The following is a 233945-nucleotide window of genomic DNA, read 5'->3' as shown; positions in this document are numbered from 1 at the left end:
TCACTTGTATGCATGATGCACATTACACCAGAGCATCATCTCAACAGTTCCAATGTTCTTGTATTGATGGTGCATGCTACACTGGAGAAACCTGTTGCAGGTTCTTGGGGTTTTGCTCTCCCAGCCAAAATGCAAAATAGCTGCTCCTTATATGCAAAGTCCTAAAAGTTCCCCATGGTTCCCCAGTATGGTCCCCTATATGTAGTACCGCCCATGTTTTAACTAGGATTGTATGAAATTCAGCAGTTCCACTTCACCAAAGGAAACACTTTCAAAAGTTTACTTCAAGGCGTGTGGATTTGTAACCATGGTTTCACCTCTAATTTTCAAACCCAGAAACTCAGAGTGAAACTCAGTTGAAGCCACTAGTTTTGCCTAATTTTAATGCAGAACCATAAATAGTCCCAGATGCTCTTGAACCTGGGTCCAGGTTTGATTGAGCCTTTTGAAGAATCTCCTGAAGTTTGAGTTTATAACGTAGCACACCAAGCATGAAGTTTCACTTGCTTTCATGAACTGTAAGGAGAGTTCCACAAAACTTTGGTCTGAACACTGAAATTCTAGTGGCATGCAAACAATTTGATTGTATGTAAAAGTCTGCTAGGTTCAGGCAAAATGTCGGTAACTTCTTCTGATGTTTAACCAGATGGTACATGTAAACATGACAGTAGCTGCAAATCATGTATGAAAACTAGTGGAAGGAGTAGAAAAATAAAGAATTCATTCTGATTTGTATGAAAAATGGATATCGAGTAAAATGACAGCTCACTCCATCTCAGTGCAACATTAATGCATTAGCCTAAGGACTGTTTTCCAAACTGCACTTTAATTGACTTCAGTGGAGTTACACAAGGGATGAATTTGACTCATCATGATTATTTTTTAAAAGATCCTCTTCATTGCTCTGATATGTTTTGTATATGGTGCTTCTGCTCTTGACAATAACTATAGGCTTATCTCAATCCTTCAGGAAGTGAGGCAGAGAAGAATAGAGTATATAATCTCATTTATAAAATGAAAGAATTGCATTTGGCAAGAGGCACAAAGGTTTTGTCAGAGATTAAATGCTGTCCAGTGATATTGTGACATACACCCACCCAGTCCATATTTCATCTGATGTTTCCTGGTGTTTTTATTCATCCTGCAGTTTTGCTGGAAGACAAAAATGTGAAGGTTTGCAGTGAAGCAGAGGTCTGGGCACTAAAGTAAAGAGATTCAAAGGATAGGAATAGAAAGGCAGTAAAATAGAATCTGGGAGTTAAAGACCACATGATTGAATGAAGGCTGATTCTGTTCCCCACTGACTCAAAATTTGACCTTGGACAAATCATTTAATCTCTGTGCTGTAGTCCCCTAATTGTAAAGTAGGAATGATGATTATTCATCTTTGTAAAACACTTTGAGATCCTTTGAAAGTGCTATATAAGTGCAAAATAATACTTCATTTTATTAACTTGACTCAAAAGAGTCAGTCATACCAGCATTTCCAAATCCACTCCCCATAAGCCATCAGGATAGACTGCTTACAGCTTAGGCTACAGCTGCATGCTCCAAAACAGTGTTAACAGAATACAACTTAAAAAACCACCACCACATAAAGCAAGTTGGCTGCGGATTCTCTTCCTTGCAGGAAGGAGATCATCTTGCTTTATTCTTTGGTAACTGCTCAGGCTTATTTAGGATAAATATTGACAACTATGTCCATTCCTCCCCCTAGTCAATTAGGATGGTTCTTGGTTGCATGATTGGTAAAATGTGGGAATATCTTTACAGCTTGGAGGACTAATCCCAGGAATTTTGTAATTGATATAATAAATATAGACATGTATGTGTATTCATGTTCCTTTACTCACAGTTCTTTACCTTTTCTGTTGGGGTCAAATTTTCCCGTGACTTACATGCAATCCCTTTTTCATGACAGATTGGAGTCCATTGACTGTGTTACCTGTGGCTGAAAATGTAACCTCTTTCCTAGTTTACAGATTGTGTCGTCCTACATCCCTGCCCTGTTCAATGCTTATCACAATGTGGTCCAGCTCCTGGTTTGCTTCACAATATAAATACACAATTGATTAGGACCCCTGTTTTTCTAATCAAGTACAGAATTGCAAATCTAAGCAGTTTCACCATCCTCTGAATTCAGAATCCTCCTGGAAGAGGGACATAAAAATAGATGATATGAAGATTTTTCATCTCTTTGCTGTTTGAACTCTCACAGGGCCAGAGAATCTAAACTAAAGCAAGAGATCCCCTAGGGTTATCCCAGTTTTTACCCTGAAAGACATTTAGAATTGACAGATCACTGCAACTCTGTCATTCATAAGATTTAGATTACAACTCATTTGTGTGTATATGTTTGCTTGCTTTAACCTGTAAATAACTCTCCTATTTCCTTTTCCTAGTTATTAAACCTTTAGATAGTTTATTACAGGATTGGCTACAATCCTTGTCTATGGTGTATGATCTGGGATATCAGCTGATCTGGAGTAAGTGACTGGTCTCTTGGTGTAAGTGACCATTTATCACTAAGTGTTTTCCTGGGTGGCAAGATAGACTGGAGAGCCTAAGGGGACGGTCTGTGACTCCATGGTAAGACTGAGAGAGTGATCCAGGAGTTCACATTTGTTACTGGCTTGGTGAAGTCATATTACAGAACTTACCACCAGTTTCCGGTGTCTGCCCCATTTTTGACAGTCTGCCCTGAGGTAGGCATTCAGTTGTGAGCCACTCCAGACAGCGTGATGCTGCCATATTTTTCTTCTTCTGCAACATGTTGAAACTCTGACCCTACCTCCCTGACCTGACATTTAAACTCATCCATGACCTAAAAAGAAAAGGAGGACTTGTGGCATCTTAGAGACCAATAAATTGATTTGAGCATAAGCTTTCGTAGTTCACGACAGCTTATGCTCAAATCAGTTGGTTAGTCTCTAAGGTGCCACAAGTCCTCCTTTTCTTTTTCCCTGTGTTAAGGTAACTGCAGTACAAAGTGACCTTGTAGCTGCTCTAAATGAGCAGCTGCGGATTCCCTGACCATGGAGGAATCTTTGGTTTGTGCAATGTTTGTGGAACCAGCAACAAGAGGGAGGCGGGGTTTGGGCAGGGGGCAGGAGGAGCGTATTGGGGGCAGGAGTGTAGCGTAGGGTAGCCTGGGGCGGTGGCCATTTCTTAGGCCCCCTCAGATTGTCTGAATTACGTCAGGGGCTGCTCAAGCCCCAGGTGCACCCAGAATCAGGAGGGTGTATAAGTGGCTTACCTGGGGCTGCTAGATGTGCTGCTTAGAGGCACAGCCTAGAATCTCACCCAGAATGCTGGGACGGGTAAACCAGCATGTTCCTTCCCCTCTGTTCAACACCAGCAACAAACCACTCCCAAGGAGATGGATTAATGGTGACAGAAATCAAAGCCATTGCAATGGCTTTGCAACCTAATCTGCTTGCAAGCACACCTAGCAAACTCCATCCATGTAAACAGACTACTTTTTCAAAGGCATATTAGTTTCTTTCTGCTTTATATTCTTTGCATTTTTTTAAGACAAGTTGGTTTTATTTATTTTTTTCCTAATCAAACACCTAGGGAAATACCATGCAGGGATATGAGCAATGCAATCTAAAGGGCAGCCTGGTACTTGAAATGTATGCCCCAAGGACCTGCAATGTTTAGTGAGTCCTCAGAAAGCAGGGTTATTGGAATGTAGTCTCTGCACTTTTATTAATTGTGTGAGCCCTCAGCTCAGACTGATGGCCTGATTCTCCAGTACCTTGCAACTCAGGTAGTCATTTACACCTACGAAAAGAGACTGAAAAATGCTACCACTTTTAGGCTCTGTTCATCATTGTCCTACGACCTCTTTTTGCCAGTTAAAGGGCTACAAGGGGGTCATAAGCAAGTGAAACTACCACCTCCATAGGAGCCCTGGTTGCAGAGGGTGGGCTGAAGGTGGGGCATGGCAGGCCAGGGCAGACCTGCACTCTGGAGAGTCAGCAATCCTAGCGGCATTGCAACAGGGATGCAAGTTGGGCATGAGGGTTGCCCAAGTCTGTACTGAAAGCCACACCAACCCCCATGTACCTGACTAGGGGAGACCCAAAATACCTCCCCCTGTCCTTATACTGGTGCCTGCATCACTGCAGGGATGAATCTAGCCCTTATTTGGTAGAGTTTTACACCCATTTTCCACAGATGTAAGGGCCTCATCCTGTGAGGTGCTGCAAGCCTCTGAGAGGTGTGAGTGCCCTCCACGATAAAAGGTGCAAAGACAGGGAGAATCAGACCATGAGTCTGCTCAGGCACCTGGAGGCATTTAATTCAGACTGGGCATGTTCAGAGGCTTAACACACAGATTAGCATAGTCATCCCCATGTTAGCAACGTGACAGCTCACCTTACATCTCTTCCTTAATCACTCTGGGAAAAATGTTCAAAAGGGCCTAAGTGACTTACAGCTCTAAGTCCCATTTTCAGATTTTGCCCTGTAGTCATTCCTAGCCCTGGTCTATACACAGCTTTTATAGAACTAGTTTGGTTAGGGGCATGATTTTTATTTTAATGGAAATAGTTTTACAGGAATAACTGCTGTTGTGGATGCAGTTATACTGGTATAAAAGTACTTTGACTGACCTAGCTTAGTCCCTTTCCCTTATAGGAAGAAGCTATGCCAATGTACACACTTTTATACCGGTATAACTGCATCCACGGCTAGGGAGGCGTGTACCTCTTTAACTACACAATATAATGAAAGCAGTACAACTTTTGTGTGTAGACAAGACCTCACACGATACGTTTAAATTTGAAACAATAGACAATCTATAACTGGTCAGCACTTTCTGAACTTCTTTTCCAGGTTACCTAATTAGTCCCTTATAGCTGTGTTTCTACCCTGATAGGCTCAGCTTTAGCCAGGTTCTATCGGATTGTGCAACTTGGGGTGGTGATGGCATCTGCATCAACGCCATACGTGGTAACTTGGGCAATGTGGGTATGTGCAGTGATTTGCTGACACTAATCCAGATCCTCATAGCTCATTTGTCCCTGGAGGAATTGAAGTCTCACCTACTTTTCCCTTTATTAAGAGGTACCTGGGATCTTGTGTGTTTCACATATATCTCAGTGGTTTCTCTGGTATCTATGACTGTCCATTTCCACAGTACTGTACGTGACCATGTCTTAGCTCTGAAGGGTTAACAGCCCTTGCTGGCTTCTAGCTGTCATCTGTACCGAGTGGCTATCTGCCCAGCTATCTGGCTGGAAAATGGTCTTGTATGTCTCTCAAAGTAAAGTTTTTGTTTTTAGTTGCCTGTCAGAATCTCTGGTATTCTGTGCTTTTGTATACTGTGATTTATGTGGGTAATCATCATTCTGGTGCTTGTTTATTGTTTTGAAATCTACACTGAATTCATGGAGTGCTCTATTAATAGTAAATATTTTCTTGTCAAATTTTAATAAGCTCCATCCTAGGCTTTCCAATGGTCTTCCTGATATTTCACAATCTTACATCTTTTCTTTCTCTTACTCATTTAATCTATGTACATTGATGTAACTTATGTACATCATAATGTACATGATGTAGCTTTCATGTGCTTTGCCTTCATCGAATCTTTGGAATTTTCTAGAGGGGCAGAGTCACTAACATGGAGGTGCTCAAATGGGCCAGCATACCCAGCATGCAAACACTCCTCAAACAGAGATGCCTCTGCTGGTTTGGGCATGTGTGCCAGATGAATGATGGGCATAACCCAAAGGACGCCCAACATTGCGTTTCAAGGATGTGTGCAAGCGAGACCTCAAAGAAATGGACATGGATGTGGATAACTGGGAAGATCACTCTCAAGACCGCAGCCTTTGGAAAGAAGAGCTTAACAAAGGTCTCTGGAGTTAAGAGAGGAAGCTACCCAGCTTAGCAAAGGAGAAAAGAGCTTACAGAAGGCAGAGCCCAAAGGACTGAAAAGTCACCTTTAAATGTCACAGATGCAACAGAGATTGTGTCTCTTTCTCCAGTGGGTCTCTTCAGCCATGTTCACGACTGCCATAAAACCAACTGAGTAAATTCTATACTACTCAGGGGCGCATACCCATGGTCTCTTGAGACTGAAGGATGCCCACTGCTACTACTAATATTGATGTAAGCAGAGTCAGGATGAGCTCCACCCTGACATATGGTGGTGAGGTGTGGCAAGTTGTGGAAAAGAACTTCAGGGGCTGATTTCATTTGCGTAGGCACACCCACCCCGCCTAGAATGAGCCCATAGCTGCCCAGATGGTCACTTTGGCTGCTGTGGGATCCCCAGTGTTTCTGTTATTGGGGCAGGAAGAATAAATTGTTATTACCCCGATTATGGGAATCAAGGACAGTGGAACTGTACTTGGCCTTTTGTATGATGGAGGGACTCACCATCAACTAAGTAGCACTTGCTAGGCAAGGGACATGGGTTCCAAAACTCTGTGAATTGAGAGAGGTTTGAGACAGGTATTAGTATCTGGTGGTGTGGGCCTCTTTGTGAGGGTCTGAAACACCAGTTGCACCTCTGTCTCTCTCCACTGTGGAATGTCAGAGCTAATTTTGGGTCTATTAAGAGTCTCACTACAGGACTGTGCTGAATTCACTTTGGCCTTATGGTGCACCAGCACTAAGGCTCCCACTTCTACAAGCTGAAATCACTGAGCACTGTGTCAAGTAGTGGGGAGCCTGAAGTTCTAGAGTGCAGTGGTGCTATTCGTGGATAGGCTGGTGGAGTGTTCATGAGACAGCGAGTGGAGCCCCTGTGGGGCAGTCAGCTTCAGGTCACGTAAGGTGCACCCTACCTCTTTCCCCCCCGCACACAGGCACATTTTTACCCAGACTGGGGAGTAACACTCTGCAGATGAACTTTTGAACTCAGGGGCTGGACTTTTTGGACTTTGGGTGATTTTTGGATTGCTGGGCTCGAGACGTTTGGGTTGTGGGACTCAAGAACCCAAGGGAAAGGACATGGCCCAATTTGCTGGGGTGGGTCTTTGCTCATGGTTTGGTTAATGAATACTAGTTGTGGTGTTTTCCCAATTTAATGCTGATGTCGTTTACTTCATGTTATTAAAGAGTCTCTGCTACACCGAGACTCTGTGCTTGCGAGAGGGGAAGTATTGCCTCTTTGAGGTGCCCAGGGGGTGTGTAGGATTTTTCCACGTCACTGGGTGGGGGCTCAAGCCAGTTTTGCATTTGCTTTGATGAGAGGGAACCCCTGTGTACTGAACCCGGCCCTTGCTGCTATCAACTTGGCCTGGCAGAAGGGTTACATTGATGTAATTTAAGACAATCAAATACAATTGCCAGCATCTCATTTTCAATCTAGGTGTAGTTTATTTATGTTTTGTAAAGAGATTTTGATGTGAATGTAATTGGCTCTTACGTATGCAAAAGGAATGCACCTAGTTTATGGAAGGGTCAAGTTTATGCACCTAGTTTATGGGCAGACGGAAAATCAGGTGTCAGGAGGCAGGCAGGGTCAGGTTACCAGGAGATCAGGGTTGGGTTCCAAGTTACAGATGGCAATCGAATAGCAAAGTCAAGGACAAACCAGGGTCAGAATCTGTCTAGGGTCTATCACAAACAGGGTCTGGAGCGCAGATGGGCAGGCAACCTGTGTTGTTGCTTAGGCAACTCCCCCTCTTCCTGGTTTAAGTACTGATACTGGTCAATCAATGGCTGTGATGAGCTGTCACTCAGGTCTTGCTGGGCAGTACTTCCTGCCACATCCAGCCTCACAGGGTCATCCTGTCTAGGCCTCCTGTGGCGATGTGCAGGAGTCAGCAGCTGACAACTCCGCAGGTTCTGGGCGTGTAGGTTTTAACACACATACTGCTAGCCTGTGTATTGCAATGGTGCCTGTCAAAGTTATTGCAGACTAGCATGGGAAAGTGTCCTACCATGGGGAAGAAATAAGACTGCTATCCCTACCTAGAAATCTTTAGGAAAGGATTGCAGAGTACCTCCATGAAAGTTTCTTTGAAATCTCTCAGGAGGATTCAAGGGACATCCCTGTGTACATAAACACACTGCTCCACATGGCCCTCTTGCCTAACTCTACAGGGAATGAGAAACAGATAACTCTGCTTCTGTCACAGGGTGCTGAGTAAGGACGGCTTAATCAGCCCCCCTGCCACTCCAGTCCCAATCAAGAGGGATGGACTGGGGCTGGTTGAAGAGCCCTCTGCCTGCCTGGCAAGAAGAAACAGCTGCCAGCCTAATTAGCCAGGGGCTATAAAGGCTGGCAGGAAGGAAGCCAGAGGAGGAGGAGGGGGAAGAAAAAGGCCCTGCCCTGCCCTGCCCTGCCCTCTAGTCTGCTGCTGGCAAAGTTTGGCTGTGAAAAACCTGTACATAGATAGTAATGTGGTGGTGGGAAATATCTGTAAATAAAGAGCTCTGGTGTTTGCATCAACTTGAGGTGTCCCTGACTGGTTTGCGAGGGAAGCAGGGGCAGAAACCAGAGGGGCCCAGCTTATGCCTCGCTACAGCTTCTCTTTGTAGTACCACCACCTCATCTAGAACAAGTAAATTAATGAAAAGGTGATAGCTGTGTCCTGCTTAGTCAGGGGTGCCATCACTGTAACAGGAAATAAATGTACACACTTACCCAAGATTCCTTCTTCTGCATCAGGTTCACCCAAGCTCAATGGCTGGGACCCATTGGACTGCAGTGGAGTCTCCAACAGGTCTTGGCTGGATCTCCTGGTCGCATGTCCCCCATCCTCTTCCTCCTCATTGTTCATGCTGGAAGCCGGCATGGTCATGGTCATGGTCATGGTCATCTGGGCAGTTGCACACAACAATGGACAGAAGAAAGAGGTGTGCTCATCAAGACGGATAATCAGGAAAACTCATTTAAAAAATGTGTGGGGTTCTAAAGGGGGAATGTGATTTCTGATCTCCGCGATGCCTAGACAATGGAGTTCATAGTTGTGACCAGAGCGGTCAGTGTCAGACATTGTGCGACAGCTGCTGGAGGACGTTAGAGTCAACAAAGGTAATGCAATGTCTATATTTGTGCTGCGTGGACCTCAGTATATTCAGCATGGTTCAACACCGCTCCGGAAGCCAGTGTTACTATGTTGGTGTAATGGAGAGTAATCGGTGGCTGAAAAATTTAAATGTAAACACATACACAACAAGGTCAACGCAAGGGAACTTACACTGACCAAACTTTGTAGTGTAGAACGATACTTTGCACATTTATTGAATTTCATCTTGTTAATTTCAGACCGATTTTATCAAGATAAATTCAAATACCGTTCTCCAAAGTACTAGCAGTGCCTCCTAGCTTGTGTCATCTGCAAATTTTATCCAAGTCCACTCCTTTATCTAAGTCATTAAAGAAAGTATTGAATAGTACTGAACCTAGGACAGACCCCCATGGGACCTCACTAGATCCATCCTCGCAGTTTGACAGCAACCATTGATAACTACTCTTTGAGTATGGTCTTTCAACCACTTTTGCATCCACCTTATAGTAATTTCATGTGTTGTGTGGTGTGTCAAAAGTCTTACTAAAATCAAGATATGTCTACAGCTTCCCTCCTATTGACTAAGCCAGTAGCTCCATCAAAGAAGGAAATGAGGTTGGTTTGGCATGATTTGTTCTTGACAAATCTATGTTGACTATTACTTATAATCCTGTTATCCTCTACGTGCTTACAAACTAATTGTTTAATAATTTACTTCGATATCGTTCCAGATATCAAAGTTATAAACGATAATATGAAGATGACTGATAATTTTTACTTCAATGCAAGTTTTGCTTAAATAACAACTGCTGGATTGTGCAAAAAGTTAGGAAAAGTGTAGCCACTTAAATGACTAACATTAAGAAAAAATTAGGGTTAAGAGGGACTTTTCATGTTGTCCCTAAGCTCATGAGAGCTGTGAGTAAGTGTGGCACTATTTATATAGTTACCCCTTTGTCCACCACAGCCCAGATTTGTGAATCTTCTGAGCCTGCTGCAAAGCTTATCCTTTTACCCTCTCTATTAAGGTTGTTTAGGAGGGTTTGGATTGAGGTGGATGTATTTATGCACAGTCTCTGTTTATGTTGTCATTTGCAATGTATGGGATAGGTACCCTGAGCACGGGATGGGCTGCTAGAGATGTATGTTAAAAAGGTAAAGAAATTAATAGTAAAATAAAAATAAATATTTCCATTGTCTCACTTTCCTGGGGAAAAAAGGGGATGAGCCATACATCTCCTAACTGCATAATGAGGAAGGGATTACTGGCATGATTATGAGCCATGATTTGAGGTCATGTGTGCCTTCCCCGTAGCCCCTTTTTAAAAATATTTTTCAAACTCTATATCACATTGTTCTCAGATGACAAATGTCTCATGTTTTAAAAGGAAATCAATAATCCAGCATTAATCAGTGGTAATATACCTAATGAGCAAGTGTCAAATGAAGGTTGGCAGTGGCCACCTCAGGGGACAGATCATTAACTAACTCTAATCTTTTGGGGGACTTTAATGGGCGGCTGGCCTCAAGGGCAGCCCTTCTTGTCTCCTTTTCTATTTCAGAATGGTTTTGAGGCTGTCTTGTTTCTCTAATGTCTTCCTTTTATGCTAGGCTCTTCTGCTTTTCTTCTGGGAGAGTATAGGCCACATCCTTCGGTGTATTTTGCTTCTTAAGCCAGCCTAGGAAGTAACAGCCCACTGGGATGGAGATTCTCTGGTAGTGTAGAGTCAACATAATGGCTCTTATGCCACTTGGTCTATATGCTTCTGGCACAGTAGGGGAAAGTGGCATGGCTGGAGGAAAAGGGACATGCACAGGATGCCCCTGGGTTACACTGATCATCAGCTCCCACTGGCTGTTGCAACTCTCAGGCTGCCCTAACACAGGGGACCAGCCTGCACAATCAAAGGGAAAGGTGAGATGAAGCCATTTTTGTGACCCCCACAACCCCTGACTTGTGCTCTGCTTACCTTAGACTCATCCCAGGATCTGAGTCAATAAATTGACATTGTTGCTGGTTGTATTTGGACAGCATTTGCCTTGCTTATCCACCAGTGTTCAGTTTCCTCATGTCTCAATTTCATTTCCAAGTAATCAATCATACCTGAGTCAGTAGGCAAGACATGGGGTGCCCTTTTGCAGCTCTCATTCCCTTTGCCTTCACTTATAGGGTGACCAGACAGCAAGTGTGAAAAATTGGGACAGGGTGTGAGGGGTAATAGGCACCTATATAAGACAAAGTCCCAAGTATCGGGACTGTCTCTATAAATCTGGACATCTGGTCATCCTACTCACTGAGGTTCTGCCAGTTAGTTAAAATGTATGTTTTGGTCTGCATAGTGAGGGGAAGAGGGTCACAGAAGTATTAACTTTTCATTAGAGTGTGTGAATGTAATATCCTCTTGCATATTTTGCCAATATTGTTATTACAAGAAACATCTACTATAGGAGTTCTCTCTTTGGTTGAGTATTCTAAATCTTATTGCATTATGTTGATCTCTCCCTCTAGGTATAATGCTCCAGTTGAACTGGGATTATTTTTTTTTTATTTGAGTAATGTTTTAGCAAAGGAGGTCTGTATAGTGCATAGTTTATGCTCTGTACATTAGCTTCTTGATACAGATATTTTGGCAAAAACTGTTACAATGCATCTCAAACCAAGACAAACATTTTAATAATCCATCCCACATAAAATATAATTTTTATTAGTGATAAGGGAACCTCAAATATTTCAGTGTACAGACAGCATCCAAAAGTCATTGAGATACTTCAAAATATCCCAGAGTCTTATGTTTTTAAAATCAGGCTCAAATTCTCATGAGAACAGGATATCTAGCAAAATTTCCAGTTGCTCATACTTCCTGCTGTGCAAGTAATACTTTGAGAACAGACTCTTTCTGGAGGCATTTCAGCTTTTACTATTATTCATGTCCTCGCTGGTACTAGCCTTGTGAAAAAGTCCTGTAGAACTTAATAGAAAGTGAGAACCTTTCTATATCACTGCTACAGAATGCCAGGTTCATTTAAAATTTAATAGAAAGGATATAATCTCTACTAAATTCCACAGGTTTTTAAAGCAATTATTATCAAACCTATTTAAGGTTTTGACAGACCCATATCTAAGTGAGCAGGTAGTGGAGACCTTTCCTTTCCCCTTGTGTGAGAACCTCACAGTTGCAGTCCTTGTGTTTGGTGACACACTGCAGTAACAGTTCGAGTACTTCATCTATAATTACATTTTATCTATGTTTATACTGTATCACCTCACTTTATCTATAATTGTGTTATTCTGGCAAGTGTTATGGTGCTAATAGGACCCAGAAATATAGTCATTAACCATGAAGCCAAAGAGACCCATTAAAAGAAAAGGAGAAATGAAGAGAGGAAAGGAAAAAGAAAAAGTTGTTAATCTCCAGATCCTGCCACTGTCTAATAGCTATCAGAACACGAGTGAGTGGAAGATCACTGCCAAAGGCAGCTGCACTTTACATAGTTCTGTTGTGATTTGTTGGTGTTAAGTGTTTCGATTCAGAGTTTAGGGGAGGAGGATTGGTTTCTAATTGTTGTGATGGGGATTTCACTGCAGCTGTTATGCTTTGTTTATGTTGCATGAGTTCCATTGCTTTCCTTCTGGAGAGAGATTTCTGAAGTGACACAAAGTAAAATGTCTGCATGAAATTTGAAACATTAACTTAGGGAAAAGGCTGGCATGTTGACTCTTAGTTGGTAACACATCTTTTCTGGAGTATAAGAAAACCTGGCTTCCTTTTAATAAAAGAAAGCTAAATCCTTTTCACTAAATGCTTCTTTTTTGCTATATCTCTTGAGATCTCCTTTGGTGAGGAAATCAGACTTTATGTTCTCTTTGTAAATAAATGAGATTGTATCAAAGGTACCAGACTCCATCATCAATTTTTCCTCCCAGTCGGCACAACCTACAAGACCCCAGATTTTGGCTAGCTGATTGGGTCAAAAGGGGTAACAATACAAAGATAAATAATAATCCTGGGGTCCTGGCAAACCATCTGTTCTCTTTTAAAGGTTGAGTAGCGGAATTGCCAAGTCACATCATGGCTGCTGCATTTACCTCTGCTCTCATTGCCCTACTAGGATCTAACTAATCATTGTTCTGTCATGTGCTCTGGGAAGCTTGGAGTACAAAAGGCCCTATGTAAAATCAAGTTTTAATTTTAGATATATAGCACAGCTGCCAGAGTGAGGCAACAAGATAAAACTACTAATCTGAACCAGGGTTTGTGGCGCACCTCAGGATATAAATTCTGTACAGCATTATAACTCATTGCAAGTGATTTAAAGTTCTGCACCTCACTTTAAAGTCAGCGCAGCTTTCTGATGAAGCATGGCTAAGTTTACCTTTTAAATAAATGTAATTGCTTTCACATGGTCACAGTAAAACCATTCAATATGGCCTAAAGAGTAAGAAGGAGCAAGGAATTTTAACCTGACTGGAGACAGTTTTAGAACGGTTACGATTTCACTTGAGATTGTCTTGGGGCAGTAGGGTCCCAGAGAGCAGTGTATGTGGACAGATCTTTGTCACTGGTGCCCCAAGATTCCTGAAGCTGGAGTCTGATTTCTGCACAGATACTCTGAGCTGATGGCCATGACATGCCCCTCAAAAGGCTGCAAACCTCTTGCCATATGGGGGAAACTCTTTTTAAACAGTTTTCCTCTTGTGGGGTTTCCCATAGAAGAAGAGCATCTGGCCCATTACAGTTACATTACTTCCTTATCATCTGATCAAGTAATAACTTTTGGGGTGATTTTAACTGTTGCCATTTAAGATATTCCCTATTCCCCATTCAACCTTTCAGTTACTGAAATTGCTTGAGCTTTTCAGAAATTTTTACAGCAAAAGCTGCATGTTCTCAATCATGTAGAAGCAGCTAGCCAGACTAAGTGAATTGCCACAAATGCCCTGGAGTATAGCTCTGTGTCAGCTGTGTGTCTGAAGACATTTCCCTTTTTCTTCTTCTCTATACCTCCACTGCCATTCCTGAGACTATTTTGGGGGGATTAGAAGGGGAGCTGATTTTATAATTTACAGATGAGTCCATGAAAAAGATATAACAGAGCTGGTATTTCATCTTCAGCTGCTCAAGAAATAAATCAAGTCCCAGAGGCTTCTTTATCGGTGAGATGTCATGCATGCTGTAACTGACACAGAACAAATTGCTTTACCACTAAGCCAGATAAACTGTGGGCAGTGATGTGAACCTGATATGCCCTTCCACCGTTCATGCTTGAACTCTCTTGTGACTCTTTTGTATATAGAGATTCATCTGGTTGCAGAAGAAAAGAGCGCAAAGTGTCTCATGACATTTATACGGTTAGGTTCTTTTCTGTGTTAGAGTTGTATTTAAAGATTTGGAAAAAACAACAGACTGATGAGAATGAAATGCATCAGTTCACACGATTTCTTCACTGATCTTTGTGATCTTCTGAAATAATAGAGGTAATAATAATAAATAATTTCTTACATTTATAGAGAAGGGTCCCAAAGTACGTTGCAAAATATGGCTGTGATCCTGCAGTGCAATCCACTAGTATTCATCACTGTGTCTACACTTGAATGAAAGCCCAGGGTTAGTGGGACTTAAAAGCTCAGGGTCCACAGATTCAAGCCCAGAGCTTGAGTGACCACACTTGGTGACCTGAGGACCCCAAATCTTGGCACCAGCTTCCACGTTGCAGTACACAGACCCAGGTCAAACCACCATATCCTAGGCTTCCTAGTGCCCTAGCCCTTGGTTTGTGGTGCACTGTGGGAAAACTTGACTGTCCACCCTGGACATTAAAGGAAGTTGTTGCAGCCTGCCAACAATCTTTTGGATCTGCCTGCTCCCAGCAACCAGAGCCAGCAACATGGACGTGTTGCCATTTGAAGAGCTTCTCTTGCTTGGGCTTTCACTCTTGTTTCAGGAAATGGGCGGAGCCTCTGGGAGCTGCTGCTGGACATTCTGGCAGCATTTTCTGACCTACCAAAGGCACCTGTTAGAGGAGGAGGATGATACAGACATGCAAGACATGAACTAACTGGCTGCTGCTCATGATTCTTGGTATAACTGCTGATGCCCCGTATGTACTCTGATGCTTCTGGAGCAGGGCCTCAAGCACTGCCAGATAGGATCACATCATGCGGGCCCGGGGTCACGAGCAGTGGGTCCAGAACTTTCTCATGAAGAAAGCTACATGTTTTGGAGCTTTCTGAGCAGCTTGCCCCAACCGTCCAGTGTCACGACACATGCATGAGGGCAGCCACACTAGTCCAGAAGAGAGTTGGCATAACTGTCTGTAAGCTGGCTACCCCAAACTGTTACAGGTCTGTTGCTAACCAGTTTGGCATTGGGAAGTCAACTGCGGGTAAGGCGGTGGCAATCAAGCATGTGATTTACCCTAAAGTGATGGGCATATACAATATCCCTGAAGTAATTGCTGTTTTTGAAAGAATGAGGTTTCCACACTGCACTGGGGCCATTGATGGGACTCATGTGTCCATAGTTTACCCTCCTCAAGAAGTACGTGAATATATAAACTGCAAAGGGTACTATTCCATTGTTAGGCAGAATCTTTTGTGGACCACAGAGGCCAGCTTATGGGCTTAACGTGGTCTGCACTGCAAAAGTTCATGATGTCAAACTTTTTCACCGATTAGGAGTCTACATTCATGGCCAGTCTGGGACACCATTCCCTTCTAATGACATTCTCATAAATAGACCTACTGTCCTTACTGTTATTCTAGGGGACCCTATATCCCTTTTTGCCTTGGCTTATGAAATCATATCTTGCTCTCAGAGGCCTTGGCAAAAGAAGGTTTAATTACCCTCTTAGCAGGCTTACAACGGTGGTTGAATGTGCATTGTGCAGATTGAAATACCGTGGGTGCTGTCTACAGGCACATTTGGATTCCTGTGTCATCAGTGCTCTCTGCATTATTATGGCTTGCTATGCTCTTCACAATCTTTATGAAGTCAAAGGTGAGCCATTTCCCCCTGAATAGACCTATGACAGGAATGTTTCCAGCATATGGAACCAATACACTTACTACAGTGGGAGCAGGATGCACCTGGGCAACACCAATCAGGGATGCTCTGTTCTCCCCCGTTTTGGACTTGCACAAGCCAATGCAAGACAAAGAATAGTATTATAGTGTGTGTACAACATTTACAATATATGAGGTACAGTCACATCATGCAGTCTAATGTGGGAGGGTGGCAGTTGATTGCCATGCATTGTACTTATAGGTGACATAACTCTTATGAAACGGGGAAGGGAGTGTGTGGCAGGAACTGTGGATTTACAATATGGATTGATGTTGATAAAAGTATTGAGAAATTGTGTTTGGATACAACTGTGATGGTTTGGACCCCCTGGAAGTCATCTGCTGGGATACCTCTGAGTCTACCCGTTCTGCCAGCATGGGCCCCTTTTAACCTGGGCCAGGCTCACTGAGCCAGGCTCTTAAAACCTCCTCTAACACACACACACAGGCAGGGCCACCCCCAGCTGCAGATCAGATCTGGGAAGACTCAGTTTAAGGGACTTGCTCCAGCACTCAGATGTCCACCTCGATTGGAGTACAGTCCCAAAGATTTATTATATTCGCCTCTCCCCTTGATGTGGAAGAGGGTATGCACAATTTCTCACCCTCCCCTCAGTTAGAAATCATATAAATTGTGTTATATTATAAACCAGAAATAAATGTATTAACTATAACAGGTGTATTTTAAGTAGTTAAGGAGGTAACAGACAGAACAAGGCGGATTACTAAGAAAATAAAACAGAGTAACTAAGCTTAATACACGAAAGAAACTGGTTACATGTGAATTCTCATCCTAAATGTGGTTCTAATAATCTTCTTCACAGGCCAGATGCCCTTCCAGTCTGGCCCAGTTTTTCCCCCCACCCTTTCAGTTACTGTCATTTTGTTTTCAAGTATCCCTTTGGGGTGGGGAGCAGAGGTGAAGCAAGCTGAAGACAATCATTGTTTTCCTTCCCTGTCTTATATAGAATTTCCATAAGGAGGGAATCCTTTGTTTGATTCCCCACGCCTACATGGAAAAGTACATCAGACCAAGCAGTTGGTTAGTATCAGGTGACCAGATCATCCGACCCCATTGTCCATGAGTCAGTAGCATTATGGAATGTCCACAGGAAGGCCAAATCTTTTCACAGTCCATTGTCCTTGCTAATGGGCCATTAGCCATGTCTGACTTTTCCATTGTAGACCTTGAAGTGTCAGGAGTGGGCGTGACCCAAAGCAGCAAATATGAAATGCAGATACACAGGTCAATATTACTAACTTCAGATACAAAAATGATACATGCATACAAATTGGATAATCACATTCAGTAAATCATAACCTTTCCAATGGTACCTTACATGAGCCATCTTGCATAAAATATAGCTCAGTTATGGCATATTCTTATCATAAGCATATTTTCATAAAGCACATGGGATGCCACATCACAACAACTTCCCAGTTGTACCTTGTCATGTGTTTATCTTTATTATTTGAAATACACATTAGATGATGTGATGGTAATAAACATTCTTAATAAAATAAGCCTTTATTTGTGACTGTGGATGAATTATCCCCCCAAAAGAGAAAAAAGGTATAAGAAAAAATAATATTAGACCATTGACAGGCAGGCCAGCTACCATCAGCACACTAAAACACCAGAAATAAACAAACAAACATCAAAACTATCAATAAAACAAAGAGCATAAACCAAACATTGAACAGTGCAAACAGTGAAAGCAGTGCCAACAAGAAAATCCCCTAACGTTGTGTGTCTCATGTTCTCCTTTCCCTTCCTCACCCGTTTAGCATGCACTTGGGGCTGTTGCATGTGGGTGGGGGTCTGCAATGGCGTGGAGGACTGCCTGGGGTAGATTTGCCCTGTCCAGATGCTAAGTCCTGATTGCAAGGGCCACGCAACTATGGAATTGCACAAAGTGTTCCAGGTGTGCAGCATATAATTTTAGCCTTGGGTGGTGGGGCTCGGGCTTCAGCCCCAGCCCCCAGTAAGTCTAACACCAGCCCTTTAAAATGGGGTCGTGAGCCACTTTGGGGTTTCAACCCACAGTTTGAGAACCACTTATCTATGGTATTTCTAACAAGTTTACCATCGGTATCTAAACACCAACAGTACCGTAAGATGTAGTACTTTGGACTATTGCTGTATTCTATTGTATTTTGTTTCTGAAGGAAGGGCCTGGTGTATGAGCGTGAACATCAGCTGTCAGTTATGGCAGGAGCAATTGCAAGCTTGCAGTTTTCTCTTTTATTGCTTGTGGCTTGTTTTTAACAAAGTAGTTTGACATTAACATAAATCTGTCAGTGATGTTATTCTACAAGTCAGTCAAATATTTACTTGTGTTCATTTTAATCAGTGTTGGCTCTGCAATCTCATTAACGTTGGATTAACGATCAAACTAATGCTAACCGTTTAATGATCAATTGATAGAACAGTATGTATTTTATTTTAGTAACTGTTGGCCCTTTGTTCAACTTTGTATTCTGTGTAAAACTCAAAATAAATGGCATTAGGACTTGTTAAAAAACACACAGAGTTCTTTAAAGTACTTAAATATGTTGCCTGTCAAATGTAGACCTTTAATTAAAGTGCAGTGCACTGGAAATGATTAATGTTTTCTGTGGCCTTGCTCAATATACATTTCTGGGGCTATTTCAGGAGATTATGTAGCTGTGAAGGAAAATAAAATTAATCTATTTCCTTAGTCTTTTAATCCTCACATATTGAAATTTTATTCAAGAGTGGGTAAGAGATTGCTGAGTGGTGGAATTTCACTGTTATTGAATGCATACTTTTGAGGTTGTGAAGAGTGGTACCATAGGTGAAAGTGATGACTGCGTACAGAGAGCAAAACTCAGTGCGAGATAAGTGCCTGTCACAGACTGGCTGGCCCTTGTGCGGAAGCTGGGCTCAGCCTGGCCTGTGACCTAGCAACCCAGTGATAATTGGTGATCCCAGTTGACGATGTCAGGGAGGTTTAATTATAATAACTGACCTCACCAGTGAGGAAGGAATCAGGAAGGACTATATAAACAGGACTGAGCACCTACAGAGTCATTGAAGGTCAAGTATGAGTGGGGTGCAAGTGGAAATAGCTGGAACCAGTTAGAGAGCTGGTTGAGCTGGGCCTGTGCTCTTGAGAGAAGCAGTCTGGTACACCTTTAAGGAATGGATGAAAATCTAGAGAGAAACTGCAGTCCTAGAAAACTGGCTCTGGGAACCCTGTGACTTTAAGTGGGAGAGAGCGGAGAGGGCAGTCAGAGGTCTGTGGTTTATGTTTGGCTGAGGACAATTGAAGACAGATCTCAGGGAGGAGGAATGGTTTGCCTGGTGGGAGGCTGGGAAAAGAAAGACAAGGATTGAAATGACAGAGACCCAGACCTCAGAAAGGAAGAACTATGACCCAGTGAGAGATGAGAAAGAGAGATTGTGTTTGTTATTATATGGCAGTAAGCCAGCCCTTGAGAAGGTGTGCACTATAGGACTCCAGTCTTGGTCAAGTATTGAAGAACCCCAACTCTGGGAAGGGAAACAGAGATCAGATGCTGCTGAGCTGCCAGAGACCAGTGGGAGGCATAGGAGCAGGTGTATGTATTTACAGTGCCTAACTCTCTTCAGTGCTTTGGAAAATTCCACCCCATTTCGTCTATATAAAAAGTAAGTTCTTTATAGGGCTTTTGTCTTCACTGGAAAATTGGGCCATATTAAAACACATTTGTGAGCAGTTGTGCTAGCTAGCATGTCGTTAAACCTGACTTTAGCAGTCAGGGTAGACAGGGCCAGGTAGTGGTTAACATCCTGTCAGCTGGTTGTGGCTAACCCATGTTTCTAATAGGGTTTACTCATGACCAGCTCTCCTTGTCTGTGCTGACCACAGAATCATGTCTAACATAATGTTAGGAAACATGATTCCTCAAGGTTGCTGTGACACTGTACCCCATATTCTTCATAGTGATATTAGTATGATAAGATTATATCATAATTATGATGTATTTTATGCACAATAAGTCATGTGAGTATCATTGGAAAGGTTATGATTGGCTGAATATGATTATCCTGTTTGTATGCATGTATCATTTTTTTGTATCTGAAGTTATGAATATTGACAATGTATCTATTTCATGCATAGCTATTCCTGGGCAACGTCCACTAGGCAAAATGCTGTCAGTCTAGTTGTCTGGCTGGGAAGGGCCCATTCAGGTTAATGAGCCATTAGGAAGAAACAATAGGCTTTAGGAGAAGCTTAGCTCCCACCTGGTGAGCCTTCCTGTGAACACTCTAAACAGCCCATGGGGGATGGTTCCTGTAACTCTACAGGGACATGTGACCAGGTCACCTTGTTCTGGACTCCATCTTGGGATGTCAGTTTTTTTCCACTTGCTGGCATGGGAACCAAGCTTTGAAACAAAGGGTTCCTTTCATATGCAAGAGCTATATAAGGCAGGGGAGTGACATCATCTTGGTTCTTTACTCCCCACACAAGAAGACTCCTGGAAACACCTGAGGAACAAAGACTGAACTGGGGGAAGTGCTGGATTCAAGCTAAAGGTATTCATATCCAATCTTTTTAGTATATTAAGCTTAGTTTGTGTTTTTTTATTGGTTTTTTTTTTTTTTTGCTAGGTAATCTGCTTTGATGTTTGCTATCCCTTATAATCATTTACAATAATCTTTTGTAGTCGATAATGCAAAAACAAAATGTATTTAAACCAGTGCGTGGAAATCATAACTTGGGCAGAAAATGGTTGCATATTCCTCTCCATATGGGGGGGGGGGGGCAATTTTATGAGCTTACGCTGTACAGTTCCCTGTGCAGCGCATGATGGTATAATATTCAGTTTATACTCCAGAGGGGGGTGTGTACCTGAGGAGCTAGGAGGTGCCCTAGCTGAAGCCTTCCCATGCAGGGGCTGGTCAAAGAGCCTGCCTGCATATAACTGCAGCTGGGTGTGTCCCTGCCTGTATGTATGCTGGTGAAAGTGCAGGCTGAAGCCTGGAGGGCTTGGCAGCTTGTCACAGCAGTACAGTGTACAAGAGAGCCCAGGCTGGTGGGTCAGGGGGGCTCAGTGGTACCCCAGTTCCAGGTGGCACCCTGGGGGGAACCCGTCAGTTGCATTATAACACAACCTAAATGTCTGGTGAAGACAATCCGTTACATGTTTACATATCTTTCTAAGTTAGAGATGTCGAAGCAGAGACTTCAGAGGCCTAGACATGGACATCATCCCAGCAAGCTCAAGCTCTTGAGCCAGCAACCCAGTAGATGCTTGTCTTTTTGACATCGGATTAGCAAGCTATGATGTTAAACTGGGAATTTTCTTTTTCACTATAGGGGTCTTATGTTGTGGTCACAGCTGACATGGCATGACATGAAGTGGAAAACACAAGAATGAATGATGTCTCGGCAGATGAAATACAAACAGTAACATATGCGCTCTCTCACCTCTGAATGTACAGACTTCCTTCCTTGCCTGTTGGATTCTGAACTCCAGAACTATTTTAGGAATTTATTTATTGAACCTGATGACCTGCTCCAGTTACAAGACATTATACAATTTTCTTTAGAGGATTTTTATTTACAATTAATAAACATTCAACTCTTTGAACTTAATGGAATCTCCAGGAATTGCAGGGTTGGGAGGCTTAGTGCACTTCATCTGACCTGTTGCCAAGCCCCTCCCTACCCCTCTCCCACTTCTCAGGACACTGCAGAGGAAACTATGTGAACCTTGGAGTTTTCTTCTCCCCGTTCCATGAGAGAGGCAATCTGGCCCTTGGTCAGGGATCTAGAGGGGAGACTTTAGGACACACTGGTCATCACCCAAACAAAAGAATTATAAAGATCTTTGGAAGGATCAGACAGAAATCAAAATGTCACATCATTAGTCTATAGCCTCACTGATCTTAACCACCACAAACAGCTCCAAATTATGTAAGCTTATTGTATATTTATGATTGGAGCAAGACTGTTCCTGTCACACACTAGTGAATGGACTTTATATGGAGAAATTAGAGTAGTAAATAATTATCCTTTCATTCTGTTTGTAGATCAAAAGCTTTCATTCTGTCAGCACTGAAATATTTTGAGAAGGACTTAAAAGTGACCTGTAAAGTACTTTTTTTAAAATTGGGTTTGTCCTTTTTTTTTTTTTTAATTCCTTGTGATATAAAGAAGGCCTGAAAGGTGTGTTAATTTTCATTTGTATTTTCTTCCTCCTTTAAAAAGCTTCTTCTTCTTGTTGTGTTAGAAATATCAGGAATTTCAAGTCTGGTCTGCTCTTGTTGGGGTGGGGGGTACAAACATTTATTGTAAGCTCTTACACCTTAATTGACAGGGAGGTGTGTTAACAAAGATATCCTTTCAACCAAGTGTTCACTAGAGGGAAAAGCCGAAGGATTTTAAACAGTCTGATTCAAAATCCCTTTCCCTCTGAGTTGCTGAGCTTGCAATCTTAATTTTGTAAGTGTATAACTTCACTAGTTTTCCACTTGTCATAAAATCTTCCAGAGTAGACAAGACCTAGAATGAAGCAGAAAAAACTCCCCCCTACACGCACACTCTTTTAGGCTTTTTTTTTCCTTTAAGGAAGCATAAAAAGTGAAAATCCCACTATTCTTCCTTTTTCCATGTCATTTTAAGGAAATGAGGAACAAAGAAAATAGTTTTTTAAACCTTGGAAAGTCAGTATTTCCAGCTTGGCCATCAATCCTATAATTAAGAGAGGACTTGTGCCGCAAAGCAGCATATAGACATTCCAATAACAAAAAATCTCTGGGCCTGATCCTCAGCCCTTTGTCTGGGTGCTTCACATTGCAGAGGCAGTGCAAAGTAGTCAGAACCCTTTCCTAAAGGGGCAGCCAAGAGTTCCCAATACAGGTTAATGCTTGGGTGGCATAGAGCCAACAAAAGGGTTGTCAGAGTTGGGGCCACTTAGCTTTCAGTGTCTAATCCGCAGCTGGTATAGCACCAAGTGTCATATATCCAGTTTGTGCTTGTGTTTCAAAAGGGGTCTATTTGAAATTGCTAAGGAAAGGTATTGATTTTTGGGTCGAAGTTGAGGTTGTATGTTATGAAGGCATATGTGTTTCTTTACATTCAATATTAATATGTAATGAGGTTCTAAAAGAACTTCCTTGCTGTTAAGTGCTTGGTTCTTGTCAATGATGTGCTGTCACTCAGCAATATCAGATGTTTGCAAGGACTTTTGCTTTGGAATGGTGAACGATTTCATTTTTTAGAAAGGTTGAAAATGGCACAGCAAATAGCCATACAGATCTAATTCAATAAGGCCTCCTAAACTTTCATTATGAAATGCTTGCTGTACAGTGAGGAGAAGCTCTTATTTATAGATACAAAATATATGGTCAACCAGTTAGGCAGGCTGGATGCTATCTATTGTTTTGTTGAGAGCAATTTACACATAGATGCTATATTGCTCACTGTGCGTGGTTCTGTTGCTATCAGGAATTAGTTTGGTTAATCCATCAGAATTAAAACTAGAGTCTCCAATTAACTCTGAGTGTAACCGTTTGAACACCCAGCTTCAGGAGAGGAACTCTGAAAGAATCACTGGTCCTTTAAGAAATATTTAAAAAGACATCTCTTATATGCAATTTACTTGTGTTTACAGGTGATGTTATCCAGTGTACGTTAAGAATGTAAAAATCGATGTTCATTTGTGCTTACTGGTAAGAACATAATTATAACAATCTGTCATAAAATAAAAGTAAAAAATGAGCTGATCTCTCTGGCTTTGAGATTTCTGCCTGAGCTTGGTTTAACAAAACTTGCAAGTCCTGGAAGTGTTATGTTGCAGCGAGTTCTTGATATCATTGACTTCTAAACATGACAATATAAATGTAGATATTTCTGCCCAACAGAGGATATAGCTACAATGTTGCACCATTATACCTGTTTACTTTAACAAGACTAAAAATCCTTTGGAGGGATTTTTTTGAAAGCAGATTGGAAATACTACTGATGCAAGTCCCCTGATGAATTCCAAACAGGCAGGGCCCTAATGACTTCCAAAGGGCTCAGTGGGAGTGCAAGGATCTGCCCATATGGTGAACTAACTCCTTGTGGGCAGATTCTTGGGATGGGCATGGCCCCCTGGCTCCCCACTTTGCTGGTGCCAAAGAATTGTACCAGCAGCAGGCTGTTTAAGGCATTGCTTTTCAACTGCTTTCTGTTAACAGGCTTACAGCAGTGTTGCAAAATATTGTCTTGGCCAGCTAAGCCAGACTCTTATTAAGCACAAAACAAACAAAAACAAAAAAAGGAGAGGGATAGGAAAGAGAAGAAATAAGATGGAAATGGTTTGCTTGATCTATAGGTTATAACATCATAGAATTGTAGGACTGGAAAGGACCTCAAGAGGTCATCTAGTCCAGCCCCCTGTACTCATGGCAGGACTAAGTATTGTCCAGACCATCCCTGACAGGTGTTTGGAGATTTTTTAAGAGCAGGTTAAACAATGGCAGACTCCACAACTTCCCTTAGCAATTTATTCCAGTTTTTAACTACCCTGACAGGAAGTTTTTCCTAATGTCCAACCTAAACTTCCCTTGCTGCAATTTAAGACCATTGCTTCTTGTCCTATCCTCAGAGGTTAAAGAGAACATATTTTCTCCCTCCTCCTTGTAACAACCTTTTATGTACTTGAAAACTGTGAACTTGTCCCCTCTCAGTCTTCTGCAGACTAAACAAACCCATTTTTTTCAATCTTCCCTCATAGATCATGTTTTCTAGACCTTTAATCATTTTTGTTGCTCTTCACTGGACTTCCTCCAATTGTCCACATGGTTCCTGAAATGTGGTGCCCAGAACTGGATGCAATACTTCAGTTGAGGCCTAATTAGCACAGAGTAGAGTGAAAGAATTACTTCTTGTGTCTTGCTTACAACACTCCTGCTAATACATATCAGAATGATGTTCACTTTTTTTTTATTTTTATTTTTTATTGCAGTAGCGTTACACTGTACTCATATCTAGCTTGTGATCCACTATGACCTCCAGAGCTCTTTCCGCAGTACTCCTCCCTAGGCAGTCATTTCCCATTTTGTATGTGTGCGACTGATTGTTCCTTCCTAAATGGAGTACTTTGCATTTGTTCTTATTGAATTTCGTCTTATTTACTTCAGACCATTTTTCTAGTTTGTCCAGCTCATTTTGAATTTTAATCCTATCCTCCAAAGCACTTGCAACCTCTCCCAGCTTGGTATCATCTTCAAACTTTATAACTGTACTCTCAATGCCATTATCTAAATCACTGATGAAGATGTTGAAGAAACACAGAACTGATCCCTGTGGGACCCCACTTGACTTGACTCCCCCTTCCAGCTTGACTGTGAGCCACTGACTCTCCAGGAACTACTCTCTAGGAACAGTTTTCCAACCAGTTATGCACCCACCTTATAGTAGCTCCATCTAGGTTGTATTTCCCAAGTTTGTTTATGAGAAGGTCATGAGTGACTGTATCAGAAGCCTTACTGAAGTCAAGATATACCACATCTACTGCTTCCCCCCTATCCACAAGGCTCGTTACCCTGTCAGTGAAAGCTGTGAGGCTGGTTTGACATGATTTGTTCTTGACAAATCCATGCTGACTGTTACTTATCACCTTATTATCTTCTAGGTCTCTACCAATTATTTGCTCTATTATCTTTCTGGGTACTGAAGTTAAAATGACTGGTCTGTAATTCCTTGGCTTGTCCTTATTCTCCTTTTAAAAGATGGGCACTATATTTCCCCCTTTCCAGACCTCTGTAATCTCTCCCGTCTTCCGTGACTTTTCAAAGATAATCGCTAATGGCTCAGATCTTCTCAGTCAGCTTCTTGAGTATACGAGGATCTATTTTATCATGTCCTGGTGTCTTGAAGACATGTATCTTGTATAAGTAATATTTAACTTGTTCATTTCCCTATTTCAGCCTCTGATCCTACCTCATTTTCACTGGCATTCACTGTTAGATGTCCAGTGGCTACTAACCTTCTTGGTAAAAACTGAAACCAAGTCATTTAACCTTGTTTCTCTGCCATCCCCAGTGAGTAATTGGCCTACCCTGTCCTTGGTCTTCCTTTTGCTTATAATGTAGAATGTTTTCTTGTTACCCTTTGTCTTACCCTTTATGTCTGTAGCTAATTTTATCTCATTTGTGCCTTGGATTTTCTAATTTTGTTCCTCATACTTGTGGTGTTTATATTCATCCTTTGTAATTTGACCTAGTTTCCACTTTTTGTAGGACTTGATTGATTGATTTTATTCATTAATGCTAGCTGCCGATAATTGAAGAGCTCCCCGTTAAGCCAGGGTGGTCTCTTGGCATACTTCCTATCTTTCCTTTGCAGTGGGATAGTTTGTTCTTGTTCTCTTAATAATGTCTCTTTGAAAAACTGCCAACTCTCTTGAACTGTTTTTCCCCTTAGGCTTGCTTCCCATGGGAACTTACCTACCAAAATCCACTGTCTTTATTGTGCTGTTTTCCTGCTACCATTCCTTAGAATCTGAACTCACATTTCATGATCACTTTCACCCAAGCTGCCTTCCACTTTCAAATTCTCAACCAGTTCCTCCCTATTTGTCAAAATCAAATCTAGAACAGCCTCTCCCCTCGTAGCTTTCTCCACCTTCTGAAATAAATATAAAAAAAAGGTTCTCCAATACATTCCAAGAACTGGTTGGATAATCTGGGCCCTGCTGTTTTGATTTCCCAACTGATGCTGTGTTGTTTTCCCAACAGACAGTCGAAGTCCCCCATCACCCCTAAATCCTGGGCTTTGGATGATTTTGTTAGTGGTTTTAGAAGAAGGCTCATTTACCTCTTCTTCTTCTTCTTCTTCCTGGTTAGATGGTGGTAGACCCATGCCATGACATCACCCTTGCTGATTTAGTTTCTGCAATTAGCACTCTGAAATTTGGTAGGTTCTTATCCCAGAATCAGGCCCAACATTATCAAAATTACGGTTGGGTTGGAAGCTCTGATGTGCACGGTTTCAACATTCTCACTTAGGAAATCACACTATATTTAGAATAGTTTTATTAACAAAGTTAGCAAATTCACTAACACTCTAACCCAGCAAGGCAGGTAGAGAGAATACAGAATGAGCTGAGCATCCATATACTTACACCACCCCTTGCAAAATAACCTGTAGTGTTAATTATCTTCCCCTTCACCATCATAACCAGGTTGTCATCCTGGCATCTCCCAAGGACTACATCTATCTCTCTCAAAGCACAGTGGCTGGGATACAACTTTTATAATGCTGTTACGCTGATGCCACCATGTCTAATGCATATTCAGTAGGGATTTCTACCCCTTTTCTTTATTTGTAGTTCCTCACCCTACTAATGTTGGGGTGCTCTTCTCCCACAGGTTATTAATCCTTTTAAGTCAAGCTTATTAGCATATACGTCAATTAATAACCATGGCATTCTTGTGGTCAAACATCAGCTGAAGTCTCTAACTTAAAAAAATCCCAAGCTAGTATAAACTAGCATCTTGTGAAGTCATTACAGCATACTGTCTTCTGACATCTTATGCTCTAGGGTTACTCTGGGATAGATATTTATGCTTAAGGCTTTACACCATAATTAGTTTGGCTAAGCTATTGTTTTACAGGCCTTGAGGCTTGTCGGCTTATTGCATTATTGCCTTAACTTATACCTATGCTTCACCTAGCACATATCTATAGGCTACAGAAGGGAAAGAACACACTTGGCCAGGGCAAATGGGGAAGCATAGGGGGCTGACAGCAGGAACTGAAGTTTCTCATCCCCGGGTGGTGTTTGGGATTTATCCAATGTGAGTGGGGGTGGCAGTGACATTGGGGTCCCTCACTCTGGTCCAATCTGGTCAGGACATTGCTCAGGTTCAGGACAGCAAAGGTATCGCATTGGATCCTGCAAAAAGAAAAGGAGTACTTGTGGCACCTTAGAGACTAACAAATTTATTTGAGCATAAGCTTTCGTGAGCAAATTTGTTAATCTCTAAGGTGCCACAAGTACTCCTTTTCTTTTTGTGGATACAGACTAACACGGCTGCTACTCTGAAACCTGACATTGGATCCTGGGCTCCCAAGAAGGGATAAGGATGGTAGCCATGATGGTGAAGCTTGCTCCTTCTAGTTCACCTGTCTCCCAGCCAGCAATTACTGCTATGCCCCCACACCCAGTTTTTCTTCCGCAAGTCTTTTAAGAACCCCCAAAAGGGAGTGATGGGTAGAATAGCCCATCCCCTCATTATTTTGGTCATCAATCTTGTTCACCAGTTGCTTCACAAACTAATTTCTGACCCACCAATTTTGGTTCATTGATTTGCGGTCCCACACTTCTCTTGTTTACCAGGCATGATTTTAACAGAGTCCTTGAATTATATCAGTAGGCCTTTGCATTTGGATTAACTCCAGTCTTCTTTCAGAGTAGCAGCCGTGTTAGTCTATATACGCAAAAAGAAAAGGAGTACTTGTGGCACCTTAGAGACTAACAAATTTATCTGAGCATAAGCTTTCGTGAGCTACAGCTCACTTCATCGGATGCATCTGATGAAGTGAGCTGTAGCTCACAAAAGCTTATGCTCAAATAAATTTGTTAGTCTCTAAGGTGCCACAAGTACTCCTTTTTTTTTTTTTTCCAGTCTTCTTGTCTCCCTTTTGGACTTTTTCCTATCAAAATTTTTCTAGCTTATTGTGACATTTTTATGAACTTTCACTCATTCCTTACAGTTGAGCTCACAATTAAGGTAAATTGGTAGGCTCAATTATGACAAGATACCTACACCCAGATCCCCATAGGGACAAAATCCTAGATTTAGGCACTTCTGCATTCCACAAAACTCCCACTTAGCTGGTGCCTAACCCCAAAAGAAAAAAATTCTGTGTGCACACAAAGTTGTAATGGTATGGTGATCTTCTTGTAATATGGTTCTGGTAATAGTTTTTCCTTTACACTTGTTTAATTAGAAGTGGATGCAGCAGATAGGGATGGGCTAACAACTGTGGAAATTTCTATCCAGTGACCAAAGGCCTGATTTGTTATACCCTATCTATAAAATTACATAGAATAATTTTAAAAAGCAGAGTTATCTTGGGTTGTGTATTCAGTCTCTCATTCACTTTAATTAAACTTTTTAAAACATTTTCTCTTCCTTCTTTTAGGATGAAAGAGTAATTAATAGAACACTAGGGACTAGAAACAGTGAAACTTGGTATGTTACAAATGGGCTTGTGAGCCAAGATCATATCAATCACCACAGTTAAGAGGTCTTTGATACTTTCTATGTAATTCCCTTCTGTGTAATTACATACATGACTTGAGTCTGAATTTAAAGGATCAAACTACAGTCTTTGGCTAGACTCTTAATAGAGTATTTGTTGTTTTCTAGATCAGATTGAGTTAATAAAATTACTGGCTTGAAGACTGAATAGTTCAGTAAATTCCATTAGTGATTTTTTTTCACTTGTTTTGGTACAAGCTTTGAACATTAATGAATAGAACTGGGCACACCTTACTTTTACTCTGGGGGCTCATTTGATGCATATGTAGGTTTTATGTTTCCTCTCTCCCAAGTACAAGCCACCTGTTTATCACACTGGTTCCATCGTCCTTTTTAATCTATAGTGTGCTTGACAAACTTTCTGCTATCTGTCTCAAAAAAGATAGTGTGCCATGTTGGGAAGGTCACTTAAATGCCAGGAGATGTTTCTGGAGGTACCAGCGGGATTAAAGTTTTTGAGTTATAGCAGCCTATATTGACTTTTGTGGGATAAATGATCACTTTCTTCATAAACTCTCCAGGCACAAGTCCACTACGCATACTTTGTTAATGAAGAGGAACTCAATTAGTTTGGTGTTCTGTGTGAAACCATGGGAAGGGGATTTATCAGAGTCCTTAAAAGAATCCCAGTAGCAGAACAGATTACAGGATGTTAGAAATGCTTCTGTAGCATTCTGTATTGGATGCCCCCAAAATTGCCAAAGATAAAATATCTTATCCTCTGATATTTGTGGGCACTGTAACAAAGAAAGCCGGAATACTGCCACATATGCTGTGGGTTTGGGTGGGCCTGGCTAGCAAGAGGAGCGCACAAGAGTTAAAGCAGTGCTTGGCTTCAGCAGCCGAACCTCGGCCAGAAATTCAATCCTATGTGATTGACCTGTGAAGCTGGGTTTAACTCTGCCACAAGACTTTAGTTCTTAAGGGCTGCAATGGTCACCCAGTGCCTGATTTTACAAAAATGGAAGAGTCGCTTTACGGTGAGAATAAAGCAGTGGTAATCGGACTTGTCTAAGTTAGCAGCCAAAGAAAGAGCTTATCGCCATAGAGAGCAATTCTATGAATTCAAAAAAATTTGGATCCAGTCTCTAGATACAGTTGGATTAAAAAAAAAAAAAAAAAAGTCGTGATGACTCAAAGAATGCCAGACCTCCATACTACATAACCTCTCTTCTTTTCCCAGAGGATGAGAGAGGGATGAGAAATCATCACTGTCCACACTCCTTCCCCTCCTCCCCCTTTTGGTAGCAGGACCAGAATGGGAAGAAACTAGTGGTCTAATCCCTCCTTTTAACAACTTGCAGGGTCTTTATTGCTTCCTCACAAATGGTAAGGATAGACCTATTACGCAGCATTGTTTGGCTCCAAAAGAAGTCCCTCCCAGTTCCCGTCAGGCAGAAGAATGGCAGCTATAGTTCAGTTTATTTTTTTTTAAGTGAAACATTTTGAAGACTTGCTTCAATGTTTAGGTGAAATTATAAAACTAACTGTGCATCCTGGTGGAAAACTAACCAACATGTGGTACAAGGCCTTGGGAGACCAAGAGCAAAAGGAAAGAGGAAAATCCTCATGCACTCCAGGGAGCAAGCTGTGTCTTTTTGTACCATCAGGTCCTGCCCTGACATTTTGGAGCCCTCAAATCATTGGTGGGCTTGCAGGCGTTCCTTTAAATCTCTTTCATCCAGTATGGCCTGCTTTGAGTAGGAGCAGCTTTGGCTCTGTCCCCTTACTTACTGATCGGTATAGCTAAGCTCACTAATCACATGGCAGGGAGTCAGATGTGCTTTGGAAAGGGGTGAAGTAACTTACTCCCCATCAAAGTAAGAATCACAATTCCATTCCAGAGCTCTTCTGGTGTGGTGCAGCTATGTACCGCCCCTAACTCTGGGTTTAGTTGAATGGCTTAAGCTAGTCCTTAGGTAGTAAGACATGGCATGGATTAAGGCACCAAAAGCTTCCCCCCTCCAGGCCCTTTGTAAAATATCTCTTTAGAGAAGAAAATATCCTTAGCAACATAGGAAGGAAAAATTGTGGGGGGGCAGGGAGGAGGGATAAGTTTGGTGCATTTCATGTTCAGCAGGTTCCCTTTGGATTGCAGGGTAGCTTTGTAGTTTTGCTGGGGAAATCTTAAGTGTATCTGAAATTCATCGTGTTTTTTGGTACAGTACAATTTTCTGACTTTTTAGTATTTGAATATATATTGACTAAAAGGAGAAATGGGGGGAGGGGCTTATTGCACATTCTTTGAAGATCAAATTTTATGTTTACCAGTTTGATTTGGAATTTCACCCTTATAAAAGCGTGTACTGTCTAACCCATAGCCATGGAAACCACACATTCTATAATCCTCCCTTTAAATACACTCAAGCCAAATGCTTTAATCTTCCCATAGATATTGACGTTTAGTGTTGAAAGATCACTGACATAACAACATTTCTTGTGATTGAAAAAATGATAACCTTGATCCCTAATAGGCCCACCATTATGTTTAAACTGCACATTTGCAGAAGACTGCATCTTGTAAGGCAACCAAATGTTTATAGTTCTCTCTGAATTGATAAGGCCTTCAGGCAATGGAGCTTTACATGCATGTTTGAGTTAAAGATAAGGTATTATTTAGAAGTTATTTTAATTATCTTTTGAGCTATTAAAGCTGTTTACAGCTATAGTCTGCAGTGAGTATGTTGGGAAACATTTGCAAGCTTACTGCACTTCTCTTGCATACTACGCTGGTATTCCTGCATCTCTGCACATTTTCCTTTGACAATAAAACAAAACAGTTAGTTTGGTCTTTAAAATGGTTTTGCAGAGCTTTGATGTGTAGTGGTGACAGGAGCACCTCCATACAATGAACAAAGCAAGTACATAGATAGAACTTTAGTATTCAGAAGCCTTAACCAGGATCAAGGTCTCTGTGTGGCAAGTGTTGTACAAACCCATAATAAAATACGGTCCCTGCCCCAAAGAGCCTACAATTCCCAACTACTGTGGGGAAGCTCCTCAGATGGTGTGATTTGTCATAGCTCCATTGATTTCAGTTCAAGTACATTTAATGGAGCTATGACAATTTATAGCAGCTGAGGCTGTACAAAGCGTGCAAATGGAGGAGTAAAAAGATGCGATGTAGATGCAAATTGGTCAGGGTGACTACAATTTCACATTTGGTTAATCCCAAAGACACTAGTGTTTTTATTTAAGTGATGTTATATATGTGCAAGTCCTAGTTAATTTTTCTAAAATGATTTTGAACCTTGTCTTTATTTCTCACATCTTACAGCACGGAAACTTTATGGTTTAGACGTGATTTATTCACCTAAATGTACTTTCTTCGTATTTTACAACTATTCTACCTTCCTCCTTTTAAATTAATAGCGATAGTGTAAAGTTCCTAAAGTTTTATCAGCTTGCTGGCTGGCTGCTTGGTTTTACACATTGTGTGGGCATATTGGTGAAGATGGTTTGTTCCTTAGGAAGCAGCTGGTCTTTACTGAAAAGTCAACCTTAATTTAAAAAAAACTTTTTTTTCCCTATTCAGGCTTATGTTTTAAAACTTTCTGTACTCACCTTTTCTGAAATCGGGCCCTACAGGAATGATCCTGGGCTTTTTTTGTTCAAGGTTATCTGATCTGATGGCCTTTGGTAGAGTGATCACAGAGAGAGACCAAGAACAACTTATTTTAAAGATGCTGGAGAGGAGTCGAGCCAAAGATTGTGAACATAGTTGTGGGCAAATAAGTGTGGAACAATGATTCTTCCCACTATTTTCAGGTTTCCAAAACTGGATGAGTTTTTGGAATATTTCACTTTTTCCTCTAACTTTTAACAGTAAGTAATTTTTGACCTCTTTTTCCATCCCTTATTAAGTATTTTCAAAAAGGGACCAGTACTACACAAGTTGCAGTCTCTTTTCTTCTTTTGCTCTGGTCATTTCACACCTCTCTCTAATTATTTCATTGCCTCCTGCCTCTTACTGCATCAAATTCATGATTTTTGTATGCACTTTCAAGGGCCAGTTTAAGTCTAAATTGTCAACTCTAATAAGCACCCAGCATGGCTCAATAGGGGATTACAAAATGACTTTTGCACTCCTTTAATCCAGCTGTAGGCCAGACCAGTCCCCCAGTATAAGTTAGAGCAGCCAAAAGTTATGTCTGCTGTCAACAGCCTTGTGATAGGACAGTCAGGCATAGGAAAGCCTTGGCCTTTTCCTTTTCCTCTAGCCATGCAGTCCTTTATGCCAAAAGCAGGCAAGAAAGAGGGGCAGGAGACTCTCTTCCAAAGAGTCTTCATACATGCAGGAAGCACAAGAACAGGTACCAATCACCTCTTATATTTAAAGTTACATCATGATGATTAAACACCCAAACTCCCCTTTTTTTCTTTACAGAGGAGTTTCCATGTGAGAAGACTGGCCAGGCACCAGTATTTCCCTTTCCTGCAGAGACATTACCCATTCATGACATTCTGATTCTGTGAGGTACTTGAAAATAGACAAAACACGAGGCCAGCTCTTGGCCTGGACTGCACTCCCTTAGCCCCACTCTTGCAGTGCACTAGGACTGTGAAACTGCCCTAAGCAAGCAGCTGGGGAACCCTGAGCTGGCATACAGCCCCTCTCAAGCCCCCAGTAGAAGGGGTATGGCTGTAACACTCTGTTTTGGTGATTTCCCCGCTGGCATGACCTTTCAGGGATCACTGAACAGGATGGTATAATTTAGAGCCCAAAGGGTGCTCTAAATTAAGTCAGAGCAAAGTAGCCCCAGCAGCCCTAGGGACTGTGGGCGTGCAGCTTTTTAAAACTCCCTTTACTTCTCAGCCAAATCAAGTGAAGCTCTGTACAGCTGAGGGTCTAGCCCAAGATCTATTAGTAATTTCAGAATTATAGACGGGATTAAAAATAACGGCCTGGCAGCAAGATATAGATATTTCATTTGATTGAAGTCAGCCAGTCATTTTATAAGGTGAAGAAACATTTACTTGCCCCAATCTATATAAATCTTTTTTGTCAAAAAGATGTGTTCAGACACCCTTCCCATTTCTACTCTGCACAAGCAGGTTTGGTTTTGTTTTGTTTGTTTTTTGCATCTGCTTACTGTCAAGGGAATGCTTTTATGGAACTCTTGCCAGGAGATCAAGAATGAACCTTGATGCTTCAACATGCCATTCTTAACCTCAAATTAGTCGCATTGTTAAAAATAGTGACTTATTTTTTTTTTTTATAATGTGACTGTTGATGTACAAGGAGTGTGTCTTCCAGTAGAAAAGCTTTGGAGGAGAGACTGTATTTGATCTCCTCAAAGAGTGTGTTTTCTTTAAACCTTTTGGGAGGATAAATTATGAATAATATAAATTTATGGATAACAGCAATCCATATTTTCAGTCCGCAGGCCAGATCTTCAGCTGCAATGAATTGGCATTACTCCATTGACTTCAATAGAGTTATACTGCTTTACAGCTGCTGAGGATCTGGCCAGTAATTGTTTCCTGTATTTCTTTTCCTGATCTTACATATATTTTTTTAGAAGATTAAAATATATTAAATAAGACTTTGGAAGAGAAATTTTCTAAGAAAAAATATAAATCGACTCTGAATATGGACATTGGCATTGGATAAAGAGACATATTTGGTTTTCTGTGCAGGGGAACAGTTATAACTAAGTCCACAACATGCTTAGTTAAAGCAATTGTCATGGATACTGTGACTCACTGGTGCATGTTTATAGTACTAAAACAACAAATCAACAACAGAAAGTGCTGAAGGATTTAAAGTTCTAAGTGAGGGCTTGATTCTGCCATCCTTAATTTCCTATTGCTTGAGTAAGCGAGGAGCCACACTGAAATAAATGGATCATTCTCCAGAGAATCCAAAGTTGAAGTCATTCTAATGAGATCTGGAACATGTAGTTTTGGCTACTAGAAGTCAATGCTCAAGTCATTTGTGCCAGAGGACTAGTGTCCTAGAAAAACAAAGGGAATGAATGGTCTCTTACCCAAGTCACATAGCATCTAAAACATAACAAAATACACAGTATTGTGGGTCTTCCAGAGACCAGATATTCATTGTAAACTTGGCCATATCATTGACTTACATTGATATTGATCCAATCTTCCCTCTTCCTGTTGATTTAGGAGAAAGCATAGTTGTGTAGGGTTGCCTGGTGCATAATTACAGACCAGTTTTTGCAGTAGCAAATACTGTGTCCTCGTTTAACCCTGCACCACTTACTGTAAGGATGAGTTCTCTGCAGGCTAATGTTAATTGTGACCATATTTGTGGAATCATTCTATTGTATTCCTCTGTTTCCTGACAAAAAATAGAAACCATGTGCTTTTCCTCTCCATCTACTATGCTCGTCTTCCATTCGGTAAAATCCTCCCAGACTCACAAAGTGAATGTTATACTTCATACAACATCTATTTATATATTGTTTTTTCACATTAATGTTGTTATAGTTAAGTGTAAAGAGCTGTAATGTTAGTCAGCCATGATTGTGGTGAGGTGAAGGATCCATGCAAATATAGAGTTCTATATAGCATGTTTTCCTTTCCACACCATAACAGCTAATGCTGCTGACTTGTGCAGAAGAGAGTTGGGGACCTCCTGCACCATCCCAATAGTGTTACATATCCCTGGTCTATAAGCACAAGAACTACAATCACACAATTAGGAACAATTTACCAAGGGTCATGGTGCATTCTCCATCACTGGCAAGTTTTTAAATTAAAATTTGATGTGGTGTGTGTGGGTGGAGGTGGTGTTGTTGGTGGGTTTTTTTGTTTTTGTTTTTAAATAAGTTATGCTCTAGTTCAAAAGGAATTATTTGGAGAACAGTCTATGTTCTGTGTTATACAGGAGGTCAGTCTAGATGATCACAATAGTCCCTTCTGGCCTTCAAATCTATGAATAACTAATAAATCCCTTATTTCTGTTGCAACCAACTGCCTTCCTTTGCTCCTGCCTGCAACACCGTGCCGTTCTGTCATTAGAGGATACAGTGATACACTGGTCTCTTGAGCAGCCGCATATTACTTGCATCAGATATAAAAGCAAGGTGGTGACAATCTCCTGTGTGAAAATTTTCTCTATAGTAATGTAACAAAATTCTAGGTATTTATATTCTTGATAGATGGTGTGATATAGCCTGGTTATTCCTTATGGACTTTGTAGAGCTGGGTGAATTATTTTCAGTGAATGATTTATTTGACAAATCTTCTTCTGTATGTGAATTCTTCATAGGCAGGCTTTGATATTTATTATTTTGTTAAGTGACAAGTGGGTAACAAATATATTAATTCTGTTGATTGCTCTTAAACTATCCACTTCAACTATTATATTGAGTATTCACCATTAGTACTGTGCAATTAGCCAGTGCAGTCACTCCCTAATTAGATGACTCCAAAAGATATGCACGTCTTTCAAGGAGACTAGGTGAATCTTCCCATCATGACTTTCAAGGAGACTAGGTGAATCTTCCCATCATGACTTCTTATGTGAGTTAGCATTTACCACACATTCTAGTGAACAAATATTTGCTCATTGGAATGAAGGCGAGTAGAAAATGGCGCTTTTGAATACCAACAAAACAAGGTTTTGGTTTTTATTCAAAAGAATATTTATAACTTTGTTCTTTTTGCAGTGTTTGCCCTGCTTTAGTAAACGGTGTGGTTTCCTGATCGGCTCACAGTATAAAATTTCTACCTTCTTAGGGTCAACAATAAGCCGCCAAAGAGGATTTCAAAATGACATTCATGCTATGTCCATTGGCAAAAGCAAAAAGATATAGGTTCTCTCTCTCTCCCCCTCCTAGTAACAGAGGTAAGATGTTATTTGCAAGTATAATTTTTAACTTTACAGTGAAGATTTACCAACAACTTTTTTTAGAACTCTTGTTTTAAAAACACCTTTCTTTTGTTTGCTGTAAAAGAAGGCAAAAGCATCTTGCTTTAGTTTTCCCCACTTTAGTTTAACTTCTAGTACTTTTGCAAAAGAACAATTTAACGAACAAAGCTTAGAATCATAGAATCATAGAATATCAGGGTTGGAAGGGACCCCAGAAGGTCATCTAGTCCAACCCCCTGCTCAAAGCAGGACCAATTCCCAGTTAAATCATCCCAGCCAGGGCTTTGTCAAGCCTGACCTTAAAAACCTCTAAGGAAGGAGATTCTACCACCTCCCTAGGTAACTCATTCCAGTGTTTCACCACCCTCTTAGTGAAAAAGTTTTTCCTAATATCCAATCTAAACCTCCCCCACTGCAACTTCTTACTCAGTAAACATAACTAAATCATTTTGCATTTCTCATGGGATTTTGAGATCCAATAACACTTTGCTCTTCTCTTGTATCTGAGGATCTCAAAGCACTTTGCAAATATAGAGCCCCCGTTTGGCAATCAAGCTATGAATGGCTTTGAAACCTATTGTATCTGTAACGTTACCAACTGATTTGGAGAATTGGGACCGTAGTGGGTCAGATTCTGTCCTTAATTATATTGGTGTAAATCCATTGAAGCCAATGAGATTGTACAAGTGAGATGAAGGTAGAATATTGCTCCAATGAATTAAGTTTTTTAGCACACCTGGAAGGTGGGTAAACATCATTGTCCCTATTTGATAGGGAAACTAAGATGCAGAGTGGTTCTGATTTGCCCAAAAAACTTGCACAGAAGTTTGTATAAGACCTGGCACTAGTACCCAGAACTCCTGACTCTAATACTGTGCTTAACTTGAAGACCATCGTTCCTCCCTTGCTTTGCTTTGTGCTAGGAGCTCCAAATATTACCTGTTACCCATTAAAAACAAAGTTCTCATTGAAATCAAAGGAGTTATGCCTGCACAGATTTTGGCTCAAACGCTCTACACAGCAATACTTCCTCTGCTGGTTTGAAACTTGCACTGGGGGTTAAAAATCATCTTGCTAAGATTGATAATTAGCTGTTATCAGTAGCTGTATCACAGGTAACTTCCTTCGTTCCCTAAAGAGTAAAAAAATGCCTTTCTATCACACTAATGGAAATGCACCCTCATTAAAACTCAGTTTAGGTCACAGTTACATGCTTTTCCTGTTTCAGACAACACAGCAAAGTCATGGCTCATAAATTAAGAGGTCAATTGTTTGTCACTGAAGCTGAAAATATATCCTGAAGGTTAGGCACCTGAGAGATCCTTTAAAATGTTGTCAGGTTTCTATGACAGTAGTGCTTTGAAAAGCATGTTTTTTGATACTTATCAAGGAAGAAACTTCAGCAGTTGCCTTGATCACCACTGATTGGAACTCATTAGCTTGGAAACCTTTACCACTGTACTCGAATGCAAGTGGCACATATCAGTGATACTTTTTTTATTGATTCAGAAGAAGTTAAACTCTTCTATTATGCGGTGTAAAGCTCAACAGCACTAACCCACATAGCTCCAGAGGTTCTGTGGTTACGACTCTCCATGGCATAATAGTCAGAATTGGGTTAGTTATTACATGATTATCCCCATTTGACAGCTGGGGAACTGAATCACAGAGAGATTCAGTGATTTGGCCAAGGTGTCACAGGGTATGTCTACATTGCAAAAAAAAAAAAATCTGCACCCCTGAGTGACATTATTATACTGACCTAATGCCCCCCTTAGTCAGCGCTATGTCAGTGAGAGAGCTTCTCCCGCCAACTTAACTACCACCTCTCAGGGAGGTGGATTAACTAGGGAGAGTGTTTTCCTGTTGGTGTAGAGAGTGATGGGAGAGTGTTTTCCTGTTGGTGTAGAGCATCTTCATTAAAGAACTACAATGGTGCAGCTGTAGGCACCGTTTCAAGTGTGCACGTGCCCTTAGTGAAACAAAGGGTGTCCTTTGGGCATTTGTAAGCTTATGGGAAGTATCAAGCATGTGCCTCTAATCTGTGTCGTGAATTCTGCTCTCCAGCACTCAGTATCCTTTGAGGAGGCAGAGGGTACTTGATGTGCAAGAAGCCTGTAACCTTATCTTGTGCTGTGTTGGAAACTTGGCTTTATCGTTCACTTGTTTGGCCATCTCTGAGTGGGGAATGTGAAAACCAGTGGCTTCTTCCTAGCATGCTAGCTTAAGAAACCAAAGAACAGGTTGTATTTTATATAGCTTGCTGGATAATGCCCCAGAAAACCCATTCTAATGTGAAAAGAGAGCAAACTAACCTGCCAATAGATTCACTACAGGTGAAACTATTTTCACCCATGTAAGATCTTAGGAGTCTGGCTTTATATGAAGAGGAGGGACTGGGGAGACAAAATTCACCACCCACGTGGGAGACAGGACACAGTGCGTCAGTGAAATTGCTCCGGTTTCTGGTACTATGATGCAGTAGCACATTCTCACCTTGTTTCATCGTTAAGGGGACCTGTTCTCTTTGACATTAACTCTCATCAAAGTCCTGTCAGGTTTCAGAAATGCCTGGGCCTAATGTTGCAGGGTGCTGTGTGACTTGGAAGTCTGTCAGAGCCGAGGGCACTCAGCAACTTGCTGGATCAGGCACTCTGTCAGCATACCCACCTTCTGCAGGTCCCCACTTAAGTTGACCTGCACCTCTGAAATCCATGGGAGTTTTGCACTTGACTTCAATGGGAGCTGGATCAGTCTCTTAGTCTGCATTGCTGAACTTCATTGCTGAAGTGATGAGGACTGGAATAATCCAGTGCAGACAGGATGGGCCTGGTTTCCTGTGTTTACATAATTATCAGGAAGACCCTGGGTTTTTAGGGATGAAGAAAGTGTGGGCTAGGGAAGGGCAGATCTAATGGATCCATTTAGCTGTGGATCATCTAGTCTTCTCCCACTTCCCACTCACCCTGTAGGCACTGCATAGACTTAAAATATGTTTGTAGTGATGGTCACAGACAGGGCCATCCTTAGGTATAAGCAGCATACGAGGCTCCGTAGGGCACCTGAAAATTTGGGGCACCTCTGGGTCTTAGTGTCCACCCTTCCACCTCTTTCTATCCCTGTTCTGACCTTTCCTGCAGCCTCCCACCACAGCTAGCTGCTGCAGCCTGGTGAGTCTTCCTCCAGAAAATGGTCAGAGAGAGAGTAGTCTGAATTGGTGTATGAGGCCTCGGAGGATCTCACCTCAGCCCATTGAACTCAGTGCTGCCAGCCATGAGTCTGTCCCAAACCCTTGTGAGGGGGCTGGGCATCCACTAGGGGGCTTCCTCTAGCTTCTCCTGCCCAATTCGCCCCACAACCAAGGCCCAACATAGCTGGTAACTCTAGTCCTTAAAAGTGAAAAAGCCTTCCAGACCTATTAGCACAACATTGAAACTGTTAAAGAGCCTTCAAGTGGTAATGAAGCCATTTAACAGGCATTTGGCAACCCCCAGATATATACTGTCAGTTTCTGAATTTACTGACAAAGCCAGTTGTGCATTACTGTACTGTCTCCTCACTGTATTTTCCACTGAATGCATCCGATGAAGTGAGCTGTAGCTCACGAAAGCTTATGCTCAAATAAATTGGTTAGTCTCTAAGGTGCCACTAGTACTCCTTTTCTTTTTACTCAGAACATGTTAGTCTGGAGTTTAAAATATGCTTTAAAAATATGTCATTATTGTGTTGCTGAAGATTATAAAATCACAACTCCAAAAAAATCCTTGCATAGATTTTTAGATGCACAATCTGAGTATTCATCTTTAGCCTCAAATGCTTGGATCTTCAGACATACAGTTTTTTTTAAATAAATCCTTCAAAAGTCCACCCTTATGTAAAATACACATGCGAGCCCAGGCTGCCGTCAGGCACAGGGGGCACCAGTTTAATAATACTGCATAAGGCCCCATAAATCCTAAGGACAGCCCTGGTCACAGAGCAACTTTGATGCCACTTTCAGCCAAAGGAGAAGATCTTTTCTTCTCTGCATCTCTGCAGAACTTGCCGCACACAGCCCTGCTTCTCGGGTCATGTGGATTTTTGTCATTAAAGAACAGCATCTCTCCTTTAATAGAACGTGAAAATTAGTGTATTGTTTGACGCTTCACCTTACAATTGCTTAGGCCATTGTTTAACACTTGAAATTGAAACTCAGAAATAGAATAGTAAAAAAAAATTCTTTATTGTGCATCAGGTGCATTTTTTTCTTTTACAAATAAAATCGAGGGATGAAAACAACTGATCATTATGATGATCGTCGTGTTTAAAGAAAGCATCTGGAAAACACTCTGGCTGTTCACATTTGCACCAGCATTCTAAGTCATGAAGCTAATTATTAACGAGAGCGAGATACCTTGTATATAAGTAGCAGAGTAGGTCTTCCTTCATGTAAACTGATACAGCCCATTCCCTTTACCATTTAGGCAAATATTGAAATGAAAATGGTCCGTGTGTGTACACATGTATATCTACACGATGTACATTCCCCCCTCAATGTTCTGGCATTTGTAAATAAAAGGGATTCAAAACCTCACAGACTACAGTAAGGTGCAAGACCCCAAATTCACATCTGGTGTACACAGGAAGTCTACATTGACTTGAAAGGAATTGCCCCTACTTATGCTGGAGGTGATTTTGGCCAGAGATGATAATGTTACTCCTTAAAAACATACTTGTTAGGAAACTTGCATTTTTGGTCAGCATACCTGTATCGCAGTTCTGTGGATACTAACCAGACCACAGACATGGGCATTGTGCAAAGCAGAGAGACCATCCATCACAATGAATTAGAAGTAAAATATTAGTGAGCAGACATGTTCAGCAGCTGAAGCAAATTAACTGAAACCATTTATAGGACTCATATTCGTTCCAAATTTTACTGCAAAGTGATAAAATCTGAAGGTTTATCCAGTTCTGAAAACCAGGGCATTTTCCCACGAGGACACAAGAATGAAGTTTAAAGTTTAAAAACTTTTTACCTAGCATTTTTCCTAAAACAATTTGAGCAAAAATTGTATCATATTACAATCCACTTGGCAGGGCTTTTACAGTCCCTTTTAATTTTTAACACTATTTTCTTCATCTGTCTCTGAGTTGTGCCTCTTGAGCAACAAGAACATCTGTGGAAGCTTTTCTTTCACAACAGTTTTAGGGTTTTTAATGTTTAGAATATGTTGATCACTTTTGTTGTGTGTATTTAATGTGCTTTTTTACATGGGGGCTAAATTCAGCCTGAAGTAAATGGGGGGCAAATAGATGGTAGTTAGTGGGGTTACAGCAGAGATGAATTTGAACCTCAGCTTGTTTACTGTGAATCCTGGAGCCGTAAGCCTTCTGTTTATCCAAAGCATGGGTGTAGCCAAGGAAATGCATGTGCCCCATATTGTTCTTCTACTGGATTTCAGCTCTGGTTTAGAGGAACACCCTGCACTGTGAACTGAGAGTATTTCAGTCTCCATGCTCTCTTAGTGCTTGGCTTCTCTGCTGAGGCTGACAACATGGTGTCAGCTAATGCTAAATGTGATGGTGGTGGCTTTGTAACAATGAACCCTTATCCACTAGAAACAGGAGTTAGACCACTAAACTCATTTGTCGTGGGGCACCAAAAAGCCATCACATGGCAAGAACTTTTAGTCCTCTCTGACTTGGATGGGATTCTAACTGTAAGCCTAGAGATGAAAGGCTAAGGGAACATTGATCCCAGGCCCTTTAGGCACTAAGCGCCTCAACACCTTGCCAGATTTGGCCCAGTGAGCATATCCTTCTTCCATTTCCTGTAGTTTCATATATGGGCAGTGGAAGGGGAGAGAACCTGAACTCATTACTGATCTTTATTTGATTGTAATTTGGAAGAATATTTGCAACAAACATGTTTTAATTTTAATATTTGGACTGAAACATGAATTTCACTCTCAGCCTGTTGAAATATTTCAACTGGTGGAAAGAATCTAATTTGTAGTAATCTAAACACATTACAATAGTAATGTACTTGATTTTAATTTTACTAGCCATCCTGACATGAGCTGAAGAGCTGACTGGTTATCCTTTTATGGAGGCTATATTCTTATCTGTATTTGAATAAAGACTTTTTCCTTTAGTAGTGGAGAAGGGGTTCGGGTGGAGAGGTTTCTAGAACAGCCATTTGCTATCAAGCTTTAGCACATAACTGATAGTGGAAAAACAAAATAGTCTAACAGAACCGGAGGTGGGGGGAGGGAAATGAGCAGCCAAGAGCTCAGTTTTTAGTTCCAGCAGACTCAGCTAGCAGAAGGGAAAGATCTGGGACTCATTGCCAGAGAAACATTTCTTAGTGTAAACATTTGAAGGCATCTTTAGAATGCCCTTATCATAGGAAGCCCGAAGCTTTTGTACTCTGGAAGTTTTCAAGTCGGCAGCAGCTTGGCAGGCAACTCTGGCAAAGAGACTTTTTAATGTGGATTTTTAGTACAAAGAAAACTAAAACCAAGCTGACCAGAAAGACTGGAATTTCAGCTCTCTCTCTCTCTCTCTCTCTCGCCCCCTCATAGGATTTTTCTCTCTCTTTCTGCAAGCCCTTTAAATCAGAGATTACTGGGTCAGTGACTTCATTATCCCTCTTATACCAGTATCCTCTTGTCTTCAAGCTCCTGAAGAAATATTGCTACCTGTAAGTATGGTTTCTGTGTCCTCCCTCTCCAATTGAATATATTGTTGTATGAATTGAATGCTGTAGCGTTTATGCTAGTAGTATTATTTAGTGCTTTTATTGAATGTTGCAACAAGGCATACAGACAATATTTACGGTATTTGGGATGAAAGATTCATTCTAATTTCATATGGAAAAGAGGCACTAAGTATTACCAGTGGGTTTAACACTACCTTTAAAGATTAGAAGTGAAAGATTCCAAGTGAATCATATTCTCTTAAAATGCAATTTTTTTACTAATTGATATGTATTTCTAAACTGTCTTTATTCTACCACCAGTACACTAATAAAGCATTATAATTTTAAATTTTGTTACTTCCCTCTTTAAACTTAAGGGTTTGAATGTGTTAGTAAGGCCTCTTTGAATTTTCTTGTAAGTGAAACAGAGTAAAAGAGAGAGATGTGGTACCAAAACCCGAATATGCTTTTAATATTAATAGACGGCAGAGTAAAGCCCTTCAGATAGATATATTTGCTTTAGCTGGGAGACTCTGGGTTTTTAAAGCATATTTTAAGGATATATTTTATCTTGCAATAGAAATCTGAGTTAAGTTTTAACATTTTTTTTGTTTGTGTTCAGATAGCTGCCTTCTCTTGACCTGAATTCTATAGACGTTGATTTGTAATATTTTAAGGAAGTGCTTTGCTCTGCTCTTTCTTTGCATAGATACAGAACTAATCTCCAAAACTCAGCTTTCTGGTTGTGTCTTGTTCAGCTTCATTCCGTGTTGTGTTGAGATGCATTAATAAGCCGAACTGTTGCTGCTAATTATACAGTACATCCTGAAAGGAGTATTCAAAAACCTTTTTGGTATTTATGATCTATTCAGTGAGCCAATTAACTGATTCAGTGCTGCATAATCTGCTAGGTACAATGAGCAACATGCGTCTCCAGTGCTACCATGTACCTAGTATGTCCCATATGAAGCACGGGCACTTGACTGTGCTCTTCTGCTGCTGCCACTGTGCTTAAGTAGTGAACGACCTCATGGTCTAAATTCACTTGTCCTCTTTCTTCTCTCTTTTTCTAACAGTGTCCACTAACATCCATTGTAGTTAAGGGTCTGTCCGCATCTCCATTATGATCCTTCCCTAACGTTTTTAAGGGTTTACGATGGGAATGTTTTCACCCAGTACTCCAACGCAGAATAAAAGCCTCGGCTCTAAATTCTTCTTGTGATCTTAAGCAAAACCTTGCTTAGAAGTTAATTGAGTGCTTTGTGATTTAATACCAACTATATGAAAAAATTGGTGGGTGCATGATCTCCACATGAAGACTGTAAAGCTGTTTAATTGCTTCCCTCCCCTGCCTATGCAAAAATAGCAACCCCTCTCTTAAGGATAAACTGTAAAACAAGTAGCTTAGAAACTGATTACTTTCTTTTATGGGGTGAATTTCTGCTGCGATAAGAGAGATATTCTTGATGCTCAGGGAACTTTCCCAGAAAATGAATTCCCCACACTATTATCCCCATTAGCTGTCTATAGTGTATGGAATAACTGAATGCTGATGATATACAGAGTTGTGGAGTCTTGGTTTGGATTTTAATCCTATATCTGAGGCCTTTCAGCTTTGAGACTTTTTTCTACTGCGCGGATTTCTGTTCTATGCAGAAATAGGCAAATAATGCTGCAAAAAGTATCCATGGATATTAATTTATTTTTAAATGAATATGCCTAAGATGTGTTCACTTTCTGCAGTAATTCAAGCGATCCAGTTTAATAGTACACACATTCACGGTAAGTGAATTTTAGCATTTACACCAGATGTGAGCTCATCCAGTGAGGGGAAAAGGAAACATCTGATCTGACCAATCACATCTAAGCAATACATTTAAAATAGTCATTTAAAGTAGTCATGATCAAATGGTCATTATTAGTTGAATAATGAATAAACTAAAGAAATTGTGCCCTGCTTGTGGATATCCCATGAGCAGAAAGAGAAGTTAAATTGTTCACTGAGCATTATTGACTCAGCTCTATTTACCATGATCAGTGATTCTGCAATAGCCTAATTTGCACAAGGATAACCTTCTCTCCTATATATGGTTGTCTGTGGAACCAGATATTGTAGGTAGGTGGTCTGTGCAGAACTGGATGACAGCAGCTCCTTCACAGTTTGTAACATGAGATCCTATGAGTGATTCATCTGCCTTTTATGCACCTAGGTGAAAAACCTGACTAGGAATAATGAAATGTTTTATTTTGTCTATAGCTGCCATTATTGTGATGCCTGCAGCAGTGTTTCAAAGGGCTCTAAAAGCTGGCTTTGAAAATAAACTGCAGCTGTATTCCATCTGATTTTCATATAAAAGTATTCTCCAGCTGCCTAGAGCCATCGTGTGAATACATGAAGTTGGCATAGTGGAGATACACTATGCAAACATCTTGAACAATGAAGAAATTTATTTATTTATTTATCTAAGAGATAGATACATTGCTAAAGAATGATGCATTACACTTTTTTGCTCCAAAATTACCACATTTACCAGCCTGGAATAATTCTGATGAGAGACACCTTCCAAAAAAGATCAGCTTTAGAATGCTTGAGTGTTAACAGTATTGAGTATCCTGTAGGCAGTGTTGTCTAGTGGTTTGACCAGGAAGTGAGCAAACCTGGGCTCTATTCCTGACTTTTCTACTGACTTACTGTGTGACCTTCAAGCAAGTAACTGCTCTGTGCTTCATTTTCCCCCACCCATAGAGTAGGAATAACAACACTTAAGTTTCTTTGCAAGCAATCTGAGGTTCTCAAATGAAAGATGCTGTATACATGCATAATATTGTTGTTAATTGCAAATTCTGATTGACCTACAGAGGTGAATGCATTATTTTAAACAATTATTTAGTGTCTCTCATTAGAATTACTTGCTTGAAGGTCACACAGTAAGCACGGAGCATGATTGTAAAAACCCAGAGTGCCCAGTATCCCTCCCTCTTTCTAAGAATTGCCAGCTTTACACAAAAGGAAGTGAGAGATCACACAAGCTCCAGGATTTCGTAATCCTTTAACATGTTGTAAGGAAGTTCCAGAGTGTCACTTAGTTCTAAAACAGAGAAGCCAGCAAGACCAGTGGAGGAGCTACTTGCTTTTGTCACCAAAAGTGAGGCATGGCCCACTCCTTGATGATGGGAGCCAGAATAAGGCAAAATGAAGATCCTACCCCATTTTTCCCTAGGTTACTCTTTTACCTCTTACAAGAAGACCTATAATTACATACAAGATGTAGCTGGGGAGAGAGTAGTTAGTGGGAGGTTTTAACTGATTTTCAAACTTTCCAAAAAGTTTGGTGTGTGATCGGGAAATGGGCAAAGATTTGCAAAGATTCCTATTTCTCCCAAACTGATTTGCCCATCCCTAAAATAACCATCCACAATAACATTATGCTCCCATTTGAGGGCAGAGGAATTCAGTCAGTGTATAATTCCACAGGGATTAAAAAGGAGGAAGGAAGGATAACGTGGAAAGTAATATTTTACCAGTGACACCAATCAAGTTCTACCAGAAGCTGGAATATATAGTTTCCTTCAGACAGCTGTCAAGAAGATAACGCTATATATTTGTGTATGGTTTTAACGTTAAGGAGCCCTTGATTCCTAATGAATATATGTACCATGGGGGTGTGAATGTTTAGAGAGTGTTGCTTTCTAGATGTGTAATGATTCTGAAAAAACACCCAGGGAACCTGAATAAGAAAAGAGCCCCAGTAAAATGGATTCATCTTTACATTCCCAGCTTCTTGTGGGTAAACTGTTTCTCTGGGGTTAAATAAGAAGAGGACAGAGACCTCCTAGTTACCTTCTTATGTGGAAAATATTTACAGTATTCATGCAGTGCAGTCCTGCAGCTAGAAATTAACTGTAGGGAGTCAAATGTATTAAAATGCAAAAGGAAGAGCTGATTTTAACTGTTGGTCTCTCCAATTATCTTCAGCATAATTGTCTCTTTTTAACACTGCAACCTCTATATCTAAGTTTTAAAACTCTCTAACAGTATGAACAAATAAATGTAACACTTTAAAGAGAAGCAATGCACTAAAAGGAGCTGTGTGGAAGACAAAGTTTTGAAGGGAGGCAGCAATGGGTGTAACAAGCTTGTTAGTCTGTCGGAAACTATGACCTACTTAATCACAATGCCCTTTTAACAATGCACTGTTGACTGTATGGGATGCTGTGTGGGGTTTGTTTTTTTTTTCTTTAAAGAGGGCTGGGTTGTTTAGATAATTTTAAAGTATCTGTTCCTAATTTAGAGAAATCTCATCCCTCTTCATTTTTCTTTCTATGTCTACCTTTTACAAAGTTCCAGGAGCTCTATTTGATGATGAAGAAATGGGGCACTGCTCTCTTAGGAAGAGTCCCATCCAGTCCTTGGAATCTCTCATTGTTGCAGTGGTAGAAATACAGTGCTTTCAGGGCTTGTCTACACAGGGAAAAGCTGGTATAGAATACTTATTGTTCAGTCTCTATTCCATGTTAGATCCCTGTCTGGATGCTCTTATTCTGCTCTTGGTGTGCTTTGAGAGGTTTCAGTTAATCCACTTCCGAAGCGGACTCTGAACTTTTAGTGCAGAATAAAAGTGTCCATACACTTGTGGAATAGCTATTGAGCTTTAAATTCACACATTAGCTCTCTCTCTCTCTCTCCCTGCCCCTCTCCCCACCCCCCCCTCGCACCCCCGCATTCTGTTCTTCAGTTATGTATATATATGCTCTCCAGTATTGACAATGCTGCTTTCTTGATAGAGCTGTCACCCCAGGCCCAGCAGGTTGTGGGTTTGAGTTCAACAATGGGATTTAAGCTCATGTGCTTATGACTGACATTACAGTGCAATAATACAAGGCTCAGCTATGCTTCAAATATGATAAGTCCAAGTGGTCCCCATTGCTGTCTGGTAGAACTTTAAAATTCCTATGATGCTATGTATAACTTAAGTGTTCAGGCCAACGTTTCTTCTCTTGAACAGTCTAATGTCTTAGGCTTGTGTGAACTATTGCTGACTACATAACAGTTGTGGTATTATGTTGAGAACAATCAAGTCTGAAAATTAGTGACATGAGAATTAATGCTGTCTGATGATTTCCCAATAAAAAATAAACTCAGGATGCATTTTTAAACACTCCCCAGTGGAGACGCTTAAAAAAGTTCCCGTTGCTTTAGAAACGCAATTACTATTTGTAGTTGGATGTCCTCAGTCACTGCTAGGATCAGGGAATTCCACAATGAAGCAACCATATCTGTGTTTATCTTAGGGAAAATGGCAAGTTTTTAAGGGCAGCCGCCGTACATCTAACTTTCATTAAACCCATGAAGAGAGTGTGAGAGAGACTTTAATTGAAATGCGTTTGCCTCCCACTAGGACTACACATTATAAAACAAACAAACCCAGGTAAGTATAATAGACTATAACTGGCAATCTGCCTTGGGAGAGGCCCAAAACAGAGCTATTATGGAAAGCAAATTCAGTTTCATCCTCAAATAGTGTAACTTTGTGATGCACAATTGTTGTTCAGGAGACATTTTCATGGCATTATGTTAGGTTATGATATTAAGTAAATTGATTTTTCCACTGAATGCATCCGATGAAGTGAGCTGTAGCTCACGAAAGCTTATGCTCAACTAAATTTGTTAGTCTCTAAGGTGCCACAAGTACTCCTTTTCTTTAAGTAAATTGAGTAATTCAACAAACATAAAACAAGTTAAGTGTGGATGAAACAAGGAATCATTGGCATTTTTGGTGTTGCCTGTCGTCATAACCAGCCTTGTACTGATAAGCTGTAGTGCAAAAAGGGCAGGTCCTTTCTGTGATCTAGCTCAGAGTGGCAGAGGAGGGATATACAAGGAAGACCTGGATATATCTGATTCAGTTTTCTGTCTGAGGGCTATTTTCCCTGACTGAGAAAAAAGATTGCTGTGAAATAATAATTAAAGCATCATGCACCGAAATACTTATTGTCCTTTGATTTTAGCTATGTCAAGTAACATACAGGAGTTACATACACATATAAGGGCTATTTGAAAGGGGGGAAAAAAGAGGGGTATTGTTCTCTTGCATCACAAAATGCAGCGAAAAAGCTATGCTAAGTATCTGGTTTCTGTATGGCCTCTAATCTGTGTTTTGTGGTGAATGGGACTAGAACATTAAACAACAACTGGCCAGAACCGATTTTGTGTTAATTGCATGGTCTAAGGTGACAGCTACATAATTTAGAAGCTCAGAGTTCCTGCCTTTGCCCCTGGCTAAGTTTTAACTAGGCTAATAATCTTTTTTTCTTTCTTAAAGGAATTTTAGAACTTATTTTGTTTTTTAAATTTCTTTGTTTTTTCCAATGTGGTTTTTTCTACTACACATTAATCTTTCTTAACATTGTTCGTTACAAATAAACCAAACCTACTTTCACCCCACACTAGCCACGCCCCTCCCCACTGTCCCTCTCCCTTTAAAAAATACAATTGCTAAGTGAAAACTCCCAGGCACCCAGAGCCACACACAGTGCAGATCTTATGGCCTGATCCAACTCCCACTGATTTCAGTCCTCAGCAATTAAAGTTCTTTTATAGGGTATTCTGTACTGTAATTGGGAGCTATTGGGCCTATTTCTGATGTTATTTATGGTGGTTTTACACCAGTATAAATCCACTGAAGTCAATGGAGTTACTCCTGATTTACATCAGATTAATTGTGATTAGAATCAGGCCTATAGCATGCACAAAGATTACTGTACCATTCACAAGTTCTAAATAAGTCAGATCATGCTGGAATATTTCCTACAGATTCTTTTAAATTGCATATTGGTTATTTAAAGACTGTCTTAAATCCTGCTGTTTGATTGTGGATTTAAGACATTTTTGGGCCAAAGTCTTCCCTCAGAACTGGTGGTCAGCTCCTGTAGTCTTCAGTGAGAGTTGCACAGGTGTATCTGATGAAAAGACTGAGCCTTATTAAGTTTCCATAACACACAAGTTTGGAAGGATACTATGATATTTCAGGTACGCTTTTGTAGTGCCTGGAATGTATATTTCTAGCAAAGCAACACCTGGTTTAAGAATGGCACAAATTTTTAAAAAGGAGCAGACTGTTTCAAAATAATGTTTGTGCTCCTGTTGATGTGAGACAAGGCATCCTGCTTTGAGATGGTTTTATCCACTGATTGCTTGAATGACTTGCAGTAATAATTCCCAGATTTAAATTTGGCCTTATTCTGAATGGAGAATGTCACGCTCAAGGCTCTCACTTTCATATCTTTCATTTTCATGCTTTGGTATAACGGAAAAGGATCCCTTATGTCCTTTCGTTTTGCAGCCACAGTGTAAGTGACGGAAAAAAACAAGGTTATCATTTTTAAAGACTTAAAGAGACAGCATTGAAATGAACAAAATGGCAGGAACATATGGCGTGTATGTGTGCACTGATATAACAGCACTGCCTGTGTAACCCACACACCTTCTAGGTGTGGTGTTGTGTCCCATCTAGTGGCACTGAGGCCATTTAGAGAGAGATATAAAAGGAGTCTGCTCTACAGCCTGAGCTAACAGGCAGCTGGCTTTTAGCTCATGTGGTAGAGGCTCATGCACTAAGCTTCAGAGGCCCCAGGTTCGATCCCCCCCCCCCCCAACGACCGGGGTCTGTTAGTGTTACACCTTCAGGCACAATTGATTAAAACAAGCCTATGACAGACAGTGACAACAGGACAATAGGTCTATCATCCAGCATTTCAAAGAGAAGAAGCTTCCCACGCCATGCCCTTCCACATACTCTGCCCCCCACCCTCCCATAAAAAAAGCCAAATTCTTCACTCATGTTTTCCAGGGGTAATGAGAGAAAACTGCCTAATTCTGATTAACCCTCTTCCTGCACACACACATCCCTTACTATTTGACACAGGGCAACTAGTTCTGCATGAGAGCACATAAGAAAGGCCATACTGGGTCAGACCAAAGGTCCATCTAGCCCAGTATCCTGTCGTCTGACAGTGGCCAATGCCTGGTGCTTCAGAGGGAATGAACAGAACAGATAATCAGCAAGTAATCCATGCCCTATTGCCCATTCCCAGCTTCTGGCATATTTACCTATGTCATTGCCCTGAGTTTATGGAACAGTGTCCAGGAGCACAGAAAATAGATCAGCTCACTCTTAGTCAGAGTCAAGAAATACATGTAAGTATGATGTGGGTGAAAGCAGCATTATGACCCAGACCCTGGAAATGCTTCTTACCTGGATAGACAGTAGGGCTCTTCACTTTTTCAGGCACACAGGCAGCACATAAAGTAAACAACAATGTTCCCAAACAATATCAATTTTTAACTAGTTCTCATCCTGCAGTCACACTGCCCAGACTCTGATTCCATCATGTCTTGCAAGCTAAATAGTGTTGGGTTCTGTTAATAATACTTCAGGGGACACACCTATCAGTTCATCCCTGTATCTGATTGTATCTTGTCTGTGGATTAAAAGAAAAGTTTTCAGTGTGAACCAATGACCCTGTGAGAGAGCTCTGATCTACTGGAGATGCCATCAGTTGGGTCAGATGTAAACCTGAGGGCCTGACCCCTTGCAATCATTGACAAAGTGCTACAGGATAGTTAATGTTCTAGTCAAACCCAAAAATCAGTAGTCATGCTCTTCCTACCTAAACACCCTCTGTGTCTTAAGAAATTGGCATCTTATCTGTAACTGGTCAAAGGTTTAGAAGGTGAGAAGCAGTCCCCGTTCTATGGTAGCTGTGCCTCATTCATTCTGCATTGGCTTGCATAGACGAAAATGTTATGCATCTAATCCACAGTCATTCTGTCTTTTGGCACTCAATGCACAGCTTTAAATGTTGCAGCGTGGCAGCACTCAGGAATTCCACTTCTTGACCTACCTCTCCCACTGCTAATGTCCTCTAGCAAAGAGAGGGTCTGGCGATAGGGAAGACCCCTAACAGTCTCCACTATAGGTATGTTTAGAGACTGGGATGAGGTGTCATTCTAAGGATACCAGGATTACAGCTGATATACTCTAATAATTGGCACTGCAAGATACATGCCAAACTTCAACAACAGGTATCCAGATTCAATTGTTAGTTATATCCATTACCCATCTGTGTAGGGTAATTTAATGCCTAATCCTGCAGCCCCTTACTCAGGTGAGTTATCCCATTAAGGGTTTGAATGACTGGGCTCCTGGGCTGTAATTTCTTAGCTGTGGAGACTTTGTCTCCTTTTATTTTTCCATAAAGCACCATGTATTGCAGAAACAATTCAGATTAGTAAATAAATTGAAATCCAAAAAGATGTCGAGGTGGATTAAGTAGCTGTTTAAATAAACTGCAAGTAAGTACATTTGGAGGGTTTTTTCCTTCAGAACAAGTTACAAATGTACATAGTTATGAACAAAGAGAATATATTTCTATTCATTCCTGAATAATTGCACTTATTAAGGTGATTTATTTTTGTCTTGGGTTGCCCTAGTTTGTATGTGTTAGGAAATGCTGATTTGGAAACACCACGTGTAGGAACTGCAGACGGGAACTCAAGAAGTGAAACAAGTCATCTACAATGCTAGCTGGCTACCCATGATTAAATAAAATGTTATATGGATTTTTTTCTTGAAGAGAAAAGAAAATGTATTTTACAACATATAAACCAATCAGGAACTTGAGTGTGAATCAAAGCACTTTGCCCCACTTGCCATCCTATAATTCAAGATATCCCAGAGCTTTCAAAGGAAATTTTTGTTTCAGCTGCCATCTTGGTGGGTGGTATGACAGTCTTTTGAGGAGTTGTGTCTACCTGCCTCTGCTATGGGTGAAATTACAAGGAAGCTAGTAATGTAGACTGTTGCATCCATGGTTTTAACAGACTAACTTGCTCATTCACTGCGATCATTCGTAAATCTTCACTGTATATATTTACATTCTATAAGTCAGGTGGGCCAGAATACATTACTGCAATGTGCTTTTGGTTTTGGTCTTTCTCAGAGTTAAGTATTAGTTTCACATTTGTAAAATCTGTTGTTTCCAAAGTTTTTGAAGATATTTTTCATGAAACTGTTAATCCTCTAATGATGTAACATGTGAAGAAAACCCTTCTAAGAAAAGGAGGATACTTGATTGATTTGCACTTATTGGGATACAAGGATAGAAAAAAGGTAGAGTCATATGCCAAGTAATTTTCAGTGCCAGTATATAAAAGCTTGACCTTGTCATTCTTAATGGACAGCACAGATGAAATGCAGACTATTTAAAAATACTTTGCAACAACATAAATCAATTTGTTCTCTAATCAGCTCAGCAAATTACTCGCCTTCTTGGAGTCAAATCCGGACCAACTGTGAGTGAGTCCAATTCTGGGGAAGCCAGTGGAGCTGTACTTACACCTGGTCTGAATTTGATGTGGTAATGATTTCTTATAACACCGTTTTTAATCCAGAAAGATGCCAATACACTTTATAAATGAATGCTGTAACAAATCTTTGCCACCTAAATTTTCACAATTATCGTATGTTGGATACCACAATCACTTGGAACTTCACATCAGTGTGGGCGTAGGATCATAGTAGGATCCTCCTACTATGAAAGCACAGAATTCCACCTCTTGAACTAAAGAAGTATTTCCATGAATTGCTAGCTATGACACACAGCTGAGCAGTGTGATTCCGTCCAGTTAAGGACATTAGCTAATTACTGGCAATATACCTACTGCACCACTGATGGGACTCAGCAGGCAAATACTGCAGAGCACACTGGATGCAATGTTTGAAGTACACTAGGAGGAGGAGGCTCATCAGGTCGTTAGCTGTTATCATGGGTCTCATTGTTATGTGGTGAGATGGTGCTGAACCATATTGTGGTGAAGGGACACAGCAGAGAAGAAATATATTTGGAATGTGTTTCAGACAGGTCCGCAGCCAGTCACATATTTGTATACAAGCTTACCTTTGCATCGGTTATGTAGGTGGGTAGGAGCAATCCTTGGTGCTCCCTACCCACATTCTTATTCAGACTTGACCAGGTTGGAGAATTTGTGGGGTTGGAATACAAAATGGGGAAGGGGAAGAAGGACCTGATGCTATATCTTTCCACTTAGAGGATTTTAAGGCACTCCAAAAGATAGATGGGAGTTTGTATAAAATCTGTTTCCTACTGTTCAACAGTCTGTTCTCCAAGAGAGTAGAAGTAGCTGCTGGTGATGTGATTGGTGTCTTTTCTCCAGGGATTTAGCAGGGGGTGACTGCTGATTTATTTAAGTTAGTTTTCAAGCTGGAAAACTTCCCTAAAAAGCAAATCTCATACCTGACAGAGAGAATTTCGAGGAGAGGTGAAGTGTATAAGCAGGTTGTTAGCCAAGAGTGAAAGCTTATGTTCATGGCTGGCACTTTTAACTTCTTCAGTAAATGAAGATGATCAAAGGGCAATGGCTAGGGGCTCAGTGACCAATGCATACAATTATGGGACTAATGAAAAACTCTGACAGGTCACTGTTGCAAGTTTAAAGGACTCTGATTGTACGTTCTTAGTCAGTTCTGTCAGAGTTGGATTTTGCTGAGATAGTCTGACCCATGCATATAATTTGAGACCAAAAGTGAAAGCTTCTAGGGTTTCAAATATATATTAAAACAAACAAACAAAATCCCACCACCCTAGGAAATAGTCAAATGTTTTCTCTGAGTTGAAGTTTAGAGGGCCCAAGTACTTAATCATGTGCTTAAGATTAAGAATGTGAGTAGTTCCATTGAGGTCACATGCTTAAAGCTAGGTACATGCTTAAGTGCCTTGCTGAACTGAGGCCAAAGTGAGTGGTTCAGTCTTGTGGTATTGTAGGAAGTAAATAATGTTTAACAATTTTCTACAACTACTGTTGGCTGCTCAATAAAATATAAAGTCAGACTGATCAGTATTGTAGGGAGCAGTGGGGCCAGTCTACTGGGAAACACTTTAGCAAGGACTTAACTGTTGCCATTAAGGAAGGGAGGCAATGAGAGGTCGGCAGTTCTGGATTTTTATCATTTTGGGGGAAAGACAACTGGTGGCAGTACAACTTTCATTAGTTTGGACATTCTGTGTATATAGGGAGTGAGAGTAAATTTCTCATAGAAACTTAAGGAATGTCTGTCAGAACCTGTAGCTTTCCCATTGTGGAGATGTTTAAGAGCTTATCAGATTTAATTAAAATACAGTCATTCTCTAAACTTGGTGAAACATCTTCGATTAGTTTGGGAAATTTTAAATTCTGCTTTCAGGTGTTAAGGAGATGAGGGTCAACTAAACACCTAGCTAGCTAGGTGGACTTTTTGACATTAGAAAGACTGTTTTTCCTGAGAAGAGTACAGCTGCTTTTTAAAAAGGTCCTTCATTTATAAACATGTCATTCAAAGAACCACAGGCAAAATAAACTTACCGGTACTCAGTTTATCCACCTCAGAAGGATGAAGGTTAACTCTAACTAAGAGCTTTAAGAGACATCAAGTAATTTTTATTTCCTATTGTTTTCACTGACATATTTGAAAATAATTCATTTTCCCTACAAACATTTCCCTTTCCCATTGATCGATTGGTTGCATCAGCCTCTTCTCAGCTTTGACAGGGGCAGCAACAACAATTTTAATGTTGCAGTGCAACATCATGCCATACACTTATGTTCGTGCTCCAGTGAACCTGCTCCGGCTGAGCCAGCGGAGGGAGAATAAAGGATTGGGTCTTGGTAGGGTCCATTAAATTGGAGGCTAGTGATTTTTTTTCAGCTTATCACTGCAATGCAGTGGTAGATTGAACAAACAGACAGTTGCTCCACTCCCCTTCATTCAGCTATATTGAATCTGGAGAACTATGTCTATTTCCATTTGGAACCTACTTAGCTATTGTCTTGATACACCAGTCAGACTAGAATCCAGTTCAGGCTCTCCTAGCTGTGTTGGCATCGCAGTGCTACCAGTAGTAAAAAGTAGTGTATATAGGATTCTATATGTACTCCAGATTTAGTGTGTGTGTATGTATACTTCAAGTCAGCGGGAACAACTCAGAATTCATATAAGGAGCAGATCTGTTGAGTGAGATGGTGCCATTTTTAAATTATCCATTTTCTGACCACTTAATGTTGCCTAGAGGTCAAGTTAGTTTACTATTTGACATGACCTGAAGTTGTGGGACTGATGACAGATCTCTTTGCCTGTCTTTTCAATAGATGCTCACTGCTTCATGCCATTTTTTCCTCTATCTTTTGCAGGATTAGCAGACATTTAAAGCACGCTGAAAGCACATCCATCATTTTTGTCACGATTGATCAACGAGTTTTATTAAAGCCCAAGAAGACTTTGAAAGGCACCCTTGTCCAAATTTCAATCACAAGGGCATATCTTAATAGAAAACATACAGTACGTTATTGCCTGAGACTAAAGTCGTTCCCCTTGGCTATATGGTGAAACTCTGCTGGAGAACGAAGAGAAGACCTCTTTTGTTTAGGACTTTTACTAGTTGACGGGAACTGGATTTCCCTAATAATATGAAGCCTTTTGAGAATAGCAGTTTGTTTTCACTGCTCGCTGTTATCCTGAGATGCGTCTCCTCCTCCTTTATCAGTGTCAACCTTGGGGTGAAAGTGATGAAGGGCCAGTCTGTCTTCCTGTCAGAAGATGACCTGCAGTTTTCCATTCCCAGAGAGAAAGATGCTTGCAAAGTGGAAGTTGTGATTAATGAGCCAATAACACAGAGGGTTGGGAAACTAACTCCACAGGTATGTAGGATCAGAATTTTACTGCACTATTGTCTCTTGGGTAGGGTGTGTGTGTGTCTTAAAGGCCATGAAATAGTTTTATTGTAAGGAACAGTCATCTGAAAGGGTGGGGTAATAATGAACAGGCATAGTAATAACCACCTTTGTGAGTGAGATTTAATTTTTTATTAAAAATAGCTGGTTGGATGAGAATTATATCCCTAGTGCTGAAAACATTTTGTTCATGAATACAGTAACACCTGCACATGAAGGTTGAGTTGACCTGTATCTGGTTTCCACTATGATGAACTAAATCAGCAGCTCTTTCAAAACTTTCTGTTAGGAGCCAGTGTGTAGCCTACCAGCTGCTTGTTTGTGTTTAGTGAGGATAACCAGTGTCCCTAGGGTAATGCATAGAAGGCTAAAACTCTTTACATTTTAGTCACGCAGTCACTACATTGGGAGCAATTAAAAAATAATCATCAGATACATTAAGCACATTGCATACAGTGTTATTTGTTTTGCTTCTCAACCACCAGATTACTAACAGATGGGAAATATATAAAAGGATTTTGTTATCTCTTTACATTTCTAATATGTAGCAACATCAAAGTGTACTTCATATATCACCTTTCATCTAATCTTTCTGGTAAATTCCACCATCTGAGTTTATTAGAAAGAAGCTATTAGTAGTAATAAGCATGGACAAACTGGCACTGATAAAAGATGAATAGACACAAAACAAACCATTATCAAACTGTATTTCCCCCCAAGATTGGAAAAGGTAGGTTTAACTTTAATATATGCAGTCTAATATATGTATAATCTTCTCCTTGCTTCCTGGTTTTGCAAGCAGAAGTATCAAACTACCCAGAGTAAATCTCTTTCTTGAAGTATTTGTGGTCTGGATAACAATTTTTTCACACCAGAGTTGCTTATCTAAACTGAACCAAAACTTTGAGAGTTACATTTTGCCTCTGTGCATGTGCAGACTGTAAGGGCAAGGGGAGAAGGCTGGAGTAGTGGCGCTGGGGTATTACTCCTGTACATGCTGCTCCCACTACAGCTTCTTTGTGCCACTCAGGTGTCTCAAAGGAGTTGTAGAAATGGTTTAACTGCTCAGGGAGGATTCTCCCAGTGTGTAAAAATCCTTGTGTGGTTCAGAGACCCTGAATTAGCTTCTACAAGCCCCTCCTTTTGGACCCTTTGATGCTTGGGGCATGTATAGGAGAAAAGAGGGGAGTGGCCAGGACTTCTCTATGCCCTAGTGAATCCCCCAGGGCTGGAGTGGCTCCTTGAGAAATAGGCAGCTGGGCGAAAGTTAGAGCAGACCTAAAGATGTTGTAACTTACTTTGGGGGCTGCCTGAGTCCATTGGCTCCAGGGAGTGAAGGCAACATAATGCAACCCTGAGCTGCATTCCTACCCTGAGCTGTGCCAAGCACTAGATTGGAGCCACTTCTCCAGGAGCACTGGGAATGTGTATTCACCACAACCTTACTTCTTGGACACCTGGAAAACAGAGCCAGCAGCTGTCCTCTCACCCTCACCTCCTCCTCTTCCTTCAGTGACCAGGACCCTACTCATAAGGCCTTCTGTTCCAGGGAAGTGGCAGGGGGGCCCTGTACTACCTTGGCTACTTGGAGGAGGCAACAACCAAAACAAGGAGCCTTCCTCTCCAATTCCCCAGCATCCAGAGGAGCTGGGAGGGCACCCTCTTGGACTGGTGAAGGTGGCCCTCCTTATCAACAAGCAGCAGGGTGGCATCCTCGGGTAGTAGCAGCACCAACAGGGCCACCTGGGTCTAGTCTGGTATGAACGGTCCTGCTCTGCTTTGCTGTTGTGTTTGGAGTCTTTTGACTCTAGCCTCTGCTGCTCTTCCTTTTGCTGGAGGCTGTCTGCAGACTCAGGCAGATGTCACTGCAACACTTCCACTCAGCTCATGTTTTCGATCTATTATTTGCAACCATCAGGGCTAGAAACTTTTTTTGAAATGAAAGCTTTTAATCTAATCACATTACTTTGGGAGGCAGAGTCCTAGGCACTGGCCTAAAGTGTTAACCTAACCTTTACTCTGGTATTAAGCTAGCCCATGGTTGGTGCTGAGCATGCTCTGTCAACCAGTAAATGCTGCAGTCAGAAATTGTCTCTAGTCTGATACGGTTTGTTGTCATTAAAGTGAGTAATGTAACAGGAATGTGTGACAATTTAATTATAAATTGTAATTGAAAAGCAGTTGAAGTGGAAAAAATAAAGCTAGACAGTAATTAGGAAAAGATTTAGCTCTCCTTTGTTTTACTTAGGAAATTTATAGACAATTACAGTTGCCTGTTCGTATAAAAGAAGAACATATTAGGAAACATAAAACAGATGTTTCTTTTAGCAAAGCAGATTGTGCCTTTATTTTATAATCACTATCTATCAATGGTAGGAGGCTTATGTAGAAAGGTTCTTCATTTTTTAAAAAATCTCCCTTGTTATCAGTTAAGAACAAGAACTAATGATGTCTTGTAAAAATGTTTATTCATAAGATAAACCTTATCCTCTGGTGGATCACACAGCCTAAACCAGAGATGCATGATGAAAACTGAGTTCTCAGACTGAGGCCAGATGCTCAACCTGTGTTGATCAGTGTAATGCCCTGGATTTTGAAGGAGCTACATTGATTTACACCAGCTTTGAAGCTGACCCTTAAAGTGCAACATTGAACTGTGGAGATCTAGCATGCAGGAAGGGTTTTTTTAAATTATACACCGTGCATATTTGTTGTTTAGGCAAATGGTCCTAACTTCAGCTGCGTATTCTTTCTTAACATTGTGATTTGAGAACTTAATTTAACACTTTCTAGTTCACTAATTAAAATAATATTTAAATATCATTCTACTCTATAATAGAGAACATGTATTTCACAATACTTTGATTAATGTTTGTATGTTAACCAAAGTCATCACTAAAAAGAAAAGAGAAAGGCAGGTTAAGGCTGATAAAATTGTTCACTGTTATGCTATGGACTGAAAAATCACAAGGCACCCTTTTAGGGGTTGCTTAGTTTTTCTTAGACATAGAAGAGAGATTCAAAAGAACAAGAGATTGAAACAGTAGCATAACCACCACATTTCTCACAAGCTACTTCCACACAAGTAAAAGCTAGAACATTTGTTGCAACAATGAATCTGGTTTGATTATTTCCAGGATACTGTAGCCAGTTAAGTCTATCTTAACCCTCCTGTATCTGCTTGGAGAACAAATTAACTCTTTAGTTACTGGACTACAATATTATCTGCTGTGCACCTATTTATAAAATTAAAGTCAGGGGATATATTTGAAGAGCCCCAGAAACAAATGACAATTACCACCTGGCCTCAGGTTGACAAGAACAACATGCAACAGACATTCACATTATATTTTTAAATGTTGGCAACCTGTTGCAATGTAAATATTTTCATAACATAAAAATAATGTAAATTCTAGTTTTGTGGAATTTACTGAAAGAAACAAAAGGCAGTATTTTCATCCAGCATTAGTTAACGACTATTCTATTATCTAAGGGTTGACCGACTGCTGAATACTGAAGAGCTGCTGCTTTTGATTATGGAAGGCCCAATACTTTTAGGGGAGAGTTGCCTTCTGTGATAGATACACTGATGACATGCATCTTTGTCTTCACATCCAGCATTAATTCAACAAAGCATTTGAGTATGTGCGCGAATCCATCATTATTCTGCAAACCTCTCAAGCACGTCCCGTCAATGGAACTTAAGTGCGTGCTGCTCTGACTGAAAAAGTTATTCTTTTTAAAATTGTAGAATACCAGTAGCCCCTTGGTGCCCAATATATCTCTGCTTCTTTTGCTAACTCTGTACCACAGTTCAGGGCACCTGTACCTGTATTTCCTTTAGTAGTCCAGCCAGGGCACCCATTCTCAGGCTTCCAGCTCCCCAGCCATTGCCTTTCTGTGTGGAGACACATGTCTCTCCTTTCTGACTGGTATATTTCCAGGCTGCACAGTTCCCTGCCTTCACTGTGTATTTCCCAGCACAGACAGGTTGCCCAAGGACACCTGCTTGCTTTTCCTTCAGAAATGGTTAACGGATGTAATTGCTACAGTTATAAAGAAACACACAATACTTCCTATGCAAGCCTACTTCATTCTTAAGCTAATATATACAAGAAACACTCTGATAACATATTTGTTGACTTTACTAAAAAATTACAGAGAAAACATACTAAAAATAATAAATGAACCAGCATGCATGCTAATGAGCTTACCAGAATTAACCCCAACCCTAACATGGATTCTGGCAGAAGCAGTCCTCCAACCTTCCACCCAAGGGGAGTTCTTGGGATTACCAGTTCATCATAGTTTCAGCTCAAATGCATTATGCTCACAACATGTTTAACTCACACTTTATACAGTTTGGGGATCTTTGAGAACAGGTAGCTCCTACACAATGAGTATCTTCAAAAGGTTGGCTTTGGAAGGGAGAATTTGCATTCCTCTCACCCCAAGATATTTCCTAGGAAATCCACTTCACACTTATTGTTCCAAAAAAGACCCTGGATATTCCTAATATCTTCCAGAGATTGCATTAATCTTGTCTTCCTGATAAAGTTCCATACAATCTCACAATGGTACATAACCCTCTGTATTTCTAATACAATGACCTGCAAAGATGGTCAACTTAATTCAGTGAAGTTTAACTTTTATTCAGTGAAGTTGGTTCAGGAAGTGGATAGTCTGTCACACACTGAACAACCAAAGTCTGACTCCTGATTTGTAGAAACAAAATACAGATTAAAAAGTATCTTTGTTCTAAGAGCACTTCTCTGACAATCAGAGAAAAGAAGAAGGAAATGCTGGAACCTGACATTCTTGACAGCATTTACTTATCTATTCTTTCCATCTCAATAGGTATTTGACTGTCATTTCCTTCCTAATGAAGTCAAGTATACTCATAATGGCTGTCCAATTTTGGATGAAGACATGGTCGTGCTTAGGCTGTACAGGTAAGCAGCACTGAAGCATTATGCATTATTATCACTAGTAAAACAACTGTTTTTCATGAAGAAAAAGAAGTCCATTTTTCAGGCAAATAAAAATTCTTCCATTTATGTCTGCAGTAACTACTTATGTACACTGGAAGGCATCATTAACCAATAACCCACGCTGCTATCTATTTATAGTATTATCTGTCAAAATACATACAAGAAACACTCTGAAAACATATTTGTTGACATTACTAAACATTGGTTTATTTGTATACTACAGGTTTCAGAGTAGCAGCCATGTTGGTCTGTATCTGCAACAAGAAAAGGAGTACTCGTGGCACCTTAGAGACTAACAAATTTATTTAACCATATGCTTTCATGAGCTACAGCTCACTTCGTCGGATGCATCGAAGTGCTGTTAATACTGACAACAGCACTTACAAGATGCATCACATTCTGAAAGTGCTGCACAGACATTAAGGGTCAGATTCAGCTACCCTTGCTCCCACTGAGCAATGCTTTCCTCCACAAGTAATCCTTTTGACATCAATGGGATTTCTTGAGGAGTAAGGTACCATTCAACGTAAGCGAGGAAATGACAATCAGGCCATAAATAATTCTCATGATCCCTCTTTAGAAATCATTTTCCTGGATGAGAAACAAAAACATATTGTCTTGAGAGTTTATGCCCACTGGATTCTGCTGTATCAGGGCCTGAAATAGTCTCTGGTATAAATTAGAGCAGCCCCTTTCTGCTTTAACAGCTGTTCAGTTCTAGGCACAGAATCCTCATTGTGCCATGCACAACAGTTCTATCCCTGTCCTTTCCACTGGGGCTTTAAATAATTTGTTCTCTTTTTTTTTTAAAGGAGTATATCAAACTTGCCTTCTGCCACTCTACCACATTCTCTCTATTTATGGCACTAGGTTCTCAGATATGATGGTAATTGGAGCAACATAAGTTTTTAACGTATTTATCCTCACAACATCACTATGAGATAGTACAGTACTGTTAACCCCATTTGACAGCTGGAGAACTGAGGCACAAAGAGGTTAAGTGACTTTCCAAAGGTCACATGGGAAAGTCTTCAGCACAGCAGAACCTTCCAAGACCTTAGTCCCCTAATCATTGGACCATCCTTCTTTTGCCCCAAACGAATGGTATATAGGAATTGGAGCAGATTAAAGTACCAAGATTGGGGGATAGAATGTTTCCCTTGATGGAATCTGTAGCATGTCAGGGTTCAATATAGGCTCTGTTTTTTACCACCTCTCTCTTTGCTTGTTACTTTCTCTTCCTTGGGTGACCCCCACTGATCTTCTCCTCCCATCTTCCCTGAGATTCAAGTCTTTTAGAGTCCTGTGTCCATTTTGATGTTAAAGGTGTAATGTTGTTTATCACATCAGATGTGCAGGTCTAACTTCCATAAACATGTGAACAGTGTAATGTTAGATCACATGATCCATCTGAGAGAAAGACAGATCAATAAGAGGATGATACAGGGTTTCTAATTGATCTATTAGCATGTACAGAGGAGGTACAGGAAGGCACAGCCAGATGGCAAGAGCTACAAAGAAGATTTGTGGATCAGCAATAGTAAGGATGTGTGAAGAAACAGAGCAGAAGCCAGTATTGGAAGAGGAGGAAACTGGAATAGTGGTGCAGGAGTGGGGAAGAGAGAGAGAAATCAGGTCCATGAGATAAGTGGAACAAGTTCTTGGGGAGTTTTTTTAAAACAAGGAGAACAATTTTGAACTGGATTCTGAAATGAATAGGGAGTCAGTGGAGTCTGACCATGAGGGTGGTGTGATCACGTTTTTAATACGTGTGAAAAGGTAGGATGCAATATTCTGCACCTTCTGGAGTCTGGAGATCTAAGATTTGGAGATGCCTCAGAGAAGGGAGTTGAAATAATCAAGGTGAGAAGACACTGATAAATTCCAGCTGTGGTAAAACTGAAAAAGTGGCATACACTGGCATTGTCATAGAAATGGCATGTAAGTAAGTAGCATTCCTACCCTGTGTTTCCTAGCATAGTGCATATACAATGGATAGAGTGCAAACTCACTCATGTATTTCTGGGAACACCTTTATAGCTCACCTACATGACAGCTGCCATAAAATTCCCTGAGCTTGGTTGTTCCCACCGTTGTTTCCTGAGACCCCTTTGTCCCTGCCCTAAATTCTATATGCTTTATAAGACAATCAAATCCTTTATTATCCCAGATTCAAACAAATAAGAAAGACCTGGTTTGGGATGAGTCCATGGAAACAACTCTGCACCTCCAAGCCAGAGCCCTCAATATCAGGGTGAGTCAGGAGAAAAGTCCTGCACCTCTATCAGGGTCATAGAACTTGATCACCTAGTTATGTGGTGACAAGGAGATGCGCAGAAATGGGGAATTTCAGAGTTGAGGATCATGCTGAATTCACAGCCAATGGAGGGAAGTTGTAATGACATATTACTAATTATTTTTTATCCTCGACAGATTTACAGAAACAGAAACATTCACAGAAATGTTCATCCTTCAAGTTCAATTACTTGAGCCAGATTGTAATATCATCAAAATGAGCACCAATGTGCTGGAGGTCCCTGAGTTTTATGGCCTGTCCAGGGAGATTGACAAGAATGTGCTCACTTTTGACTATGACAAGAAGACAAACCTGGAGTGTACAATCAGACTTGCCTCTTTAGAAACTCTTCTTCCAGCCCATGGTCAACTTGTCATTGGAGAACCTCAGCAAGAAGAGCCTCGTGGAGATCAACCTCATAGCTTCTTCCCTAGATCCAGTATGATATGCTTTAATTGTTTGTCTTAACAACATTTACAAAGAGAGTGGGCAGAATACCTGCCACAATAGTTTCCTTCATATGCATTGCTAAGATCTGTTACTTAAAATGGATGTGGTGATGCAACTAAGAGTCAGAGAGAGTAGGAAGATATTAGGGATAAAATGGAAGTTAAAATGGAGGTGCTCAGTCCTCCAAAATTGGCTATGTCTTTGTCTGAAGATCTACGATAAAGCTTCAAGGCTTTGGGCATGGTGTTGTTGGATTAATATCTGAGCCAGAATGAAAGGCTAACTTGACCAGAAACACAACAAAGAAACTGAAGTTAGAGCTGGGAAATGTCAGTCAACCCAACACACTTGTTATTTAGGGAGAGAGAGGAGGGAAAGGAGTCCTATGCTATGTTACATTGCCCTTTTACTGCACTTTTAGCTGAGCTAAATTGAGCTTTTCTGTACTGTTTATCAAGTTTATTGTTTAAACAAATATTTTACTACAGCTTCTATTGGATTATAGAGCACAGAACAAGTCAAAGGTGCGCGAGTGGGAACTGTGTTCCAGAACTGAAGGTGATTCAGAACACCAAAATGAGCTGTGAGGAATTTTTGCTGATGGGAATTAGATATCAGCATCTTGACCCTCCTTCACCCAACATTGATTATATTCCTATCAGGCTGGACCTCACAGACAGCAGAAGCAAAACTCTGCACAAGGTAGAGTTTTATACAGCTGTGTAGTTTCTGATATTCTGTCATGTTCATGATTTTATTTGTGTGAGTAGACAATGGCCAAATTAATGGGTGCCATAATTCCACTGAAGTAAATGGAGTTACACTGGGGGGGCAAATGCTACCCAATAGCTTGAATACTCAGAGCAGCAACCACTAAGTATAAAAAGGGGCAGGGAGGGAAGGAGTGGGATGGTGAGGAATAGGAAAAATTATTATGCATGACATCACAACCATTATCAGTAACTGAATTGCTTTGTGTAATAACCTCATAGTGAGAGCCTGTGTAGTGATTAAAGTATAGGACTCAAGGTCAAGGCTTCTATTCTTAGCCCTGCTACTAATGTGACCTTCCTGACCAAATCACTTAAGACCAGTTTTTCAAAGGTAGACAGTAATTTTGGAAGCCCAACTTAAGATATTGAAGAACTAATTTGCAGGGGCCGTGAGACCCACAATTTTAGCTGAAGTCAATAGGAGCTGCAGATGCTCAGCACCTGTGAAAATCAGGCCCTTGGAATCTCAAGTTGAGCACCCAAAAACAGAATCACCCCAAATTAGAATTTGTCTTTAACATCTTTGTTAGTTGGTGTCCCTATTTGTACACTGCAGATAATACCACCTCTGCAACCTACATCACAGTAGGGCAGTGAGCATTAGTTAATGTCAGCATAACTACTTTGAGATGCTGTCATTGATCTGTTCTGGGCAGAGCACCCCTTTCTGGAGCTAAATGGGGAGCACAGGTGAGTGGTTCTAATTGCCCACACCCCTGCAGGTGTTGTGGGGCATGTCAGTCTAGAAGGGCCAGTGCTCAACCCTCCAGCCAAGGCCTTCTGGCTGTTTCTTCCCCTCTCAGGATTGCAGGTGAAACAAACAAAACCATCCACAGTCAGGAACCAAAGTTAAATAAAAGCAAAAACGAAAAGCAAGAAACCCGTAGGCCGCTTCAGTGAGGGTATCAGCCTCTCTTACTTCAGAGAGCCTTGGAAATATCACAGTCTGCCCCAGAGTCCACTGGGTCTCCAGTATAAGTCTCAGTCTCTTCCCACTTAGCCCAGGGGATCTGTGTCCTCCTTTCTGCAAGAGCAGAGGCACTATTGGCTGGCAGATCTCTCCTGGGGAATAGGGAGCTCAACAGCCTGTTACCTTCCCAGGGTTCCCACCATCTGAGTGGAGTTTCCTTCCTTTTAACTCCTCCTCCAAGCATGGCATGATTTACAGCTTCAGGGGGCGGGGCCAAAGCAGCTCCTTAATAGTTTATAGGTTCTCAATGTGAGGGTCATGATTATCCTGCCCTTCCCATAAAATGGCAGGGGGAACCCAACATAAAAAAAAGTTGAAAACCAGTGGGTTAGTTCTTTAGGACTCAGTTCAACAAAGGAAATAAACATGTGCTTAACCTTAGGCATACAGTATGCTTAAATACCACTGGAGTACTCATATAAAATCTTACTTGAACTATATTTTACCCTGACTCTTCTTCCTTTCATAGACAGAGCATGCATGGCTCCCTATCCGAATCAAAGGTGCCATTCCCAACCAAAACCCCAGAGCTGCCTTCATGGCTATGTTCATCCTGGAGGTGGACCAGTTTATTTTGAGCCCCATGACAACAACAACGGTGGATGCTGAAGACAGTGAAACACCCAAATCCCTGCTAGTGTTCAACATTACCAAGCCACCCCCACAAGGCTACATCACTCATCTGTTAGACCATACCAAGCCTATCACCTCCTTCACGTGGAAAGATCTCAGTGAGATGCTTATAGCATATCAGCCTCCAAACAACAGCCATACAGAGAGGAGGAATTATGAGGTAACAATGGGACATACAGAGCCTCTTATTTTTCCCCCCTCTAGCATTCAGTAAGTTGTCGATAGAGGTGTTCATTTGTAATAGGTATCTATGAGCAAAATGAATCTTTCTATTGATTGGGAACATACCTCACTAAAATGTGAGGTATATTTTTATTACATTTTTCTTTGAAGTCTGCTGCTGTTACTGCTGGGAATCCCATGAAAGAGAATCCTGTGACTCTGATGAGCTACCATAGACCCTCTAAAATGTCCCCTCAGTCTACTGTAGAACTCAACCTTGACTGACCAAAATGTATCACTTAAGGGATCTTATCTCTTTACATCCCTGCCCATCATTTATTGAGCACTGACTTCCTTTCACACATTTTCATACATTCTTACCTTCTGGTACTACAAGAGTCACATTCTCTGTGTCGACTCAGGTCACTGTTTACTGCAAATCACCTCTGCAACCTAGTGGCAAATTCTTTGTATTATATACAGACAATAGGCCTGATTCCAATCTCATTGATGTGTTTAACATCTGCTAACTCCACCAACTTCAGTGGAGTTACTCAAGTTTCTTGCTGGTGTAAGTGAGATCAGAATCAAGCCCTATGTATATTTTATTATTTCTTTTGAATCTTAAATGGTAGTGTCTGCTGAGTATACTGCCCAGCTGTAATTCATTATGAGGTGTGTCACTAATTCTGACCCATCAGTTTACTGCAGTCTAACACAAATCAGGTGTTCTTTTGCTGTTCACTACTTATTTAGGCCAGGTCTACACTACACACTTACATCAATATAACTACATTGCTCGGGGGTGTGAAAAATCCACACCCCTGGGCAATTGACCTAACCCCTGGTGTAGACAGTGCTCTGTCGATGGGAGGGCTTCTCCTGTTGACTCAGCTACCGCCTCTTGCTGAGGTGAATTAGCTATGCCCATGGGAGAAGCTCTTTCGTCAGTGTAGTAACGTCTTCACTGAAGTGCTACAGAGATGCAACTATGCCGCTGCAGCTTTTTAAATGTTGACCTGCCCTCGATCTATTGTCGTCAGAAACGCCAAATTGTGAGACTAAGATTACAGAAATATTTTAAGTCATAAAGAAATGAATTGCACATCTTTTCCAACTCTGCCCATCACAGTGTTTAGTTGTGTTCCTCACGTCAGGTCTGTGCCACTGGGTTTTACTTATTTTTGTATGATGTTTTCCTCAATATTTTATTCTAGATATAAATATTTTGCTGCGTTAGGTGTTACAGCATTTAATAATAGTACACTGTGGAAGGAGAAAGAAGAGGTGAGGTAGGACAGAAATTATGTATTTTCAGAAGCAGTTTGATGAGAGAAAGAGTCCAGGAAGAGATCCAGGTAGATAGTTGCAGGTGTCAGGAGGTGCGGAAAGGAGTTCATTCTAACAGTGGCGAGATATGTGAAGAGACAGGAAGTCAGAAGCAAGGCAAAGGGATGAAGAACGAATAGGCAGGGAAATAGAGTGACAAGGTCTATGCAGTAAAATATTGTGGTACCTGAGTCTGATCCCAGTACGCTGACAGGGCATGTCTATTTTAGTTCAGCAGGGTCATGGGACCCTCACAGGAATTCAAGCAGTAATAGCAGCTGTCTAAGGAAACTATAATTAAAAATCTGCCTGATGGGTCACCTTCCAGAATCCCTGGGAAGTGTTTATGTTTTTAAAAACTTATTTTTATTTTTTGTACAACTTGTACTTAATTTTCCTCACATTTTTATTTACCAGCATCTGATAGATTTAAAAAGCAGAAGCTGAGCAAGGCAATGTACCCCAAAGCTATTTACTGTTGCAAAACCCCTGTGTGAGTTTAGTCCACCCTAGTGAAAATTAAAATGTGTATCTTTCCTGTTAATGTATATAAATTTACAACTATATTTAATCTTATTTTCCCTGTGTTAACTGTAAAGATTGCAACACAGGAAAACAGAGCTATAAGGTGGTACAGAAAACTAGGGGTTTTAATAACATACTGAACATACTGATAACTATGGTTATCACAGTATCCAAATCCCTTGAAGTTTAGAGAGACTAATATTTCAGTTATCTGCATGCTGCATATACTTTGTACACACCTAGACAAAGATATTTCAACCTGTTTTTTCAACAAAGGTATTTTTTTTATATAACAGGTGGAGTTAGAGGTTCATGACTTCTACTTTGAAAGGAGTTCACCAATCACTGTGCATATTTCCATCAGAACAACAGATACAAATGCTCCTCGGGTGTCATGGAATACAGGTGAGATTGAATTTCGCTACAAAATGTATGTTGATGCAGAGATGGGTTGAAGGTACAACGTTCAGGTCTGGATGCACAGTCTGACCAGCTCAAAGTTCAGGGTGTGTGTGTGTGTGTTTTGTGTTTGTTTGTTTGTTTCTCCTTCTCTGTTTTGGTGTGACCCAGTCATAGAAGCTAGAACAAATGTTCTATGTTCTATGTTCTAAATGAAACAGAATGAAAATGCAGAGTAACAGAAGCAGGAAATGGGGGTATGAGAAAATCAAGATATTCTGTATCTTAATTAAATACAGTAATGACATTTTACTTTCTGCCACTTTTTTAAAAAATACCTTCCTTCCTATTTTGTTTCCCATATAATTCCCTCTGCTCCTTGTATATTAATCTGCACAACCTATGTTTTCCTGCTGTTCAGAGGTCAGTCCTAAAGAAGTTACAGACTTGTTGTAGGAATCACTTGGAAAAATGCTATGTTCTGTGTTATGCAGCAGATCAAACTAGATGATCATAATGGTCCCTTTTGGCCTTAAAATCTGAGAGTGTGGGTTTAGCTAACCCAGGAGAATCTTTGATGTTATTTATTGAGAGTCTGCTGTGTTGTCTTAAATCAGGCCAATGGATTCTGTCGGAGAGGGAGTTAAAAGTGGTGTTGTGTGGCTTTTCTAGCCTTATCTGCTATTTTGACAATATTAATGTATTAATTTATGTTAATATTTATAAATCTGCATTAGTCTCAAAAACCTATGGGCACATGTATACTACTATTAAAAACATAAACTGAAAACACATCATGGACAAAATTCATGCCAGTGCTATTCCTTTGAAATCAAGCAGTAAGTTTGATCTCTGAGATAGACAGCATAAGTGGCCAACCCATCTCTAACACTTGAAGATGACCGTAGCAGCATGTTGTCATGATAGAAGGGAGGATTGAGAAGAAGAGTCCTCAGCCTACCCTTAGAGAAAAGTACCCACGTATCTAACCCAACCTGAAATGGATGCTTAAGTAAAAAGTTGGGCCATGCACTGTGCCTTGAAGGTCAGCCAACTTTGGGCTCTATTGCATTGACAAAGGAAGTGAATACCAGAACCAAAGGCACTCCACTAACTCCAGCCTCCCATCTCCTGGACATTCAAGTCTATGAGCTCTCAACAGGAATACCTTAGCTGATTTACTGAGGCAGGAAGTTGGTCTGTTAGATAGCTGGGAACCAAACTGTTTAATTCCTCTGTAACAGAGGTCTGAGTGACATTGACTAAAATAATTAGTCTGGTGCCTGGAATGAAAGCTGATAGTAAGGCTTTAAGTTATTTTTGAAATGCCTATTTGCAGGTGTCAGGGTTCCTTCCCCACTCTGAACTCTAGGGTACAGATGTGGGAACCCACATGAAAGACCCCCTAAGCTTATTCTTACCAGCTTAGGTTAAAAACTTCCCCAAAGTACAAACTTTGCCTTGTCCTTGAACAGTATGCTGCCACCACCAAGTGTTTTAAACAAAGAACAGGGAAAGAGCCCACTTGGAGACGTCTTCCCCCAAAATACCCCCCCAAACCCTACATACCCCCTTTCCTGGGGAGGCTTGGGAACAATATCCTAACTAATTGGTTACAAAATCATCAAAGACCCAAACCCCTGGATCTTGGAACAAAGGAAAAATCAGTCAGATTCTTAAAAGAAGGATTTTATTAAAAAAAATAGAAAGGTAAAAATCATCTCTGTAAAATCAGGAAGGAAAATACTTTATACGGTATTCAGATTCAAAACACAGAGGATCCCCTTCTGGGCAAAATCTTAGTTACAGAAAACAGGAATAAACCTCCCTCTTAACACAGGGAAAATTCACATAAAACAAAAGATGAAGTAATCCACCTTGCCTGGCTTACCTATACTGGTTGCAATACTGGAGACTTGGATTAGGATGGGTTGGAGAAGATGGATTTCTGTCTGGCCTCTCTCAGTCCCAAGAGAGAACAACCATGTAAACAAAGAGAACAAACAAAAGCCTCCCCCCCCCCCCCCCCGAAGATTTGAAAGTATCTTGTCCCCTTATTGGTCCTTTGGGTCAGGTGCCAGCCAGGTTAGCTGATCTTCTTAACCCTTTACAGGTAACAGGATGTTGCCTCTGGCCAGGAGGGATTTTATAGCATTGTAAACAGAAAGGTGGTTACCCTTCCCTTTATATTTATGATAGCAGGCAATTATGTTGGTGGAATTTAATTTGTTCTTTCTCCTGACCATTTGCACAAAGCGCTACAATAGGTTCACTTGATAGCCTTGAATGCCATCCAGTTATAAACACATGCTTTGCTGAACCTATTCTCTGTTCTTTGTAGGCCTTGATCTCCTGGAAGGGCAGTCCCGACCAATCACGTGGCAACAGTTTCAAATAGTGGACAATGACAACATCAGGGGTGTTCGCTTGGTTACAGTTGACGGCTTACAGCATGGACGGCTCACTGTAAGAGGTAAATTGCCATTTCCTCTTTAGGGATTGGAAACAAATTATTGTATTCGATCCACTAAAGTGGAATGCACAAAGATAGTTAGGTCCCTAGCTCTCATTGAAATCAATGAAAGTTAGATGCCTAAATACCACTGAAGTCTATGGAGTTACACCAATGTAAAACCAATATCTCTGGGAGGACAGTAAGGCCCCAAATGTCTTTATACTGGTCTATGCTGTTTGTAGAGAAGAGCAAAACTGGAGGTATTTTTACTTTTGCAAAACTCCGTATACATTAGCAAAACCAAAACCATGGCTAGTCTGGATCCAAATCTCATATGGTTTGAGCCCCACGGGTGGAAAAGATGGATGGAAAGGCCCAATCTTTATTTCTTCTTCTTCTTTATTTTGTATAAACAATTGTTTACATTTATTTCCTTCGCTGACTCTGTGTGTGTGTGTGTTGTGTTGTGTTATATACTACAAATACACTAAACAGAAAAACTCTGTAGCTGGTTGACTGATGGGCACAAAGATCTAAATGACTGAACAGTATCTGATTTAAAAGATTTTGAAACTATGTTCTATACAGGATTTCAGTTAACACTAAGATGGCCAGCATTTGAACAGAGGGAGCAAAAACCTAGTACTGCTCTGCACGGATTTATTCCTTCCCTCTTTATCAAAAGCACCTTGATTATGTCTTTAGTTACATTAATGCTATTTTAGGAGCAGTTTTGTTTGTTACCTAATAGTTTTGCTCCCTCTGCTGTCTGGCTACTTCTACTGCTATTGAATAATAATAAAGTAGAGGGAAGTATTGAGACTGGGTATTCTTTTAAAAAATCCTCTAAAAAGAGGTGAATTTAAGGAAATAAACTATATCTCAATAAATTATTCACTCAATTTGAGTAAAAGTGACCTAACTCAAATGTAATTATTTTCCTTTGCCACTAATGTGTTAAAGATGAGGCTAAAGAATAGTGGAGCTTGCTAACTGAGGAAAGCTTCTAAGTAAATATAAGTATTATTTAGAATCTGGATCTAATTCTCCAGCGGATTATAGACATTTTTATAAATAGATCAAATTTTGGACCTAAACTCCTTTACAATATTGCTGTAAATCAAGTCCAAACTTGGCTTTTCAGGGTGCTAATCTTTGATGTAGTGAATGTTATTGCATACCATTACAACATTCTTAAACATTCCTTATATAAGTAAGTGCAGAGGAATAGTTTTATTACTTTAAAAATATATGGGCCTAATTCTCTGTGCCATTAACACCATTTTTACATTAGTGTAGCTCCACAGATGAATATGATCAGAGTGAGGTTCCAGGAATCTGTTAATGTAGTTTCTTTGGAGCAAAAAGAAAAACTATCAATATAAAAATCATACACTTAAAAATCCTTTCTTCTTTTATTAATAGCTTTGATTATAAAACTGAAAGAATTTTAAAGATCTAAGTAATTTTTCTCTTTTTAAATGTTTAAGTAAAAGAAATCCATCCTGTGGTTGAAATAAAAGAAAAATCATTAAACTTTTAAAAATGTTATTGAATTTTCAGATATGCAAAAATATAAATGAGTTCTAAACACATATGTGCAAGACAATAAAGTAAATATTAAAAAAGGAAAATAAAAGGAAGAGGCAATACATAAGCTATCCAAAAGGATATATGTCTTATATTCCAGCAAAATGTTGTCTGGAGTCTTCCATCATAGTTGTGTATTGTTGTCATTTTACAAATAATTGCTTCACAGAATTCCCTGTAATATATAAGTTCAGGACAGGGATTTACCATTAGCCATGAATAAGGCAAGTGTAGCTGTACTGCCCCAGCAGCTAAACAGAGAATTGGGACTCAGAAACACAATCTGGTCCCTGGTTCCCTCCTTGCTTTGGGGGGAGGTGTTCTGATTCAGCCCTTTAACTGGAGCAGATTACATCTCCCTGTATACTGGAGATGCACCAGCTGGCATGTTGGGAGGTAGAGTCAATGCTCTTCCCATACTCCGGTCCTTTCCCTCTCACTCCCCACACACCTGTGCAGCCAGATGTATCTGGCTCACAGAAGTTGCTTTCCCAGCAATGCTAGTAACTCCATTCCATGGGCACACAGGGCAATCCACAAGCTTGCCCTCAATAAACTTTTCAGCCATATATCTTATTTTTTTGGTCTAGTACAGGTCAATTAGATATCCTAACCTTCAAGGAAAACCTGGAGTTTAGCATGCCAGTTAAGCATAACTAGTTTGATAGAGATGACTAATAAAGGCAATGCCCATTGAAACTAATGAAAAGACTCTTGTTAACCTCAGTGGGCATTGAATTAGGCTCAAAATTTCTACCAACTATTTAGTATGCCATGTTATATTATTTGTCAATGCTAAGTGCCAAATCATAGGGCCTGTTTATGGACCAAAGAAGGCTTCTGAAGCCAGGGAACTGGTGTGGTCCTAAGGCATGGCAGCTGGGATAACTGTTGAGAGAGAGGCTCCATAAGGGAGCTTTGCTCCTGTTGTGCACTGTAAAGTAATGTTGTATGCAACTCTCTCTGTGCCACCACACAAGGAGTTTTTTGTGGGGCATTGTGTGTGTGCAACCATTGGATCCACAGCTATGGTGGAAACCCTCCTCCAGTAGGGAATTTCAGAGTCTGGAAATACTGTTGCAGCTGGAGATGGCTGTGGTGGTGCTCCATAGCCTTGAAGTGGGAGAGTATTCAGCCCCTGTGCCCATGAAGAGATCCCCTGCTCTAGAGACAGAATTTGACACTCAAGGCATTTTACCTAAATGAACAGTTGTGTGTGAGCATATGGTGCTGAGTACAATGGAGGTCCTATCCCTGTCTGGGACCTCTAGGTACAAACAAATAATAATAATTATTAATAATGGATGTTACCTTTTGCTTACAATGAAATATTGATCTGTAATCAGAGAGCATATACTCTTTGGGCTTAAAATAAATTGTGAGTGATGCTTTAAGAAACAGTGATAGATAGCAAACACTGATGTCTTCAAATGGTCTATATGACAGAATGGATGTTGTGGGGAGTTTTGTTTGCCACCACAGTTGTGTAACTGTTAGCAAAGTACATAGCTTAGTAACTATGCTGGACCATGTTAATACTTTCTGTTTAGATAGGTTTTGAATAAGCTTTTCTAACTCAGACATGTATTTCCCCCCTTAATAAAATTCATACGAATTACACATCTTTGAAATGTTTCTTTCATTGTTTTGACAGGAGGGAAAGGATTCATGTTCACGGTCTCTGACCTTAGGACTGGGGTTGTTCGCTACCACCATGATGACAGTGACTCTACAAAGGATTTTGTGGTATTTAGGATCTTTGATGGCCACCACAGTATTCGCCATAAGTTTCCAATCAATATCCTGCCTAAAGATGACAGCCCCCCTTTCCTTATCAGCAATGTTGTAATTGAACTGTATGAAGGGCAGACCATTCTGATCCAGGGCTACATGCTTCAAGCTTCTGACATGGACTCCAGTGATGACTACATATTCTTTAATGTTACCAAACCACCACAGGCTGGAGAAATCATGAAGAAACCAGGGCCGAACCTTATAGGTAATCTAAGAAATCCACAGCAAGATGAACTTTCTTTTGTGGGGGCCAAACTGTGCTCGTGGTTACCTTGGTGTAAATCCTTTGAGTTGAATGGAGTTATTCTGGATTTACAATGGTGTAACTGAGAGCAGAATGTAACCCAGAGTCACCTCAATCTATGAATATTTTTCTGTTGTACTTTCTTAGCTAGAGGAATTTGGGTGGTCAAGAGACTTTCTTGCTGCAATGATTCCTACCAAGCTGAAAATTAGAGGATGGCACGGATTGTGCTAAATAGAGGGTGGGTGTGGGGGTTCTTTTATTCCATACCTCAACACAGAATCTCTTTGCTAGATTTGTTAGATAGTTATTTTTGTTTGTATAAATTCACCTTTTTCCCTCGTCACTGGGCTTCAGAGATGTCACTGGGAATGCTTTTACTTCATATTGAACAATTATGAAGTTTTATCAAAGTTTCTGATATAAAGACGGAGTTTTCAATCTCTTTCAGTGGATGCACTGGACAAAGAAGAAAAACCTTATAACAAGTCTCTTCTTTATGAGGATCAAGATGACCAAATTTACCAGTGATTAAAATTATAAACAGCTCTATTAAATGTGCTTTCTTTTATTCTTTGATTCAACAGGGTATCCTGTCACTGGCTTCCTTCAGAGAGATCTGTTTAAAGGACTAATTTACTACCGTCACTTGGGAGCAGAAATATTTGAGGATTCCCTTGAGTTTGTCCTGTGTGATAGCCATGACCCTCCCAATCTCTCAGAGCCACAGGTATTATGTCTGAGGATTTCTTGCAGAGTGTGGAGTTCATGTCAGGACACCAACCTACCTTCCTACAGTGGATTGTTGAAAACCCTGTGATTTTTCCCTCTTTCTAACTTCCAGTCCTAAAAGCACAGCCTAGGATGTGAAAACCAAGCTGCGTCCTTTTCCGTGTGCACATTATTACCAATAATAAAATTCTCCAGACCAAATTCTCCCCTCATTTATAACTCAGCAATCCTAGTTTCTTTAATGTTTGTCTGACGAGAGAATATTTTCAGGTCTCAAAGGCGTTAATGGAGATTGTACCAGGTGTTAAAATGAAAGGCCAAATTCATTCTAAGGGCTAGATCCTCAGCTAGTACTGTCAGTAGCCACTTTGAAGTAAATAGATTTGCACCCATTTATACCACCTGAGGATTGAGCTGACTGAATTTAATATTTCCTTGACTTTAGAGGCACACTGCCAAGGTTTGTGGATTTAAAATGTGCACTCCTGTATATTTCTGTTACATATTATACATTAGTCCATCAGTTATTTTTCTGTGTGGATGTTTTTAAAAAAAACAACAGTTCAGTGCCCTCTTGTCTTTAAGAAATATTTGACAACCAGTGCTTATGCACAACACTACAGTAACAAAACAGTGTAAACTGTAAGTAGAGCTGGTCAGAATTTTTTCTCAAAATGTGCTTTTGATGGAAAATTTTGCTTTTATCTAAATTGAAACATTTTGAAAAATATGACCATTTTGAATTCTTGCAAAGAAGTTATTTGTTTCAAAACAAAAAAATCATTTTGGAATTTCATTTCCGATTTCCAAATTTTCATTTCAGAATTTTAAAATGTTAGGATTTTTTAAAAAGTTTTTTACTTTTATATTTATTTTTATTATTTTTACATTATTTCATGATAATGTAATAGTTTAAAAATAAAATAAAAATAACAGAATATATAAAATCATTAAGGACAGCTGCTACTTACTACTGGTTGAAATATCTTGTCTTCTGTTTCTGTTCTGCAGGAAATTTCAAAAATATTTGTTTTAGTTCCAAATGAGAATGAAAAAAGCTTTTGAAATGTCAAAATTTCCTATGAAACAGAAATTTTGAGTTTTAACCAGTAAGGCCCTCAAACAAATAAGGAAGAATAACCAATATTACAATTGAATGCATGATGGAGGAAAAATTAAATTAAAACATGTACTTCCATTTTAAAAGATTTGTTCAAATATTTTAAACATGAACCAAATAAACTCTGGTGGTTTCCTTTAAGAATGATTCTAAGAGCATTTAGTGTGTTTCCAACATTCTACCAACCCTATGATATTTTTCTGTATTCTTTACTCTAGGTGGTGATAGTGCACATTATTCCTGTGGATGATCAGCTTCCAAAAGAAGCTTCCGGGGTTACCCGCCACCTCACTATCGAGGAAACTAAGATAGCTCACTTAACTAAGAAACATCTCCATTTCATAGACATGGAAGCACAAGAGAGGGAACTCATCTACACAGTAACCACCTCCCCATTTTTCTCTTCTACTCATGGGTATGTGAGAGTGAATGTACACTCCTCAACACAGGAGATGGCAGGCACCAAGTGGCAGGGAAAGTGTTGGTGGCAAAGTAAGGCTGTTGCCTGTGTGCACACACTAAGTTCCCAATCCTGCATGCATGAGCCTACCTGTGTGGAGTTAGCTGCAGGATCAGGACCTGGTGTGTTAATAATCATGTGGGTCAAAGCTAAAGCAACAGGACGTGAGGGGCAACATCAAGTGGTTAAAAGAGAGTGAGTTCAGCACCAGTACCCTCTCCAATTTACCAAGAGGAAAGAGTTTTGCTTACTACCACTGTGTAGCTAAGGCTGGGGATCAACACTTTTCTGTTTTGGGCCAGACCAGCAGAGAGTCAGTCTGTAACTTAGTGGTATGGTTATCTGTCAGGTGGGCACATGGTTTATAGTCTTGAACAAGCCTGTGGGCTAATCAGAAGAACTGCAGCTGAAGCCTATAGTGAGCAGGAGAGAACTCAGAAGCCAGGTGTTGAGGATAACAGAAGGGAGATGGGCCTTTTAATGTGCATGTGTGATATAAAGTTGATATACTCAAGACCGAAAAAGGTGGGTCCAAACTGTTCCGTAAGGTGTGAATGAGATCCTTCTAATAACTATAAGAATGAGAAGAGCTTAGGTCATCTTAGTAAAACGGTGACTTTGGAGTGGATCAAGTATTTTTAAAGGCCTTGCAAAGAAAATGGCAGAAGTTGTTTGCAAGAGGTTAAACAGAATAGCCTGTAGGGATCATGCTGAAGCTCCCAAAGCAAATAAATGGTCTCTTTCAAGGGGCTTTTTGTGAGTATATAAAAATTAAAATAAGAGATTTGTAATTTTGGTGCAAATTGTTTGGCAAAGGCCCAGTATTCGAAAATTATGTTTCAATGTTATCAATTATTTTTGCTGTGTGATTTGTCTTCAATACACGGGACAAGTTATTTTGAAAAAATAAATGGGTTGCCTTTGCCTTTTGTTGTGCCAAGAGATTGGTTCTTAGGAGGTGAAAAAGTTCTTGTGTATCACTTTTAAAAGACTAGAAAGTTGAGTTGTCAGAAATTGCTTCACATGAGCCTCTTATTTATAAGATTAGTGAAAAATTTTAAGAATTTGATATAATATAGAATTTCTTTTATCCAAAGAAAAATGCAAATATCAAGTGATAGGTATGTGAAGGGCCAGATTCTCAGCCAGTGTAAATCATCATAGTGCCTGAGATGTGTGGGGACACTTTGGTGTGAAAGTTCAGGACTTTGTTCATTGTAAAGTAGGTGTTACTTTTTGGTTGCCTGTCCATGGCTCATGATTCCTTTGTTCAGTTTTCTGTCACAGTTTGAAATCCATAATAAAGACATTTATGATAATGAAAAAAGAGAAGGAAATGAATTTTCTTTCTATGCAGCTAGTGGTCCACTGGTGGTGTTGAAGCACAAGGTTGAATTGTTTGATTTTTTCTCCTGTAAGAAGTTTTGCTAATCAGTGCATTGTGTGTGTGTGTGTCTTGGTACAGCCCCCCCGATGCTGGGAAGTTGTTTATGGTGGACAGCATCCCCAAACTAGTCAAGGATCTTTCTGCTCCAGCACTGAGATCATTCACTCAGGTTTGTTACTAAGTGATACCATACTCAAACCATACCCTGTTTAAGAACTGGCTCAGTGGTGCTGTCATTTTCCTCAAGTCACTTCCTTTCAGGTTGTCATGAGGCTTAGAAGTGGAAACCAACCCTAGCCAGTGCTATCACTATCTCAGTTTAACAAACTCAAAATTCAGCGAACTCAATTCATATTTTTAAAGAAGTGTCCACCATGATTGAACTCCTCGCATAAGTAGACATAGCTCCTATTGAGACCAAAAGAAGTTGCACTTGCTTGTGTTAGGGCTGAATTTGTCTCCAAGTATTTGACCTGAACTGGACATAATGTTAGGGTAAGAGATGGGCTCAAACTGGACATGGTTTGGGTTTTGCAAAACCTCATTAGTTTGATTTCTTATAGCCTCTAAGATTCTTTCACATTGGCTGAACTCCTTTGGAGTAGTTCTGTGCATCCACATTTTTGTTTTAATTTTAAATAATTTAATAGAATCATAGGACTGGAAGGGACCTCGAGAGGTCATCTAGTCCAGTCCCCTGCACTCATGGCAGGACTAAGTATTATCTAGACCAGTGGTTCTCAAAGCCGGTCCGCCGCTTGTTCAGGGAAAGCCCCTGGTGGACTGGACCGGTTTGTTTACCTGCCGCGTCCGCAGGTTTGGCCCATCGCGGCTCCCACTGGCTGTGGTTCGCCGCTCCAGGCCAATGAGGGCTGCGAGAAGGGTGGCCTGCGAGAAGGGTGGCCAGCACGTCCCTTGGCCCGCGCCGCTTTGCGCAACCCCCGTTGGCCTGCAGCAGTGAACCGCGGCCAGTGGGAGCCACGATCTGCTGAACCTGTGGATGCGGCAGGTAAACAAACCGGTCCAGCCCGCCAGGGGCTTTCCCTGAACAAGCGGTGGACCAGCTTTGAGAACCACTGATCTAGACCATCCCTGAGAGGTGTTTGTCTAACATCCTCTTAAAAATCTCCAATGAAGGAGATTCCACAACACCCCTAGGCAATTTATTCCAGTTCTTAACCACCCTGACAGTTAGGAAGTTTTTCCTAATGTCCAACCTAAACCGCCCTTGCTGCAATTTAAGCCCATGGCTTCTTGTCCCATCCTTAGTGGTTAGAACATTTTTCTCCCTTCTCCTTGTAACAACCTTTTATGTACTTGAAAACTGTTATGTCCCCCCTCAGTCTTCTCTTTTCTAGACTAAAAAAAACCCCAATTTTTTAAATCTTCCCTCATAGGTCATGTTTTCTAGACCTTTAATCATTTTTGTTGCTCTTCTGGTGAACAAATTGGAGAAAGTCCAATCTTTCTTGAAATGTGGTGCTCAGAACTGGACACAATACTCCAACTGAGGGCTAATCAGTGCGGAGTGGAGAGGAAGAATGATGTCTCGTGTTTTGCTTACAACACTCCTGCTCATACATCCCAGAATGATGTTTGCTTTTTTTGCAACAGCATTACACGGTTGACTCATATTTAGCTTGTCATCCACTATGACCCCCAGATCCCTCTCTGCAGTACTCCTTCCAAGGCTGTCATTTCCAATTTTGTATGCGTGCAACTGATTGTTCCTTCCTAAGTGGAGTACTTTGCATTTGTCCTTATTGAATTTCATCCTATTTACTTCAGACCATTTCTCCAGTTTGTCCCGATCATTTTGAATTATAATCCTATCCTCCAAAGCACTTGCAACCCCTCCCAGTTTGGTATCGTCCACAATTGTCGACCGTGTTGCTATTTTTTATTATGTTGTAGTTCAAAAAATCCCATTCCTACTAACATTTGTAAACAGCCTGGCCATTACAATTTACTGTATGGTTAATGCTGCAAAGCAGTTTTCCTTATAGCCTTCTAATTGGAGTCCTGAACCTGCAAGCACTTAGTCAGATGCATAAGATCAGCTTCTGGATGGGAGACTTTGCTGATAGTTTTAGTCTACTTTAGTCTGTCTTGTGATTTGGGTAAACAAAGGATGTGCAATTAGTAAATATTGCAAATGACAAATTCAGAGATCTCTGAAATTCAGAGATTTACAGATACTGTAGTGAATATAGTATTAAAAGCTATGCTTTGATGACTGTGATTATTTAAAAGTCATTGTATAAAAAGGGTTCTGGGGATGGCATACCTCAGCCAGGCTTAGGCCCCCATCTTCTGTTTCCAGTTGTAAATTGCACCTCCACAAATCTGGGTCTTTGCATCTCTATCTAGCTAATTTCTAGTTAGAGGTGCAGATACTCAGATTTGTGCCAATAGTTGAAATGTGGGTGAAAAGATTCAGAAGGGAATTTTGTGGGTACAGATCATACCCAAAGGAACGGTCATCCTTCTGAAAATGTCCTTGGAGGTTTTAAATGACAGTTTCCCTTTTTTTTCCCCTCACTTTTTGCAGCATGCTGTGAACTACATGAAAGTTGCCTATATGCCTCCTATCCAGGACATTGGGCCTGAGCCTCAGCATGTCCAGTTTATTTTTTCAGTCAGCAATCAGCATGGAGGCACTTTGTTTGGGATCTGCTTTAATATTACAGTTCTTCCAGTGGACAATCAAGCTCCAGAGGTACATCTGTGGGTGGGAAGTGTGTGGGAGGGAGGGAGGAAGTGAATCTCTGAATATTAATATGGTTTTACTAGACAGATAGAATACTGCTGTAACAATCCATCTGTTACTGATTGGTGCCTGGGGGCAATATTTGCTCTATGTGTTGTGGTAAGTTCCTTACGTCCTCCCAGCATACGACAGACGAGTTATGCCTTTGGTGTTTTGATATTTATTGTGTTGCATCTTTTAATTCCAAAAGCTCTTTCTAGTTCAAATTTAAAGGTGCAGAGGGAAATGGTAATTCATCTCTTCCCCTCTGTTCAGGTATTTACAAATAACTTGAAAGTGGAAGAAGGGGGACTATGCACCATTACAGAGAGCCATATTCTGTTGTCAGATGTGGACACAAAACAGGAGACCCTCCACATCTACCTTCAGAGGCAGCCGCTGCATGGAATGGTAGAACTGGATGGATTTCCCATGACCGACGGTGACAGGTTCACCTGCCAGGACCTGCGTATGTTAAAAGTCAGGTGAGAAAAGGGTCCTGCTTTTAGTTTTGCATGGCTTTTAGTTTCATTGCTATTAGTTCTCATATCAAACTGGTGTTAAATTACAGAAAACACAGAGGCCAAGAGCCTCAGCTTGTGTGAGCTGGCAAAGTCTGACCCCAATGGAGCTCAACAAATGTACACCAGCTGAGACTCTGGCCTACAATGCTCTCTGTAGATTCTTACGTTTGCATTAAAAATAATATTATATCGTCACCACATGGTGAATGAACTGCCACATCTGAGCAGGCCGTAAAACTGAGTCAGGAAACCATATTGTACTGGGGTGAGCAGTTGGGTAGTATTGTCAGCCCCAGTGTACAGGGGGCCAAGCAAGGCCCTAAACACCATATAAACCCACAACAAGGGACCTAAGTAGTACATAGGCCTCTCTGCACTGGGGTGAATTTTCCATTTTGGGGATACTCTTCCGTTTTCCTGCAATGCTTGCTGTTCTTCTTGATGCAGAGACACGTTGTCCATGTGAAATTAGTGCAGAACTTACTTCCCACAGGTATCAGCATGATGGCTCTGAGACTCTGCAGGATGACATCCTCTTTGCAGCCACAGATGGCATTAATTCTTTAGAGTTTGTCCTACGGGTCAAGGTCAGTGTGTTACTCCCTGTTTGTACTCATGAAGGCATTCATCCACATAGAAATGATAAAGTATCAGTTTGGAAAGCCTTCAGAGCTCCTCAGAAATTGGAAGGAGTTAGGCTAGATGGGCTTTTTGCTGTTCGCTTTGGAGCTTATGTGACAGTATTGGTTAGAGAGCAAATTTGGCAGGTATAAGTTATGAGACATCTGCACCTGCTCCTGCTTAGCCACTACTGTCAGGAATGACATACTGTCAGAATTAAACATGGAGTGTGTGTCAGATCAGTGAAAGAGAGAGTTTTCTTTCTGAAGATATAAATTCCACACTTAGAGGGACACAGCAAATATCCTTTATTTAAAAACAAACTTTTTAAAAAACAAACTTAACTTCCATATCTGTGTTCCTAATAACTCCACAGAATGCTTGGCTTGGCTTGCAAAAGCTGTAAGGATGTGTTTAAACCAATATATTTTCATTGGAATTAAAGAAAAATAACAATCTTTTGACCATTAGGTTTTGTACATGTTTGTTTCTACAAACCCTAAGTTTGAGGCTGGACTTGATCTGACAGTGTCCCTCTAAGAACTTTGTACTTTGTATTTGTAAAGATAAAGGATGTATCATCATGCAGCATCCTCTAGAGCACCCCACTCATGGCCAGAGATGGCTCTGCAGTGCCTTACTTCAGTTTCCCCCTTCCTGGGGCTTCTTTAAAAATCTCCACACAGGCTTTTTTGTTCAGTAATGCCCTTTCTACCAGGGTCCAATTTATTGGCATAAGACATAATTCCAAAATTCTGTCCTGGGGCTTCTTAACTTCCCAGAGTTTGCTCTCTGGAGCTCTTCCCAGCTTGGCCAGGCCGTTCTCAGCCCTACGTGGCCGGATACTTTTCCTACTTCCATACAATCTGCTGTCCCTGGCCTTCAGCCTGCTCACTCAAGCTCTTCTGCAGTCTTTACCACAGCTTCTTCTGAACATGCCCCCTCTGTGAGCAGCTTCCCGCTGCTTTTATAGGGGAATCACCTGATCTGTGCTCAGGTGTGCCATCTAAGTAACAGGGTTGGCCCCAAGCCTCTAGCCCTTAAAGGGGCAAGGCACCCTGTTACAGGACAAAAATATGCAGAAGTGCCTGTATTTAGGTGCTAGTTAATATTAAAGCACAGTTGCTAGAGAGGAACTAGAATCAGTCACAGTAATTCCCTAAAGCCAGAGTTGCCAAACATTTTCATAGGGGGAGCCACCTGTTAGTGGGGGAGGGGCACCTGTTAGTAGAGAGATCATCTAGTAAACCCTCACCGCTCCAAATCATGCTCCATTTTGTGATCACACAATGTCCCACTAGCACAGGGAATCGCACATGTGAGATTTTTCAGTGTTGCTGTCCCAAGTGATCAAAAATCATGAGTCAGGTCCCCGGGAATCATGAGAATGGCTTTATAATTATGACATTTTAAAAAAATACATATGGGTCTCTTTTTATTTACTGTCAGTATTTTGAACCTTGAGGTCACACTCAGGGCACATTTTCAAGCTTTTCTTTACAATCGTAAGGGTTAGAAACTCACTTTTTTAATGAAAGCTAACGTGATCACATGACTCCGGGAGATGGGACTTTAAGAAAACATCCAATATTGTGAGATGAGAATCATGAGAATTGGAAACACTGACTTGTCCATGTGTCTGTGCATGAGGAATTGCCCCATGTAGATGTTGTCTCCCCTTCCATACATACACACACACCCATGTGCATGCACAATTCCTCTGGCTGGACCTGAATCAAGGCAACTGCACTAAGTGATCATTTCAACAATCCTAACTGGTTCTGCAGACTCCATAATTAAATTTCGCGCTGATGATAATACTTCTGTATTGCATTTCATCAGAGAACCACAAAGCACTTTCCATTAATTTAATACCACACAATATCCCTTTGAGGTAGATAACTACTATACCCCAATTTTATGGGTGGGCAAACTGATGCACAGAGAAGTGAAGTGGCTTGCCCAGTGTCATGCAGCGGGTTGGTAGCCCAGCCGACAGTGTCCCGATTGTCAGTATCTTGCTAACCGTTAGACCATAGTAGGTGTAGTTTGAATTTGTTTTCTTTTTTTCCCTCTTTCTTTTTGTTTAATCCATTAAAGAACATCATCTGAGCTTCATATTGTTTTTGTTATACAACTTGAAGGCTTATAAAATCCCAGAATGTTAGTTGGAAAAGGCATAATTTTCCTGCCCCTATGGTAAACTCCCAACTACTATAAAGTTGAAAAGCCAAATTCAAGACTGGTATACACTGATGCTTCTCCACTGAAATCAATGGAGTTGCACTGGCTTAGACAAGTAGTGACCTTGGCCCAAAATTCCAGGCCTATACTCCTTGATTTCCACCCCTGCCACAGGTTAGCAGGATACGTCTTGTATGTCCAGAGGTCCCTATCTGTGCCTATCAAAGATGCATTTCAGCATGCATTAGTTTTCTGCTGGGTTATGAATGGCACTGCTGCTTCAGATAAAAATTAGTTCATGGGGCTGACTGAAGCCTGTTGTGTTTACTTAGTCCTTACTCAGGCAAAACTCCCATTGACTTCAGTCAGACTATTGTGACTTCATTGTAAGCTCCTCTTAAATGAGGGACCCAGGATTTAATCCCATTATAAAATAAGAATTGGCTGTCACTAATTTAAAATACAATGCTTGACAGTGCAGACAGCCTGAGCTAACACTGGTTCCTTTAATTTTCTCTGCCTTTTCATTTATTTATTTATTTAGCCTTCCAGTATTTCCCATCTGCATCTGTCCTTTTTTTTAGTAGATGCATGTAATTCATTCCATTTTTTGGCTTATTTTCTATATCTGCAAGTCTAATCATTCACTTTGGTTGAGCATGCCCCATGTTTCCTCCCAGGGAACTGTGCTTTCAAGGACACGTGACGTGTACTTTACGTGAAACTGTGTGTGTGTTTTTCTGTTTAGGTGCTCCCTGTAAATGATGAGCCACCTATCATGAAAGATGGCCTCATTCCCCTAATACAATGTCCAGAGGGTGAGGAAGTGGTCATCACCTCAGAGTACATTTGTGCCACTGATGCAGACAGTGATGACATGAGACTGACTTTTATGCTGGCTCGACAGCCCCAGTATGGGGTTGTGAGGAAAGCTGGTGTCGTTGTGGATCTCTTCTCCCAAGCGGACGTTGTCTCTGGAGTAGTGACCTACAAACATACTAGTAAGTGAGACTAGAAGAGCATTAGATTGGAGGTGCAGGCAGATAGCTGTGGGATCTTATATAAATCCAGATAACTCGGGCAGCTCATCACTAGGAGAGGCTGAAAGCCTGCATCTACACTGCTGTACATAAATAACCACATGCAAACACAGCCGTGAAACATAGTTGTGGCCCAAATGTGTTGTGTAACACTTTCTAATGGCCTATTTGGATGGGAAAAGACCTCCTAGCCAGTTTGTAGAGTCATGGTTCTAATCCTTCTATCTGTAAATACATTTAACTATGCTTGATACCTAGACTAAAATATGGTTCCTGAACATGGTAAAAAAAAAAAGTCTTAACTTTTTTTTGCAACTGTGAACATGTTACACGTTTGTGTTTGGATAAATTAGATTATTTTTATACTCCAGAGAGGGATATAGAGATTCCACAGAACAACACCAATGATTTGGGGGAGTCCCCAACAGACACACCTGTTCTGAAGAGTTTACAATCCTTTTGCACTAGAAAGTAAATTATTTTGTGGTTTGACAGAAAACCATAGTTTTAGCAAGGGGTTCTTTTTGTTTTGTTTTTAAAATTAAAGAAACTTTTCTGGAAACTTCATAGTTGGTTTGGATTCATTTGATTACATTTTGTGCTCCAGGCATTTACATGTCAAAAGAGCACTGGTGATTGCACATGCAAATCAAGGCCAGTTACCGCTCCCTGAAAGTTTGGCCATTAGAATATTCTTCAAGGGTTTTCCCTGGATAATAAGTGTTTTCCTTCTACAAATGTGTGAACACTATTGTTCCAACTCTTGTTTTAGAATTTCCAGTTCTGCATGTGCTTAGCTCATAATTATGTGCTAGAATTGAGAATAGGCTTGACCTCTTCATCATGATTTCTATCTGTTGTTAAAGGAGAAGCTGTAATTTGAGCATGGAGGGAAGCAGTTGAATATGACAGGTTTCAGAGTAGCAGCCGTGTTAGTCTGTATCCGCAAAAAGAAAAGGAGTACTTTTCTTTTTTCAGTTGAATATGATCACTCTTAATATAAAAAGAAAAGGAGTACTTGTGGCACCTTAGAGACTAACCAATTTATTTGAGCATGAGCTTTCGTGAGCTACAGCTCACTTCATCAGATGTTTACCGTGGAAACTGCAGCAGACTTTATATACACACAGAAATCATGAAACAATACCTCCTCCCACCCCACTGTCCTGCTGGTAATAGCTTATCTAAAGTGATCAACAGGTGGGCCATTTCCAGCACAAATCCAGGTTTTCTCACCCTCCACCCCCCCACTCTCCTGCTGGTGCTAGCCCATCCAGAGTGACAACTCTTAACATAATCAAGTCGGGCTATTTCCTGCATAGATCAAGGTTTTCTCACATCCCCCCCGCCCCCATACACACACAAACTCACTCTCCTGCTGGTAATAGCTCATCTAAACTGACCATTCTCCAGGTTTAAATCCAAGTCTGTGTGTATTTCTGTGTGTGATTTCTGTGTGTATATAAAGTCTGCTGCAGTTTCCACGGTAAACATCTGATGAAGTGAGCTGTAGCTCACGAAAGCTCATGCTCAAATAAATTGGTTAGTCTCTAAGGTGCCACAAGTACTCCTTTTCTTTTTGCGAATACAGACTAACACGGCTGTTCCTCTGAACTCTTAATATACTTATTTGTAACATCATAGAGGAATTAAATGACTCTACACCCTGAGAGGTTATTTGGGCAAAACTGAGGTTACTTTGGAGGTGGCATGATAGCATTTATTATTATAGGATTTAGTTGTCCATTTAGCAGTAAACCACCATGTTTGGCAGTGTCTATTTTTTGGGGCCATGTAGCACATATGGATCTGAATATTTCTAAGTCCATAAAAATATCCTGGCATGATGTTGTTGTATCTTCTTCATACGTCCTTCTGTCGATTCTGTCCAGGACCTGGATGCATTTCCATCCTCCATAGGAAGATTGTCAGTGTTTTAGGAATTATGGGCCTGTTCTCCATTGATACACAGGGGATTTGTGACAAGTAACTCCCTTCCTTGACAAAGTGGGTTTTGAGCATTAATCGGTCATGTACGAAATAGACTCCTGGAGGCAAAAGATACAAAGTAGATTATTTATAGTAAATAGCATTGATTAAGATACCATTTATTCATGTTGTTCTTTCAGCAGAGAAGGGCTGTATATAGATTCTGGTTCTATCTCTGAAAAACATAGAACCAAGCAGTTTCAGCTCTTTCATTTGAATTTTGTTGTTTTTTTAGCGTGTTTTGTCTCACAATTTACCCTGAGACTATTGTGGACTGTCCATAATTGATACAAGTCACTGCTTCATTGAGCTTTGGTTTCTTGTTGTAGAATATCATCTGTAGCATGTTTTTCCAGGTGGGGAGATTGGCCTGACTCCTTGCTTTGACAGCCTAACTTTGGTTATCTCTGATGGTGAAGCTGGCGTGGATGTGAATGACTGCTGTTATGATGGACTTCTTCCTCCTCCAGTACCACTTCATGATTCCTTTCTAGTATATGACCTTAACATCAGTGTATTTCCAGTGGACAACCAGCCACCATCCATTGCAATTGGTGAAAAGCTTCCTCTTTATTTCTAGTCTATTATCTTATATCCTGAATATGCTGGTGTTGGCTAGAGGCTAGATTCTCAATATTTTCTAGCACCAAAAACTGACCAGACAGGAAGATAAACACGCAAAACTTTTAGATCATATCGACCAGTTTTTCACACAGGCAGCCTTCTTTCCTGCAGGCACAGTTTGTACCTAGAATTCAATTTCAAGTGCAAATCTGAGTAACTGCCCCTAGCTGTTTGACTCAGTGTGCAGATCAGATAGCTAGAGATTCAAGTACTCAGATCTGCCCCCACTTTTTATTCTTGCAAGTGCCTGCAGAAAATTTGGCTGAACCTCAGCCCTTTGAAAATTTACTCCATATGCTTCTGTGTAATAAATAGATAGAATAATAGAAATGGTCCTGAACCAAAAACCCAGATGCAAACAGCTCTGAACTTCACAAGAATTCAGAACTGAACTTGGATCCAGATTAAATAACTATCAGGGTTACACAAAACAAAAATATAGCCATAAATATCTCTCTACTTTATCCTACTACTTCTTAGCATGCACTTTACAAACTGGCCTTTTCCAAATTTAATCTGTCAACAGATTCCATTGACTTTGGGTTTTGGATCAAGATCATAGTGCCTGTCATAAAAATACACTTTGTATGGACTTATCTTTTCAGTTATAATGTCATTTTATAATGCCATTTACTGCAGGCATTGTGTATATGTTCTGTATTGCAAAAGAACATTTAAACATATGTATGGGTAGCTTTGTAATTTGCAGCCTATCACCCAAGCAATGTTCTGGAAATGAAGTATTGTCCCAGCAGGGAAATTAAACACTGATGCATGAAAAATTGTTCATTATTTGCAATTCGTAACAGCTCTCAGGCAATTAATGCTCTGACAAACAGAGGTAACAACTAATCTTGAGCAGCACATAAACCATACTTAATGGCTTGTCAGTAAAATTGTTTTGTGATTTCCTCCCCCCACCTGCTTATGTGGTGAGAAAGTGGAGTTGATACCATGATTAGAAAACATTTGTACCAGCCTGTTTGTAGTACAGTTTCCCATCAGCTATTGTGCCAATTTCTTTAGTAAAATATCCCAGTAAGTTGAGTTAAATAATGCTCATCATCATATCATTTCTGTCTAGGTGCCATGTTCGTTGTGGATGAGGGTTTCTCAGCTGTCATTACCACTAACAATTTGTTTGCTACTGACCCCGACACCGCAGCAGATGACTTAGAGTTTGTTTTGGTTTCTCCTCCCCAGTTTGGTTACATTGAAAATATATTACCTTCCCCTGGGTTTGAGAAGAGCAACATTGGTATAAGTATAGGTATGTGTAAACACAATGGCAACAACACCAATACTGTGCATGTTACTTACATGGCTAATGGACTGCCAGGCAGTAGGCTGATGTGTAGTCACGGCAGGTGCATGCTTTAATTTAGTCTTTATTGGGAAGGCAGGTGTACTGAGGCTGTGTGGGAGGGATTCAAAGAGAGAATGTAACCCAGTGAACATGAAGAATTGGCACTCAGATAAATTAAGCATATTTAAGATTTACACATTTGAGCTGCAGTCTGTGTTAGAAATGATAATATATTAACCTATTTTCTCTACACTTCCACTTCACATTTCTTCTGTACTCCCTCCTTCCACATACACACTTCTGTTTTTCATTAGTAAAGTACTATTGGCAAAAAATCAATGCATCAAGATAGGCTCTAAACCTACGTTTTCAAAATGACTAGTGATTTTGGTTGCCTCAATTGTTTGGGTTTTTTGGGTGTGCATCTTCAGACACTTTAAAGGAGCCTAATTTTTAGTGCACGAGTGTGGTGCGCTTTCTGAAAGTCAGGGCTCTTACTGCTGTTTCAGGTTGGCCACCCCCAAATCACTAGTCACTAGGATCTAAGTGACTGAATGGCACAAGTCCCAGTGACTTCCAGTGGCTTTTGTGCTCCCCAGTCATTTAGGCACTTCTGAAAATTCCACCCAAAGTCCCTATTTAGGCAAACCTTTCTCTATCTACCTGCATTTACTTATTGAGGGCTAGATTGTGCAAACCACACATCTTCCATAGTGAGAGGTGGTGTAGAGCTGCAGCATCCCAGAAGGAGTACCATATGAGGCATTTGGTCTCAGGAAGATAGAGTGCTTCCTGGAGCTCCCCGATGTATGGGAGGGTGGGGGAGGTGAAGCATGTGCCCCGCTACATCCTTTCACAGGATACAATATTCTCCCCCCATGGGTGTGTCTACACAGCCCGCAACAGCAAATCTCCCAGTTTGGGTCAACCGACTTGAGCTAATGCAGCTCATGCTAGTGCTCTAAAATAGCTGCCTAGACAGTGTGTTGAAGTTGCAGCTTGGTTGCTGAAGCCTATGGAGGGGGTGGGCTTCAGAGCCCAACCTCCAGTCCAAGCCACAACTTCAAAGCGTTGTCTAGGTCAGTGGTTCTCAACCAGGGGTATGGGTACCTGTGGGGGTACACAGAGGTCTTCCAGAGGGTACATCAACTCTTCAAGATGTTTGCCTAGTTTTACAACAGGCTACATAAAAAGCACTAGTGCAGTTATTACAAACTAAAATTTCATACAGACAATGATTTGTTTAAACTGCTCTATATACTAAACACTAAAATGTAAGTACAATATTTATATTCTAATTGATTTATAATATGGTCAAAATGAGAAAGTAAGCAATTTTTCAGTAATAGTGTGTGGTGACACTTGTATTTTTATGTCTGATTTTGTAAGCAAGTAATTTTCAAGTGAGGTGAAACTTGGGGGTAAGTACGCAAGGCAATCAGACTCCTGAAAGGGGTACAGTAGTCTGGAAAGGTTGAGAGCCACTGCTCTACACTGCTAGAGTGAGCACCACTAGCCAAAGTCTGTCGACCCAAGCTGGGAGGCTCACTTTCATGGGCTATGTAGAAATACCTTGTGTGGCTAGCTAGCAGAGCTGGCTTGTGACTGGCAGGAATGTAGCCATGGCTCTTCCTCCACCCCCTTCCCCACCCCACCCTCCATATTCCCTTTGGGCACTATGTACCCCATACAAATAGAGAAGCAACCGTTCCTGTGCTATCTTGAGTATCATCTCCGGCCTTATACATGCTGCACAAAGAGTGGGAGGAGAGGCTTTTTATTTCTGTCACTCCAATACACCCTCATATCAGGGCCAGGCAGACTTTGGCTCTAAATGAAAAAGAAATCTGCACGAGTTAAACTGTCATGTAGATCTGTTCCTGCCTTGTCCAATTTACTTAAGCCACTTCCCAAATTGGATTGATCATAAGCAGATTTGATTGGATTGGGAGTGTAACTCTTGGCATACATCTACAACTGCAGTGTAAGAAGGAGCAAGACACTGTTCACACTGATGTGAGATTACCTCTGTTGGGAAAAGTCTGCATTTCTTTTTGCTCTAAACCTCCTGAGCAATGTTGGATTTGAAAGAAATTGAACATGACAGGTCAAATTCATTCCTGGTGTAACTTCACCTTGAGATCGGAGAATTAACATTAACATTAAGATGTGCTATTTAGGTTTGGTCTACATTTAAAAGTTCGGTCAACATAGCTACATCAGTCAAGGGTGTCTGACATAAATATGCTGACTTAACCCCCCAGCGTAAACACAGCTATGTCAACAGAAGAATGCTTTCATCAACATAAACCTAACTTCATTTGGGGAACTGGTGTTCCCATACTGATAGAAAAAATCCTTCCTATGGAATTATGCTGGTGTAGCTACACAAATGTAATTATGTCAGTATAGTCTCCATAGTGTAGAGACAAACTTGGTGTGTTTTATTTAGGGCCCATATTCCCTTGCTTCCTCAGCATTAAGAATGCTTAAAGATATGTTAAACCCAAATGATTTGTACCTGGAATGAGCATGGATTTACAAGTGTTTAATGGGTTACAGTGTTTGTTAAAAGGGAATCAGAATAAATATTTTGTTAACTTGTCATCTCTTTGAATTCCACTAGCTTCATTTCAGCTGATACACCTGAAAGCCTTGCATATAAATTATGTGCAGTCCAGGCATATGAGGACAGAACCAACTTCAGATCAGTTTATGATTTATGTCACTGATGGGAAGCATCATTCAGTGGAGACCCCATTTTATGTCCTGATCAACCCAACGAATGATGAAGTCCCAGAATTCATAGCAAGGAACATAACTGTAAGGAACAATACAAAATACTAGATATCTAATGACTTTCTATGCCAGAAAATATATAGCCAGTGGCTCCTTTTTAACATATGTATTAGCATCTTTCTGAGATTTATTCCCCTTCTTTTGATCTGCTGAGTGAAATTCAGCCCTGTGCAGGGAAACATAAGGCCTTTTCAACTCACAAGTCTCATATCAGCCATTAAAATAATGTGTTAATGTTGCACAGGCCTTGTGCTGGTGCTCTGTACCAGAGTGAATTTCACCAATTACCTCCTTTAGTAGTGTTTTAACTACTTACCTGAGGAGACTTGATTTATTGTAATGTCTCTGTATATTTATCTAATCTCTGGTATGTACGTGTTTGTGTATATACACACACAGATGTAGCTCCAATATATTTCATAACCCCAGAACTCAGCATGCCCAGAGCTAAAAGCCACTTCACTGGTGAGTTGCATGATTCTCAGTTTCCTTTATAATATTCTGGTACAAGAAATTGTCATGGTAAAAAAAGAACTTTCCTGCATTCTTTTCTGCTGACCAAAAAAAAAAAAGGGAGGGGGCAAAAATAATGTTACCTGGAAACACAGGATGAAATCCCAGCCCCAGTTGCCATTGACTTCAACAGAGTCAGGATTCTCCTGTCATCAGTCCCACAGAATTGATGTGCAATTGGGGTATATGTGATGTTTCACAATTAAATTTTTTCAAGCTGTGTGGATCTGCCATGTAGCTGCCTCTTAATGTGTGTAAGAGTGGTTATGGTCAGAAGCATGACCATGTAAAAATGGCGTCTTCTTACTCATTACTGGCCAGATTCTCAGCTTGGTACAGGAGAGAGAGGAGAATCAGGGAGCTGATTTCTTGTATTTTGTTGATCTATGAGGGGAAATTCCTGCAAATACTTACTGCTGAGCATAACAACATTTACTACTGTGCATTGTCACATTGACTTCAATAGGGCTTCCCATAGTAGTAAGTACTGTGCTGGTAAGTAAGTAAGAGCTCAATGAATCAGACTTTTAAACAATGAAAGAATCTTAGCTGAGGAGGTGGAGGGTTGTTTTTTCCTTTTGGTTTCAGAGGAACCTCTGATGATTTGTGGGAAGGACCTGGCTGCTCTCTGTGAGGGAAGAGGATTCCATTTCTTCACAAAAAAAAAAAAAAAAAAAAAAAGAAAGAAACTATTCTTTCTACAGAAAAATCATGGTTATTGTTGCTTTGTTTTGTTTTGCTGCTCAGGTGCAGGAGGGCCAAATGAAAGAACTGGATCCCTCTGTAATCAACGTCCTTGATCTGGATGTACCTCAAGATCATTTGAGGTTTACCGTTGTCCAGAAACCCCAGCATGGATTCCTCATTCATGGAGTCTATGGCAATGATGTTATGAGTTACAAAAGATTCATTAGCAGTCACCACAGTCATGAACATCCTGTGCATGACTTTTCCATGGAACTTCTTAAGAATGGTAAATGCAGCATTTCTTTTGCATCAGTCCTTTTGTTCCTTTAAAAATTCATACCAGACAAAGTGGCCTTGTAAGAAACATTCATCACTTATTCACCTGGCCTAGCTATAGTTTCATAGGAAAATTTAAGAATAGCAAATTAAATCTGAGTGGTATTTTCTGACTTCAACATATTTAATCCCTTGGGAATCCTTCAAGAAGTTCATCCTGGGAAGCCTACACCCCAAGTTTCCTGTGAGGACAATAATACAGTATTCTAACCCTTAGTGGAAATCATCTGCATGGGAAAAGGAGTGGTCTAAAATGTGCTAGCCACTATGTTTTAATTAACACTTTTAAATGCCACTTAGTACCTACTCTAAGTACTAGGTCATTTTAAAGAACATTATGTAGTCGTGGGTAAAAAATTGCTCTACAGGGTAGAGGTAGGAGAAGGGGCTCTATTGTTAACCATGACCAGCTAATTGAAACCTGTTCGTCTACACTGATATTCTGGAGAACAATGAAGTAATTAATATGATTTCAATACATTTACACCTATGTAACTCAGATCAGAATTTGGGCCTCAGAGCACTGAGGACAAATATTTTTTCCCTCTGTTTTTATAATGTCACCATTGTATCTGATCTCCTTCCACAAAAAGTAGACACAAAAATATAATGTACTCATCCTACATTCCTCAGTCTTTCCTGGTCATGCATATTGACCCCATCTCAGCTGAGTGACCCTTCTTCTCTCTCTTTCTACTTACAGACATGACCACTTCAATACCCTTTCACTAAAGTTCCACTGCAAAGAACTGCAGTGTGACCTCTCTATCCTCCTTTGTCTAGCCACCTGCTGGCCATCCTAGCCTGTGCTGTTTTGGTGGATAATCTGGGAACTAGCTTTGGGATGGCTATTCAGATGTGGACTAACAAATGTCAAGGTCCTAGGCCAGTTCCCCTAGTACATCCATTCAAACATTTGACCAGCACAACTAGCTCTTGAGTGTTAGGCGCTGGGGAATGGACAGCTGTGCACGGGTTAAATCATGGACCAACATGTGAAATGGACATGGTATAGGGAAAACAAATCTGGATTTAACACGTAACTTAATGGAGTCCTGTTTTGTTTTGCTTTTTAAATGCACTAGATACATTTTGCTCATTTAAATCCTTGCGATCCTTTTGATGATCCTAAATGAGACTGAAGTACAAAAAATGACAAAAATTATAGGTCTCATTTTCTACAAGAAAATATGAGGACATTTTATTATTTTTAAAACAATATTTTTACATCAGTGCAAAAAAACTTTATGGAAGTTGGACCTATTGCAGTGATAATGACATAAATATATTTACTCTATCCATTATGCTTATTTCTTCATTTTTCCAATTAGAGAGGAAATAGCCCAAATAATTTAATTTTTAAATTACTTCTCCAACGTTTGAGTATTCACTTGTGGGGTTTGGTTATCATTCATTTGCATTACGGTAGCACCTAGAGGTGCAACTGTGATCAAGTCTCCATTGTGCTAGGAACTGTACAAACATGATATTCCCTAAGTGGACAAGACAGATAAAGGGTCGGAGAAAGGAAGTATATTATCATGCTTTTTCAGATTGGGAACTGAGGTACAGAGAGATTAAATAACTTGCCCAAGGTCACACAGAAAGTCTGTGTCATAGCCAGGAACTGAAGCCAGATCTCCTGAATCCCGCATCCACTGTCTCAATTACAACACCAGTCTTCCTCCCTAAAGATGGGTAAGCCCTCTCTAAGGATCAGTTAAGACACAGAGGAGTGATATCTGACCATCTTATCCCCCAGTCAAGTAGAAGTTTTAAATTGGGGTGGATGGGACTGGATGGAAAATTTTTACCTTTTCAGAACAAAGATAGTTTGGAAAGGAGTTTTGTTCTTTTAACAGGTCATGCTGCTCTTTTTGAGTTGCTGGTGTACTGATGGATTAATGAACAGCTGCTGCTTACATGGCTTGTCCTCTGCTAGCTGAAACAAACTGGCTGTGACCAGAAGACATGGTGGGTTGGGGAGAGGGGGAGGATGATGGAGGCAGAGGGACATGTCATGAAAGAGATTTTGAAGGAGACAGGTTTTATTTTCTCTCTTTTTTCCCCCCTCTCTCCAGGAATGAGGCTGGTGTACATGCATGATGACTCTGAAAACCTCACTGATGGTTTTACACTCCAGCTGTCAGATGGGAAACATAAAGTCCTCAGAACCATTCTGGTAAAGGTCATCCCAGTTAATGATGAGAAACCAATGCTGAGCAAGTAAGCCACATGTTCCTATTCCAAATTGTGGGATGTGTTCAGATGAAATGATTCAACAGTGATCAAAACAGCAAAATAGTGATTAATAGGGCTATTCTGCCATAAATAGCCATAGACTAATGCCAACAAAGATGTTCCTGCATCTACCACCATAGGTCTGTTTAACAAGAGCATTCTCGATAAAGATCACAGTTGATAACAAAAATATGCCTAAATCACAAAGTTTCTTTTCATGTTGGTTTTTTATTTCATAATAAACAGCTGTTGTAATCTATATGTAGGCACATATTCCATTTGTCTGTCAGACCTTAGTTAAAATATTTATTGAAAAGCAACTCTGATCTTTGTACTCCCTCTGCTGGCCAATACATACAGTGCGATTGACTTTAGCTATCCAGCTATCTCTTTCTCCTGGCCATCGGTGTTATGTGGTTATTGTATATATCAGCTAACACTGAAAATAGCATAGGATTTGGGGATTGAGAAAGAACCCATTCCCGATCATCTGAGATCACCCCATGTCACTAAAAGGCTCTACAGAGTTACGGAGTAAGCTCTGAACATTCATAGTAGATTTAGTTTTCTAAAAATATTTTCTCTCAATCATAATTCATCTTCCAGTCAAGGGATAAGTTAATTTCCTCCCCTCTCATCAAAACTGTGATTTACAAACGAATTAAACTCAGGATGATGCCATATGGAGGAACACACAAGACTGATGTTTCACTCTGACTCCTGATCTTTTAGAAGTAAACTACTGCAGTTGCATTTAAAGAAAATATGATCTGTTTTTAATTTGACTAGGAGAGTGAGGACAACTTTCCACTGACATGTTTTAATAGACATCAAGTTTAACAAACAAAAGGAAGTATTTTCTTCACACAATGCACAGTCAACCTGTCTAACTCTTTTCCAGAGGATGTTGTGAAGGCCAAGACTATAACAGGGTTCACAAAAGAACTAGATAAGTTCATGGAGGATAGGTCCATCAGTGGCTATTAGCCAGGATGGGAAGGGATGGTGTCCCTACCCTCTGTTTGCCAGAAGCTTGGAATGGGCTACAGGGAATGGATCACTTGATGATTACCTGTTCTGTTCATTCCCTCTGGGGCATCTGGCATTGGCCACTGTCGGAATACAGGATAGTGGGTTAGATGGACCTTTGGTCTGACCCAGTATGGCCATCTTCTTATGATCCCTTATCTTCTTATGATCCCTCTGTGAAAAGTTTCATCCTTTAACTGATGATGGTTATTGGAAACAATATTTCCTAAACTGCTAGAACTCCTTGCTAAATGCAGAGGAATAGATTTTAAGAATGTGTAACTTCATGAACCCAGAGAAAAATACGGAATACAAAAGTTAATTTTACAATTACATGATCACAAAAAGGTATATAGTACACATGAGCAAGAATAGTGCCCATAGCTTAGAATGCAGGGTACAGTTTACATACTAGTAAAATGAAATGATGTAATCATAATTACTGATCAAATATCCCTTGATATTTTTCTTGTTTGGATAAAGTTCAGTACACCATTCCCTACTCTCTCTCTTTGGAGTCAGGTATGGAGGTGACTGCAGATAAGTGTATTTCACCTCCTGTGCCCAGATGAACCCAGAAACTGTGTTGCTTCCTTGACAGGCAGTGATTAGATCTTATAATTAGTCATCCCCAGTGGGGAATATTGCTCACCCTTTGATTTGGGATCACCTTTCCTCCCCACTTTAGTCCCATTCTCCAATAGCCTGCACATGCCATGCAGTTGGGAAAGTAAGCAGACTTGAAAAGTACTGACAGGGTGTTCCTGATCTAGCCGTTGATGTCTCTGAATCACTATGAGTACTGCACAATCACCTTTGCACCTTCTTCCACTTAGCCCTGCTGCGTGGAACACCTTCCCCGAATGTAAAGCCACTTCATTTCCCCCACCCTCCAAAGTCCCTCTTCAAGACCCTCTAGTCTGATACCAGAAAGAATTAGCCAACTAATTCTGCCTAGGTAGATGAAGAGTTGGGGGTCAGATAACAGTATTGTTTTAAATGTACCTATAGTAGTGCTGTGTTTTTTTAACCCACCTTCTAATCCCTTTGTATGTTGCTTGTCTTCTTAGATTGTCAGCTCTTTGGGGCAGGGATTGTGTCTTACCTTATCTCTGGTTGGTGCCTAGTACATAGTTAGTGCTACTGGTATACAAGTAATAAATAATAACAATAGTAAAATTATGTGGATAGAGAGCTGCTAAGAGGCAGGTACTAGCTGAAGGGAGGGAAACAGAGAGAGAGAGAAAGAGAGACTGAGAATTAGGCTGGAGTAAGTCTCTGGGGGAATTTAAAACCATTTTGGGACGTCCATCCTATCTGACTCTGTTTTTTCTTGTGCAATGGCAGCCACAGACACCAATGAGCAAAAGGCCATAAGCAAAACCTTACAGTGATTTGATCCTGGAGGGCTAATGGAATGTCTGAGGAGGTAATCATAGGCAACCAGCAGAATGGGCCTCTGTTCCTTGTATAAGCTCTTTTTTGGGACTCAGCCAGGCAATGATTGAACAGCCAATTAATTAAGTCTCCTAAAGGGTCAATGGCGTACCTGTTGGTATGGCCACCTTGTTCATATTGCCCCTTTAAGGTAACCCAGATAATGACTGTGGAGGGAGGCAGACAGAATTGATTCCTGTTGTTAGATCCAAAGTTGCTTCAGATCTGTTTTGTTGGTATTGCTTTTCACTGTTATGAGAAATCAGTCATCTCTGCTTGCTGTTTTGCAGATCTATGTGTTCTTCTTTAGTCATTCTGCAGTTACTATTCTTGTCAGCTTCTGAGTAATACGATTCCTGGCAGTAATATCACTTGTTGGAAAGGTTACTTTTCTGTTTTCATATCAGTGCATGAGGCTTTTCTTTTTTCAGGAAGGATGAGATAGCGGTGAACATGGGTGAAACCCGAATAATTTCTAGTGCTGTTCTGTCAGCTGAAGATAAAGACACCCCCAGGGAGAGAATTTACTATTTATTTGAAAGAATTCCAGAAAACGGGCAGCTTCAGCTCAAGGTTAGTCTTTGTGCTTTAACAAAAAGCAAGCAAGCAAACAACTCTCTCTTGTTAGAACAAAAAGAAGCTGATTCTCCTTTTATCCTGAATGTCTTTCATGTTTTGGAATACGCTGCTATGGCGAACTGACTTGTGTAGCTGAACCATGCAAGATACAGAGGTTTTGATACTAGAGGTGGGAGTTGCAGATGGGGGGTGAAGGGGAGGTTAAAACCATGGCAGAATTAGTGTGACCAGACATCCCGATAAAATTGGGACTGTCCCGATTTTTAGTTCTTTGTCCTGCGTCCCGACTGATGCATGGTCGGGACGCCATTTGTCCTGATATTGCGGCTTTGGCCGCTCCGGCGTTTTTTTGTTTTTTTTGTTTTTTTTTTTTGCTTTGGCAACTCGGCTCTGGCGGGGTTTTTTCTTTTTTTTTTTTCCTTCCCCCATGTGTCCCAATATTTTGTCCGTTTCATCTGGTCACCTTAGGCAGGATCTTCATGGGATGATGGTGGAGATCCTAGAGGGGAAGAAACCCAATGGGAGGAAGAGGAGAGAGAAGACCAAATGGGGGAAAGAACAACCCCAGGGACAGAGGATGGGGAGATATTTCAGGGACCAGGAAGAGAGTGGAAGGAGACCCCACAATGAGACACTCCCCAGTGGTGCAGGAGAGAACCTATCAGTGAGAGAGGAGGAAAGTAGATAGGTGGAGAAAGAGAAAGGGAAGGTCAGAGAATAAGTGTTAATGAGAAAGAAAGAGACACTGAAAAAATAGGAATAGAAACAGGAGAGAAGAAAATTATTGACCAAAGATGAGCAATCAGAACAAAAAGCAAGGCAGATGTACTAACTTTTCTTTTTAACTTGTTATGTAGAAAATGGGCCATTGTATTCCAGGTAGCATGATTCTGTGAGACAAGTGGGGCTTGGTTCTGGAATGATGGTGTTGGAAATGGGAGCCTCGTGCCCCATACCTCAGGGAGGGAAATAAGCTGCTAGGTAGATTCTGGCTTCTCCTAATATTTTATATAGGTTTGTGTGTCTGTCTAACAAGAAATATATGAGTGTGTCTGAAGCCCATGGTTTTGGTGTGCTGTGCTTATTGGTATTTTAACATTATTTTCTCCAGCAGCAGCATGTTATGCTGGTACACAACTCCTGCTCAATACCACATATTCAGATTTTGGTTGATCTAGCATATTTGTTGTTAAATACCTTGAAATCTTCTGAAATGCAGGATATTGCACCTGACACTTCAAATTTTTCCAGGGAAGGACCCCATGGCTCCCTAATTCTCCCTGTGTCTCTCTAACTCCCCACAGGCTCCTCACTTATGCCTGGTTGGCTTTGGGCCTGAGCAGAACTAGGAGTAATGGCATGAAATTAAGAAATGGAAAATGTAGGCTGAATATGAGGAAACACTTCCTAGCAGTGAGCTCTGTTAGGTTCTTAGCATCCGCTTTTCCACCAGCTCTTCTGGCTGCTTGACTACAAAGCTCCTGCCAGGTACTGCCCCTGAAACCTTCCATTAGGAAGGAGGTCCAAAGCATGAAAGGGGAATATAGATAGGCTGTCATTGGCAAGGGTGTAAATAACTGAACAATATCTACTAATTGAGCAAAATTAACTTGGGAAAACTTATGGATAATGTTAGGTTGCTGACAGATTTTTATTCTTTCTAGGTAGGTAGGGACTGGGTGACGCTCCAAACTGAAATGAAGTGCACTCAGGAGGAAATAGATATGAACCTTGTGAGATATGTGCATACAGGAGCTATGGGGTCCAGGAACCAAGACAGCTTCACATTTCATCTGTGGGATGGGGACAACAAATCTCCACCAATGGACTTCTACATAACTATCAAGGATATGGAAAAAGGTAAAGATCTGGGTAATTTTGCATTCTACCATGACTAATTCTTATACCAGGACAATCTGAATAAAATTAAATTGCCATTTATGATCCACTCTTAGGCCTTAACCCTTTAATGAGCAGGGTCCAATTATCTTCATTGGGGCTCCAGGCCCGCAGTAGCATGACTGCCTGCATGGAACTCATTGTGGGATAGGGTCTTTTAAAATTATTTGTAAAGAAGGCTTCCTAAGGTTTCAAAAGGTTGTACACTCAATTAATACTTTATCCTTCACCTCATAGGACCTCAAAGTGCTTTATGTCTATAAATATAGACTAAACTGACAATATCTTGGTAAAGTGGGTATTATACTCATTTTGTAGATGGGTAAACCAAGGCACAGAAAAATGGTAAGTAATTTCTCCAAAGCATGTAATAAGAACAGCAAAGCTGGGAGTATGGTTCAGGACTCCTGACTCCCAATTTTGTGCTATAACCATGAGGGCTTACTTCCACCATTAGATTTGTATTACAAAAGATGTAACCTTTATTGTGGATTTATCCTTGACAAATGTGACACTACACAATCACTATTTAAAACTATGAATTCATCTACATACATTAGGTAAAAACAATAGGTAAGAGAGAAATACAGATGTCAATATGACACTTTTAACTGGGTATCATGTATCTTGCAGGGGACATAGCTGTTTTCGTAAGGCCATTTACTGTATCTAAGGGGGACAGAGGTTTTTTGACAACTGATGTTCTCCTTGCAATTGATGGAACTGACAAACCAGAAGAGCTCCTCTATGTGATAACCTCCCCACCTCAGTATGGACAGATAGAGTATGTCAGCTATCCTGGAGTCCCTATTACAAGTTTCAGCCAAATGGATGTAGCAGGTCAAGCAGTCTGCTATGTTCACAATAGCAAGGCAGCTGTTCCCCGAGATCTGTTCAGGTAAGCTTTGAAGAATTCCTTCTTGTTTGTTACTTTGGCTAATAACAAAACTGATGGAAAGGTGGTAGTGATGGTGCTGGTAGTAAATAGCCAATGGTTATAAGATAAGAAGTATTACCTCTATCTTGGATTTAGCCTTGACTAACTGACACTATGTGATCACTACTCATCCTTTAAAACCATGAAATAAGAGCATGGGCTATATTCTTCTGCCTATAATGGTTCAAATATTGTTTAACATGCAAATATACATGGCTGATAACAACTAAGTCAGGAGAGTGGGCCTCAGTAACATCCCTTTTGGAATTTCACCTTAAACTATAAAGTTTTCCTTGTTAATTGTACCACTGGTCTTAGTATTAAATTCTTCAGTAAGGAATATTTCCTTCAGTAAGGAATCAATTCTTCAGAGCGGGGATGCACATTTCTTGTAATACCTGAAATCCTTCAGAACCATGTGTTTTTTCAACTATACGTTCTTTATATTCCCTCCTAAAAAGGTAGGTTAATTATTTAATTTATCTTTCAATTTTCCACACCACACTCCATCTGAAGCCATACAATCTCTTATCACTGACAAGGGCAAAGATCCCCAGGACTGCAGGTGATGCAGACTTGTATCCCTTTTATACTGAGGTATTGAGATTCTTGCTAATTTCCAAAGTGCTGTTGTGTGGATTGGAAGTCCATCCTTACTGTACCCAGACCAGATGTTAATGCTAGGTAGAAGCTGAAAGTGCATGGTGTTCAGTGTCATACAGTTTGCTAAGACCCATGGAATTTCCAGGTCTTCCTATTTCACTTGGAACAGAAAAGTCTTTTGACTGTGTTGAGTGGAAGTTTTATTTAAAGGGCAAATTTTTAGCAAAGCACCTAGACTAAATGGCTGGCTTGATTGCTGGGGAACTGTGTGGGGTAAAAGAATCTCCTCTCCTACATCCCACATTGTCTCTCCTGTAAAGGGCACATGGTAGTAGGAGTTGTGGAGTGGCAAAGATACAAGAATCTGAATTAAAGTGGAGCCCCATCTTTGGCAATCCCATCTCCTTTCCCCCACCGCCCTCACGGGCAAACTGGGAACTGCCAGGAAGCTGAGCTTTACACAAGGGGCATCCCCCGCCCCTCCCACCCAGTCCCTGCAATCCTGCCCCCTCTCTATGTGTAGCAGATTTGCCTCAGAGAAGGCAGGTTCTATAAAAATCCCTAAGATAGAATATTTAGAGCATCATATTCATTACATTCATTTCCCTCAACTAAAGTTTTCTAATGGTTCATATTTTCTGGAGGTTGCATGCTGAACCATGTTTTCTCTAAGGTTTCCCATTGGTTCCCCCATTCTTCTTTTGTTTATTCTAAATGGGAACCTTCAGCTTGGGCTATCCATCAGCTTTTTGTCTATGGCTTTAAGATAGGTGGTTCAATCCATAAGATCACTCTGTCTGAGTTGTTATTGATTATCTCTCTGGTTACAAAACCAACTTTAATAAATAAATATACTAATAAGGTAGCCAAATTACATACTCTGACACAGCTCTCTTTTCTAAGTAGTCATAAACTAATTTAAATATCTTGGTGCCTGTTTAATCTATCAATTTGAAGCCTCATATCAGTGTAAACTCTCCCTAAATTTTTTGCCAAAATTAAGGATGATTTGCTTCCATGGACCAATGTAATAATAACCCAGGTGGGTAGGATCAAACTTATCAAACTGTAAATTTGCCTTTATCTGTCTTTTATATTCCAACTCCTCCTTATTGGTATGGTACACCACCCCAAAATCTCTCAGGACTTATATCAAACATTTAGCTGATTTATACAGCAACAGCATACATCATTTATTCTTTCTTAGTACTGTTATCTCCCTAAGAAACAAGGATGCCTCACTTTGCCTAATATGCAATTCTGTTAGTGTGCTTCTCTTATAAAATTTCTCAGTTGCCTAGCTCCTCAGCTGGTAGCATAACTCCACTGATTTCAGTAGAGCTACAGCTGAGGATCTGGCTCATTAGCATATTTATTTTTTAGGACACCAGCTCTAATTGTGTCACTTTTAGCATAAGGTGCTCAATCTCATGGCATCACACCCAATTTCTTTCATACTAGAGTCAGTGCTCCCACCAAATCGTTGTCCACACTGAGAATTTGGGTTCAGATTTCTTGATCTAGACTTTGATAGTTCTTTCATGCCTCTTGCTACAGCCATTCTTTGGAGCAGATTGAGTGACTGTGTCTTGCAGTTTAAGCATTTAACTAACTTCTGCCTTAACCTTCTTGTTGTCAACAGTGTTATATGGTGGAAGAGTAGTGTATGTGACCATTAGTAATGTATTCCTTGATACATATAGATTGTGCCCTGCCCTCTTGTGCTGTGTTTCTTATTTCAATACAATAGATTTTTTATAATCTTCAGTAAGTGACATTAATTCTACCACAAGCTTTTTGAATTCTATAGTGATTCTTTCACACGCTGATGAGCATTAATCTATTCTAGTTCCACAAGACAAGGAAATAAATACAACAGAATTTGCAGATAAAAGTTTGTCACCTTCAGAGTCAGCTTGGCACTCTAGTGACAACCAAATGCACTGTCACTGGAGGATCTGCGTTCAGGTCCTGAACCAGCCACACAAGCCAGCACAGACTGGTACTTTCTGGAGGCAAAGTGTCTGGAAGAACAGGGTTCCTGGTGGTGTTCATAATGTACCCCAATGGGCCATAGAAAAGAAGCATGCAACTAGAGGGAGGTTCACTATTGCACACAACCTTTTTGGGATGGTGGGGGGTATTAGGTTGATTAAAATGCAGATAATGTTCCGCAAGAAATAGTAATAAGCTTTGAGTAGAGCTGGCTGAGAATTGTCCATCAAAATGTTTGGATTTTTTAAATTTTTTTTTAACAGAAAATGGAATTTCACAATATCTACATTTTCCACAGGAAATTTTCAATATTGCCAACATTCGTTGATTTTCCTTTGGGGAAAATCAAATTAAGTATTTCACTTTGACCAAAACAAAATATTGTAGTTCATTGAACCAAACAGAAACATTTAGTTTTCAGTCAGTTTTATATTAATTTGCCTGAGCTGCCACGGTGCCTCATGGGAGTTGTAGTTTAGATGCTTTCATGTCCCAATTCTCCTGTATGGGCTAATGCTCCCAGGTTGGACTACATCACCCATGATTCATCATTCCCTTGTATGGCTAAATTGCTATAATGCCTCATGGGACTTTTATGATTGCAGTATATCCTGCAATCATCCTGTAAAGCTTGGCCCAAAGAAGAGAATGAGGCCATGAGGCATCCAAACTACAAGTCCCATATGGCACTGTGGCAGACACAATTCAACACTGAACAAGCTGAAATGAAATGTTTAGACATTTCTGAATCAAAATTATCTGAACTTTTCATTCTACAAAAAAAAAAAAATATTTTGACCTTTTGTCCCAATTTAAAACAAAAGCAAACATTGAAATGTTTGAATTTCGTATGAGGTGGAAATTCTGATTTTCAATTAGCTCTAGCTGTGAGAGCTGTTCTTATGATCACTTATTTCCATAACAGAGAATACCAGTTACTGAGCATTTTTTAACTTCCTTGGCTTTATGAAGCTTTGTGATAGTCATGAAGCAGTATGGTTTTCTGTAGAATACAAACTTGCACAGTTTAAGTTAGACGGGTGCAAACCTCTATGTGAACCCACTTATTTCAGTTTGAGTGGCTTTTCAGTTTAGCTCAAACCTGCTCTTAATTAACTTAAGCTGAACTGAAATAGATCCAGTTTCAACTTAAAATAAGTGTCCACACAGTCTTTTGCACTGGCTTAAGTAAATCAGTTTAAAATGACATCTTCAATTAAACTGATGTAACTCTGTAGACAAGCTCTAAGTTTTCTGTCTGGACCAGTGGAGTAGATCCAAATTAAAGCGGTTGGTTAAATAGAAGTAAGATTGTGGTTTTTTAATAAATATGTCAGTTTGAATCACTGTAATTTATGTTCCTTTCTGTTATAATTTGGCAAAGAATTTGGTTGTGTATAGGGATATAAATACTGCAGTAGATTATTTTTTTTAAACAAGGAATGGTAAGAGTAGTTATATGGAGTTGGGAAGGTTAAATGATCAGATTTTTACCTTCCGCTAAAGTAATTTCTTCAGTAATAAATTTCCCTGTATTGTTTGGTGCTTCTGGCCTGGAAGAAAGATTTGGCAATGCTTGTTTGGACAGATGACTTCAAATGATTAGCAACCTGACATCAGATGCTGGCAGCAGGATGCTAAAAGAACATGCTAATGTCCTCCATTTTGACACGCTGGCTCGATTTTGTAATGAGCTGGCTCTATTTATGATTCCATTTTTATCTTTTAAATGCCATGACAGATGGCAGGTTCTGCATCCAACTCTATTGCCATGGAACTTCAGAAAGCATAAAACCTTGGTAATGGTGAAATCAAACCATGCGACATGTCCTCCTAACTAAACCTGAAGTCGTCCCCCCAAATTTCATCAGAGTGATGAGAATGTTGGCTGCTTTTCATTCCTAGGGGAAAGACAGAGCAGCATTAAACCTGAAATAAACAAAAAACTGAAGTGTAGAAATAGGAAAGTATAGAAATAACTACTTCTTGGACACAGCCTGCTTCATTATCTGCCAGACCAAGTTACATCTGCATTATAATTTTGATCCTTATTTATATATCTAAGATGGTCACAGAACCTGTCCAGTGACCTGTAGAAGATTCTGGACTAATTTTTCATACACATCAACTGTTCTTCCTAAATCTTTTTTTATTAAATATTGGTTTCAGAGATTTCTCAGGGGACCTTCCAGAGAGACCCTCCAAAAAGGTGGCTATGTCAATTTGCACCCCTCAGCTTTACTTGTCCTGTCTCTATAAGGCCAAAAAATGGTCCAAAAAATGAAATGTTTTGTACTTATCATTTGATATTATTATTCTAGCGGTATATCAGATCCAGCTAAATTAGCAATAGTACATCCCCTTTACCATGGGCACAGTAACTTCAGGTCAGTACAGACAGCTGCCTCTATATTCCCTGCTGGGAATTCTGCCCTCAGTAAACATACTTCTAACTCCTATATAGTCTCTGGCCTGCCTATATACATTCCCATCTGTCTGATGGCACAGTGCCTGCTTACAAGTTGGTCAGCCCCTAATCATCGGGCATTGGCATAGGCAGTGAAGGGTTTTAGTTGGACAGCCTGTATAATACTGCAAGCCATTTCCATGACCTATGAAGGTCACTTATAAACAAGGTAAACCACAGCAATCCTAGTTCTGAGCTTTTGGTTCTTTTAATAGTTCTCTGAGTTCAGTTTACAAGCCTCTCAACCTCCAGATCAAGACAAAACAAATGATCAAAATGTCGACTATTCCTTATTTGGCTTATGTAAAATGGCAGTCCAGTCATGAGAGGAAAAAGGGGCTAGCTGGGAATGCACCTGTAATTATGTCTGAAATATCAGTTGTACTTTCCCATGTTAATTTACACTTGTGAGCATGATAACACATGCACACAAAGTGCAGTATATTTTGAGGGGTGCAGTGAGAATAAGGGAAATATATCACCACAGAGAACAGCTCTTTGCAAAACAAATCTTTCCACTTAGATGGATAGTGTAGTCCTTAGTGCACATTGCTGTCCTCTGGGATTTGAACTCAGGACCTCTGGGTAAGAGCCATACCACTAGGCTCTCCAGCCACTTGAGGGCTGAGCTGGCTAACTGAGGAGAAGACCTTTTCCAGTTAGGTAATGACAAAAGTAACTGAATGAAGACTTTGGCAAGTGAGAACCTTTCATCAGCATTGTGTGTAGTTCATTCACAGAAAAATTGCAGGGTAGACATACCCTAAGTTGCAAAGAGTCCTGTGCCACAGGACTCTTTGCCGCTTTTACAGATCCAGACTAACACGGCTACCCTTCTGATACTTGATACCCTAAGTTGTATGGCTATCCCCAGTTTGGTCTGGGTTTGAGTCAAAAGAAAAACAGGATACTGTCAGAGATCCAGTTTTTGATGTATGTTTCAGAGTTACCGTGAGGCAAATCCTTTAGTAAAGGTGTGTATTATCATTTCATTTCAGTAGATGGTGAATCAAGAACACATGCTGAAGGCTGCCTTGCCTCTCTTTGCCAGATTTATCACCAGCAATGGACTGAAGACTAACCATGGAACGTTCGAGATCACGCTGGAGACAGTGGACCAAGCTTTGCCCATAGTGTCTAGGAACAAGGGGTTAAGATTAGTGGAAGGCACTATGGCACTCCTTTCTCCTGATGTCCTGCAGCTTTCAGATCCTGACACTTCCTCAAAGAACCTTACTTTCCTCTTGGCACAGCTCCCTCAATATGGCCACCTGTGCTACCGTGGGGCAGTGCTGCTGCATCACAATTTCACCCAACAAGATGTGGACAACATGGACATGGCATATAGACACGGAGGAGGGGCTTCCCAGATTGACAGATTTACCTTTGTTGCAACAGATAGGACTAATGACGGCTTCATCATAGATGGGAAGGTGCAAATGGAGCCTGTGGCATTCACCATTCAGGTAAGTATGGCCAATCTGCCTGTTTTAAAAAGATGAATAAAATAATAAGGTTAATTAATAGGTATAAAAATACTGGCTCCAAAGGGCATAGTGCTAGTGCTTACTTGCTGCTCAGTTTCAGACACTCAGCAATTGAGGATTGAACTGGTAGGGATGGGCTAATACGATAATTAACCAATGGAAGTCATTGCCACAGGGTATTACTGAAGCAAATAGTTCAAAAATGGATTAGACATAAGTATAGGAAAAATGCAATCTTTGTTACACTAGTTGAGATGAATGTTATAAGAGTTTTCAATCCTCAAGTGTTAAGGCCCCAAAGTTAACCCCAGGTGTGGTGAGGATGAAATCCCACATTTTCCCCAAAGGTATATTGCACAATAAGCTACACTCAGTGTGGCAGGGTGGTGTTAGGACTACTGAAGCATCAGTCATGGGTCACATCCGGGAGAAAATACTCAACTTGATAGTCTATAACTGTTCTGTGATGGAAGATATGTTTTACAGATCTTACAAGAATCTATTCAGACTTCAGCCCTGCCCTAGAACTGAACCAGAACCTTTCATTCAATTCTGCTCCATGAGGGAGTCCTCTGTTCTCACCAGTCTCAATGCTTAGCTCCCTTTGCTTGCAAGCTGGATTTCTATTCTTCCTCGGTCATGAATTCGAATCCCTATCAGTTGCCTCCCCTTAGCCTGACCCAGTTCCTCCTTTTTATGATCTTTCCTTTGGTCTCTGGTTTCCCCCACCTTTAAAAGTTCTCACAGTGTCAGCATTAGGCCCAGGTGCCTCCGCTTTAAGTTCTTGTATAATCTGGCATGTTTTAGCATCAAGTGACCCAGACTGCACTGTATAGCAAAGCCTAAGAAATGTCAAAGTACAGATTTAGCAAAGAGGCTTCTGGGGCTCAGAATTCCTATTCACAAGAAAGCTGGAAGATGGATGGGGATGAGTAAAGTAGTTTCATGGGAAGCTCATGGGATGCAGGAGCCATGGTGGGGGCTGGCGGGGGGGAGGCAGACGTCGATGGCAGTAATGCAAGTCAGTATATGGTTAGGGATGGAGATGCAAAGGTAGCTCAGGTTGGGGAGGATATATTGACCAGGTCAGTGGGTGAGATTACCAAAGCCTTGAGTCAGATTTCAGCTGGTACCTGTGTACTCAACCTTTTTTTTTTTTTTTTTTAGTAAGGTCTGATATTGTGAAACAAATGTATATTGGTTATTTTTAACCTTGACTCAGGTGGACCATTTGGACAAAACTGCACCAAAAATTGTTCACCTCCGTTGTTCTTCCGATGTGGAGCACCTGAAAAATGGCAATTATGGGATTTACATTACTGCCAGGTCCTTGAAGGCATACGACCCCGATACAGAAGAGGATAAAGTCATTTTTAAGATTTTACGAGGTCCACGTTATGGCTACCTGGAAAATATAACAACAGGTGTTGTGTTCTTTAACCTCTTCATATGATGATCTAAAACATTTTGAGACACACTGGGGCAGATTTCAAACCCTGTGCCCCTATCAAAATATAGAACCTCTCAGCTGTGGTAGAACAAACTGAGTTCTGATTCTAGACTTCTTTGGGAGGCTGGACTATGATAAGAAAGTTCCAATACCAGAACCCAAATATAAGTCCGTAATGAATTCTAAACACCCTAGTAGCATATTTTGTAGCTGCAACTCAAGAACTGCTTTTTGCAAATGAAGCTTGAAACATCAGTGTAGAAAGGGACAAAGCCCTGATGTATCACAGATGTGTTATAAGCTAAATGGCAGGAAAAACAATGATAAATAGTGAACAAAGGAAGCGATTCTGTTCCCAGGTCATTTGATGTGATGTCCCTTGGGAACTGGATAATTGCTGGGCGGGGTGGGTTAGTAAACACTGCAGTGCACTATGCAGAGGAAAGGGTAGATTTCCGGAAGATCTATGTACTATGCTGCAGAATTCAAAGAGTTAACAAAGAAAAAGTTTTATAATAATCAGTTCAAATCATGTGGCTTTTGCTAACTCTTGTTTAACTGGATTTTGATTTATCTTAATGTTTTCCCTCTTTCCCAGGTGGATTTATCCAGGAAGGATTCAGCCAAAAGGATTTAAATGGCAAAATCATACTTTATGTCATCAATCCATCCTGGGAGGTGAATTCAGACAGCTTGGAGTTTCAAGTCACAGATCCCACCGGAAACTCTGCTGCCCCCCAAACGTAACTTAGATTTTCTATTCTAAACAGTTCAATACAATGTGCATGACTTGTGCATTGGGACTACTTTCTGCCTTAAGTCAAATCAGCTATTGTTGGTTTTGAAGCTGAAGAAAAAAAATTTGTATACAGTTTCACAGGTTCATATTGCAGCATTTTTTCAGGAAATTCCGAGTAAAAGACTAAAGAGATATTCCTTATGAATGACTGTAAAAGAATGGGGAGCTGTTGTCCTTTTGGACTGAAGAAATACAAAGGACCAGTTTTCAGTCAAATACTACATTTCTCACTCTACATGACCACGCACACACACACACACACATGCTCTTATTCTCCCCTTTACATTACCCTTTCAGAGAGGTATAAAGGGGCCTAAATGTAAATGAGAACGAGGCCCATAAACTTGGAGTTCAAATACTGCCTTGGACCAGGTTGTCAGCTTCACATACATCCTCTTGCAGCTGGAGGTCACTCTAGGCCTGTGCTGAGAGCAATGGCCTCCCAAAGCAACAAATAGAAAACATCAAGTAATAAAAACTGTATGGGCTATATTTTGCATGGGTACATTGAGGGGAGAAAATGCAGGGACCCTCTTCTCCCCACTCATGTGTGGCCAACATTTTAACAGGCATCCACTGAAGTTTCACCTTAGCCTATAATAAACCCCATGAATCCTGTGTGTGTGTGTGTGTGTGTGTGTGTGTGTGTGTGTGTGTGTGTATTAGTTGATATGATACTGGGGAATCAGTTCATTTGTTTCCCTCATTTCAGCTAAAATACTCTTTGAGAACAATAACTAATGAAGGAGACAGCATCACTTTGGAAGTAAATTAAGCTAACCAGAATCAAGACCACTTTAATTCTGAATGAGAATGTCCATACAGGGATTTAATGCAATTTAACTGATTTAGTTTACATTCACACTCTTAGTTAATTCAGATTAACTTTGTGTGTTTCTGTGCAGACAAGTCCTTAGTGAGCAAAATTCTATTTGGCTGGAAATGTTTCTATTTTATTTCTGAAAATTCAACTGAGTGTTGAACCAGCTTGTTTAATTTGAGGTGAACAAGAAAGATGGTCAGGGCTATCCACGTGTGCTACACTTGGTGTCTACAAACCAGACCCCATGGAAGAAAAAAAGAAGTTGATTTCACAAGAACTATCTGAACATTGCTTCACCATGGAGTAGTGAGAAAAGGCATTGATAATTGGGACTGAAGTTAATGCAGTACCAGACTATGTCAATAGATGCCTCTATAGTCAACCTCATATGAGCCTGGCTAACCTAGGCACTTTGTTATAGCACTGTACAGTCTCAAAGGTGAATTATTATTGTACACATTTTTCCCACTATGTATGTAAAGACCACTTACCCACCATTTTGATGCAGCCACCTCTGGGATGGAATCTGGGAACTATTGTATGTCAGCACCAGGGCACCACATTTTTTTAGGAAGGAAGCTGAAGAATAACAAAAAGAACAGGAGGACTTGTGGCACCTTAGAGACTAACACATTTATTTGAGCATCAGCTTTCATGAGCTACATGCATCCGATGAAGTGAGCTGTAGCTCACGAAAGCTGATGCTCAAATAAATTGGTTAGTCTCTAAGGTGCCACAAGTCCTCCTGTTCTTTTTGCGGATATAGACTAACACGGCTGCTACTCTGAAACCTGAAGAATACGAGTTTCTCCCATTGAAAATTCAGGGGAAATTTTAGAGAGGTAGAATGTACAGTAATTAACTGGACTGGAGTTTGGCCAGGACACCAGGGTGTTGGTTTTTTAATGAAAAACTCCAAATTTAACCTTGCATTAAAATGGTGGAGTTGGGTTTATCTGAATGTGTAATACAATTATAGCACACTCAAAAAATAGTGATGACTTGAAAGTGCATATCATTTCAATAAAAGCACAAACATTGATTTGAATGATGCTGAATTAGTACAGGATCAGACTTTGAACATTTCCTGAAACGTGGATAGGCTGAGGATGACTATTCTAATTCCTAGTGCTATACAGTGTGCTTTACAATACATGAAAAAATTAAAGGTCCCTCTGTTGTGACTCTGAGGATGTAACTTAGGCCTTCTCTACATTGGGGGAGTTTCCTGGCATAGCTGCAGAGGAATATCTATTCTGCTCTATCTGTTCTGGTATAATTTAGCTATTCCAAAATAACTCCCCTGTATGGGCACTGAGTTCTGAAATAAAAGTGATTTTATTCTAGATTAATTAGGTAAAGAAAATCATCTTCATTTTGGAACTGAGTGTTCTCAGAGGGGAGTTATTCCAGAAGAGCTATACTGGAATAGTATTTGTGCTATGGCTGTGTCAGTCAGTTTCCTCATGTAGAAAAGCCAAGAGACAAGAATGATACTCAGGAAATCACATCAGATGCAGTAAGATGTGAAGACATTGCCAAAGAGGAGCTCATTGCAGAAACGATGGATGATTGACATCATGGTTTCAAAGCACTCACCAACGCATCCTCGGGGTCCTTGTGATCCTCAGAAATATGCAAAGGCCTCATTGTTCTTCTTCAAGGCATACATTTATAATATCAATTTTTATCTTTTAAGCCTCTGATGTGAAACCATTTCCAGCAGCCCACACACTAACATTACACTTGGTATATAGGTTTCAGAGTAGCCTGTCATTATGCAAGGCACTGCATTTAGCCGTATGGAGTGGAAATCTATCAACTTGGTATATAGATAGTCTGTACATTACAAACTTTACAAATTGGTTCAGAAGGAGTTTGTTTCCCCATTAGTGCCAAGGCTCTGTGTGTGTGTGTGTGTGTGTGTGTGTGTGTTGGGGATAACATCCAGTAGCACTAGAGATGGTCATACCCCCAAAAGTTTGGAAGCTTTCTAGATAATGATTCATAAGTGGCATTGCTGAGGCATTCTCTCAGTTCATCTCTGACTCTCCACTCAGCCCCTTCTTTAAGCTCAACCCTTCAAGAGGGTTCATCCCATGTTTTCCTCCACCATTCCCAACTTGTGACTTTACAGTAAGTCCAGCCCAATTCCCTCCTAAGTGATTCTGTGGGGTGTTTTATACAAGATTTGAATTCAGCAGTTTCTGGGAGCTGGTTTGAAAGGCAGCCAGAGTTGCCTGTGGGAATAGAGGAACCACAGGGGTGGGGCATGTTGAGTAGGTAAGGGGTCTGGATCCCGGCAGAGCTGTAAGAAGGAAGAGGCAATGATACAGGGAGAATACTGGAGAGTCACAGTAAAATAAAACTAAATGGAGGGAAGAAACAATGGATTTATTTGAAATCAAACAGGAGAGAGAGAATCTGGCTTAGCCAAACAGATCCTAGGATCAGATCTTGGTCCCATAGAACCATAACTTCCACTGACTTAAGTGAGAATAGGATTTGGCCCTGAGAAGATGTTCACATCTGGTTCAGTGGGTAGGTGAAGACTCAGTTGGAATTCTTAATTTATTTAACTGTTTCTCCTATCTCTAATTAACACAATCTCACAAACAAACCCACTGGTTTGAAAACAGAAACTTGCTGTGTGTATTCACTGAATCAACAATCAAGAGAGAAATGTCACTTGTACCAAAGCCATAGTCAGCAGGAGGGATCCCTGTGGACTGCAAAAGAGTTTTTCACACAGATTTTCTTTCCTCCTCTCGTCCCCCCCCCTCCCCCCCACAGTCTGGAACTGAGGTGGTCTCAAATTGAAATGCAACAAGCTGAGTACGAAGTATGTGAGAATGTGGGAATGTTGTCTTTGAAAATCACCAGATCGGGGCACTCCATAGACTCTGCCTTTATTGCAGTGAAGGTACGGTTAAACATAAAGTTCGGGTTGGAAGTGAATAATGATCTGGGGCAGTTACTTTTCTTCTTATAATTACATGAGCTGTTTGATTGGGTCGGTAAGCAAGTAATCATGCGCTATATCAGCAAAGAGGCAATACGGTTCAAGCTGCGTTTGTCAAGACTCTGTTCTTGCTCGTACAGTGTTAATACAGTTTCTCTGACTAGCATAGCATATTTTGGTTCAGCAGCTTATAACACAACTAGATCAGGGGTTGTAGACTGATGGCAGTAAATAGCTCTAACTGAGAACATAGAGTCTGATCCTATCCTCGCTGAGGTGGAAATTTTGTCATTGATTTCAGTGGGGTTACGATTGGATCCAAAATGGTATATCTCAGGCTGTTTTTCCCTTTATCGTGCATAGGATTGTTTACACCAGTGGTTCTCAACCTATTTATCATTGTGGGCCGCAGATTCAGCCCACAAAGTGTTATCTGGGCCCAGGTTGAGAACCAGTGTCCCCCGCCTAACCCCCTGCCACACACAAACCCCTATGCTCAGCACCCTCTGCCCAGAGACACCTCCACAGAGTGGGGCCAGGAGTGGAGAACTGAGCGTGGGATGGGCGGCAGGGACTGCAACCCCTGCTGTGTGGGGCCCCAGAACCCCAACCCTGCTGTTTGGGGCTGGGTGGCAGCTGGGATCCTGGAGCCCACGACTTTAGCGCACAGCTGAGCTGGGCCGCAGCTGTGTGCTAATTGGACCGCATGCGGCCCGCTGGTTGAGAACCACTGGTTTACACTCTAAGGGTCATATTCTGGTTGGTACTGAGCATATGGCACTTGTAGGCCAGATAAATCAAGCCCAGCAATAAGAATATAGGGTGGAAATTGGCCTCCCAAATTCTACCTCCTGTGAAAAGTCATGGAGAGTCATGGTTCCCCCTGCTTCCTCATGTGTATGTACATGCCCACCCTGACTAGGCAATGGTGCCCATGGATAGCCCTGCACACAAACTATTCCTACTCTCAGTAGAAATGGGAGCACAAGGCCCCCAAGTGAAGGGCTGGATGCTGCCACACAGTAATGCTGATGTTGTAGTGTAACGACGCACTGTTTGGGTATATCTACACCTTAGCCCGTGCTCCTCCCTATGTTTTTGCCACACAGCCCCTACCATCCACATGCACAACTCTCAGGCTTGTACTTATTTGCACTTTGAACCCATGCTTGCTTGGTTTAAAGCCCAAGTGGTGTTTTATCTTGGGCTGGAACCCACCAACTCTGCAGTGAGGATACCAGCGGCGGTAAGATCTCTCAAGAGCTGATAATCCTCAAATGCCCTTCCCACAATTCCCCCAAGGGACAGACCAATTCTCCTGCAATTGACTCAATTGACTGGGAAAGAATCCCAGAGCATATCAGTGCACAGAACTATGGGACATGTTCCCAGACACACAGGTGAGTGCAGAAACAGTAAGGACACAGTAATGCAGGAAGGCTGTGAGGATGCTTTTACTCTGGCTAGGCTAACCCCAGCTCCAATCACCCAGGCCAGCTGTCTAGTGTACACTTTCAGGGAGCTATTATATCTGTCTCCAAGTGCCAGCTATAACTATGGCCCCAGATTTTGCTGAATAAAAATGCTAAGTGATACTATTTGTGTAGTGATTTGAGAAGCAAAAGGACAAGATGCGCAATAAGCTTTTATATTATGACTTTTAACCCAAAGCAAGGTTGGAATTGAGGTTTTTTCTCCTGTTTGAACTGGCAAGATTTATTTTTCTTCCTATTTCTTTTCTCACTCAAGTGTCACAGTGAACCGTACAATACTGTGTGTGTCTTTGAGACCTCACAGAGTATGGTGATGAATATCCATAGTAGGTTGAAGCATTCACTAGACTGCATTGGTTTGGTTAAATAGACTAAAAAGATTTGGAAAGACTGAGCTTCTCCATTGTATGGAATTTTCTGTTTAACTTCTTCTTAGGTTAATGAAGTGTCTGCTACATTGGGAAAGGATTTTACTGTGACTCCCTCTAAGCTCATTCAGTTTGATCCAGGTACGTAGTGGTATATCAGTTTTAATTTTACAATGAATTAATTAATTGTGAAATGTGCCATATTGGAGAGCAAAGTCTTTTAATGCAACAGTTCTCAACCTTTCTCTTTCTGAGGCTCCTCCAACATGCTATAAAAATGCCATGGCCCACCTGTGCCACAACAACTGTTTTTCTGCATACAAAAGCCAGGGTCAGCGTTAGGAGGTAGCAAACAGGTCAGTTGCCCAGGGCCACATGCCACAGGGAGCACCACAAAGCTAAGTTTCTCAGGATTTGGCTTCAGCCCTGGGTGGCAGGCTTCGTGGCCCTAGGCTTCAGCCCCAGGCGGTGGGGCTTCAGCTTTCTGCCCTGGCCTCCAGCAAGTCTAATGTCAGCCCTGTTGGCGGACACCCTAAAACCTGCTTGCAGTCCCTCATGGGGCCCCGGACTCCTGGTTGAGAACCACTGTTTTAACTCATCAGTTGAAAAGGTAAAGCAAGGTCATTGCCAGTGCAATCTTCCCCACCCTAAATGCAAACCACTCAATGGACTGATCAGTCTCCACCTCCTATCATTTCTTGGCCTCTCTGCTGAGACCGCCAACAAACGTGGCAATTACTGCCAAGCATAATGGAAGCTTTGTTGAGGGCTTTCACATTTTTATCATTTGTGTCTGAATGCTAAATTGTGCAGAGGGACTCCCTCCAATTGCTTCTAATATAGCTCATGGAAGAGAACTCCAAATGGCAGACACAATATTTATTTTCTGAAGTGAGATGATGTAATTTTCATTATGCCCTTTTTAAAGAGACAGATGCTTATCTGCTATCCTTTGCAGAAGTACAGGATGGTAGTTTAACGAATAATAGAAATGGAAGAAGTGCTGCAGAACAATATAACTACTATCATCTACACATTTTTGACTTGCCATTTTGTGATGCGCTTCCCTGTGGCGCACTTTCCTACCAAGATGATAAATGTCCTGAACTTTCACCATGACGAGAAATCAACTTCTCACCGTAGTTCCAAACACAAAGTGTATCTTCTTGACTTTATCAAGCTGCTGATGTAGCTGGGGAGACTACGTAGATTTTGTTTCATATAGTACTGCATTACTGCTGAGAGAACATTATATAAAATTATATGCAATGATATATTCCCCATAAAAGTACAGTTAATAATACATTAAGATTGCAGATAAATTTAAATCAAAATCCCAGATATGAACATGTCTGATGTTTGGGTCCGGATTCAGATTTGAATTTTGCAGTTTGGGGCCCATCTCTGGGTAAGACAGTACCTGAGCTAACAGTACAGTAGTAAATGTAATGGAGTCCTGTATAGTAGAATGGTAAAAGCGACACTTCAGTGCCAATTTAGGTATGAAGCGTGGCTAACTCGGTAGTGAAAAGAAGGATGTTCTTGTTGTTGAAAGAAGAAAAGGAGTACCTGTGGCACCTTAGAGACTAACCAATTTATTTGAGCATGAGCTTTCGTGAGCTACAGCTCACTTCATCGGATGCATACCGTGGAAACTGCAGCAGACATTATATACACACACAGAGATCATGAAACAATACCTCCTCCCACCCCACTGTCCTGCTGGTAATAGCTTATCTAAAGTGATCATCAAGTTGGGCCACTTCCGAAATATATAATATATATATATATAGTGTATATAATGTCTGCTGCAGTTTCCACGGTATGCATCCGATGAAGTGAGCTGTAGCTCACGAAAGCTCATGCTCAAATAAATTGGTTAGTCTCTAAGGTGCCACAAGTACTCCTTTTCTTTTTGCGAATACAGACTAGCACGGCTGTTACTCTGAAACCTGTTCTTGTTGTTAAGAAACTAGAATGGGATTCAGGACATCTGGATTCAGTTCCTGGCTTTCCCACAGATTTCTTGTGTGATCAGAATTTTTATCAGATAGGTTGAGATTCTCACCCTTGCTCTGTTCCTTTTATGCCAGGTAAAATGGCCATAGCAGTGTAAAGGAGATCCTAAAAGCCCCAGAGCCAGGTTGGGGAGGATTTCCCTGGCAAAGAACTGCAGAAGGCAGCCATAAGGTCCCCCTAGCAACCCCTAATGTAGGGATTCTAGGCAGTGGTGAGGCCAGTACGGCAGCCTAGAGAAGTTGCTGTAATTTACATAGGTCCCAAGCTGTGAAGCAGCCCCAGATCAGGAGGGTGCAAAGATGCTTAAAGTCACACTAGCCCACCTCTGCCTGGGCAGAGTTTAGTGCTGTGCCTCTAAGAATCTGGTTTTTCACATATAAAGAATAACTAGGCAAGAGAACCCATTTGCTTTCAAAATTACCTCCGGCTCCTTTGTAGATGCAGGCCCAAGTTGTCAGCACTAACTGTGCCTGTGCATATTTTCTAGACATAATCTAGGACTTGACTTCTGGAAATGTGGCCCACAGAGTTCAGACTGCTTCCTGAAATGCCCACTGAGATTATGCCAGTGGTGCCAGGAGTAAAATTTCAATTACAAAACATCACCATGATTATAAAAGAAATGAGAAATATCTGTGGAAACCTCAAACAAACGACACTTGTTTCATGGGAAAATAGCCTAAGCACTTATCTGCATCTGAAAAACAGAAGATAAGGGGGAGGTGATAAGCAAATTCCAACCCAACCATGTGGAGTCTGCAGTGGTGAATCTCTCAGTTGGAATCTCAGCTTTTGTTGTGAAAAAAGGCAATGCAAGCAGTGTTTTGGCTACAGAGATGCCATAGGACTGCAGTCTTTGCCTGGCTATCACATAGGAAAATTTGTGACAGTTCAGTTAAAAGACTAATCAACAAATTAAAATTTGCTGGAAATGTTTCAGCTTTGACATAATGGGGAAGTACAGGTCTAATTTCTAGGTAACTTCTGGTCTTTTTTTAGAGACATATTAGAGAGGGTGGATGGCCATAAAGCAATAAACACAATAGGTGGGGGAATCTGTTCACTTTCCTAGCACACCTCTGAAATCACTGATTCTTCCCAATGGCTGACGGGAGTATTCAGCACAGAGAGGGTGGAAGATACGGATGGAATAGCAGCAACAGAGTAGGAGCAGATAAAAAAATTGTATTAAGGGCACTCCCTCTGTGGCAGTTTTGGCCGAAGAGTGGGTGTCTTCTGCTCTGGATAACAGTGCAGAACCAGAGACCTTGTCATTAGACTTTTTACTTTAAATTAAAAAATGCAATAGAGGATGTTGAGACTAGTGTAAAAAAAACCAAACACACACCCTAAATGCTTTGGGTTCTGACGACCTAGGAGGTCACCTCTCCTTCACCAAATGCCTAAGATCAGCTGATGCACTCAACCTACCGTTCTTTAGATTGAAACATCTAGAGGTTGTGGGCAGAGTATTTTCAGTGCAAGGCCCTTAACTGGGATATACTCCCCTCCATTGTCCGGCTACTCTGGGAAGCTAATGCTCTGAACTTGGTGCAGGGAAGTGTACATTGATTCACCCTGGGGGAGGGCAGGCCACTTTACTGTTGTTGTCCTCCCCTGGGGTTTCTACCAGAGGTGGAGGCTGCTTTAGTTTATAAGTGGTATTCCATAAGAGGTCTGCAGGTGGAGGCTGGCTATGGGATATGCTGATCTGGCATATCCCACCCCTCTTTTCCAGCCAGTATCCTTCACTTGTTGTACTGCATGAACTTCCTACACATGCCTTCCATGCTGCCTTACTGCTCTTCCCACTGGCAGATTATCCCCCTGGAAGGTCCTTTGTCTAGCTTTACACTGGCAGGAGCCCCAGATCTGTTGACTTCAGGGCATCGTGTAAAGTAATTTATTTTCTCAGGCTTTATCTTGAGAGGATGCTGGTGTTTGGGTTTATTTTTAATTTGTGGGGAGCGGTCTAATTAGTTAACACTGGTGAACTAATTTGATGTTTATTTTAAAAACACATGCTCAGAGTCCACTGTGATGGACTCATTAAATAAAAATAATAAATTACAAATGAAAGTTAGTGGTGGCATAGGAGCCAATCCAAGCTGATTGAAGTCAACGGGAGTATTTACATTGATTTCAGTGGGCGTTGGATAAAAGCCCATAATCTCAGATTGGAGATGGACCTGAAAGGTAACTAGGAAATGGAGACCAAAACAAGTGGGAGGCCAACAGAGGCAGCCTAAAAATTAATATTGTATATATGTATCTTACTACATGCATGCGGAACATCCATCTTAACTTTGTGAGTCAGTTTTGTACACAAAAAGAGTACTAATCCAAAAATAGTACTAATAACAATAATGCCCATTCTGGGATCTGGGTCTGACCAACTGAAATGCAACTTTTCTGAATGGAATTGTTTAAAAGAAGGTCTTTGCATTCACCTCTAAAGCCTTTTGTTGTGTGTGTAAATATATACATCTATATATATGATTATGATTATTTATTGGTCTTTCAACTAATAACCAGAATAACCCTTTACATTAGAACTACAATCTGTTCTCATTTCCACTGCTGTAAATCTGAAATAACACAATTAAAGCCAGGAATTACTCAAAATTTGTAACAGAGACCAGAAGCTAGCTTCTGAAGTATAGTACTAAAAGTCAGTGTAATTTTTGATTAGTTATGCAAATTTTTTAAATAATTGTAGCATCTCTAGAATTAAGATTCTAAAATAAAAAGAATACATCACATTTCTCTTTAAAATTGCAACTGAACTCCTAAATCTATGTATTGTAGCCATCATTTCCCATGTCTAAGGCAGCTTTTTATTACAGTGTATGCACATGAACTGAATCATCATTGTCCAGGAACAAATTTGGTCTCTTAGTGTTATTTGGGAGAACAGCAGGAGTCCAGTCAGTTGGTATGAGCACAATAGCATACACAAGCTATTCTATTCTAGCTGTAGACATGTTAATTAATATTTTTTTTGACACCCAGATTGATTGAAATAGCAATTAAAGAGTAATTAAAATGTTTACTTCTGGTAGGAATGTCAACCAAGACGTGGAATATAGCAATTACTTATGACGGATTAGAGGAAGATGATGAGGTCTTTGAAGTAGTTCTGAACTCCCCTGTGAATGCAGTTCTTGGCACCAGGACAAAAGCTGTAGTGAAAATTCTGGACTCAAAAGGAGGTATTCTCTTTTGATCATCATCTTTAAAATCTGGAGCAATCTTGGCTGAGTAGCTACTTACTTTCAACAACACTTACCTTCAAATCAAAATGCTTAATTTAAAAAAAAAAAAGAAAACAGGATTGACAGTTGCAGATCCGTTTATTCTCTCACATAACTCTATTCTTCCTCTTAGGAAACAGCATGGAGAAAGCAACAAGTACAAAAGAAAAAAACAACAAGCATTTTAGATTTCAGCATTCATCATTATTTTCAAAGGAATTTATTTTGAAGGTCCACTAAAATGTTTTTCTGGTGATTGTATAACAGTTGTTGCACTCCTTTGGGAAAGATGTCAGAAAAAAATCTAACAACAGAACCCAGCCCTTAAAATAAATTCTGTAGTATCCGACTGGTTTGAGCAATTGTTCTACAATACTGTAGCATTTTTCAGTGATTAAGTGTGGAGTGTTTTAATGTGGAAACGGATGAGGAAAATACCAATACTTATCTAGACAGCTAAATTCTTTGAAGATTGAAGAATATTCTTCTCTCTAACTGCCTAGCACAGTGCTTCTCAAACTTTTGTACTGGTGCCTCTGAGTGCGACCCCCCCCCATAAATTAAAAACACTTTTTTATATATTTAACACCATTATAAATGCTGGAGGCAAAGCCAGGTTTGGGGTAGAGGCTGATAGCTTGCAACCCCCCATGTAATAACCTCTCGACCCCCTGAGGGTCCCGACCCCCAGTTTGAGAACCCCTGGCCTAGCAGAACAGCATTACCCATACAAATGTGAAAATGAATTTGGGTTAGTTTTGCAAAGGTCATTTTTAAAGGTTCATGGGCTGATTTTCTGTCTAGTAACTGGGATGACCAGACATCTCAATATTAGGGGCTTTGTCTTATATAGGCAGTTATACCCTCCCCTTCCCCCGCCCACAAAAATAAGTGTCCAATTTTTCACACTTGCTATCTGGTCACCCTATTGGTAACACTGATGTAAATCCAAATTACTCAACTGAAGTCAGAGATTCATCAGTGTAAAACTGGTTTGAGAGGAAAATAGGACCATGTCAAAGTGTGAAAAAGAAGGCACCTATGACTGATTGCTTGCTACCCAAATGACTGATAAGGAAGGCACCTGGGACCAACTGGCTGCTGCTGATACATTGATAGGGAGAGATACCTGGGCTTTATAAGGCAGAGAAGAATGGACAGGAGAGGGAGAGAGCTTTGTGTGAGAAATAGCCAAACAGGGGGGGGATTGCAGTTGGAGACAGAGAAGAGTAATTGGGGAGCTGTTTGAGGTGGTGCTGAGCTCTTAATAAGACTCCTGAGGGAAGCAGTTGGGGAAGCCTTCTGAAGGTGTCACCTGAGGATCCAGGGAGCACAGGTCCAAGAAGAGGAGCTCAGTAACTCAGAGGACTCCAAAGGGAAAGATAATAAGGAGCAGCCAGGGCGGGCTGATGAGCTGTGTTATCTGGGGAAGCTGAAGAGGAGAGGGACTATGAAAGGGAATAGATAGGCCTCAGAAAGGAGTGGTGGTGCCCAGTGGAAGATCTGAGAGACTTATTTGGAGCTTCAAAATAGACAGACCTTCAGTAAAGGAGGGTTTGTATCTGATGTGAGACTGGGACAAAAGAGACTGTGTTTGAGTGTATGGTAGGGGCATTGGTGTGTGTGACGGCCTTGTTGGACTTATTGGTTGTCTCCTGGGTGAAGGGAAACTGAGGCCAGCTGCTGCAGAACCATGTGAGGGTCAGAAGAGAGTGTTACAGAATATGTGTGCTCATTTACAGGGCAGCAAAATTTTTTTGGGGTTGAGAGAAAATCATTAGGGCATAAATATTTCCAAAATTGTTCATTATACCTGAAAGTCTATGGACCAAGTGTGTACCTTCAACAAGTACCTCTTAGTGCATTTGATTTTCAGGGAGTTGATTTTATTTACTTGTACCAAAGTATTTATACTTTTATGACTCACAGACAATACTATACACAAATGCTCTTTTCCTCTAGGTAAATAAATAGGAGAAATGAGGACTAGTGAATAAATAGCAAATCGGCAACATTAGATGAAAAATCATCCAACTTTTAATGACAAGCTGTTTCAGTGCCCTAGTCAATGTGACCAGCTATCTGCTCATGTAAAATGAACTGACCATCTGCCATCTTGTATGCTTTCAGGTCAATGCAGCTCTTTCCGTTCCTCTGGCCAAAACAAGCCCAATTTACGGGGGACAGGCGCATTGCTTCCAGTTTCCTCAGGGTCCTCATCGCCCTCCAATCCTGGCACTGTTCACTTGGAAGAAATCCCGCTGTCCTCTTCCAGAGTGATGATGGTGGATAGAGGGGATGTGTTACAGGAATTCAACTTGGTGAATCTGTCAAGGATGAGGCTTAGAGCTGTCAGAAATGGCAAAATAGTAAGGCAGATCTATTTTATGGTGATGGGATGATAATATATATTTTTTAAAACCGTGATTTTACCTGAATTTACTGTAACTAGGAAATATCTGTGCATTCAGTGGATCAGACTTAAGAGCTTTTTAAGAATATACTGTATCTTCTGAAAGCCTTGACACTGAGGAGCTGTCTATATGAGAAAGACAGATGGAGTTGAGGAAGGAAATGTGTATCAAACAACAAACCAAAATAATGCAGATTCGGATGGGGTGGCTTCTCAGCTGGGGTAAATCAGCAGAGCTCTATTGAAATTAATGGAACGAGGTCAATTTACAGGAGCTAATCATCTGATCCTGAAGATACTAGAAAATAAACAAGGAAATAAAATTTACCTAATTTGGAAAAAAAAACAGTGGAGACACCTCATTAGGCAGATTTCATGTACACTGATTTGATTGGGACATGACTGTGATCTTTAACTGTTATGTAAAGAGACTATGAGCACACCTTTGTGTGTCAGGCCTGATCTACACATAAAATTCAGGTCGATACAGCTATGGCACTCGGGGGTGTGAAAAATCCACACCCCTAAGCGCTGTAGCTGTGACAATGTAGCTCCCAGTGAAGACACAGCTTGGTGGATGGAAGAATGTTTCCGTTCCCCTAGCTAATGTTTCTCAGGGAGATGGAGTTCTACAGTGACAGAAAAACCTTTTCCATTGCTGTAGGCTGTCTACACTATGGGGTTATGCTGGCATCGCTACAGTGCCATAACTATGCTATTATAGTGGCAAAGAGTCCTGTGGCACCTTATAGACTAACAGATGTATTGGAGCATAAGTTTTCGTGGGTGAATACCCACTTCGTCAGTTGCTCCAAGATGTCTGTTAGTCTATAAGGTGCCACAGGACTCTTTGCCACTTTTACAGATCCAGACTAACACAGCTACCCCTCTGATACTATGCTATTATAGTCCCTGTAATGTAGGACATTTTTAATTGCCCACTTTCAGATATCATCCGCCTCCATTGTAGGGGAAAAAAATTAAAACCAAGAATAAAATCTGTAGTGTTTGCTAACCTAGATTATCTAACCAGCAACCTCAATGAGACTTTCACAAAAAGTTTCAGATAGCTACCTGTTTCTATATTGTGTAGATATGCCAAACTCATTTCACTGTCTGGCCTTTTCAGGTTCATCCTTCGTCTGTGTTAAGCAATGGAACCCATGTGGCTTTTAAAGTAAGAATATTATGATGTGGCTTCTTCTATGATTCTTTCCTTATTGTGTCTTACCTTAGCTGCATGTACTACAACTTTAATAATTTGATGTAGTTAATACTGACTGCACTGTCTCATTCTCTTCATCTTTTTCTTTTGGGGGGGGTCTCTTCCCCTTGATTGACAATAATTTGTGTTTCAAAATTCCTTTCCATTTTTGTGAGGAGAATTTTGAAGTTGCTTATGAATGGTAATCCTCTCCCTTTTTTTTTTTTTTGGTGTTACTTTTAAAATCAAGTATCATGGATTGGTGTCTCTCAGAGTAGAGGATGACACCTCATCAGCTAATGCAAACAAGGCTAACAAGTCAATACTTAACCAAGGGCAGGCAAAGATAAATGTGATATCCTCCAGGAAGACAGAAGTCCCACAAGCTGATAAGGCAGAGCTGATGTCTGAATCACACTCTAGCCAACAGGTATGAAGACCTTTTGTTTCATATGAGTTTTCACCATCTGTTTTAACTCAAGCTGTTATCTTGAGAGGATTTAACACCTCTGAGATCTCCAGTCCAATTCCACCTGCAAAATTTACTCTTCTAGTTCTTAGTTTAGACTAATTTAGCCAATACATGGATAAATTAACAACTCAACCCATTTAGCATTAGCATGTCACCATAGGCACCGACTCCATGGGTGCTCTGGGGCTGGAGCACCCACAAGGGAAAAAAGTAGCAGTCCTGCGGATCAGCACCTCCTGCCCACCAGCAGCCCCGCCGATCAGCTCCTCCCCCTCCCTCCTGGTGCCTCCTGCCCGCTGTGGATCAGCTGTTCAGCAGCGTGCAGGAGGTGCTGTGCGGGAGAGAGAAGAGCAGGGGCAGGAAGAGGTGGGCTTGGGGGCTTGGAGGAAGGGGTGGAGTTGGAGCGGGGCCTGGGGGAGAGCAGGGGTTGAGCACCCCCCATGATCTGAGTAAATCAGCGCCTATGCATGTCACAATCTTTTGAAGTAAAAACTGACCATTTATTCTGTTCCATAAAACCATTTTGCTTCAATGTGTAAATGTTATTCCCTTTTTCAGGACCTGGTCCTCTCCTTTCCAAAGAGCTGCACGCCTGATTTAGATGGGCTCTTGCATTTTGAAGAAGGCACCCAAAACTTATTTCAGTGTGATGGAATTTCGTGGAAGTTATGGACTTCAGAAAGCAAGGTAACTATTGTCTGCCCTTTGTGTGCATTTAATTTAAAGCTTCCCCAGTGTTGAATTGTATAGTCCTTTCCACAAGGGATTTTAGTTTATTGTAATAGAGATTTTGTGTTTTGATTGATACATTCAGGTTTCCCTTTGGATGAGTAAAAGGGAACACTTCTTTATAAAACATTTTTAAGTAAAAGCACTTCAAGAAAGCTTAATAAAAACCTGTCAAAATACTGTTTCTTGACATGACGGTCTTAAACATCTTCAGGTGCAGTCTCATCAGTGTTGCTTCATCATTAAGCCTCAGGAATGTGTGCCTGTCAGATGTATGCAGCCCCAACAGACACACTTTTAGACATGTTGGTATGAAATGATGAAATGAAATGAAATGTAGGGGCCTGATTCACTGGTATGTTAGGGATGCTGTGGTGGTGCAAAGCAGTCCTATACCGGGCTACCAGGGCTTCCACTACATAGGAGGATCTCTGAGTGGTGTATCACTGCAGTAGTGGCTTCTCATACCACCCTCTTCCTGCCTACTAGTGGATTCAGGGTGGCTAGGGCTCCATGCCCCCAGCTGATCTCCAGCTGACATTGGCAGCCAGCATACAGTAGCCAGGTTGTTCTAAATTATATTGCAGACCAGTCTGGCGTTCTGATGCCCTGGGTTCAAGATGGCTTAGGGCTTGTGTCGATGAACAGTTGGCATGCAGCAAGCTGGAATGTAAAACTAAAGTGCACTAGGGAGCTGTGCACTAACTGGCTGCATGGACCCTGCTACCATGCACTAAGAGTTCTGTAGTGTGCTTTGACCTACTTCCATTTCAAAGCAGAGTAGGCCAATGTGCACTACAAAACTCCTAGTGCATAGTAGCAGGGTCCACACGGACATTAAGGGCTTGTCTACACTGGCAAGATTCTGCACAGTAAAGCAGCTTTTTGTGCTCAAACTGCAGACATGTCCATGCTGCCAAGCCACTTTGTGCGCAGAAACTCCTCAGTTGCAGCGCTGCAAAAAAACCACCTCGACGAGACTCATAAGGCTATTTGCCCAGAGGCTCCAGCACACTAATGCCAGTGTAGACACTTGATTGCTTTCTGTGCTGTAATTGGCCTCTGGAGCTGTCCCACAATGCGCTCCACTCATTGTTTTGAACTCTGCTGCCCTGGAGCCATGTGCCCCTCCCCTTTCAAAGCACCGTTTCTGACAGCCGTTGCATGCTGTGCTGATCTGCTCTGGGACACCAAGCAAACCATTAATGTGAAATGCTTGGGTTGTTGAACACAGAGGCGCGCCTGTGTGTGTGTGTATGTGTGTATGTGTGTGTGAGCGTGCCCAGGGAGGGAGGTGGGGGCTGATGTCAGGGTTTCCCTCTCCCCCTGCCTCAGGACTGGTTGCTTCCTGCTGCTGTCTGAACTTACAAGACAGCATGTTGACACACTCTCGTCCCCCAAAAAACACTGTTGCTCCCCCACTTCATACACACACACTCCCTGTCACACACTCTGCCCTCCCCGCCCCCCGCTTCAGTTGAAAAGCAGCTGACCATGTAGTAGGATGCCCATGGAACAATGGGATTGGGAAACCTGCATCATGTGATGCTGTGCCTGCCCTATGAGGCATTGCAAACCCTTCCCAAAGCACCCTGCAGCCAGTCCCACTGTGGGATAGCGACCACAATGCACTGCTCTCTTCGCCGTTGCAAGAGCTGCTAATGTGGCTGCGGTCCAGCATCACAAGGAGCACAGTGTGAGCACGCAACAGCAGTTTAATTCCAGCGTTTTAATAAAAATGGTATCACTTGTGGCACAGAAACTTGCCAGCGTAGACATACCGTTCTGGAACCAACCGCACTGGACAGGGGTGGGGAGGTGGTGCTTCCCGAAACGGCCAAGCATGGCTCCGCCTACACGCCGCACCCCAAGGCCCCACTTTGGCTGGGCTGGGCTCCCGGGGGCTGGAGCCATGCCGCCTGCCTTCCCGGGACTGGGGAGGCTACAGCAGTGCCGCTGCACGCTCTCCCTCCCGGCGCTCTGGGGTTGGGGAGGATGCAGTGGCACCATCGTATGCTCTCCCTTCTGGTGGCGTGCACTCCCTCGGGTGGAAGGGGCAGGGCTGGGGGCTAGCCTCCCGCAGCCAGCAGTTCACACCCTGCCCATGTGCGCCGGCCAATCATGCCAGCCCAAGGCGCGGCCTTCCAAAACACGGGGCCCAGAGCGGTAGCCCCAATTCACCGGACCCTAGGGACTCCCTGGCTGTAGGGTCTGCTACGTACTAATGGTTCATCTACACAAACCCTTAACGCCATCTTTGTACACATCTCCTTTGATGTGTACACTGAGCACTTCTCAGACGCACCAAAGAATCAGGACCTAAAACACAGAGGAAACTCGATGGCCCCACTGGTCACTCTTCACCGTATGAAATGGCAACTAATTCTATCTTGAATCAGTCACACAGTCTGAATTAGATTGTAAACTCTTTTGGACAAGGAGTGATTCTTAATCTCTTTGGGTATGTCTACACTGCAATTAAACCCCTTCATCTGGCCTGTGCCAGCTGATTCAGGCTCACAGGGCTTGGGCTATGGGGATATTTAATTGCAGAGTAGATGTTTGGGCTCAGGCTGGAGCCTGAGCTCTGGGACCCTTCAGCTATGGGACTCATCCAAAATGAAGCCTGAATGTATCAACTAAACACAAAACCTCTATTAAAAAAAAGCTAAAATCCCCTGTGGGAAGGACTGTATAGTCCTGTGGGCCTGAGTCAGCTGGCATGGGTCAGCTGCTGGTGTTCAATTGCAGTGTAGGCAGACCCATAACGTACAGTGCCTAGCACAGTGGAGATCCTGGCTGCTGCTCTAATACATACTATCAGAGAAGAGCAACAAGAATTATTGGAGGCATGGAAAGTATGCCTTACAGGGCGAGACTTAAGGGGCTCAATATATTTAGCATATTGAAGGGAAGGTTGGGAGCTGACTTGCTCATGGGCTGTAAAGTCCATACAGGGAATCAATATCAGAGGGCTCTTTAATTTAGCCGACAAAGACATAAAGTCCAGTGGCTGGAAGTTGAAGTTAGACTATCTCAAACTGGGAATAAGGTCTAAATTTTATTAGTGAGTGTCAAGGTTCTCTCCCCACTCTGAACTCTAGGGTACAGGTGTGGGGACCCGCATGAAAGACCCCCTAAGCTTATTTCTACCAGCTTAGGCTAAAAACTTCCCCAAGGCACAAATCCTTCCTTGTCCTTGGATGGGTAATGCTGCCACCACCAAGTGAGTTAGACAAAGATTCAGGAAAAGGACCACTTGGAGTTTCTGTTCCCTAAAATATCCCCCCAAGCCCCTTCACCTTTCCTGGGGAGGCTTGAGAATAATATAACAACCAAATAGGTAAACCAGATTCTTAAAAAACAGAACTTTATTATAAAGAAAAAAAATAAAAGCACCTCTGTAAAATCAGGATGGAAGATAACTTTACAGGGTAATCAGATTCAAAACACAGAGGATTCCCGTCTAGGCAAAACTTTAAAGTTACAAAAAACAGGGATAAACCTCCCTGTAAGAATAGGGAACATTCACAAGCTAAAAACAAAAGATAATCTAATGCGCCCTTGCCTTATTTACTTACTCTTTTTGCAATATTGAGACTCATTTTAGGATGATTTTAGGAGAAGGAGTTTTCTGACCTGATGCTTCTCTGCTTCCCCAGAGAACACACAACACAGAGCACAAACAAAGCTTCCCTCCCCCCCCAGATTTGAAAGTATCTTCTTTCCCCATTGGTCCTTTTGGTCAGGTTCCAACCAGGTTATTTGAGCTTCTTAACCCCTTACAGGTAAGGAGGAATTCTAGGCTACCCTTAGCTATATGTTTATGACAGTGAGGGTAATTAATCCCTGGAACAGTTTACTAAGGGCTGTGGTGGATTCTTAGTCACCTGAAGTCTTTAAATCAACACTGAATGTCTGTCTAAAATATACATGCAAGTTCAACCACAAGTTTTTGGGCTTCATACAGGAATTACTGGGTGAGATGCTATGGCCTGTTGTGCAGGAGGTCAGTCCTGATGCACTGCAGACACCCCGAGCCCTGGCACACCCCACAGGGCTAAAGCCCTGAACCCTGGTGCACTGAGGAGCCCCATGTCCCAGCACACCTCACGGGGCTGAAGCTCCAAGCCCTGGTGCATCCCGGAACCCTGAATGCGGGAGGCATGGGGAGCTCTGGGAAACACTCTGTGAGAATTTAAACCCTGAATATAGTGTAACTGCTTTGATCTTGTACATACCTACTCCACTAGATGAATATTGCACCCAGTCTATCTTTTGAAGTTACTGATGTTGAATTTAAAAAACTCCTTCAGTTTTATTAATATAAACAAATGTTTGTGTCTGTTTTGATCCTGACGAAGCATGTTAAAGCAGCGCTTTAGAAGGCTGATGCTATTAACAAGTCACTCTGAGAATGAGCAATCTTTTTATTTCAGGATGTTAGCATGAAAAAATGCCCATCTGGATGGAGCCATCATGGCAGCAGCTGCTATTTCCTGATCACAGACCAGAAAGTCACTTGGAATACAGCTGCTCGGGCTTGCCGGGAGCAGTAAGTCTTTTTCAGATTCATCATTTTGTTTGGTAGTTGGGTGTTGCTCCTGCACTGAGCTGCTTCCTATGCTCAGTTGATTCTGTTAACCCCCATTCCATTGATGCTGCACAACTGAGGGTTCTGGCCCAGTCCAAGAACTAATATAAAAATAAAAGCCCAAGAAAGGTTAATCTCAAAATGTTTGTGTTGGATGCTTACCCCCCACTCCTTCTTCAGGATTTCCATTCCTGCAATGCTTTGTTTGCAGTGGTGACACTTTCCTCCACAGCATCACTGAATGGGGAGTTGAGGGAAGTGAAGACTCAATTCCTCACATACTTCGCTCTCCAGCTTGTGACCCCCCACTTTCCTGCTTACAGTGTTGCCAGCTGTTACAATTTTATTTGTGTGTCTCACAATATTCGGTGTTCGTTTTTTTGTTTAAAGCACTCGTTCTTGGAGTCATGTGAAGACATGGGAATTTTGGCTTGCATTTAAACACAAAATTTCTAACCTTCCATCTTGCTGAGAAAAGTTTGAGCCTATACAGTCTTCAAGACTAGAAGGCAAATGAAGAGAACCCAATATTAAATGGCTTAAAAGACATGAAATTTCTAAACAATTTTGTGATTTTTTTCCCTTTTTTTGAGCATGGGGGGCTGACTCACGATTTTTGAAAGCTTGGGGTTGGCAATGCTTATAGCACAGGCTCAGCATAATTCTGGGGAGGCGAGTTTGTTCATTCTCTACCGTAGAATGGAATCTGGGAGAGCAGTGCGGTTCTGATCAACTTTATAGTGCTGGAGCCTAGCAAAGCATATGCATGGTGGGTGCATTTCTTCCTTCCTTTCTATTCCCTTCACCTACTGTGTCTGCATCTTTCTATCCTGTAAGCACCAGAGCATGCCTAATTAGACAGGGTGAGATTACATTTTTCAGCCTTACTTTAAGGGGGCCTTAACTCAGTTAAACATCTAAAAATTGTATTTCTGGGCACAGTCAGAGACTTAAGTTACTTATGCATCCCAGGGACATTAATTGGGCTCACAGTTTTGTGAGTAAAAAAAACCCAGAGGTTGACTGAAACAGGAGAGGAGAAGAGGGAATAAAGGAAGGGGCCAGGGAGTTAGGGAAGTAGACAGGTGTTGGGTCATTCTCCAAGAGCCCTAGTTAGGGTTCTCCAGGATCCTTTTCTGTCCATAGCAGCCCTCTGAGTGCTGATTCAAGCTTGGATAAGAAGCTTTGGGGCATGGATAATGGTGGCAGAATTGTGGAGTCAGCTGTGGCGAGGTGAAAATACAGGACAGCGGAGGGGCCAGGGACTCAGAACTGACATGGGATGGGGCGGGGCAGAGGGCTACAACTGGCTGACCAGAGAGGGGAGGTATAGGGAATGACTGGAGTGAGGGATGGTTAGGACCAGGCTCACCCCAGGAGAGGTGGCTGGGGAGGAGCCAGGTTAGGGGTTGGTTGTGTCCCAGGTGCGGGTACAGCCCTGGTGTTGGGACCCCTGTCCCACAGTCCCTGACCTGGGGAAAGGCAGGGAGCAGGCTGCAGGCATAGAGACCTCCCAGCACAAGAGCCAGCACAGCAGGAGGAGTATGGGGCCAGAACTGCTGGAGCCCCTGACAGACTCTGCAGCTGAGTGGAACAGGGGCCAGAACATGTCTCTGTCCCCATCTCCTTCTGCTGCTTCCCCCACACTTGGCTCTGGGGCTGTGCAAATGTTGCTGCTCCTGGGACTGCTGCACTGGGGCGGTAATGGCAGCAGCAGCAGCAGCAGCAAGCAGCAGCAGCAGCCAGAGGGTTCCAGAATAACTCTTCTTAGGGAATGACCCACCCTATTTCCATCTGCTTCTCCAGCTCCGTAGCCCCTTCCTTTACTCCCTCTCTTCTATCCTCTGCTCCCATCCTGTTTCATTCATATTACTGGAGCTATCTCCTTCATGCTTAGGGTCTAACTCAGGGGTCGGTAACCTGTGGCACACGTGCCAAAGGCAGCACGCGAGCTGATTTTTAGTGGCACTCTGCTGCCAGCTGGGGTCCTGGCCCCGCTCATCCCGCTGCCGGTCTGGGGTTCCGTCTTCCAACCGCGCTGCCGGTCTGGGGTTCCGTCCGCCAGTCCCTCAGCCTGCTGCCAGTCTGGGGTTCTGTCAGCCAGCCCCTGTAAATGTGAAATTTATTACTGGCATGCAAAACCTTAAATTAATGAAGACTTGGCACACCACTTCTCAAAGGTTGCCGACTCCTGATCTAACTGACTGGCATATTGGGGGTTGGGAAGAAATTTTCCCCTAGGTCAGATTGACAGATACCCAGTGCAGGGAGAGGGTATCTCTGCAGTATGGAATATGGGACACTTACAGGTTTAAACTAGTATAAATGGTGGATTCTCTGTAACTTTAAGTCTTTAAATCACAATTTGAGGACTTCAGTAACTCAGCCAGAGGTTAAAGGGTCTATTACAGGAATGGGTAGATAAGGTTCTGTGGCCTGCAATGTACAGGAGGTCAGACTAGATGATCATGATGGTCCTTTCTGATCTTAAAGTCCTATAAGCCTATATCCCTTGATGTGGGCAATGGCCTCTGAGGTTGCTTCCCAATTCTGAGGTTTTGTGGGGGTGAAGGAGTGGGAAGGGGAAGGTCTATGGCCCTCACTTGAATTTAGCAGTGTGGATTTTGCAGCATGGGCAGCGGTTTGGGCTAGCCCCCCCGAGTCAAAGCCCATCTGACCCCCGGGTCTGAACTTGGCTGGCTAGCCCGAGGCACCACCCATGCCACAACATCCACGCAGCTATTTTAGCATGCTAGCTCAAGCTGAGCTAGCATAAGTCAGTTTACCTCCGCTGCAAATCACACCTTCCCCTTGCAATGCAGATCTACCCTGAGGCTTTGAAAATGCCTAAGCAGAGCTGCCAGAGCATAGCTTTCTCAAGTGTCAATGCAAAGCTCCATCCTAGATTTCAGGTGCCAGAGCAATACTCCAGACCACTCTGGCAGCCCTGCAGCCCTGCTGGAGAGTAACAAATTGTGGAGAGTGGTAGACTGCATAAAAATTGAAAGCGGATTGGGCCTAGCACATACTCATCTGGGCCCTGCAACTATTCTGTAAAATAAAGGTTGCAACAGAGAGGAGCCAGAGGTGAAAAAGAGATTAATGGGGACTGGATTGAAACATGTTTTGAGCAATGAGGGCAGCAGTGGGAGCATGGAGAATAAAGTACTTCTTAATTGATTCCAGTCCTTCATGACAGTTTGAGTCTGCTCTGGATAATTGGCAAAGGTTAGGTCTTAGTTCTCATATCATCCAGACCAATTAACCTATCCTTGCTCAAATATCACCTAGTCTGGCCAACTCTGGTGATTTTTATCATGAATCTCATAGTGGTGGTCTTAAAGTTCCAGCTCCTGGACCCAAGTGATTATGTCAGAGTCTCAGCTTCCATTTTTAAAAAGCAAGTTGTTAGACCCCCTTCCCCCCCATCCCCCCTGGCTGTAGAGAAAAGTTGGAAAAGTGCAACCCAAGTGCACCCTAAAGCATAGGCGCCGACTCCCTGGGTGCTCCGGAGCTGGAGCACCCACGGAAAAAAAATAGGGGGTGCTCAGCACCCACTGGGATGACCAGCTGTTGGCAGCCAGGGATCAACTGTTTTGCGGGTGCCTTGGCAGATGAGCTGTTTCCTATAGGTAGCCTGCATGCAGCTGCGATCAGCTGTCTGGCGGGCAGGTTCAGATCAGCTGTTTCCCACCTCCCTGCTCTGGCAGGGGCTGAGTGAGTCTCATAAAAAAAAAAAAAAAAGCCCCAGGGTTAGGTGTGGGCAGGAGTGCTGGACTATCAGCAGGAGCACAGCCAGCCCCTGCTCACCTAGGGCCACCCCACAGCTCTTGGGCTGATGGCCATGGTGTCTGGTGTATGGTTGCTCCCTGCCAGTCAGGCTCCACTCCAGCCACAGCAGGCATCAGGTGACCCAAAGGAGCCCAGCTAGGCTGGGGGTGGGTGCAGTGGTGGATTAGGAGGAGGAGAAGCTCTGGACCCCGGCAGGAGCCACGCTGCGGGGGAGGGAGGAGAAGGCTGAGCAGGAGCCACATTGAGGGGAGGGGAAGGGAGGAGAAGCCCCGGCCCCCGGCAGGAGCCATGCTGGGGGTTGGGGGGAGAAGCCCCGGCCCCGTGCTGTGGGAGAGGGGAGGGAGGAGAAGCCCCGGACACTGGCAGAGACCACGCTTGGGGGGAAGGGGGAGGAGAAGCCCAGGACCCTGGCAAGAGCTACACTGGGGGGGAGGGGCATGGGGAAAGGGAGGAGAAGCTCTGGACCCTGGCAGAACATGTGGGGCTGAAGTCCCCGGCTCGGGAGCCCCAGCTGCCCTAGTGGCAGAAGCTGCAGGGCCGAAGCCCCGACCCCCCTCTGTGTGGAGCTGGCCTGACCCACTCTCTCTCCCGTCCCCCCCTTGAAGCTGGCCCTCACTCTCCGGCTGTGGAGAAATTCAGCCCAAATCTACCCACATTGGTATCTCCATTTCCCCCATCATCACACAGCCATGAATGGATTTAGCCTAGGAGGCAGGGTCAGTATTGGCCCCATTTGGCAGGTGGGATCTAGGGCACACACAGGTGAAGTGACTTTCCCAAGGCTAAGCAGGGAGTCTGTTGCAGAGCAAAAAGAAAAGGAGTACTTGTGGCACCTTAGAGACTAACCAATTTATTTGAGCATAAGCTTTCGTGAGCTACAGCTCACTTCATCGGATGCATACCGTGGAAACTGCAGCAGACTTTATATATACACAGAGAATATGAAACAATACCTCCTCCCACCCCACTGTCCTGCTGGTAATAGCTTATCTAAAGTGATCATCAGGTTGGGCCATTTCCAGCACAAATCCAGGTTTTCTCACCCTCCACCCCCCACACAAATTCACTCTCCTGCTGGTGATAGCCCATCCAAAGTGACAACTCTTTACACAATGTGCATGATAATCTCTGTTGCAGAGCAGAGAATCAAACCCAGAACACCTGAGCCCGACGCCTGTGCCTTAACCACTAGGCACCTTCCCACCCAAGGAGGGGGAACCCCCTCTGCCACTTTAAGTGTGTGGGTGGGAGCAGGCACCAGACAGAGCCACCAGGAGCAGGCAGAGAGAGATGGGAAAGCAGACAGAGATGGGAAAAGGTACATGGGTGGGAAGCAAGAAAGGGGAAACATCAGGAATGGGAGCAAGGACTTAGAGAAGAAACAAGAGAAAGGGAAAGGGACAGGGAGAGCGAAGAAAGAGGGGAAAGACTCCCCACTGCTTGTCCCTCCCATCCACCTTCTTCCCACAGCCATCAGTGGCCTCAGCTCCCAAACAGGCCCTAAGCAGGTGTGAAGCCAAGAGCGAACATACTGTCTTTAAACTGGGATGTTAGTGAAGACAGCTTGTAGCTGAGTGTAATGATTTTAATATACTGTAATTCATGATAATGTAATGATATATTTCATTACTATTTTAATAAGGGTTACATTGTTAAGATGCCAATGATAGACACACATTCAATAACAGAATATGAAAGAAGTGTATAAATATGCTGAAAATTGCCATTGGGGGGAGGCTGAGCCCCCCCAAACACACACACTTTGCCTCCAAGGCAGGAGGGGGCAGAAAGGAGTGAGCAGTGGGCAGGAGATGCTCAGGGAAGAGGACCTAAGGGGAGGGGACAGAGTGGGGGCAGGAAGAGGTGGAGTGGGGCAGAGTGAGGGCAGGGCCTTGGGGAAAGGGGCTGAGCTGGGATGGGGCACCCACCGGCAAAATGAAAAGTCAACACCTATGCCCTAAAAGTTTCAGAAACCAGAGGCAAATAAAAGAAACCTCATTTTTGTTAATTTCATTATTTCAATAGATCTGGTTGGTGATCTTTTGAAAGCGTGAGGTTGGCAATGCAGTGTACTTCCTCCCTACCTGCAAGTGAAGGGGAGGGGTGGGGAAGAACCTGCCCAACCCTACTGCTGCCATGCTGGGAAGGCCAGAAAGAGCTTTGCTCCCTCTCCTGATCTCTCTGCTGTTTGAGGCAGTTTTCCCCTGGTTCTATTTATATTGGCAACAACATGCTCTTGCATTCATTATGACTTTGTTTTGCCTGGTGAGTAATATGAGCCATATAATGATCCTTTTCCTGTCCTCCTCCAGACAACATCCCGAACAAAGCTGTCAGGCCAGCAGATCCTGATTATCTTCTCTCTGAAACCCCTTTCACATTCAACTAACTGGGAGCGAACCCTCCCTAAATTACATTAGTCAGACCTCTTTTCTCTGGGAAGTCCACCTTGTGTGTGTCAGTAGCTGCAGAGACTCCTTTCCCGCTGGAAAGTTGTGTGTAATATGAAAATTGAATGAGGTTAAGTGATGGTATGGAACACCACAAGGAAGAGTCAAAGTATATCAGCTAACTAACAAGCAAACCAATCTCTCATGAGCCGTGATAATTTAATTAAAGCTGGATACTTCAGTTTGAGGAGGCTTTTTCATGTTAAATGAGAGCTCCTTCCCCCTCTACTGCAAATGGCTTACAGATGTGCAGGTCCCAGTCTCAGACGATGTTTAATTCATTTTGAAGTGCTGATTGGAAGATGAGTTAATAAATGGTTTTATTTTTCTATTCTCTTATTTCTGTTCCTGGAACAGATCAGCCGTTTCATTCCCAAAGTAATGCATGCCTAGCTCCTCATTATTTTACAGGTGATGTTAGATCAGTAAGGAATTTACGGATGAAACAGCCAGTTTCAGAACACTGTAAAACATCATTTCACTACCAGGTTTCCATCTGGGAAAACTACTCTGCATTATTTACTTTTTTTCCAATTTTATAAGAAACAGTGTTGGTGGATATACAATTTTTAAAACAAAGTTAAGCTACAATGTTGCCGGCTCAATGGCAGTAAGACTCCAACTAAGGTTAATTCCCTTTAAAGAAAAAAAATATGTACCTTGTATCTTCTACCCCAGTGGTTTTCAACCTGTGGTCTGCAGAACCCTGGGGGTCCACAGACTATGTCTAAGATTTCCAAAGGGGTCTGCACCTCCATTCAAAAAATTTTATGGGTCCCCAAATGAAAAAAGGTTGAAAACCCAAACTTGGCTAGATAAATACGCCTTGCAGAGTCCCTGGAAGAGCAACACACTCAGGCCTTGTCTAAACACACAAGTTGTACTGGTTTAACTATACTGATGGGGTTAATATGGATGCAGTTAGATTGGCAAAATTGTGCCAGTATCCATACCAGCAGTTGTACTGGTATAACTCTAATGATAAAAAAATCACACCACTAAAAAATGTAGTGTTTATACTGGTACAAAAATTGTATGTCAACCACACCTCAGGATGGGGAGTTAGTTGCTGAATTAATGACCCTTTCTGAAAACATCCTTGCACCAGATACCTCCCATTTGTAACTGGAGACAGTGTAGACAAATTAATAGCAGCAGTCTCAGCTGAAAATACTGGGCCACATTTGGATTCCACTTAGGAGCCATAAATACAGATCCTAAGGCACAATATGGTACATTAATACTTTTACAGTGCGTAGGATTGTCCATATCTTCATTCTGACAGGACTGACCATTAGGGAGTAATGAACCTGAAGACATTCAGATTTGGGGTTTAGCTACAAAGTGACAGGGTTCGTGTTTCAGCGTTGGGTTTTGACATAAACATGACACTCGCCCATTAGAATCTGCACACTGGATGACATATGAACCTGTTTGTTCAGCCCCTCAACAGTGACAAGTCATGACATTTCATAATAAAATGCTTCCCTTGAAACAGATTTGTTCTGTGTCATGATGGCGTGATATAAAAACAGCTAATTGCCCCACCAAACTTGCATCATTTCTGCCACACTAATTGCAGGGTATTGTTCTCAGACAGACAATGCAGACATGACAATGAAGGGTTACTGGAGAATGTTTAACACACAACAAACAAGGTTGCTCAGTGGAAAGGAAACCTTCCATTTGAGTAACAGAAGTGTTTTCAACACTTGTCAAAGAACTGTTTATGAATCTGGTTCTCTCGGCTCAATTCTCCCCTGCCTCCAAGCTCCTCTTGGCATGAGGGGAGGAGAGCTCCTTTACAGTTCCCTGATTCTGCACTGGCCCAGACCCAACAGTGGTTAGAGCAGCCTAGGATGCTGTTCCAGTTTATGCCCTCGCGGACATTGCATCAGTTGAGGAGCAGTGTAGCAGAGCTCTGCTTGCATGGGAGCCCCCTCCTTCTGATTTAGGCCACTAGGGAGTTCCCCCGCATAAGGGGAATTTTCTGGGGGCCATTTATGGCCATGCACTTTGCACTGCCTGAGTGACACAAAGGGTCTGGCTTATACAGGAAAATCAGGGCCTCTCTTCCATTGACCTGGAATCTCCATGTGTTAGTGTTTAAATAAAACTAACAGCCAGAGCTCAGAACTCAGATTGCTGCTCTTCAGGGCAGGGATCATCTTTTTGCTGTCTTTGTACAGCACTTAACACAACTGGGTCCTGGTCTGTGACTGGGTTTCCTAGGCGCTACCATAATATAAAAAATTAATAAAAGGTCTAAAGCTATGTCTGAGAGCTGCTCAGTGCCTTTGGCACTCCCTTGATCTTGGGCCAGCTGTGTGTCTGGCTGTGTGAACTAGTATTGGTGCTAATGGCCCCAAATGAGATATGACCGCCTGTGCTAGCCGGGTATGGAGTTGCCCCAACCATTCCTCCTCTGCTGGCCATAGGGTATGTGATTTAGGATCTGTTGCAGCTGCTCTGCACCACCCAAGGATCCCCCTATGCTGTAGGGATCCTTCTCGTACCTGGTTAAACTGGCTATTGGGCAGTTTTAGTTTGGTATAGAGCTGCCCTGTAGAAAGCATAAAGGAGAGAGTTTAGCTCCTGAATGCCTTGCGTATTGCTGTGAACACCCTTGGCAGGCACCATTTAGCTGAAATGTTTGCTTAGTTGGGACTGATTGCTCTGAGGTGCTGGATGCTTTTGAATGCATGGTATAGATTTTAAAGCACACAGAAAAAAATGTAAATGGACATATTTGGCACCACAATGAGTGTTGTGTGTATTTTAAATAAAGTAGTATGTCCTTTTCAGTAGAGACTTTTTAATTAGGGTTTAGTTAGAATTACAGTTAGCTCCATAAATACCTTTATATTGTCATTTCCTGCCTGTCTGGAGCCCGGACCTAGGTTAATGCTATTATCATACACGCACTTTCAGAACTGTTCTCATTTTCTTAGAGTGTGTCTAGAGCTGTGACTACATGTAATGATTAGAAATGTCTTTTCATACAAGCATGATTTTTAAATCAGTATTTGGAAGGGACCTCTCTTGAGATTAGATTTTATTATAGCCACACCAGTCTTTCTTCTGGCTGCAATCAGGTGTTTCTATTATTTGGATTGAAATAAGAGGTTGATCTCATTATTGCTATGATCACTAGGGTGCATATCCCAGGTTTGTAGCACTTGGTGAAGCAACTTTCTAGTGCCAGTGATTTAGTTTTACTGAATTTTCATGAACCAATCAAAGGATTATACTGCTGTTAAATTAAATGATTTGGTTCAAAGGTTTAGAACATATGTAAGCAGAGACCCAGCTCAACTGCTAATTGAATTAAGTGGAAGATGCTGTAAATCAAATAAGTCTTTAAAATTTCTGCTAGGACTTTATTGAAAACATTTAAGCCTGATCTACACTACAGTTTCAACTGTGTCAGGAATCTATCTGTTTATACTCCAGTTGTCCCCGATCCAGTTATAACACAGTTCCATTTTGAAGTGTAAATGAAATTTTACCTTTATTTATCCAAGGCTTTAGCATAGTTCCGGGGACATGGTTTGAGAGTTTGCATTACAAAATGGAGCCATAATATGACCAGATCCCTCGACATGGTTGTATTTGTGGGGTAGATGGACCTTAGCTTACAGTTACAAATAAACAACTCTTGTTTGCAAAACAATACACCTACCAAAAAAACAGCATGTACTTTTAAACCCATGTTAAAGAATTTCTTGTGAAATAATTAACATTTGGGTTTAAAATATTACATATGAGTATATAATATCTATTACCTTTAAGTAATTGATTAGTGACTACACAATCTGTCCAGTGGACATGAGGTTTAAAAATAAACCTGTGTACAGGGTATTCTTTGATCCAAACATCAGTTTTCATGCGAAATTGTAATATGTGTCTTATGGTAGAATAAACACTCATTATAGAAAAGTCAAGTAGAAAGATGTCTCACTCTGTATCGTTCTGATTATTCCGTCCTCTCTTTTTGAACCTAGATACCTTGGAAGTCTAGCAAGTGTGGTCACTAAACAACACATGCAGTGGCTGTGGGACTTCAGTGGCAGGAAGCCCTTTTGGATAGGCAAGTATACAAAATGTTAAGTATGACTGTCTCCTGGAGAACACTAGTGTCTTTCTATGAGCTTTACCTTGGAACATAGGAATACTGACCAACTGTCCATCAGGTCCAGTGTCCTTTTTCCTTAAGTTGCTTTTATTGAATATTTAGAGAAATGTACGAAAGGAAAGGTCCAGTTCTGCAAATCTGTATCATAGAGAGGAATTTCATCTTGACCCCACCCATCCCCAGGGATCAGTTTTAGGCTAGTGCAACTCCACTGACCTCAGTGGTATAAAGCTGTTGTAATGGAGCGGAGAATCAGGTTCAACAAATTTAGTGAGTTCGTATATTTCTGGGGCCTTGTGTAGACTAGGAAAATAGGATATGTCTGAATATCTTAGCTAACACTATTTTAAACACTGTTTATGTGTTTGGGGTGAACCAACTAACGTTTTAAAGGTAGTGAGCTGTGCCTGCACTAGGTGAAAAAACATTGTTAGCCAATGTGTTTTCAGACATGAACTATTTTCTTAGTCTAGATAAGGCTCGTATGAATGTTAAAAGGCTGACAGGAATTTGATTTCACAAGGGGGCTCAGATAACGTTTGATTCTGCATTCTTGACTAGAATGTGCTTACCAGGGAAATTAAGATAAATATCACAAGACAAACTTGGACACAAAGTATAGAGAAATTGAGAGATTTTGGGGTGGGTGATAGTAAGGGAAAGGATGCTGTCTCCTTGCTCACATGATGCTAGTTGCCTTACCAGAAGTTACACTGTATTTTACTTGCAGACCTGGTGTGCTCTCTTCAGGGCTGTCCCTATGAGGGTGCAGGGCCTGGGGCGGAAGTGACGGATTAGTCTCTTCTGGGAGTGACCAGGCCAGCCAATTACACCGGCCCGCAGGGCCTCCCAAAGCGCAGGGCCTGGAGTGGTCACCCTGATTTGCCCTACCCAAGCAACAGCTCTGGCTCTCTTCCTTCAATAAGTCTTGTGTGTACTTCTCACTAGAGGAATAGAAGAATAGGCTTTCTTTTGTAGCAGGAGCCTTCAGACTGGAGGTGAAATGCATATCACTGACTTGATCTTTTTGGTTCGTATTAGGCTTTAATGATCAAGTTAATCCTGGCCATTGGGAGTGGAATGGAGGAGAACCTGTCACCTTCACAAACTGGAGAAGAAGTCCATCTCGCTTTTCAAAGCAAGGAAAGAATTGTGTTTTGGTGCAGAGGCGAGGGAAATGGCAAGCAAAAGACTGTAGGAAGGGTAATCGGCACAACTATGTCTGCTCAAGAAAGCTGTAAACAAAACTGACACTCATACCCATCTGGCCTTTCTTGTGCACAGAATTTTTAACTTATATTTGCAGTATTTTGAGGGTATAAGTGTAGAAAAGAAACTTCATTATCGTCAGGGTTTATTTTTATACTCCTGCTGGGGTATATTAGAGTCAACTCGAGTGAATGCGGTAGCCCAGTGCTAAGCATAGCAAGGAAGGGGTGGGAAAATAGGTTCTCATTAGAGAAAGCCTCAGTCTAGATCCAGAATTCAAGCACCACCAAGTTTCAGAATGTTTGGTTCTTGGTTTTGGTTTGAGCTCATTACAACAATAAGGGTCACTTGCAAAATTCAGATCTGAATCCAATTTCAATTTTCAAACACCCCCAAAGCATTTGGAACTGTCATTTGTTCTAATGAGATGCCCAAATTTTGTTACACCAAAGACTAAAGCCTTAGGTCTTACACCTAATAGCTATGTAAATTTATTCATTTATTTTTAAACAAAAATAAACTAACACAACAGTCAACTTGCAGGTTCCATGATTGGTGAATGTAAATTGTCTGTTGTTTGAATTCATCAGCAATAAAACCTACAGTTTTACAGTTCTGTTAGCTTTGTTTTCACTGGCAGTTATAGGGAGAGAAGTGGCGGTGGGAGGGGTAATGGGCTCATCTGCAGAGTGAGCTCTGTTGCTGACATTGGGTTGCTGTTAGGGATACTAGTGCTTCTATCATTGCTGTCCTAGCATGGTACCTGATCCAGAACTCACAGGAGTCCATGGGAAGAATCTAAGCAGGAGTTGGATTAGGCCCACAGTGCAGGAGCGCCATGGGGAAGGAAGTCTGCTTTTGTCTTCTCCTCACCCTTCCCATCTGCACAAGTCCAGCCACAATCCGACTCCAAAGACTTTGGATCCTAATTGGATGTGCCCACCTGGACCTAACTGCAAGTACAATCCTTAGGGATTTGACACCTTTTTTAAAATGTAAGTTTATTTCTGAGAGAGTTTTTAAAAATTCAGAATTTAATTGGAACAAAACTGCTAGAAAAATAACTTCTTAATGTTCTTAACTGCATACACTACAGAGTTGCTGTGTCTAATGAATCTCTCAGGGTAACCTTTTTGCCTCAATACCTAACCAAATGACATCAGAGGTGAGCAACACTGCAGTACAATGAGAGTGTAAGTCACTCAAGTTGGAAGGCCTACACAAGGCCTTCCTTACCATTTAAGCACCCCAATATGGCTGTGTGGAGGGAAGGGGAATGGATGGAGTGGCCTCACAGAGGGCATCAACACCCCCAGAACTCCGCAGAGGGGTCTCTGTGCCAGTTTGGAATAGGCCAACATGGATGGGGCTGTTGGGGCCAGGCGAAAGCAGGCCATGCATGACCAAATCTAATCACCTAACACCACCTTGGGAGAACAGAGGGGTAACTGTACAGATGGCAGTTACTGCGCAGAAGACTGTGCAGCAGCCTTGCTTCCTTTTCTGTGGTTTCGTATGTGTTCCTGTGTGTAAATTCCATCACCCACACCACTTAGTTCCCTCTGCTAATCTTGAGACTTTGTGCTGGGAGAGTTGGATTTCAGAATAACTGTACAATAACATGAGAGGAAAAATATCATGGGCCAAATCCTGCCATCTTTATAAAGGCAAAGTCCCCAATGATCTCAAAGGGAGTTGTGCTTGAGCAAGAGTAGGGAAGGATTTAGCCCTCTATGTGTGTCACACTCTCATTTGAACCAGCCTTAAAGTAATTGAAGAGGATTTAAGATAGATCCATCTTAAATCTTAACAGTATAAACTGCGTATGCTTAATAGCCTCACTAATTTTTTTTCTATACAATAATACAGATAAAAATCTTGTTTCCAAGGTATTGTGAATGTTTAGCTATAAGAACCATTTACATCATTTCATATCTGAAATTCTCTTTGAGCTTTCCTTAAATTCAAGGATAGAATTTGAACAGCTTTTGTATTTCTGGCAAGGATGCTGAGGTTCAAAGAATGTAATGAATCCAAACCAGGTCAATGAGAGCACTGGATGGCTCAAGGGATTGTTAGTGAGAGGGATATAGAATGCTTCCATCTAAGTCACTGGTTTGAATACATTTCCATGTCAGTAGTGACAGAAAGTCACCATCTCAGGAATGTTCAGTGAACTATGGGCCTGATCCAAAGCCCACTGAAGTCACTGCAATTGTTTTCATTGACCTCATTGGCTTGGACTCTGTTAAAGATTATGGTGGGTGAGGTTGGTCAGGTCTCAGAGGACAAACTTTGCTATTAGAAGTTCTGAGAGTGCAACAGAAGGTCAAGAACTGAATGGGCATGGAGAATGAACTTATACACTCACTTACTGATGTAGTCCTTCCAGGCTGCACTTATTCTGTGAATAAACAGAGGACTTGATTGACCAGGACTGTCAACCCAGCACCTTTCACAAGTATAAAAAATGTGCAAAAAAGTTCAGTGAAAAAAAATCTAATGTATTCCTCAAGCAAGAGACTATTTTTTTAATTTGTGTTAATAAATGTATAATTAACTTTATACAGATCAAATTTGCCTTTTTTTAAACTAATTTGGAAACAGAAATTCAGAAGAGAATGTTCCAATTCCCTGTAGTGGGTACTGCAATTGAGAAGTTTATTTACATTTTGATTTGTGTTCATTCTTTCTAAATATTAGAGAGAATTATGTATATAGTTCTATCAACACTGTAGTTCTACCTTATTTAAATCACTAGACTGGTGCTAATCTAATATTTGTACCAAAAATAGCATGTTACATGCACTATATTGACTGTTATACCTAAATATGTACTGTATACTAATAAAAATAAATCCTATATGATAGCTGCGGACTTGTCTCTTAAATACCCAAGTACTTAAAAGCTTTCTTACTGTGACAGAGACTGAGGTAATGAGCATATTAAAAATGTGTTTATAAGTGATAAGTACAATATGTCTGTTGTATATTGTATCAGCTACTGAAATCTGTTTTCCTTTAATGTGTCTACCTCTTTTGGGTGCATACATTGGGTTGTTATTATAGAATTACTCATGAATATTTGGCTGTGTCTGTTTTTTAAGCATTTGAGCACTAGAATATTTTATTTTAGGAAATAAATCCAAAGAAGGACACAGGCTTTGCCAACAGATATAAGAAAAGGAAAAGTGAGATAAAGGCATGATTTCAGGTTAAAAATCACATTGAAAAACTGATTTATAGATTCACAGATTTTTAAGGCCAGAAGGGCCCTGTGATCATCTAGTCTAGCTGCCTGCATAACGCAGGCCACAGAAACTCACCCAGGCATTCCTACATCAAGCCCAGGACTTATCTGAGCTATAGCATATCTTTAAAAAGCAAAACATTGTCTTGACTTGAAGATTGCAAGTGATGGAGAATCCACCACGTCTCTTGGTAAGTTGTTCCAATGATTACTTATTATTAATGCTTTTACCAATAACACAATATACCTATTGCTATAAATAAACCTATGACTATAAGTCTTACCATCATCTTCTTACAGAGGCTTAGATTGTGCTGGCAATATCTTCCAGGTGTCTTTTCAGACTGTTTAGAGAATTTCCACTGCTCTCTCTCACTTTTCATGTATTTCAGGAAAAAGGGGGGGTTTCTATCAAGATTCTAATGTCTCTCAAACTATTCCAGATGTCTTGCTTTTCCCTCTTCATCTTCCACCTCACAGCAAGCCACAGAAATCAACCAACCGCTTCGGGTGGTTTCCAGCTCCACACTGAGTTTGGGATGAGTTAGATTCTCAGTTAAATGATACATAGATTCTGCCTCCATGTTTTGCTCAGGAGATGCTATCATATGTGGAAATCCGCACAGAGTCTAACAAGCTGGGATGCTTAGAGAGAAAACTAGCCATGCATCTCATTGATCTTGGCATTGCTGATGCAATATGGATGTCCATGTTGATCTTCACTCTGCTCCCTTCATTGATATCAAGAAGAAAATATAATACTTCTGTTGCTAAAAACATCTCCTGAATTCTGTACAATCCAAGCTTACTGAGGAGTTCAGAGCAACTGCCTGTTTCTACCACACCAGTTCCATTTTTGCTTCTAAAAAGCAACATGTCCCAACAAGTCATGTACATTTGCATGCTGCACAGCCTCTTGAAGTGATAGTAAGACTAAAATAGCTGCAATAGGAAGGTTATGCTACTTTTTAATATTTTCATTCTTTACCTCAGAAATGTTTAATCACAATATTGACCTCACAAATTTTATTTGATAAAAATATTGATTCCAAACATCTTCAAACTTCTTTCCTAACAATTGTTGTTGTCTCTGCCTCCTTCTCTCCCTCTTCCATTTTTTAAGATTCTCTACTTAAAAATGTTGTTCTGTATTTGGGTTTCAATAGATTGAAAGCTATGTTACTTTCATTCTCAAATGAATATTTCTGTGTAGATTTTCCCATGTTATTGGGGTTTTTTACTATATGGTAAGGCTAAAGGACCAACACATTTAAGCTTGCAATTCTATTGGTTCTACTGTAAGTAGAGGACAACTTTTCAAACGTAGGCATCTAAATTTTGGCAGCAGCTTGGAATACTGGTTTTATTCCTGTTGGGATGAGCATACAGAGAAAAACATTATAAAGATGTGGATGAAATTGTGCTATACCAATTGGCAACAAAATTTAAGAACCTCACTGCAATGGAAATAGGTGACGTATACAAATTTTAAGATGTAAAAGCCATCAGATTTTTTGTCCTGTTATATCACTCACAAGCCTACTGGGTTAGTTATTGTAACTGTGCTATGAAAGGCATGTAGGTAATGTGACTCTTTCTGCTTTTTTAAAAACTCAATACTCTAAAAAAAAAAAAAAAAGAAAAAAAAAGAGGGCTTTCTTTGGAATGTATAATAATTGGGGAATGTACTGTAAAATAGTAATTAATTAGTTCTGAGGTCTTTAAATGGGTTCTTTAAAAGTTTTATCTGGATAGAAGTTTAGAGGGTTTGTAATTTATACTATAATGACCCTATTTAGCTCAACAGAAGGAAAAAAATTCCACCGTTGGCTAAGAATTATTTTTAGGCATCAATTGGCAGTGTAACTAATTATTCAGTTTATGTCCATGATGACTGAACAATCTGAAGCAAATGAATAATGATACTTTGTATTTACAAAGCACTTGTCATCTGTAGATCTCTGTGCTTTAAAAGATTGGAAAGCATTAATGCTGACTAGTTCAAGTGAAAGCAGTGTACTCAAAAATAAAATGCTACTATGGGGTGAAAGGTTGTTCGAATCTGAGCACGGTATTTGCCCACAAAATTTAACACCCAAAATGGAGCAAAAATACTCACTACCCAAATACTGAAGTAGAAGAAATATAGTTTTGTATATTTATTGCTACACTGCATTTTGTAGGAATGTGACAGTTGTTTCACTGGGTTATAATGACAGTCTCCCCTGTCCAATATCCATTGCAGGTATTCGTTATTCCATACAGTTTTTGTCTCAAGGAGTGGATTTGTAAATATTTTGTATTATTACCAAAGATTCTATTCAGAGTTTGCTGGGGAAAGATATCTGGCCTTGTGCAGGGAGGATCTGGAGGAATTAAGGGCTGAGTATAGACCCCTGCATTGTGCTCGCAGAGAGGCAGCATGATCCAATGGCTAGGGCACCTGGGTGCTTTTCCCAGCTCTGCCACTAACCTGCTATTCATTTAATCTCTCTGTGCCTTAGTTTCCACCACACCCTTTTTCTGCTTTGTCTTTTTATATATATATAACATAAGCATTTCTAGGTAGGGACTGTCTCTATGTATCTTTACAGTGCCAGCACCCTGGGGCCCTGATCTCAGTTGAAGCCTTGAGGTGCTACTGAACTATAAATAATTGTAATAATAAACAGCATAATGCACAGTGTTTATGCAATACTTTGCTTTTGCTCATGTGTATGTTCTTTGCTGACAGTCTTTCTGTTGACTTCAAGGGGGGTTGGATAAGGACACACACACACATGCAAGCATACACTCTCTCTCTCTCTCTTTCTCTCTCTCTCCTGCAAACTTGCATGTGAGTGTCTTTAGGCAATGGGACTACGCATTTGAATAAAATTGTGTTTTCAAGATCATGGCCAAAGTTTGAAATTTTAAATCTGTTTTAGGGCTATTCAAGCCTAAACAAAGCAAGTGAAAAATAGCTTTGCTGGTGAAAACTCCTTTTTGTTTCCTGCTTCAATACCTGGTGTGTTGGCCAAGATACAAATATTTTTGTCTAATTATCAGTCCAGTCCTGTAGCTAAAAGAATAATCTTAAAATATAATTGACTTTTTTAATGTCAGAAAAGGTGTAAAATAATTTATAATGGTTATTATTCCACTTGCACTAGATAGGAGAAATTTTAGTACATTATTTTGGTTAAAGTTATTAGACACTAAAAATAGGAAATTAGATTTAAGACTGTACATTTAGGGTATGTCTTTACTGAACAGCTAACTTAAGTTTTCTACACTTGAGTTACCTGTCTTGAGTTAGCCCAGCTCAAGTGAGAGCGGCTGCGCTGCGATTTAGCTTGTGAGCTGCCATGGCCACACTGACACATCACACATTAGTGTGTAGTGCTAAGACTTCTGGAGGCATATCTTATGGTGGTTTGCGCTGCAGCGAACAGAGACACTCTTATGAATTTTTTCCCAGTGAATTGCAGGGAAAGTTGTTTTGCCTGTCTGAGCATGTGGGTAGAATTGTGGGAAAGCACTGGAGTACCAGCAACACTTTAGCAGCTCTATCCTGTGTCCACACTAGAGTGTTCATGTTAGCAACTAATGATTTGTGCTATTTTAAGCTGAAGCCTATATACCCTGATGGGCTGCCCAACTGAAGTTGGAATCACCACCATGCTTGAGTTACAGGTTTTTGTGTGTGATGGGACACAAGTTTAGGGCAACACTTGAATTATAACTCAGGTTAACCATGCAGAGAAGACAAGGTCTAAATCTCAAATAGCTTTGCACTATTACTAATAGTAATGCACATGCATAGCAACAATAAATGCTGCAAGTCAGTGTCCCACAAGAACTTTGCAGGGCAATAGGTTTAGTCCAATTAGAGGGCAATAAACTAAGCCCTCTGAGGTGAAAGACAAATAATGACATGCATTTATCATAGATCAACTAGGTCTTTAACACTAATCTTCAGATTGGCAGCACCTTGATTTAAGCCAGTCTAACAGCTTATTGATATTCAAGTGGAATCAAGGATGTGTAGACACTAAATACTAGTACTAAAATGGCAAGTATTGGTATTCATCTTCAAAAATAATAGGTGTTACAGTCTGAGGAGGGTTTTCTCTTATATTGATCTAACCTGTTGGAAATATCTGTCAAGGACAATTTTTTTCTTACTTTCGAAGCTTGCATAAAGAGTTGCAAAAGGTGTGAGAGAGATTCAAAACCATGCAGGTTTTAGTTTACATTGTGAATGGTATACATTTGACAATGATGGTGCTACATAAATAATAAATTGTGCTAACAGCAGTGGTTTCTTAAACTGGGGCTATCTGAATATTGCTTATAATCCAATCTAATGTATAAATTGTTAGAGGCAAAACAGTCTTCAGATAGAGCAGTTAAAAGGCATATGTGACATAAGCCCAGAACAGCATTCTTGGGAGTTGGTGGTACCACACTTTCTGCTTTGTTAATCAAAAATTATCCAGATTTATGTGGCTTAATTGTCAATGGGAGTTTTGCCAGATTTTGGACTATGTGCTGAAGACTAGGCTCTATGGGAATTGCGTGTCACATCTTTGAACAGCTATTCTGAATGTGGAGGTGTGAATGTGTATGAACAGATATATTGTATCCTATTGCTATTTAATGAATTAATTGTTAATACAGTTTTGTTAAAAGTATGTCCATTTTATTCATGTACAAACATGTTATTTCTCCCTTACACAAGAGAGTGAGTGATATGGTGAAAAATTCACAAGATGCTGTTCTCATCCATGTCAGTGATTCACTACAGTATTTGAGCTTCAACAAGTCTCTGAGGGCCAAATTTTCAGAAGTGTGCACTAAATACAGGTTCCTCTATTTTTGGTTGCCCAGTTTGAGATACATGGGGTCTGATTTTCCATAGTTTCTGAGAAGCTGAAATCTAATTCAAGTCAGAAAATTAATTTTGGGTGGCTTGGATATTAAAGTACCCTATCTAAGACTTAATTGATAGATCCAAAAATGTGAAGCCTCTAAATTAGGGATCTCTTTTGAAAATGTGGGCCGGTATCTCTATGTAAGTCTACAGATCTATCTTCATGTTTTGAAATAGTTTTATTACCCTTACTTTCTCTGATATTTCATCACAACAGGACGTCCCTTTTTTGATTCTGCTGTGATGTGGGGGGGGGGTAAGTGAAAAAATATAAAGGACATGTTGAATGAGCTAATAAACATTCAGGAACTTTTCCACAGTTCCAGACTACAGCTAAACAACTTATCCAAACATTTTTTTCCAACTAATCACCCCCCTGGGGAACCAGGTTTTAGATAGGAACTTCTAATACACACATCCAGGAGTAAAAGATGGGTTGAATTAACACAAATTCCCTTATCATAATTATAATCTACAGTAAATGAGTTTAACTGGTTATCCTGGTTACCCTTTGTACCCCCCAACCCCCAGCATCCACAGAATGGCTTCAGTCTCATTTATAAAGCTAGCAGACTACATGCCGCTTCCTTTGCTCACCTGAAACTGCAGGACGATTAAATTAAAAGTCCACACAAGTAAGATTAGCATGTTTCTGCTGCTGCTTCAACTGCTTGTGATCTCAGGTCTTGGAGCAACAGGACAAGGTGGAGAGCTGCAAACGAACAAGAGGAGGAGACTTCAGCACCTTTCCTACCAAGATAAAGATTTACTTGAAAGAGAGGACCCTAGCAAGTTGCTGGTGCAAGATCTCATGGATTATGAAGAAATCCTAGAAGAACCAAGTTTATTTGTAGCAGCCCCAGAGCTGGCAGCAGAGAGCAGGAAGCAAGGAGAAAAAAAATCATCCAGATTTATCCTTCCCTACGTAGAGCTTGATGTGTACCGAGATCAGGGAAGCTGGACTGCACCAAAAGAGACCTCCCATTCTGAAAACATGGGACATTTCCTACCTTCCCACTCAGTCAACAAGAAGGAAGCTGAGCCCCCCTACAGAAAAGATGCTAAAAAATTCTGGGACCATTTCATGTTAAAAAAAAATTCAGCTTCTGAGGAGGTTGTCTTGCCAATCAAGACCAACGAGATGTACCAGGAGACCTGCAGGACGCTGCCTTTTTCCCAGGTAAGAACAGGTCTCAGGCAAGAGACCCAATAGCAGTATTTGCTCCCATTATTCTGCCTTCACAAACTCCACTCTCATTGTGTCATCTGTAATCCCTGACTAAGGAAATACAGGTCAATTCCACTTGCTAGCAGCAAGATCACTTCATAGACATCCAGTGGTACTGAAGAAAACTTTTGCTTTAGTTCAATGAGTCACATTGTCTGAGCACAGGTCTGGGAACCAATGTAATGAATATACAGTGATTTAGCCTGAACAGCGGGAAGAACAGTAAGTTTATTTATACAATCAGTCTCAGTGCAGTTATTCAGGGGTTGGTTTGTGGTTTTATGGCTAAACTCAAATTCTTGACCCATTCTACTAAAAATGAGGAGTAAAGCCTTGTCTATACTAGAAGATTGTACCACTTTAACTATACTGGTATTGTTAAAGCATTAACTTGTCCCTAGTGTGGACAAAGTTACACCAGTATAAAAGTGCTTATATCAGGTTAGTTGATTCAAATCTGGGATGTGGAATAAGCTATCCTGGAATAAGGCATCTTTATATTGATATAATTGCATCCACACAAGGGCGTATAACTATGTTGGTTAAAAAAACTCTAGTCAAAGAAGTTATAACTTCCAGCATAGACCAGTGCTTAATATAACGGACGTGACTCAAACTTGGTAGTAATTTTTCAAACATAAAGGCCCTTTGAACCAAATACGATATACATAAATGTAAAGGTATATATTATAGTAACACTATCCAAGTAAGTGGGAAATATCACTAGGTAACTTACTGTATCAGGAACTCTCTTGTTTTAATTTTGTTGCTACTTAAAATAATTTTAAATGATGTGAGTGCTACAGTAACTAACAGTAAGAGAAGAAACTTATATATTAGTTGTATGAGCCCTATCTTCTATTATTTTTGTGTCTACATCTTCCAGAAAAGTCCATGGGAGTTTTGAATGTGCAAAGAATGGAGGATCAGGGCCAACAAGTGTTTACAATGCCAATGCTATATAGTAACTGCAATCTGTTTGCTGTTTCAGAGTATTGTGCATGAGAACTGTGAAAAGGTGGTGGTGCAGAACAACCTGTGCTTTGGGAAGTGTAGTTCCTTTCATGTCCCTGGCCCAGAAGATCGTCTTTACACCTTTTGTTCCCACTGCTTGCCTACCAAGTTCACCATGAAACACTTGGAGCTGAACTGCACCAGGTCTGTTGCCGTGGTTAAAGTGGTCATGATTGTGGAGGATTGCAAGTGTGAGATTCAGAAGATTAAAGATTCTGAAATTGGACCCCTACATTCAGACTTGAATTCAAATGTATATGAGCACAATTAACCTGCTCAAAAGCACCTTTAAACTCCATAATCGTTAGCATCTTCAAGGAAAAAATAACTATGATTTTAGTCAGATACCTCCATCAACTGTGTGAAGATGTAGATTATCTCTTTACATCATGTATAATCAAAAAGAAAAGGAGGACTTGTGGCACCTTAGAGACTAACCAATTTATTTGAGCATAAGCTTTCATGAGCTACAGCTCACTTCATTGGATGCTGTAGCTCACGAAAGCTTATGCTCAAATAAATTGGTTAGTCTCTAAGGTGCCACAAGTCCTCCTTTTCTTTTTGCAAATACAGACTAACTCGGCTGTTACTCTGAAACCTGTCATCATGTATAATGTTACCTGAAATGTACAAAATGTTTCTCTGTGTGAAAGAGAGGGAGAGGGGAAGCATGGTGTGGAAGTCTAATCTCTTCAAAATGTCCCATTCTTGCTACACTGGGTCTGTTCCACTGTTGTCAGCAATGTTGAGATCCCAAGCACATATGATCCAAAAGCTGCCACCACTGTTTTAAACACCATGTTGATTAGACCTGCTCAGAGCCAGACTTTTCTCTGCAAAAAGAGGTGTGTTTTTTTACACTGAGATAGCTAACTCAATGTAACAGTGGAGTAGTAACAGCACAGTTGGTTATTACTGTGATGTAGCTAGTCAAGGTCAGCCCCCGCATGGGGTTAACCTTGACTAGCTGCATTGAGGTAAAACTACAGTGCCTTGTCTCCACTAGCATTTTACACTGAGATGGTGATCTTGAGTTAGCTATCACAATATAAAATCACACAGTTTTTTTGCACTGAAGACAAATCTAAGTCTAAGCAACAATGCAACTTAAAGATAGAGCTAGTCTAATTATTTTCATTGATGCATTTTTGTTTTTGTTTTTTCATTGTAGTGGGACTTTTCAACCTAAACAAAAAATGTTGCTCAAGATTTTCATTTTGGTCAAAATGGTCTGGTTTTTTTATGAACAAAAATGTCCCTTAAAAACAACGGGCATTTTCTGAGCATCTTTATTTAAAATGCTTGCAGCAATTGGTGACCTGATCTATAATAGGTATTCCCAGTATTGCTAACACTGGTGGAGGTGAGCCACCACTAACAACGGTGGGAAATCTTTGAGAAATATCCATGGCATAAACAGGGTTGAAGATGAGATACAGTTAAGGAATAACACTGAAGTATCCAAAACTAATAATTAAGTTTATTGTGACTGTATTTCCTGAACCATGAATGTTATGATCAAATTATAGTTATAACATGCTTTGAAGATGGGCACTAAGGGCCAGATTTCGATCTAGACATCGACTTCTAAGGAGTCAGTCCTGATTTACACCAGTGTAAGAGGAGAATCAGATCCTATATATTATTACTATTACATAAGAAGAAAGAATCTTTGTGTAACATTTACTACTAACAATAGAGTATTTTTAAATGTTAGAAAGCATGAAGCAGTTGCCTAGCTGTTGACATGTTTGCACTGGAGGACTTTCTGGTGATGCTGAAGACAGCTCAGTAACTGGGTGGGAGTGAGATAGATTAAATACTCATTTAGGGACTGGTTTTGCTGCTGTCATTCATGTTCAGTAACACCTTGCAATGGGACAATTAACAGAGTAAGGTATGATTCAGATGAATAAGGCTACCATAATCAACTTTAAATGATCAAGGATGTTTCTTAAAATTCAGTTACATTACTGTGCAAAATAGACGCTAATGTGACAAGGAGGAATGGAACGTGTTGTGTGTACTTTATTGTCATCTCTATGTGGGTAACTTACAGGATCTTTCCCTGCAGTGTGATTATTTGAATATGTTCACTTGCTATATGAATAAGTCTGAGGGATACTCCACTCAATGAAAGGCGACTTACAAAATGTTATGAATTTTCAGGAGCAAAATACAATGTTTATGAAAGTTGAGATTAATTGTTCTGCTATTTTTGCAAAGTAAATGAACCTATGGTTGAAATTCATAACCAACATTTTTGTAAGGTAACTTGCTTTAACTGTGACTTATTCTGTAAAGCATTTAGGGCCTGATTCTGATCTCACACTGATACCAATCAGAAGTAATGCTATTGAAGTCAGTGGAATGACACCAATGTAAAACTGTGGTGAGCCAAAATCAGGCCCTTAATAAAAACCTTGTAAGTAGGAGGCATATGCCTGAATCACTTTGATTCCCTATGTGTCTCTGTGTCAGCCATCCTTGCTGTTGCTGCTTGGAATGTACCTTACATTTCTAGAGCTAACTGACCAACAAGAGAGGTGGCTAATTTGGGCTTTGTGGATAGTCAATTATCCTTGTCTATAAGGGAGAGGGTTTTTAGGTATAACCTAAGGTGTTAATTTAAATGGATAGTTACACAGGTATAACTCCCTATGGACACAGTTACTCTGATATGAATGACTTTTTTCATTTTCATTTATGTTGCTTGTGAAGGGGTTCAAGCAAAACCAAAAAGCCACTCTAACACCACAATAGGAGTGTCTATGCCGGAGACTATAGCAGTATACTATGCCTGTAATAACCAGTAAAACTATCCCATGTAGACCAGACCTGATTCTAGTCCTGGCTCACTCAACACCCATGGCTCTTAGCCCAACTTCTGGCTTCTCTTCTCCTTCCTGCTGCTTCTTGCAGCTCTGGCTCACCAGCCAGCCAGCCGTTCCTCTAGCTGCTTTTCAGAACCCTAGACTTCATCCAATTTCCAACCCTTCCTGACTCCCTTGGGAGCACCAGGCAGTCTGTTCCTGTATTATTCCTAGACCTTCTGATCAGACCCCCTGCTGCTGGCTTGCCAACAGCTCACTGTTGGATGATGGGAGTTGGAAATCAGAAGTAATTCTGCCAATCACCACCCTGTACTAGTGAGTTCCTTTGCACACATACTACAGTGCTATTGTAAATCTTATCTTTAAAAACAAATAAATAACATATCCTTGGACTACAGCTCTTCTGAATACATGTTTACTAAAAATTGTGTTTGAATGACCGCTCTATTGCTGATCTTGGATCTGAATTGTAGCAATAGTTTGTTCATAATACATTCAGCCATATAATTAGTAGTGTGCAATTATCCTCCTGTATATATGAATCCGCTTTTAAAGAGGCAGATTACCTAGATCATAATAACAAAAAAAAAGGTGTACAAGATGCAAATCTTTCCTCCCTCTCCTTTTGCACCAGTGCCTCTAATGTATAAATGGTGTCAGGCCAACCATGAATGGACTGATTATATGGTATAGTTCTAACTGCAATATATAGAGTGATAAAGGTTCATGATCTCTGTTTAAAAAGCGTTGTTCCTAATAACATTTTATTTTACACTTTACATCTGAGTTTTATAATGGTGACCAACTTTGTCAAGGCGTAAGCTGGGAAAGTGAGCCAGCAATCTGCCATTAAGTCTCTCGCCACAGGTGTTTGCTCCAGGGCTTCATTTGTGAGCTTTAGTAGGCACAGGTTATAACAAAAGGAAGAAATGCTTTTTCCATAACATGAAGTAGTACTGGGTATATAGGCTTTTGTCTCCTCACAGGATTCCCCTCTGCTTCCCAGGTAACTGTATTTAATGGTTTCCCATGTTCTCTCTGAGTGCGAGTGCCTGACTATGCCTTCTATCCCCCCATTTTTTCATTATTCCACACACTGTCTACATGTGGGAGACCTAAGCAAAAAGTGAATTCCCAGTTTTTTTGTGATCATGGAACGCCTCTGCACCCCTTTATCTCACCATGCAACATTGTAGCTGTGCAACTCTCATTAGTGTTCATTTTAAACCAAGTTCAGGAAGAAAAGTTATTCCCTCAAAATAAACAAAACGTCGGTATTCCCAGACTTAACTCCCACTGACAGGCAAAATTCTGAGAAAACAGAGAATGTCATCAAGCCATTGTCACAGTGTCACTAGGTTATTGTGCATCTGACAGTAATTGGTATTTTCTCTTAAAGCCCCAGCTCCTGGAGTCATGTGAATATACGAGAATCTCAGCTTTCATTTTTTCAAAAAGTGTCTAGCCCACCTGGCTGAAGAAAAATGAAGAAGATGTGACTTTAGTGTACTTTAAAGGCTCAAAAACAAGAAGGCAAACAAAAAGAACCTCACTTTTTTTTAATCTAACTCATGATTTTGTGGGGCCTGACTCATGATATTTTAATGTAACCTTTGGGTTGGCCATACTGAGGATGCACACTGTACTTGTTGGGCCTACTTCCCAATCTTGCAAGTCCTCTGTGTGCAGAAGTACCACTGAAGTCAAAGGGAGTTCAGCATGTGGAGAGTTTTCAGGATTTGGTCCTTGATGTGAATTTGCACCACTTAAAAGTAGGTGCAAAGAGATAATGACAGCTGTAGTAACTGCTAATTAGATTAGTGCTATAGTTTTTTGGGTGACTGTTTAATTAACCCGCAGAGGTCAGTTGCATGTAATTAGCACTATATTCTGCAATATCAAGAATGTGTTAATTGGATCAGATTTCAGAGTCTTTAAAAATTCTATATTAGGAGCAAGTTATGCCAAGATGCTAACAGGACTTTGCTCTATGAAAGAGGACAAGTGTACATTGGTCATAAAGAGCCCTTAGCAACTTCCATTGAATCATATTTGAAATTTGTAAATATTTCAGAAGTTCTCCATTCTATTTTAATTTGTGACCGTTTGAACTGTGGACAACATACCTAAAAATAAACACGTGGAGGTTCTGGCTATTTTAATTGCCTTTAGGAAAACACTACCTTATGGTGAAACTATTTTCTTAATTGAGAATTTAATAATCAAATGCATTAACAACAGTCTTATGTCAAACACCGGCCCATAATCCTCTTTTCTCACAAAATTATACTGATACCTAAAATCTGCCTCGCCTACTACAAAGCTAATGAAATCTGATGTTGCATGCAGTATTTTGTGCTGTCTTTGTGTTTGCTCTTGTTTAGGTTCGTTTAACAATGCATTGTTATGAGAACAAACCATCTGCTGATGCAGAACCATTGTAACATCAGCTACACCAATACCTTTCCAACCTGGCTGCTCGGAAGAAGAGAGGAGACTGTAGCAGCTGCAGGATGAGAGGCAGCATAATGGAAGAGAAAGGATAGCAGACAGTCACATTTGAACATAAGATCATTTTCTTCAGGGCGGTGGTTAGGTTACTGTATGTGTGCTGGTTTGACCAAAATTGACTTCAACTTAACAGAAGTCTCCAGCAGCATTCCTTGCAATAGCAGCTCAGGGCACCACCTGAGACTGAAGCCCAATTGTGCTAGGTGCTATACATACATAGAAAGAGAGAAACCCTGCTGCAAGGATCTTACAATCCAAGCTAATGACGAAATGTAACAGGTAAAGACAAAATATGAACTAGCACACTGTTCAAACTCACCCCTTTCTCCTAGGTAAAAGTGTTTGGGTTTAATAGGCTCCTCTGTACTTAATTAGAGCCCAACTAGCAATACCTCCCTGAGCTGCTTTTGAACCCCGCTGGAAATTAACCCCCCAAACTCCAGGCTGTCCACTGGCCTGGCATAGCCCTCCCTCTCCAGACTCCACAGGGCAGCAGGCTTTCATATTTTCTCCAGCAAGAAGCCAAAGTTCTGCACATTCCATCCCAGGGGTATTTTCCTCACCTTCCTCTCACCTCCTCACCTCACCCTAGCTCCTGGGTCAGAGAGAGGTAGAATTCTACAGGCTCCTTTCTTTTCTTCCCTTCAGTGTCTCCACTGTCAAAATAAAATCATCATCCACATCTCAATGTGTGACATCATTACATCACATGCCATGGTGACCAACAGGTCTTCACGCCCATGAAAATGTCAAGCCCCATTTCTAGCATCTGATGTCACAAATGAAAGCCTCCTTGGTGCATCAAGAATGTGAATCAAGAACGTGGCACTTTGTGTCCTGAGGAATTTGGCTACCAGTCTAATATTAGACTGTATATTATATATGTTAATGAGGTTTGCAAAGAAACCAGGAAAGGGGTTACTGCAAAAAGGAGAAGTGGTAACGCAGAGTTTCATTCAGAATTTAGCAGGATCCAGGAAGAGGAGGATGGTGCTGTATATGCAGCAGATTTCCCTCTTCATGCGAGAGGAGTGAGTTCTGTGCACAGAGTCCATTCTGCACAAGGATGGGAGGGGTATGACTGGACCTAGATTTAATATTGAAATATATCCTCATGAAGCACAGGACTTATAGGCAGTAAGAAAGAATCATGGGAGTCATAATGCAATCCTCTCTCTTGCATGTGACCTCCGTAAGAGAGCATCAGCTGCCACTGCACATGGCATGATTTTAGCATGCTGATTTAATATTTACAGAGTGCCAATAAAAATTTTATGATGACAGCTGGTGGCTCCTGTGGTAATTTATAAATAACAACAGCAACACCACAACACAGACATCAGGGAACTCCAAGAAGGGTTCTGCACTACTGTGCAATATTCTGAAACCACAGAAATGAGCTGTTTCTGCTTTGCAGGTTTTTCCATAATCATTGCAAAATACATTACTTATGAACTAATCCATGCTGGTCTGCTGCACAGTTCCAAACAGGCATGGAAAGATGTGTGCAACAAAGCTAATATTACTTTAGGTACAGCTCTACTTTAGAGACCATGTAAAATGCGGGTTCCATATCTATTTATTGTTTCTCAATGACACGCACAACAAATCTACTCAGGTAAAAACATCAGCAGTAGGATAGAGGGTGTGATTCTTACTCTGATCCCTGCATATTCAATTCGGAAATGGAAAATTAGGCTGGGTTCTTTCTGGTTCATACATCACCACCAGCCAAAGATTCTGCACCTGGAATTTACAGTTCTGTTGATGAGCAAGCCAGAATACACTACAGCTCACTCTCCCAGAGAGCTGTGTTTGCTCTTTGGGGCTAAAATGAGCAAATCACAGTAAAAACTAATTTTAGTAAATAAAGTTAGCAGATCTGATAGAAGAGAAAGCAGAACTATTGAGTAAGAAGGTGGCATTTTACATAGTCATTTTCAGACTAGAACAATACTCCAGTGTTTGCTCCGGAAAAGGGAAAATCTTTTTGCCATGATCTCATATGTATTTTCACTAACTTCGGCCAGCTTTTTTCCCCCAGTAGAGAGAAAGCTGCCATTTGTCTGACTGTCCCTCCCTTTTATTTGTCTTGCATTTTTATTCCCCAAATCCTCCTTCTCCTTTTCTGTCCTTGCGTCGTTATGCAGCTGTCATGAACTCTCTGCCATGTCTGTTGTACATGGAAGTGACTTACATATTGGCCCTTTGCCATGGGGCTATTTTTCATAGCCAGCTTTGTAGTCTCTTTCACACATGTGCCCATCCTCTATTCACCCCAGTGTTGTATCATAAATCAGATCTTTTTCAATATTGCCTGGTCTTAGGGAAATGTACAGGCTGCTTGTTAATATTTCCACTGTCATTGAAATAGGCTGCATTCGGTCACCATACAATCCCTAATCCCAGCTAAGAACATACACGCTTACATCAGAGCAGCATTGACTTGGTACATTAGAAAATATCCTGAACAATATGACCGACAATCTTGAGCAAATTAGGATGAGTGGTCACCTTATCCTGCAATAAAGTCTTGATGAAAGCTTGAAATCCTTGTGAATTCTAATTCATCTTTACTTCTCAGATATTCTCTTTTTGGCATATACATGTCAACAACAATAATCAAGTTTAAAGAGGTATGTGTCCTCAGTATTTAGTGGTGTTAAAGAAGAGCTTCCTGTAAAAGAGATGATCATTATAATATTTTTCAGGCTGCCCATTCATCCATTATTATGTAGGATCTGTGCTTTAGGGCAAGAATAAGACCAATTTGGAGTGGGACTCCTGCCACTCAAACAGATGGGCATGACTCTAGATAGCCAAAAGATCATGCATGTGCTTCAGCTATGGGTGTTCAAGGCATGATTCCCAGATGGGAATGCGGAAACTGCTGTCCATTACGAGCTGCCTGTGGCAATTAGCCATCACTAATCCATCTCTGGACAGAATTAACTTTTAAAAATAAAATTGTCCTCCCACAGTCTCATAAGGGAATCCTTTGTTCAATTCATCAAGCCCAATATGCTGGCCAGAGATACAGATTGAGGCACTGAGTTTATCTAAGGTGGCGCCATCTCACTGTAAAATCAGAGGGTGACTTTGTGGAAGCAAAGGGAGAGATGCAGATTTATCTTATTTTTTAATTTGGGAATGTATATACATTTCAGGGTACTACTGACGTTTAATATGGGGGGGAGGAGGGAGGATCAATTTAAGATTTAAATCAGTATTCGGGAAATAGCATTTCAGCAAAATCTGGACAAAAGAGGTTTCTTCAGGTTTTTCCACTTCCCTTTTTGCCCCATTTTTTGTGAGTAAAGCCCATTCTGAAGTGATCAAAAAAGTGACAATAATAATAATAATAAGCTTGTTTTCCACATCAAGAATGCTGGTAGTTGGAATATTAATCTTTAGACCTGTAACCTGAGCAAACTTAATATGGAAGCCAGAGAAGATAAATATAGAATCCCCAGTGTGATCTGCTATAGTGTATTAATTCAGCTGTTGGTTAAAACTTTTTTCTGTTCTACCTTAAGCAGCAGATCTTATTTCTCAGTCACATCTGTAACGTGTCTGTCAGAGTCCTACATGACAATTAAAAAACATTATTCCTTGTTGTCCATGAATAAACACATTTTTTCTCTTCCTCCCACAAGAGGAATGCAATGAATACAAGCAGAGGTATTCAAGAGAGAAAGAGGACATTTGTGCATGCATAGCTTTCATGTGGGAGTGCATATACTGCAAGCCTGAAGTAGGACTGTTCCTGCTCCTCATGATTTTAAAGGTCTCACATTATTTGGTGTTTTTCTTAAAGCCCCAACTCCTGGAGTCAAGTGATTACATGAAAACCTCAGCTTTCATTTCAAACTGGTTAGTTTATAGTCCTCAGGATTGCAGAGAAAAGATACTGCCACCTGAATGTACCCAAATGGCTCAAAAGGCAGAAAACAAATAAAAAAAGAAACCCAACTATATTATGTCTCTTAATCCTGTGATTTTTTTAAGCCAGTCTCATTATTTTGGGGAGGCCTGAGGCCGCACGGCCTCTGGAATGCTGGGCGTTGGCAACGCTGGGCGTGGAACGTCTGACTCGGACGGTTTGTCACAGGGGCTTGCCCCACATATCACGCCACCCCCACGTCTGCCGCGGCTGAGGACAGGGAAGGGCGCGCGGGCGAAAAGAGCGCGCGCGGGCCGGGAGTAGAACGCACCCAGGGGCCAGCAGGGCGCCCGCCCGCCCTCAGCGCGTTTGGCCGCGGCTCTGAGTGTGTCCCTACTCAGCGAGCCGTCGCCCTCCGTGCGCGCAGGCGTAGACTCCTGCGGAAGCGGAAGCGGAAGCGGAAGGTGGTGGAAACTGACAGAGATAGAGTCTGCGGCTGGCGGTTGGGTGAGCGCGGGAGCGGTCGGAGTGGCTCTGCGGGGACGGTTTAGCCCCCGCGTACGGGTCAGTTCTGCCTTGTGCGAGGAGGGGGCGCTGTGGGCATTCCCAGGGGATTCTGCGAGGGTGGGGTGGTCAGGAGGAGTCTGGGGGCTGAGGCAGGGGCGGGCTGGTCTGGTGCGGGGGGGGAGCGCTTGAGTGTGGGTGGTCGGGGGCAGCGCGTGAGTGGGAGTGGGGGGGCTGGCTGGTGGGGGGAGCGCGGGAGTGGGGGGGCTGGCTGGTGTGGGGGTGGCAGTGGGTGCAGATATGGTGGTTGCGAGGGTCCCCTGGGTAGGGTACTGGTCAGGGTCACAGGGGTGTTTCCCAAAGCCTCCAAAAGGTGGGAGTCCTGCTGAGCCTGGTACTCCAGGTCACTAATTCCAATTCATCCATGGCTAGTCGTGCCAAAAAGCTGCTCCCATGTTGGTCTTAATGGTTTTAGCGTAATTAGTCCCCATCCTTTCTGCCTGTGTTAATTGTTTGGAGGTAGTTATTTTATACTGGGGCCAAGATGTGGCCCTTCCAGGGTAGGCTTAGTGCAAGGATTGGCAACCTTTGGCATGGGGCCCGCCAGGGAAATCTGCTGGTAGGCCCGGATGGTTTGTTTACCTGCAGCATCCACAGGTTCAGCCAGTCACAACTCCCACTGGCCGCAGTTCGCTGTGCCAGGCCAACGGGGGCTGTGGGAAGCGGCGGCCAGCACATCTGTCAGCCTGCACCACTTCCCACAGCCCCCATTGGCCTGGAATGGTGAACCACGGCTGAACCTGCGGCCGCTGCAGGTAAACAAACCATCCCAGCCCACCAGTGGATTTCCCTGACGGGCCGCGTGCCAAAGGTTGCCGATCCTTGGCTTAGTGTATGTTAGCAGGATGCTGTGGGGAAGGTTGAAATGTTGCTGTCCCTAGTGTGTTTCCTGGATAGATGACTTCACTCTTCAGAGCTTTCAATGTTGCACATTTCACCTGAATTAAATATTGTTTAATAAAAGGTGCATTATATTTTCTGTGTAGATGGAAAAAGACTTCTATTAATTTTTGAATATTTCCATAGCTGATAAATAGGAATCCGTTTTTGTCAGTGTCTACAAAGCCTCTGAACAACTCAGCCAGAGTCATCTCTGAATAGCTGTAAAGAATCTCTCTGCCTCTCTTCCAGTGTGTTTAGTAATTTCCCACAGTAACATTTTACTTCCAGAAAGGGAACAACACAAAAACGAGGAAGCTATTTCAATGGAAATTAAAAGGAACAGTCACAAGAGTGAAATGTCTGCAAGCTACATGAAAACTACTTAAAAACACCATAATAGAGGCTCAAACTAAATGTATACCCCAAATAATAATAACAATAAATTTTTAAAAAATGACACCATGGCTGAACAACAGATTAAAAAAAGCAGAGGCAAAAAGAAGCAGGGACCCTGCCCAACAATCAGTGAGGCCACTGAACAGTCAAGGTGGTAAAGAAGCATCCAGAGAAGATAAGGCTGCATTGGAGAAGCTAAAAGAATTCTTAGCATTCATCTTCAGTGCAGAGGATGAGAAGGAGATTCCCACATCTGATCCATTCTTTTTAGGTGACAAATCTGAGGAACTGTCCCAGATTGAGGTGTCAGAGGAGATTTTTAAACAAATTAATAAATTAAACAATAGTAAGTCACCAGGACCAGAAGGTATTCACCCAAGAGTTCTGAAAGAATTCAAATATGAAGTGGCAGAACTACTAACTGTGGTATGTAACCTAGTGCTTAAGTCTCTGTACTAGATGATTGGAGGATAGCTAATGTAATGCTGATTTTTTTAAAAAGGCTGCAGAGGTGTTCCTGGCAATTACAGGCTGGTAAGCCTAATTTCAGTAGCAGGCGAATTGGTTGAAACTATAGTAAAGAACAGAATTATGAAAGACATAGATGACACAATATGTTGAGAAAGTGTGAACATACCTTTTGTAAAGGGAAATCATGCCTCACGAATCTATTAGAATTCCTTAATGGAGTCAATGTGCATGTGGACCAGAGTGATCCAGTGGATATCATGTACTTGAACTTTCAGAAAGCCTTTGGCAAGGTCCCACAGCAAAGACTCTTAAGCAAAGAAATCAGTCCTGGAATAAGAGGGAAGGTCCTCTTGTGGATCAGTAACTGGTTAAAGGATAGGAAACAAAGAATAGGAATAAATGTTCAGTTTTCACAGCAGAGAGAGTAAATAGCGGGGTTCCCCAAGGATCTATACTGGGACCAGTGCCATTCAACGTATTCATAAATGCTCTGGAAAAGGGGGTGAACGTTGATGTGACAAAATTTGCAGATGATACAAAATTACTCAAGATAGTTCAGTCCAAAGCTGACTGAGAAGGGTTACAAAGGGATCTCAAAACTGTACAGGAAAGGGAGGGAACAAAATGTGAGAGGAAATTCCATGTTGATAAATGCTAAGTAATGCAAATCAGAAATTTTAATCCCAACTATACATACAAACTGATGGGGTCTAAATTAGCTGTTGCTCATGAAAGCGAACCTGGAGTCATGTTGGATAGTTGTCTGAAAAGATCTTTTCAGAGTGCATCAGCAGTCAAAAACGCTAACAGTCTGTCAGGAGCCATTAAGAAAGGGATACATAAAAAGATGGAAAATATCATAATGCTATTATATGTATAAATCCATGGTATGCCCACATCTTGATTACTGGTTGTTCTGGCATGCACTTCTGGTTGCCCCATCTAAAAAAAGGTATATTATAGTTGGAAAAAGTACAAAGAAGGGCAGCAAAAATTATTAGGGCTCGGGAACAGCTTCCATACAAGGAGAGACTAAAAAGATTGGGACAGTTCAGCTTAGAAAAGAGATGACTAAGGGGCTATAATAGAGGTGTGCAAAATCATAAATGCGATGGAGAAAGTTATTGGGGAGTCTTATTTACCACTTCATAACCCAAGAACCAGGGTCAATGAAATATAATAGGCAGCAGGTTTAAAACAAGCATGAGAAAGTACTGTCTCACACAACGCACAGTCAACCTGTGGAATTCATTGCCATGGGATGTTGTAAAGGCCAAAAGTATAGCTAATGGGGGGGGGGAGTTCATGAACTAGATGACCTCCGGAAGTCTCTTCCAACCCTAATCTTCTGTGATCCTATGGAGGATAGGTCCATGGATAGTTATTAGTCAAGATGGTCAGAGATGCATCCCTATGCTCTGTGTTTCCCTAAACCTCTGACTGCCAGATGTGGGGGCTGGCCGACAGGGCCCTGTTCTGTTCATTCTGTCTGACGCATTTGGCACTGGCTAGTGTTGGAATACAGGATACTGGACTAGATGGACCATTGGTCTGACCCAGTATGGCCCTTCTGATATTCCTAGCACCAGCTTTGGTTGTGGCCTTTATGTACTGCTATAAAATGAATAATAATAATAAAGGGGATAGTTTTGATTTGTGTACTATTGCACTTGCTTAAAGTATTCAAAAACATTTTGCAGAGAAGAACGTCAGTTCTGTGCAGATTAATGCACATGCCTAATGTCACACATTGTGAATAGCCCCATTGACATCAATAGGATTACTTGCTTTGTAAAGTTAAGCATGTGCATAAGATTTTGCCCTATCTCAGGGCCTAACTAGGTGCTGGTACAGCAGTCACCGTTATGCCTGGCAATTGCCTGTGTATACCCTTAGATGCTCTCTCTTTTACTGAGAAATTGAATTCTAACTACTGTAGCAAAGTTTATTTCCTGCACTTTTCAAAATGTGTGGTGGGACCTGAGTTTTAAGGGAACTGTTGTGTGAAGGCAAGCTTTAAAAATAGATTATTGATTTTGCTACAAACCCCTTAAACTATCCATATTTCATATAAACATTTCTGATTACTGTGTATAAAAAAATTTATTGACGTGATTTCTCTGCTTGCCTGACTCATTTGGTGATTTTATAATCCAGTGTTCATCACATCACAATTCATCATCTTGAAGGTAATTCTAATGAACAAACACTGGATTTAAGGCATCATTAATTGAAATGGGCAGGATAGGGTGGGTTAGGAAAAGAGTTCTCTGGCACTAGGTTTTAGAGTAACAGCCGTGTTAGTCTGTATTCGCAAAAAGAAAAGGAGTACTTGTGGCACCTTAGAGACTAACCAATTTATTTGAGCATGAGCTTTCGTGAGCTACAGCTCACTTCATCGGATGCATACCGTGGAAACTGCAGCAGACTTTATATACACACAGAGAACATGAAACAATACCTCCTTCCACCCCACTGTCCTGCTGGTAATAGCTTATCTAAAGTGATCATCAAGTTGGGCCATTTCCAGCACAAAACCAGGTTTTCTCGGTGGAGGGTGAGAAAACCTGGATTTGTGCTGGAAATGGCCCAACTTGATGATCACTTTAGATAAGCTATTACCAGCAGGACAGTGGGGTGGGAGGAGGTATTGTTTCATGTTCTCTGTGTGTATATAAAGTCTGCTGCAGTTTCCACGGTATGCATCCGATGAAGTGAGCTGTAGCTCACGAAAGCTCATGCTCAAATAAATTGGTTAGTCTCTAAGGTGCCACAAGTACTCCTTTTCTTCTGGCACTAGGGTTGCCAACCCTCCCGGAATTAAAGATTAATCTCTAATAAACAAGTATGTCATGTGATGAAATCTCCAGGAATACATCCAACCAAAATTGGCAACCCTACTGTGTGCACACATCCCGGAGTAACACAGCTTTCTGAAAGGGCAAGGAGAAGTTTTGTTAGGGAGAGAGAGAAGGGATTCTCATTACAAATCTAAAATTGCAACAGTTGTAGCTGGTGGTTTTCACAGCAAAAACTTCCCCTGCTTAGAAACGCTTCATGATTATTTGGAGAAATGTTATACTTTTGGTGAGATATAATAAAATAAAAATAGAAGTAGAAAGCCCCAAGCACTAGAAAAATTTACAGCAAGTGTCTTCCCTAAAGGGTTTTGTTAGTAACCTGGTAGGCATACACAGTATCTACTTTTAATAACTACATATACGCAATCCTTAATGTTAATTAAATATTGTAATTATTTTTCTTTGAACCAAAGTTGATGCATTTTAAAGAGCAATATGACTGTAAAAATGACATTGTGGTGTTTTGTGCGTATCTTCATGACTTCTATATATTTTCTCACATTACTTGTAAATATGGATTTTCCAATTACAAAATTAGCAAATTCACCTTGCAATCTAAGAGTTAGATGGGTTCTTTTGGATTAATGCATCACCACCAGTATGTGTTTAAAAAAACTTGCTTTTCCCCTTGTTAATTCTGTTACTCATGTACAAACAGAAAATAATCCAATTCACTCTCCTGTTGTGATGAGTGCCCCTCATACCGGTTATGCAGTGTTGCTAACAGCAATATAAGGGAAAAAAACCATAAAAACTTATTTTATCACTGAAATAATAATTTAGTATGCAAAACTGTCTCAGAATTCATAGGTTTCAGAGTAGCAGCCGTGTTAGTCTGTATTCGCAAAAAGAAAAGGAGTACTTGTGGCACCTTAGAGACTAACAAATTTATTTGAGCATAAGCTTTCGTGAGCTACAGCTCAAATAAATTTGTTAGTCTCTAAGGTGCCATAAGTACTCCTTTTCTTTTTTCAGAATTCATACTGATTTAAATATATTGCGTGTAGTGCAATTTTTGCGTAGTAATTTGTTTGATCATAACTGTCCTTTAAAGGGATGTTGTGCAGAGAAATTTCCTCTCCGACATAGAGTGCCATGCCTTTCAAACTTTCACAACATAATAATTGTAATCCAGGGCTTCTGTTTAAAATTTTCTGTGACTGGACAATTTTAGTTAGGTGACCATGTCTACAATAACAAGCTAGATGAATTGTCAGTTCAATGACAGATGAAAGTCTTTATTGGCAAATGCAAGGCAATCCATTTTAAAAGAAATAATTTGAACTGTTATTTATTTCTGTGTTCTTAAATAGCTACATTGAAGAAATAAATCTTTATTCCTTGGGGGATTCTGTGGGACTGTGCACCCGCAGAAAAGCCCTTCCACCCCGCAGCTTTCCTGTGTTTCCCTGCAGGGGGTAGGAAGACGGGCAGGGGGTGACCATGGGTGCAGTTTTTTAGGGGGGGGATTGCCCATTCCCCAATCTATTTCCCCCTTTTTGCTTTTTCGAATGCAATTTGTCTGTATAGATTTCCCGTTATGCCGGCTCGCACAGTTTTCTGTCTGAATCACAAACAACAACCAAAGTCCTCGCTGATGTGAGGCCTTCCCCCAGAGCTCCAACCACCATCCCCTGGGTCCCCCTCCCTCCTCCAACGAGCCTCTGTGCATCCAGATCTCCCACTGAGCTTCCCGCACCCCGATTGCCCCATACAGAAACCTCTCACCGCACACCTGGATTTCCCCACACTAAGACCTTCCACGTTGAATCCTGTTGGGCTGAGCCTGCCCACCCACACGTGGTCCACCTGGTGCAAAGGGTCAGAGCCCCGGGGTGTTTCTGGAGGAGGCCCAGCCCTTGCACTGTGTCAGGGTCAGGTGCATCCTCACTGCCGAGTCCCTGAACTTGGGGGGGGCTTCAGGGTGATCTCCCACCTTAGTGTAGCCAATGGTCTGTGCTCCCCACTGCCGTTCTGGAGCCACATTTATTTATTGACAAATAAAATGTGCAGAATTTTAAAATATTATGGACATAATTTTTAATTTTGGCACATAATTTTAATTTTTTTGGTGCAGAATCCCCTCAGGAGTAAATCTGAGAATCATTGTGGATAGCTTGATGAAGACCTCTGCTCAGTGTGAAATAGTGGTCCAAAAATTTTAGGATGTATAAAGAATAGGATAATACTGTATACTGTCCTATTCTATAAATTAGTAATAACATTCTCACCTTGAATGCTGTGTTCAGTTCTATTTCCTGTCTTGGAAAACATATAGCAAAAAAAGAAAGGGTCCAGAGGTGGGTGGGGGAAATTATTAGAGGCATGAAGAAACTTCCATATGAAGTGAAAATGAAAAGGTTAGGAATATGTTTAGTTCTGAGAAGATATAAATAAAAAGGAATATGGTTCTGGTATATAAACTAAAGAATGGCACAGAGAAGACAAATCAAGTTCTTACTTTTTACGTAAAGAAAAAACCAATAAAATTGAATGACAATAAACAGTGCTTCTAAAAGGAAATAACTTTTTACGCAATGTATGATGAACCTATAGAACTTACTGCTACAGGACTTCATTTTGTCTAAAGAGTTTAGCAGGATTTTTAAAAACTCTGTGTTAACAATAAGATCCACAGTTATAGTCTTTAAGATGTGTGTGTGTGTATGTAGGTGTAGCTGAATATGTGTATATACATTGGGCTGTAGAGCATAAGGCAATCACTGACTTAATGGGGGTTAGGAAGAAATTTTCCACTGCGGGAATTTTCTACTTCCTCCAAAGTATCAATGACTGATTGCTGTCAATGTACTGTACTGGAGGAGCCACTTTTCAGAGCTGGGATACTGTTGCTAACTTCCGGCACTGTTTGTTTGGGCTGAAGTATTTTCCATTGTGGGAATGCTCTCCTTAGTGATAGAGTGTCTGCTGTTCTCTTGTGTTAAGAACGAAAACTGAAACTGATTCCCTAGGAATCAGTGGTTTCTTGGTATTTCTGCTGCTTGCTGTATTACCAGCCTATATGTTTATGCCAATACTTTGTATTGGCTTAGATTTAGATTTCTAAAAATATTTGCAAGACCTCTGAACCGTGAGCTCCTACCACAGTGTTTCTGGAAAAAATATGAAACAAGTAAGTGGCATCCAGTGTGACTTAATGAGGAACTAAAAGGAAATCAAGAAAAAGGGGAACCAACTAAACAAGAAATTCTTAGCTATTTATGATATATACTGGGGTGGGCAAACTACGGCCCATGGGCCGGATCCAGCCTGAGAGCTGTTTTAAGCCGGCGCGTGAGCTGCACCACGCAGCTTGGCCGTGCTCCGGTGCTCTGGCCAGGGCACTGGGTCTGGGGCCGCACCACGCGGTTCAGCCCCACTCCAGCCGGAGTGCTGGGTCGGGGGCCGCACCACCCCCTGAGCCTCTCCCCACACCCCAACCGCCTTCCCCAGCGCTGATCCCCCTCCTGCTCTCCAAACCCCTCAATCCCAGCCTGAGCACCCTCCTACACCCCAAACTCCTCGCCCCCAACCCAGAGCCCGCACCCCCTTTTGCACCCCAACCCCAATTTTGTGAGCATTCATGGCCCGCCATATCATTTGGCCCTTGGGCCAAAATGTTTGCCCACCCCGATGTATATAGTGGCACAGGTATGCATTCGGTTTTACCTTTTCAACTTAAAAGCTGGTTTCATCATAGACTTGTAATTGCTTTATTAAATAGGACTTTTGAAAGGAGGACTTGCATTGAAGAATTAAAGTTCATAAACCTGAAGAGTGAAGTTCTAAGGTGATTTGAAAGAGAGAGATGCTGCTCAGCAACCCTTGAGGGTTTTCGCTTCTTTGGGTTTTTTTTGCCTTCCTCTGCAGTGTGGGGCACGGGTCACTTGCTGGAGGATTCTCTGCACGTTGAAGTCTTTAAACCACAATTTGAGGACTTCAGTAGCTCAGACATACATTACAGGAGAGCGTGGGTGAGATTCTGTGGCCTGCTTTGTGCAGGAGGTCAGACTAGATGATTATAATGGTCCCTTCTGACCTTAACATCTAGGAATCTATGAGTCTAGGTCAGGAATGTTGTTCACATTGTCATCGGCGATCCCTCAAGGTGGAGGATGATCTCTTTCACAGGTTATATTTTATAACCAGGACTTGAAAAATTTACAGCAATCCCATTAAAAGGGAATAAACCTATTAGCCAGAGGTAAAAAGACCTACTGTTGTGGGATTGGGGGAGTCCAATACTTGACTTCTCCCAGACCCTTGGGAACTCTACTCTTCAGGGTAGAAGTTTTTGATGAGAGGGATTCAGCACCTTCTTCCAGAGGAAGTACTTCCAGAGTCCCAGTGTGGCTTCAGACCATCATGAGGCACAACTGACATGATTTTTGCAGCCAGGCAGATCCAGGAAAAATGTTAAGAACACCACCAGGAGCTGTATATGGCCTTTATCGATCAGACCAAAGCCTTTGACTCTGTCAACCGTGAGGCGCTGTGGAAAATCATGTCAAAATTTGGCTGCCCAACCAAATTTATCACTATTGTAAGATTCCTCCACACCCAGATGATTGCCTCCATCCTCTGCAGTGATTCTACCTCTGAGCCCTTTGCCATCCGAACTGGCATAAAACAAAGCTGTATATTGGCACCCACCCTTTTCTCCACTTTCTTAGCAGCTATGAAAACATTAACCCAAGACATCTACCCCAGGGCATTGGTATCCAATATCAAATTGACAGCAACCTCTTCAACCTATCTCATCTCCGTGCCAGAACTATATTTTTCATGGGTTCTTAGGTGGCTAAGGAGTCCGATCCTTGAGCCACAGGCTCGTTGACAGACATTGCATGTGGTGTTGGAAGACTGGGTTGGGCCGCAATTGCTGTGTGACGGTTGTCTTTCCATTTTTTTTTCTGGGGTTTTTCTGCTACCAGAGCAAGGTGATTTTCCTCAAAAGTGGACGTTCCCTGTCTGACAAGTCTTCGCCGGTTATCTGTATCCTGAGCTGCTGTCTCGCAGTATGTGGTGTCGATGCCACATCTCTTGATGTTTATCTTGAGAGTGTCTGTAAAGGGTTTCTTTTGGTCTCCACGTTTCCTTTCTGCTTTGGTGAGTTGGGCATACAGTAGTTGTTTTGGTAAACATACATCAGGCATGCTCACACAGTGCCCGCTCCACCTCAGCTGGTGCTGGATAATCAGGGCCTGAACACAGAAGATGTCCTCTGTGAAGACACTGACATTAGTGCGATGATTCTCCCACTTTATGTTGAGGTTCTGCCATAGAAAGTGCTGGTCCTGGCGTTCCAGGTTTTTCAGGTGTTTTCTATAGGTCCGCCAAGTCTCACAGCCGTAGAAGAGAGCTGGGATTACCACTGCTTTATAAACTAAAAGTCTAGTATGTGTTCTGATGTTGTGACTGTTGAATGCCCAGCGAGACAGTCTGCCAAAGGGAGTCTCTCTACGGACTACGGAATAATGTAGCTGAAGTCGACGTACTTAGATCTACTTACCATGGTGTCTTCATTGCTATGTGTAGACAGGAGAGCCTCTCCCGTCGAGTCCCCTTGTGCTTCTCGTTGAGCTGGAGTACCGGAGTCGACATTTGAGTGATTGGCGGTTGTCTATACTAGACACGATAAATCGACCCCCGTGAGATTGATCACTGCCCATCGATCCAGCCGGTAGTGTAGACAAGGTCTTAGATTTCAGAAGCTTTGCAGTAGAGAGAGGAAGGAAGTGAGAGGAAGGGAAGGAACTCTTGTCCTCCTCTTCACAATAGCTCTTTCACCTCCAAAAAAATAACCTGAAATCACTGTTCTGGCAAATGGCCTGCAGGATGATTTCACAAGGGTTATGATTGTGTTGTAAATCATTAATATGATGGGAATTAGGGGTGAGCAAAGGGGCTAGGAGATCACATTGTGACTGACCTGTTTGCCATAGAAATAATTTTTGGCATACTGCTGTGACCCCTTTTAGCTGGAAAAATGTTTATGAAAGTGCAATTCCTTCCGCTTTCAGCATTTTTAAAAGAGGATACCTGATCAGTGAAGAGCTTCAACTGCAGATTGCTACAGAAGTATGTGAGGATTTAATTTTCAAATAGATTGAATATAAATAATCTTTCAAAATTTGGGTTGCACAGTTGGATGTAATGAGATGTAAATAGGTAAAGAGAGCCTTGTGTGCTATTTGTGATAGCCCACATCCATCTAGTTGGCTTAGTTTTGAGAGAGAGAGAGAGAGAGAAAATCAACATTCTTTTTTTATCAACACTTTTTTAACCACCCCTAGGCTGTCTCTGTTGAGTTTTCCTAAAATCATTGATTGGCTGATTATCTTTGTAAATGCACCTATTTTCATTTGCATTTGAAGTCCTCTTCAGGTTTTATATCCTTTGTCTTTTCACTCATCTTCATGGTAAAAGTTAAGCAATAGACAATGAGATGTTTACAATGAAGAAGAAGCCATAAGTGTATATCACATGGTAGTGCATGAACTCTGTGTATGAGGCTTTGAAACATTTAGAAACTTGCATCTGGTTTCCAAATCTGTGCACATGGACCAAATAACAGTTATGCTACTTGAAGTACAGGGAACATTCTACTAGTATTTATTAACTTTCTAATAACCCACGATGAAGTTTTCATGTTACTACTTCAACTTACTGGGGGGGGTTGTTTTTCTTTTTTCTTTTTTTAGGATCATCATTTTCTCCCTGTGTGTGGCAAGCTGCCTTCAGATAATGTACAATGGGGCTACAAATTCATTTTGTGGTTGACCCGCAGGGGTGGTGCTGCATGGGCATGATTATCTTCGTTTGGCTTTACAACACACTCTTTATTCCCCAAATTATCCTCTTTCCTCACTATGAAGAGGGACACACTTCAACTGCAGCGATATTGTGTAAGTTGCATTGAGCCCAATCTCTCCCTCTCCTATCTAGTAAAAAAAAAAAAGGTACCTGTGGGCAATAGCACCTACTCTGACCTATGTAGTATCAAGTTCCAGAATTCCGGGGAAGAAGGAGAGCAATCCAGCAAAAACTGGTCTTAATGCTGATTCTTAAAAATCCAACTTCCTCCTTATTTTTGAAATACAATAAATCTGAAATAGCTTATTTTGGTATTACTTTAGATTAAAGCCTTAACTACAGACAGAGACATGCTAACTGTAATTGGGCTCTGACATACTCATTTGACACAGTTCAGTATGTCCATATATCTGCTTTTTTTTCCCAACACCGCATGTGTGAATCCTGTGGCCAGTCTATACCTACAATCTGCATGAGTGTATATCAGTATCAGGAAAAGCTGAGCAGGTATACCATATATCCTATATTTGCATCAGCAGCTGATGCTGGGAGAGGGGATTGTGGGTGTATTTGGGTATATTTTCACTGCAGTTAAGTTTTCTACACTTGAACTACTCCTCTAAAGTTAGCCTCATGCTGATGAGAGCAGCTACACTTTGAAATAACATTCAAGCTGCTGCGTACACACTGGCACAGCACTCACTCGTGTGTGGCACTTAAGGCTTCGGGGGCACATCTAGGGTTGCCAACTCTCCAGGATTGATCTGGAGTCTCCTGGAATCCGCATCCATCTCCTGGTGACTATTGAAAACAGTCTAATTTTAATAGGATATTTTAAGCAAATGACATTGTCATGTTGGGAGAAAAAAAAATCTGGAATAGCTTCAGTCAGAGTTGGCAACCCTAGGCACATCCCATAGTTCTTTGAAGTGCAGTAAGCTGAGTTTTTCTACAAATTATTTCCCAGTGAATTGTAAGAGAATTTCCCTGTCCCATCTGGGGACATGGTAGAATTGTGGAAAGGCATTGGAGGACTAGCAGCAATCAGGTGGAGCTAGCCTGCATCAACACGGCAGAGGGGTCATGTTAGCAGTTAATGAGTTGGGCTAACTCAGGCTGGCTATATGAGGAGAATGTCACTGGGACAAGGAGCCAGGGATGGGGAAGAGAGAGGACTTGGACAGTGACAGGTTGGAAGGGATGGGGAAGAAGACGTCAAGCTTTGAGGGCAGAGGGGGGTATAGGAAGAAGAGTCTGTGTCCACTAAAGCACACTCCCCTCTAGAGACTGGAATGGGACTCAGGATTCCTGAATTTCACTGTTCCTGTGAAGTCAACAAATATCTGTGGAAACCCATGGGCAAAGTGATTCATTCAGTGCCCATGATGGGTTGTGTAAAGAGGCTGTGGGCCGTCAGAGCCCAGCTTCATTTCCTGCAGAAATTGGAAGGTGTGTAGGGAATGAAGCAGGGGACTTCAGGAAGAGAAAAGTGCTATATAATGCTAAATACTCTGAAAAATCAGGTCCTAGGTGTCTCTGTTTGGACACCCAAAATTAGTGGATACTTTTGACCTTAATTTCTCTATATCTCAGTTCCTCATCTGTAAAATGGGTATAATACCACTATATCTCACCGGTGTCATGAAAATAAATTAATGTTTGTGATGCACTTATATGCCATAATGATGAGCACCATTAGAAAAATTGATGAGGAAGCTAATAATTCTGTCTTTGTAGCAGTGTTTGAATATGTGCAGTAAATGAGGCATGCGTCCACATATTGAACAACAAGGAGAAAACAAAATATTAAGTAGCTGCTCATTCAATGAGCACTGTCCATTTTGTGTGCTGAATGAGGCAGCAGTCCTGTGGAAAACATTTAATGCAATCATGTAATAAAAGCCTATCATAATGCTTATGTACAAAGAGCCCAATTAGATGTGCATAGGCAACCTTAATTGTGGTATTTCCTAACCTTTGTGTGTTTGACTTTGCAATCTTAATATGTTCTTTTAAGGTTGTTTTTATGTGTAATATATGTATGAAATATTTATATGCATAAACGGAATGCTGGTTTACATGTGTTAATTAAGCTATGTTAGTTTAAATCAGATTTACTTTTCAAATATGCCAATTATTGCAGCTTCTTTTATTCTGCAATTTTCTGTTGTCTTGCCTCATTCCTATAAAGTAATCTTTTGCTGTGCTGGAACTATTAAAATGTGACCCATTACTGCATGCAATCTTTGGCCAAAGATGTACTTGATGTAATATTCTGAAAACTTGCGTATTTATTTTTCAGGCTACTACTTAGTCTCATTGTTCTGTATAGTTTCATTATTGAGAGCCTCCATAGCTGATCCAGGAAAACTCCCTGAAACACCAAAGATACCACTTACAGGTACTATATTGCAAGATGTTTCTAAATAATACAATGTTGGTTGCTTTGCATAATCTCTAATATTAGTTTTAATAGCTGTTGGAAGCTTACTAGCCTTGTTTGCAACCACTCCCTTGAAAACCAAACAGGGTTTGGAAAATCTAGTGTTGGTGCTGTTGTGATAGAGGTTAGCAAGGTCATACGCTGTGTTGCAAGGGCATGTGATCAAGAGCAACCCAAGTAACTGTTTATGCTACTCCATCAATCCGCATAGCTCATTAGCGGGAAGGGATACTACTCCCTGGTGATGTAGGCCTCAGTGTATCGCTATGGGAGATTTTTGGACATCAAGATCAGCTGATTTGGAAAAACGCAAGTGAGGACTTTTTAAAAACGTAACTCTTCCTCAGAGGCCAAAGTGGAACTCTTCTCTCTAGTAATATGACACTAATGGTGTTGTGGCATTAATGTTGTTGGAAATATATGGCCCCAAAGAGTTAAAGGTGTTAACTTGACCCTGAAACTGTCCAACATTAAGCAGTTTTAAACACGGTTTGGTATACAGAGACCTTTGTCTGCTTAGTACTATGGCAAACTCACCATTAAAAATCCTTTAAAACTTTTTATTAAAGAAAAAGAAGGACAAACAGTTAAAGCATTTGAAATGTGAAGTATTAAGTAAGGCTGTCATTTTTAACATTTCGTATTGCATTTTACTTTGGCCATGGAGAGTTTTTAGAAGGAAACAACCCCTTTTTTGTCAACCTCTTAAATGGTATTAAAGATGTTAATAAGGTCCTTTTGAGGAAAAGAAAAGAAGTTAGTTGAGATGGGCTAGAGCTGCTGTTGCTGAAGTCTGATCCCGTTTCCTAGAAAACAAAACAAGACACACACAAAAGGAGAGAGATAAAAAGAGCAAAGATGGAGCTTCAGTCTGTGGCGTTGACTCTCACTTGCAACTTCACTGCTGAAGAAACACAGGCATGGCACATGGTTTTATGAGCAACTCTGAGATCTAGTAAACTTGTTCTACCATTGGTCTGTTTGCGGCATTGCTTTCAGCTTCCTCTTTCTGGTCACAGGCTTGCAAAATATACAGTCTTGGCTGGTTAAGAAGACTTTTGTTAGGCAGAAATTAAAATAAGAGAGATAGGAAAGAGAAGAAACAAAATGGGGAAGGAAAAGGACACATTGGGGGAGGCAGGGTGGCAAAGTCTCACATCCCAGGTGATAGGCCAGATTTAACTGGAGGTGGTTATGTCATCTGGCTCCCTCTCTCTAGCCTGGTCAGGACATATCTCAGGATTAGGTAGAAATTTCTGGGGTCCCAGAAGATGATGGGGATGGCAGGCAATGATAGTAAAGCTTGTTCATTCACTTTCTCTGCCTCAGGGTGCCTCAGGTTGCTCATGCTCCTGGATCTGTTCGTGACTGGTAGGGGCTGCCACTTCTTCTCCGGATTTGGGCTCTCCTGGTTGTCAGAGGTCTTGTCATTGTCTTGTCTCTAAGAGCTCTGCTGCTGTCCAGTCCCATGTTTAGCTTATTGGTGGGATCTTTGCTAAATATCATGTCCAGTTCCTCATGGAATGGATAAGTAGTCTACCTGGCACTGGACTTGCAGGTTGCTATCTTTGGTTTCCTGGTATGTTTGCTTTAAGTCTTAGCCTTTCTGCTGGCATTGGGCTTCAGACCTCTAAATGCCATACTTCCCAACTGAGTGTGTACCATCGTCACCACCCTTTTCCTTAGTGGGAGGAAGGTATAGTTGTTCTTAGCCCAGGCAGCATGCTGAGACATTGCAGTCATGTCCTGCAACTGAGAGTCTGGTTCATTCTCCATGCCTTATTCATTTAGTGAGCTCTGCGGATACAGCTGACAACTGGGCAATTAGGGACAATTGTGATCATGTTTTTGCATCTAGTCCCATTAGTGACAGGACTGAGACCAAAAAATCATATTTAAGCTTCACTTCAGCTCTATGGTATTGTGTAGGTTGATATGGTGAAATACATTTTTTGCGTAGTATAACTTGTATTTGAAAACTAGCTTCGGGTGTTTCTGAGCCCCCTGTTAACAGTAGCTGTCTTATTAAAGAGTGACACCTTTGTGACACTGGCTTTATGGGAACAGATTGTAAATCAGTTTCCATCTCTCATTATTACTAGTTCAGTGATCTTGGGTATTGGGCTTCTGTACTTCCAGGGTGAAAATATCATTTTTCTGCAAAATGGGAAAGATGGGAGCTGCCAGCAGGAGGCTCAAAAAGTGCCAAATTGAATTTTAAAATGTGTTCCATACATCACTGATTATAGTGAAAAGCATTTCCTCATGTAAACTTTCAGAATGTGTTGCAATGAAAACTGGTGTAGCTTTCCTTTTATAAGTTTTGATTTTTCTCAGATTAAAAATAAAAAGGATGATGGCACTTGTTACAAATAGAAATTATAGACTAATGATTTTGGACTTATTCCATAACACCTTTACTGCACTCCTTTAAAAAAAAAATTAAGTAAAATACATTTTAAATGATTGACAGCACTAAGGTGTCAGTGTGTTTTCATCCTAGAAACAATGCGATCTTCGCCAACTCTCTGAGCCTAAATTTTCAAAAGTGTCCACTGGTTTTAGATAGCCAACTTGAGGCAAATAAGACCTGTATTTTCAGAAATGCTAGCAATGTTAGCTCATGTTAACTTCAGCTGGAGTTGTGGGAGCTCAGTACCTCTGAAAGTCAGTCCCTACGTATCTCAAGTTTAGCTCCCAAACTTAGTATACACCTTCTCTGTCCTCCAGGTTCCTCATCCGTAAAATTCCTACTTGTTGAATGTTATGATATTTGTTTAATGTTTAAAGCACTTTGAGATCCTGCAGTGGAAGACCTTTCATAAATCTATTTTGTATTTTATTATTTTACTGGTCAGTTCTTTTGGATTGAGCTGGGGATGGCAGTGGGATTTGATACTCTGGCTGAGCTTTAGAGCTGACACTGTTGGTGATATGTGCTAGAAAAAAAGCAATCCAAGTGGAACTGAAAATAGTTTTAGAAACACAAAAATTCTTTATTTCCCAGTTCTTGCCTTGTTCCTAGCCAGCAGTTTCATGTTGTATTGACGACTCTGAAAAATAGTAGGGCAAGATGGGGATTAGGAGTAAAAATCAGCCCACAATGGTAGAGGTATGCCAACTATCCTAGAGCAGTTGAAAGAAGAGTGGGGGAGAGGTTCTTGCATGCTGATTTCCGTAGGAAGAATATATTTTTTCCAGAAGCTCAAGCATGTGTACCCGTTGAGATCTGAAAACTAGTGGCACTTCAGCGGACATTCATTTTTATTTAATTTGGTTTCAATTTTCTCTCTAGAACGAGAATTTTGGGAGTTATGTAATAAATGTAATATGATGAGACCAAAGCGATCCCATCACTGCAGTCGCTGTGGACACTGTGTTAGGAGGATGGATCACCACTGTCCGTGGTAAGACTGGATCCATTGACGCAATAAGTTCTTGCTGCACAGAAACTTTCATTATTTACTGTTTGTTTAAATTGCAGTTTTTTGATCAGGGTACTTTTACTACAGTACAATTCGTATTGAAGCATTCTCTTTCTGACCATAAGACTTCATCATTAAAGGTATCTAATGCAGGAGGGTAGATAGGATTTTCATTGAGATGTGCCTGTGCCTATGCAATCAAACATTGATAGTGAGAATTGTTCGCTATATAACATATAATCATTACTGTTTTGTCATGTTGCTGGATGCCAGTATGAGATGCTCCTGGAACTTTCACAAATTTTGATGAAAGAAATGTTTAATGTTGGGAAATGCAACTTTAAAAAACAAAATTGCTAGAGCTGAGCAGCTTCAATGTAAAAATCAGATAATCACAATTTAGTTTTGTGAGATGGTGAGATAATTTGCTTTCAAATAAACTGAAATATAAAAGCTTGTTTTGCATTTTCTCATGTTGGTGCTACAAATTAAAAGTTTAAAGTGCCAGGGGATGACTTAAAAAAAAAACAACAAAAAAACCCCCAAAACAGTTTGAATATTTTGTGGTGGTAGTTAATTTGTTAGATTTCTGTGGGCTTGCTCCAATTCTCATTAGAGTCAATATATGGATTAGGCTGTGTCTTAACTAGAAACACTGCAGCACTTCAGTGGGGATGCTCCTTATCCATATATTGACTATAATGAGTCTCCTGTCACTGTAGTTAATCCACCTCCCCGAGAGGCAGTATTCTTCTGTCAACCTGATGATGTCTGCTCTGGGAGTTAGGTGAGCTTGACTACATTGCTTAAATGTGTGGATTTTTCACACCCCTTTGCAACATAGCTGAGGCAACCTAACTTTTTGGTGTCGATCTGGCCATAGAAGCTTGTCTACACTAGAAAGTCTCTCTTTAACTGATCGGTATAGTTAAAGCAGCAACCTCTCTTCCCACCCTCTATTGTTGATGCAGTTATACCAATAGAAAAGTACTTCTACCCAGGGGCATAGCCGTGGCCCACCCACTTACCATCCAGGCCCACCCAAATGGCTTCTGGACCCCGCTGGTGGGCGGAGCAGGGCAAGCCCCTGGAGCGGGCTAAGCCTCCGTGCCCAGACCCCACTCCCTGGTGGGAGCGACAGACAAACAGCCAGAGCGGGGCAAGCCCCCACGCCTGGACCCCGCTCCCTGATGGGAGTGACAGACAAACGGGCAGAGCAGGGCAAGGCCCCTTACCTGGACCCTGCTCCCTGGCGGGAGCATGCAGGGACTGCAGGTGGAAGAGGTGGGGAGGGGAGGGACCCCCAATTGTCTTGGCCCAGGCCCCACAAAACCATTACCCCCATGGGGGCACGTTGCCCCTCATCATTGCTCGCCCACCCAAAAGCCCACCCAGTTTTCCTAGCTTAGCTACACCACTGCTTCTACCACTATAACTTCTTTCTGCTTTGGGAAGTAAAATAAACTATATTGGTGTATGGCACCTTTTATACCAGTATAACTGTATCTATACTAGTCTTTGTACCAGTATAATTAAAAAGCAAATCACACTCCTAACTGATATATTTATACCAGTAAAACTTTTGTAGCGTAGATTGTTGAAAGTGTTAATTAGGAAAGTTGAAATATCTGAACTGTCAGGATTGTTTGACACTGTTTTAATAAGGAAGTTGGGGTATATTCTTGTTTTGTTGGGTGCCACACCTTCTCTTTCCTCCAACTTTTCTCTTGCATATTTGAGATTTTTTTTTTTCTGTCAGGGGACTGCTCCCTGATCATAAGGCAGTTAAACCATAGTTTCCAGCATTTATCGATATGTATAGTATTTGCATTCCCAATTTTCCACTTTCTGAATTGAATTTATATAGAAAAAAGTCAATTTTGTATCACTTTAGATTGTAATCTGTGTTAGTAAGTGGTAGAAAAATATGAATTGCTGTGACATTTTTGCAGGCTGTTTTATAATTTTGAAATGTTTTTACAATTGCGTGGGATTATCTTTGGTGTTTAAGGCAAAAAGAGATTTTTTTTCCATTTTGAGTCTCTTCAGAAGACGCATGTACAATTCTACATTATCAGTGTACGTAGTAACGTGAAATATGAACATAATCAACTAATACAATTCTGTACTTTTGAGAAACAACCAAAACTCGTTCTTTGGTTTTTTTTATTGTTTTAATGCTCTCAAATCCTGATCAGGATCAGGGCCCCCTTATGCTAGGTGCTGTACAAACAGAAAGGTAAACATGTTTCCTGCCCTGAAGAGCTTACCCTTAAATTTGTATTTTAACAGAAAGAAAAGGAGTACTTGTGGCACCTTCGAGACTAACCAATTTATTTGAGCATAAGCTGTAGCTCACGAAAGCTTATGCTCAAATAAATTGGTTAGTCTCTAAGGTGCCACAAGTACACCTTTTCTTTTTGCAAATACAGACTAACACGGCTGTTACTCTGAAACCTATTTTAACAGAGAAATTCCAGTCTTGCATCCTATGCACCAAATGAAAATGCAGGCAAATTTTTAACGACAGTAGGGTTGCTATTGCTTTAATAGAGAAGGCACATCATTCTGCAGAATGGATGCTGCGGGTATTCAGTTGTAGTTGCATATGGCCTATACCTTACCGTATCCAGCAATGCATTTATAAATAAGTTAAGTTGTTTTGTCTTTGGTACTTATCATGCCTAACTATAACATTTCAAAAGCCTTGTGTATTTGCTTTGTTTTGTTGCAGGATTAACAATTGTGTTGGTGAAGACAATCATTGGCTGTTTCTGCAGCTATGCTTCTACACTCAGCTTCTTAGTTCCTATACATTGATACTTGATTTCTGCCACTATTATTATTTTCTGCCCCTGAAAAAAGTTAACTGGGTAAGAATCTTATCCTTACATAAAATAGGGTAAATATTTAATATTGCAATTGTAATGCAATTTATTCTGAAATCTAAAAGCCAAAAAATTTCTACTGTTTTATATACACATGATGATGAATACTAGAGTAGGGAAAATCAAGGCTGATATTACAAATGGGCAAATACTCTCCTGGTAAGTAAAGGAATGACAATTGTAAAGAGGAGCAGATTTTCTCCTAAATACAAACAAGATTTTAGTTGTGATGGAAGCCTTGTAAAACAGGGAGAAAAACAATTAGACTTCTTTAAAAGTGATCTGCAAATGTTAAATTTTTTTTTTTTCCTGAGTAACTTCTGAGTTTGTTGAAATGCCTCTCCTACACCTGTTACGTGGGGGAGTCCATGCATAAGATAATTTACTTAATATGTACCTTTTCCATCCAAAGTACCTGACATGAAAACTTAAAATTTTATTATCTTATTTTGGTAAAATAATTATTTTACTTATTAATGGTAAAACATAAGAATATCAAACTTTCTGAAAAAGGCACAGTACCAGAAAAGAATGGGGCTTATCTTTATAAGCATCTTGTATACTTCCATTTTGATCTATGGTGATGTGATGTCCTTAGTGAAGTACATGCAGAGGTGAAGCATCAGATAGGAGCTGGCAAATATGGGGAGCTGTACTCTTTGGACATGCAAGAAGGGGTAAAATGTGCTAAGCATAAGTTATTAACATGTTGAAATGCCCCTCTTACTGCTGGGGACATTCAGTACTTTCTACTGAAATTTTTTGATTTTTTTTGCAGATCACTTTGAAAATATTTTGCCTTATTTATAATATAGTTATGGGTGTTCTCTCAAAATAGATTTTCAGTCTTAAACTAAATTAATCAAATTGGATTTTCTGTCACAGACATGAATACACTTGTTTAAGTTCAAATGCTTTAAAATTCTTAAAGTTTCAGTGCTTATATGGAGCTAGTTACTTGTCTCCTCCTCTCATATAGCCTTGTTTCTGGATAGTAGATGCTTTTCTAAATGAATAAAACACATTCCCTAAAATGTAGACTGCTTCGAGAATATCTCCAGTTTTACTGGGTCACTTCATTATCTGTAAAATGAGTTTAATGCTTAGCTATCTGACACTCACTTAAGGCCTCATACATACAGAATTCCCATTGACTTCAGAGAGAATGCTGTATAATCATATGAACTGCAGAATTGGCCCTTACAATGTAGTAAAGTGAATTTATTTTCCTAAGATAAAATCTTTGAATGGTGCAGACAATTGACTCTTGACATGTATCTGACAATGTATTTTAATGGTTTTGAGTATATCCTCCATATTTATAGGAGCCCTTTAAATGCTGTTGTCAAAATGTTTTAATGTAATTATTTAATTTCCTTTAAGTAATTGCATTCTACTTAGTTGATTTACTCAAATCTTGGATTTTCAGCTTTGCTTTTTAAAGGAAAACGATTTGTGTTTTGGGGTGAGGCGACGTAATGGGAAATTACGTAAATTTTGCCATGTTCAGGCCTCCCAACACTGACAGTATAACTTTTAAGAATTATCTATCTTAAAATGAGTAGATCTCTCTCTTTATTTTAGTTTTCTAAGAATTATATTCTCAAATGCGTGGGTAGTTCAGTATATTAAATATATTAATAAATTCCAATCTGTTTTTTTCTGCACATGAATGGAAACATGTTTATCCTTAATATTTATGCATCTATATACAGTCAATGTGGCAGATGAGGAGCAGACTTATATAGACAGACGGTACAATAACCATAGTCTAGTTTCATGTGATTGCCTAAATAACACATCCAGATCCCACGTTTAGGGTCTTAAATCATCAAAGAGTCTCAAAAAAGCGTGTTTTTACTCACCCGTGTGCCGAATAAAGTGCCCAGATGTGGAATCAGGATATTTATCAGGCACGTACTTTTTAAAAATTGAGTCCCTGGTACAGTATGTTGTGTCATACAGTACAAAGAAGTAAACAAATAGACATTTTGTGTACATTTGTTTAATAGAGACTGCAGGTGTCGCCTGTTACTAATTGTTTCAGATTTGCTTTCAGAAGGCTAGTATTGAGCTGATAGTCTTTACCTCTTCTTTGTTTTTCATCTGCAGGATTGGTGGCTGAAATTAAAGAAAGGAAAAATAAATATAATTTGTTTGGGAATCCAGCCAATATTTCAGCTTGGAAGATGACATCAGAGTCCCATTTGATTGATTTCTGATTGTTAGGTCCCAACCAATTCATGGTCCATTTTGGTCAATTTCATGGTGATTGGATTTTAAAAATTGTAAATTTCGTGATTTCAGATATTTAAATCTGAAATTTCACAGTGTTGTAACTGTAGTGGTCCTGACCCAGCTCTGAAGGCAGCAGTGCAGAAGTAAGGGTGGCATGGTATGGTATTTTTACCCTTACTTCTGCGCTGCTGCAGGTGGGGCACTGCCTTCAGAACTGGGCACCTGGTGTGCAGCCACCGCTCTCTGGCCACCCAGCTCTGAAGCACAGAAGTAAGGATGACAATACTGAGACACACCAACGCACACAATAACCTTGCGATCCTCCCCCCCTTCTTTTGGGTAGGGAGCCCCATTTTGAGAAACTCTGGTCTCCCCATGAAATCTGTATAGTATAGATAGGTTAAAAGTACACAAGAGACCAGATTTCATGGGGGAGACCAGATTTCACAGTCTGTAACACATTTTTCATGGCCGCGAATTTGGTAGGGCCCTACTGATAGTGTTGCTGAGGACTTCAGGTCACATAACAGTGTGCCACATAATCATACATCCATCCCTTTGGGCACCAGAAGAACAGGAACATCAAGAGTACTTGGTCACAATTAGTTAGGAATTTAAGAAAACCACTTGCAAAATTCTTTTAATCTTCCCACACAAATTAACCTTCAAATGCCACAGTAATCCAGAGACCTGAGCGTATTCTACCTTTCTCAGGAGTGCCATTCTTTGTAGAAATTCTGGTTTTAATCAAGAGGTTTCATTTCTTTAATCTGTAAGGGCATGTATTTACCATGAAATCCAAACAGTGGATACATTTTAAAAAATTGGCCATCTGGAATTAGTTTTCTCCTGGCTCATTAAGAATACTTGTGAAATTTTTGGCTACATGCCTTCACTTTGTTTTATTTTTATTCTTTGGTATACATGGTACAAAAACATAAGATTGGGATGAAAATAAAGCTGTTTTAATAGTATAGAAGAACACAATACTATGTAGTATTTTGTTAGTATAATATGAAAATATGCTCAGTGTGTACCTCAGCACTTTGTATATATTATACCAGCCTCACTATATTTTTAAATTTTGTGTCCAATGCATAACCTCCATTTTTATTTTTATGATTTTAGAAACCAAACCAAAAACAGATTTCACTTCAGTTTATTAAGCGGGGCAGTAGTTGGAATAGTTCAAGAAGCCACCTACTTGAATAGAAATATGAAATTGTAGTATGATACCACCAAAGTCACTTCCTTTAAGTACATAGTCAGTTTATTACGTAGCATGTTTGGCTCTTTGTAGCCTGAGTGGTGTCTGAATGACAGATTGCAATTATTGCTTCTGTTTGTCCAGTAGGAGGAGTACTATTACTGCTGAAACTGAAGAACAACTGAATATAGGAAAGAAATGAAAACAGTGTTGACTTCTATGCAAGACCCTTGCAGGAAGCATCATGTAATTCAAATAAGACAGTGATCAAATTCCTCAGCTAGCTCTGATGATTTGCAAAAGATAGAAAACTCTAATCTTCCTAGTTTTGTATTTTCTTTAAATTATCGAATTTAATAAATCCATGATTTCTAGGAAAGATTTCGACTCCCAAAGTAGCAAGAAGAGAGGAATGAAAACCATCTCTCTTTTCAGGTTGACTTGTACTGGAGAAAAATGTTTTTGTCTTAAAAGCCTTTCCTGCTGTTACTCCTCCTTGTCTCTCCTGCACTCCACCTCCTGCAATGTTTAGTGGTTCTAGAGTAGAGTATGGTAGTGGTGTAGTAGGATTTGCCCGACATTACAGCTTTCCAGAGTATAGCCTCCGAAGAGGAAAAATGGAAGACATCGTTTACATAAAATACAAATATTTTTTAGAAGTAAAAGACAAGATTCATGCGCCACATGTATGAGAAGGAGCATAGTTTTGTGGTTAGAAAGCTGTAATGGGCATTTGGAGACCTGGATTCTATTCCCAGGTCTGCTACTGACTTTCTGTGTGATCTTAAGCAACTCTGTGGAGAATTAGTATGTGGCAAGCTGCAATGTAAATCTACAGCTTGCTAGGATGCCATGCACTAACTGACCATGTGGATCCTGCTACCATGCACTGAAAGTTCCCTAGTGCATTTTTATCTACTCCACTTTGAAATGACAGTAGGGTCTGTGCGCACTATGGAATTTTTAGTGCATGGTAAGCAGGGTCTATATGGCTAGTTCTTGTGTGATACATTAGGGAGCTGTAGATTACACCCTAGCTTGCTGTGCACTAACTCTCCATCGATAAGCCCTAAGTGTGACTTAGGGCTTGGGTACATTTGCGAGTTAGAGCGCATTAAAGCAGCCCCAGGCGCTCTAGCTCACTACCCGTCCACACGGGCAAGGCATGTAGAGCGCTCTGACTCCACGGCTAGAGCGCTCCTGGTACTCCACCTCAGCGAGAAGATTAACACATGGTGCGCCTTGGCTGAAATGCCCGGGCGTCAGTTTGAATGAGGTGTTGCATTACTGCGCTCTGATCAGCCTCTGGAAACATGTCCCATAATCCCCTTAAGTCAAGAGGCCACTCTTGTCATTGTTTTGGAATTGCTGCAGGAATGCGGATATGCCCTTTGAAAGCTCCATTTCTGACAACCAGCATGCTTATCTGCTCAGAGACAAAGCAAACCATTACTGTGGAATGCTGTGTGTGTGTGAGTGAGAGAGAGAGAAGCAGGGGGTGGAGGGGTCTGCTGCTGTCTGAACTTACAAAACAGCATGCTGACATGCTCTCAGCCCCCCCAAAAATCCACTCTCTCTCCCCCCACATACACATAACACACTCCCTGTCACACTCCACCCCACTCCTACCCATTTGAAAAGCACGTTGCAGCCACTTGCATGCTGGGATAGCTCCCACAATGCACTGCTCTCTGTGGCTGTTGCAAGAGCTGCTAATGTGGCCACGCCAGTGCACTTGCAGCTGTCAGTGTGGACAGACTGCAGCGCTTTCCCTACTGCGCTCTACAAAGGCTGGTTTAACTCAAAGTGCTCTAAATGTGCAAGTGTAGCCATGCCCTTAGTGAATAGTGCAGTGGACTGGGACTCAGGAGACTTGGGCTCTATTCCTGACTGCCACTGGCCTGCTGGGTGACTTGGGCAAGTCACTATACCTCTTTGTGCCTCAGTTTCTCCATCTGTAAAATGTGGATAATGATACTGACATCTTTTGTAAAGTGTGCTGAGATCTGCCGATGGGAAAAGCACAACATAAGAGCAAGGTGTTTATTATCTGACCTACCTAGGCCTCAGTTTTCCCTATCCATAAAAAGGACATGACATTACTTCACAGAGGATTTGAAAAGGAAAGGGTTGTGAGGCAGTACATTAATGTTTGTAAGAGCAGAGTATACAAATATATTAAAACTGAAGCCAGTAAGTTTAAATCATGCTTTAAGTTTCCAAACAGATGGGATATCAAATAACTGTTTCAATAAAAATCCCTTTAATAGGATAAATAACGTATCTACCTCTATTAATTGTTTATTCTAAGTCCTGGTCTACACTGGGGTGGGGATCAACCTAAGATACGCAACTTCAGCTATGAGAATAGCGTAGCTGAAGTCGACATATCTTAGATCGACTTACCTCGCGTCCTCACGGCGCAGGGTCGACTCCCGCCACTCCCCCATCGACTCCGCTTCTGCCTCTCGCCACAGTGGAGTACAGGAGTCGACGGCAGAGCGATAGTAGACGCGATACAGCCTACAGTAGACGCGATAGCTCGATCACTACCCACCGATTGGGCGGGCAGTGTAGACGTATCCTAAGACTATGCCACGCTATTTTGGAAAATGAGATGTGAAATTCTACCCTGAGTGTTATAGGAAACTGGCTGTTTTAGGGTCATAATTACAATTTACAGGATGTAAGAGTTCTGAACCCTCCCTCCAGTACAATTGTAAGCACTATTTAGGAATCCTGAATAACCTAGGAAAGAAGATAAAATATGCTATAATAGAAAATAGTGTTTTGGGGAAAGGATATATTGAAAGGCTGCTGTCTGGCTAAAGGTAAAACAGTTAGATTAATAGTCGTTTGTGTTTTCATTTTTATGCTAAGAGTGACAAATTATATTACTCTTTGGTAAACTTTTTTTTTATTAGAGATATCTGGCTTGTTTATCTGACTGTCTGTGGTTTTGTTCTCTATTCTATCCTATCTTCTTCTATCCAGGTTATTATATTGAGCTCATCACCATGATATCTGAGAGACTTCCAGAATTGAAAATAAACAAGCAGACTAGCAGTGTCATGTGAGGTTTCCTCTTCATCCCTCCCCCAGAGGGAAAAGTCATGTGTATGTGTTTTACTTTCTTCTGTTGGCATATTAATTTTTATATATATTATGTGTTAACAGGAAAGTGAGATCAAAGAAGTGAGATTCCATTTTGATTGTAAATTTGTCAGGCTTGTTCTCATTCTAAGTACCTATGTGAGTAAATCTCAGAGCCTGGGGCCAGTTCTTCTGAAAGCTCTGTCTCCCACACATGATACTGAAAGTACGATTGGAGTAGTTGAGGGTAGTCCTGATCCCCAAAGGATAAAGTTGCTTTTTTAGGAATCCTCAACCCAGAGCACGCAAAGCCTTAAAAATAAGGACCTAAACTTGCGAGTGACAGTGGCCAAATAAGTGTGCAGACAAGACAAGAATTAAAAATCTTTTGGCTAAGTGGCTGCAACTTTATTGAACCTTTAACTTTGAAAAGATATCTCCTACTTTGAACTGTCACCAGCTTTCCCTCCTTTGCTCAAAGTGATGAGCATCATAGCCTTGCCTATGTCAATCAAGCCTGCATTTTTCTAAGACCTGATGTATGGTTAGGCAGTCAACCCACTGCATGTAGCAACCACCAGGCCTTGTGCCAGTGCACAGGCCTCATTACAAATCCAAGGCTGATGCTGAATTTGCACAAAAAAAGGCATTATCCCAACCCCTGACCTCTGTAGGGTTGGGAGCACTATCTACCTGATTCAATCCCCATTCATTTTTCTCTCTATAAAGGGGAATCTGATCCATGTTGCTAGGGCCAATTTACAAATTGTAATCGTAAAAATCATCAACAAATTAAGTGTACTGTTCAACTGCAAGGATTTGCCAATAGCAGGGTCTCATACAATTGCTTTCAAGTTGCGAGGTGCTGCATCCCCAGGAGCTGGGACTGTAGCACCCTGCCTTATCACAGTTGGCAATACAGACAGAGTAATGAGAAATAGATACCCCATGGAAACAATAATTATCATAGAAATAGAGGGTAGGGTTGTGTGCAAGGCAAAGTAAAAAGAGGCCTGCTTCTCACCCATGCTGACCTTTCATGGGTGACCTTTAGCTGCTTGCCATTTAACCCCAGTGCCTCCCTGACCCTGTAAGCTTGTCTGGACAATAAGAGGCCATCCTGCTTAGTGTGGTGATCTGTAGGAAGCTAATGAAGTAAACAGCGTTGCTAACCAGTGTTGTTGTGGAAGCGTGCTCCGGCATTCTGCACCTCTGAGTTATTTTCAGAGTTGATATTTTGATGTTGGAATAAATTGCATTGCAATAATCTGGTTGGGAGATAATGAGTGTGTGTACATTGAAGCCAAGTCATCATCTACAAGGATGGGACACTGTCTCCTAGCCAATTAAAGATGTTAGAATTCATTTGGTGCAGATGCAGCTAGGTGAGACTCCAATTCTAAGCCATAGTGTCAAAACTGCACCCCCAAACTGCAGAATGTTTTCACAATATATGGACGTCAGTCTTTGCCTAGTGTAGACAACATTTCTGTAGACAGCCTTCTCTGTGTGTGTGTGTCTGTGTCTACCAGCATAATCTCGTCATCCAGTTTTTCCTCATCCATGTGCTGATCTTGCCCAGATGCTGGGATAATTGGGAGACGATGAAGATATGGTAGGTTGTGAATGACAGAATTGTGTTCAGTGGATATTGTTGGCAGTTGAAATCTTACAAATCTTACAGTCTCCAAACACCTGCATGTAAATATCGATTAGATCAAAGGAGAGATTATAGTTCTGTGCTTCTTCAAGGCAAGGGTTTGATAGCAGAAGCACTGTTGCCAATCATTAACTCTGAGTACAACCCTTGAGGAAGGATTCTGTGTGTGTGTGTTTTTTTGTCTGGACCCCTACTGCCACTCTAAGGTGGGATAAAAGTGTTCTCTGGTAGATAGAGATCCAAGAGTATGAGTGATTTCCATGGGTAAAGCAGAAACATAATTTCTGTTTTTGTTTCTGTTCCTAATCCCAGTTTGAAATCTGAATGAGAAGGATCTAGTTATTGCCTGTAGACAGATGTTTGGAGTCAGTTTTTAGCTAGCTTTGAAACAAACATTTACTCAGAGAAGAGCTATTTGATACTAGGTGGTGGCTAGCAAGATCTGATGCATCAGGGAACATTTCTTTTTAGGGACTGACAGACTAGAGTATGTTCGATGTATTTTATTTTTTTCTGTGAGTTGCTGGCAGTCTCAGTCAAAAGGGTTTCTGTTGCTCTAGACTCCCCATCTAAGAGGGGCAAGACAAGGGTATAATTTGCAGGTCTCTCTCAGTATATCTGGGACTTCCTTAGTGAGCCTGGGCTGAATTGGGGAAAGGAACTGGCCATATCCTTGACACTGTGTGTCATGTATGGCTAGCCTCCTTCCCCAGATGTGGATGATCTTGGAAAAGGATGAAAACTGTTTTGCAATGAATGATGCTGGATTCTGCTGTGGATTTCAAGCATGCTTGTTTGAAGCTGTTCACCACCTGAATGGTTCTTTTCAGAATGTCTTTGGCAACTGTTATTAAGATGGAGAAGGAATATCTCTTGGCCTGTAATACGCTTCAGCATAAGCCTACAGACATTTGTTCTGTCAGTCTTTCAGCCCAAGTTTCTTGCCACTGCTTCGCAGGTTTGTCCATATTTTTGCACAAGGAATCCGAGAACCATAGGAATCTGTGTGGTGATGGGGAGGAACAGGCTGTTGGGGAGCCACTGTGTTAATGTGATCATGACTTACAAGCTATGCAACTCCATGATCTATTTGTGAAGCATTGTCCTTGAGCATGTTATGGAATGTGATTGGGTAAGTGAACCTTTGGGGTCAGATTGTGGTTGCATGGTACTCGTGTTGCATAGAGGCAAGGAGAGTCCTGACCACTGCTTGAATGAGGTGAAGATCTGTCCAAAATTGATTAGACTTTATTTTAAGTTGCTTTAATTTTTGAATAGCTTTAAACTGGCAATTTTGTAATCTTGGCTAGTTTTGTTTGGAAAAATTGTTACTTCATACTTACCGCAAAGAAATAATAAAATAAATTGGGGGAATCTACGTATCTAAAATCCTAACTACATTATTAATACTTTAGGTTATTTAATCTGAATTTTAAAGTGTAGGCTTTCTTTTTTCCCTTTATGTTGTTGTTTTTCTGTTTCCAGGAAGGGCAGAGAAAATAAATTGTTATTTTTACTGTTAAAGCCAGATTTGCAAAGGGTTCCAATGTTGGCAGACACAAGTGGGTTCTGTGCAGGAATATGGGTCTGCCCATGTGGATCCCTTTGCAAATTTAAGGCCCTAAGTCAGTTTCTCTCAGTTGTATAGTACCTAGAATGATGGATCTTGGTTGGGTCTCTTGAGAACAGTGATGGCTAGTACAAAGAAGCTAGTAGAGCTAATCCCATCTACTTTGTGGCAGATACCTTTCTTCTTTCTCTTCAGTAGAAAGAGTAACCAGGAGAGGAAAGCTGGGAAGATTCTAGCATTTTTAGTGGCATATCATAGGTCTTGTCTTCAATAGAGAAAAAAGTGTGTTCTTACTGCATTTTAGCGAACACAGGGTAATTAACATGAGTTTAAAAACCAGGCATTTTGTAGTTTTAACACTTTAGCCATTCAAGGCGCTAACATATGTAAACTGCAAACTGCCTTGTCTTCATTAGGATTTTAACCACGTTCGCTAACCACATCGCAAGAACATGTGTTTTTCCTACTGATCACAAGGCCTATGGGTACGTCTACACAGGGACCCTGGAGTGGTGGGAGAGTCCCAGCTTGGGTTCCAACCTGAGCCTTGAAGTCTACACAGCAATGAAACAGTCCTACAGGCCAAGCCCCAGAAGCCTGAGCCGCCTGGCATGAACCAGCTGCCGGTTTTTCTTTGCTGTGTAGACATACCCTGAGGCAGAGAGAGTGATGAACTGGCCAGCCTGTGACTTGGAGGCAGTGGGTAGGGGCCTGTGAACAACAAGAAAAGAGGGAATAAGAAGCTCTGACAGGGTAGGGGTGTGTGTGTGTGTGTGTGTGTGTGTGTGTGTGTAATATATATGTATGTATGCATATAAAAGGAAGAGTGGGGGACATGGGGCTTTTGCAGTGAGCAGTATGTGAAATGAGGGGCTTGTCACTAAACCAAAGAGATGGGAGGGTAAGGAACAGAGCGAAAGAGGTTGCCTGCTTATTTTCAATAGTAGTGGAGCAATGGGAAGAGTTACAGCAGAGAGGCGATCTTGTGGGAGGGAATTCCCCGTTTGTTTAGTTGGTTAATTTTATTTGGGATGAGAAATGATTTTGTGTGGGTGGGATCAGAAATATTTTTGCGGGGCATGGAACTTCCAGCCTCAGTCCTACCATTTAGTTTGTGCTCTTGTCACCGCTGTTGAGTACTAATGTAACACAAATAATAAAATGTTCTTTCTAGTTCTTAATCTCACAAACAGCACTGGAATTCTTCAGTTATAAACCCTGGAAGAACATGTCTGTCTTAAGTGTCAGCATTAGGAAATAAACTTGAAATTATGTTTAGTTTGATTTAAATCACCAATTTTAATCATGATTAAAATTAGCAATCAGGAAACCTTGATTTAAATAATTAATTTTTGTATATGTACTTTTTAGTTATTTTCCTAAAGAAAGATTGATTATCAGGGTGGTATAACCATTAAAACATGTATTTTGCAATTAAAGATAAACTTTATACTAAATTTGGTGCAACTTTTTTCTAAACAGGAGGATACACTGTTTCTGTGTGATTTATTTAAGCAATTATATAGCTTATACATTTATTCAGCTTGCTGATATTTATATTTTTATTATGTTAGAAAATAGTGAATGACACATTTCTGATTTACTATATTAATGTTTTACTGTTGATTTGTGTCAAGGTACATTTGGATGGAAATTGGAATTCAGTGAAAAATGTACAAAAATAGCATTTTAAAATTGTTAGTTAAACAAAACCGAGTATTGAGAATATTTGCAAGAAAATGCGCTGGAGATAGTGCTTGTTCCATAAGTTTTTTTTAGTGCTTGTAATTTAACTCTGTCATTGCATATTTCTCTTTTTAAGTTCCTTCCAACATTTCAACAGTGTCAACAATAAAACCGCTGTTTCCCTGCATTTTGTTCAAGGCTGCAGAACTAGGCCTCAGGGTACTCAGCATGTGTTCAACATTTCTCTTAAGACCAATGTTGAGAACTTTGGGACAGGGACATCTATTTTTTCATGATTTTGTTCATGAACTGTCATCAGATTAGGCCAGTTCTTGATATAGTGCTCAAAACAGTCCACTACTGAGTTCCATCGCACGTCTTGTGGGAGAGTTAACTTGGTTCTTTCCACTTTTTTCAGAGCAGCTGCTGCAAGGTGGTTGTTACGGAAGCATTTTGCAATTTCAACAACATTAACCTTTATTTCTGGAACTCTGAAGTCTTTGGCTAGGAGATGCATCAAATGAGCACTGCAACCATATGTTGTTAGCTTGGATCTCTCTCCTAAATTATTTCTTCTAATCTTGGATACATTTGCAGCATTGTCTGTGACCAAGCTGCATATTTGAATTTTTTTTCACAGTTTGTTATAGCTTTTACTGCTACTTTTTGTAAGTATGCTGCTGTGTGTGCTCATTTTCTGATGTATCAGTTGTTTCTGTAAGGAAGACGTTCCCTTCTTCTGTTGTCACACAAGCACATACAACAGGATCATTGTGGACATTGCTCCACCCATTGCTCTACTCAGGTTAACACTTTATCCATTTGTCTGTGACATCTGCTCTGCTGGGTGGACTGTATCCTGTTCTTAATAATTGAACCATGTTAATGAAGTGTGGGTTCTCAATCGTACAGAAAGGGGAGTTTGTTGCATAAATAAACCAGGCAATTTTTTCATCAATTACCTCTTTCTGTAATCTGCTAGTTCTTATCACAAATTTATCTATGGTTGTTTCTGGATGATGGAGATTTTTTTTTCTTTTTGCTACAGGCGATATATACTGTAGCTATGTGACATACATGATGTGACTGAAACACTATCATTGGCAGATAACTCTGAAACTATAGAAAATGATGGTGATCTTGAAGGTGGATAGTCTTCAGAATCCTGTATGTTGAGATTCTCCTAAACAAAATAAGTCAATGCAGTTATTTAATTATTATTACTATACTGCTAATTTAGTATTACTCATTCCATTCACTGACAGTACTACTTTAAAGGTGAAATTGTAAAAGGAAGATCTGCCTATTTCATCTATTTATTTTTTATCACAACTTCATCTAAAATGATAGTACTGTAGAGTAACAACTATATTTTTTGCTCAATGAGAATTCAAGAATAGTTCAGAAGGAAGACAGGCAGTCATTAAGAAAGAAGTATGAAATAAAAAAAGTTTAACAACCTGAAGATCCTGCATGTTCAGACATGTTCCTTTCATCATCTTCAACGCAGCTTCCTCCTGAAAAGGAACACTTCTCATGATGTTGTTTCATTCAGGCAACCAGGCCTTGCATTTCTTTGTTGCACTGTTTGCATTTTGCACGCACATCTGTCTTATCAACAGGTAGAGGAACTTCATTAAAATATTCCCAGACTGGGTCTCTTTTATGGCCTGCTGCCATTACAGGTTTTCCCTTCTAGTGAGAGAATGGTATGGTAGATCTCAAATCAATGAAGACTACACTCAGAAAGACCTCAAGTCTTCTGGAATCTGCTGCTCAAAGAGTTTCACTTTTGTTTCTACTGCCTATCCCTCCCTTCTCACATTTATCTCCAGACTTCTTCTCCTTGTCCAGATCTATTCCGCCCCCAACGATCTTCTATTCATTAAACTTTTTGAAACTTTGCACTTTTAGAGAGAGGTAAGGGATTGACTCTGTGTACACAAATTTGCAGAGGGACAATAGGGTTGAGGTTGGTTACTTCTCACCCCTGTATTTTATTTATTTATTTAAAAACATTTTTGCTGTTAACAAGCATGTTATCTCTGGAGTCACAAATCCACAGTTTGAGAACTGCAAAATTAAGCATCTCTGATGGTATCTTCTAGACTGAGCACTGAGTCCCATTGGGTACATAGAAAAATTAACCTAAATAATCTGTACAGAAGCCTCTGGAACCCCATAAAATTGAGTCCCTAATCCATGAACTATTGGAACTCGTTTACAAAATTTTTCTTAAACATTACATGAATATATTGTCTCATACTATAGAATTAGAATTTATAGTCCCTATTTCATGATGAGATATCTTTGAGCTATAATGTATCTTAATTAAAACTATCTTTAGATTGGTTTTTTCTTCAAAAAGCATTTTATCAAAAAAATTTGATTTAAATAAAAAAATCTGTTTATTTTTTTATCCACCCTGAAATAAATGGTATTCTATTATTGTTTAACAGCACAATTAATCATGATTATTTTTTTAATTGCTTGACAGCCCTAACTCTATATTTTTATTTTATTACAGTGCCATCTTTGAGTCAAGCTCTAAGTGTTATTTTTTTTAAGAAGTGTTATTAAAATAATGTAATAGACTATGGCTAGAGCCAAGATACGGAAGCCTTATAGCAGAGAGAGTTTCCTTGTGAAGACAAGTGTGTACAGAATAGCATGTGGCATGCTTTGCTGTGGAAAAGCCAGGAATAAACTAGCAGGGCTTACTATACTACCAAACCTTAAATAGTGGATTGAGTTTTTTGAAAATCTAGCACACCTTTTTGTATGTCTGAATGTATAAATAGAAAACACATATTTTATAGGTTTTGAGTTTTTAGCATTTATGCATTGAAAAAATACCACCAAGCTCATATAAATGCATTGCTTTAGTCATAAATGTCTATCTTCTTTTTATCATAAATGAATCACATCTTATCTAATGTTATTGCTTTGTTCAGGAATCATTTTCTTCATGTAATTTTTGAAAACTAAACAGTCTTTTCTGTTTCCCTTTGTTCATAGGATCTCTTTGTATTTAGACATGAACTTGCCTTGCTAAGAATATCGACCTTCATGGGCATAATAATGTTAGGTGGAATAAGTGGACTCTTTTACACTCAACTCATGGGTATTTTCAATGTGAGTATTTCGTTGTTCGATTTTTCAGATAGTTTTATCAGTGTATTGTAACTCAATTATATATTTGCATACTGTCAGGCAATGTGGACCACATATAAAATCAATAAAAATATATGAACAGAGGGACTGTTGTATTAGTAGTCCATCTTTGTCTGGCAGTACTCTGTAGGAGGGGAAAGTGTAAGAAACCCTTGAGTTTTCCGTAGTGGAACAGTTATGGAATAACCAACCCATAGGGGAAATATTTTCCTTATTTCCATCAGTTAGTGAATGGCTTTTGCCCTGTTAAGAGTTTATATCATTAATTTTTTCCTATGTAGTGTAACTCTGGATCTATAATGCAATAAAAGGTATGCAAATGTGTTACCCTTTTTAAAATTTTACAGTATTTTGGCCTCAATTACACTTTGAGGCTATGAGTTAATTATACATTCTGGGTAGAAGAAGCTTTTATTAAATGTTTAATAAAAGCATATATTTTGAAGTTTTCTATTGTTAAGTTTGCAGAAGCTTGGTTTCTTATTATTAGCAGATATTTTGTGTTCCTGTTCATTACAGTTGGAAAATTTCCTTTTTGCTGTACCTTGTTCTTTCATACCCAAGTCCACTTTGTTGTTTAGTTTGCCCCCTTCATTCCACTGCGTGAAATCAGATTGTAAGGTCTTTTGAGCAAAGAGTTGGTGTGTTCTAAGCTGTACTGTGGAGTGCCTCGCATGCTATTGGGCAGTGTTGTAGAATAATGAATACTTGTAAACGGAGCAAATTTGATATGAAATCGATAAAACACAAATTTATTTTTAAAGAGCTGTTTTAATAAATTAAGGGTAAAAGTCCTGATAGGAGTTGTAGTTAGCAAGAGACAATCATTAAGCCAGGAAATTCAGAGCTGAGGCTAAATTTAAAAGAAACCCAAACATCTGAAATTACGGGAAGTCACAGTTTAAGGTATTTATGCTACATTAGCATCTGCCCCCTGGAAAGCTCTCTTGTGATTTACAGAGATGCACAGGAGTGGGTGTAAGTGGGATTGGCTAGAGCAGAGGCCTTTGGAGAGTGGTGAAGCAGAACAGGCAGAATTCCTGCCCTTTTTCCAATGCTTGTGCTGGATCCTCTGTGCAAATTGTGACTAGATGAGTTCAGCAAACTAAAGTTTCACTCTTCTTTCCCTTTTTTTAGAAGGGATGCTGAAATCAGGTTTACAAAGAAAACTGAGTTACAAACTTAAATAATTCTAACCTGCTCCATAATCCAAACAAACTAGCACCACTGCATAATACAATCTGCTAAAAAAAAGCTCAATCATCGTCCTATAACTTTATAGAAAACAAAGCCGATAGTTCGTGTTCGTTGTTGAGAAGGGATAATGCAAGTATGCTGAAATGATTAATTTTAACTTCATCTAAATAAGATTCAATTAATTTTTACTGCCAACCCTGCAGACTCATCATGGGATCTGTAATGTAGCAGGATTCTTACCTTCTTGTTTATCACCAGAAATAAAGAATCAGGCCCTCAAACTAAACCCCTGCAACTTCATTGTCTTTATAGATTACACCCACAGTGATTCGGTGCAACTGCATTCTCTTTAATAGGTTTGCAAGGTGTAAGTGATTGGAACTTAATAAGCAGTCTTGTTAATGAGGCACAAATGGAATATAATTCATAGCTCTCTTAGCTATGCCAGTTCTACAAGGCTAACAGGAATAAAAACAACTGAACATGTATTTTTGTCAATACACTGAGAAGAGAAACTCTGAATGAATACAATGGGCAGATGAATGAGGTGGCACCTCTTTATACTGCTCTTCATTGTGGGTTGAGCTAAATATTATCTTAACTAGAACTTGTTGAAAAAGCAGTAAACATTTCACAATTAAGAAAATTGGTTTTACAAAATTAGATGTATTTATACAAAAATTTTAAAAAATGACCAGCTCTAGTCATAAGAGAAAGTTACAAGCCATTACAAAATATTGTATTTGATCTTCAGGTGCACGTGAGTGTCATTATTGAACACCTGAAGGAGGGAGATGGATGGGGAAAGAGATGGCTTGCTGCCTCCTCCCTGTTATCCTTTCTCAAAATCCTGGAGTTAGGCAGGAGCTGTTTTTTCAGCTCCTAATGAAAGTTAGAACAGCATTAGTCCAAGATTGCCAGAGCACAACTCTGACAGTTGGCAGCCATCTGCCTGAAGCATTCGGCCACTTCTCTTTCATTCATTTTTATATATTTTATTTATATATATAAAAACAAACACACACACACACACACAAGGAAAATTCCATCTTCCCATGGTTGGTGGAAGGTAACAGGATAATCGCTTCAGCAGGATCCTCTGATGTCATGGTGGGAGGCTAGTAAAAGCAGATTATCTGTGACCCAGATAAAATAATTAGAAATTACTTGGACACTTACACATAACGGATCTACTAATCTCATTTCCAAAGTTAAAAAAGATCTGTCTCGCAACATAACACTACCAGATGTTTCAATTGAACTGCATCCTTTGCGGAGACTAATCTGAACCCTAATTTTAAAGGATTACCTTTGATTGTTTTTATTTAAAATACCAAACGGGATGTGGTTTCATTTTTCCATATGTTCTTACAAATGATTAATATAGAATTAAAGGATTTTTGTTCAGTTTTTCAGCACAGCCCAGCAATTTCATGTCTTTCTGTATTACATAATATAGCTGTATTACACAGATGATATGTTGTTTTCCATGCTAGCTATTTAATATTTCTCCAGTCATTGAGCTACATACTGGATAGATTACCATAGTTCTGATAAATATTGTGTAGTCTCTGCTAAATGTTGATGCTTATATTATCATAAATTTAATGGGCGGTGACTTTAGTAATTTGATTAATGCTGTCAGGCTTTCCTGTTAATTAATTCTTTAAACAGTGTACAGTGATATGCCAGTATCATTGGACATCAATACTGTGTGGATGGGGTAGAGATATTTTCTCTTTATTTACTCTGGGAAGGGCTGGAAGAGAAAATATTTTAGCACCTGGTGTTGAGTAGCTTGGTCTATTGTTCTTTGTGATGCCTTGACCATCCATCTAACCTCTTGTCCTTTATAAGCATTTTAATGTGATCATTTAGGTTAACTCCTGTATTGTGTTTCAGAGTAACAGCCGTGTTAGTCTGTATTCGCAAAAAGAAAAGGAGTACTTGTGGCATCTTAGAGACTAACAAATTTATATGAGCATAAGTTTTCGTGAGCTACAGCTCACTTCATCAGATGCGTACTGTGGAAAGTGTAGAAGATCTTTTTATACACACAAAGCATGAAAAAATACCTCCTCCCACCCCACTCTTCTGCTGCTAATAGCTTATCTAAAGTGATCACTCTCCCTACAATGTGTATGATAATCAAGTCACACCACTGACTTCCTGAGGAAACTACAATCCATTGGTGATTTTCCTGATAACACCATCCTGGCCACTTTGGATGTAGAAGCTCTCTACACTGACATTCCACACAAAGATGGACTACAAGCCGTCAAGAACACTATCCCCGATAATGTCACGGCTAACCTGGTGGCTGAACTTCGTGACTTTGTCCTTACCCATAACTATTTTACATTTGGGGACAATGTATACCTTCAAATCAGCGGCACTGTTATGGGTACCCGCATGGCCCTACAGTATGCCAACATTTTTATGGCTGACTTAGAACAACGCTTCCTCAGGTCTCGTCCCCTAACACCCCTACTTTGCTTGCGCTATGTTGATCATCATGTGGACCCATGGAAAAGAAGCCCTTGAGGAATTCCACCATGATTTCAACAATTTCCATCCCACCATAAACCTCAGCCTGGTCCAGTCCACACAAGAGATCCACTTTCTGGACACTACAGTGCTAATAAACGATGGTCACATAAACACCACCCTATACCGGAAACCTACTGACCGCTATGCCTACCTACATGCCTCCAGCTTTCACTCTGACCACACCACACGATCCATTGTCTACAGCCAAGCTCTGCGATACAACCGCATTTGCTCCAACCCCTCAGACAGAGACAAACACCTACAAGATCTCTATCAAGCATTCTTACAACTACGATACCCACCTGCGGAAGTGAAGAAACAGATGGATAGAGCCACAAGAGTTCCCAGAAGTCACCTACTACAGGACAGGTCTAACAAAGAAAATAATAGAACGCCACTAGCCGTCACCTTCAGCCCCCAACTAAAACCCCTCCAACACATTATTAAGGATCTACAACCTATCCTGAAGGATGACCCAACACTCTCACAAATCTTGGGAGACAGGCCAGTCCTTGCCTACAGACAGCCCCCCAACCTGAAGCAAATACTCACCAGCAACCACATACCACACAACAGAACCACTAACCCAGGAACCTATCCTTGCAACAAAGCCTGTTGCCAACTGTGCCCACATATCTATTCAGGGGACACCATCACAGGACCTAATAACATAAGCCACACTATCAGAGGATCGTTCACCTGCACATCCACCAATGTGATATATGCCATCATGTGCCAGCAATGCCCCTCTGCCATGTACATTGGTCAAACTGGACAGTCTCTACGTAAAAGAATAAATCGACACAAATCAGATGTCAAGAATTATAACAGTCATAAACCAATCGGAGAACACTTCAATCTCTCTGGTCACACGATTACAGACATGAAAGTTGCGATATTACAACAAAAAAACTTAATATCCAGACTCCAACGAGAGACTGCTGAATTGGAATTCATTTGCAAATTGGATACAATTAACTTAGGCTTGAATAGAGACTGGGAGTGGCTTAGTCATTATGCAAGGTAACCTATTTCCCCTTATTTTTTCCTACCCCCCCCAGATGTTCTTATTAAACCCTGGATTTGTGCTGGAAATGGCCCACCTTGATTATCATACACATTGTAAGGAGAGTGGTCACTTTAGATAAGCTATTACCAGCAGGAGAGTGGGGTGGGGGGAGGTATTTTTTCATGCTTTGTGTATATAAAAAGATCTTCTACACTTTCCACAGTATGCATCCAATGAAGTGAGCTGTAGCTCATGAAAGCTCATGCTCAAATAAATTGGTTAGTCTCTACGGTGCCACAAGTACTCCTTTTCTTTTTACTGTATTGTGTGTTGTTTCATCACCCAGTGGCAAATGGCTTTCAGCACCTGCTTTTTGTTGTTAGTTGTAAACAGTGAACTCCTGAAAATAACTTGTAAATTCTTATATATCAGTATTTGAGCTTTTTTGACGAACACTTGCCTTTGACAAATTAAGAGGGACATTGTTCATTTCATTAGATTTGCTTTTCTTTTAAAAAGAGGATAACTTGTGTTTATGTTCCTTTTTTTTCCTGTGTGTTTTTGTTTGATTGTTTTAATTCCCATTACTTAGGGAAATGAAGAAAAAGTTGAATTTATCCAAATGAATTTTGTGTAATATTGTTGTCCACTTGGGGGATTTTACTTGTCCCCTTGGGGGATATCAGTTTTTATTTAGGAGATTAATATTTTATTTAACAATGCATGGTAATTGAAAATTTTAAACTGAAAAATATACAAGAAAAGAAAAGAAATTTAGATCAGCAGATAAAATCCCTGCATTTTTGTTGTATAAACGGTGACTCAGATAATCATTCTCAATGATGAAGTATATAAAGAATACTACATTTACATAATTAAAACTATTCTGTAAATAAGGAATAAATATATTCAAAATACTTAATTGCAGTTTTGCTATTCTTTCCCCACTTTGCAATTTTAATCCACTACTTTTTAATGTACATCACATATTTTCTTATGCTATCATCAATACACAAATGATATAACTCTGATCCAAAATGCTTTTTGTCTCAATAATTAAGTATCTTATCATTACAAATATTTGCAGTCATATGTTTAATCAGATAATCTATTAAATACTGTTTTGATTAGTCAAATAATGAGGGCTTTACCTATTTTTCAGACACACCAGAAATGTAATCAAAGAACTATAAATCCTTGTAATTAAGTTTACCAATGCAACAGTCAGGGCCAGAGTTGGAAATCAGTATTTTAAGGCAATCGCCTGTACCTGGACAGAATAAAATAGAAAATAATTATGGTATTTTGTGTGTGTGTACTGCAAAAATAGAAAATTATTAGAAAATGTATTCAGGCAACATTCTGTCCATTTGTCTCTCCCTTACTCTTATTCCTCTCTCTCCCCCATCCTCTCCCCCCAGTTTTCTGCCTTCTCTACCCCCATCCAAATATAGGTAAATCTACCCTTAGAAAGCTGCATAAAGCTCTGAAAATTAAACTGTAGAAAGCAATTATACACAGTCCTTGAATGGAGGATAGTAGACTAGATCATCTAAGAGGTCTTTTCGATTTCTAAATTATTACTGTATTACCTGCTAAACCCTTTATTTTATTTTTTCTAGAAATGTGGTCTATATTTATTTCATATAGTTAACATCCTACTCTATCTTTGAAGCATTTTGTCTTCCAGGTAATTTCAAAAACACAACTTTATTTAAAAATTATGATTGAAACCATCCAGTCCCTTTTATGACATGGTCTAAAGCATAAGGAGTAAATTTGTTTTACACCCTGCATCTTCACAAATTTACTTATGAAAAATAATCAGAGCCCCACCTATCTCACCAGGTATCTTTTTTTTGTTTATCCCAACATAAACTTCAAAATGAGTAGTAAATATTTTTATTTAAATAAGTAACATACAGTATTACTAAAGGGAATTGATGGCATTATTTTTGAAAGTATAATTTGCAGTTGTAACAAATTCTGCATATTAGAATATTGTAAAAAACTTATTATCCTCTTCATGGAAATAAACACAGAAATTAAAATAATCCCGTTAGGCAATTGCGGTAAGAAATAGTTTTTGTATCTAAGATACTTAAATGCTTTTCTGAATGGAAGCGTAAATAAAACTGAGACACTGAAATAAGCAACCATAATAATAAGGCAAAGTGTGACCTCTTACAAAGTTCAGGATTTTTATTAGAATATTTAATTTTCTGTCAAATTATACATCAGATCATTTAGCTAGCAGCTTCTTGGGGAGAAAGGAGAGTAGTCAGATTTGATTTGCTAAACCTTGTTCTCTGAACGTTCCTTGTGGTGGTAATGATGAGGACTAAGGGAAATGGTAAATGTCATAGTGTGATCTAATTATGCATATATCTGCCTCTAAAACACCACAAACTTGGAAATAGATTGGACAGTCGCTCTTGATCTTTTCTTATTATTCCCTCTCCAGTTATCATGAGTTCCCAAAATTGTTGTCAGATGCTTTCTTTTCATCACATCACTTTTTTAGGTATCTGACAAATTGGGCAGAAAATACATAATCTGCCAAAAAATCTGCTTAGCCAGATTCATCAAGGCACTGAGGAGAATTTGGGTTATTTCCCCAGAGGTAGCATAATGCAACTTTCTTTTTAATCTCTCACACAGAGAAATCTTTTTAATCAAAGAAAGATAGAGGGGGAAATAGAACAACTAGCCTGAACCCAGATTATTCAAATAATTTCCAGGCTAGATTTACAAACAAACAAACCCTAATCATGTACATTTAATCACATCAAAATTCTAGATTAAAAATAATTTTTAAAAAATTTGGCCACAAGTAAAATCATAATGAGACTGATAACCTATATACAGTATGGCCAGCCTTGTTGTCTGGGCAAACAGTAAATAGAAACATTAATTTAAAAATATTTAGCATTCCTTATGAAATGTTGATATTTGATACTTCACAAGGGCTCACCTGTCATTTCCATATGCACAGTGAAAGGTTGGTAGACAGATGAAAGAAATAAAAGACTGATGTTTTGTTCAAATACTAAGGTACAGCAGTATGCTCTCTTGTATTCTGAGATAACAGCTATGGCTGCAAGTTCAGAAGGGCCACTAAGGTTTTTTTCCTCTTTCTTCTTAATTGCTCTCTCCTTCTACATTGCAATGCACTGAAGGGTTGGAAACGATGCACTGTGCAGATATGACCGTATGCTTGCGTTCATTATAATTCAGGTATTAAGTAGAGCTCTGTTGATTAGACATCACTTCTGCTAGCCACAAGAAAGTAATTGAACAAGAGATTTCTGCTCCATGCTTCAGAGTTAGTCCTGAGAATTACAAATTGGTGTTTGTCGATTGGAAAACTCAAATCTACGGTCTAAGCAAAGGGAAAATATTCTTTCAATATGTTTGTTCCATCATAAGTTAGTTCATGATTATTCCATCTTCTAGCACAATTTGTTGTCTGGTGCACATTATCTTTTCTTTTAATGCTTTTCTTCAAGTAGTCAGTTATGTTAATTTTAAAAAGTATCTTTATGAAAGATGTATTCCTCTTAGCCGGCATTCACCCAGGTGGGGTCATTTTTTCAAGTGCTTCTTTAGGTTGGTCTGCAGGATTCACTCAGCTCTCATTGATATCTCTTCATCCCTCTCATAACAGCCTTAGTCATTGCAGCATCTTCTTTTCCTTGGAGATTGCAGGCAAGCTGCTTTTTCAGACTTGTTGCCAAAATAAGAAGACAGTCAGCACCCCACCACCAGAGACCAAATGCAACACCTGTGCTGCATCCCTTGCTTCAGCTCTTAAAATTATAAGCTAACTGTAGCTTTTCTACTTATTTCCTTGAGATTTCTTTGCATTTCACACTAATCTAACCTTGAATTCTTTTGCTTGACTTAGCGATCCTTATAACTCTTCTGTTTCTGAATAACCACATGCACACTAATTCTAATGACAATAGGTGGTTTTGGAGTGCGGAGGACCAGATTATTGAGTTGGTCAGATGCTTTTTCTTCAAGGACTGTCCCTGTATTATTGTCCCTGTTATTTACCCTGTATTTTATAGTTTACTTAAAACCTTAAAAAAAAAAAAAATTCTGTTAGCTGTTCTCTCTCTCTCTCTCCTCAATTCCCCCTCTCCCAGCCCCCCGCCCCCATCTCCCAGGTGGGTCTCCAGCTTCAAAAGACAACAAGAAGAGGGAAACGAATACGGCTTTATCTTCCTCCTTTCTCAAAACAAGTATCTTCTGAGGCAGGGGTATACACCCCTCGCCACTTCTCCCCTAAGCCAGAGTCCTCTCAGCATCAAACATCTGCTGATATGTGAGGCAGGCAGGCTCAACCATGGGTACCACCTCCTATGACTTTTCAACCCAACTAGCATACTGGGATCCGGATAGGGCCCAGAGCCTCAGACCCCCACTATCTACCAAGTTCTAGAACAACGCAATTCGCTTTACCACCTGTCCCAGCTCCCTCAGAGACGCAGGAGGAGGAGATAGAGGAACCCGAGGACACACCTGCCACTGACCCGCATTTCGTCTTTATTGCCAGACCAAACAATAATGCCAACCCTGCCCCCCACCCCCCCCCCCACCCCTCCGCACACTTAGGGGACAATTTCAAATCCTTCCAGGATCTGTTCAAAAGGGTAGCTGAATCCCTGGACATTTCCTTAGCAGAGGTACCAGAGACCCTCCACAAGCTTACAGACATCCTCCAGGCATCTCCATCAGCAAAAATTGCACTGCCTATTAATGCTGCCATTAATGGACCCTGCAAAAATAATCTGGCAGACACCTGCCACAGCCCCACCTTCGTGTAAGAGATCTGACAAGAATTATTATGTGCTAGCAAAAGGGGCTGAAACCGCCCCTTTCGATAAGGACTGGCAAAGGCTAAACCTTTTTGGATGGAAAGTGTATTCCTCAGCTACACTCCAATTTCGCATAACTAATTATTCAGCCTTACTAGCCAAATACACGCACAACCTATTCACTAAAATGTCAACTTTTATCAGGTGACAAAAAGGAACAGTATAAGGCTAACATCTCCGAAGGGTCTCGCATCGCCAGGATGGCCCTACTGGCCTCTCTCAACTCTGCAGACATGGCAGCCTGCTCCACCGCTACGTCCGTGATCATACATTGGGCATCCTGCCTCCACCTCTCTGGGTTCCCTAGAGAGGTCCAGGCCACAGCAAGGACTTTACCCTTCGAGGGTCAGAAATTTTCTGAGGAAAACAGAGATGTGTCTTTAGATACCCTGGAGGATTCTAGGGCCACCTTAAAAACCCTGGGTATCTATGTTCCTGCGAACAAAAAGAAACAGGGCTGATTTTACAACCATCAATTTCGAGCTGCCACATACACCCAGCCTCAAAGACGGTATGACCAATGCTGTAAACAAAGACAGGAAAGATGCCAAGACCAGCCTTCCACATCTCAACCATCTACTTCCAGACAATCATTTTCAAGCTTTGGTTGAGGGCATGAGACCTCCACATTCTTTGATCCCAGAACTAAACCTGATCTCTAGCCCATTTGGAGACCATCTGTCACCATACTACCCAGTCTGGAACACCATCACTACAGACAAATGGGTTCTGGAAATTATCCAGAAGTGTTACCCCACCCCTTCTCCGTCCCTCTTCAGGATCCCCTCTCACGAGCCCCTTTTACAACAGGAAATAAACCACCTCTTACTATTAGGTGCCATGGAACCAGTACCAGCTCAACACAGGGAGAGGGATTTATTCTCATTATTTTCTCACTCAGAAAAAGACCAGCGGATGGAGACCCATCCTGGATTTACGAAAACTCAACAGATTTGTGAGAAAGCAACATTTCAAAATGGTGACTCTATCCACAATAATTCTGGCATTAGAGAAAGGAGACTGGCTCTCGGTCCTCGATCTCCAAGACGCTTACTTTCATGTTACCATTCATCCAGTGCACAGACGATTCCTGCAATTCACCCTGGGGCACCGACATTTCCAGTACAGAGTACTCCCTTTCAGCCTGTCAACTGCCCCAAAGGTCTTTTCCAAGGTTCTTGCCATCGTTGCAGCTCACCTCCGCAGACAGGGGGTGATGATTTTTCTATACCTAGATAACTGTCTTTTAAGGGCACCAACACAATGGGCAGCACTAAACACCACACAAACCATGATAACCCTCTTTACAGATTTCAGGCTACAGATAAATGCGCAGAAGTCCACAAGGTTCCTGTCCAACAACTGGAATTTTATAGTCGCCTATCTCAGTTGCCTCACCGCAACAGCAAGGTTACCCCAACGCCGCTTTCTCACCCTAATCAATTTGATTACAACGATCATGCACAGTCCACAAACATCCACCAGAACATGCTTACAACTTCTGGCGCGCATGGCTGCATTGACGTTCATCATAAAGTATGCCAGGCTACACATGAGATGCTTACAGGCCTGGCTTTGCACTGTCTACATAGCACACAAACAGTCTCTCAACAGATGTCTCACTATGCCCCGCAGGGTAAAGGACTCGCTCACATGGTGGACACAATCACAAAACGTCTGCTCAGGTGTCCCCTTTCAACAGAAAGCTCTTACTACAGTGATCACTATGGACACCTCCCTTGTGGGATGGGGAGCTCATTTACGCGAAAACACAATCCAGGGTCGCTGCTCTCCATCGGAATCCAACCTGCACATAAACATACTGGAATTAAGGGCTGTCAGAAATGCATACAAGCACTTTCTTCCTTTAATCCAAAACATGACCATCAAGATTCTTACAGACAATATAGCATTCATGTTTTATATAAACCGCTAATGGGGAGCACGATCATATCCTCTGTGCACAGAGGCAATACGCCTCTGGAACTGATGCATCACCAACAACATAGACGTTTCGGCATCTTACTTGCCAGGATGTCAGAACACAACAGTGGACCAGCTGAGCAGAGACTTCTCACAAATTCATGAGTGGAAGGTGGATCATGCAACTCTCACAGTCATATTCAACCTATGGGGGTTCTCCATTATAGATCTATTTGCAACAGCTCAGAACGCAAAGTGCCCACAATACTGCTCCAGAGCTGTACATGGATGCCACTCCTTGGGCAACGCTTTCCTCATAAAATAGGAAGCGCCGCTAATGTATGCATTCCCTCTGATTCCACTTTTGAGTCGGGTCATCACAAGATCAGGCAGGACAAATCCAGGGTTATTCTCATCACACCCACATGGCCCAGACAAACTTGGTTCCCAGACCTGAGACAGATGGCAGTGAAACCACTTCAAATCCTTTCAATGATACCTCACTTTCTGACTCAGGACGCATCCATCACCCCAACCTAGCCCTTCTCCAACTCAAGGACGGGTTACTCCATGGCTAATGGGTGTCAACAAAGACTCTTCTGAAGAGGTGAAAGACATACTATTGAACAGTTGCAGACAAAGCACACAGAAAACACACACAGAAGTGGACACAATTCTGCATTTGGTGCCATGATAAACATATTTCTTCACAGTTGGACCATTACCCAGGATCCTAGACTATATACTGGGCCTTAAAAAATTGGGGTTATCCAACTGCTCCATCAGAGTACACCATCACCTCATTCCACAACAAGGTGGACAGAGTCACTATCTTTGCTCACCCAACCACTAAACACTTTCTAAAAGGCATAGAAAACACACATCCCACACTAAAAGACCCAACTCCTATGTGGGATCTTAATCTTGTTCTCTGCAGTCTTATGGGGAAACAGTTTGAACCCCTAGCAACCTGTTCTCTGTTACTTATTCATGAAGGTGGCCTTCCTCATTGCTATCACTTTGGCAAGAAGGGTGGGAGAATTAGGTGCCCTAATGGCACATCCACCTTATGTCACATTTTTCAAAGATAAAATGATCTTACGGCCACATGCCAAATTCATACCCCAGGTAGCCTCTCCTTTTCATCTAAATCAACCCATATACTTACTTGTATTTTCCCCAAAACAGCATGTCGACCGCAGGAAGGCCTCATTTCACATGCTAGACATTTCCATAGCACTAGTTTTCTACCTAGAAAGGGCAAAAAGTTCAGAAAATAATCTTGACTATTTCTCTCTATCACAGAACATTCCAAGGGTCAAACCATTTTGAAACAGAGACTATCTAAATGGATATCGGGCTGTATCCATTTGTGTTACCAAAACAGCCATCTACCAGCTCCGCTAGGAGTTTGCACACACTCCACCAGAGCGTTATCAACATTGGTGGCCTTTCTCAATAATGTACACATCATGGACATTTGCAAAGCAGCTACCTGGGCATCTGTCCATATCTTTACTAAACACTACATGTTATAATAGCAATCAGCTACAGACACTCAGTTTGGACTCATGATGCTATCTACCATCCCTGAACCAACTCCGAAGCCTCCCCTCCACTAAGGTGCCCTGCTCAATAGTCACCTAAAGTGGAGCAGCCACAGGGACACTCCTCAGAGAAGAAGAGGTTACTCATCTTGTGCAGTAACTGCGGTTCTTTGAGATGGTTGTCCCTGTGGGTGCTCCACTACCCCCGTCCTCCCCTCTACTTTGGAATGTAACGCTGATCCTCTGGGGTAGAGAAGAAACTGGGGGGACGGTTGGCTGCGAACGTGAGGTAACAGCTCTGAGCAGCGCGAGATGCTCCTACAAATCTCCGATTACAAGCAGAGGGCACCAAAGCACTTGAAGTGGAGCACCCATGGGACAACCATCTCAAAGAACCTCAGTTACTGCACAAGGTGAGTAACCTTCTCATTTTTCTTGAAGGCAGACGTTAAGAGGACTGTATTAATTATGCCATACTTGTGCTACTTTTAAAGTTATTTGTAAATTAAAAACTTTAAACATCAGAATTAGCTGGAAATCAGTACCAAAAATAGCTCTTAAGAATATTAGTATTTCAAGGACTCGAAGCTGGTCATCCATACAGATAACCAAAGCCTCTTAGGTTGAACAGAATACTAACATTGAACAAACTAATGCTTTGCATAGAAGCATAATAAACCGTGACAATATTCTGACCTATAGTCCTCTGGTGAGGTCATACGTTAGAATGTTGGTTATTCTGTTCATTTGGCACCTGAAATAAAGTTGACATTGCTGGGCGCTATTGGGTGGTCAGCCCTTGAAAATTAATTCATTTTTTAGGCTCCTAAATAAAGACTTGGGGTGTGTATACAGTGCAGTTAGACACCCATGGCTGGCCCGTGCCTGCTGCCCCGTGCCGGCTTGCGAGGTGCAGGCTGCAGGGTGGTTTAATTGTGGTGAAGACATTCCAGCTCAGGCTGGAGCCCGAGCTGTAGGAACCTCCAACCTCACAGGATCCTAGTGCACTCCAGCCAAAGCCCAGATGTCTACGCTGCAATTAAATAGCTCCTCAGCCTGAGCCCTGTGAGCCCAAGTCAGCAGGCATGGAGCAGCCGCAGGTTTTTAATTGCAGTGTAGACAAACCATTAGGGGCCTAAGTTTGAAAATATAATTGAATTCATTTTCATTGTTTTCTTTGAAAAGCTGATTTGTTGTTTGAGAGGTGGAGGTTGGGGAAAGCAGATAAAAAGAGCAGTAGAAGTAGTGCTTCTGCTCTGAATCAGGGAAGTAATGGTAAGTGCCTGATGCATGTGTCAAAGAATCCTCTTACTAAGTGTTTTGTCAAACCTGTGGTTCCTTTCTTCATTTGATATCATGGAGCCTGATAACTATATCCATGGTTAATAAAGAAATAAAATCACTAGTTCAATAAGATTTTAGAATTCTTTTTCTAACATCGAAGTTTATCCTGGTAAAAACTTTAAAACAGATGCCTTCTGTCCCGCTTCCATTCTTCTCCCTCAAAAAAGAAAACAAAACAAAAACCAGTCAGGTTTAAATCAGTCAGACACTCCTCGTCTTTCACTGGTTCATTACTTTTCCAACTATATATTTTGCTTATTGAAGAGCTGTGGCCTGTGGCCATATCACCACAAGCTGTGATCTCAGATACAAAGAGCTAATCACAGTCAGCCAGAATCAGCAATAGGATAGGGGACTACTAGGGAAAGCTTTGATATAGCAGGAAGTGATATTGGTGATTCAGTGGATGGCACTCTTTCCTCTGAGCTATACAGAATGAATGGATGTGATATTAAAGGCCTTTATGCTGCTGAAGGTGCATTATTTAAGATGAGACTTAGACATAGTAAGTCCTGCCCATATGCGGTAATTACAGTTCCCCCGACCCTTTTTGGTGGAGTAAGGCACTCTAGACACCTGATCATATTGTAACTTGGGGAAATTACATTCTGCCTTCCTATGTTTCCATCCTGCGTTTTCCTTTGAAATATTATTCTCTTCTTTCTGCTCTAAACTAGTATGCATTGTTGCAGTCTATTGTTAAACAGTTGCCACATTTCACCCCAAGAGATGGGTAAAATGATTACTTTGAAGCATTTGTACCATCAGTAAGCTTTGTAAAGGGCTTTGGTTTCTAGCTAGATGAAAGATGCTATGTAAATGTGAGATCGTTCATATTGGTGTCTAAATAAGGTCTTCCTTCTTCCTTGGCTGATTCTGTACTGAAGTCATAGTAGTGAAATTTGTGCTAACCCACTGATTTCCACAGCAAAAGATTGTGTCCAAAACATTTTTTGACTTGATTGAAGCGTGAAGCAGAATAGAAAACTGGGATGTGAACAAGAACCAGTTTATTCCATCACACATCAGAATTAATTTCAAAGAGATTACAGAAAATTATGGGCAAAAAGACATTGTTTTGGCTCATTCCAGTGTTCAGGTCGGTCTTTAAAGGTTTTTTATTGTGGCAGCTTTAGCTTTCCTTCCAGCAGGACTGAATTTGTACTTTGGAAAATAGCATTCCTTCCTGAAATATGGTATTTCTTTCTGATGTTCCAGGATATTATTAACAGGATTTGCATCCTTTCACCCTTGAATCATTGGTTCGAATTGGACCTGTCTCAGCTGTGAGGAGGAAGAAGGATATTTATGTTTCAGCTGTCTAAGAAGCATACTGAAAAAATGCCCATTGTGTCCTTCCTCCCCAAGCCTGGCTGCTAAGTTTCTTAGGTTGCTGTGAAGTTTCACTTTCATGTGAAAGTAATTTTCAAATTGGCCCAGCTGCTTGGAAGCCATGCTGGGGGAGGGAAGCAGCAGAGGGGACTTGGTTTCTCAAGCAGCTGAACTTCAAAGGAGAACTCTCCTTTCCTCCCATTCCTTTCAGCCTAGCTCACAGCTCTTCAGAAGTGGCTGAGCTGCTTTAAATTCTGAAAAGGTATCCCACAAACAAGGCATTCTGTGCTTCCAATTCAGTTGATGTAAACTGAAAACATTAGCAGGTGGACTTCAGAATTTTTCATTCTGGGGAGAGAGATGGCCACCTGCTTTCACTGCCTTTCCAGCTAAAATCTTTAGTATTTTTAAATGAGTGGAAAGAGGTCTATAAACTTTTGCCCTCTTCCTATTTAACCCTTTCACTTATGTAAAGGCTGTAGTGGGTTATGAGAGAGAAAGTTTAGATGATCATTCCATAGGTATTGATGCTGTAATGTCAGTGAAAAGGCCCTGCCAAACTGTAGACTCAGTCAAAAAGTACAACCACTCAATCAGAATTTTGCTTTCAGCAGTCAGTGTCCAAAGTTATAAATGTTATGATTTTCAGATGAGTACAAAAAATGTTAATGGGTCAACAATGTAAAAAAACATGCTACAAAACTAGATTATACTAAGACTAACACGACTGCTACTCTGAAACCTGACATTTGGAATGTTATTTTTGGAAACAAAAGTGCTAGTATGATGCCTCAAAGCTTTAATAAATAGGAATTATGTGAGGAGAAAGGGAGGGAGAGGTTTGAGCTAACAGCCTATCCCACAGCAGCACCATTCATTCTGAAATTGTCTAATTAGTCACTAGTTTTAAAAGTGGCTTTATTTTTGGTACTATCAAGAGGTTGATTTCCAGAACTGAAACATCTTTGCAACTATAGAGGGAGCTTTAATTTAAAATGGAAACATTGATGTGAACTTACTGAAGCATCATGTGGTAGCAATGTGTATTTGGTGCCTCTCATTTGAAAGCTTTCAAACTGCTTGTCAAACTAAAATTCAGGCATCTGTAGAGTTCACAATAATAGAAGATGGAATTTTGGCTAAAGACAGAGATGGACAAAACCACTATTCAAGAAAATGGGATCTTCACTGGCTACCCAGGTAGAAGGGACAGGCCCTTTGTTTCATCCAAAAAGTAGTATATAATCTGACAGACACATTATGTACCTGCCTAAATTAATCATTAACAGAGAGACCTATCAAACTGCCTTGAAAAAAAAAATTTTTTTGAGTTATTACGTTTTGGATCAAATGGTCTAAATTATTCTGGGACATAATGATCCATGTTTATCCCTTCAAAAGTACTATAATGTTGCTTGAGTTTAAAACTGAAGTACCACTGACTTGTAAAATAATGGTTTTCATTTATGACACACACCTTGGGAATATGAACACACAAAAGTACAACCATTGGAAGCATTTAAAGATGTATTTGGAAATGCTGTGAGCTAAAACAAATTGCTTATCAATTAAAGCACTTTGTCAAATGAAGCAAACCATATTGGTTTTCGAAGTTAATTATGAATTTTATTATAAGTTATAGAAGGGGTTTATCTTAACTTTAGAAACAGTTAAGATGTTCTTTAATTTTATTATCTTTAATTTTAGCAAAATCACCTTTATCTACAGCAGTTACTTAGAGATCACTGAAACTGTGTTAATGTACTCTTAGTGGCACTATTCACATTGCACTATTTGTGAAAGTAAATATTTTAAAACTACTTAATCTGCTTTTTGAAGTACTTCTGCTGATGGTGACATTTTAAATAGTGGTGGAAATTTATTTTGTCCCTGTGATAATCTTTTGTGTGACAACATTCGTTATACAGGTGACTGTATAAAGCATGACAAAAATGTGCTTTTCAGAAAAGTATTGTTCTTTGTGTGTATTATTTTAAAATGTCCTCTGGATAAATAACGTTTTGATTAATTTAGCTATAGAAAGGTTCTAATCTGGTTGTTAGCATTCCATAGTGTGTCCCATTCTAAAAGTCTACACAGAAAATAGTTTTTCTGCATGATAATTTATCAGGCTGAATACAACTGCTCTACATGAAATTTTACAATGGTTTGATATTTGTATGGGGTATAGCTCTATGTAATCCTACTAGATTTTCTCCAAAAGAATCTACATTAAGGATCAGTTCATTCTTTATTTACATACTTTAATGATAACATTTTTGCAAGTTAGGTATGTGAGGAAATATTTTCTAATAATGTTTTCTTTCCCATAACAGGATACAACTAGTATAGAAAAAATGTCAAACTGTTGTGAAGAAATGTAAGTACAACATAAAGACCTAATAGAGCTTAAAAACTATATGTGTATGAAAGAAAACTGAAGGCACTGGTAATAGTTTTTTCATGCTATCATGTTTTTGCTTCTTTTCTGTAGCAGTGGTTCACTATTTTTATACTTGTTTTTATATAAAATAGCTACAGATTATTATTCTTCCCTGCCTACCTAAAGCAAGCAAAACTATATGTTGTCTCGAAAGCACAGATCAAAAGGCACTTGCTACTGTGTTGCTGACATGTATTTAATTGCTCCTGAGAATTTCCTCCCCTTCAGAAGTTGCCTGTAGTTGATTGACGACACAGATTCAGTTTCTCCTATCCAAAGTTAAATCTCAGCCGCATGTCATAATGAAAGAAAAGCTGTATTTGTGATGCTGGGACACAATTCATCAGAGTCCAGTAATGGATCCCCAGCCAATCTGTATTGTTCTAGCTGACTGAAGTGCACCATGGGAGTGCTGTCTTTCACTAATAATGCTGTCTTCTGTAGATCGAAGCCCCGAAAGCCATGGCAGCAGACCTTCTCAGAAGTTTTTGGCACTCGCTGGAAGATCCTGTGGTTTATTCCTTTCAGGCAGCGGCAACCACTGCGAATTCCCTACCACTTTGCCAATCATGTCTAAACAGATGGATAGTGGGCACAGATGGGTCCTCCATGCTGGAAGTGCGTTACCGGTTTTATGATAATAGAACTATGACAGTCTTCAAGTCAATTAAAATCCACCCACCAATCTTAGACATCATAATGTGCCCCAGGCTTTATTTTAATAGTGATCTTGATTCTGTTGTGGGATTAGTACTAGTTCTAAGTTTAAGGCATATTTACTTTCAAATTAGTTTTCCAGAGGGATTTCTTGTGTGTTTGAGGTTAATAACAAAAACATAAATGATTGAGATACGTTACCCAATTTTGTTTCGATACTGGATATTTTTATTTTTATTTTTTTTAAGGAAACACTGAAGTTTACATAGATTAATAGATTTCAGACAAAGTGTGTCATTCTGCATTTAATTTTTTAGTGTTTTTTATTAGTAGATTTATCTAGATTATGTACAGGTCTTTGTCTGCTAATTGTGTTTAAAATTTTCTAAATGCCTTCTTTTATTTATGACGCATGATATTAATCATGCAGTACAGCACTGGAAAAAGGTGGTATTTTAACAGAAGCAGCCTTTTTCCTAAACTTTTTTCCAGAAGTTTTTTTAAGATATAAAGGGAGATCTTGCATCTTATAGTCTCAGTTTTGTAAAAATGTAGTCTTAATACAATAGGTTATCATTGTCCCTGTGTCAGTAAAAGCTATGAGCTCAAACACTCTTGGGCAAACTATGCAGATATAAAGCATGTTTTTCCGTTTTCTCCACAAGGATTTCCTTGTAACTTGCAATAATTGCACATATAATCGATATGGTACGAATATTAGAGTACATACATTTAAAAAATGCAGGTTTAATCAGTCAATATAAAGTATCATGTATGAATATACAAAGTAGTGTGTGGTCACTAAAGTTATACTTTACATTTTGTTTTGGTTAGTCACTACTAGAACTAGAATTAGGATTACTTTTCAGGTGTTTATGGAAATGGACAATGTGTATGGAAAGTACTTTTTAAGTATTTTATTTATATGTAAATATTGATGTTATAGATAAGCACTAATTTCTATGTAAACAGGGTCGTTGAACTGCACTAACTTCCTCTTCTGTGTATTGTGTGGACAGGAGACCATTTTGCTCTTTTTCTGGGATAAGAGGGTCGCTTCTTATTAGAAGTGGTTAACAAGAAATGTTAACCTTAAGATTAGAGCTGGTCAAATAGTAAACTGATGCACACATAGAAGTATTGCCTTTGTTTTGCTATGATTTAGAGTGTTGTGTTGTGTTTATTATTCATGTATGTCTCAGCAATTGTCAGGTATTTGTGAATCTTGAAAGTTTCATGAATTTTCACAAAGATAAAATTCATAGTTTGTGTTGCTCACTATTCTGCCGAAAAGGTTTATCATCCAGTCTAAGAGCAGAAACAGCAGGATGCATCTTAGGTGACTACCATACAACATGAATAACAAATAGTGAATAGTCAAAGCAAACAAGACATAAGCTGAAAATTATTCATCCAGGATATCTGGGATTTCTAGCATTCTGAGTGAAAGTTCCTTTCACTCTCTCTTTCACTGTTAGTTTCTCTGTAGAACAATCTTATGGCTGATGTTTAAATCAAAGTTCAAAATGTCCAAGAGGTGATGAAAATGTTGAGGTGGCCTTTGAAATTTACAAATGGGCACTGTATAAAGTAACTGCTGCATCTCCTTTAAGAAAAAGGAAGTCACCTACTGTATCCTCTGTAATACTCTGGATGGAAATTAAGTTGTTTTCATTCTGCTTAAACGTGTTTTACAAAAACACACGTATATAAATACAGGGTTAGGATTTTATTTTATTTTTTTTACTTTTCTTGATAATGAATTAGCATAGTTTGCAGGTTGTATCATTTATATCAGTGTTTCTCAACTACCGGTCTGTAAAATGGCACCAGTCCCTGAGATCTGCCTGATACAGTTTAGGAAGGCAGCAAGCTGGTCCCTGGTATCAAAAAGCTTGAGAAACACTGATTTAAAGTACTGAAGCCTTTGATTAAAGAGAAGATCAACAAGTTTAAATGTCCTTGATTCACTCATTGTGGGATGTATATTTATTCCTTCTGTGTTTCTTACATCTTCCTTTCAGTTACTTAACTTTGGGTAAAGCACATTTGCAATACATAAATTGTTGCAGTATTGTACCATGAATTGTAAACAGTGTGTTTAAATTTGGTAAACTGTACCTATACCTGAAACGATGAGAGCATGAAATCTTTAGAGACAAAAAATAGCAATTAGTCTAAATCTAATATTCTGTAAATATATTCCAAATAAGAGGAAATAACTAGGTTGTGACCTTATCCTAAAATGACACGGATCTTGAGTTAAACAGAAACAAAGTCTGAATGTATATACTGTAAACTGTACATATGTATACACATATGCATATCTGCAGTTTACAAGCTATCCAGTTTGGTTGATTAGCAGGTGTGTTTGCCTAGTACGTACTGATTTAGGACTCTGGCCAGTTGGGCTAGTGGTGAAGCTGACATATACTCAAGTCTTAGGGAGAGCCCTTCATCTCTTGTTCCCCAAGTGCCCTCTTTTGGCCAAGTCATGCAATGACATTAGCTCTTGTATTAGAGAAGAGATTATGTCCCTGCAGTTATGGTTCATAGATTGCTGAGGCCTCATACTCAGACAATGGTGATTTGGAGACATAACTGTTGAGGAGAATGGAAAAAATACACCCAAAGTATGTGGTTTGCAGAAATCTATATTCTTGTGGCTCTAGCATATATCCCAAATACAAAAGCACTGTTGTCTTGCCTCGGCTCAGATAAAAATGAAATATGTCAGACCTTTTGGAAATCCTCAGAATAGGTCTGTGGTTTCTATAACTATACTCTCTTTGTCAAGTGAGGCAAAATATAGGTTGCATAACCCAATCCTGACATTCCTTTTGAGCAATGTGTTGTACATTAGAGTTCAAAAATAAAGCATCAGAGTTACTGTTGCTGAAATACCAGATACTCATTCTCATGTTATATGATACACTCTTAAGTTTTGTCTGTTGACTGTTATGTGAGCATAGTAATGCCAAAGTGCAGAGGTTCTCAAACTTTTTCACAGTGATGGACTTCCTTGTAGACCTTACCCTTTTCAGCCTCTGAATCCCATTCCCACACCTTGCCCACAGCAACTGTAATGTTCAGTTATACAGAATGATAATATTAGGACAATAATGAGTGATCTGCTTCATTTTTTACCCCATTTTGCGTTTCTGCTGTTTATTTCTATAAAATCTTCAAATTTTGTGGGGCCCAATTTGAGACATCTTTAAAGGGGTTGATTTTCAGAAAGTGTTGAGTTTCCATCTTTTGAAAATCAGGCCTCTTCAATGTGTCTGAAGTTAGGCACCCAAAATCAATTGTCTTCTTTGAAAATTTAGGGCAAGAGCATTCTCATATTATTCACTTATTAAAGCAGTTGTTCTGAAATTGTGATCTCCAGAGCTGCTTCTCTCACAGATGTAAAGGATCTTCCAGCAGTAATGTTAGTAACACTTCTCTCTGTAGCTGTAGCCCCGTATTTGGGGCTCTGGTGGTTCAGATGATATATTTGACCACCTAATCTTAAAAAAAACCAACACAAACACACAAAAAAAACTCTATTCATATTATACCCCATGTAGCTAGTTTTATTCACTTCTATCAGCTACCTGTTTCTTTGGTGTCAATTCAATTCTGATTAAATTTGTGGATGATATCAAAATCGGAAGAGGGACAGAACCACATTTCAAAGTAGCCTGGAGAGAGAAGAACGGTACTGTATACTAGCTGCTATTTATTTTCTTGCATTTGTTCCCTTTCTGTTGTATTGCGACTTTGGTCAGGTTTTAATATTAATCTACTCTATTACTCTTTTGTAGGGCTTGTCTACACAGGGAAATTAATTCAGATTAAAGTAGGGTTTTATTAATTTTATGCAGAGTAGTTATTTGTTTCATTCCCTGTGTGAATTATTAATCTATAATGAGTGTCTACACAGGAGGTTATTCAGGAATAGCAACTCCAGAATAACTCCTCATAGAGACAAGCTATAAAGTTCATAAACCTTGTGAATATGAACAGTACTAAGGGATTGCCTACTAATAAGTACACATGTAATTGACTGTTGTAGATATATTAGCTATGAGACAATAATAGCTATATTTACTGCAGCATATAAATGGAAATCCAAGCTCTGAGAGTGCTCTGGAAACATTTTGTTTCCTTTTTAGCAACGGGATGTTGTGATGTAGTAGAAGTATGACACCAGAAGGGTTGGTTGGAGTCTGGACAGTAAGGCATTTGGAACATTAACATCTTTTGCCGTGAGCTAGTGGTTTCAAGTTGCACTTAAGACATCTGAGCTACCAGCATGGGCATTTTGAAACTAAATGGAAGAAAGATTCCTAGTTAAATGTTGGCCAACAGTATATCTTTGGTGCTGGGCATTTAAATGAGTGAGCCACATCACAATAATTTCTCTGTAAATGTTACTAAAAACAGTTCTGGCTGGCAGTGAAGTTAAGAAATATTCTCTTTTCAGTCTTGGGTATGACTTATTACTAATCAGGTTTGCATTTCACTGAAGAAACAGGCAACTGATAGACATGACTATGGTGCCGATGTAAGAACGTGGATGGTTGGACAGACTTTGCAGTAGGAAAACTCCTGTGCATCTTGGATCTTATAAGAGGACGAATGGGGTAGAAAGATTCATATCCAGCAAAAAGGAAGTTAGGATGGCTCCAAAAGAGTTGTTTGTTTCAGCTTTTCTAAACTGTGAACAAGATGCAAACAGCAGGAACTATACAATTTATATGTACGTTGTATCCCTCTTTTCCATTCATCACCTTATAATATTTGACACAGAACTCTTTAAAAAGCACATCCAGTGCTGCCCAGTTTTATTCAGTAAATATGCAAATGATATTTTTCTTCAGTAATGAGCAAATAGTTGTTGCAGTTTGTATTGTAGCAAACCTCTAGTTATCTATGTAAGGAGCCTTGATCATGAAGATGGTATCTGAGCATCATTGCTACGGAGAATTTGCTGTAATAAGTCAGTGAAACATTAGTTACGTAAATGGCTTCACTAGTTCACAGCAAAACTTATGCTTATTTTATAAGTTGTATATAATCTGCCAGCCTTTCTGGCATCAGTACAACAATAGCAGACTTTTCTGTCGTGTAGAAGATACATCATATCATTTAATATGTCTATGATTTCTATACCCTTCTTTTCCCCAAACTTGATTTTACTGCCAACCACAAATAATAAGAGACCACTGTAGCTTTCTTTAACTAACCAACTGTATTACAAGACAGAGCTAACAAACAGTGCTTATAATTAGTCCTGAGCCCAGTTTTCCAACTGGATATAACATCCCCCTACTAAAAAGACTAACTGATCTTTTCCAAATATGGTGGAGTATTGACCTCCTGCGAAATAAGTCACTTCTTCCACATATATATGGCAAAAGAACTATGTCTCATATCCCACTGAGGATAAATAATATTACTTAATCTGCATTAAAATAGTTACAATTTAAACTATTGTGAAATAAACACCTAAATGTACCTCAGTGATATCCAATACTGAAAGATACAAGAGTCGTGTGAAGTAGTGCGTATCCCACCTCTTGCCTTGTTATGTATAATGGAATAATCAACTAATTAATTGCTTTACCAAGGCTTATAAGAAGTTCCTGTTTCACCCATACTTCTGCCACTGAGAGAACAGAAATGTTGATTTAATTTTCTGAGAACCAAAATTATTGTTCTGCATTTGTCCTTCAAACCAGTTAGTATCAGTCTTTTTCAATCACCAGGCCATCATACCTTATACTACATTCTGTAGCCAAGAGTTTGCTACTAAAAAGCAATGTGACCAAACACTCCATCTATCCACAGGCTCTCAGTGAAAGGTGTCTTCATGGGTCATACCTACAAACATTAGGTATGTTTTTGTTGTGTGGTTGCTGGTGAGTATTTGCTTCAGGTTGAGGGGTTGTCTGTAAGTGAGGACTGGCCTGTTTCCCAAGGTATGTGAGAGTGAGGGGTTGTTCTTCAGGATAGGGCTTTTTCATGATGTAGTAAGACACAGCAGGAACTAACTGTTCATCTTCAGCATTGTTTTTGACACACACATAATATTCAAGTTATTTTTAAACTGTGTGTGCCTGAAGTCAGTATTTCCTGACAAAATGTACTGTATGCAGTGTCCTGGTACTACTATAGTGGCATTCAGTAACGGGAGATCCTGACTGTTGCACCAAAGAAGAAACTTTTATGGTTTGTTCCACTTGGGAGACTTATGTTCTCACATACATATGCTTTGTAAATTTAGATTTAATCTCAGTCAGACCAGTTTCTGTTTAACAAAATTCCATATCCAGACTTTATTGGCATAGTTGATTTTAAATGTTCATTATGGATGGTTTTGTAATTATGCCAGATAGTAAAGTATGTTTTTGCCATTTAATTGAATTATTCTAACACAATTCAGTTAATTCACAGGGTAATTCAACAAACTGGGATTTTGAGAGCAAATTATGTGGCACTGATCTCAGTCACTTAAATTCTTCTTTATGCACAATATAAGATTTATTTCATCCATGTTACACTGACACACTTTATTCTATCATTTAAAAAATTATAGGACTGGAAGGGATCTCAAGAGGTCCTCTAGTCCAGTCCCCTGCACTCATGTTTGTTGGAATCCTTTCGTCTGCGAGAGGCGGTGGGAATTGAAGCCTATGATGTAGATGGTTTGCAATGTCCCATGTGACTGAATAGTCCAATCCGAGATTTGCATGATCTTTGGCAGTTATTGCAAGTGTATGTATCTTGCTTGCTTCCTATGGGGTCTTTTTCTCTTCAAGCTGTAGGAGGCAGCTTCTGTCAAGGGCTTTGATACCCTGATGGAGATGATGGTGCCACTTGTTACAATCACTTGCCAAGATTTCCCATTGGTCAGGATCAGTTCCAAATTCCTTCCTATCTTGCTTGCATGTGACTTTATAGCAAAGCTTGGGACATCCTGTTGTTCTTGTTCCCTCTGATAGCTCCCCGTATAGCATGTCCTTGAGTATGTGTCAGTCTTCCAACCTATTCAGGTGGCCCAGCCAGCGCAGTCATCTTTCCTTGAGCAGGGCTGTCACACATGGTAAGTTTGCCCTTCGAAGAACCTCTGCATTGGTGACTTTTTCCTGCCATTTAGTGTTGAGTATGTGGGGTAAACAACATAGGTGGAAACCATTTAATCTTGTCTCCTGATGAGCATAAGTTATCCATGTTTCCCCACCATACCTGAGAGTGCTGAGGACGCAACTTGGAACATTAGCATTTTGGTCTTGATGATAAGCTTTGAGTTGTTCCATGCTCTTTTAATTAGTCTGCTAAAGGTGGTGGCACCGTTTCCAATGTGAACATTTAGCTCTTCATCCAGTGAGAGGTTGGTGGTCACTGTAGAACCTAAATAGCTGAACTTTTGGACTACTTCTAGCTGGTTTGCATTTAATGTAATTGAAAGGTCTTGTGGAGCCCCTTTTCCTAATACAACCATTTTCTTGATGCTGATGGTAAAAGCAAATGCCTGACGGGCACTTGAAAGGCGGTCCATGATTTATTGTAACAGATCTTCATTGTGGGTGATGAGGGCAACAGCATCTGCAAATAGAAGTTCCCTGATTAGCACTTTGTCTTTGGTCTTTGACTTAAGTTGGGACAGGTTGAAGAGTTTCCCATCTGATCTTGTGTGGAGATACTCTCCATCTTTCATGTCCTTAAACAAAGTTCAAGAGTACTGAGAAGAAGATTCCAAAGAGTGTAGGGGCAAGAACACATCCTTGCTTTACTCCACTTTTCATCTAAGAGCTGCTCGAAGTGGACCCATCAAACTGGACGGTTGCTTTCATGTTGTTGTGGAATGAACGTATAAGACTTAACAGGGTTGGCGGCATCCTATCTTTTCTAGTATTGCAAATGAGTATTGGCACTCACTGTAGGACTAAATGTTATCTAGACCATCCCTGACAGGTGTTTGTCTAACCTGCTCTTAAAAATCTCTAATGATGGAGATTGTACAACCTCCCTAGGCAATTTATTCCAGTGCTTAACCACCCTGACAGTTAGGAAGTTTTTCCCAATGTCCAACCTAAACCTCCCTTGCTGCAATTTAAGCCCATTGCTTCTTGTCCTATCAGCGTTTAAGAAAAACCATTTTTCTCCCTCCTCCTTGTAACAACATTTTATGTACTTGAAAACTGTTATCATATCCCCTCTGTCTTCTCTTTTCCAGACTAAATAAACCCAATTTTTTCAATCATCCCTCATAGATCATATTTTTAGACCTTTAATCATTTTTCTTGCTCTTCTCTGGACTTTCTACAGTTTGTCCAAATCTTTCCTGAAATGTTGTCCCCAGAGCTGGACACAATACTCAAGTTGAGGCCTAATCAGTGTGGAATAGAGTGGAAGAACTACTTCTCATATCTTGCTTACAACTCTCCTTCTAATACATCCCGGAATGATGTTCGCTTTTTTTTTTTTTTTTGCAACAGTATTACACTGTTGACTCATTTAGCTTGTGGTCCACTATGATGACCAGATCTCTTTCCACAGTACTCCTTCCTAGGCAGTCATTTCCCATTTTGTATGTGTGCAACTGATTGTTCCTTTCTAAGTGGAATACTTTGCATTTGTCCTTATTCAGTTTCATCATATTTACTTCAGACCATTTCTCCAGTTTGTCCAGATCATTTTGAATTATAATCCTATCCTCCAAACCACTTGCAACCCCTCCCTGCTTGGTATCATCCGCAAACTTTATAAGTGTACTCTCTATGCCATTATCTAAATCATTGATGAAGATATTGAACACAACCGGACCCAAAACTGATCCCGAGGGGACCCCACTCATTATGCCCTTCCAGCATGACTGTGAACCACTGATAACTACTCTCTGGGAACAGTTTTCCAACTAGTTATACACCCACCTTTATAGTAGCTCCATTGAGGTTGCATTTCCCTAGTTTGTTTTTGGGAAGGACATGTGAGACAATATCAAAAGCTTTACTAAAGTCAAGATATACCATGTCTGCTGCTTCCCCCCTATCCACAAGGCTTGTTACCCTGTCAAAGAAAGCTATCTGGTTTCTTTGACATGATTTGTTCTTGACAAATCCATGCTGACTATTACTTATCACCTTATTATTTTCTCAATGTTTAAAAACTAACTGCTTAATTGTTTGCTCCATTATCTTTCCAGGTTCAGAAGTTAAGCTGACTGGTCTGTAATTCCCCAGGTTGTTCTTATTTCCCTTTTTATAGATGGGCACTATATTTGCCCTTTTCCAATCCTCTGGAATCTTTCCCGTCTTCATGACTTTTCAAAGATAATCGCTAATGGCTGAGATATCTCCTCAGTTAGCTCCTTAAGTATTCTAGGATGCATTTCATCAGATCCTGGTTAGACCTGAAGACATCTTAACTTGTCTAAGTAATTTTTAACTTGTTCTTTCCCTATTTCAGCCTCTGATCCTACCTCATTTTCACTTGCATTCACTAGACGTCCAAGCACCACCAACCTTCTTTGTGAAAATCGGAACAAAGAAGTCATTAAGCACCTCTGCCATTTCCACATTTTGAGTCTTCCTCTTGCTTCTAATGTATTTGTAAAATGTTTTCTTGTTACCCTTTACGTCTCTAACTAGTTTGATCTCCTTTTGTGCTTGGCCTTTCTAATTTTGTCCCTACATACTTGTGTTATTTGTTTATATTCATACTTTGTAATTTGACCTAGTTTCCACTTTTTGTAGGACTCTCTCTTTTGATTTTTAGATCATTGAATATCTCCTGGTTAAGCCAGGGTAGTCTCTTGCATACTTCCCATCTTTCCTATGAAGCAGGAAATGTATCCACCTCATCTAGGCAAGCGTTACAGTTTTCAGAGTGGATTGGGATAGAAGCAGAAGAGGAACTGGTTGCTAAAGGGCTATAATTTAGTAAAGCATGCAGACTGTTCATATTGTTCTCTGCAAAATCTCTGAAAGCTTAACAAAAAATTCCAGATATGTGGAAGAAATTGCCATCTGTGTAGCTTTAGCCAATGATACTGTTAGTGGCCACTATTTTCTCTCTCTTCGCCAATAAAACACAGATCTGATCTGTTTAGAAATCCATCTAAAAATGATGGAAAGTCATACATAATGTTAAATCAGACAATTCATGAACTAATAAGGAATATTTACTTCAGTTAGCAGGAGGTAACAAATGCATGTTCAGAACGACACCAGGCAGACAAGCAAAGCAAAGCATGGTTAAACTTGTTCAAAATGAAACCACGAAAAGTAATCAGTTTCCCTGTTGAATATAGATACACTATTAGGCTTTGAAATTATTATAAAAACATTTTGTAACTGAAAAAATACAACAGTGAAACGACTTCTGTCTTCACAGATTGAATTAATCAAATTATCAAAGTAATCTGTCTGAAAATACACCGATTACAGTTCACTTCAGTACTGTTCAAAGATATATGAAAACCAAATGAAATGCAATAGATGCCTCATCTGTATGTTGTTTATATCAAAATAGTATTGTCATTGTAGACAATATACTGTAAATCAAGCACCTTATGTTTACTTTCTGTGTCTGTAGTTCAGGTTGAAGATAGTTAAGAGTGCAGAATACATGCTGGCAGTTGTCCCCTGCCTTTATAAAGGGGAAAATAGTCATTTCTCTTGGATTAAGGCTAATTATGATCTGGACTGGTCAAAATGGTAAGATCTCAAAACCTTTTTGGCATCAGGGGATGCTACTGTTTATATTTAAAAAAAAAAAAATTGTGGAGAGTGCTGTTGGACAATTACAAGAGCTGCCTTCAAAGCCCAAATCAGCCATTCTGTTCTGTTATGCCTTTATCCCATCCTGGATATTTTTAAAAGCATCATCTTCCAAAACACTACTAAAAACTAGCACAACGTAGCTGAGCATTTCAGACAATAAGAGCCTGATTCCGCAGATACTTAAGCATGTGACTACTTTGAAGCACATGAGTAGTCCCTTGCTGAACTAGAACCTGAGGTTCAAAATCTGCTCTGTTGCTCCCATTAACTTCAGTAGAGTTCCACCTGTATACCTCTTAAGTATAATTTGGACCTAAAGTAGAATATACACTTCACAAGGTATACAGGAAATCTGAGGCAAACTTCATGATATGTGCACATTTGTGGGAAAAATCAATATTTTTCTGAATTTGCGTAAACTGATTTTCCCAGGTCTGCAATACTGAAGATTATATAGATACTCTGTCTCCTTAATGGTTTTCAACCCAAGTGCCATAATAAAATATATTCTGTAGCAAACTATATCAAATTTTGTAAGTCACTTAATCTGCATGGTGGTGTTTTTTATTGTTTTGTTCTCTATTTTACCTTGACTGTTTACTATTACTTTAATACTGTTTACATTAGACATGTTGAGAATGACTAGTGCTGAAGTTTAGCAAAAGAAATACATAAATAATTAATGTATGATGTCTGAGGTGAATGGGAGAACGGTACCAAAACAGGGACACTTGCTCTGGTATTCTTTTTATAAAAATCAAAACGTGAAATGTGTATCCACTTCATAAATAATGATTTGTATTCATTTTGATGATTGTTTCATTTGTGTAATATTTCTATTTTTCTTTCCAGAATGATTTAAGTTAAATTGTGGATATTTTTATTTGTATTTATGTGTATTATGTACTGTATTTTTAGAAATTTTATTTTTAAATAAAAATAAAAAATTCTCAGTTTTTCCTCCTCTGGCCATCATTTAAAAATCAGTTTACAGTTTAAATTGCTGCGTTATTTATTTATTTATTTTGCTGTAAATACCTTGCTAATGTTTTCTCAGTCTGTTTCAGATTTGCATCATATTTATTTGCTTTAACAATTCTGCATGTAAAACATGTTTCTATGTTGGTATGATCCAAAAATGAACAGGAATAGAGAAAGTATTATGTATTCTAGAGTCTTATTGCCTCCATTATGGCTAAATTTTCTTTTATTTATTCTGCAGTGCGTCTAACCTTGTTCCCTCTCTCATAACTCTCTTTCCTGCAGTAGCAAGGTCTTAGGAGTACCACTCTTAGAATATTGTTTTTTTTTCTTTTGTACTGCTTAAATGGGCCTGATTTTGCAGCCATGCCCTGTGCATAATTTTCATTGATGTCACAGAGTTCCAGATACAGAGAAGTTGCATATTTTGTTCTGTTATAAAATAGATATTGGCTGTGGAAGCATTGTGAGGCAAAAAGTCCATAAATATTAGACTTACCACGTCTAAGGAACTGTGGGCCTGTACAATCCAGCATCGTTCACGAAGCCTGGTTTTACAAAAGGACACTATCTTGATTAATGTGCCTTCTAGTTGATGGGAATGGCAACAGTTCTGCCATCCAGGTGAGAGGTGAGATATGGTAATGGCTACACAAGAATATGGGGAGGAAAGGGGAAAAAAAAATAAAGCTGTTAAGTAAAATGTGGATGGGAAGAAATTGAATCCTGAAACAAACTAGATTTAACAGTAGACAGAGCCATAGTGGAGATGGGAGAGGGGAAATTGCTCATTCCAACTCCTAGGATGGTTCCACAGCAAGAATCATGAGTAAAAGAAAAAGGGTGATTGTCGGATATGCAAGGAAATTATTAAAATGGCTGAGTTGTGGTACTTCTTGAGTAATGGTTTACTACTTGATAATGTTTCATGACACAAGACTTGCTTGTTCTATTTCAAACCAAAAACCTGATTGTTTTATTAATAATAATAATAATAATTAATAAAATCACTTGTATAATGATCCTTCCACAAAAGCATAAAACCACCTTCTAATATTCTATATTGTTTGTATATTCCAGAGAAAACAATTCCTACTTATTGCTAGTAATGTCAGTTTTTTCTTGTCTGGAGTTTTACTGGGCTCTTTCCCCATGTAATAATTTCAAATCTGGTTGATCTCTACTACTTTATTTTAGTATTTTATAAATTAGAAACAAGTGAATCATGTTTGTCTCTCTCCTTTCTGATATGTGGAAACAGACCTTTTGCCACTTTTCTATTTAAAAAAAAAAAGAAGAATATATATGCTGCAATATTTGGAATGCTTAAAGCTTTTTGAAAGATTTCTAGATATGTCTAGTCCTTTTATGAATGAAATGAAACAAAGTATTCAATAATACTTGGAGGCTGTAAATTGTTTGAGTGGCTGCCAGGTAGTACAGATGAACAAATGCATGCAAACCCTGCTGTAGGCTGACCAATTACCCATCGGAGCAGCAATTATATTCGTGTACAAGGGCAATTGGAGGGAAAATTGGACTCTGTGGACATCCAGCTGAGTAAACAGGCTTGAGGAAGGATGAAGGATGTGTTAGTTTGAATAAAATACAGCTCAGCTAATTTAAAAAAAAAAAAAAAAAAACAGACCAGAACTTCTATCAGTCACAGCACATTCTTTGTATGTCCTCTAGTTTCACAATATTTTTCTCATTAGACTTCCCTTCTCAAAAATACTCCCTTTACCAAAGCATTAGTTTGAGATCAGACACATTCTGAAATAGACTTTGTATGCAGTCAACCAAAATCTTGTGTTTCAGAAATATAGAACTGTACATAATTGAAATGAACAGGTGCTGTTGAGAAATAATGATTATTTCAAGCCCCAGTATTATAGTTTATCCCCAGATATAGCATTCAACAAGATGTTGATGATGATATGGATAGGATATGCTGCACAGATTCTATTTTTAATAACCTGAGGCTAACATTTGCGTGTGTCCTTGGCCCAAATCCCCACCTGCACAGTGTTGGATTCCAATTGTCTTTTCCTTGCTTCCAAGTGGTGTAAGTATATAGTTTGTGATCTATATAAATGTAAAGTATGATTATTCCTTCTTTATAACAGCAACAGGTATTGAATAGAAGGATGGTCCTGTAGTGTTCAAGTGCTAGCCTGGGACTTGAGAGACCTGGGATCAATTCCCTCCTCTGCCACAGAATTCTCATATGACTCTGGGCAAGTCCTAGATTCACAAATGTGTTTAGGCACCTAACTCAGCTGATTTCAAAGGGAATTAGGCGCCTAAGTAACTCTGTGAATCTGGGCCTTAGTCTCTGAGCTTCAGTTCCCCATTTGTAAAAATGGGGATAATAATACTTCTCTCCTTCCCAGGGTGTTATGTGGGTAAGATTATGAGGTGCTCAGATTCTACAGTAATGAGGGCTAACTAAAAACCTTTGGTAAGCGTAATTTAGTTCTACAGATTACTGTGGAGATTTTAATTGATATTAGGATGGGGCTTGAGTTTAGGAGATTTGCGTGCGCCGTGAGCTGGCAATCTTTGACACCTGGCATCAATTACAATATTGTGATAAATACCAAAATTATGGGGACAAATCATTACTGTGACATAGGAAAAAGGGCTATCTGTGTCATAGTGTTCTCACAAGTTTAGAGTGAATGAAGCTGCATAATTAAAATGTCATGACTGTTCCATATTGTGGGGTGGGGGGGCGGTGGACAGACCCTGAGCTGGTGAAAATTGTCATAGCTCCATTGGCATCAATATCATGATACAAAGTTTCTTGGGTAGGAGAGAGGGGAAATAGTGGAGACTTTAAAGAAAGCTTACTCCTTAATATTTGACCACTCTTTTGACTTCAAGTTTCCAATGGAGTAGGTCACAAAATGTTTGCCAGTGTCCGCTTTCTACTGTTGCTTTCTTACAGAGCTGTTTGTCATTTTGGAGGGAGTGGTGTTAGACCACATCTGTACACTACCTCTCCCTGTTCCTCCTCATATTTTAAATGTTTTAATTTGTGTTGGTTTTGTGTGTCTTTTAATAGGAAACCATAGAAACTATGGGATACGCGTGTCATTTTACTTAAGCGTATAATGTCTGCAAACTCTGTCATTTATCTGTGCCCTGGGGGAGCCAAGGCTCAGGGCCACATCTAATGGTCCAAAGAGCAAAAGGATACATAGATAACTTTTTTCAAAGCATTTTCATATCAATATGATTTGGTCGTATGTTTAGTTATGGCTCATTAATTGATTTTCTCACACATATTATATTTTGTTTGCCATATTTAAACCAGTATCAAAGCGAGTTTACAGGTAGAGGGCTCACACATTAATTCTGGATGACAACATTTTGTAGTCTCATCCCATGAAAGCAAGAAGGCTTAATTCTTCACTGGTTAAAGAGACTTGGAGTAGAAAAAGAATGGCAAGATCAACTATTCTCCATTCCTTTGGCTGGCAGCTACATTTAAGGAGGCATGCTTGTCATGCATGTGATTTCCATGACAAAACTGGCTTTTAGAGATTTGTCATAAATCATGGTCTTTTTCACCCTGGTCTGCCCGTTATCAAGAAAAACTCCTTCATGAAGTTTTATCCATTTTTCTCGCTTAGGTGTTTTACTTTCTTTATATATTAGTAGGCCACTAATAGCAGCTCTTTAGCATTATTTAACATTTTTCTTGCTTATGGGAACTTGTCCAACTGATTATGGCTAGTTGGATTGTCAGTGGGGATTGCTAATATCTATGTTATTTACTTAGGGAGAGATTTTTCCAAAGAGCTCAGTGTTGGCCTACTTGTGCTCCCATTGAAGTAATTGTTAGGAAAACAGTGAATGTTTTTGAAAATACTACCCTTGTATTTTTATTTTTTTAAAACAATTTTAAATTACTTGAAACCATCAAATTATGCACGTAACCAGCCTATGGGAACATGTGTTGTGTCCTTGTTACCCTTTTCTTTCCTCTTTCCCTCCTTCAACGTATTGTTATATCCACTTGTCTCTTATGTGTCAGGATTGGGACCTCGTGTTTAGGAGCTGCCACAAAGAGCTTCCAGTCTAATTTATGACAAGATCTAACTAGTCGTCGTAACAAATAAATGAAGGTACTTGAGGAGGGAGGACAA

General features: G+C 40.5%; 3 protein-coding genes and 2 long non-coding RNA genes across 18 annotated transcripts; 4 read left to right on the top strand and 1 right to left on the bottom strand.

The window, feature by feature from the left end:
- Window positions 1-836: 836 nt before the first annotated feature.
- LOC140911737 (uncharacterized) lies at window positions 837-52196 on the bottom strand. The gene is made up of 3 exons (XR_012159115.2): window positions 52089-52196; window positions 8609-8783; window positions 837-1152 (listed from the first exon to the last, which is right to left on the bottom strand). It is a non-coding gene; the product is annotated as an uncharacterized LOC140911737 (long non-coding RNA).
- LOC140912104 (uncharacterized) lies at window positions 19049-22122 on the top strand. Its single transcript, XR_012159226.2, has 3 exons — window positions 19049-19693; window positions 20520-20584; window positions 21369-22122. It is a non-coding gene; the product is annotated as an uncharacterized LOC140912104 (long non-coding RNA).
- FREM1 (FRAS1 related extracellular matrix 1) lies at window positions 43466-146973 on the top strand. 9 transcript variants are annotated; one of them, XM_073345426.2, is made up of 37 exons: window positions 43466-43836; window positions 57080-57586; window positions 62477-62571; window positions 65044-65345; window positions 65862-66058; window positions 67569-67892; window positions 70045-70153; window positions 72489-72620; window positions 75847-76191; window positions 76818-76960; window positions 78301-78497; window positions 80008-80098; window positions 82481-82648; window positions 82955-83163; window positions 83696-83789; window positions 86756-87008; window positions 89393-89590; window positions 90745-90930; window positions 93593-93789; window positions 95026-95251; window positions 97383-97527; window positions 100440-100581; window positions 102252-102447; window positions 103120-103384; window positions 109540-109954; window positions 111198-111399; window positions 112024-112168; window positions 115841-115970; window positions 117939-118011; window positions 122952-123101; window positions 125274-125512; window positions 126686-126733; window positions 127011-127190; window positions 127791-127919; window positions 132401-132516; window positions 142802-142887; window positions 143974-146973. In XM_073345426.2, the coding sequence occupies exons 2-37, from the start codon at window positions 57356-57358 to the stop codon at window positions 144171-144173; spliced, it is 6558 nt and encodes a 2185-aa protein (XP_073201527.2). In that variant the 5' UTR covers window positions 43466-43836; window positions 57080-57355; the 3' UTR covers window positions 144174-146973. The 9 variants fall into 9 exon arrangements, with proteins under 9 accessions (XP_073201527.2, XP_073201530.1, XP_073201529.1 ...); XM_073345429.2 differs by lacking the exons at window positions 111198-111399; window positions 112024-112168; window positions 115841-115970; ... (7 more) ...; window positions 142802-142887; window positions 143974-146973 and having other exon boundaries at window positions 109490-109579; XM_073345428.2 differs by lacking the exons at window positions 111198-111399; window positions 112024-112168; window positions 115841-115970; ... (7 more) ...; window positions 142802-142887; window positions 143974-146973 and having other exon boundaries at window positions 109487-109579.
- A 5979-nt stretch (window positions 146974-152952) lies between these two features.
- CER1 (cerberus 1, DAN family BMP antagonist) lies at window positions 152953-154894 on the top strand. The gene is made up of 2 exons (XM_073346261.1): window positions 152953-153486; window positions 154526-154894. Exons 1-2 carry the CDS (start codon window positions 152953-152955, stop codon window positions 154817-154819), a joined length of 828 nt encoding a protein of 275 aa, XP_073202362.1. The 3' UTR covers window positions 154820-154894.
- Window positions 154895-164125: 9231 nt separating this feature from the next.
- Window positions 164126-229763, top strand: ZDHHC21 (zDHHC palmitoyltransferase 21). 6 transcript variants are annotated; one of them, XM_078852937.1, is made up of 9 exons: window positions 164126-164340; window positions 165367-166044; window positions 175655-175858; window positions 178069-178167; window positions 181505-181616; window positions 184369-184507; window positions 198995-199111; window positions 217272-217315; window positions 217823-229763. In XM_078852937.1, the coding sequence occupies exons 3-9, from the start codon at window positions 175705-175707 to the stop codon at window positions 217953-217955; spliced, it is 798 nt and encodes a 265-aa protein (XP_078709063.1). In that variant the 5' UTR covers window positions 164126-164340; window positions 165367-166044; window positions 175655-175704; the 3' UTR covers window positions 217956-229763. The 6 variants fall into 6 exon arrangements, with proteins under 6 accessions (XP_078709063.1, XP_073201523.1, XP_073201520.1 ...); XM_073345422.2 differs by lacking the exon at window positions 165367-166044 and having other exon boundaries at window positions 164126-164283; XM_073345419.2 differs by lacking the exon at window positions 165367-166044.
- Window positions 229764-233945: the final 4182 nt, after the last annotated feature.

The sequence above is a fragment of the Lepidochelys kempii genome, chromosome 5 (assembly GCF_965140285.1).
Source record: "Lepidochelys kempii isolate rLepKem1 chromosome 5, rLepKem1.hap1, whole genome shotgun sequence".
In the NCBI taxonomy this organism is placed as follows: Eukaryota; Metazoa; Chordata; order Testudines; family Cheloniidae; genus Lepidochelys; species Lepidochelys kempii.
Note: the sequence above shows the minus strand (reverse complement) of the source record. Positions and strands in the feature narration are given on the sequence as shown.

Excerpts from the sequence above, each read along its gene's own strand:
- FREM1 (XM_073345426.2), top strand. The coding sequence starts at position 57,356 with ATGAAGCCTTTTGAGAATAGCAGTTTGTTTTCACTGCTCGCTGTTATC. Across the intron at positions 65,346-65,861 it reads TAGCTTCTTCCCTAGATCCA|AGCACAGAACAAGTCAAAGG; the intron begins GTATGATATGCT and ends ATTGGATTATAG. Across the intron at positions 109,955-111,197 it reads CTGTGGCATTCACCATTCAG|GTGGACCATTTGGACAAAAC; the intron begins GTAAGTATGGCC and ends ACCTTGACTCAG.
- CER1 (XM_073346261.1), top strand. The coding sequence starts at position 152,953 with ATGTTTCTGCTGCTGCTTCAACTGCTTGTGATCTCAGGTCTTGGAGCA. Across the intron at positions 153,487-154,525 it reads GGACGCTGCCTTTTTCCCAG|AGTATTGTGCATGAGAACTG; the intron begins GTAAGAACAGGT and ends TTGCTGTTTCAG.
- ZDHHC21 (XM_073345422.2), top strand. The coding sequence starts at position 175,705 with ATGGGGCTACAAATTCATTTTGTGGTTGACCCGCAGGGGTGGTGCTGC. Across the intron at positions 175,859-178,068 it reads TTCAACTGCAGCGATATTGT|GCTACTACTTAGTCTCATTG; the intron begins GTAAGTTGCATT and ends TTTATTTTTCAG. Across the intron at positions 217,316-217,822 it reads TCAAACTGTTGTGAAGAAAT|ATCGAAGCCCCGAAAGCCAT; the intron begins GTAAGTACAACA and ends TGTCTTCTGTAG.